Raw genomic sequence first — 242,622 nt, 5'->3', positions numbered from 1 at the left:
CACTTTTTTCTCACTAATTAATACCTCCGTGGTGCATTTGTCCAACCTGCCGGACTGTTTAGTCACAGTCAGAGAGCACCAGCTGAAGGCCCTCTCTTAGCTTCCTGGTCGTGCGCCCCCTAACACCCCCCCCTTACCCCCCAGGCCCAATTCCTCTTGTTGATTGACGGGTTAATGGAGGCGTGAGGGTCTCCCCCTGGCTGGGGGGCAGTCCCGGGCCCGTTTGTCTCCCAGGCCCTCTGGCGAGCGCTCGGCCTGGTGATGGATGAGCCCAGTGCCAGCCAGGGACGAGACGCACTCACAGGAGGGTGGGAGAGCGCCATGCCAGACCGCTTTATTTCACTCAGCCCGGGTCCTGGAGAGACTGCACTTTAAATATGCAAATGACCCCCAAGTCCATGAAAGATTGTTCTATTTTCCTGTAAAGCATGATGGAAAAGTGAGAGTCTGTGGTTTAGTCTGAGCCTTTGCATTGACTGGTGCTCCAAATAACCTTTCCGATGATTTTGGATGTCTTATTTCTGGGTATGGTGTGGAGTAATCCATTTAAGCGAGTTTTTCTTTCTACCATGACTCCCATCCCTTACGAATCTGCAGCTCTCCAGCTGTCTGGTTTCATTACTGGGGGATTCGTTGAATAAATGTGTCACACTGTGTGGCTCCCCTGGGACGGCCAGAATAGCTGGACACCGGGAGATGTGATAAATCAGGTTTTAATAATTAATAATTTTCAGAATTTTATAATAATACTGTTTTATAATTGAGAGCGAGATGACTCCAGTTGTTTAAACCAATGAAAGCTTTGCCATTCACACTCATGGAATCCTAGATATAATGGTGAACTAAAAGAAAGTGAAAATAAACCAGAACACAGCGGACTCTTTTCGGCTGGGCTGTCGTCCCCCTCTCTTGGTCCCTCGGCGTGACGATTCGAGGTCCCAGCGCCCTGCTTTTGAACCCGAGGCTAATGGGGTAATGCAGCCCAGCTGTGTGTGCCCTCTCAGCCAGTAGGCGAGGCCCCACAATGCCCCCGTTTCCTCTCCCACCCCGAGCCCTGCCACAAAAGTGGCTTTGCAGGGCAGAACAGAGCCTCTGTAAAGCTCTGCCAGTCCCACAGTCTGGAAATGTGGGGACTTCCAGCAGCCTCGCCACATGAAGGACGGGGACGTGCTGGCCCTCTCTGCTTCTCCCTGAGTCAGGGACTGTGTTTAAAGGCTAATTGTGTGCAGATGCACGGCAGGGAGCTCAGCGCATGGAAGGCGAAACTGTACAACCGCATCCTACAAGCCACGGTCTCTCTTCATCACGGTCTCTCTTCATCACGGTCCTTCTTCGTCACGGTCCTTCTCCGTCATGGTCCGTCTCTCGATTAAGGACAGACCCAGACTTGCGTTTTACTTAGTAGGAAAATTGTTTGAAATGCACATATGCACATAACATTTCCATTAACATGAAATTAATGAAATCCACACTGATATTTGTCTTGATCTGTCAATATGATTATTAAGTGCTATATTATAGTGGTAAGCCTACATAGAAAGCCTTCCTCTGAAGTCTTGATAATCTCTAATTTTAGATTCTCCAGATGTTGTCTCTTTGTAGTTCAGCAGTTCCCAGTTTGTCAGCCGGTTGTGTTTGTGTGAACAAAGTCATTTTTCACCATTTCTACATTTTTAGTTTATGTTATAATCAGAATTCAATCCTCTCGCGGCTTGATCAACATCGTAGTCTGACTGCTTTTCATGTTCAGGCGGTCCAAATGATAAATGCGCACGTAAATCCTTAACTGTGCCTTTTATGTATTCTAATTTAATGTTTTTGAATTCATGGAGCATTCTGTAATTTATTTACTTTGTCCTAATTTTACTAAATTAAATGGAAGTGTGTGTATCTGTGTGCTTTTGCTTGATACATCCATTTATTTAAGAATGTGCTCACAAAATGTTCTGATATTATCTGTTTAAACCACTCCAAGGCTTTGAAAATACTCTGCCTTTGCACGTATGTATAGTTTCACTACTGGCCTTTTGGATCTATGATGAAGGTCAAAGAGCGTTCAAAGATGCTCCACTCTAAGCAGGAAAGCAGATCTGCCTTCTTGACTCGTCACGGTATGAGAAAGCAGCGATATGAGGGAGGGGCCCTGCTTGCTCATCTGCTGCACTCTTCTTCTGCGCTGCTCCGCTCCGCTCATCCTCGGCATCCTGGGTCCCGCTCTAACCCTCGCCGCTCGGCGCTTTGTGTGTCGTGCGGTTCGAGGAGCGTCAGGCTGTGTTCCTCGCTCCCGCCTCTGTGGTTCTGTGATGACCCCCTCGCAGCGGAGAGAACCGCTCAGCGCAGGGGCACAGGAGGGACAGCTGGGGGGTGTGTGGGGTGGGGTTCAGGGGCAGTTCAAAGGGCTCACGAGAAACCCCCCCACGGAATCCGATTAGTCCCGCCCCCCTAACAGATTGAGTTGAACCATACTGGGTTTGCAGCTTGCTTACGAAATGTATAAATGAAAGTGTTCTGAAGAGTTTGCCTGGCCCCTCCCACATCAACATGTTGCACGTCCTGCACAGCACTGACCCTCACCAATACACAGCACCTCTCATTCACAGCGTTTGTGAAGGAGAACGAGCCTCCCTCTCCCCCCAAATGAAGACGTGGAAGAAATGGTGGTCGTGATAGACGTGGCGGGGGCTGCAGTCCGCCCCCCTCCCCACCCCCGATTGATGCTCCACCTGTGCCTCTGTCCCCGGAGCAGCCTGTTTCTCTGGGTGAGAAGTTCAGCACTGGGTGAGCTGTCTGTCTAACAGACTCCTCTAATTTATCCACTATTTGGCTAACCTTGCTCTGAACTCACCCCCTGAGATTTGAGCTGTCTTCTCTAACACACATGCTCTCAACTCCAGGGCTCCCAAATTCCCCTGGTCTCTCTCTCTCTCTCTCTCGCTCTCTCTCTCTTCTTTTTCTTTCGCAACAGATCCACAACACCCCCCCCCCTTTTGTTTTCAGATGAAGGAAAATTCCCTGAAAGCAGTCCCATTTCGTTGTACTCATCTACAGAAAACTTGAACAATACGTATAATCACTGTTTCAACATCTCTTTTCAATCACCCCCCCCCCCCCACCCCCACCCCCACCCCCGGGCCACAGTGGGATGCTGTAAGGCCAATTCGTAATCACACAGGAACAGGAAGGTGTTTTGGTTTTGCTCAAATTCTGGCGAATGTTTATGAGCTCTGAGCCGCGGCCAAAGCGTGGGAGCCCTTCGCCCCCGGTACCGCCGCCGGTATTGTTTGACTGTGGGCTGTCTGCGCTTGTTTGGAAAACGCTAAAATATAGAGCGAGGCGGCCAATTGTCAAACGACCTCCTCCGTGTGCTGTTGGGCTGTTGCATAATTGATCAGTTTCAGTCGATCGTGTCACGCGTGGAGGCTTGTTCCGTCTCACAGCACTTTTCGATGGGCTTTTTGCAGCTGTGCGTTTACATGGGGGATCGTGGCTGGCTGTAACACGTTATTAAATACAGAAATTTGTCTTTGTTTGAAGAAGGTGTCAGTGATTTTCTGCGTGTATCAAAGTACTGAGACAGCTGTGCAACATGGCCTGGGGTGCTTTTGTAGAGATGTACAATTATTTTCTCCATTTCTGGGGTAAAGTTGTGCTACAGTCTTGCGAGAGTATGACTACCTGGAAATATTGTCCTAATTCCGAACGTTGTGAGGAGAAATGTTTCCATTTCGCATGTGTAATGTGGATGTTGTTGAGGCCAGGACCTTGCTTTTATTGCATTAGTATTGCATTTTATTGCACTTAGTAGATGCACTTGACCCCCTTCAGACATATTTTCGTTTTCTGTGGATTTCCCTGAGGTTAACATTATAGTTATGGCTGTATAAAGATCATCTGTCTAGTGGAACCTTGTTTAGTTACACAACAAATTGCTGTGAGGTTAACAGTGCACTTATTGATTATAAATGGCCTCTGAGCCTTCGTGGATGGAGAGAGAAAAGCTGTCTGTAGCGCTTGTGCGTTTGTGTTAATGAGGTTCCAAGCAGACAGATGCGAGGGCAGGGTAGAGTCGTCCAGCGGGTTTTATTCTGATTTGATTCTACCCCGCTGCTGCTGCTGACGCCAATGCTGACGCAATTATTCACGCTTTTTGCATCTTCACACAGTATTCATTCATACAGCTGGGTTTATATTATACTGAAGCAGCTCAGGTTAAGTGCCTTGCTCACCTTCAACCCCCCCCCCCACTTCCTGCAAAGGCATTTTCCACTGTGTGCAGTGTGTTTTGACAACGACACCAAAGCGCTGTTATGCTGTTATGCTGTTATACCACGAAAATAGAGGCCGTCAATTTTGGCAGAGGCCTGAAACACGCTCGCTAGGAGAGCCGCGTTCACCTTCCAGTACCGCCATCGCTGGCACTCTGTGGCACAGCAATGAGCACAAGGACAGAGGAAGCCATTTTCATTTAAATCGACTTTTTATTCAACAGTTTAATACGGAGATACATGAAATGTTGAAATAAAAACACATGAAATTATACACAAACTCCCAACAATCCAGTCAAACAATAAAAACCTACCTATGAAAAAGGAAATCAAATGCGCTGAACCAGTCCTTTTTTGAGTGAGTTCAGCTCTAAGGATGGCATGTAGGAGGCTCTTAGCTCCACCTCCCTCCACCATCAACCAGCAGGACACCGGTTCGGAATCTTTGACCTTGAGTTTGTCAAAGACACAGCCCAGGGGTTGGATTTTAGTCTCCCTACGGCGGAAACTAAAAACACTGAAGGTTGTTTTGGTCCAGGCGTCGCGTGCCAAGGCCACACGTCTGGGGGGTGTGCTGTGGAGGTGCTGCGAATGTCGTCACCCTGATCTCCATCCCTGACTCCTGAAGCTCTAACGTGAGTGGCATCCCACACTGCCCTGCTTTATACTGTCCAAGTAAGGAAAGGTTTCTCGAGTGTTGTGACCTCAGCGCTCGCCGCGTTCAGAAGCTGTCGGCCGCGGGCTCTCCCGGACCTCGCCTATGTGCGCCCCTTGAACGTGTTCATGCAGGTGTAGCTTCCGGAGAACTTGTGAATCTCTTCTAGCGCCAGCTGAGGAAGGAAGCTGCAGACACAGGAGACACGTACAGGTCACTCAGTAAGATGTCCTGCTGCAGGGATTCTGCTTTATTTGTGGGATAGCTGTGCATTCACAGCCTGAGGCATGGCGCCTACCTCTTGAGGATGACGAGGACACGCATGGTCCAGGGCAGGTAGACGAAGGCCGTGTTGCTCCTGACAGCATCTACGGTCCTCTGGGCCACCATCTCAGGCTTCAGGGGAGGAAAGAGCTGAGGGAACCTGGGAGAGGTTCAAATAATTATTATTAATAAGAAGAATAAGCATACACTTTGTACTCATACACTAGTACATTTCATTCTAGGAAATAAGCAGCTCATGGTGCATCACTATGGAATGAAAAGACAAAACATGAAGAATGATGGTAAAAATGCACATACATCAATGTCTATGAAATAAATAAAATAGTAAATATTAAAAGCAGTTCAAAAAAAGTCAGATATGGTTAATTTCTCATTTACCGAAACATCAAATTATATACAGTATTTGATTGTGGGAAATGAATGGTGTAAACCAAGAATGTGCAGACTTTTCCTTCCACCAGTTACCATGACTCAATTAGCTAATTAGCTCTATGCACCAATGGCGACTCACTCATAGAGTAGACCACAGTGAGACGCATTGTACATCAGCTGTGATTCATCGGCTTATCGGTGAACTTAGCCACAATTTCAGATCTCAGCAGATGCTGAATTGGAGTCTAGAAATGGACTTGGCCGCGTCTCCCACCCCTGGGTTAAGTTATTTCGCAACAATGTCCACCAAGTGGCCCACAGCCATGTGATAGACCAGCCTTGTCACCTTAGTGTACCCTGTATGGCAGAACTCAGTTGTGAGCTAGGGAGCGGCTCTGTCCCGTTTTAACCTGCACTTTCTGTCTAGTCCTGATTTCCTCAATAGCCACCATCACGTCCCACCAGTGACTGAAGCCAGTAAATCGATAGTAGCCCTTCGCTGTGGAAAGCAAGGCGGTCCAGAGGCTGTCCTGACCTGACTTGCATCCCCTGGAACATCTCGGTGTTGGTGTGGAAGGGCAGCACAGTGGTGCAGCCCACACCGGGGCAGTCCAGCAGCCCCAGGGTCAGGCTCTCCATGAAGGCGTAGGAGGCCGACTTGGAGGTGCAGTAGTCGATGGCGCCGGGGATGGAGGAGAGCGAGAGGATGGAGTTGAGGCAGACCACGTGGCCGCTCTGCAGCTCCAGCATCCTGGGCAGGAAGGCTTTGGTGGTCTGCGGGGAGAGAGGAGAGACGTGACTCCCAGCACTGTGTCCCATTCCTCCGCTCTTCCCCCTCTTATTACCCCCTGGAATTTGCAACAACAGCATGCACAGTTAATAATTTTTAAAGGGCCCTGCAGCGCTCAAAGACTGAATCCGTCCACACACACCCCCACCCCCCTTCCCCATCCAATCCCATTGGTGGATATCCACAGCCAACTGGAGGTCCTGATTTCTTTAGCAGATGTCTTGAGTTTTTTTAGTGTACATTCTGACTCAGAAAGTCAGCGTTTGATCACTGGTCAAATAATAAAATGAAAATGATCCCCCGGGCGCGAAGGCCCAGAGGCTGAGCCCCCACTGTTCTTGGTGATCTTCCAAGCGCTTTGCGTCCAGCCTCCTGATTCCAAATCCCCCTTCACTGCTAAGGCATTTTTCCTTTTCTTCTATTTTTTTTCCTTTTTATTTATTTAAAATGTTTCAATTGCTCACTCTAAAAGTTGAAGTGTCTGTCTGATAATCCCAGCTATGTCCTCATATCTCACAGTGTGCAGAGACCGTGGCAGAAAGGCAAGATGGACAGGTGCTGTGAAAAAGGATCTCTCTCTCTCACTCTCTCTTTTTTTTTCTCTCACTCTTCTTTCTGGATCCTCCGTTCCATGCTTTATGACACAGAAACAGTGGTCTACCGGGTATCTTTGAAGAGCAGCCACCTATTATTAAGGGGTTTGTTTAAGAGTCTGTTGTGTGTCGTTCTGTTTGTTTTGCTTGTGGAATGCTACCTTAACTGCCTGGCCTTTCTTTCCTTGTCTTGGCAGAGATGTACTTTACCCACAGTTAAAAAAAGACTCTACGTGACTCAGTGGGGCAAGAGGCAACACGGGTTACATTAACCACAAGCATGTTGATATACCCACACCACAAATGTGAAACCATTGTGCTTGCTGAGAGACTGATCGCTCCTGGTCTGTGGGTGTGACTACAGTACGTGGGAATTGGCTAAATTGTGCTGTGCTTTGGTTCGTAAATTATCTGTATAAACACATAAATACACACCTCACAAAATACTTTCATTAACTGATAAATACATAGATTTTTGCTGAATGAGAAAAATGCTTTCGTTTTGACGATAGTTTTATTTCTGCTGTGTTTCAGGACATCTGAGCAAAACCAGATGTAGTTCTTGGTGCCTCGGTTTGGTGCTTACCCAGAACTGCCCAAGGGTGTTGACATGCTGCGATTTCAGCAAGGCGTCATCATCGCTGTCCATCAGACTTTTCCCATGAACCACTGCGGCGTTGTTCACCAGGATGGTAACGTCCCCTACCTAGCCAGGTAAGAGACAAGCTTGTTTAGGTCTTCCTCAACCCACGACACTGACTGCTTTCTCAGAATTCAGGAGGTAATACGATTAAAATCATATCCCACTAACCTCCCACCTGAAGTTTATTCCTATACACATTCAGTGCTATAATGTTGACAGACGACCATTTTAATTGTCCGTTATCTTATACCAACATCTGAAGGAAACTGCCAGGTGTTGTTGCTTGCGGTACCGTGAGCACACATGCCCGGCCAGTGTCACGAGATGGGGAGGCAAAGAGTAACACACAAACTCAAGTCGACCTTGGAAACCGTTAAATACTACATTTTGGTCTTATCAAAAGGGTCTTCATCAGGAAACCTACCTTCTCCCTGACCACTTTGGCCTGCTGGTACACCTCTTCGCGATTGGCCACGTCGCAGATGAAGTAGTGGCACTCGGTCCCTGCAAGCGAGATCTCCTCGCAGGTCTGCTTGAGATACTTCTCTGTGCGGCCCCACAGGATCAGCTGAACAGAGCAAACAAAGGTTCAGAGGTCAAGGTGAGAGCCGCAAGCCAGCAGTGGAAGTGTGTGCTTCTGTGAGTGTGAGAGGGCCTGATTTAATAGCGCTGTTATTCAAGAGTCAGACACTATAGCGAGATTCTGGTCAAACATCCCTGACTCCACAATTTTTTCTTTCTTAGCATTTCACAAAATAACCTCCATCTGCTAAGCACTGTGTCACACAGCATCCGGCAAACAAAGAAATAAATAGAAATGAATAAAGGATTGCAGCATGAAGCCAGATAACACAGTGATTGCACTGTGAGTGATGTTGTTTCCCCAGAAATGCAGTTTTCTCTTAACTGCTCAACTGTGACACCAACACAGGTCCTCACCTTAGTGAAGTCTCAGATTTATATTGATCTTGTCCCTTTAAGGTGGGAGTTGAGGCTAAAGAATTGGGTTTGGGATGTGTGGGTTTGGCAGGGAGGGAGGGTGGGCAAGGACAGTCACTGATGATTAGATCCGTCAGTCTTCTTGGTTTGGGTGGGGGGTTGGTTGAGGCGGGGGGGGGCAGTCATTGATGATTAGATCTGTCAGTCTTCTTGGGTTGGATGGGGGTTGGGTGAGGGGGGGCAGTCATTGATGATTAGTTCCGTCAGTCTTCTGGGTTTGGTGGGGGTTTGGTGAGGGGGGGGGGGGGGCAGTCGTTGATGATTAGATCCGTCAGGGGAAGATAAAGAGGACAGGACTGAGCCCCCCTCCGCTTGCCCTCCTCATCTCTCACACACATTCTGAAAGAGATTACATGGCTCGCTGGGCAGAGGAACCCTGCAATTTTCTGGTCAGAGAGTTTCAAACGGAGCGTGTGTGGAGAGCGGGCAGGGCCCGGACCGAGCCTGGCTGGGTGCCCGTCATTACGGGCTGGCTTAGCACAGGGACTCCTCCAGAAAGTGATCCACTCAGCTTTTAGTCTGTGTGTGTGTGTGTGTGTGTGTGTGTGTGTGTGTGAGAGAGAGCGCGTGTGTGTGTGTGTGTGAAGTGTGCGTCTACAGGAAGATGGTACAGACCAGTGTTGCTGGGTGTTTATCCATCAGGTATGACCTGTGTGGTACACCTGTGCTACTCTTGATGACTGTCATGTAACTCAGCCCTTTTTAGCCAGAATACAGTGACACCTTATTTAAGGTGTGAGCAGTTCCCCAGGCTATAACTCAATAAGGTCACGTTTCCAAGTAACATTTACACCAATCGTCTATTATAATATAATGTTCCAAAGCCATTTGTCATGAACGTCCTTTGACTTGCTTCCATAAGTAAGGAATCCATACAATTTTGCAACACGTATTTGTTCCGTACACTGATGATTCCTTGGAGGTCTTTTAGGGTTGGCCTTTCTAGAGGCGGCCCACTTTTACTTGGCCATGACCCTGACGTTTGAAGCTTTCCTCTCCAGTTTGATTGAGCTTACAACTGCTGCCCTCAGGACAGTAGGGCCCTGAGGCCACTCTGGCCCTCTCCTGCTGCTCTAGGAGCTCGCCCCCTGACAGCCGTGCGTGCTAGCCCCTTTCACCGCTCACTATAGCAGGCCTTTAAGAGTCACGTCTGTAACGTGAGCTCTGACTGGGAAAAAAGAACCTTCAACTTCACAAATTCTTGATAATGTAAAAGGTGGAGTGCAACCTGAAACTGGAGGTTGTGTGAGCGATAGGTCAAGTATTCCCCAGATTCCCATCTGCAGGGGGACAAGTCCTGAACCCTGTAATAAAGAAACACCCCCACCCCCCCCCAATGAACCCTGACCAGTGTCAATCACAAACTCAACACATGGCCGGCGTCCCATTAACAGTAAAAGTTTGAGGGGGTGTGCGTGGGTCGTGTTACAGGGAGAGAGGGGCGGGGCGAAAGGGCACAGGGAGTTCAGGAGGCAGTCGCCTGCCGCTGTCCCATTAGCACGGAGACGCCGGGGTCAACCGGAGGCCACCGCCCAGCTGGAAGCAAGAGCCGCGCCTGCTCCCACTCTCTCACGCACACACACACACACACACACACACACACACTCCCTCGTACGCAGACTTACACACACGCACATGTGCTCTCACATACATACACGATACCGTGCACGCAATCTCACATCCTCTCGCACATATGCACCCTTACTCCTCTCTCTCTCTTTCTCTTTCTGTCTCATACACACACACACACACACACACACACAAATACACATCACTTCCTCATCAAGTTGCTGTCAGCCCCACACTCTTCAGTTAGCCTATCCATTGTTAGTCACTCAGCGTTAGCACCCACCCCCCTCACCCCCACCCACCCGAAAATTCTCCTCCTTTTTAATTCTCACTCAGTGCCAGGTTCTATTGTCTTGATGACATAGGATTTTTTTGTCTGTAACAAATGTTAAGCCCCCACCTCCCAAATCACTGGTTTTGTATCCCAAATACAAATTTCTCAATGACTCATTCTGACAATCTACCTGGAAAGTACAACCCAGTTTGGAAATGGCATAGCTTGCTGTGTTCTGCTCAGAATAGCCTAGCTTGACTCAGTGGAAAGTCATGAGGCAGGCTGGCTGACGTTAGCGGTGTTAGCATGCTGTGCTTTGAATGTCACTTGTGAGGACAGTGGGACTGCCTTGCCATGCTATCTCTTCCCCTGGAGCTTGTTATGGGGAGCAGTAAGCTTAGGTCACAACTCTTTCATCTTTTGATTTTGATTCAGCAGGATCTTCCTCTCCCCCTCTCCTTCTTTCTTTCCAACTCTCTCCTACTCCCTCCCTTTCCCTCTCTCCCTATCCCTCTGCCTCTTTCCCTCCCTTCTCTCCATCATCCCTCCTTCTCTCTCCTCTCTCCCTCAACCCAGTCCCTCTCTCCTCTTCTCTTTCCCCCTCTCTTACACTGTCTCTCTCTCCCCCTCCCTATCCCTCTGTTCCTCTGTGGTGATGATCCAGCATTCTGAGAACCAAGGTGAGCTCCAGAGCTGCAGCAGGCAAAGCCATCCCACGCGCCTCCACAGACCCCCCCCCCCTTCTCCCCGCACCCCCCCCTCACCCCCATGAGTGTGCTTCCTCCCGGGGGGTGGGAGCACAATAACACCGATGACATCACCGCCCTCGCTCCAATTAGCTGGCTGACCTGCCACTGAACCCCTGTTCTGGTAAGCGATCTGCAAGGTGGTGCTGTGCCGCCTGCCATACCCCCCCCCCCCCCCCAGGCCCGCCAGCCATTCAGAGAGGAGGGGAGAAAGCAGTGGGGGTGGCTTTAACAAGGCCATACCTGCAAAGTGAATGGGGGGGAGGGGGGACAGGGGGTTCAGTTTCACTAATCTGATCACAGAGCTGGAATTTAAATGACTTCTTGTGCAGGGTAACTCTCAACCTACTTTTGAGGCCCTCCTTCAAAATGCACACAAGCATTGTTTGAACATCGAAGAGATGGCCTTCCGTTAGAAAACAGTCCACACTTTGAGAAAAGTTCAAAGTTCAAAGGTCAAAGTGTAACTTTGTCATGTCATGTAGAATCCATGTTGTTGGTTTTCAAACAGTTTGAAGAATTATGCAGTGCCATTCAGTTCCTTTTTTTCCTCTACCCAGTAGGATGGGCCGTGAAATCCAGGTTTAAATAAAGATTACACCATAGATTTTACATACTAGTGCTCTTTTTCTACTGTGATATTTTTGTATCTAGTTTTTTTCACCATCCTTCCCTATGAAATGGAAAATGTGTCCCCCATAGTACTCCAGTTCACTACAACCTCTGTACATTGTGTGTGCAGGCTTTGGTCAGTCTGTGTGCAAGCTTATGCACCCGGCTCTGACCTCCCCTTTCTTTCAGCAGGTCCTTTGGGGACGGAGGAAGGCGGAAACGCAGGAAGTTCAAAAAGCCACACGTCTTTGTGACGCCAACAAAGACAGGCGTCTTTATGAGGGCAGTGAAGCCACATGCCCTGCCAGTGACCTTTCCCGTCAGCGTATTGTGAAGGTGTGAAGGGCCAGGGTGTCCCTAATGGTGACACCCTCTCAAGGTACAACAAAAAAAATGGGGGGAGGGGGTGGCAGGCATGCTGGGCATGTCCCTGTAGTAGGGCAGCCACCAGGCACTAGAACGAAGAAACAAGCTGTGAAAATGTTGTGCTCTTGGGATTTTGTTAGGTCGCAAACGGTTTCCTGTCAGGAAAAAGTTCAAGCATGATCTGACTTTAAAATGTGGTTGAAAAGGTGTAGTTTAGGAGTGGCTAAAAAAGTGGCACAGTCCATATGGCTGCCAAAGTCATGTTCAAATCCACATCCGATTCCCAGCTGACACTTGCTATGCAGTTATTCCATCTCTCTGTAACCCTGTCTGCTTTCACCATCTGAGTAAAGTTTTAAAAAAATAAACAAAATGAGGGCAGGCTGCATATACTCTCTGGAAAAAAGTAAAAATAAATAAACACTGAACATTGCTACAATTCTGCTATTCACCACAACTTTATTGCAAAGCTACATTCATCACATCCCCAATCTGCAATGCATTCCGCAAGACTACAGTGATGACAGAATCGTGACGTGCGATCATATCTGAGCTCAGGAATCTGTTGGGTTTGGACAGCAGGAAGGCCCCTTTCTCTGAATGAGAGGCCAAGTTTGTGGCGTATTTTAAACTGAAAACTGAGAGGGTTTGGTGCACCAGTGTTGTGGCAGCAAACTGGGAGGCTGAGATTGGTCCAGTCAGTTCTGTTGGTAACCACGCTGCAGATATGTAGCCACAGCAATTTAATCACCAAGAACAATACTACACTATGTGAAATATGGATGGGCCGGGCGGTGTGAGGGTCCACCATTCATCACTTTTAATATGCTATGCGCTAGCACTTAAGCAGCGTTAGCTGTTTATTTCTCTTGGAAGAACCAGTGTTATACTTGTATCAGCTGAATAAAAATAAAGCAGCTGAAGTGCAGCCTTGGTACCCCCCCCCCCCCCTCCCCCTCCCCCTCCCCCTCCCACAAAACATGAGCGTGTCCAAAAAAGCCAGCAGGACTGCTGCTGCTGAAGTATTCATTAGAGTGTAGGCTCCAGAGCAAAAGGTTCAGCTTCAACTCGTTTCGGGAACCCGTGGCACAGTCTGACCAGGAAGATTTGCTTTTGGTGAACCATTGGGCCCTTGTTTGAGTTGAGAAAAGTGGTGGTGGCCCTTGTTTTTCAACCGGAAAAGTTTGGGGGCCCTTGTTTGAGTTGGAAGAAGTGCTGGGGCACTTGTTTGCATTGGGTAAAGCGTGGGGGCACTTGTTTACACTGGGATAATTGTGGGTGCCCTTGTATGAACTGGGATAATTGTGGGGGCCCTGGTTTGTGTTGGAAGAAGCACGGCCCCCTGTTTGTGTTGGGAGAAGCATGGGGCCCGTTTGTGTTGGGAGAAGCACGGGGCCCCTGTTTGTGTTGGGAGATGGCAGGGAGCTATTTTTACAGGCCAAAGGACCCCCTGGTTGTTTTCACAGGCTGTGTTTCTGCCACAACCCCTATTTCTTTTCCGCCACTTCTCCACATCTCACGTGGTGATGGGCCTCGAAAGTGACTGGGACCGTGCCGCTGAAGAGCTAGTCTGAGGGAAGCTGAGCGGAAACGAAGGCTCTCTGCTTTCAGAGCTGATCTGGGGCAAGCGGCACGGCGTGGCAGCATGTCAGCACCATTAATCATAATGAAGTACTCGGACAAAGCTGTCTAAAAGTCATTAATATTTATTACTGGGCTGAACAGCCTTTGGTTTTGACAAGTTTTAGGCCTTCGGTAATGGGTTTCACAAAGATGATTAACTGTTACTTGGACCTTGTACTTTGAAATGAGGCCCAAAATGCATTGGACCAGTGCATGTCTAGAGTAGCTGAGTATTTAAACAGAACAGGAAGCTGAAATAAATGTAAAGCTGGGGACATACTAAGCCCTCTCTCCATAGATTTTAGGTATCTATATTCATTTATGGTAGGGAAAGTAATACGGGAATGCGTTTAAGGAACCTGTCTCAGGAGGGAGAAACATTGATAATGTGTGGCTTTAATTACCCTTATAACAACTAGAAAATGTGTCAGGACATGGACATTTTGAACAGGAGCCCCTGGATGTTGTAAATTTTAATACCAATAGAATGTGCAATTTTAGATTTATATTCGTTGAGTTTCTGGGATAAAGTGGAAAAATGTAGTTTAGCTAGTCAAAACTGTAACTGCAATGTTTTATGTTCAATTCTCAGGTGGGGTGCTGCCATTGAACTGAAGCAAGGTATTTGACCTGAAATGTTTCAGTAAATATCAGTAAATTGTTCCCCTTAAATTGCTTCAGTAAATATCAATAAATGGTACCCCTGGTACCACTGCACAGCATGCAAGGATACTGAAGTACTGAAGGAACTGTCAAGCACAAGGATGGGAGGAGGTTCTCATCTTTCCACCATAGACCATCTTTGACAATCTGGAACTGTCTAGTACCTTTCACACAAATTTTGAAATTCCAGAAGAGCCGCTTTGAAAAAAAGTGTTGAAAAACAAAAACAGTTGGCATATCTCTCCTTTTCATCACAAAGCACAGATGATGAAACATGTTTCGCGTCTCATCTTTTTTCCCCTTTAGTAAGTTCTGTCACTTTCTGACTTTTATCAGAGGCCAGCAGGCCTTGGTCAGTTTGGGGCCAGGATGTACAGGAGAGACAGATTTATCACATCAGCGGTCAGATAAGCCCACTTTAACAGAAGAGTAGCAGAATGGGCCTTTTCTTTTACAAGATCTGCCCCCTGGTTGACCCTGCTTGTTGTGCAACTTGAACCAGAAATAAGGGAACCATGCTGCAATCTTATTGGCTAGTCTCCTTTAGAGAGGGAAAAAAAGTATTGTGATCAAAATTGACATTTTCTTAAAGAAAATAAACAAAAAACTGACAAAATGTGTGTGTGTATGTGTGGGGGGGTGAGGGTGGGGAAGTGGGGGGTAGTGGGGTTGGGTAAACAGGGTTAACAAGTGACTTAAAATGTGCCCATTCCAGGAAACACTTTTATTTATGGGTATTTTGGCTGGAGAAACCTGCTGAAGCAGGAATGGCTCTGCTGATTGGGCGATAGAAAATGGACCATTGTTGCCGAGGTTTACAGACTCAGTCACATTGTGGCCTTGCCATTAACGGGGAGTGTCTTTGGACACAGGGCTGTCTGAGTCTTCTCCTTAGATGTCCTGCTCTTTATAAGGCTTGGACAAAGGACCTGAGTGCTCAGTACAAAGATAAAAGTGACACTAAGTTTCTGCCCAGTGTGGAGAGGGCTCACATTACCCAGCGATGGTGATCACCCCTAGCTATCCTATCCGGACCAGACAAGACTGCCACTGAAATGAACACTTCACTGGCATGTTTTCCGTAACAAGTATAACACAGTGGACAAATAAAAAGCCTCAGTGTGTGAACAAATTTAACCACAGTCAAAGGACATTCTTTAATTTTTTTCTGTACAGTACAGTGAAAATTAAAACTGTACAGTGAGATGTTCCCTTCTAAGTCCATGTACATTTCATGAGTTGAATCAGACTCATACCATTTGAGAAACTGGGTCTGTGGCAATGCTAATATAATTCAGAATCTCTAGCATTTGGGTTCCATAGCTGCCAATTGCAGTGCGGTGTGGGCAAGCGATCCGGCTCTTTGCAGTGTACTTGGAACAGAATCAGGGGAAGTCTCAACCCATGAGTCAGGATTTGCTGTTGCTACGGCAGCTAGCCTCTGGCATTTGTGCTTGAGGCTAGCTGTTGCTATGAATAGCCAGTAATTCAGAGACAGTGGAGTTAAATACAAGAGGCAGAATCATGTGGTTTTTATGTTGTTTTGATCCACTGTGCTATGCTGTATCTGCTCGTTTTTGTTTTTTTTTAAAGCATAGGTTATAATACTTGTGCTTCAGGAAATCTGCTATTACCTTTTTCATGCCAAAGGCTAGGATGCACTGTACACAAAGACTTGCCTGGACTTGCAAAATGGCCATGTATCACAAATCTGCCAGTTTTCCTGTGCAGGATCCTGTTTTGTTGGATCCAAACTGATACTTGGTTTTAGGGTACGCCAACACCCCCACCCCCCAAACAAAAAAAATAATGGTTACAATATGACAGGTAGGGAATGTGGGTTCCCACTTCAGATCCAGAACCAAGATTCCTCGCCAAGTTCAAGTTCCAGATGGTTTCCATTACCTTTTTTGACCAGGTAAAAAAGAACTGCCAACACTGTCTGGCAACCTGGTGTGGACTTGCTATAAGCAGGCTGGGGGGGTCCCATTCTCCACCCTGATTCCCATCACCCTCTTCCATATCTTCTTCTATCTATCCCATATGTCCCTACAAAAAAAAAAAAAAACTTCCTACCCTTCCACGTTAATTTTAGTGACAAATGTTTACCTATCGGTGCTGTGTTATGGCCTGACCATTGCACTCTTATTAATTGCTACTTGGAATGTTGGTGATTTACGACTCTAGGCCATTTTTGTGCACTGATTGCAAGTCGCTTTTGATAACTTCTGCTAAATGCCTAAAATGTAAAATGGGTACATGTTAGCAAACTGTAGGGTGCTGCTACATGACGGTCAGCAGCTCCAAGGCTGGGGGGTGGAGGGGGGGTAGTCATGTTTCCATGACTGCACTACTATTCAGCAGTAAGAATGGAAAGGTGGCATGTGTTTCCAAATCACACTTTAACAAGTTTCACAGGGTTCTTTCTTTCCCTGAGAAGCAGTAAAGATGTGTTACATTGAGTCCATAACAGCATAGATCTCTCCTGTTAACGTTAGTGTGAGGATTCTCAGGCTGGCAGCGGAACGATGGAAAACCCAACCAATATTTGCCAGCTAAGACCCGTTATGTTCCAGCACAGCCAGGCTCAGACAAGTGCTGGAGCACTGAGATTTAGAGAAGTCATGTGGATATACTTTAATTAGCACCTGAGGTAGGATCATGATTTGGCATACACTGTAGTGTGAACCTAAAACTTGGCAAAGGGAGCAATGTGATATAATTGGACTGGTGGAGGGGGGCTCCACGGATTATGGGTTCTGTGTGAGATTGCACGTGTAGGCTACCACTATTTTGTTCGTCTTCTTTGAAACAGATCGTGGGTAAGCATGTCTTAAGACCCCTCACTGGCCTTGCAACAGCTGCCAAAAATTACTTAAAAGTTTGAGAAAATGTAGGCTAATTATTTGGACTCCCCTATTCCTCTAAAGTAGGTGAGATCGACCGAAATAGGCAGTGGGGATGAGTGGGCGGTTCCATTATAGCACATGTGCCTCAATGGGCAAAGTCTGGTCCCTCGTTGTCTGACGTGTTGATAAGCATATTTACCGATTTAACTCCTTGACGCCAGTGGTTCATATCCACACGTCGGGCTCTTGCGCTCCACTGTCTAAAAAGTCCACTCCACAAGTCCACTCGATTACATTTAATGTTACTAACAAAATACCTTCATTTTACAATCAAACGCAGAATGTTACCATTCCCAATAGGAACGCTATATATTTTGCAATGCGCACCATAGCTAAACTTGACAGGTTGTCCCACCAAAATAAACACACTGTCATTCTTTATACAATTCGAGAACGTATTGCCTCACGAATCTGCTGATACAGTACCTGTTCATGTGCGGGTTATTTTACCTTTTTTGCTCCTTGCTTAGCAAATTCCTTTGCCAGGTGACGACCAATGCCCCTTCCTCCGCCGGTGATCAACACGACCTCTCCGCTCAAATCCTTCCGTTTGCTCGGTAGCAACAAGCACACGCTTGCTTTAAGTATATAATAAACGATCTGGATAGGGAAAAGCACCGCCAAGCCGAAACATTTCAGATCCATTTTTATTCTTATACGGAATAAATTTCGGGTTAAATGGAAAAATGTATCATCCAAAATTTCCGTTAAGCTTGATCCAAAATAAAAGCTTGCAAGTTTCTTCTTGGCTAAATCGCCCTTTGCTTGCGATTCTCCTGTGGACAGGAGTATGTACTTTCCCCTCAGATGCCGCAAATTAACATTTAATTCCCAACCAGCTTTTCAGAAGTTTTGTTACAAAGTCGTCCTTTAAAGAGTGATGAAAACAGACGAGATAATGCTTCGCTCCAACTTGTCTAAACTTGAGTCAGTGACATAAACTTTGCCCCATGTCAAATGTAGGCAAGTTAGTATCCGCGTCACAGTTATGGAGACGCACGCATGTCATTCGGTCCTTTTCTTTAACCGTGCATCTGTCTCTTCAATGTTAGATCAAAGCAGAAAAGTAGGCTATATATACTGTACTGATTCTTGACCTAAAAATCCACAGCAATATAATGCGTACAACGGGCTCAGATGAAACTCGATGTCAGTGCTGGTGCGGCTTTAGGGTGTTAATACGCAGGGCATTATCGCATCTCACCAGCACTCAGCTCGGTAGTCTATTTCCATTCCCTCAGTGTCTGGGAGACTTGGATCAGATGGGAGTTTTTATAGACCATTAATCCTGATTGACAGTTTAAGTGTTTGGGAATATTGCACTACTGTGTTGTCTGTGAGTGGCTGTTTTCCTCTCCTAGTTTCCCCACCCCCAGAAGCACTGGAATAGCTCCCATGTAAGTCACTGTTCTACCTCTCAGTGGTGCGTTATGTTTCACTTGACGGTTTAGGATTTTACTGTCGAGTTCTGTATTACAGAATCGCACATAGTCTTTGGTGGGTTTGTATTGCTGTAACGATGCAGCTACTGATATATTATATGTGTGACAGTTATGCAAAAAACGTCTAGGAATTAGGAAAGCTTTTCATTAATAATGCTAATTTTCAGTCATAACCGTTCCAACACCACCCTGTCTTGTTCCGGCTATACATTACACTCAGCACGCAAACTGATTCCACGTAAGAGATTTTATATAGGTAGAGCATCGTTCATGTTCAAATGTAATTCATTTGAAATAACACAGCTTTGTCAGTGTCCAGTAGTACTCTATCTGTCGGTGCAACGTTATGCAACGGTTTCAGAAGAAATTAAAGGAAATCCTGGCGAATTCAATTTAACTTGCCTCCGGTTCTGTCACGTCTGCCAGATACATATTAAGTTGTAGTTGTCGAATATATTTATTTGTTAAACATGCTGTTACACAATACCAGCTACATGTGGAGGGTTGCATGATATGTTACGAATGTCCAAATATCTTTATGAATTTATGTTTGATTTGGATAATTAATATAATGGGGCTTCTAGAGTAATCTTAAACCATTGCAACGTTGCCTTTAGGTTTTCACTGCACACTTCATCTACGGAAACAGTTCACATTTCACCTGCAAGTGCATGATCCGTTAGCTGAAGCCAGTCAAAAGCCCCTTGCTCAAGGGTACAGTAGGGATTCAGACTTGCAGCCCTCCGGTAGTGAAGTTCTTTAACTCTATTGCATACTTCTAATTATGTAATAATAATGTATTATTTTGTTCATTGTAGTGTGCCCATGGGGGGAGATTATTCCATGTGCGTTGGTTTTATAACCGTGTGTGTGTGTCATGAGAACCACACAGTTTGTTGTGTTTATTCCTTACTCTACCTTTGCAACCACATTTACTCAAGACAGAAACATTTGAAGCGTTTTTGGCATTCGCGAAGGGTTTGTGAAGTAGGTTTTTTCTTTTACTTTGATGTCCTCTTTTCCTTCTCTCTTCTCCACAATCAGTCTCATTCTGTCCATTGTGAGCAAGTGTCAGCATGTTTCTCAGGAGGGAAGATAGCAGATGACACCATGATGAGACAAACACACTTCACTCGACCAGTTCTTCAAGAAAATCTGTAGCCATCACAATGTCCCAAGAATGCAGCCTTTATTTCTGTGGCTGAGGGAAGTCTGATAATTTACTATATAGTTGTCAATTGCAACCTCATCTGATTTTTTTTTTCCAATTTCCATACCAAATGTGTTGAAGAAGCATTTTCTAAATCCCCATGGTTAGTTGATGAGATTATTGAGGATTGACAACTTGTTGCTTACTTTTTCCGTTTGACTTTTTAAGCAGAGATTTTTTTTTTCACCTGCAGCCCAGGAAATATTCATAGAGCACAATGCAATCAATCAATCAGTGTATTGATGTGTCAAACATTTACAAAACAAAAGCAATGAAATAGCTTTGATGAATGAGTTCTCACCTGATTTCTTTCTCTCCCTCTCTCTATGTAGCTTTTTATGAGATACCCCTGACCTTATGACCTGCGCAGCTTTCAAAGGAAAGACCCAGCAATTCAGCAGTTTTTCAGTCATCGGTCATAATTATGGCATTATCGTCTCAGGTTCTCTCTGTGAAAGCTGGACAGTCACACAGCAGGCTGGTTGTTCGGGTTCAATGTGAGTGTGTAATGTTAAAAAAAAAAAAAGTGCATGCTGGCCCAAATGTCTTTGTAGTGCCAGCGATACGCTGCCCTTTTCATAGACTTTCTGACAAAAGCATGGTCATTAAAAGTGCATTTGGAAATGACTGTGTGATTACGATCTGTCTGCCCCATTTACTTCCCCTTTCCAGAACCTCACTGGTTAAATACTGTTGACTAACATTTCCAAGAATCTGTGTGTGTGTGTGTTTGTGTGTGTGTGTACGCGCACACACAGAAAAGTAAATTAGGGTATTCTGTAGTTCATTATGAAAGTAATTTATGGTATTATGTTGTCTATTATAAAAGGAAGTTAGGGTGTTATGTAGTTATTATGTAGTTTATTATAAAATTAAATTTAGGGTATTGTGTAGTTTATTGTCACTCATGCTGGTCACGTATGAGTAAGTATTTGTCTGTCTGTCCATCTTGTCCCTCTCCTTGTTTGTCTGCTGTCCCAGCCTTCATCTCTGCCTGCTTCGTTCAGATGAGGGTGGCCTGCTATCCAATCCCAATCGAGGCCCCACACAGAGGGAAAATGGCAGGCTTTTTGCCGAAGCTGCTCTGCTGACATAATGTCAGTAACCCTGTTAAAAAGAAATGAAAGGTAAAAGAATATATAATACTTTTTGGTTCTGTAGCGTGAACTCTGCCTGTGACCCTGCCTCTAAATGTGAGTGAGATGGGTTTAAAAACAGGGTCTAACAATGACTGTGTTATAGTGTTCCCGGTTTCCTAGTAAATGGTAAGATGTGGATGGGGAAGGATGAAAATTAACTCACTACCGTAGGAGTGTGCTTATCATTCAATAGAGTAATTATGCTTCACTTATTTTGGCATTACATTGCATTGTAGTTAGGAACGTTACACAAAGCAGCAAAATCATCTTCTTTCTTCTGGGGAAGCGTATTGGATAAGTATCTGGAGAAGAGATTGCTTATCATTTATCAAAATTTAATGGACTCATCACACCCAAAACCAATAACCTGTTAACTCATCTGTGAGTTGTTTTAATGTTGAGACTGAGGGTCTCATCTTAAATATGTTTAGTGTAAGTGTTTAAGTTTAGCAACAAAAAAAAAAGAACTATACCCTCAATGTAAGTTTTGAATACATGTAATCGCAGGGAAGATAGTCTTCAAGATCTTGAATGAATAGTCTTATTCAGTCCTGGTTTACCAGGTGTCAGACTGATACTGCAATGTGTGCCAGTGCGCCGACCTCTTAAGCTTTCTGATGTTTCAGAGATTTCCACTGCCACCTAGAGGCCATTGGTAATATATACACTAGTTATGATTTTCTCGGGTTATTCAAATAAGTTTTACATATTAAGCACATATTTGAAAAATTGCATGGTCAGTGCATGCTGCATGTATCATCTCCTTAGAAATACATTTCAGTGTTTAAATGCTTGATTTTTTCATTTTTATGTTGACCCTTTGTTCTTTTTTCTTTCTTTTTTAAGCAAGTTGAGAAGGAGCACACATTTAAGAAAATGAGAGTTTATGTGCCATGTTCCAATTGAAAAGCAAATAGCATACAAATTGTTTAAATTTATTTGTCCTTGAACATTTTTGGCTATTGTGATCGGGTATCGAGAAGGAAACAGTGAGAAAAAGCTCAAATCTATACATCTAGAGAGGTGTAAAGCTAGGTGTTTAGTCATAAACGGACTAGGTTAGCTTCAGTATAGCTCAGGTTTGACCTGGATATAGCCTGGCTATGTCCTAGTCGGCTAGAAAACGTTTACTTTTCAACCAAATGTGTCCAGGTTTTCACCTGAATGTCTAGATGGTATATTCCCATCTAGACATTCAGGTGTCTCCCAATCAATCTCTCTCTCTCTCTCTCTCTCTCTCTCTCTCTCTCTCTCTCTCTCTCTCTCTCTCCCTCTCTCTCTCTCTCTCTCTCTGTCTCTCTCTCTCTCTCTCTCTCTCTCTCTCTCTCTCTCTCTCTCTCTCTCTCTCTCTCTCTCAGTGCCACTAGGTGGCACTCTGTTATCAGTACCACCATTCTTAGTTCATGAGTTCATTTATTCTCTGTTGCTTAAACCCCCTCATGGTCCAAGGACTACGGAATTGAGATGCATCCAGCTGTTTCCAAAGCACGTAGGCTGTGCCCACAGTTTAATTATCGGTACTCTCACAGCAAGTTGAGGTGGATGCAGTGGGCGGGCGCATTGTGAGCAGCAAGAAGAGACTATGGCCTCTATACTGAATGGTATGTTTTCAGTGATATGCAATCATATGTGGTCAAACTTGCCAGACAAATTATGTCATGTAAATGATATGAGGTACTTATACTTTTAGTAATTATTGCCGATTATTAACACTTTTCCCCAGATTGTTGGAGGTACTTGAAGTGTTTTTCTTGCTTTTAAGACCACAAACCCTTGAGTGCCCTCATACCTGACATTCTAAAGGTGGCAGGTTGTCAAAAACTTCTGTAAGTGTCCAAAATATCATTCACTGCACACCAAAGGGTCATTTTCTGTCATGTGAAACCAAAAACAAATTAATAAATGCTAATAGGGTAATTAATCATCAGTATGCATCCAACTTTCAGGCTAAACATAGCTTTGATACAAAATTAATATGAAAATGTTTACTTCGAAAGAAATTAATGCTTTTTAATATTTATTTATTTATTTATACATGATTTTCTAAATATATGTATATATATATATTTTTTTGCCTTCACTGGGAGAGAGATTTAAATCTAAACAAGGTAACAAATGAAAATATCTAATGACCAGAGTGGTGTGGAGAACAACTACTATATTTAAATCACAATAGGTTTCATTTCTGTCATGGAATTCTGAAATGTTATAAACCACACGTCTCGGTTATTCAAACTCTTTCCTTTCACACTAATCAAAGAGTATAATTACTGTAGACAATTATGCCTTTCATAATAATCAGGTTTTTCTCTTCCATTGTAGCAATAGAAAGGAAATTGAAAGTTTCTTTTGAGTGAATTGAAAGCAATGCACAGCTGCAGTATACAGTATGGCGTTAAGTGATGTACTAACAAAACACCCACTATTGTTTTTTTATCATCACTGTATGACAGTAAAAGGACAGGTATCTCTATTTAAGCTTACAGACTTCACGAATTAAACCTTTAGATTACTGTTGCTGGGAAACGTGTCTTCTGTGTTTCAAAACACCTTGTTCTAGCAAGAAGTGAACTGACCTTGCTCACACACTGGTCTGAAGAGTTTTCTTATCAGGAAACACCAGGGTAAAAGGGAATAAGACACCATTGGCCACAGAGAGAACTTTCAGGTCTTTCTTATCGAATTTGGGAGAGACCTCATCCGCCAACAGCCTCATAGTGAACTCGCGGCTCACGCAGTAGATGACGTCGTCCACGGTGGTGCACTGGAAGGCAGGGCAGTGGGGCAGTCGCTTGGAGCAGCACTCGTACCACAGGCGAGCCACAGCGTGGTAGCGGTAAACGCTGATGCCCTGGTAGGGGCAGACGTCAAATCGGTACAGAGAGTTTCTCGCCGCCACCACCTCCGTGGTCCCTTCTTTGCTGTCGATGGTCAGGCTCCGCGTCCAGGCATCTGTTTGGGGGTTGTATCGCAGCAGTGTGTACTTCAGGGTACCCCCCAACACAAAGAGCTCCCCGTTCCAGGCGGTGGCTCGGTGGGCCACCAAGAAGGTGTCCCTGGGCAGGGGCGCGACAAAGGTCCAGCAGTCCGCCCGCGGGTTGTACCGCTCCACGGTCCGAAGGCCCTCCCCTCCGATTGCATAGATGTGGCCCTGCAGGGCCACCAGTTTGCAGAGGGGTCTGGCTTCGTTCATGGGGCGAACCTCCGTCCAGATGTTTGTTGCTGGATTGAAGCAGAACACTTTACTTGATGGCTCAGCATAGTAGCTAGCACCTTCATACCCCACAGCAATGAAGAGATAGTTGTCCAGTGTGCACATGGCACAGCCCCTGGACACTACTTCTTTAGGGAGGGGACACATGTGGTGCCAAGTGTCTTTGTAGTCATCATAATAGTATAACCCACTGGATATCCTGGAGTCACATGATCCTGCCCCTGCCATTGTTCTGTTCATCATCCTGTATTGAGGGTCAATGTCAGCCACCATTAAGTACTGCCTTCCCTTCATTCTCCGATTCTGGATCTTCTCCCGGTCATCCGCTTTCAGCCTCCCATATAGCCCTGGTTCTTGTAGTACCTGTAAGTAGTTGTCAGACATGACCCTCAGTGCTGACTCTTCAAGGCCTGCATGTCTGTGCTTTCTGGCTAGGGTAAGGGCATGCAAGCAGTTGCCTAAGTCCAGTCGACCCATTAGGCTCTCCAGCTCTGGACCTCCAACGCCCTCTAGTGGTGTTTGTGAAACATTGGCCCTTGCTACAGACTCGTGGAGGATTGGACGTCTGTTAGTCAGACTTAAGGGCCTGGGGCACAAATCCACAGATGAATGGGCTGCAGAGCAGACTGTGTTTGAATTTCCTATTCCAACATCCCGCATGTTCAGGGGTGAAATGTGGAATCCTGGGACAACCGGTAGCTTAGCACTTCTGCCACCAGTGCAGCGGTCTCCTCCGATTGGTAGAATTCCAGACAAACCAATCGGCTGCAAGTCTTTCGATGTGCAGTCTTCATACTGCTTTGCTATTGGCCTCAGTACATCTGAGCAAGATTGGTAGTCTGATGACTGAGAGGTAGACTCAGCATAGAAATCATAGATTTTCCCACGTACCTCCACATGTTTGTGCCCAGGTCTCTCCAGTAAAAGGTCAGCATCCTCCACTCTGATCTCTACCTTGGACCGGAAGCTGGAGAAGGCGCCGGGGTGCCCCAGGTCTTGTCTGAGTTCTCGTCGGACGCCCGCACTCTGCTCCAGTTTCCTCAGCGTACATGGGGAGCGCCGTCCTGTTGGGCTTGTTTGGCCTTGTTCAGTGGAAAGTGCTGGGGATAACGTGCTGCTGAAACCACGGTGAGTAACTATCTCCTTTGACGCATCGCAGTTTGAATGTGGTACAATTGCAAGCGCTTCAGCGTGGTTGTCTGCCGATGTAGTTTCAGGGCAGTATTCATGCTCCTCCAAAGTATCTTCACCAAAATTCTCAGGGCGGGATTTGACGTGTTCCAAAGCCTCCTTTTCAGAAGTACTCGGAGGGTGTTTATGGTGTTCACCAATCTCCATGTTGGGATTCTCGGCAGGGTATTCACGGTGTTCCGGACAGTCATTTTCAGGATCCTTCGGAGAGTTTTCAGCCCACTCTGTCCTTCCCCTCTCAGCGCTCGCTGGTACCTGTTCCTTTTTCTGTCGCAGCTCAGCTTTGCATTTCATGCAAGTGCCTGCCGGTATCTGAGAGTCTGTCGGCTGTCGGACGTTCCCATTAGATTGAACCAGCGCACATCGGCGCCGGGCTGGGCTCCTGGAGCCGTATAATTTATAAGCCCAGGAAATGAGCAGCACGACAACCAGAGAAAGAACCAACTTCCCCATAAGCTGCATGTCAAACCCGGCGCCCAGGAGATCTTCTGCTGTAGCCATTTCTTCTTTAAGGCCAGGAGCTCCAGAGGGATTGCGCAGCGACGGTGAATCTCAGTGATTTGCCGCGTTCTACATTCCACCTGTCGCAACTCGTCTCAGTTGCCAAGTTTTTGCAGAGATCCCGGTCGTCTGAATGCATGGACGTGCATTGATGTGCGTGTGTGGGTATGCGTGTGTGTCCTTTTCTCCTTCCTTGGGATAACTCTCACCCAGGCACCTGTAGGACTCCCACTATCACTTAATAATTTGCATCCCTAGTGCTGAGAGGCGGAGCTTTGCTCACATTCCACCCGTGTCAAAGTGCTCGGAACAAAGTGGTTCCCGTGGTTCTTCTCTGCTGTTTTTTAATAGCTTACAGATTCACCTACACATTACATGTCCCCTATTGTACTTCAGTTTAAACATAGGTTTGGGACTGCTGCTATTTTTTACCCTGCACTACGCAGAATGTAAAACTGAAGACATTATTATGGTTCATTAGTGGGATATACGCTACACGCTATACTTTATTCCCTCTTTTCACCAGCTTGCAGGTAGTGCTGACAGAACTATGATTCAGTGCAGTGCTATACAAGTAATTGTGGGGCATGCAGGCTGTTGTTTGCTGACAGGGCAGAGACGGCTCACACTTGCTATTATGAAAGCTCTTGACCAGGATATAGGCATTTGCATGTGATGTTTGCATAGGCAACTTCAGCCACAGCCACACCAGGTATCTTATCGGTAGATAAGTGGACTTTACACTCATGCCAATGGTTCAATTCTGTCTGCTTATTTAAACTTATGTACCACATATTTGGATGAACAGCAGGATGACTATTTGTTATCTTATGGTAGCTTATTGGTATGAAGCAATGGGACATCAGTAACAAAATGTTTAATTCAGCTTTGAATAAAAACTTTACTATTAAATGCTAGGTTACAAATGATTTGGCAGAGAATGGCTTTTGATACTTATTCAAATAAATGGCTGTCCAAACTTATGTTGATGGATTCAGCAGCAATGATCATGCCATACTATAATATCATATCATATTCTTGCAACTGAACTTTTCATTTGATAATGAGTGGTACAGATTATCTATTTTCAACCAGAATGTGGTTATTACCATTCCAGATATTTTGAATGGTGTCCTTTAGAAAAATAGGTCACTGATTTAAATAGTGTGTTTCTGATGCAGACTGTACCAGACCAAGTGATACCAAAGGGAACTTCATAGAGTTGGATACAAAAGGCACATGTTTCCTCCTGCCCTGAAGATGTTCAGAAAATTGAAGACTGCGGCATTTCCTGGGTAAGGAGACCGTACCTTTTACTGTCTCTTCACATTTATATGAATTATTAATATAAATTACAGAAATATTATATCATTTGACTCAAAATATTCCATCTCTTTTTAACCCACCCCCACCCCCTCCCAAGCAAAAAATGTTGTTATGAATGCCAACAGCAACCAGACTTTTAAATAAAACAAAATAAGTTTTTCTTAAATCTGTTCTTAAAAACTGAGAGCAACCTACATAACTTGACATGTCAGTGTCCACTAAGAAAGTCAATATTTAAAATAACACATAAAAATCTAACAAAAAAGCAACAGGACTGTGTGCTTCATGTACAGCATGTTATTGTGTAGATGAAAGCAATAACTACACATCACATATAAAATGAAACAGCATACAAACAATACTGACTTGTGCAAGCATGGCACTTGACGTAAATGGAGTTCAACATTTTTATTGATATTACCGCGAATGTTGTTTATTTTAAGAAATGCTTAAGTCAATTTTCAAATCAGTTATATCACAATTCAGCAAAAAGTCTTTGTCTTTGCTCTGTTTTTTTTAAATTAAAACTATCATGACGTTCCATAGATGTGATGTAACAGCTAATATTCTTTCTTTGAATTCCACGTTTCCTGGGAGACCAAATTTAAATGCAACAGGAATATAACATCAACACCCTTCACAGCCAGTTGGTTTGAGAGAGATCCCTATCAGGACCCTAGATGTCAGATAGTGATTTAATCAGCTGAAGTGGTGGATCGGGTCTAATGGTTACCATATTACCTTTGTATATATTGCATTTTATAGGGTTGAGATGCTTCCCCTATTGATAGACTGTAGCATACAGAACGATGGTCACTTTCTGTCTGACATGTGAAGGGTTGGGTTGACGTGAGAAAAAAGGAAGTTCAATCCCAGTTAAATCCCGACAAGATGGAAAGAGCAGTTAGCATTGCATCAGAGCCAATAAACAAGTAGCTGTAATGCTTTTTGTCCATCATACAGATATGAGGTATTAAACACGTGAATTATAAAGACAAAAAACTAGTTTTGTGTGTTTATTTTTTGACCTATGTTGATTTTCATTTAAACATCACATGAAATAAAGTTGGTAGCTTTTATCATCATGAGGCAAAAGTCAGCTTGCTTCCCCTTTTGCTGCCCTGAACCTTTGTTCTTTTTTTCAATTATTTACAGAAATGTACACAAAATACATTTAAAAAGGGAGATTTCTGCTCATCTACCTGGAAAATAACACTATCACAGTTTTGAGTATAATCTTCTTGGTAATCCCAATCATGAATCACTTTTAAAAAATAAAATAAAAATATAAACAAGACAACAGTATGTAACCATGACAGTGTTGTGACACGTATGCCTTCAGTCTACTAAAGTCTGCATAGTATACAGTAGGGACAGCAACGTAACTGCATGGGAGTGGTCGACATTGTGGGCCAGCCCACAGCACTGAAGGGAATACCTTAAACGAAGAAATAAAGGGAAAAATAACAAAAAACAAAGCAAAAAAGAAAAAGAAACAGTACAAGACAAATGTCACCGCGATTAACGATAAAACAAAGCCAAGCTCAAGCTGTTTCTCTTTTCTTTTTCTGACAGAACTGATGTTCACTGCGAGATGAGGAGAGACAGGTGAGGGACGGCCTGAAGGACGGGAGGCTGGAACGAGGCCTTCCCTTTCTTGCTCTTCTTGATTTCTGTCCTTTTTTCCTTTCTTTCTTTTCCATTCAAAAAATAAAAATAAAAATAATAATCTGAGGAGGGCTTTCTGGGGACTTGTGTTGCGGAACGAGGCCTTCCTTATCTTGCTCTTCATGATTTCTGTCTGTTTTTCCACTCTTTCTTTTCCATTCAAAAAATAATAATAATAATAATAATCTGAGGAGGGCTCTCTGGGGGTTTGTGTTGCATCCTGGCAGACAGATGGACAGATTGACGGATGGGCAGACGAAGGAAGGGCTGAGCGGGGCGGAGTCCAGAGAAAGGGCTGAAAAGCGCTCCGTCGGCGTGGGGAGCTCACGTCACCGCCAGAGTCACTGTTAAGATGGCCGCCACCGCCACTGTCAGTCCCGCGATGCCGCTGGAGGAGGCTGCGTCTGCATGGACAAGGGGCACAGGCACGGCGTTAGCAAGCGCTCCGACCCTCTTCCAACGGAGCTTTACAGGGACCAATCAGAGACAGGGAAACCGTCGCCAACCACTAGTCTCTCCAGAAAGCAATAACACCAGCCTCCGCAGAGGGAAAGTCCTATATAAAGCCCTCAGACTGAGCTACGCTGGGACTATAAATCTAAATCCAATGTCAGGGGCCAGCAGCAGAATTTATGGAGACATCATGGCCATTCTCTCGGTATTCTCGTGTATTTATAAAAGGACACCTTGAGAGAAAATCATCTTCAGGACGGAATGGATAATAATGTAATTATGTTATCGTGATGTTATGTTAAGGTTATCATGACTTGTGTCTAGTATCAGAGTTCCCGAATTTATTTATTTATTTATTTTTTTTTTTAACATGCACAGTAAATTGCTCATTTTAATGAGAGCAGCTGATAGGTGTGGTGTAAGAACCATCAGCCACACTCATTATCATAAATAGCAAAGCAAAGCAGCGGTCGCTAAATGGCCTCACAGAAGAAATGCTTAAGTAGAAGAAGCAAATGGTCTGGATCGCTCTTTAATAAAAAATCTATAATAATACTGGTGCAGAGTATCTGAGCACATGGTCATGTTCTACACACATACATACAAATTGCAGTAATCCCATAAACCAGAGGGGTGTGGGAATGAATCCTTAGCTGGACCCTGGACCTATTAAATTACATAACATCCAGACTGACTTTCATCACAAACACGTGTAAAGACCTTGCATAAAGTATGGAATTTATCCTATGAAAATCAGGCAGTTTAAGTATGTGAAAGAATAAATAAATAAAAAAACACAAACAAGTTGCCATGGGACAGGGGAAGCAGTCGAGTGAATGAATAATGTCAGGTCTTATGTGCGATCAGGGCTGCAGACTGGTTCATTCTGGTAAAAACAATCCCAGGTTGCACTGCAGAATGCTGTTTAGAATCCAGAGGGTGCCAACTAGAGCCAGCCAGCCAGCCTGCAGCGTGGCGCGTGATTGGCCGTGGGGCCGTCCTGGCATGGCGGATTGGCTTGTGTGTGTCAGCGCGCCATCACGTGTCAGCGCCCTCTTCTGGCCACTCTAGGTGCAGGCTGCCTGCGCCAGCTGCTTATTACATTACATTACATTACAGGCATTTAGCAGACGCTCTTATCCAGAGCGACTTACAGAACTTTTACAAAGCATTTTTTACATTGTATCCATTTATACAGCTGGATATATGCTGAAGCAATGCAGGTTAAGTACCTTGCTCAAGGGTACAACGGCAGTGTCCTTACCCGGGAATCGAACCTGCGACCTTTCGGTTACAAGTCTAGTTCCTTACCCACTGTGCTACACTCCGTCCTGCTTATGAAACGCATCCCTGCCAATGCAAAGTCAAAAGGGCTCAGCCGCTGCCCTGTGGAGTGGAAGGAGGCTGCAGACACCACTAAAGAGGAGGGCACTTGCTTTTCTGCGCTCTCCCACATTGATGGAGGAGATCAGTGTTGCCGAGCGCCTTAAAATTCATCTGGATATTCCAAATTGGGCTCGGGCTGTGGGGGACCAAGTGAAAGCTGGTTTTATGGGCATAACGTTTGTGATGTAATCATCAGTGTTGGTCCCACGCTCACTCTCCTAGTGCAGAATAACACAGGGCTGTTCGCTCCACTCAGGATAGAGTTTGGCGGACGCTGCAGCGAGACCAGCTCCTCCTGTCAGCGATTAGATCCGCATGCAAAGTAACTCTGGCCGGCTACACCGACCTCATCCTGTCTATGACAGCACACCTGCTAACCAGGATCAACCCTGGAAATTTGCACAGTCAAATTTACCTGCAGGGAGGGGAAGAACTCGTGCATAATTCCCCTTCATCAGGGGTGCATGGCTGCAGGTCTGAAGGGCCGACGATTGGTTAAAGAGTCCACACAACACCATGCAGATACTGCGGCCCGTCAAGAGCCATGCATCCCTGCCCTGCAAGCTCATACATCATATCCATTTGAGTCACCCGCAGAATCGAGTGATGAATATTGAATGCGTATATACCATAAATAAAGCATGATATATGCTGTCATTGGATTGCGGATGTGCGAGTCTCTAAAGAGGAGAGAATTTACCCGAAGACTTTTTGCACTTGGCCTCCACAGGCTAGTGCAACAGATAGGCAACCATCGGACAGGCTCTTTTAATCACGATATATTAGCACTGAAACAGAGGCTAGAGACTAAATAAAGGTTCCTCATCCCCAAGGAGGCACTTAACACAGACACCCGCCCCCCAAAGCAGGGCTTTAATGTTCCACTACCATCTGCTTTTGGAGTCAAACGTCACTAACTGCGTCAACAGACTACAAACCGTGACAAGGACACCGCTGCCGTTGCATACAAGGACAGTTTTTTGGGTTTAAAGCCCCCCCCCCCCCTCAAATTCTCGAGACGCACATAAAATATATGGAAGCTGACAAGAAAGGAACCTGAAGAATCAGATCTGTAGCCTGAACTATAGAACTACATGAATGGAGCTTTGATGTATATATATATATATGTATGTATATATAAGTACTGATTGCTGCAGTCTCTTCAGGAGTGCTCTACTCTGAAAAGTATGATGTCAGCAGTCACGTCTCGTCACAAAGCGGTCTACATGTCGGGCCATGGTGCAGCTCAACAGTTGGTCTTGAGGGACCCCAATGAACCACGGGGGCGTTGGGGGTGAGGTGGGGTGGGGTGGCGGCGCAAGGAACTCGATGAGACACTGTCATCCTGGCCAACATTGTGAGTCACCCTGTGGTGCTGATGGCCACAGTTGGCATTGCAAGGTCTGGATTCGTGAGATGGTACTTCTAACAGTATTTAAACAGTTGCGTTTTTTTAAAATTTGCCATCTGATGCATGTTTAATATGCTCAGCCCAGTTTGAGGGTAATCATAAGTGTGAAATGTCTACTCACTGCTTTGATTCGGTGCTCCTTTCCTCATACTTGGATTTTCTGTGGAAAAAAATAAAAAACAAAAAGAAAAAAGGATGAGCTGTTGGAGGAGTCAGTTGGAAGTTGAGAAAACTTCAGTGAGTTTAACCAACAATGTTTGTATTCAGAGAGCTGTGCTTCTCTGCAGCAATACAGCAAATGTAAGACATCTGTGTTTGAATGTAAGAATTTGTTTTTACATTTTTCATAATGTTAGGAGCTGTCTAATGTCACCATGTAGACAAAGAAAAAAAACATTAAAACATTTGGACATAAGACTACAGCCTTATGTATTCTGCTGTCCACCAAAGAATTAGATGTGTCACTATAAATGAACTCACTCATTTACATGCATTATTTATTTGTCAGGGTTGAACAAAAAAAAAAAAAAAAACAATTTCTCATTCATCTACCAAGAAAAATCTCATTAAGAATTTTTGCATTTTTTTTTTTTTCACTTTTTGGACATAAGACTATAGTCTTATGTACTTTACTGTCATCCAGTGAAATAGATATTTCGGTATAAATTAAGTAAAACAAATTTTCATTTATTAATGTCGTTGTCAGGGCTGAATAAAGATGACCCCTTCATTCATCTGCACAGAACACTCACATATTTACAATTTTTGCATTTTTAAAAGTTTTTGGATATGAGTATAGGCTTATGTACCATTTCCAATAGAAAAAAATTTCGAAATATCACAAAACTCATTTTAATCAATTTATTTCATTAAGGCTGTGAAATAAATTTGATTGCTCATTCATCTGCATGGAAAAATCTGACTTTTAAAATTTTTGCATTTTTTCACTCATGGACATAAGGCTATTGTCTTATGTATTTTGCTGTTCTCCAGTGAAATAAATTCCTCAGAATGAACTCAAACACTTTTCCATTCATTAATTTCCCTGTCAGGTTTGAATACAGCCAATTTCTTATTCATCTGCCAAAAAAAGCTCACTTTTAGAGTTCTTTTGCATTTTTTCAGTTTTTTGGATATAAGAGTATAGGCTTATGTATTTTGCCATTTTCAAGTGAAAAATATTTTTTGTAGTAAATTCCACAAAGCTCGTTTTCATTGATTTATTTCATTGTGGCTGTGGAAAAAAAAATAAAAAAAATAAATTCTCATTCACCTAAATAGAAAAATCTGGCATTTCAAATGTTTGGATTCCTTTACTCTTTGGACATAAGACTATAGCCTTATGCATTCTGCTGGCCACCACTGAATTATATTCAAATCGTATAAATCAAGTCAAAAACATTTTCATTAATTTTATTTACAGGGTTGAAAAAAATAATAATTCTATTTAATCTGCCCAGAAACATCTCACACAGAAGTTTTACATTTTTTAAAAACTTTTTGGATAAAAGACTATAGGCATACATATTTTGCCCAGTGAAAAACTTTTTTTTCTTTCTAGTAAATACCAGAAAACTCATTTTCGTTGATTTATCTCATTGTGGCTGTGAAGAAAATTAGATTTTTCATTCACCTGCATAGAAAATTTGACATCTAAAATTAAAGACTAACACTTGCAACTACCCTAATCCTACTTCAGCTCTAACACTTTCAGATGTATAGGTAAGCAGCTGCATCCCTAGTCTGGTGAGAATGACAGAACATAGTGCTGAAGTAATTTGTAAACTGGATAAAAGTACTTTATTTCACATATTGGTAGTGCAGCTTTTTCACGATTTCTAAGTTCCTCTAAAAAGGTATGCAGCATACTTGCTTCTTCCTAAAATGTCTTCATGATGCAGTAAATTACTTTATTTGTGTTAAACTCTGATTTCTGATTGTACAATGAAAGAAAATATTGTTTGCCTTGTGAGGATGAGTGTGTTCATGAGTTCATAATTATAGTCTATAATTTGTAATGGTAGTTTTCCACGTAAACACAATATATTTCCTTCCTGAAAACTGTTCCTAATAAAGAAAATCGTTTGAAATGTTTTGGAAAAGAGTAACATAAGACTAAGCATTGCATGAAAAAAAGCAAAACGTACACACAATTTGGAAAAATCACCTTTCTTTTTGTACATGAAATTGCTTTGGCTCGTTGGGTTCATAGCAATTGAGAAAGACTGTAAGATTGATGAGAAACAATCTTAATGTAACCAATGCAATGAAATATACACAATGACATATGTTTAAATTCAGTTAGCAAATGTATTTCACTTAAAAAACATTGACACATAAGGTGGAAAATTCTGTGTGGAGTGTGGAGCAAATTTGTTTTCCATCAGAAGCAGCATCTTGTGAGGCTGATCAAGTCTATGCCAAACGAGGCAGGAGTTATGATTGCTTAAACAATGCAAATTCAAATGATGATTTTATAGTGCCATCAAGAGACCAGTTCCAAAAATCACTAACTGTCTATTAGGATCGAGCCTCAGTATGCCAAGTTACGAATCACCCAGGTGGTTCGACCAAAATTGAGAAAAGAGGAAAATGGGAAATCATTACAAAATGGCTGCAAATTCAGGATGACAGCAAAACATAAATGTGCCACTGAGGCATTTGATCAGTACATATTAAATAATAATAATAATAATAATAATAATAATAATAATAATAATAATGATAATGATGATGGTGATTATTATTATTATTATTATTATTTAATATGGAGTTCATTGGCATCACCATGTATTTTGAAAGGGGCCAAGACCTTAGACCTCAAAATTCATCATGTGTCCAGTAGCACCACCAGTTGTCCAATCTGAACTATATATTAGCTGAGACAAACAGGCCTACCAAGTTTGGTATACCTCCAGTGTAACAATTATAAACTTTCAGAGGTCAAGGTGAGGGGAAAAAGTAAGAACAAAAACCCAAACAAAAACAATAGGGTTCCAGAACCTGCAGTGATTGCCCTCCCACCCCCTACCCCCCCCCCACCTCCCCACCGCCCACCCCCCCCTTCCCAGTAAAACAAAGAGACACCGCTTGGAAAAAACAAAACAGTAGCTCTTAGACATTTTAATACACTTGTTAAAACACATTTCCACCTTCCGTGCTGGTAAGAATCCTAACAGTATCTTGAAGCATCTTGCTAGTTTTCTAAGAGAAAAAAAACGACAAAAAAAAAGTAATAGGAAGAGAAAGGTTACCGTACAGTATCCAATCAATTATATGAGGCCTGTTGTGCTTTACTGCAATAGAAGAAAGTGGTTTATAAGCCAGCACTGAAGGAGAGCGACAGCAGACAATGTGCAGGAGATGAGAGTAGCATAACAAGTGTTTAAAACACTTCAGTGATTTCAATAACTCCTCGTAAAAGATGTAGGATTAGTGTGGGCGAAATGAACCTCAACGATTCCACTAAACCTTGGGAGTTCAATATAAGGTGGCAAAAAAATCTCTGCTGTCCCTTTGTGATTGCAATTAAAAAACCATTGGGATTTCTCTCCTGCCTGGCCACAATGTGAAACCATGCAGTGTGTTTATTTGGTTGCTACACGTAAAGCACTTGCAAGTACACTTACATACAAGTAAATTTAATACTCCAATATATTGCTGCTTTTTATTCATTTGATTCTTATTTGACTGCAGTAAAAAGTTGAAACCATTTGCCATTAACCCCCATAATAAAAAAGCCTTGCATCAATCAATTTCATTTAGCTTCAAAACCTTTTCTTGTGTAAATGAACACAATAAACATACAGCAGTCTGTAGGAGAATTAAACATTTTCTTACAGAGATTAAATTGATATGTTTGGCATCGAAAGAGGGATGCATTCAAGGAAAAGCACATGCCTACTGCTGTGTTTTGCTGCCAGCGGTCTGTGTTTTATTTGTTTTAATGCACTCCCATAAAATAAAAAATTGTTCTGGCCACTCTAAAGATAAATATAATACGTAAGTACCTACTTCCTCCTTCAGAGCAGCCCTTTTTGCTGTGTGATGAATTTTTAGGTTGTAATTTAATGCAACCCTATCTCTTATTAATCACACAGTTAGTAAGAATTAATTATTCATCACATAGATTCTATTTAATTAATTCCTGCTCCATTCTGGAAGAAAGTGCTGCTCGCAGGAGGGAGGGTCCTGTGCACATCAGTCACAACGCAAACCCGCGTAATTACAGCCGAACTCAGCTTCCTGTCCACTCCTGCGCCTCGGGGCGCCAGGCAACCCGCGGGACGACGCAGACACTCACCGAAGACGATGAGCCGCGTGTGGGTGTCCGTGGAGCCCAGGGGATTCTGGGCCGTGCAGCGGTACATGGACCCGTTGAGCTCGGCGGGCACGCGATCCAGAACCAGCTCGCTCCCGTCCTTCTCCGCGCTCCCGTCCAGGAGGCGACCCCCGACCCGGGTCCAGGTGAACAGAGGTTCAGGAAAAACTTCATTCTAGAGGAAGCGGGGGGCAGGGAAACACCATCAGTGTGTGGCGAGGCAGTGGAGGTATTGGTGGGGTGGGGCCCAGTCATGGTGGGAGGTACTGGGGGAAAGTTCAGGATTATTACTCAGCTCCCATCTTTTAAACCGCTGCCTGTGTATCACTTAACTGGAAGCAGAAAATGACTTTCATTATGCACAGGACAGACACTCTTTTCCTTTCACCCATAAACCTGAAACTACCTTAATGCCCTTTATATTTCCTGCATGTGGTACATTTTAACTTTTTCATAGATCAAAACTTATTTTGCTTTTAAAAAAAAAAAAAATCTATAGAATTATTTATTCCTATAGATTTCTATAGAACTCTATAAGAATAAACTGCAGTGACAGAAATCCAGTCCACTCCTACCATATAAAATACAGGATCGAGTAATAGTTCACACTTAAAAGGATTCCTTCTGTATCTGTTGTTAGGAATATATAGCTGGTTTATTCTAATTAGGAATATGTAAAATAAACAAACAAAACCGTTTTCTCAAAAATAACAGCACATCAAGCACACAGTCAATGCAAGAAAAACACATAAGATGTGCAAGTGCAACATACAATAACATCTCTGAGGTTAACTTGTTTTTAGCACAGTTTCTTGTAACAGTTCTTAGCAGCACACGTTGTTATGATCAAATATTATTCACAGGCAACACTAAAAATAAGAAATAAGAAATAATGAGTCCATCATATCTGGGGCAAAGAATGTCGCTATATATAAGTTTATGCTTAGTGCGGATCCAGGAATCCAGTTCAATTAAATTTATTTATTTATTTATTTTTTTCATAGACAATTTTACAGACACTGTCACAAAGATGCTTTAGAGACACAGGGAATTAGACTCAGTACCCCCCAACCCCCCGACCCCCCGACCCCCACAAATTCAACAAGTGAGGTAAAAAGAACTCCCCAGTAGGAAGAAGAAACTTAATCTATAATATCTGTTTCTCAGGTGTTGGAAAGGTCAAAGATTCTGGACAGTGTAGGTCCCTCAATACCTGTGTGAACTGTCAGCCACCATGTTTCTGAATTTGCACTATAATGTGACAGGTGACAATCAAGCCATATAAATCTAGCAATACTGTATATATTCCAGTGAAAATGATCTAAAGAGATACGTTAAAAAAGCATATTACAAAAGCGGGGCTTTCAAGCTGAAGAAAGACGAAGAGAAAAGGACGTTACTATACTGTCTTTGTCAATGAAAATAAAACAATGCACAAGCTAGTGTACATGCCTCTACAGTACACACATCTGAAAACATGGGGTCCTGATCCAGTAAGGGCTACCAGAGACTCATTTCATTTTATTTTGTTTAATGGTGTGTTTTTTTTCTGGTAAACTGCTTTTTGGCTATGAATGCAGCCATGCTAATAGGATTCACATTACAGTGAAGGCTGTTTGTCCCTGTGAGAGACCTGAAAGAGCACCAGGGGAGTGTTATGGGTACTCTGACTGATCTGCCACTCCTCTCCCCAGGCATAAAGATTTCATTTCTTTAACGACCAAAACAAAGAAAGAAAGTCTGTCACTCCCCTCTGTGCTTCATCTTACACGGATTGAAGGGGAGGGACCCCATAATTTTTGTTCTGTACCGTCAATGTTCTGCTAGGATTAGACTTATTCTTTCTCCCCCTGACTGGTTTCACCTGGAGCCACTGCCAAGTCATACAGTCAATGGGGTCACAAAGGCCGAGGCTTTCTCTCTGGAGCTGACGCTAACACAAAAAAGAAATTAAAACCCCCTGCTTGAATTCTAGCCGCAGACAGAGCGTGTGACTCCCAGCCAGTTGACAGCAAACGGCTGAGGGCAAACAAAGTGATACTTGTGCAGTCAATAGCAAGACGCACTCCGCAGGTAAAGGAGATTCACTCATCCCGATACACAGTTCAGCCGCTCGAGGCAGGTAAGAGGAGACCGAACACTCAGGGACGCTCTCAGTGGGCTTCTCCAGGAATCAAACACACTCGTACCGTGAGACTGTTGAAAGTATCCCCTGGGGTTTTTCCACTGTGTTTCGGCGCTGAGCGAATGGTCACTTTTCGGTCAGCGCACGTGGGTGACGAGACTGACCGCACATACCCTGCATCTCCCTGTGTCCCAAACTGAACCCAGTCCCCCCTGTTTTCAGAACAATCCCACATGCACTTACCCCGGCTGATCCTACCTGGAAGCCTTGGACGGCGATGCGGACTGTGTCCCCTACCTTCGCCCTGGTGGGGGTCATTGAGAGCCTAGGGCCCCTGGGAGCCGCTGTTGGGGGGGGGTGGGGTGTGGGGGGTGGGACAGAGGAGAGGATAAAACCAAATTAAACTTGGCCTGGCAGTATGACAGGGAGTTGCTGTTATGACCTGTTAGAATCCTGTGCGAGCCACAACTCATGTGCAGCCAAGCCATATACTGAAGATTAACCTGAATGCTTCCATAAAATATCCTGTTTCATTGCAATCCTGTGTGAGCAGCAACCATACCAGCGGCCATGCCACACTATCCCTTTCTCAGGCTGAATCTATGCAGGGAGATGGGAGATCTCCTGGGAAAGCAAAGTTGCTGCTGGGAGAAGTGCTGCTAGCCCAGTAGGGGGCACTCTTCCCTCTGGACCAACAAGAAAATCCACTCGCTCAGCACAATGATGAGGGTGCTGTGCTGCAGAAGGTATCCTTCAGATGTGCCATTAAACCAAGGCCCTGACTCACTGCAGTCATTAAATATACAGTGCCATTTTTCAAAAGAGAAGGGGTGTTAACCCCAATGTTACGGTCAAATTCTATGAAAACTGGCTGTCTATATCTGGCCACTTAATCACCTCCTAAACTGACTGGCTACACAACACAACACATCCCAGGCCAGGCCATCACTGCAAAAGAGAACTGAGTTCTCAGATGGCCTACGTGGTTAAATTTTAATTAAAAATGAAGTGCAGGAAAGTCATATACTTACAGTAACCAAAATATCAGTACATATCCTGCTTCATTCATGGACAATATGTAAAATATACTCTGTCATTTGGCCTGAATTCCAAAGTATTGCCCTTGACAATTCAATTGTGATACCTGGCATTGTTTCTATTTCCACACTAGCTCCCCGGTAGGGTAGAAGCCACAAAGAATTGCACCGAGCTACACCATCGTGCATTAGAGAAACTGTTTGGTGATAGAGGCTGCAGCGAGAAGATTATAGCTGGTATTGTAAAAAAAAAAAATGCTGCAATAACCACCTGTGTCAGGCATGAAATAGCGTCCGCCAAGCGCCAACCACTGCAAAATGACAGAGGGCACGGGAGCGAGATCTATTTCGCTGCTGAACACATTTGCCATCAGTTAAGGTTTGGATTTCAGGATCCAGAATTGTCCTTTAATCCAGTGACAGGAGTCAGTGTATTCCCCCAGAGAAACAAGGAACTACATTAGACAGATACTCATTACGGGAAGAAACAGCCGAGCGCGGCGAAGCCGTGATAAGGAACGATCTGAGAATTAATTCCCCCGCCTGGCGCGTGCGCCTCTTCCCAGATGGGTTTAATTTGGTCCCTGGGTCAAACGCTGCGAGCAGGGAAATGATCGTATCCTATTTCTCAGGGAGAGGGTATCTGTGCCACTGAGTGTTAAATGTAAAACATTTTTTTAGTTGTTTCCCTTGAGAAAAAAGCGGAGATAGCGATGAAGACTGCACGCTCTGAATGCCGCCGCTCCTCGGGCGGGGTCCTCCAGGCGCGTCCGTGCCGGGGACGGCTCTTTGGAGGATCGCCCCGGTTCCGCCGGGGCTGAGACCGTGTCCTCCTCGACGGAGCTGTTCTTCACGGCCGTTAGAGCGAGAACGCGGAGTGTGTGAGCAGCGTGCAGCCGGCATGCGATCCCAGAGGACGGACGAGAATAGAACCGGCTCGGATCGCACAGGGCTTCCTTTGTGAATAGCCTCTCCGTGCTGAGAAAAGCGCACGCTAAGCGCACACTGCGGTGTTGTGTAATTACATTAAATCAGCCGAGGTACCCAAGAGTTGGCACAATGCATTACGGGCATAACAGATAACTCCTTTTCTAAGTTTGCACGAGCTACAATTACAAATCACGAGAATCCTTTTTGCTACACAATACGCTTGATAAGGGCTGGAGCTCAAACCTGCTTTCTGAAAAACCCATGTTTAACACGTCTCTCAAATGGCCAATGGTCAACTCCATCGGAAAGCACTTAATTGAAGTGGTGAGTTCTTAGACGTAGCGATTTCGCTTGTTTGCCTGCTATCTCATTGGCTGATTGTTACATTTCTTACATTGGTTACTATTTGCCAACTTGTCTCACAGAACATCCATGCAAAAAATTCCTGTTGTGCCCTGCTACTGCTCTAGATTACTATTGTAAGGCAGTTCAGACATTGAAACTTATTTCAGGGGTGTGTTGGGGGGGGGGGGGAGATCGGAGGAGGGGAAAGGAGGGGAGGATTAAGGTAGGGGGGATGTCTGATGCTGCAGCAAATTTAAAACCTTCAGACATGAATCAATAAATGCAGTCCTCCCCAGACGAGGTGTAAAACTGAAGTAGGACTGATAGCAGTGTGGGTGGAGGGGGTGTCTGGCTGGTCTGATTCTGATGGTGGGTGTGGGGGTGAGAGAGGGGTGTGTGAGACCATCTTCATCGAGGTACAAACATCACCTGTCAGGATCATGGTGGATGGGCTAAGCTGTTTTTATTTTCTGATACTTTCCAACCACGTCTGTGTAACACTCCCATCCCCCACAGGTACGGGTAGAAGACAGATGGATGGATGGGCGGACAGGAGGAGGAGGGAGCAGATACTGGCAAGTCGACGAGAAGTTTGAGGCGTCTTAATATGCTCCTATTTCTCTTTTTCATCAAACTACTATTGTTAGGGAGTCTGGCTAGTTGACAGAAAATTCACTGATCCCAGCACATTAAATTAAACAGAATGCTTTTTACTATACTGTACGTGATGAATCAAGTCAGAATGGATATGGTGTATGTGTGTATGTGTGTGTGTGTGTGTGTGTGTGTGTGTGTGTGTGTGTGTGTGTGTGTGTGTGTGCGTGTGCGTGTGCGTGTGCGTGTGTGTGTGTGTGCATGCATGTACCTGACTGCACATATGTCTGTGCATTTGTGAACGTGTGTTTGTTGCATGGGTTCTGGCAGAACTGAGGTTTAATTATAAAGCTATTTAAAATTCATGAATCCCTAACACAGAGTTTGCTTTCTAAAAGGAGTGGCTGGGTATTAGGCACTGTGGCATAGCATTAGCCTCTGCACGTTTCACCAACTGTATGCCATTTGTATAACAAGCCAAGCGGCGCTCATGAATATTCATCACCTGTAACTACAAAACTACAACACTGGCCCGTTGTCAAACTGTCCCTGTGGCTCATGCTGCAATAATAAATCGATTAAAGATTAAGCACTTTACGCATTACTTCTTTCAATATCCCGACTCTCCATATAAATGGACCAATGGAAAACTAGTTTAAGCTAAAAGTTACTAGCATATGTTCAAAATAACCCCTTTTAGGCTGGGTGTATTCAATATAATTGAAAAGTTTAGCTTTTTAAATGCATTAGCTGCAAAAAAGCCAGTGATCTCCTTTGTATATGTATTACCTCAGGTGGTTAATACATGAAAGTTATCACTATTGTAAAATACATATTTAAAAAATATATTCCCTGGGAACATTAAATGAGCAGTGCACCCAAATTAATCCCTAACAGAAGCAAGGATTCTGCAAACACTCTCTTGAATTTACACAACTTAGTGCTTATGATCAATGACATTTTTAACCAGCAACAATAAAACCTGTCTTATTAATATTAGAGTATTGTCACACAGAAAAACTATATTTGTGCATTATTGGTTCACCCACTTGATAGAGGTGCTAAAGCATTAAAATGCATTTAAAAAACAAATCTATACCGATACTCTTACAATCACAGTTGTAAGAGAAAACTCTATTTAAGCTGAAGGCAATAAACATGCCAAACTAAGACTAGGAATGACCTTCCAAATCGATCTATTCCAAAACATGGGAGCATTCTGAATACCTGTCCTGAACACACAATAATTGCCTTAAATGTACACCAGTAAAAATTGTATGGATTACTGACAATTTTATAAGAAATGCTTACACTAAGTAAAATTCACATCAAACTAATTTAAAGGGTTAAAATATCTAAAGATTCACATACTGACCCAGGTCTGATAATGAAAACAAGTAAAAATACTAGCATCAAAGATATGCCAAAATATCTATAAAGATATATTGTTGTGTTTGAGTTGAAATGGAAGATTAATAATCATATAAATACTACTGTTTGCACAGTTTGGAGAAATGCACTGAAAAGCATCCTCCAAAAAGAATTAGGAAACGTAAATGTGATGCTTGATGTATAACAATGTACATGTCTGACCTAAATGAAGGTTCGATGTTCCTGCTCAGAATAAATGCATGCAGGAACACTGTCCTGAGATAGCGATGCTAAAGAAGTACAGCTCGGTAATGTCTTTTCTCAGCCAGAATGGCCCACACCAGCTGATGTGGAAAGGGGGCATTATGCCAGCTAAGCTGAGGATGATTAGGTGGCTGGACTGAGAGAGGCAGGGTGGGAATTTAGCCAGAGCATTAGGCCTTTGCAGGGCCATGAGATCTGTAATTACCACAGTGTACCTCAGTTTAACATCTCGTCTGAGAGATGGCTCCTCCTGCCGAACAGTGTCCCTCTCACTGTGACACTGGGACACTGCTTTTCTGCTTTGTCCTGAGAGAAGACTACACCCCCGCCGGCCTACCAAGCTTCCGCCATCACACAGGGAGAAGTCACAGGATGGAATGACTGCGGAGTTTTCGCTTGCTTCGGGGAGGGTAATTATTTTAACCTTGGATTAATTTCATTTACCTCATGACGGTCCCTGCTATCAAATTTTGTTTTGTCTGGCGGTCCGCAGCTCCACTTGTGTGAACCCCTGTCATTCTTTCCACGAGGGGTCGCGGCTGACCCACGCTACATTTTTTAAACAATTTACATTTAAATGAGCTTCCACTAAAATGCCATGCACGTTTGCGGTTTGTTTGGAAAGCACAAGTCTTATCGGGGTGCTCTGCATTTCAAGGCAGAAAAAAATGGAAAAAAAGAAGAACAGTCTGCTTTTCTGAAGAGCGCGGCTAATGACAAATTAGCAAGCTCTGTCGGAGCGATACAGTCTCAAAGAGACAGCAAGGGAGTTTTCAGGTCCAGCGACAAATCAGGCTGGCTGCAATATAAAACAGCATCTCACCTCCATTCAGCTAATCCCGCACTCTGGGCTCAACAGCATGCTAATTTATTTGCCGTTTGCCTTTGTTGTATACTTCCCCATCTCTGTATGAAAGCACATGACAAAACAAAGCTAAACTCTGTGAGCCCGCAAGGCGGCTCCATGACAGTCTGACAAATTGCCTTGTCTGTTATGCCTGTATGTTGGTGCTCTCATCAGGGACAACCTGGGTGCAGACAGACGGAACACTTTCTCCAGGATTCAATCAAAACCACAAAGTCATCGTAAGAGCAAGAGCTACTCCATTTTTAAAAATCCATATCGCCAGAGTGATCTGGTACTGTACCAAAAAAAAAAAAAACCCTCTTACTCTTAAAATAGATCGGAGGGTTTGACAGGATCCAGGGGTTCGCTTCACTGTATTCACCAGCAGGATTAATCTGGGAGGATTGGAACCTGAATGTAATTGTCCTTAAATCTGAGTGAATTGCAAGTGTTTCTAATTTTGGACCTTAAAAATTTTGGTTTGAAACATTGTAATTAAAAAGTTGATTGATTTTATTTTACGAAATAGGGTTGAGTAAATAATAATTCCTTTTTTAAAGTATTTATTTTATTATTTCCTCTGATCTACCAGACAATATGACATCCATCTCAGCAGGGGAACCATTTCCCAGGATCCCATGAGGCTAACAGTTTAACATCATTTGCCCTCACAAACTCTCAATTTACCCATCATCCTTAGCGTCTTAGACACTACTGCTGCCCTTTCAAATGTTATGTGATAAAACTACAGACTGCTAAAATCTCTCAGACATAGCACAGTGCTTTGTCTGTGTTGCAAAAATATATTTAATGGCATATTTAATTACTACACACGCCACACAAAGGTTATGTGGTTATGGAATTAGGAAAGAGGCACAGAAATGAATGGGTCTGACTGCTTCCGAGTGTTTCTGCTTCTGCGTCAAAAGAGGGCAACAGTAAGCCCTTCACCCGAAACGATAATTACTATGCACTCTTTTCATTTTAGCTGCTTAATTCAGGTTGACTTTTCCAATAACTTGTTCAAGTTAACTTGCTCTATGAATTCCGCAATTTGCATTCCATCCCGGACCCTGCTCATTGGCAACAATGATTACGCATCACACACAATCAATGTTGTACCGAGTATCTGTCGAGTATTGGCAAGAGGCGTGGCTTTATTATCCCAGGCCATGGGGCAGGGGGGGGGGCACTGCCAGCAGAACTCCTGACAAGTTGTTAATGGGACTGAGGTGGGGGAGACAAGTTTTGGAAGGAGGTTTAGGGATGGGGGTGGAGACAACAACGCACGATAAATTTGGATCTTCCAGTGAGAGGGGCATCGCTGCACTGTGGGACAGATGGGTGCATTTGATGAACAGTTGGGTCAGAAGAGGGAGGGTGTGGCTGCGTTTGACGGACAGACATGCGAGAGGACGGAGGACGTGGCCACGTTCCACTCAGAGACCCGTCAAGGGGAGAAGACTGACTCACCCAGCGTGACCTCGGCCTGCATGGGCATGGACAGGGCAGGGTGCTTGACCTCGCAGCTGAACAGGGCGTCGTTGTCTAGCTGGGGGTTGAGGGTCCAGGTGAGCATGGCCCGTACCTCGGACGTCCCGTTCTTCAGCGGGACCAGCGTGTTGTGGAAGTAGTAGAGCGGGTCGCTGCTCTGCACCCAGCGGGGGAACTCGCGGCTCACCACCGTCTCCGGGATGGCCTCGGTGGCGGGGCTGGGCTCCGGCCCCGGGGCGCGGCCGTGGGAGGGGCTCTCCGTGTGCAGCCGCCCCGGCTTGCCGTCCGCGTCCAGGAGGGAGAGAGACTTGCGCAGTTTGGTGTCGTCCAGGTCCCGGCTGATCAATGGCCTGGGGCCCCTGACTCCGGCGAAACCCCTGCCCTCGCCCCCGCCCCCGCCCCCGCCCTCGCTCTCGGTGTACGGTATTACTTCGATCACCTCCCCGTCCCGTTTGAAGTACACCTGAAAAACAAGGGATAAGGGGGAAGAGAGAGGAGAAAGAGAAACTGAGAGGGTGAAAACAGAAAGAAAAGAAGAGAAATGATAAAAGAGAGAGACGGAGAGTTTGAGGCAGAGACAAATATGCGTCTCACATACCCTTCAGTTATTTTTCATTTAAAAATCACAGCACAATTGCGCCACAGCAGTTGGTTCTTAATCGTCTGATGCTAATTTATTCATATCTTTAGCCCACTCAAGTTTAACCCTTAGCTTGTTTACTGTATGAAAAGTCTTTGGACATTTTTTATTCAATTTTCACAGAGATCACAGCTTCATTAGGTTTCACGGTACATTAAGCTCAGCGTTTACAACTTTAATTTTCCAGAGAGCGAGCCTTGTGGATTATCCAAACATATGTGGATTCCAGACCCCCTCCAGGGGGGAAAATTCTTCTCTCCGTAAATACCGAAATGACTGCATATAAGTGGAATTTACACCCATTTCCCCTTAAGGGAATCTTGTTTCAATAATAAGAGAATCGCAGTTATGGATGCCGGGGTCGTAACACACCAGTGGTCTAATGACATCTGGAGTCGAGCGAACAGAACCCCGCAATGCTTCAGGACTGTGTGACTCAGTCTTTAACTTCCCCTTAAACGGACTGGAACAGGGAGATAATGACTAAGACAAACACAGAAGTGCACGACCCTGCTGCAGGACTTCAGTTGCTGTGCCACCATGTACGCCTAATCTTGTGTTATTTTAGAGACACGCTCCGGCTTGTTAGAGGTTTGTTTAGTCTATTCTCACGAAAACACTGACCTGAATTCTATTCAACATTTCTCCTTAACTTTGATTAACAATTAAAAGGAAGATTTTCTTTCCTACACAAAAAAAACATGATTTCCCCCGAACTGAGTTTTCAAAGACAGAGCTTGAAGCATTGATTGAATACGGGCTCTAGGACTGAAATCATTCTAAAGGGATGTATGAAGTCATATCGGACATTCCTTGAAGGCAGTGAGATCACCTCAGAATTGTCCAAAGAAACTGATATTTCCATTACTATGCAATCAACTTTTCAACAATCTGCATTGATTTCTTAACCTGAAAATACAAAGAAGAGATCAACAGCTAGGTGTAACTCAGGGAAGCACTACTGACCCTGTGCTACCTTGCTCTCTACTGCTCCACACTAAAACTTTGATATACATTTTATCGATGTATAAAATAGAACAAACCTTCACAAATGATTTCTCACAGGACGTCAAGCCCACAAAAAGAATTTGATATATTAACACCATAAACAGCGCAAATCATCATTTTGTTCCCCCACTTATTACTACAGTAGACAGGAGCAGTAGCCTTGCGCTACTGTCAGTCCGCAGTCAGTGCCTGTCTGTAGGAACACAGACAGGATTTATACACGGTAGTGTCAAGCTTCTTTGCAGGTCAGTTATATAAATGTCATGGGTAGTAGGGATACCCTTCCCTGCAGCAAATCCACTCATACCTAACATGCTGGAATGAGGAGTTAAATGTAAGGACGAACATGAGGCTCGAAATCCTCTTCTGTGCCAATTTCACATAGCTGCCATGGGACACAACGATTCATCGAGAATTGCCCACACTGTCTAGGAAACCTCTTTCTGTGCTCACAATGTGCTTGTTAAACCATGCATCCCTGTGTACTAATTTTGCAGCCCTCCATGGTTTTGAATGAGAAATAATCATTAGGACATACAGTACATTAAAAGGTCACGCAAGTCACGAGAGTGGTCCTTTCATGTAGTATCTCCTTCTAACCAGAAGGTGGAGCTCTAGATCCTTTTTGATGCCTGGTCATCACCTTACACAAGGTGAATGGCACCTGGTTTGATGATGTGCCTATGTGCATTACTTAAATTCTTTAGTCTACTGCTCCCCAAGGTTAAGTGCTGTTATTTCATTCACGTGTTGAACCTTTTCTGAAGAAGTGTGGAGCCCAAGGTCAAGGTCCCATTCAAGAAATATGAATTCTCCTACGATTGTCACACATCAGTTAAAATACAATCCTCAGATACCCTTCCTAAACTAACTGATTCACTTTCTTACAAAGTCACAAGGTTACATTTCTAAAAAAATTCAAATCAATAGCTTCCTTTTTTCACGGTAGCCTACAGACCTTGGTGAAAGTTAAACAAGCAGAGCTTTGCTGGTCTAATCACATTCAAGACTTTGCACAGAGTAAATGGTCTACACAAATCAGACATGCCCTCCTAAAAAATAATAATAAATAAAATACTAAAAAATGTTATTAATATTGAAAAAACAAAACAAAATTTAAAATTCTTTGCATTTAACAGTACATGCAGTGGCCTAGTGAAAATATATATTGTTTAAAAAGTCAGTAAGAATTTGAAAATGACCCCATAAAAAGACCAGAGAAGACCACACTCCCAGTAAATGGCAGTATCAATAATTCATAACGTTGTATATTCATACTGCTTGTTTCATGCAACTGGGCAACACTTAACCACCCAGCAGTCCATCCTTTTTTAAAAACTTAACTTCAGCATGCACACAACCCATCCTTTGGGAAGAAGTTTGACAGTCACGTCAGAAGCAATGAACAAGGCGGTAATTGAATATCCATTTTTGCAGGAGGGACATCATTTCCTTTTATTGGCTTTATTATCATTTGCGGCACGGCGTCTTATTGCTAATGGGTAATCACATTATTCAGGACAGGACATTCTTCCTTCTCAGACACAGAATGGACTGCTGAACCCAATTATATTTTTTTCCTCCTCCTTCAAGAAATTACGCTTTTGCTAGAAATGGCTTCTGAGCAAAACCCTTTACTTTTACTGTATCAATCAGAGGTTTAGCCAGAGTGTTTCAGAGTCACATCCTCATTGGACGTTCCAAAGAGGGCGCCTGGGCCAGAATTGAAATGGCAGAAGTACAAAGTGAATTAAAAGCAAAGTGCAGTCTAACTTGCATCAAAATGGCTGTGGTAGAAGGGGGCATTCCTGCTAATATCACTGCTGCTGTAGTTTGGAAATCAAGCCCGTGTAACCTGTGAAAAGAATTCACATTTTATTGATGATGTTTCTCTTCAGCCACTTACGAAACACCATGTGGCTTCCATAACACCAGGCTTTTTTCACTGTGTCTTGTTTTTGTAGAAATCTCATGATAACCTTTGTTATCTCCTCTCTAGCCTGTTTTTTCCATCTGCAGCAGAGGAGGAAGCCCCTGGCTGTCCGCTGTCTGTACTCAGCCGCTAATGCTCAGCCCTCTCACTGCTAAACCACCCGTTTCTTCGAATTGCCCATATCCTGCTGTCGAGATGGGCAACAAATAGTCCGGCCATAAACTGCGAGGGGATTTCAGTAGAATGCAGATTTAACTGCGGTCCTAGGGGTCTGCAGCTCCGCGGATTTCATCGCGGTCCTACAGGGCAGCAGTGGCCGCAGGCTATTGTGATTTCCTATCAGTCAACACCAAATTTACACCTGTGGGCCTTGGAAACAAGGTGTTTTTGCGAATCAGTGACTTAAATTCAGCGCTTCAGACCTTTATATATGCTTTATATAAGACATGCACCTTCATAGTGGCACATGTATGACTGTAACTTTGCGTATCTCTAGCTGTTATGTTGTTTGCTCACATGTTGTTTGCTCACCTTAGCCCGTGTGCGTCACTCTGGCTAAAAGCATCTTCCAAATGACTAAATTGGAAACGACGACACTCCAGGACTCAACCATCTGCCTTGCCAGACAGGAGGCATTCCGTGATTTTCCCTGTGGTAAGGGTGGAGCGCAAACAGGACTCTGGTACATTCTCGTCCCCAGTTGGGAACAGGAGAAAGTCACAGAGCTCTGAGCCGACACCTACGTGCTCTGCGTTTGAAGATTTGAAGTCTCAATTCCCAAGGAAACATCAGCAGTTCACCCAGATGTTTGGTTCGTGATAGCACACCTCTGCGATGTCTATTTTCATATATCAATGCAGGCCAGGTAGGATATTTCTTTGGTCCCACCCCAAGACACAACATGGAAATGGGTCTCTCTCTCTCTCTGCTTTCCCTCTCTCTCTCTCTCTCTCTCTCTCTCTCGAAATGCACCAACAGGTGAGTGTGTGCGCACAAATATATGCATATGCACATACATGCCCCCCCCCCCCCCCATAGACATTCTGTCAGCTGCCTCTCCTTATCACACCACATTTTGTAAGTTGGGCTCATGCAGAAATTGAGTTTGAGGAAGATAGTTCACATGCGACTCAAAGGTCAGACAACATTGATCAGGGGGGTTCGCGGTGAGACGTGGTCATGCTTGGCGACTGAAACCCTCCCTCCCTGGCCAAAGCTGCAGCCAACCGCACTTCCCCCTGCAGGAGCAGCTGGCTGCAGCCAGCGCTGTCATGGCCTGGAATCGATGCAGAGTACTTTGTTGCTTCTCTTTAGGATGGGGAGCAGAACAGGGCCTTGCTTCTCTTTAGGATGGGGAGCAGAGCAGGGCATTGCTTCTCTTTAGGATGAGAAGCAGAATAGGGCATTGCTTCTCTTTAGGATGGGAAGCAGAGCAGGGCATTGCTTCTCTTTAGGATGGGAAGCAGAGCAGGGCATTGCTTCTCTTTAGGATGGGAAGCAGAGCAGGGCATTGCTTCTCTTTAGGATGGGAAGCAGAGCAGGGCATTGCTTCTCTTTAGGATGAGAAGTAGAGCAGGGCATTGCTTCTCTTTAGGGTAGGAAACAGAACAGGGCGTTGCTTCTCTTTAGGATGTGAAGCAGAACAGGGCATTGCTTCTCTTTAGGATGGGAAGCAGAGCAGGGCGTTGCTTCTCTTTAGGATGTGAAGCAGAGCAGGGCATTGCTTCTCTTTAGGATGGGAAGCAAAGCAGGGCATTGCTTCTCTTTAGGATGCGAAGTAGATCAGGGCATTGCTTCTCTTTAGGATGCGATGTAAAGCAGGGCATTGCTTCTCTTTAGGATGTGAAGCAGAGCAGGGCATTGCTTCTCTTTAGGATGGGAAGCAGAGCAGGGCGTTGCTTCTCTTTAGGATGCGAAGTAGATCAGGGCATTGCTTCTCTTTAGGATGTGAAGCAGAGCAGGGCATTGCTTCTGTTTAGGATGAGAAGTAGAGCAGGGCATTGCTTCTATTTAGGATGAGAAGCAGAATAGGGCATTGCTTCTCTTTAGGATGTGAAGCAGAGCAGGGCATTGCTTCTCTTTAGGATGAGAAGTAGAGCAGGGCATTGCTTCTCTTTAGGGTAGGAAGCAGAACAGGGCATTGTTTCTCTTTAGGATGGGAAGCAGAGCAGGGGGTTGCTTCTCTTTAGGGTAGAAAGCAGAGCAGGGCATTGCTTCTCTTTAGGATGGGGAGCAGAATAGGGCATTGCTTCTCTTTAGGGTAGGAAGCAGAGCAGGGCATTGCTTCTCTTTAGGGTAGGAAGTGGAATACACTAACTCTCCTTCATTTCCTTACGTACCCAGCAGGCCTCTGAAACCTGAGACCTGTACAAGGTGCTTTCTGTCCTCAATGCGCTCCCTGTGCATGCAAACACTTCTCTGGCTAAGCTCTGTATTCTGTACAGGAGATGCATGGTCAGTGCCTATCAGGGTGCAATTGGGGCGCTAGCTGCCACATCTACTGTGTGACTGCCTATAGTCAACAAAGTTTTGATTCAAATCTTTTTTTTTAAATGCCAATTTTTGCTTGTGTTTGGATTTTATTTCTGCTGTTTTTTTTGTCTCTAGTTCCAAGTAGCTAATTTTCCACTGCACCACCGTAAAACATTTGTGGTCAAATGATTTCTATCCTTTTATTTTCTTAATCTTGAAACGTATTTTTGATTTAAATCTACATTTTACAAGCTTTGTTTTTATGCATTCACTTTACAGCACTGGCCTACTGGGGTCCTTTATCAACACTGTGTTAGTTTGGAAAAGATTTATTTTGAAGGGCCCAGATTACTTGATGATACTTTAGATGAAACAAATCGATCGCCTATTTTTTCCATCGCCTTACGGTGAGACACTATTGATCAAACGCTGCAGCAAGGTGCTCTAAGTGAAAATGGGTTTTTAACAACAATTTATAGTAAATGGCAAAATTATGAGATAGAGGCATGTCGACAATGACCATTTTCAGTGGTCACCGTCGAACAAACCAATTTTTTTTGATCACCTTCAGCATTTCGGGTCTGCAAACACACCTATTTATTCCAAACACAGCAATCAGATTGTGAAAAGGCTCCTTTTAGCAGGTGGAACTCATAGCTCTGCCCGAGAACGGGGATGCATATCCCGACGCACCGCGCGATGAAACGCTCTCGGCGATGGCGGTGTTCCATTACACGCAGAAAGCACTTCGGCGAAACCGCACATCTGCTTTCAGACGCGGTTACGGGCTGCGTCCCGCCGACGCCGGCGCCTCGCTGCGCGGCCTGCCGCGCTCATTACCCCGCGCGCGGAACGCTCGCCGCGAGGCGCTCAGGCGACTCGAACCCGCTACCGGGCCTCGCTGACAGACGCCGGGGTTTTAGCTCCCGCCTATCTTACTCAGGTTAGTGCAATAGAGAGAGGGAGAGAGAGAGAGAGAGAGGGAGAGAAAGAAAGAGAGAGAGAGTGTGAGAGGGAAGGAGGGAGAGAGAGAGAGGGAAGGAGGGAGGGAGGGAGAGAGAGAGAGAGAGAGGGAGAGAGAGAGAGAGGGAAGGAGAGAGAGAGAGAGAGAGAGAGAGGAGGGAAAGCAGAGAGCTGAGCTGTAATAACTTACTGCCGCCCAGGGGGCATTCCACCTGCAGAGAGCGGGGCCGAGGTGCAGGCAGCGAGGTTCATTAAAGGCAATAAAGAACAGCGCCGGCCCCACGACCGAAAAAGGGAGATTGAACCGGGGGGAACACAAGGAGGAGAGTTTATGCAACAGTCCATTATTGCAGCGGTAATTGTAACGGGGGGGGGGGGCACGCGATCCCAGGGTGGCGCAGTTTACTGAGAGTCAGAGAGGCAGAAACTGGCTTTCCTCCTCGGACCGGATGCTCGCTGGTTCGAGACCGGGGGTGCCGAAAGATAAAGAATTGCACCTACAGGGAAGATTAATGCGCATTAAGATACGCCCTCAGGTAATGACCCCCTGTGGGAATTAGCTGTGGGCTCTGAAGCACAAGCACTGATCCCACCCTCCCCTGAAACAAATGTGGGCGAGCAACAGAGCTACAGGGAACACTATCGCCAAAGTATTGGATGTTTTTTTTTTTCCAAGATGAAAATTAAGATATGGTCAAGTGAATCGAGTAAACCAGCTATAATCATGTTGATCTGAGGCACAAATCAGCGGTGGAGTGTGTGTGTGGGCATGCGTGTGTGGGCTTGTGTGGCCATGCGTGTGTGTGTGTGTGTGTGTCTGTGCATAATGGAGGTGCCCACGCCAGATTTTTGCATATATTTTGATACACCTGCACTCTTTTATATTGGATAGCCTACGCAATTTCTCTTGGGAACAGTATGCTCATTGTGAGATGCAAGCCTCACTGTTACAGTCAAAACAGATGTGATGGAACATTTTAACATGCCTTTGGATAGTGTCACATCTGATGACAAATGCTGAATATTTACCTGCATCTTGAAGATTTTAGAACTTAAAATAAATATTAAAAAGCCTGCAGAGTCGGTATCATGTAAATACATTTTCATCACAAATTTCAAATATTGTATTGTGTTTGTGTATGGGTTTCAAACATTTTAGTTAGACAGTCACAAAAGTTTTTAAAGGACTGGAGTGTTTTACTGAAGATTTACTGAAGGTTTACTGAAAATACATTACTGATTTATTTATTTTAGTATAATATAGAATGTATTATGACTTTATTTATTCATAATTCTGACTCACCACTGGGGCGGGCTTTCCTCCGGACACAATGCACATCAGCGTGAAATTCTGAGCCCGGTAGCGACTGAACGGTGCTGGAGTGTCTGCTGCAACAACTGAGATGGACAGAGGGGGCGCTGTGGAAGAAATAAAGGCAAGTCAGTCCTGAGCAGCATCATTAACATTCAGTCTTATTTGAAGGCAGTTCTGCATTCACACAGGCAGATGCAAAAGAGCACTGCGAGTGATCAGAGAAAAATACATATCGCATCGTTCCTTTATTTATTAAAAAAAAAAAAGTGCAAGGGCTTTTCAAACTGGTGCGGGGAAAAAAAGTTAAATTAGTCATGTCTCATTTAAATTTATGGGCTGCTCTAGTTTGAAGAGTTTATCTGCCTCGTACACCCTTCTTATGACTTACAGACCATTTCATCTTCAAAGAAAGCGAGAGGGATTTCGAACGGAAGGGATTTCGAAGCACATCAGCCTCCGCTTATTTGTCAGGGTGAGAAAGCCTCCCCCCCCCCCCCCCTCCCTCCCTGACGCCCGCGTGTATCCGGAGAGGTCTCTGTGTGTAGAGACGGCCTAATGAATCGCGCAGGGATCCGCGGCGGCGTGTCTGATGGCTACGGGCAGCCAAAAGGCCTCAGCCACCAGCCCTTTGACCCGCATATTTATTTGTGGGCTCAGTAAAAATCCCTCAGCTGCCGCTGACATCATTATTGTAATCCCTCGCGTACGGTTACGACATCCTTTAATAATTCAGCTCTCCCCTCCGTTCGTTCAATCATACAACAGAACCAATTTGGCAGCGTGATATGTTTAAAATCCCCCCCGGGGGGGCAGGTTAAAGACAAAGCGTGCGTGTCCGCACCCTCCCCGCTTCCGCACTCATCATCCCGAGCCCGGCACTACATCACCGGGGGAACGCGGAGGCGAGCGACCACTCCTCCTACGCCTCCTCCCGCCCGCGACGGTGAAAATAAGAGCACCGGACGCGCTTAAATGGCCGTGGATGGATGGGAAAAGACGAGGCTTTCTTAAGACGGCAAACGCTTTATCGTTGGAGACGCCGTGTTGGAGCATTCAAATTATATTTCTCTTTCGCAGAAGAAACCCGTCCACACCAGAGTGCAGTGATTCTCCAAGTATAATGAGTATAATTACAGTTCTTTTATTTTATGTTTTCAGGGTTACCTCGCATAAGATGATTGCTACCTTGATTTAACACAGTTAATAAATAAATAACATTACCCTATGTCAGGAACTTCCATACTTTCTACATTAATTTCTTTATCTTACAAATATTAAACATGGAGATATATTTGGTACTCATATCTTGCTTAGATGGCCCAGCTTGTGTTACAGCTGGATTCGATGGCGCTGCTTCAATATAGGAATGCATTTACCACAAGTGGCAAAGCATTCAAGTGTTGCACTGTTTTAGGAGCTGGTGCAAATCATGCACCGTTCCTTCGACTGGGTCACTTGTTGGAAATGAGCCCATAACAAAAGTCGTCTTGCTTGAACCTTCCATTATTAACAATAGGCACATCTCCCTACAAAATCTCAAACGCACTCTCAAATTTCTCTCTTCTCTGATGAAAACCCACAAGTTGTGGGGCATTGAACCATTATATACATTTGGAAGTTTGTGGGTGAAAAAGGAAGGAGCTGATCTGGAATCAGATGGGGTTTTTTGGCAAAAATGAACATAAATCCAGGTTTTTTCCATGTGCATCCAAATAGAGGTTCATATGTGAGTGAAATAACCACTGATCCCAGATCTATCATAGCTGACACGTGGACAGGTATTAGTTGAGCAGCCCAAAATGAAAGCTGTCACTGTGACGTACAGAAGTTTCGGTTTCTAAGATCACGTGGTTTTTAACATAAATAAAGTTTCAAAATGTCATTGGCGAAGTATTATATTTCAAAAGTCTGATAAGGTGCTTCACAGCTTAGGCTGGCAGAGGGTGTGCTTTCATGTCATGTTAAATATGCATGTCTATGGTCTACACAAAAGCCGCACCGTCATTATGTTTGGCAATAAATAACGATCCAATTAGCAAAAATACACAAAAAGTCAGATAAAAACCAGAAAACAACGCATTTGATATTGTTTGCTGTCGCTGAGCTTCAAAGGAGTTCATTATGGCATACTCTCTTTGACGCCACTTTGATCATTTCCTAATTCCTCTGATGATGTTATCTTTGTAGACATGCACCGCACACTCTTGAGTGCAATCACCATTTGCATAGAATTATCTATTCTCCTGCATTCACGTTTACAACCTGTAGAACAGAAACAAAATACTTTCATTCGTTCCTGTAATATCCACTGGGTATGTGTACCAATCACATTATGGTGTGGGCACGTGAGTGCTTGCTACATCACACACTGGGTTGTGGGATTAAACGGGTATTGGAATTGAAAAAATAAAGGACACAGGTATGAAGACCTTATGGATTTGAATCGAATCCTTTATTAGACACTAACAGAGTGACAATACAATTCCATTCTACAGTTCCCATCTTATGGCAGCTAGACAGATCTACAGATTTACTTGTCATACATTTATAATGAGGATTGAAACGAAAGGTGAGGCTATAACATGATATTTGTTTACATTTCTTCATTTTGTACAGTTTCATATTTGTGGCACTTACTAATGTAAGGCACAACGATAAATCCTGAGGCAACAATTGACTGACTGACTGAATGGTAGACAGAATGCATGATTCAGTGAGAGGGAAATCAGAGAAATCTGCTTATTCTTCTGTATAATGTGTTATCTCCACATTTATTTTGCATCCAGACAAACAAGTGCGGTGAAATGACAGAGACATTTTAATTTCTGTTCCTGTAAATTGCTTATTGATGAGGTCAGGTACAGCATGAACATACAGTAGCCTATACATTCCGAGGTGTTGGATTAGCTGTCAGAACGGACACAAACGGAATCTTCCATAACCGCACACTGTGACTGAGAAATACATTTAATGACACATCGGCGTTTTCATGAAGTCATTGACTGGAACATTACATGCCACTCATTTTGATGAATGAAGATATTGATGAGTTTTTGCAGCACCAATGGTTAGTGCAGTCTCATTAACCAAAGACCTGAATCATAATAACATACTGGGGCTTTGCTATTAATACTGTGCTCTTATTATATATAAAAGCTTTATTAGGGATGTTAATCATTCCCATTGGAAACACAGTGAGCCTACGTGTTAGTGGGGAGACAGCATACTAAGACTCGGAGAAATGACAGTTAACTGAAGCAAAATATTCTTGTCTGATTTGCAACTATAAAACAGTCTGCAAATCAGACTGACCCATATCCTAACAAATTTGTCTCTTAAAACAAATTTTATATAATCACGCCACTTTCACTAAAGTTTCTGATTTTCAGAGGGGGAAGACTGGTAACAACTCCAAAAACAGGGAGTTATCAGTCTAATGATGCCTATTCAGTCTGGGTGGCTCATCCTGTTCGGGCACCGTAGTGCCCCACGGTCTGGTATTGAATCTTCACTGTGCCGGTGCTAAATGTGGCCAGCAGCCTCACAGTGCAATGCAGTCGGCTCCAGTGTCGCCCAGGGATTGGATGGTATCAGTCAGCCTGGAAGACAGCACCTGAGCGCAAACCAGTGACCCCTGCTGGTCGATCCATCACTCAGCCCGCTGAGCTGTACACAAAGTGTCTTCCTCTGATTCGTGTCTGTGCGAGCGTGTCTTGTGAACTGTGCTGCGATAAGAAGCAGCAGCTGACATTACTTGCTTTGGAGGAGGTTCTGGAAATGAGCGCAAAAAAAAAAAAAAGATTGGCCATTCCAAATTGCAGAAGAAGCTTTAAAAAATGAGAAAACACATTAAAATAATTGTCTCCAGCATAAAGGGGCTTTGATTAACCAGCCACAGCAGGATCAATACAACTCCATGAGGAGGTGGAAGAGGCCATCTCCACTGCAAATCGTGCCAGAATAAGAATAAATAAAAACTTTCTAAACTTCGAAAGGACTGGAAGTTGTGAATGTAATTGTGCAGTCATTAACTACTTCATAATCTCTTGCATTCTTTTGAGAGTGATGTTTACAAAGGAGAAACGGGGTTGGTGTTTGTGGCCTTCATTTGGAAAATCACAGAGTTCACAGTGTTTAAGCCCCGATGAAATATTTTTGTTAATTATTATAAACCTGACTGGCCACATCTGTAAAGAGTTCTGCAAATACAAAATTGTATCCTTTAATCCTCTTTAGAATAGAGACCGTCCATTGTTTGAAATGCGATAGCGTATTTATCATCCACTTTAGTTTAATTGGAATTTCTAGGTGTTGGTGCCTACATCTTTTGTTCAGTATTCTGTTTTCACAGTGATTCATCCTCCCCTGCTCCACAGACGACTAATTGTTAGCAACCTTGGCTCTCACCCAGCTCATAACAGTATTTCTCATTCTTACAAAAACTATTATTCTAGTCTCAAATGAATCTGATTGCTTTAATATTAGTTTCCATCCAGCACTTGGTATTGTGTGTGTAGGCACAATAGAATTCAGTCTCTAGGGGTGAAACTACTGTTTGTACTCATTGTTACTCATGCACCCTGGACATGTAGGTATATCAATGCCCACCATATTAATGTTAACTAATGTAGCATACATATCCACAGTTCCATTGTAGCTGAAAGTCACAAATACCCATCAGGTACACACAATATAAGTCGCAAATGCAAATCATTGACGGTTGTCCATCACCTTGGCGTGGTGATGGACAACAGACTGTCCCTCACCGAGCACATTTCAGCAGTGACACGTTCATGCAGGTTCTTCCTGTATAACATCCGGAGGATCCGCCCCTTCCTCACAACTTACTCGACCCAACTCCTCGTCCAGGCAGTGGTCCTGTCCCGCCTGGACTACTGTAACTCCCTGCTTGCTGGCCTCCCAGCATCATCTATCAGACCCCTGCAACTCATCCAGAACGCAGCAGCGCGTCTGGTCTTCAACCTCCCAGACATTCCCACGTTACCCCCTGCTCACCACCCTCCACTGGCTCCCCGTGATGGCTCGCATCAAATTTAAAACATTAGTGCTTGCCTTCAAAGCAGCCAGGGGGTCAGCCCCTCCCTATCTACGTCAACTCATCAGACCCTACACCCCAGCTAGACCTCTCCGTTCTGCTGCCACATGTCGCCTGGTCCCTGCCCCGGCTCGCACCAGCACCCGGTCACGCCTCCTGTCTGTTCTAGCCCCACGGTGGTGGAATGACCTTCCTGTGCAAGTCAGAACAGCAGAGACCCTGGCCGTCTTCAAACGTAGACTGAAGACTCACCTCTTCAAGCTACATCTCACCTCATCACCCCCCACTACCCTCTAACATTTATTTTTTCTAAAAAAAAAAAAAAAAAAAAAAAAATAGGGTGTACAATTCACACTTTTTTGCAAAGTTATACCTATTGTAGCTCTCTTGCAGGAATGTTGTAAAGCGCTTGTCTCTGAGTTTTGTAATGCACTTGTTGTAAGTCGCTCTGGATAAGAGCGTCTGCTAAGAACCTATAATGTAATGTAATGTAATGTAATGGTTAGTTTGTTTCTAAACCAAAAAACTAAAAAAAATAAAAATAAAAAAGCAACCAAAAAAAAGACAGATATAAAAACTAGAATGCTGTATCTATTAATGCCTCTTTTCCTGGAGCCAATGATAACCTCAGCAATTATGTTTTATGAAGCAGATGATCATTAACTTGACGTGTGATATGATAAAGTATTGCTTTTTCAATTATTAATTGTTCTCCCGATCACAGCCAGCAGCCTGGGGAAAGGGGGAGGGGGGTGGGTTCAATGAATTAAACACTCAAATAAATTGAGCATTCAGGAAAAAAAAAACTGAATGAAAAATCAGTCATTTTTAAGTGGCAGTCTGATAACATGATATAAATTTCAACAGAAAACATCACATCAAAAAATGTGACAAAAATTAGCTTTAATATAAACGTCATGGGCGGTTTGTCTTCATTTGTCACTGAAAGTAAGGTTATAAGTAGTCATTGCTTTTTGACCAGGTGGATGTATTGATGTGCGAGTGCATGTGTGTGCGTGTGTGTGTGTGTGTGTGTAGGAGAATGAATTTTATCGAATGAGAATTCCATAAAAAGATAACACGTGTGTTAAAGTTCCCTTACTGACCCACTGAGCACACTGAAAGACCCATTCCCTGCCCATCTGTGGCACCGAGCGACTCATCTCAATTTAAGATCCAGGCTGCGCCAGCCCGTTCAGCCTGGCAGTGAGTGCAGCCTTACAGTGGTGTCCAGAGTGAGAAATACAGACTCCTTCATCTAATCCATCAGCGCCTCATATGCTTAGGGGAGGGGGAGAGAAAAAAAAATAGAAGAAAAAAGAAAGAGATGCATTTCATCCATTAATGTTGAGTCCTTCATCCACCTCGCAAAGCAATTCACACCAATACCCGTCGTCTGGTCCCACGGTACTGCAGCTTCAAGCATCATTACCCTGCTGACTTTAAAAATAACTGCAAATGGGATTTTCAAATGTCTGAGAAGCAGGACCTCATTTAACAGGGATGCAGAAAGATGGATGCTGCAGCACTCTTAATAAATGCATCTGCTGTTTGGGAAACACCACAGAGTTGCAGAAAGCAGCAAAAACTTCTTTGTTTTCCCAGACAATGCAACCTCATCTTCGGCAACCGGCTCCCACACAGTATGTCCTTAACCTGTCCTTTAACTGGTCTGGGAGAGAGATCCAAATTAGGCTATGCAACTGGGATCCCACTGCTTTTCTGGGAAAGTAATTTACTGATAACTTAATGAAATATTCAAATATTCAAATTTTCACTTTTTAATTTTAAGGCAATTTCACGTCTGTTCCTTCTTTATTATGGGGTTGGGAGGGGACTGGTTACCAGAAAGAAAATGCTGCTACTAATGAAAGTTTTTCCCATTTTTTCCAAATCAAGTTTTTTGGCTCAGGATAAAATATCACATTAGGAAAAAAAGAGCATGCACTTGGATTCAGTGTTCTGGGGACAAACATTGAGAGGAAAGAAAACTGTTCAGAAAATGTTGAGGACAAATATTGATTGAACCAGGGGGATATTTGTGATCTTCAAGGTGCAAAGTGGTTTATGGAGAAGCAGGAACATCTTCAATGACTTCCAAAAATACAAGTAAAAGTCCCAAAATTCTGATGTTCCTTCAGTTTTATTTTCAAACTACTTCACCAAGTTTTTTTGTCTTTTTAAAAAGTAGAATAAAGGATAGCAGCAAAACTACTGTGGCAAAGAGAGAGAGAATGGCACTGTTGATTCATGAACCACAAAAAAAAAGAAAAAAAAAATCTCCATTGTGTGTTATATGGGTAAACAGAACACATTGTGTGTTATATGGGCAAACAGAAAACATTCTGTGTTATATGGGCAAACAGAAAACAGTATAGAGCAGATCGGAAAATATAATTTCAGCGCTAAGGTAATGAAGCCCCCCCACCCACAAGCCCAGCTTTTAGACAAAACAAAATGCAATGAGACAGCTATTGAAAATTGCTTCGGGGCAGAAGCGGAATGAAATTTAGTAGCCGGGATACGGTGTGTGTATGTTTACCTGTGCATGCTGTGCACATACGAACTCGTATAGCTTCGCTGATATACAGCGTATGGAAAATAGTCGCCGTCAGGCCTGACACTGTTGTTTTAGTGTGCGGTCCTGCAGCTCTCAGGGGCTTTGTCAGCAGCTGTGGCAGCACATCTGGGAGGCTTTTGTGACTATATCCTGCCTCTATGTATAAATCCGTCACAGCCGTGACCATTCACTTCGCTGCCTGCGCTCCATTATCAAATTCACCGCGTGTATTGTCTTTCTCCTCTGAATTTTTCACTCTCTTCTAAGAATCTCAATAGCGAATCTCAAAGGCTACCTCTTCGACTGTCGGCAGAACGAACCCCCCCCCCCCCTTTCCCAATGGAAAGATAGCTTTTTAAACTTAAGCTCCCATCAAATTCTCTCCATGCTGCTGGCGTAAGATACGGGCCGCGGAACACAGCACGGGGCGGGACGGCGCGGCGACTCGCGGTTTATTCCATCTCCTCGCGCATTAAGGCGTAAAACTGAGCCTTCGCCGCCGCCGCCGCCACCGCCGCCGCCGCCGCCGCTTTTAAGACGGCGAGCGGGGAATTAAAAAAGGATTTTGTGGAAGTGAGGAGGTAAAAATAGAAAGAGAGAAAAAAAAACCTGTAGCCCCTAATCCCGAGTGGGGGAGGGACGACGACGGGAAGAGTGACAGATGGGTGCCTGCTGCCCGACGTAGGTTCAGTAGCACCGTGACTGGCACCCTCACCCTTTAAACGTGGCACTTATCCTCCAGGGGGTCCCGGTACAATCTGCTACAGTTTGGCCTCCCCCCCCCTTCCTGCATGGGTGACTGGGTAATTTACAGAACTGGTGCATGCCAGCATGCATATGGCTCCCTAGAGCAGAGGCGTCACAGACAAATTAGCTGATCGGTGAAGCTGAGAGGAAGGATGCATGGACATTTTTTACGGCCCCTAATTTACTGTCCAAGAGAAAATGGGACCATAAAGTTATAGGAGACCAGAGAGAGCCGAGCAAGACTGCAGAGAATCCATCACTTCACTGAACCCTCTTAGCTATCAATGCGGAAACACAACCACCCCCCCGCACCCCCCCCCTCCCCCCACTCCCCACAAAAAAAGCTGGTTGTTCCTAACTGATGCAACAAAAAAAGATAAAGGAAGGATAGGTGAGCTTGCCGATAGGGAAACATTTTTTAGGACATTTGTGGGTGACACACAAAAAACTGGAATTAAAGAAAAAGTCTTTAAATAAGAGGAAGGAAAAGTGGCATTCCACTAAAAATGGGCTTGGGCAGACTTGCTAATTACGGTGGGGGCTGTCCTGTATTAATTGTGGATGAGATATGCACAATAAAATACCCTTTTGATTGACATAGAAACTACCAAGCCAAGGCAGGAACAAACATGTGTTCCTGTAGCACTTTCATGTCACACATGTACCGCCATCCAGCACTCGTATCGTTATCTTGATGTTGTAGCTCGCTGTCTTGCCTTAGTTTACTCGCTGACCTAGCCTATACTTACTGTGTGAACTGGACTTTATGTTTTCATGGCTATGAATAACTGTTACATAATGAGTATTTTACCTTATCGGACCTGTGTTCTGTAGTTGTTGCAATGATCTTCGGTGTGCACTTACTGTATGTCGCTTTGGATAAAAGCAGCAAGCCAACTCCGTGTCACTTTTTATCCCCTTGGCAAACTTAAGCTGACTCCACCGAGCAAAATGAATTCCAAGGTTAGCTCTAGTTCTTGAACAAGCCCTGTCGGGGAATATACGAGTCTCCCCATATGGTAGTGGCGGGTGGGGGTGGGGGGTGGTGGTGGGGGGTCTTGCTCCCTGTCTAAATTTAAAACAAAAAATGTTTTAAAAACGAATAAAATAATTAAAAATAAATTATTTGCTCATCCAGTGGACAGACCAATAGCATGCCCCGGTTTACCAAACTTAGGAGCAAGAGTGGTAGAAGCCATTCCATTGGGTGGTCCTTAAAAAACCATACAATCTCTTCAATCCAATTTCTCACTTTTCTGTGATGTCAGAGCAAGATGAGAAAAAGTTTTGATTTGACATGGTGTGCTATGCCCTCCCTACCAAGTTCCTACTCATACAATGCAATAGCCTCAGTTACTGGAGCTATCTTGGGACTTCTTTTACCACCGTGCATATCTAAATTTGAACAGATTAATTTCATATAACAGAAAACATATATTCTCCAGCTATCAATTTGGCTATTCCCACTAGACCTTTCCGGCTTCAGAAAGCCTGACGATTTCCCATTTTAAAATGACATAGTCAAGAGCCGGGTAACATTTCAAAATGGTACATCTGCTGCAGGCAAATTGGTACAATTTTGAGCCAATGGCACTTTTTGAGCCAATTACACTACTTGAAGTGCTTGACATCCATTTTGCGAAGTGATTTAAAAAGAAAGGCTTCTTTGGCCGGGCCGGAGGACCCTTTGATACACCAGTTATCTTGGAGACGGAGTGGTGAGATGGCATCTCTCTTATGGTCAATGCACCAGGCCAATCTGAAGCATGAATTACCAGTGGTTGCCAAATGGAAACACTCCACACCACGCCATGGTGGGACTTTTTACTGTTGAGCTTTCCGTACTAGCTACCAGCTAGCTATCGCCAGTCACCCTGAATGCTGGCACAGCATGGTGAACGTCCCTAAAACATGCAATGCCACAGCAATGAAAACAACCTCACGCTGACATCCATCGGTGACCTCTTCGCAGGGGTCCACTGCTTCACAGAGTTCTCCCATGAATTTTAGCTCACAGGATGCTAATGGAATGGGGCAAGGCAGATCCGCCAGGATCTTGACCTGAACTAGAGTCCGAGGACCAGGAGATGCAAAACAACTCAGATCCATTGCCATATTTCGCCACAGACATAGCGTCCTTTACAACATAAGCGTCCTTCTTCCAACACCAAACCCACAGCTGGTGTGCATGGCCAAAAAGCTACATATTAGCCTCATGTGATCGTTGCACCCAGTTTAAATCAAAGTTCCATTAATGAGCTTTGATTGAAACTGAGTGTTTTGGAGGGCAATGCATTCTAAAAGCGTTTTCTGTCTACCTTTGACGCATTGACGTGATACCATGAAATTTAGTCAAGATCATCATTTTCCACATCAAACTACCAATGTCAGTTTGTGCCACACGTCATCTATCTGACACTCTAATTAGCTGATTATGGTCCACGGCGGTGTCATTAGATCTCATAGCTTTGCTTTTCAGCTTTTCAGAGTTCAGGGAGTTTAGTCTGCAGAAATAATAAATGTAATTTTGCACAAATCATTCCTCATTTACACTAATATTTATGCTTAGTCTAATATTAACAATACATATTTGCTTACAACAAACTAATCCAATACAATGTCTAAAGCAAGTTGCAATTTCTCATATAGCATACACACACACGAGCAATTACAGATATTGTATTACTGGACATTAACATTTCAAAATTACTGATGAGGTAAAATGATAATGAAAAAGATGATATTCACATTTTAAACTCAAATGTAATGACATTTTTAAATTTTGAAAATCGATTTAAGAATCAGTTAAGGGTCATAAAAAAGTTATTCTTTAACCCAATAACTTACAAGCATTTCAAAATATTCTAACTAATAACTCCATGTACTTGCACCTGCCTTTCAATTTCTGTAGAGGCTTTCTGTAGCTCATGTCAACAGGCAGGTGTACTGCAGTGATTACACATGGTACATAAAATGGTTTCTTGCTGTACCCCTTGCAATTGGCTCACCAAAATTACCAAGAACTCCTTGCCCTTGCATCTGTAATCGTTCTTCATGTTATTGTCAAGGGGCCTCCAGATCTGTTGTAAAAGCAGTGTTGAGTTCATATAAAAATGTCAGGTAGACTGCTAAAGCAGGCTTAGGACAACCAAGCTTCTAAAATCTGTTCAAGGTCACACACAAAAAAGCACAGCAATAAATCCCAATCCCTCAAATTCCTTACAGCAGCATTTCTAGGCATCTCTTTTCAGGCCGATTTATAGTTCGGCCACAGCCTTTAAATTAAATCCAAATTCTATGTCCTGACACCTATTTCAATTCAAGTTTGAATTCAGGAGCTGAATTGGAATTTATTAGCTGTTTTCAATTCACTTCAGAATTGATCCCGAACCTACTGTGCAATGATTCACTGGCAGACGCTGCACCAAATGGCATACAGTTCACTGACAAAAAACCGGAATATGTGTGAGGTTCGGTCTGCTTGTTTAGAACATTATTATTTATTACATATAATTGCATTAGACATGGATGGGTACTTTACAGATTTCACACCAACATGCATTCTGCACACAGTATTGGGCATATGGAGAGTTACTGCAGAGAAGGGAGAGGTTTCACACTCTTGCAGGTTATAGGCTGTGAAGCAGATGCTTTGGGATTTAATTGCATGACTCAATAGTTCAGGGATTTTGAATCACTCAATACTAAAATAAATCAGACACATGGATTGTTTAAACAACGGTTGTTGCTGCTATTATTAATATTATTATTATTATTATTATTATTATTATTATTATTATTATTATTGTTGATGTTGTTTTGCTTTTCCACTACTGTAGCCACCTTTCATCCCATAGTATCTGAGGATTGTAAATGTTATTGTTATGTTACCGTGTTATCACTGGCTACTTGCAGGTGTGTTTAGCCTACAAAATCTCATGCTACGGTTATTTGGATATTTTTGGTTTAAATTCCACAGATAGGCCCAATGCCAAATCCATTAAAAGTACCATCAGTCATGCAATGACCCCCACCCTGCTCCCGTTTGCATTTGGTTGCGTGGAAGTTGACGTGCGGCAATACGCGCAGTTCATGATCTCCACATCCTGCAGAACAGGATTTTAATAATCTGGAGGTTGCAGCTTAACTTGTCCCCACTTTCTATGGAGGGAAAACTAATAAAAAAACATCAGCTTCCTAATTATTCATATGCTTTTATGAAGCCAAAAGTGGGTCCATTTCTCCATTTTAAAATTAGATGCACTTTAAAAAAAATTGACAAAGCTCATGTACTAATATAAAGCTTAAAGAGTAAAAGGGATGTTTCAAGTGGAGCGGAGAATCAGAAATGAAAGCTGTAACAGCCATTAATAATAATTATATCGGAAAAGCACAAGGTTATGCATGCCTATACACACGATTCACTTTATAAAGATGATTAAATAAAGGATCAGAGAGGATTTATGCAAAGAGTCTTTTTCTTTATTTAAAACAAATGTTGACTTTCATTGTAATAATTTCACATTTTGCTTCTCTGACGAAATTGAATGAGTATTCTCCAAGTGAAATCATTACTTAACACAATTTTTCATATAAAAGTTATGTGCAACTTCAAATTTCAAAGTTTTTAATGCAATAAAATGGCCAAACGTTTCTCCACTTTCAAGTTAGGCATTAACTGTTACATAATGAGAAGTGCAATGTCTAGTTTTCTTAACAGATGTAATTATTCAAGGAAACTTAATTCATGTTGCTTCAGTTTTATACTGTATCTGTTTTTATGTCAGTATAGTGTATTTATAGAAGTGTTGCAGTCTCAGTAGATTGTAAGTGTAACCAGTAAGTATAGGGGTGTCGCCATAGGCAGTTAGTGCCTTGGGAATGTGGGGCGTGTGACTTCCCTAGAGTCTGCTGGTTTCTTTTTAATCTCAAAGTCAAAATGCATTGTATGTATATATTGTAAAGTCTGGGACTGATCTACACATCTTGGATCTATTGTTTCTGAGTTATGATTGGGGAAATACCTGGGGAATTTTGGGGCGGGGGTATGTGAAGAGTTCAGGTATAAGGGAGTGGAAATAGTTTTCTGTAAGTCTACTTTAAGGGAATATGGAACTTTTTAAATGTAAATGGGGTTAAAACCACCTCTCAAGTCAACAATTTCATCATCAGTCCCTTAGCTTTCCCTTAACTCAATGTTCCATCTGCCTGCTAAGATTTAGCTCCACTTTGCTACCATATTTCCAGCTTATCTTAGCTAGCTAGCTGACCATGATCCATCTTAAAGCTTCCCCTGTGTACCAAAAACTACAATATCTGTGATACTATTTTGCCGTCTTTCGGATGAGACGTTAAACCGAAGTCCTGACTCACTGTGGTCATTAAAGATCCCATGACACTATTCGCAAAGAGTAGGGGGTTCCCCGGTGTCCTGGCTAAAATCCCAGATCTGGCTCTCGCGAAAACTTGCCACCTAATCATCCCCTGATTTAATTGGCTAAAAAAATGTTCTCTCCCTCCAGTGGAGCTGCTCAGTGGCCAACAATAGAGGATTGTGGTTGTACTGGGCAGCTCCCAGGTGTGAATGTGTATGAGTGTGAAGCAGGGCGTTGCTGCAAAAGAGCATCCGTGCTCAGCGAACCTACCCTGGGTAAATAAAGGTTAAATAAATTTTTTTTTAAATAAATAAAAACACAAAGTTTTGACTTAGTAATTAAAAATGCGTCTCACTATTAAGATTTGTGGGCTACCTGCCCTTCCCAGCCACTCTGACTGACAGTATCAAAGCTATAAAAAACAAAGGATGACAGCATGTCAGCATCTCCTCGCACACCTGTGATCCCCGCTGGTTGATCGGCACACACAAGAGCACGTTTTCAGCTTTCTGTGTGCGATACTGACTTGGGAACTGCGGTGTGATAAGAAGCAGCATCTTTCATCTATACGTTGGAGAAGAGCACATTCTTGTCCGCGCTTTCCTGAACCCACAGCAGGGGTTAAGGTGAGTGTTACAGCATGAGCCTGATTGAGAATTCTAATTCAGGCATAGTGAGGGAAACACATTAAGATATTGTTGCAGTAGCCAGTCACTACAGAGACCCAGCTGGAGAAGGACCATTCTATATGGGACACGGTTCTCAGCAACATTGGGGCAATAACGGTATAAATGTTATTTATTTCACTGGTTAACTTTGTTTGCTGTAACTCTGAAGTGCATGCATTTTAACAGAAGATAAACTGAAGATAACCCATAATTGTAATTTAGCCATTTCTTACAGGTGTGTTCTTGTTGCCAGCAGAGGGTGCCACACCAGGAAGATGCAGCATTTATTCCCTTTCACACATTCGTACACAGGTGTAATTCTATTTCCTTTTTTCCTATTTAATCAGATGGAAACTGACAGACAGCTCTGTATGGATTGTACCCTGAGAAGGCTGTGACATGGGCCTAATTTTCTCTATTAACAGTCGGTGTGGATCCACTGAATTGTGGCTGAGCTGAAATCTGTTATATTCCATAAACTTCACTTTGCATTATTACACCTAGTGAGGCATATCTATTCAGACAGACTAAATAATCATATATGATGATGATGTCAACACACTTTTACCTGAAAAATACTGATGTGTTTTAAACACACAAGAGGTCCAACACAGTACAGTGTGACAGTGTAGTGTAATGGTTAGGGGAAATGGTCTAGCATTTCCAAGGTTGCAGGTTTGATTCCAATGTGGGGCACTGCTGTTGTACCATTAAGTATGGTACTTAACCAGAGTTGCTTCAGTGAACATCTAGCCAAACAAATCGGTTGTGTGTCAGAAAAAGTAATACATAAAAAAAGAAAGTTCCCCTGGATAAGAGGGTCAGATAAGTGCTGTAACCCCATGTGAACCCCACCCATCTGAAAAACAGTTTATGCTCTGAACTCTAGCTTTATCCCTGTCAATACTGAATTATTCAAAGAGAGTGTAGTATCTTAGATTTTGACCACTCATAACAGACCATGTACACAAGATAACAATAAATCATTTCAAGGAATAAGTAAAATAGTGCAGTACATGGTGTTTCAGCACAATGCAACCACATCTGACCCCCGAAGGGAAAGCTTTGTATGGTCTTTCACCCCTGATGAAAAGCAGGGTTCACAAGTCCATGCGGCCATTCCTCAGATGGCTACACACCTCACAGGATGGATACACCCTTCAGAGAGCTCTCATTAGACCGTGTGCAATTCACACACTAAATCTCATTAAAAATGGCAGGAGCTAGTGAAATATTACATAATGTACATTTAATGATTTGGATAACCATGGCAAGTGAGAGTATGTTGGACAGCAATGCACACCAAGTCCACAAGACCACGCCCACCACACCATGTCTGAAATCAACCAGCCATTCAAAATCAGAATCAAAATTATGTGTTGAGCACTCAGAAAGAGAAACAGTCTGCATTTGTGAATGGAAATTTACACAATGCTGCTTTCGGCCTTGCCAAAACCTGGAGGGTACACAGAATCTACCGCGCGCGCCCCAGTCTGCCGTATGCAAACGGGAGTTTAAAAAACCACCGTGGGGTCAGCCTGGTATTTCTGTGGCCAGCGCCGTAACATCTGGACCAGGCTGAGATCCAGCACGGGGGGCCCCGCGTTCATTTTAAATTTTGCCGGTGTGAATATTCAATTTGGCAGATGAGTCATTCTCATGGTCTGTCCAGGTCGCGGGATAATTAAATGGAGAAAAAAAAAAAAACCCTGATGGCTGAAAGGGAGAAGACAGGTGGAGAGAGGGGAACGGGACACAATAAAGGAAGTGTTATTACTCCGTTCAGTACCACTGGCTTCCCAGGATTTCTACTACATGATTTTATTACAAATGCACAAAGCCGGGTTATGAAGGCTCCTTTAAACCTTTCTGTCTGCCAAATGAAGCAATTTAATAGTAAGATTCAATTTAATGCAACACCCCCCGTATCCTTTTGCTGTCCGAGCTTAAATATACTGACTTGGTGTGAGATCTTTGATACCAAGGGTGACTATTTAAACAAAAGGTCTTTGTTTTTTTCAATAATATGGTGCCTACAATGTTATGTGACTTATGTGACTACAATATTAACCTGATGTAAGACCAAGAAGTCCCCTTTTCAATTTAGACATAGAATGGGGGGGGCAGGGGTGGCTAACCATGGTCCTGGAGAGCCGTGGGGTATGCGGGTTTGTGTTTTAACATAATTAGGAACCCAAGAAACCAGGTTGACTAGGTGACCAAACCGCAATCACAATTGCTGAGTGAACTGATTGAGGGGCTGAGTAACAACATGAACCTGGACACCTGCGGCACTCCAGGCCCACACGGGGCTTAAGTCATATCTAAGTGGAAAATTCAACTACTCAATTTTTAAAGCTAAGGGGGAAAAGTGCAGAAAACAATTGTGTGTGTGTGTGTGTGTGTGTGTGTGTGTGATGTGTGTACTGTCGGATTGCCTATGGTTAACACAGCTGACGCTTCATTTAATTGGTCAATTAAAATGTTCACAATTGTGCAAGACATGCATTTTCCAAACCCATTGTCAGGGTTGGATTTTTTAAATGGACTGACTGAAAAAAAGCTTCATGAAGGGAATGTTTTCCATGGCTTTACTGGCTCCACCTATGCTACATCTCAAACTAAACCCTAAAAACCATTTACTGCTTTAAGCAGTAACCTATGCATTAACGGCTCCTACTAGTTCTGACTTGCATGACACGGCACCAGTCTCTCACTGTCTAAGTCTTTCTGTATGCACTTATGGTAGGTGTTACATAGAGAACAGTGTCTGCTAAATGGCTAAATTCGAGGGGGAAAAATAACAAGTGTTCTGCAGGTACTAAAACCCCCGACCCTTTGTCTTCAAAACAACACGATTCTTCATATTTGCAACCTGCATTTCCACTGCGGCTACCGGGAAAAATACAGGACCAATTACAGCACAAATAAGCAGAGGTATTTCAGTTGGCAATTTCGCTTTTTTGTAGCCGTGGTAAATACAGACAGGTTAGTATTGACAGTATCGAGCAAAAAGGAAAGGGCTGCAGTTTGTTTCATTTTCAAATGAACCATGAGTAATGAAGGTGTCAGAGCAGAAGCTAACAGCTCAAGTGTTGATAAAATCGTTGTCTGAATTCCCAAGAGGATTCTGTGAGATGCAACTGGGCTTAATTCTCAATTTTTTTTTTTTTCCCTTAGGCAATTTGGGGGGTGGGGGGGTGGGGGGGTGGGGGGGACCACTGCAGTTCGGCAAATGTTCGAACATCAACACACTCACACAAAAAAAAAAACGGCTATGATGAAAATCACGGGCGGGCGACAGGGCGGCAAATTAGCGGCGCGTTTATTTGTTTATGATAAAACGCAGCTGGCGAGGGGCCAGCGCTGCAGCTGTACCAACCGCGCCGCTCTGCCTCAGGTTTGTGGGCTTAATGCGAGGACGACACGCGGCGGAGCGCGTGATGACAAAACAGCAGCGGTGACGGGACATCAGACGCTGGCATTTCAGTCTCATTTCGAGACCAAAGCATCAAAACGCTCCCACTCCACTGTACAAGCTGACACGGCCACTGTCAGCCTGTTAAGGAATTCTGAGCACTGGATCTTTGAATTAGAAAAAAAGATGATGCTCTCCAGACATGTTTTATACATGCTGGTATTAGCATTATTAGCCTTCGTTTCTGTAGTTACCCTTGCTCTTGTAATCACAGTGCATACATTCATGTACATTGTTTTGTGAATCATTGTGGACAATGAAGTCTGTAAAGGAAAGCAATATAGGCTACTGAAATTTACCACACAGACTCTGGTGCTAACCATGCACGCAGTAAAATATCCAGTGTTGATTCAATTTGAACACGGTAAATATGAGCCCAAAAGAGACCAAACGTATGTAGTCTGTAAGAGTTGTTTTGACACTGAAAGACATACCTCAAACTGTATGTAGAAAACTGAGAAACATATGGTTCAATATGAAACGTATATGATAACATGAAGCTGTTTTGTTCACCTTTCTCCTGAAACAATCTTATCAGGTAAGACCAATAAACATTTTCAGAACTTAGTAAGGTGGTTCAACAGAAATATGTGTGTGTGTATGTGTTGGTAGGGGGTCAGGGTAAAATACTGATGCTCCCCACCTCACTATAACATTCTTGTCTTGTAGGAAGACGTTTTGTAGGGTTATAATTTTAGTGAATACAGAGATTCTTAATGACCTGTACAGAAGGTTTTGAGAGGAAGACATAAACTACCATGCATTTTTATTTCTCAGCTACCTCAGCCATAAAATCATCTCTCTCTCTCTCGCCTTTTTCACTCCCTCTCCATCTCTGCTCTCTTTTTTGCTTCTGTCTGTTCAGCCTTCTCACCCTCTCCCTCACTCTCTCGCTCTCTCTCTCTCTCTCTCTCTCTCAACAAGAACACGCCTGTAGGAAATGGCTAAATGACAATTACGGGTTATTTTTGTTTATCTTCTGTTAAAATGCATGTTGAAGGTGTGTGACGAGAGAAGTCAAAAGAGTTGAATATCTTATTAGTCTGAAAGGAAGCGGTAGTCTTTTCAGACGCGAGCTGACAGGAAATGGGGGAGGAGCCCCCACTGTGAATGCGTAGCAGGGCAACACCTGCACTGCAATTTAGCTGACACGCCTGCTCACTTCCTCTGTGCCTCACCTTGAAAAAATCAGAATGACAAAACTGTCACGGCAAGGTCACAGCCTCCTCAAGTTCATTACGGTAAACGGGTAATGGCTGCGCTCCGTTCTTTATTTAATGTTCCCCAACACATGGTCTGCGGTGGCCTTTCCAAACCCAACAACAGCCTGTGATGCTATTCAACTTCCTTAATCATATTTTTATATTACATTACAATCATTTGGCAGATGCTCTCATTCTCGTTTATTTTCACATTAACATGGTTACAGTTCTATCGTACTGTCACCCAAGCCCGATGTCTTATTTTCATAGTGTGACGCAGAACAGAAACGCCCATGCACAGGTGTGTGTGTGTGTGTGTGTGTGTGTGTGTATGTGTGCGTGTGTGCGCGTGTGCATGCGTGCATGTGTGTGTGCGTGTGTGTGCGTGTGTGTGCATGCGTGCATGTATGTGTGCGTGTGTGTGGATGCGTGCATGCATGCATGCGTGTATGGCAACAAAACAAAACAAGAAACTTTAGCAATAAGGCGTGCAAAAAATCTATTACAAGGACTTACAATAAAAAGGGCATTTGTTAACTTAACTGCTGGACTGGCTAGCTGTCTGTGCTCATTAGAGGAAGGAGTAAGCAGGAGTAAGGCATTTAGCACACTCCTGTCTGGAGCAACTTACACAACATTCATATATACTGTATATATAACTGGATATTTACTTAAACAATTCAGGTTTTGCTTAACATCAGGCGCCCTGCTTGGGAATCAAACCTTCACAGCTGTCACTGGTTAACACCAACATTAAACACATCTATCAAGTGAAACATTTTTATACAGTGTGGATATTTCCTCACATAAAATATTGGATTGTCCTCTCGAAGGGGGTAGAAATATTTTGTTAGATTTTTCAGAATACATTGCTTTGAGCCAATAGCTCTGCCAACACACCTGCACATACATCATGTCAAGCAAAGTAAGTTTATTAAATTAAAACAAGTATGCAATGTACCACTCATGAAAAACTGAGCCCACGACAATTAAAATTAGCATTCTGGCTCAGAGTACTTAATTGTTTCATGCTGTACTACCTTTCACAGACTTTAATTATGATGCACTCTATTCTTATGAGTGAGTCATACAGTTTGGTTTTACAGTGATGCTGTCAGCCGCTGAAGTTTGCAAGCTGGGCTCACAGACATGAGTCTCAACAGGCGGACCTTCAGTCACACGATCGACCAGTCAGCGGTTGCTGGTGGGCGATGAGCTGCTGTCATCCCTGCTGGCTGAAACTCATCATTGGTAGACTCAGCCAATCGTGTGCTGCCCAGCAGGGCTGTCAGGCACAGTCCGCACTGGCATGGTCCAGATTCAATACCGGACTGTAGCACCCATCCATGCACAAGAAACAATACCTTAACGGAAAACCAGAGCATGGGGCCTATCCATGCACAAGAACAGTACCTTAACAGCAGCCAGACCATGGGGCCTATCCATGCACAAGAACAGTACCTTAACAGCAGCCAGACCATGGGGCCTATGCATGCACAAGAACAGTACCTTAACAGCAGCCAGACCATGGGGCCTATCCATGCACAAGAACAGTGCCATAGCAGACTGTGGGTTTCATCAACACACTGGACCAGTGCCTTAACAGGACACACTTGATTCATATCCTTCATTTATGTTCGGAAGGGAACCAAGGCAGACCATTTGCACGCTGATGCATGACTGTACACAGTTCACAGAGACTAATATGAGTGCCAGCCAAGTCTCTTGAGAACATCATTAACACACAGCCTAACACCGGTCTTGCACCAAATTTGCTGTTGAAAAGTCTTATTTCTACCCCAAAATGGCTATTTACTCCTCTAAGGACCATCATCTGTGCTCCGCATGGCTTCACACAGCACTTCAGCTGTTTACGACAACTACAAATCTCACTCAGGGGGTGTTCAAGTACATCTCTAATACCTTCATTTCCCCAAATAAACAGAAAGTACAGAACTTCTCACATGATGCAAGCCAACCATCACTTCCATCATGATGACAGACTCTCACTATTACTAGTCAATGTTCATTTGAAGTCCTGGGTCTAATGTAGGGGTGAGACTGGGGCTGAAGGTAAGGGGTGACCTTTTGTGCATCTGCAAATTGCTTGCAGACGATGCAATACTTGACAATAAATATATTTTTGTTATTTCTTTCCTTTTTCTATTTTATTATATTAGGAGTATATTGTGCTGGGAAGTTCTCAGACCAGATGGTTCAGCATATGTGCCGCAACTTCAGTCCAGACTGTGTGAATTCCTTATTGTGCCTGCTGTGAACTCTGAAGGTTTATTTGCAGGGACAAATAACACAAACCGATTTAAACAAAGCAACAAGGAGAAAAAAAAAAAACCCGAAGAGATTAATGTGAACTGAGTCGGGCACTGAACTGGGTAATAAATTGGGCATGGGTGACAAAAGGAAAGGTGAAACCACAGCAATATTATGGTTCGGTCACACTCATTCTGACTCATCAAACTGCCTGACAGGAAATACAGAAAGATTCTTCATACCACTTTAGTTTCATCCTTCCGCCTTTTAAAAGTTTTTTGGCTGCCCTCTGCTCCCCGGTGAGGCGTCACCGGCTAGCTGATATGTAATTGGGGTTGTGGTAATGCCACAGACACACAGAGACTACCTGTCATATTTTCTTTTTCAAACAGGAAGTCCTCGGATCCCCTGTGGTGAGATTGACTGACAGAAGGCACATCATAACTCACACTGACATTCAGAAGTTGCGCAGACAGGTTGTCACAGGGGAGGTCCCGCTAATTAACATGTTTTTTTTTGGTTATTCAGTGTCAGCTCTCTGGGGAAATGACATTCCTTTGTCAATAACAGCCTCGTGGAGTGTTTCTGCGTCCCTCTACAGAGAAACGTCCCCAGAAGGACAAAAAGATAAAGGGAGGGAGAGCAAAAGAGTGATGCAGGGAGGGAGAGAGAGAGGGAGTGTTGGAGATAGAGAAAAAGAAAAAAGACAAGAAGGTAGAGAGGGGGGCAGAGAGAAAGGGTTAGAGAGTGAGAGAGAAAAAAGTAAGAGAAAGAAGGAACAAAGGCCTGCGTGTGGAGTACAGCAGCAGGGAGGTGAAGAGAAAAAAGGAAGCAGGTGGCCATCAGAAGATGAAAGTCTGTTTGGACAATTTGAAGCACTGTGAGTAACCCCCACTGCTAACACATATAAATGTAATGCATTGTAAGGCACACCACAGTAACAACACAGTAACAGTACGTGCTAGTCCTCAAAAATTCAGCTCGGGTTATTCCTTTCTGAGATGAAGACATTGGTGTGCGTGTGTGCATGTGTGTCTGTTTTCACAGAACAGATTACACACTGAAGGTCACTCATAGCCAGTTTGTTCTTTATTGCACAGACAAAGACCAAGTGTCAGCACACCCCCTCGTAAGGCGTTGTCTGGTGTTCTCCGTTTGCAAGCATCTACCCAGAAACTAACACAGAACAGCCTGCACACAGTGTCACAGTGTTCATCTAGCCGTTTTCCTCTGTTCCTGACATTTACCACACATTTTCCACTTTCTACATTTTCATGGACTTTTCTCATGATCCATTACAGTTAAGACAAGCCAAAGGTGACATGGGGGGGTAAAGTCAGGATGATTCCACGAGCTCTGACTGACAGGGGCGCACAAAAAATGGTGCTGTAATTCTGCAGGGATGAAGGTGGCCAGGGGTGGCGGGGCGTAACATGAGATCTTTTCATGGGGCCCAAAATCCCTGGTGGTGCCCCTAGTGACTTGCCACCACTTGTAAGAGAGGCCATCCAAAATGTCACATTGAATACCTGAAATGATGGCTTCTTCTATGGGAATGTTCAGGTCTGAGTGGCATAAATGGGGGGGGTTCAGTTTGGGTTTGCCACATTGAACCTGCCATGCCACAGCCTAAAAAATCTTTTGTTAAAAATGAAATACCATTTCTAATAAAATATCGGAAAATTCATGTGGTAGTGGTTTTGATTTAAAAAAAAAAAAAATTGATATATTTGTGATAAGTTATGTTTCCACTCACGGATTGGAACATTTTTGGGTGGTGGTGGTGGAGGGGAGATATTTGGAGGGGGGTGAGATTCTTGCATTCTTGCAATGTGCCTGAGGCTTTCTTACATTCCTGGTCCATCACTGAGAAATGGCAGAGCTGCTTGAAGATTAACAATGGCCTGTAACTGGATGTGGCTATAATAAAAAAGCCTATTGCCTCCTGTGGTGAGAATAACATCCTATCTATAGACCTGAAATGACCAGTGTTATCTATTCCATCTTTTAACAAAAGCTCAGCATGTCATGAAAAATAAAATAAGCAAGATTTTCACTTTTCTCAGCGTGGCACTGCCTTGCCATTTTTAAATGTTAAAATAAAGTTTTTAACAGATAATGGGTCTCATTCAAAAAACATGTATATGATGACATTTGATCGTAAACTGAGTGTAAGAACATTTCCAAAAATCTAAATTTTTTTCTTATCTGTTTTGTTTATGGCTATTTCCTTATGCTAAACACATGAACAGGACTGAGCACAAATTTACAAACAGCCAGCATTCATAATCTCATACACCTGGGATACGCACAAAACAAAGGTCTGCATACAGTATGCGTCATGAATCCCATATTGTTTTTTGTTGGAACATTTTTAAAAACAAAAGTAAGAATAATTTAAGAAAAGTTTTGTGAATGAGGCCCAATGAGTTTAACAGAGGTTACCACTTAACAACTAGTAAAAGAACTAATGAAATCAGAAAATAAAATTACTACTTGATTACCAGGGGCAATCAACAGCAGTGCCCCAGCTGGGAATTGAACCAATAACCACTAAGCTGCAAGCCCAGAATGGGAGGCTATGCTCAGACTAAGTAAAGAGAACCCATTTTCCAAAAGTGGCGGAGGGGATCCTGTCAGGTGACGCATTGTCTTTTCGATGGAGTGCACAGGGCAATGCGCAGTGACCTATTTGTTAGAAAGGGGCCGATGGAAACATATTTGTGACCATATGATATGTACTGTATTAGGGTTGAGGGGGTCTGGGGCTCAGGGACTGGGGTTTGGGCCTCATTGAAAGGAGAGATAATGGAAAACTATAAACCGCTTAATTAAGCCTGCGGTAATTGAAATGAATACCGGTTTTTCGGGCCGAAGGGGGTAATTAATCCCCAAACAGTCCTAACTCATTAACTCCATTTTGTGTTCATAAATACAAATCCAGCTGTCTTTATAACACTTTGACCAAAGACCCCTCAGGCAATGGAAAGAGCAGGGTGCTGAAGCAAGTTCAGCCAAGACTTTCAGAAAATGGGGTCTGACACTGGATAAGACCTTGGGTGGAAATGCGAGACACATGGGGCTCAGAATCTCCCATTTAATTATTCATGCCATTCTTATGATTATTTTGCTCATTTGTAAGGCAAAATACCTAATGCTATTGCACTATATATATATACTATGTCATAATGCATTTTAAAAACTTATTTAAAAAATAGGGAACGTGAGACAGAAAAAAATAATATTATCATTCCTTGTTTAACTTTCCCCAAATAGTTCTGTCGCACTAAAATTACCAGTGATTAAGAGTGTACAAATTCCTTCATGTACTGTGATATGATTATGCCAAAAGCTCCGTAAGTACAGCCCACCAGGGCCAAAGGATTGCCTTGATTTTCATTACAAATGAGGCTTTCTGCTAACATAATTGATCTAATCATTCGCTCAATTGAACTAATTTAGCATTGTTTCAAGGTCATTTGCCATGGACGTCTTCAAAAACCCCCTTGACTGACAGCACCATGGCTGGCTGCATGCTAGGACCCTGGGGGGTTCTGTTGAATTCATATAATTAATCAAGTGATTAGGCTAACTGAGTAATTGAAATTCCTGAACCAAAGAGAGAAGAGAGACTTCCAACAAGAACGTGTTGCCATCCACAACATAACATATTGCATTTAAGTTGAATATTAGACTCTTCTTAAAATGATTCTATGCATGCATATAACAAAGTACAGTGTTAAGTATTTATTGTGAGTGTGTGTATATGTACATGTATATACAGTTCTGTGCAAAAGTCTTAAGCACCTGTAAAAAAAAATGCTGTACAGCTGAGATGCTTTCAAAAATAATGAAATGAAAGGTTATAAATATCGAAAAAATAATATAAAGAGTAGTAAATAGTTAAAAACTAAATAAAATCAATGTTTGGTGTGACCACCCTTCGCCTTTAAAACTACACCAATTCTCTTAGGTACACTGTCCGGCAGTTTTATAAGAAAATCGGCTGGTAGGCTGTTCCAAGCATTTTGGAGAACTTGCCACAGTTCTTCTGCCGATTTTGGCTGTTTCGCTTGCTTCTGGCTCTCCAGGTAATCCCAGAGACCCTTGATCAAGTTTTTATCAGAAAAGTAGTCTATTACTTAAAATATTACTTTATTTAACAAAATACAAAGATGTATCTGTAAAATTTAATTTTTTGGAAAATTCATGTTTGGAAATCTCAAATTTGCTCTTTTCTACTGACACACTAATGCAGAAAACAAAAAATAAACATCTAAGACCAAATATATACTAAATATTATATTTAAAAATCTAGGGTGCCTAAGACTTTTGCACAGTACTGTATACACACACACACACACACACAGATATATATATATACACACACAGTCCATTGACAAACATTGGCAGTAGAAAGGGTCATACTGAAGAGCTAAGCGACTTTCAAGGATGCCACCTTTCCAACAAGTCAGTTTGTCAACTTTCTGCCCTGCTATAGCTGCCCTAGTCAAATGTAAGTGCTGTCACTGGGAAGTGGAAAGATATAGGAGCAACAACAGCTCAGCCGTGAAGCGGTAGGCCACACAAGCTCACAGATAGAGACCACTCAGTGCAGAGTCCCAAACTACCTCTGGAAACAATGTCAACACAACTGTTCGTCAAGAGCTTCATGGCGTTGTACACAATCACCACGTGCGATGCCAAGCGTCAGCTGGAGTGCTGTAAAGCACACCTCCATTGGACTCTGGAGCAGTGGAAACATATTCTCTGGAGTGACGGACGAATCTGGGTTTGGCGAAATGCAGTGCCAACTGTACAGGCCCAAAAAGTGCCAACTTCATGATTTAAGCTAGGCCCCTTAGTTCCAGTGAAGGGAAATGTTAATGTTACAGCATACAATGACATTCCAGAAAATTGTTCACTTCTAACTTTGTGGCAACAGTTTGGGCAACAAGTTTCTCTGCAGAAATTGAGTTTTGTCAGAAAAAGTGATGTTTTTCCAATCTTCAGTTGTCCAGTTTTTGTGACCATGTGCTCACTGTAGCCTCATCTTCCTGTTTTTAGCTGATAGGAGTGGAACCCAGTCTTCTGCTGTTGTAGCCCATCCACTTCAAGGTTCAACACATTGTGCATTCAGGGAAACCTTTCTGCGCACCACTCTTGTAAACAGCTGTTATTTGAGCATTTGTGGCCTTTCTGTTAGCTTGACCGAGTCTGCCCATTCTCCTCTGACCTCATTAAAAAGGTGTTTTTGCCCACAGACCTGCTGGTGACTGGATGCTTATTGCATCATCCTTTGTAAGCTCTAGGGGCTATGTGTGAAAATCCCTGGAGGGCAGCTGTTTCTGAGATGCTGAAGCCACCACTTCTGACACCAACATCATACCACGGTCAAATAAACCTTTTTTTTCTTATAAACATTTTTTAAAGAAAGCAGACGCTCTTTTAGTATTTTTGCTTTATTCAGACAGATATAAAGCAGAGAGCATAAGCGAAAAAGAAGGGGACACAGCTGAGAAAGTGCCACAGAGGGGATCGAGCCCCCACACACACACGGGGGAAATCGCATGTGACTTTGCCCTTCGGACTCTTCCACACATGAATAAACACTTTTTATACAAGCCTACAGCGGTAAAAAGCACACCACTCCTCTCCTGCTGGGACAAAAGCCAAAATTCCAGCATGAATGTGAATCTGTGGAGAAAATATTGCATTTTTCTTAGGTCTTGCCGCCTCCTTCTGAGTTGTTCATAAACCAAGGGAGCAAAGAATTATCACAGCTGCTGGGCGGAGGAAATTTACCTTCTGCTTGAGCTGGCAGGTAAGGAAAAAGCACAACTGTCTAAAGTTTGGAATGGAGAGAAAAATTACGAGTGGAGGGTTTGGTCTTCAGAGGGAATTCCAGGGCAAGAACCTACTGAAGTTAAAATTCCTATTCCTAATTCCTTATGAGACTTAGTCTAAAATAGAAAATTTAAAATTGTCTCCTTGCATGGCTTCCCATTGAGTAACTCTTAACTCTCTCTACCCCCTACTGCCTCTCTCTCTCACACATACTGTGTCATTTACTTAGGAAACTCAGCACATTAATGGGTTATGCATATTTCTGTTCCCGCAAAGATATTAATCAACCACAGCACAATAGGTCTCTCCCCCCTGCTTTAATGGAGGACTATTGAAAGAAGACCAGACACAGCCAGATCTTTATTTAGCTGCTGCTATTAGCCCAATCTTCTCATAAAAAATATTTTATCACTATGTCAGTTTCTTAAGAACAATTAAAGCCTTTCTTGGCCCAAGCACACCTGCAGGGACAGGTCATCAGAGCTGAAAGTAATTTAACTCACTGAAAATTCTGCAACATCTTGAGTTCAGAACACCAAAATGGCTTCCTGTTGAATCACTGGACATCTACAAGGACAGACACCAAAAACTGCTGACAGACATGTACAGCTAGGCCGTTTCACCAATCTCAGAACTTCGGCAGACTTTTTTCTGGTCTGACAGCCTGAGCAGCATTGACAGGCCCTTAAAAACAACGTGCAACCTAAATCTTTAAAAATTACTGGTTCTCGGAGTCCTGTGTGAGGACGTGTGGACAGTTAACATCAAGAGGCATTCAGCTCTCGTTCAGCGCTTACTCTTATGGGCCTTATCTCAATCTGGCAGCATTCACCGCCTCTAAAAGACAAGCCAGCCCTGCTGATATCTCCACTCCGATATGTCCAGACAGAGGCCCTGGGAAAATATCACGATGCAATGTGGAAACGCAGACAAGAGGTGGGCCTTTTCTGTAATTGAGGAGTTATTGCTTCATTACCTGGAAACTGACAATCATCTCTGCTGTATTTTCAAACACCCAGGAAGCCTCAGCCAGGAGTCTCAGTGTTGATTAAAGAACATAGGCAGGTATCTGTCCCCTAAACTCTCGGTAGGCACTTTGGATGTGTGAGCGCTCTTCTGGGCCGATCACACGACAAAGACGACAACAACAAGGGACGGGGATAGTCCTGCTGTGATGGTTTGAGCAGTGAGAATGTCATCTGCTATAATAACATCTGCCACTGCTTCACTGCAGATTTACAATGAAAAGCAGAATAAAAAAGTTACAGAAAATTTTAACATTTTATGTTCTCAAAAATTAAAATTATCTATTAATTGTACCGTGCTGAGCAAACATAGTCTACACACAGGACTGCTGAACTTTGCAAAAAAAAATTAGAAATGGTCGGTACACTACAGAGTAAATTGTTCAATGTTAAATCAGCTTTAATATAGTACATCTGATTCCTACTGGACTCATATAAAAATTGTTAAAGTTTTATATAACCAACAACGTAATATTTTAATTGAACTATATGCTATAACGTTTACTATACATTATTATAAGCCTGACATTACACCTCTCATAACCTGTCATATCCAGTCAAAAAGGGGTATTATAGCTTGACAGATGTCTGTCATTATATTGTTAGTTATTTTTACAAGTCACGACATACATTGGAAGAGTGATATTTTGCTTGCCATGAGTAAGCTTTCATGACTGGTTATGACAGGGGTTATGACATGCTTATGGTAGTTTTATATAGGTTACATATTATATCATGTGCTGAAGCATTACCAGTGACCCTAATAGCAATAGCCAAGTGAAAAATTCAGTGCGTGCTTAATGCACAACAAGTTCCCAAAGCCAACATAATTTAGTCTAATGCTTAATCACTTAATCATCAATCATAATGACCAATAGTGAACAGAATGTCCCTCTGCAATGGAGGTAATCCATGGTGTGGAAGAGGCAAACCAGAGAGAGAGAGAAACAGACAGAGACAGCGACAGCCGTCTCACTGTGGTAAAAATAGCTCGCTATCGCACAGCGACAGCACCACTAATGATTGCCCTTCCATTCTTCTTCTGTGTGACATTCTTGCAAATAAAAACATTGCAGAAACAGGCAGAACAAACTCCTGAAAACTGAAGGAAAAATCTCAACCCCCTTCTCCCTCCTCTCAACTCCACAGGGGATGGTTGCCGAGGGGCATGATTCTTTTCTCCCCTTCCCTTATTTCTGTACCTACATTTCACATGAGCATTACCCAGGAAACGCCGCACTGCATCACAACCGTACGGCTCAGTACAAGCACTTTAAGAATGAAAGGAACTCACCCATCACATCCAGAAAGACGCTCCCCGATGCCAGGACAACCTTTTCTCTGGTTGCCCGGTCGTAGATGCCCACGTGGCATTCGTACGGCCCGTTGTCCGCGATTCGCACCTCCGGAAGCCTAGGATATAAACAGACAGGGCCTGTCACTGAGAGCAGATCATACACTGACCTGTTTGAGTGACAACTCTAAATGAGTTTAAAGGCCTGTTCTCCTCATTAAGTATTCCTATGTTCTTATAGCCTGCATTAGTAGAGAGGGTATATAAATCCAATGAAGCCACAAAATAAAAAATTCATTTTCTCCCCAATTTAGTCGTTATACCAATTCCCCGTGCGTGTCACGGTCCTGGTCGATGGACTATCCTTCTGTTGGCCTGGGGAGGGTGTAGACTACCACATGCCTTCTCTGATACATGTGGAGTCGCCAGCCCCTTCTTTTCACCTGACAGCGAGGAGTTTCACTGGGAGAGCGTAACACGCACAGAGGTTCACGCTGCCTCCCTCGGATCCGCTCCCCGCTGGACAGGCGCCCCACCCAACCAGTAAGAGTCGCTAATGCAACGTTCAGGACTCATACCCTCACCGGCTTCCCACCCGCGAACACTGCCAACTGTGTTCGTAGGAACGTCTGACCAAGCCGGAAGTATCGCTGCCAGGGATTGAACCTGGGTCTCTGTGGTGGTAGGCGAATGCTTTTACCTCTACACTACCCAGACGGCCCCTGACATTTAAGTTTTATAATGACTATGGCGATTTAATTAGGTTTAATAACAGTAATTTTAATTATAACAATAACAACAGCAACAACAATAATAATAATATTCATTTATTTGGTCCAGAGGGGCATTTCAGCCAAGGAGGGCAAAGGGGCAGCAGCTCGAGCCACTGTGGCCACCCCCTCTGCATGTCCCTGTATATACACTTAGGAGATCTTACAGGTTAATTGCTGCATTGAGTGGCCCTTCAAAAAGGTAGATGAACACCACCAGCTTGTGAAAAGCTTATACGGTAGCTCAATCTCTGTTCAGCGAGAGGCTAATGTTTTTAAGTTAGACAGCCGCTGCTTATTTGCGTACCAGATGCACTGATGAAGACTGAATTGCGCTGCTTGTACGTTAATGCATTATCCTGTTGATAAAAGCAGATGTTTACTAGGGAAAATCAGGCTGAGTATCAGGGTATGGCGGCATCGTTCTACGTGAGTGACGGTTTGGTCAAAAGCTCTGGTTTCGCAAGTATTGCCACGCACCTCCATCCATACACATGGCCTTATGTTTATATTAAATTTAGACAGTTAGGACTCTGTTACCCAGAGTGACTTATTTAAGGGCATACATATAGGTTTAGGCAAGAGTCATTAGGGTCACAACTGATAGTAGCTGTTAACGCAGAACTTGCTTACAAGTGGTATACACATAAACCAACAACATAAAAGTTAAGCACCCGAGCAGATGCAAGAGGGAGGCCGGGAATGCAGTGCCACAAATAACAAATTGGTTTTAGGACACAGTTTTAGATTTTAGATTAGGTTTAAAGCATAGGTGGATAGTAAAGACATGACGAATGCACTCGGGTTTACATTTAGATGTACACTTAGCAGACAGTTTCATCCGGAGTGACTTACGAGCGCATACAAATAGGTATAGGCAATGAGCAACGCGGGCGCTGAATCATCAGGGTCATGATCGATAGCAGCAGTCAATACATAATCTTACAACACGCAGTTAGACGCCACGGTTGCTGCGACGGGGAAATGGAGATTGCAGTAATATTTGTAAGCAAAGGGGATAAGGGATGTCGCGGTTCTAGATTCGGCACAGGTGCGGCTATTAGATCCACGTGAAGCGCTCAGAGCTCAGAAAGAGACGCATTTTCAGCCTGTGGCAGCACGCTCTGCTGTCCCTCGCTGGAGAACAGTAGGGAGCTCATTCCACCACTGAGGGGGCCGGACCAGAGAAGAGGCCTGATTGAAACGGGGCCCCTTTAGGGAGGGGAAGGGGGATCCCGTGTGGAGTGGCCTGGCAGGAGGGTAAGGTTTGGTAATAGATCGCTGGTAAGAGGGTGCAGTGAAGCTTGCTGGGGGGGGGGGGGGGGGGGGTCATATGCATGCATTTCATTTTGGCTGATTGTAGATGAGACAAGGAGAAGCATCCTGAATGAGCTGGAGGCTGCAGGGAGGCCAGTGTGGAGAGAGCAGCAGCCATCCAGTTAGAGCAGCACAAGGGCCCTGAATAATGATCTGGGCAGCAAACGCAGTGAGGATAGACAGATTTTGCAGATGTTGTAAATAACATTTACATGTAGGCATTAAGCTGATGCTTTTATCCAGAGCAACTTACAATTAGTGCACAAAGAAAAGGCATACCCTCCAAGTACCAATTAATGAGAGTGTAATGGTAGGGTCATAACGCACCGGCAATAGGTAATCCTTTGTCACGAGAATTAACATATGGAAGGGAAGGAAGAGAGGGGTTTTATGGAGAGGGGGTTAGGGAAATATAGGATAGACAGAAAAAAATGTGGAAGAGGGAATCAGAGTGGAGGGAGAGCAAGGGGGAGAAGAAATCAGCAGCTCCTAGTAATTGTCCAGGACTACACTGCAATTTCTGGAAGGCCGTGATACAGATACCATTGTGTTGCCGTCAGTGAGGGACAGTTCCTGGGGTGAGAGGGATGTAGCTGGTAGGTAGAGCACCTGAGCTTTTACTCGGCGCTGTAATGCATTTCAAATGGGAACATTTGTCTTTGCATTCTAGCGGTGGCATCATGCGGCATTCAGAGCTGGCCCAAGTTTAGAGTTCAGAAGGGGAGGGTGGTCATTTTTTTGTTGGGGGCGGGGGGGGGGGCACTGTGACCCCCCAAGCTGCTCCAAGAAGCTAATAGCTCTACAGTACCAATCCTTATCCAGCAGAATTCTACTGGTCATGTCACAAATATGTGTCTTATCTGGCTGTGAATTCATCCGTGTGAATTATCGCCATGTTTGCGCATTCTGACAACCTCATACAGTATCTGCTCTGTACAAATATATACTGAGAGCACCAAGGCTATACTGTGAGGTGCTGAATCAAATCATTTGATTCGATTCGCAAATACCTACACTCTCATTAAGCCTCTGTACAATATAACTGCAATGTGATTTGTTCTTGAATAACTCAATTAAAGAACTGAGTTTCGTTGTTCACTGCTGAACATTTTTGTTATTTTATGTGACACACAATGTTCTGGAGAGCTGCGCAACAAAATATTAACCTGATTAATTTTATTACTGAAGGTTTGGGACGAAGGCAGTCAGAGTTGGACTAAATTTGTGCCGAACCCAAACAAACTTAGAACTCTCCAGAATGTTATACGAGTGGTTCCCGTGGTTCGTGAGAGTTGAGGTGGTTTGTAAAAAATAACTATAACTTTTAAAAATTGTATGATTGGCTTTAATTATGAACGTGATTTAATGAATGAATCGTCTATTAGGCAGTAGGCATTGGGTCCGGAAAGTTCTAAAAACACCATCTTTACCAATCTCATCTTTGATCATCTGTGCTCAGTACATGCCAATACTTGAGACATAGAATAACCAGACGTGCCAATACCTGAGACATATGATAACCAGTCACAGCTAACAGACGAGACAACCCCTGCAATGGTGCTGAAAGAGAAGGCTTAAAGGCCATTAAATCAATTGAATGTGTTAATTTTCTCTCTTTTCTACAATATTATGATACTGACAGCCACAAAAGGGGGAAAACTTAAAAACCTGCTTGTCAAAATTAAGGATAAAGTGCACTGTGAGTAGAATCAATGAATTGAAGCCTTCAGTGTGGACTGAAAAATGGTCAGAGTATTCAGGTGTGATGAAAATGTGATTTGCTGTGAATTAAACCAGTGAAATGGCAGCTGCTCTGCCAAAAAGAGATGGTTTTATTAGCTTTTCTTTTATGGCTTCTTCTGTCTGAAATTAACATAATTTTCTTTTCAGTTTAAATTCTATTAAAAAAGGGGCACATTAAAAGAAATAACCCCCCACTTGAAGCCCCTGATTCCCATTTAAATATTACAACTTAGGGGAATTCAGGAGCAGAGCAGTGACCGGTAACAAGTTAAAAATCTTTACGAGTTATAAAGACATAAAGATTCCCGCCCGTGGCCATCGGAAAAACAACACATACACACACGTGCACACAGGCAGGCAGGAACGCATGCATGCAGGCTCGCACACACGCAGGCCAGCACGCACACATGCACACACACACAGACCATAAACTAGATATTACAAGTACATTAGAGCTGGTTTTATAAATCTATTTGGCGGTGTGACAGAAGAGCAGTAATTTCATCCACTCCAGCCCCAGTTATGTAGCCCCTTTGGTTGTGCTGACCCAGAGCAGCTCAGCAGAACAGAGCGGTCGTTTCCGGCTACAAACAGCACACATTTGTCAGTGCGCTGCTGCGGGGCTCTCCGGCAATGCTAATGCAATTTGCCAGGTGCACCGGGGCTGTCAGGTGTTGGCCTGCCCTCCAGGGCTGCGGGGGGCGGGAGGGTGGGGGGGTGGGGGGCAAGACCGGGGGGGAGCGAGACCAAACGGGGCACGAAAACACCCCAGAGGAAGGAGGCCGGGGTGGGTAGGAGGGGTGAAGCTCTAAAAAGAGAGGTCATCATGGTGTGCCCATCCCTCAGAGAGTGTGGCTGCATTTACGGTTTCCCCTGCGAGCCTGGGTCTTTATGTAATTTACATTTACAGCAGTGTGTGTGTGTGTGTGAGTGTGTGCGCATGTCACAGCATGCATACGTGTGTTAACACGTGTGGACATACATGTGTGTGCACTTCTGTGAATGCGCATATGATCATGTGTCTGTTACCAGGTACTGGTTGAAATGTGGCAAACAGGAAACTGCACCAGTCTGAAAATAGCACGGCCAATGGGAGAAGGAGAGGGGAGATGATGTCATGTACACGTGTTTTTGAGTGGAGGCAGTGTGGAAAGAGGACTCCCTTGTGGAGGGGCACATGTCCACCCAAGACCACATGGCAGTTCTCTCAGAAAAAAAGAAGAAAAAAAAAACACCCGTCATAAAAGATACATACTCACATTTAACCAAAGCACCCGATAGCTGATGTTTGAAAACCCATTTAAAACTGAGAAAGCAGACACTCATGAAACGGTGATGCAGATTCCATGCTGTTAAATCACTTGCTGTTATACAGGAATTTGCTCATTCTCTGTTGTGCGACTTTGAGCATTTTCACACATTAACAACAATAAAACAGGCATTTAAAAAAAAAAAAAACACTTGCAATTTTTTCTGCTTAAACTACAGTCAGGAGTCGGGAGTTTTGGTGAATGTTTTGAAACACTAATTTTGCATTCAGTCATTTAAAATATAAAATGATTCAACTTAAGGTACGTAGTGACCTGTTTGAATAAAATAAGGTAACTGTTTCCTTAGTGTACGCAGTTTAAAATCTGCTTACTGTCATGTCATTCTCTGCTTATAAGGACCTGCCAGCCCAGGTACAGGACTCTGTTGAGACTTAGAGCAAAAAGGTTTGTGAAAACTGTCTTTCCAGTCCGATGGACAGTCAGGGTAAATATTTTTTCAATCCATGCTTCTGACCCATAACTGAGTGTCATGTGATTCATTGAACTTAATCAATGTGACCATGCCGGAGTCCAGCAGGACCTGTGAGCTAGAGCAGGTGTGAAACTTTTTCAGCGATGACCTAAATATATCAATCCATGCTTTTTGCGACCCAAACTGATGTCATTTTCATTATTAACAATTAATTGATAATTAATTGTTAAACTGCTGACAATAGCCATGCTTTAATACATAAAGGCTAAATGAAGGGACAAAGTTACTGAAATTAGCCAGCAATTAATCACAGAAAGCATAGTCAAATTAAAATTTTAACAAAATTTACGACTTTATCAATGAATCATAGTATGGGTAGTGTTCAAAGCTTCCAGACAGAAAACTGTAGGATAAAACATTTCCTCTCATTAATATTACAGTCATCATCAGTGAGTCTCTTTTTAATGGGAAGTATCAGCCACTTATCCATTTTCCAGTGGGAAACTTTGAACAAATTTCAAATACTAATATTTATAAATATTGCTAATATTTTAATACAGACAATATTTCAATAATCTTACAAAATCTTGGATGTCAAAGGCAGAAAAAGACCAGATTATGATGATTAGCTAAAGCCGGTAACTATCTTATTATGTAAGAGCAATAAAGTTAATTAGGCAGAACTGGCGCTATCTTGTGCTCGGTAAAAACGGAAAAGTTGAGAAATCAAAATTTCAAGGCAACTTACTTCACTAGATTTTTTTTTTTTGAGCTTAGCTTAGATTTTTAAGTCATTATGCCAACTAAAATTCATTCGTTGTTTTGTTCAGAAAACTTAAATTTCTTTGAGTTTGAGTTTTTCTAACAATGAAATGTACATTTTCTGAACTAATGAATGTAAGTTGGCATAACTTGAACTCATTTAAAAAAAAAAAAAGATCTAAACTAAACAAAATGATCATTATGAACTTTTTACAGTGTGGAGAGCAGTAGGAATGATGCACCTGTCAACATTAAAGCAGGCATTACGTGATCATATTGAATACACGACCAAATTCAAACAATAAAAACACTTTTTTAACTTGTTATATTTTTTTCTATTTAACATTTATTTGCAATGCTGCTGTAAGATACACGAGATACCACGACCAAATAGATATCCCCTGTGACCTAAGTTTCGCTGGCCGAACTACAGTTTGTGAACTGCTGGCCAAATAAGAACTTCCTAGCCAAGCAAAAGCACCAAAGACAATTATTGTAAGCAGCCTGGCAGATTGCAGCAGTACTTCCTGCAGTAGTGGGGTTGCCTTTCTCTCCATTGAACATAAATTACTTCTGACAAGAGCGATGCAGGAATGCCGAGTTTGGTGTAAATCCAGGGTAACTTTCACGATTAAACAGATACCTCCTGTGACTGAAACCTGGGTAATGACCCAGCTTGTGCACCACTGGGCTAGAGTCAGCTGATTGTTATCAGGAACAGCCGTCTCAGTCCAAGGGTTCAACAGAATCTCTCCATTATCCAGGCGTAGAACTCTCTGGAACATTATTACTGACTTGCATATAGTGGCAGTCAGACTCTGTCCAGAGGGGTGACTTGCAGTACCCAGCTTGCATATTTGGTTACGGTCAATTAATACAACTTGGGATTTTACTAAAACAAACTGGCCAATTGGAGAGCAGGGTGCAGGATTTGAACCTCAAACCCTCTAACAGGTCAGTCCCAGTGCTCAGGTGTGATTGCAATGGTGGGACAGACAGGGTGAATTAGTTACACCCCCTGGTAAAATCTGCAGACGGACACACTGTATTACATGTTCCAGAAACAAATTTAATGGTGCAAAGATAATGGTTCCAACGCCATTGGACCATTACTTTTTTGAAGCATGTCATACAGAGTGTGGGTATTCCTTTTTTCCTCATCAATCCTACTTCATACGCCTGGCACCTGTGGACTTGGTCCAATGTGCACTCACTACCTGTCTTTACAAAAAATTAGAAGACATACAGATGAAATGATACATAAATACAGAACCGAGCCTGCTTGGCATCAGCACCGGGCTAACGTGTCTTGAAGCTTACCGGACAGTGGATTGGTAAACAAGGTCTTCACGCCTTCGGTAATCCTCCATGTGAGAGTAATTGGTATTGAACATGGCATCGTAAGTGAAGATCTTCTGCTTAATGGTGCCCCCCTCTGTAACCTGCAGAGAGAAAATAAATCACTATTAAAAGGTATGCATTGCAGGTATGCTGTATTAAAACTGCCAAAGTTCAGCAGCCATTAATCTGAAAGCATTCTGTTAGTCCCCATATAATACTACCTCTAAATAGATAAATTGAACATTTATTGATGATTTAACTCAAAATGAGTAAATTTATTAATTAAAAAAGGTAATAACCTGCCCCAGGGTTCCATTACATTTAATGGTGAGGGATATGCAGCATGACCACGTCTAATCACTGCTTTTCAGGAGATTTTTTTTTTCTTTTTTGTGGTTTTAAAAAATGTGAAAAGATTTTAATGGGATTTTTTTCATATTGCTTTGAAGTAGGAAGCTGTTTGTGGGCATGTCCTTCACTCTCATGCTGTGTGAGATTGTATCTCCAGCCTCCTAATCCAATCACTCCAGACCTGCCAATGCGGCCCATAAATATTGTGATTACTGCAGTACAAAAGCCCACTCTAAGCCAAGAGGCAATGCTAAATGGGTTTGACTGGTTTTAGGAAACAACTGTTGCTTATGTTATGATGACAAGCCGCACAAGAGGGAACGGGTCAAAATAAAATCGAAAAGAATTTAGAAAAATCATTTTCAGGTAATGCCATTTCAAAATTGTCAAAAGAAAAAATGACATTGGACCTGACATTTAGATAGAATTACAAACAGCTTGGAAGAAGGCAGATGTTTCTCTGCACCTGACACAATGAGCTACAGAGGCAGGTAGCGTGGCACACACCTGAACTGCTAATAGATCGCAAGGCACATCTCACAGAAAGTTGCAAGAAAATATTCATATTACATATATTGCATATTTGTTGCCCAAGCCATCCATTTAAAAAAAGTTGTTTGTACTGGTAACCATGGCATCCATAGCACAGCATATATAACATCTACAAATACAGTTCAACATCTTGAAAATACAGCATTTCTGGGTTTTCTGAAAGAGAACTCACTCAAAGAAAAAATAATCTTGACCATAAATTTATTTGAAGTTATTTAAAGAAATAAGACCAAAGTATTAATTGCCCATCCCATCAATTAAAAAAGTAATTTGACCAAAGAAATAAGACCAAAGTATTATTTCTTTAAAAGAACTTCATGGTCAATTAATTTTACCCTTGATTTGAATGAGTTTGGTTTCAGAAATCCCCAAAAATGCTGTTTTCAAGATGTAGAACTCAATTTGTTCTTAAGGCATAATTCAGTTTAGTGGTAAAATTCTTCACAAACCCAGATAAGTGAGTTCATCTAAATAAATGCAGTGTTAAAAAAAATAATTAAAAAAAACCTTTTAATTTGTTTTCACAAACTTGCTCTTTATTTGTGAGCAAATGTTATGAAAGAATTTGACTCAATCCAGGAGCTGAACTTGCAGCAAGTCATCCTGGGTGAAAGGATTTGTGAGTTCCATGTCTAGTTGTGTCATGTTTCATTTTGGGTGTTGATGATGATGTCATCACCTTGCAAGCACTGGTGAAGTCGTAAAAGCCATTTTTACATGACCCTCACAACCAAAAATCTCTGGCTGGTACAAAGGGTGGCTGTCGCCTGGAGGAAAATGGCCAAGTCTAGGCTTTAAGTTGTATTTATAAAGGCTGAAGAGAATAAGGAAATACCTGAGTCACATCATGAATAACAACAATTTTTAATATTTGACCAGGTTTCGCTTTAATGTTTGTCAGTTCAGATCAATGACTGCACACAGGAGAAACAAAATAAACTCCAAAATGCCAAGAAGTAATAGACAAGAAGCCCTCAAATGAGCAGCCATGTCTCTTTGTGTGAGCTTGCAAGTGCTTGTTTGGCATGAGTACAAGGATTAGACTTCTTTGAGTTTCTTGAATTTTCTGTCAGAGTACACCAGCAACTACAAAACCAGGCCAAAAGGCTATAACTGCGACCTGTGATTCCTTTAAGTATCAGCTCAGGAGCATTGAAGCACTTTAGAAAACAGGCTCCAAGCTTTCTGGGGAAAATGCTATGGCAAAAGGTTACCAGCTAAAAGCACACTGGCCTTTCAGAAAATTCTTAAAAGGCAGGCTTTCACATAGGGAGAGCAGCTACACTTGTTTTAAATCACTACAAAATGAAGTCTGGGAAAGCAAAACACTTCTGCAGGATTATGACGCTGAGAAATTTGATTTGACGAGTTCTGTCTGAAGCCTGGTGCAACAGATGCATTCAAACCAAACCAACCAAACTACTACTTTAAGTCACAGAGGCTATAGTACATTAAGTAACTGATTTAACCTATAAACTGTGTGGGTGTCACACTGTAATAAAGTCAGATATTGACAAATCCAGTGGCCTTCAAAAGGTATTGACTAGTGTGGAGAACCAATTAAAATGACCACAGAGATGCAGGCACAGAATTAACCAATTAAGAAACTTCCGTGCAGAAGGATACTGGAAATAGGCAGTACCCACATAATGTTTATGTTTAAACAAATGACGGTATGATGAATGGTGGAAGAAATAGCCAAACACATCTGATGTCTTCAACCTATAAGACACTAAACTCCAGTTATCCAACTAAGCACATTTACTCCAAAGAATTACCTTGGTCATGAGACTGTGAAATTAGAAACCATGGGAAAAACGTTTCTTTTTCGAGTCTAAATTTGGGAACGTCCATTCGTGGGAACATGAGATACAATAAAGCCATCTGAAAAGCAATGTGGGTGATAAGGCAGGATGCAGTGAGAGGGAAAGACAAGAACAACTTTTAGGTGCGTTGCCCAGAAACATGGACACGGTCTGGGCATTTTATTGAATTCACAGAAGAGGGGATTACTCTTATTTTATTTTTTATGCAGTTATCCCCTTTTATCCCCAGTTGTGGAATGCCCAGCTGTATTTATCAGTGCACACTGCTGTAGCTGTGAAGCGTGATATGACCCCACCACTTCTTATCACACCGCAGTTTTCGAGTCGGGCTCACACAGATATGATCCAGAGGAAGACATTTCATGTACAGTCTAACACGCAGAGTTGCAGGTGTTCGATTGATCAGTAGGGGTGGGATAAGCTGCCCCCATCCTGGCTGACTGAAGCCCTCTTATCCCTGGGTGATACTAAAGGAAACTGCGTGTTGCCTTGTTGGGCTGCCGGCCACAGTGGGCACCGGCACAGCCCGGATTCGATAGCAGACTGCGAGGCCCTTTTCATGCACAATAACAGTGCCTTAACAAGATGAAACACCCAGTAGCCCAGCAGGAGACATATCAAATAGTATGCTGTTTGTGTAATCTAGCAGCAAGGTGTTATTCTTTTTTCCTTTTTTATGAAAGGAGAGCTGATAGTACATCTTCCTTTTGTACATTTTGCTTTATTCAGGCGGGTATAAAGCCAAGAGGGACACAGGCAGAGAACACTTAATCTCACAACATTAGTTTAATGATAGTCACAGTAATTGTATCTGTTATGGTGGAAATCCTTACATTTTCAGTTTTGGTGGATTTGGTGAAATCTGTGGTGATTGATAGTTACAAAAGTTTGTTTGCGCTTCAAAAACGAGTTCCATTCGAAACAAAACTATTACTAGAAGTACTTCGGGTGCATATTTTTCTTAGAAGATAATCCAGTGGTATTGTTTTTTGCAGAAAGAAGATTGCCTAGGGACAACACAGTAATATTGAGCAACATCCATCCATCCAAACCCGCTTATCCTGAGCAGGGTTGCAGGGGGTGCTGGAGCCAATCCCAGCGTGCATTGGGCGATATGCAGGAATACACCGCCAATCTACCGCAGGGCACACACACCATTCACTCACACACTCATACCTATGAGCAATTTAGAGTCTCCAATTAGCCTACATGTCTTTGGACTGTGGGAGGACACGCAAACTCCACACAGAAAGGCTCAGATGCTTGCTCTTTCGTTTTGGCATGCAAGCCCCTGTTGACATTTGAATAGTTGATGGGATTGTGGTACATGACACCTCCAGTGTAAAATAGCATATAGAGGAACAATTACAGAGCGCAAACACATTTAATCAATATTGCTACAAAAATGCCATTGTGAAAAGGTATCAAATATGTTTTTTTATCATGCAATAATTAAGGATTTCTACTTTATTGAATGCTCTTAATCTGCAGATTAAGAATTGATTTGCATGTTTTATTCATAAACAAGAGAAACACTATGGAGTACAGAACAGTATCTGGGAGGATAGAATGTTGCTGATAAATGTGTACTCCCATAATACCTTACGAACTATGTTACAGCACACTTTTATCGTGGATATAAATGTAAGGCTGTTTAAGCTTCTCTGGCTCATTTTCCAGGGTAGTTCAGAAGATGATGTCGGTGACACTGAAAGCTCAGTTATCCTGCTCTTGCTTTCTCGGAATGAGAACACGCTTAGTATCAAATGTATGCTTTATGAAACTTTTGCCTGCAAACTGTACCCACAGTTCTCCCCAACAGCGGATTAGTCCCTTTTTGGAAGTTTTCTCGGATAAGCCATTTCTCATGGATCACAGGGCATAGCATAATAGAGAGCTCCCCTTTCTACTGCCGGTCCTGTTTTCATTTATTTACTTATTTTTAAATTATTTTTCATTCCTCATTTTGGAACCACAGTTCTGCCTCCTGAACCGTCGCCATGGCATCTTACAGGAACACACAGACCTCTCTGAGGCACTTGTTTTTGGAGGACAGCAATATTTTTCTCTGGTGATGACTGGTAACCTGTGGGCACCATATAAGTAGGTGTGGGGGAACTAATATTCAGTGATAACCTAAGGAACCCTGGTCAACTAAACTTCCCTAACATTGCAGAACATGTCTCTCCGGAATCATTTATTCATTTATTTTGTCAGGGGGGGATTTGGGTTCACCTTCATGAAAACAACAAATTTCCCATCTGGATCTGCAACACTGGCTAGTCCTGTTCGTAGACTGGTACGTCACACTAGTAAAATTTTCTTGCAGAGTACTTTGTCAGTCTGCTCTGTCATGTCTAACATAAATCAGCTTCCTTACCTTTCTTAATGGCTGTACTTCTTAATTAAGATGGATTTGATTCCTAGCGCTTAATGACAGCAGTCTTTGAGGAAATGCATCACGGCTGACAAAGTTTTCTGTGATCCAATAAGAAAGAACAGTTATATTTTTGTTTGTGAAGGGGGGGGGGGGGGCAGATGAATTTGCTGTGATTAACAGCAGTCCCTGAGTGGGGAGAATATAACTTGCTTCAGTGCCTTTTGAATCAGGAGCATTCCTTACAGACAGGGCAGACAAGACGATCTCAGTGTCTACCACCTTTAGATACAGGACGAGGCACGCTCCAATGAGCAACTCAGTCACCCACGCTGTCATCACAGAAGGCTGGGATGAAGGAGCCAAATCCTGCTACACTGTTCAGGATCAGGGCCTAGATTACCCAGAATTCCACTGTTCAAGAAAAAAAGGGGTTTTCTTTCAAATTGACCAAATAAAATCAAATGAACCCTTTTGTTACGCATTAGTAAAATAACCCTAATTTTCTTTTTCAGCCGGGAATATTCTTTAACACGGCTAGTGCACTATTCCGATTTCCTACATGGGAGTTTTAAGGCATCCAGCAGGACATTTGTTACACAGGGCAGATCTTTAAGGCAATTTTAAGGAAAATGTGTCTAAATTGCACCCGTCATATTCTTCACACCAGTATAGTCTTTATGCTCACACATCTTGGAGAACATCCCCTTCACCTGTAGTTGCGTGTGCCTACTGAAATCAGTGAGTCAGGGAACACATTTAGTACATTTCATGCTCAAAATGGCAAGCTTTCTGTCCCCCTCATCCCCCTGTGACAAAGCTCACAGCTTGAAAAAGACGCTAACGCTCTTGAACGCTTCACTTGCGACACAAGAACAGCCCCTCATGCAAACATCATCTCCCCCACACTGTCACATCTACGGTACAAAATATGTATTTACAGAAGGAAATTCTTTGGAAGTCTGAGTTAGGGGAAAAATGCATACTGAATTGTATTTAATTCTGAGAATGCACAATATATTTTTTAACCTTATAACAGCTGAAATGTCCATACTAGCTTTAAGGTGCACTGTAGGTTACACTGAAACACATTTTTCCACAGATGTACACTTTATATCTTTACAGTTGTAATTTCCTTGTCAAATTATCAGTGTACAACCAAACAAACAGTTTAAACATGAATAAATCACATTAATGGGATTTTGGAAGTTGACTGATGTTAGCGATTCATGAGCAAGCTAAACAACATCCTTCGCAGCAGTGCTTGGCTGCAACATGGCATTTTTGCTTTTAAGCTAACTGTACATACTGCCCCTTAGCATTAGAATTTGAATAACACTCTTGCCAGAGATCTGGGTCTTTAAGTGCAGTGAGCTGTTCACGTCTGTCTGTCAAAAATGTTTGTTTTCAAGTACTAGGATTCAGTTCCTTGTCTGTGGTACTGCAGTTACAGAAACACCTAATTTTATTCTGTCCTTACATATATACTAAAATACAGAATACACAAGGTAAAGTACATGATCAGTGAGGTAAAACAGATATTTCTCTTTGTGTCAGTAGAGATGCACACACAGCCTTCTTCCAAGGTACTAGCAGACTACATGAGCCAGACTGCTGGAAAATGGTCATTCATCATCATTTCAACACTTCCGCACCGTAATTGGCAGAGAAAGTTGCTGGTAGGCTGCAAACTGGGAGTGGCCTGCGGTGTTATCCTGTTTACAAAGAGGTCACCGTTTAAAAAAGTCCCTTCTTCACTTCTGTCTCTGTTTCAGGCACTCTGCTCCACCAGAGGAATTAGCCTGTCAGCTATCTATATCAGCGGGTCAGGCCAATACGGCTGCGTTTTATAGTCCTTTCCATCAAGGCTGTCCTCAGAAATAGTTACACTGACCATCAGTCAAATGAACACAATTCAGCTGTATTACTTCACGGGATATTTGTTGTTTAGTGAAACAGCAGAAACTTTAAAAGAAGAGCACAATGGAGGCTATTCAGCTGCAAGAGAGCCCCATTACAATGTAAAATAAAATACATAAATTGAATGCCTAAAATAAAATCAGTTACCCACAATATAACAAAGGTATAGTACATACTGTACTTCCAAGATGAGGTCATAATTTAGCATTGGCCTTTGAGGGAGGGCATCGGTTTGCAGGGTGCTGCTCACATATTGACACAATAGCTACTCCATTAGTTGATCGGGTGCTTGCAATCACCCCAGCAGGAGCCAGGCAGAAGCCCAAACATGGCCCCTAATTTTCACCTATCTATTTTTGTCATCTGTATGAAGATCTGTAACAGGTTTGGGAGCACCACAATTTATGATTACAAAATTACTTACAAGTACAAAATGCACAAATGTAAGACAAATGTAAGGCAGAATGTTTCAGCGTATTTATGTTTTACAAGTCTTTTATTCCAGCACCACAGTGTGATTTGATTCATGCTCTAATACAAATTTTACACCTGATATGGTAGGAGTCGATTTACGCTTGTGGAGTCATTATTATTTTAAAAAACCTTTATTGCTCTGCAATGTTATATGTCCTCTTTATAGGAGTTTCAGGAGATGGCTCCACAGTTTTGTACAGCACTTGAGAGACAAGTCTGTTACCAGTGTTTAATATCATGAATAATTTCTGTCCCCAAGCACCCTGGCAATAGAAAACAAACCTGCAGCAAGCTTTCAGGACTTTCGTCAAATAAAAATTCTACACAACACTGGGAGATCGACAAGAATGATAGCTGTGCTAAACAGACATATTTACAGAGTACAAACCATCACTCTGCCTTCTGGCCTGTACGCGCTCACTAAGGAATGGCTCCGTATAATGTGCCATTTACTTTTATAAATTGCAAGCATTTTCAAAAACAGTGATGCTGGTGCAGCACAAGCAAATTCCAGCATTGCTGAAAACTTAATTTGTTGCGTCCTCGTCTAGATTATACCAGTTTAAAAGCAGCATTGCCACTGCTACAGGAAGCTTATCTGTAATCCAGTGGAAGGATTTCGCTTTTATTTTGTCGTGATGAGATGTCAGGCAGGTTACAGGGGATTAACATACCGATTTGGACCAATCTCTTTTGCATTTTCATGCACCAGCTAAAAATATCCATTCTGCAGGTCCCTGCTGCATGAAGACTGTTCTCACACAGGGACACATCTCATGTTAAAATATATTCAAGCAGCCTAGTAGTAGGCATCTCTTCAGTACAAATACAATTTAAATGTGCATGTGTGTGTGTGTGTGTATGTGTGTGTGTGTTGTTCCAGAAAACCAGCTCTGTTGCATTATCTTACATTCAGAGCTGTCTTTCTCATAGACTGTAAGTGTTCATGACATGCATTAAATCAGAAAGAATCAGACAGCACCTACAAGGCTGTTGTCCTTACTTAGAAACAAGAAAACAGTATTTTGGATGGATCTGGCCCTTATTCATTCCGAGTTTTGGGTCTTTTTTCCCTGGCAAACTTATTAACTCCACACTGGTAACTGTATCCAAGTGATACAGTAGATGCTATCATTTGTACTGAATATTTGTAATTGCCCTGGATGGCCTTAAAAACCCTCAAAGCTGAACTGAAGTATGAAATGGAGCATATCTTTTATAAATATGGGGAGAAATGTCTGTCTTCTCCTTCGGGACTGAGAACCCCAGCTGTGTTGACTTTAAAGGGCCCACTGGAGAACGTACTTCTGTGGTGACACACTTTTTGTGAATTACGTGTGTTGCTTCTTTGTGCGCATCTGTAAGAGCTTGAGGGTGTGTGTGTGTGTGTGTGCGTGCTTGCACGCACGCGTGTATGCATTTGTACACGAGAGGTTCGGGCAGTTTTTCAGTTCCGCAGGCTGCAAGCCCTCCTCTGTCCAGTCATCCAGACAGATAAGAGCTCCAGTCTACTCTGATGTGCATGTTAGGGCCAGGCTTTTAATTTGGACAGACAGGGGAGACTCAGTGCCCATTTGATCTCAGGTCTATCCACGTTCTGAGCCTTCTGGGTTCCTCCTTCAAAGATGCTAGACCCCAGCTGGTATAATGATGTGGACTAGTGGCTGCCCCTGGTCCTGTTCTCACCTTAAGACCACATGGGAGAGCCGACCGTACGCTCTGTCAGCGTATAGAAAATGTGGAAAAGCAATGCGGAATTAATCGCTCAAAGCGTCACCTCTGGGAGGAAAGTAAACTACCGTACGTCGGCTGCACAGCCTGCCTATTATCAATGCGGGCTAATGCGGCACACTGCAGATTTTGACTTTGGTTTGTGGTACAGGGGGAGGGGAGATGGGGGAGTAAATATTTCCACGCTCCCAGCTACGGCGCTGAAACGCAAATGAGTTGTGTTTTCATCACGGTAAAGGCACGAGAGCTGGACTCTGGAGGGGCTGGAGGGGAGGGGGAGAGAGAGGGAGAGAGAGGGTAGAGGGAACGGATGCCTGACTGAAGCTTGTTTCAACCGTGCGCGCTCAGGAGACACCGGTTAATGTAGGGCTACAAGACAGCAACAAGGCTGGATGAAAAAGAGAGAGATGATGAAAGGAAGACAGAAAGAGAGAGAGAGAGAACCAGAGTTATGAGCCTTGTTTGAGTGCCTCTCATTAGCTTTTTTCCTACCGTTGTGCGTTTTCTCTGGAAGTCTGCTGTGGGCGAGGACTGTCAAAATAAAAGCAAAAAACAAACAAACAAACAAAATAAAAACCACTAGTTCTCCCCATCGATGGGGATCTGGGGAATAGAATTCAGAACATGCTGCCATCATACGAGTTGACTGAAAAATCCACACAAATGTAAAAAAAAAAGGTTTATCCCGAAAAAAAAACAAGAAGGAAAGAGAAATTGTAGCCATTTGCTGCAAAATTTCACAGCTCCCGCTGGTCTCAATTTAGAGGTGCCACTGTCAAGATTTCCTTAGCAATGTCTCAGCCCGTGGCTGATCGCTCCAGGGCGAAACATCGGGTTTTTATGCAGCTCCGACTTCGTCCTTATTTGTTTCCGTAAAAAAAAAAACAGCCCCATGCTGCTGGTGATGAAAATGCTACGCTAAAGACAGAACCTGCTAAAGCAACAACAACCACAGCGAAGGGGAACAGAACCTTAACGCCAGAGTTATGGAAGGGGGAGGGGGGGCGGGGGGGGGGGCAAGAGTGCAGAACAGCCTGAGCCCTGGAAAAGCCCGACAAACCAGCCCCCAAGGAGCTCAAATGAGCCAAGACATCAGCAATTATGAAAAGCCACCCGTGTGTCTCACGCCGACACCACATAAATCACTGTTGCTCCCAGACGAAGTCCTCCGCTGGCCTGAAGGGAAGGCCATGCATTATTTAACGAGGGAATTTTATTTTTTTTGCAGGATCAACATTTTATGGGTGAATCAGCACTCACATGACCAACCCCCTGTGAGAGTAAGGGGGTGGGGGTGGGGGTAACAGTGGTGGTTGGAGGGGATGTGATGGACGTGTCACAGGCAATGGTGAACAGTGGAAGAACAACAAGAATTCAGACCTACCAATAATGGCTTTATTTTTAACCACCTTGGTTGCTTAAACAACAGCTAGACAAAATTTCTGGGTTGTCTGCAAATAAATATCCCTTTCTGAATTGCATTTTTTTTGGTGAATGTATTCTTATCAAGGCTTCTCCATGTAAGATCCATTCCTTTGGCTCAGTCTTTTACACATCAGAGATACGGCCATTTGTGCATTGAATAAGTGATTTGAGAGATACACAAACGCAATTCCAGCATCAATATGGCATCGTGTGGGAAGTCCCTCATTGGGAATTCTCACAGTGTAGTGCGGTTCGGCATGGAACAGAGTTTTAAGTAATGTGTTTTTGATGAAACAAGGAAACCTCACAAGGCAGTTAGGTTCACTCATTTTAAAAGGAAAAAGCAAACTCAATCAACAAGCACGAGGTAACGAGGATTGATTCTTGACAGAACGTATGGATCTCTCTGCTTGCGCTACCAGCTGAAGACTGTACAACTTAGACTGCATAAGAAAGAGGCTTTTACAACTATATTGGAAATGTGTCCTTGATTTTCAATCTCAATTCCATAAAATTTTATTTGTTACTCTTTCAACCAAGACGCTGCCACGAAGACGCATTAAAGGAAAAGAGGAAAACAAACACTCACAGTGGTTGGACAAGTTATAGCCTAAGCAGGCATTAAACTAGCTGGGAAAACAGACATTCCATGCAAAAGAATTGTACATTAATATGAAGTTCAGAAGGGCAAGTAGATACACCTAGGCCTCCAGGCTGTCTCTTTTGACATTTGAATGCGGGAATGTCATCACAAGCACATTCATCCAGCGATCACAAAAAGTGAACATTGTGTTTAAGAAAGGTTATGCTCTTTATTGGCAAGTAAAGAAATGTACGGGGAAAAAAAGTTGAATTCAGGCCAGTGTTCTTAAGTGTCTACGGCTCAATTCAAATGTGAGAGGTTTGGACTTGCTGTAGTTTAACGGCCACCTTTAGACCTATTGTACAGAGATGGAGGAGTTTCTGCTACATCGCTGAAGCACTGAAGATGAATCAGTGCTGGTCTAAGCAGGGACGTGCAAATCTGCCTCTCCCAGTCAGGGTAGAGTTCACTTCAGGACTAAATTGACAATAGCTGATAAATTCCAATTTGATTTTTGAATTTGAATTTGAGTTGAAATTGTTGATAAGATAAAGAATTTCCAGGAAGGTAAATTTAATTCAGTGACACTGCAATGGCTAATTTACTGTGTTCATCTCTTTAAACATTGCTAATTTTTTAATGATTTTACATTTACATTTAAGGCATTTAGCAGGCTATTATCCAGAGCTAATTACACAGCTTATCTTCTATTACATACAATCTATTTATACAGCGGGATATTTACCGAAGCAATTCAAGTTAATAAATACTCTTTGCAGATAAATCACCCACAGACCCTGGGATTTTAAAAAAATGTCTGCAAAATTGCTCTGAAGGTAGTGATAGCTGCCTTTGTATGAATGGAAAATGCAGCAGGTTCATACGCTTACTTTGGACAGACAACAGAGACTGAACCTTTTTCAGAAATGTTTGTTTTAACATTAAGCATTTTAGCCACTGGACTTTGCCATGGACAATGCAGTTTCAGCAGAAATATTTCACTGCACACTACGCTGCAGAAGTTATTCTGAGAGGTGTCAACGGTCAGTTGAGTGCTAAACTACACGGAAAATCCGCACACGCTTTCGAAAAATGGGTCTCACCTGCGTCTGAACACAGTGCTAATGAGGCTGTAACACACACACACACACACACACACACACACTTACTGTAAATGTCTGTACATATGTGCTCCAATACATTTTCTACCTTCTTCCAAAACCAAATGTGAAATGCGGTCGCTGTGACATTATTTAGCATTTATCCTAAAATCACCTTGGTCTGTAACCGAGATACGATTTACATTCCAACTGTAGACCAATAACATAAGGCAGATCCAGGGTGGACGAGACAGGATGCAAGGACCAAGCTATGCACAGGACTGTAGGCAGAGATAAGAGATTATTTATAAGGGGCAAGATTATTCATCCTCCATTCCGTCCTAGTCTGTCCAAGGAGTTCCTGTCTTTTTTTATTTTAAACAGAGTAAGCAAGGTGATCTGGGTTTGAAACTTTTGATGGGGACAGAGAGTTCAAAGCAGGATACCTAGACTCATGCATCTTCTCACGGCTGATAGAGAATGCTGTACACTTGCGACACGCATGAATCATTAAATGCAATCTGAGCCTGACATCTCTGCAGTTTGTTGCTCAAGTAACCGGGGAATGGAAGGATTATGATGTGCATGCATATAACAACCACTCTCTGCTTTCCATCAGCGACATCTGATGCCACTAATTATATACTTTCTTTTTCAGTTTTTGTGTGATTCTTGAAGTGGGGCATCTGGACTTGCTTAGCGACATTAAGCACAAGGACACGGACATGTCCGTTTCCCTTCTAGACCGGCGTTTCAGTGAAAATGATGTTGTGTTCGGTGAAAACTGAGAGATGCGAGAAAAGCTGTGCGTCTGGTTTCAGGGTTACATTTGCAATGTCAGTGACTGATGACTAAACAGCACGTGCATTTTTTAATACATTTTTTAAAAATGTATGGAGGGGAAAAACCCCACTGAGAATGACTGTTGGGACCTGATTTTAGAGCAAAGCAGGGAGCGGACATCCGCTGCTTTCAGTGGCTGCCACATAGATATTCAGATTTCATCCATCTCTTGTATGGGTAGGGTCTTTGGGAGGTCAGCATCCCTTGGGGGATTGGATTGGGGGTCCAGTTCATAGCATCATAGCGCCAAAGTGAAACATTGATAAATCATTTGCCTTGGCAGGCATTCTCAAAATAGGAGGATACAGCAATTCATTCATCCTCCTTGCAGTGAAGTTCTCCAGGCTAAATACACTCTATAAAACCCTCACCGCCATGCCCCTGGCTTCCTGACTCTTAGTTGTCCCTTTGATGTAATCTGCAATGACCATGCAGTGGGTTTGTATAAAACTACAAGTGCACCTCCTCTCCGTAGCCTTGCGCTAGTGTTCTGTTTCCTTCACCTGAGCATCTGACGTAGTAACACCAAACCCACCCGGTCCATATTTTAATTTCTCAGTAAAAAAGGAAAACGCAACACTTTCCACAGCGCATAGGCAGGGCATAACATGCACACAAAACAGCAGCAGCAGGAATCCCGCTGCGAAGGTCCTCCATTGACCCTGTGGATTGGAAAGCCACCTGCTCCACACATTTGTACTTGTGCAGTTTCCTTCCTCTGTATTCATAACAAGGCATCTCATTTCAATACACACCTGGTTGTGTCAGTGCCTTAGCCCCCACCGCCCCAGTCTTGCTGTTTTATCCCTGGTCGACATTTCAGAAGCAGGGGCAGACTTGACCGCAATGCTTTGCTCCCAACATACACAAACAAGCGTGGTTAAATATAGTAATCCATAACAAATGCCACCCTGTCGAAAGGCAACATTCAGAATCGAGAGGCTGAAAAAGGAAATCACCTCTGTAATCTTGTACGTAAAATACGCTAGAAATTGGGCAAAGTGCAAGTCCACAGTAACATCTGGCGTAATCAGTGCCTTTAGTGACAAGTCAGGCTATCCACTCTCCAAATTGCTGCCCCTAATGAGCCAGGGCTGTCACATCGCGAGGAAACTAGTCTATCACACAGATACAGCAGACATAAATAAGACAGGCTCAAACTTTGTCCATATGTCATGCTCGAGAAACACCTAATGAAATGAAGGTGGCAGGCAAGGGGAAGTGGTGAGCGAGATGTTTGTTTTCAAAAACTCAAAAACAGGTCTACTTAACCATATCATTTTAACGACATGCCTACATGTTGCCGTCTTTGTCAGAGTCCCAGTGTTAGTGGCCCACAAGCGTAGTTTTCTCTAGCGACTCTTTGAAAAAAAATTACAGCGCCTACCCTTCACTTCTAATAGAGGATTCTGAAAATACCGCTTTTGTACCGCAATGTTTATCTAGCGGAGCTCCAACACTTCACAAGACACGCCCTCCTGTTTTCTGAGTGGCTCCGCAGTTGAAGGCAGATGCAATGACAATCAGCCGAGGCACTTTCACAGCCAGCACGCAAATTTCCTTTGGGAGAAGCTTGGGGAAATTTGGGGAGGAATGCGATCTGATTCTTTAAATGTTAAAAGGAATTAATAAAGTGGATTGCAGCAGCAGCTTCTGATTTGAGTTCTGTCAGCAGAATAATAGCTTGTATGTGGAAAATTAGTTCAAGTAAAATTTTTACGCTGACGCGCACACACACACACACACACACACAAACTCAACACACACAACACACACACATGAATTCAAAGGGTAGCTCGCCAGAACACTTGGGATTGCTCAAGACCTTGATTCACAGAACGCGCTACAAAAGGAAGGGAAATCAGAGCGCGTGGATGGACTGAGTGGCGTGTTCCATTTCCCACAGCCTGCCTTGTCTCTGACGGCCATCAAAGGGAGAAAAGTGAAAGGATTTGTGGTCCTCAGGTACCGCACGGCTCACGCTGTTTTAGACATGTGCTTGATGAGGAAAGGGGCTGACAAAGACTGCCGATAAGATAATCCTGAATGCAGCACCCACCCCGAGGATCAGTGCTTTCCTCCTGAATCCACATGAAGGCCATGATGGCAGGCACTCTTGAAGGCTTAATTCTGGGCAATTTACGATTGAAAAATAAAAGGACAGATCAAAGCTATGGATTACTCTGGATGGGAACTCGACTGCAGACCCTGAAATACTGTTGACTGTTAAATATTGAAGTGCACACACACTGAGTTTTGTTCCATTTTTCAAACCATTCTTTAGTTAATAAAGCCCTTGAAAATTACTATGAATTAGAAGCCTCTTAAAAGAATACATTTTAAAAATCCTTTGACAAAAATCTGGCTACCTCGCGCAAATCAAACATTTGGTCAGTTGAGTTCTGAGAGTTGGTCACTGATTGTATTGCATTGTAAGATTAAGCCTATAAGGAGACCATTTTCAGCTGTAGTTCCTTTAAAGAAAGTTTCACTTGCAGGCTTTGGATATTCAGACAGTTTTTATTTTAACACAATCTAAGCAGTCTCAACCCCCCGAACCCCCACCCCCCTTCCCCCCGCCCGCAACAAATAAAAAAAGAATACGACACCAAATGCTCGTTTTCAAATTCTTTGCCTAAAAAGGAGCAGACTGTGCTGTGTGCATTATTTAAAGGAACCGGATTACACAGCTGTGAGAATTTCCAAGCAGCAACTCACTCCCCTCCACCCTCAAAAACTTTCTTCAAACACCAAAACATTCAAAAGATTTTTTTTCCTTGGCACTGCATAAATATAATTCATTTTACAACAATACATACATTCTAATACTTAATCCTTGTAAAACCATTTGCTGTCTCATTTCAAGACACTGTACACTGTTCTTAAGATTTCATTCACAAACTTGGCAAGCTTTGTGTACTGTCTATGTTTGATGGTATTGTCTGTGGACTGTTATGAACCCTTCTGACCACAGCAGGAGGCAATATATCCACTGGAGGAAAATTTCCAAGCCTCATCCAAACCCAAGGCAAACTTGAGAGCCAGCAGTGTGTGGAAGTATAGATTATAAACTGTCTCCTTCCTTTGAAGGAGCCAGATAGTGGGATTTCTGGGTACATTTGGATCACTGCGGCTTAATAAGAGCATTAATTAAGCAAATCGTTAGCTCAATAAGCAATTACAGGCTCGGATCAAATGGAGGGCACAAAAGTCCCATGATTCCCTACAACTAGAATGAAACAAAAAGCAAGGCCAACCATAGGCTTTCATCTCAACCGGAGACATCTATTTCACCCATTTTCAGTTTTCCTAATTAATTTCTCATCAAAAGCGGACAGTTTTGTTTACATGAGAATTCAAAGTGTTGACACCTTTATCTAAGCCACTGAACTGTAAAGTGCAATGCGGTTTCAGATTCAGTGCAGTCAAATTGCTGGGCTCTAATCCCTTATATATTGACCTGCTTCTTGTTCAGTATTTCATTATGATTTGCATAAATTTGAAAATTCACACCTCATACATCAGGGTTATGTTACTTTGCAGTCTTACATGGAACATTAAAATGTCAAAACCACCGTGATCCACATCCCTTGACCTATCGAAACCCATCTGCTTGTTTTACATTAGTGTCATGCGCTGGGCTTTCAGAGAGAAGTTAGTCAGTTGATTTACTACCAATATACTGATTTCACATTAATTTTACCACAGGGCGCCAATTCTGAAGTACAAAGGGAATTTGTGTGCCTTTTTTTTTTTTGCCTGCAAAAGATTGCTGCAGTCTCTGAGCTCCGTTAACCCTGGAGCAGGGGTGGCCGCCAAAAACAAAGTCTCCCACAGTTCTCTCCCCCTGGAAATAAGTGCTAAGATGGCAAGTCAACTGTGATACTCGGGCAAAAGCGAAAGGCAGTGGAAGCGCTGTTGATCCCCGCCTCTGTAATAGGAAAGCTAATTATAGCACTTTGTCTCCGTGGGCTGATCGATTCCAGCGAGGCTTACCTCACAAACATCAGCAGCGGGGAGCGGAGCCCAAGCTCGCTGCAATCAAAGCGATGCCTCTCTGCTCCTCAGAAGAACCAATCATCCCCCCGAACTCCACCGTGAAGGAGGGGCCGTCTCTCACAGGCACCCGGGCCTCTGCGGTGTCACTGAATACATCCCACGTACAGTACTACAGATTTCAACTTTCTGCCTGTTAACAGCTGCTGACAGCCATCGGAAGCTGCAACGCTGCATTTTATTTTGCATGATCTACCTTCTATTTTTCCCTTTAAAAAGAGAGCAGGTAGTCTTTCATATTGTAAAGTTTTTTTTTTCATTATTTATTTATTATTTTTTAGATGGGGGAAAGCAGAGAGGGTACCAGACAGAGGAAATATCACAGCACATAAATGGCTGGTGATTGATCCCCCAACCACCCGGGGAGATTTGATTTATGGGTCAAATTATGGAGCAGCTGCACAGGACTCATGGACTGTGTCATTTCTATGTGCTAAATATATATATATATATATATAAAACAATGTGGCTGGATATGTAATATCTCTTAAGACTACACAATGGCAAGATTTCCTTTTCATGACAACATAAACTGAAAAACTAAACCACTTCACATTTATGTTCTAGGCTCTTAGCAGAGGTTCTTATCCACAGAAGTTTACACAATATCCATTTATACAGCTGGATATATACTGAAACAATTCAGGTTAAGTACTTTGCCGAAGGGTACAATAGCAGTACTCCAACTGTGGATTGAACTAGTGGCCTTTGGGTTACAATCCCAGCTCCCAAACCATTACATTACACTGCTGCCTATCAACAGAATCAATAGAATTCATAGACGGGGATCATTTCTGTGCAGGTCAGAGAATGTGACAGAGAACTAAAGCCCCATTTACACCAGGAACTAAAAACAGACATCCGTATCCAAACAGCTGTGATCAGATTATCATCTGTTCACCAGCAGTGTGTTTACACCTGACGTTAAATTGTGTCACACAAGCGATCCCATTGTTCGCATTGTGATCATATTTAATATTTCCCTCTTATTATGTACAGTAGGCTACAGTTCATTAGTGGGTGGGCATAGCTAGCATAATTATGTACATGTACGGGTTATACAAACAATGTCAGGCTATCGAGACGCTGTACTCCCCTACGCAACTTGTTAATTTCTGCGCAACCAAGGCAGAGACCATCTTTGAAGATCAAAGCACCGCAGATGTCGACAGCACCAGTGCCAATTGTATAGAGCTATAGTGAAGCCGTTGTGAAGGGCACGACTGTGCAACAAAGGCTGTGGATGCACAAATGATCCAGGAGTTGATGGGAACACTTAGTGCTAAATACTATCCATGATGGTGATTGGCAAGCAAATTTCAAGCATGAGACGGCATACATTGGAGTACACATGCAATGCTCTGCAACCAGTCCCATCAAGAAGAGACAGGCACCTTTGCTATGCTGTCCCAAAGTCCAAAAGCATGTCACTGTGGCCTTGTGGTGGCTAGCCACTGGTGCTGGCTACAAAATGACTGTACATATATTTGCTGTAAGTAAAGCATCAGAGTGCATATTTGTACAAGACGTTTTGAAAGCAATAAAGTCAGTATTTAACAGGGACTGGCTTTGAAGGCAGATGGTTTTCCCCAGTTCACAGGGTTAATAGATGGGCCCCTCATCCCCATCCTTAACCCAAAGGATAACCAAAGTGGTTTAACAAGAAAGGGAGTCAGTCCCTTGTGCTACAGGCTGTTGTCGACCATCAACACCAGTGCAAATCTTATTTTTCTTAGGGTGTTTAAATTATTTTGAACGTTCAAAATTATTTGTAGGTTCGCTTTAAGAAAATAAAAATAAAAACATAAAAATAAATCAAAAACAAACATAAATAAATAAAAAGTTGCCTAACTAACGTCAGGGAGAAAATGGTGCCTTGTATGTACGCCCTTGTATCTTCTGTAGAGGAGGAAGTCACATTCTCCATTATGTCTGCGTGCTCCATGGAACAGGAGGTCAGTGTCTCATTTTTCTGGGACAAAAATCAATTTCAGAGGCTATGTTTTCTGCATGGGGGTGTGGGGGGTGGGGACGGGTTAACACTCCTTTTGCTTGGATTCCATCTGACATGAGAATTCAGCTACAACCTCAACAGCACATCTCATTCTTCTGAGCTTTGGTCATCCCAGTATGGCCGCAAGGCTCTCACTACGTAAACAAATATCACCAACTGCTCCACCCACTCTGCATTTTATTTTAAAAAATGTTAAATGTGCTTTTAAGAAGTAAATCAACAGGTACAAGCGATTGGTGCTCTTTTACATAATGATGCAGAGGTCAGGAGAAATTGAAAAGTCCGAAGAGAAGACATTTGAGAGTACTTGTAAGAAACCTATTAACAGGTGTGCCAAATGGAAAACAGCTAGCATGTGTGTGATCATTAGCTCAAGAATAGCCTGACTTCACCCACACTGTGTCCTTAACATTTCATAGCAAGTGATGGCTCTGTTATACAGCTCTAGCACATGCTCATGAAATCAGAGGTCACTGAAAAGAAAGTGAACATACACCGAGTCTGTAGGAGCTAAACAAATTGAAATTTTTCTTGAATTTGTCAGTCAAAGTAAAGGGTGGAGGACCACAGCATTTGGACTAAATCTGGACTAGTGCCTCCTCTACAGATATTTTTCACAAAGAAATCAATAAAAAAGTTGTTCCTAGCCCTAGCATGAAGCCAACGTTAGACAAAAAAAAAAAAACTATATACATCATAGCCTGCTATTCTACCCATGGTCTCCAAGCCACACACATGCACAGGCACACACATACGCAAACAGACGCACACACACACACAAACACACACAGACACACACATATACATATATATGCCCAAATTCAGAACTGCTGCTTTAATTTTGAACTTGTTAATGGCTTGGTGTCAATAAATATTTGTCCTTAACCTTTAATTACTTCCAAAAATTGCAAAAATTACTTCCATTTTTTGAAAAGAAAAAAAAAAACAGCATAAAAATTCAAGCACAGTTCTTGCTGCCAAATGGTGTTAAAAACAATTCCGCGAACCAAAACTCAGTACTGAGGGCTGCAGGGCCAAAGGATTTTTGTATTCAATTATTCTACAATTATTATTATTTTTTGGTTAACCAAAATTGAAAAAGGTGAGGATTTGACTGCAGAGTGTTAAGATTCTCTGGGGATAATACCCAACACTGCTCTCAAACAAAAACAACTGCAGCCACCTTGATGCAAGATGGGAACATGCACCGGAAAGTGCCATGTGTGAAAGCATTAGAGGAAAAAGTCTTTGACAGGTAAAAGTCTGTCAAAGACACAATAATGTACTGTGCATTTTATGTAATTTCACTAGAATATCTATAAACATAGCCTGGAATCTGCATAAACACACAGCAGCAAAATTTCCTCAAGTTTAACCAAAACAATTTTTGAAATCCATCGTAAAATCACAGAATAATCTGTGAGCCTAAAATCCTCTAATCGCAAAGTAAACATGAAAGAGATTACTTGTCTCAATCCGGCGCTGATTGAGACATTTTTATTGCATGGGCTGTACAATTTTCATTTCACAGCAGACTTAACTTCAGCCGCGACACAAACACCACAGAAAAATGGTGTCTATTTCTGGAATAAAATGGGGAGCACACAGAGCACGAGCTAAAGGAAGATACAGACCTTTTCACGGCACTGTGAGTCAGTGCAATGCTGATGGTGCCAAGCGTCTTTGAGTGCCGTTAAACGCTCCAGTGTGAACCTTGCTCGCGACGTGATGGATTTAAAAACATTTGCAGAGGATAACTTTCAGGAAGATTCACTGTTCTGCGCTCTAAGAGGTACCAGGGCTGGGACTGGTAAAATATAAATGACTGCAAAAATAAAACCCAGGAGCATTGTTTGTTTGGCCGTAAAATGTATGAATCAGCCTTTAAAGGGCCATTGATGTGTGTACACGTTGCAGTATATCCACCTAGATACTTGCTTTTCAATGCCATCAACCCCCAGATTCTTTAGCTTTGCAGGGGAATTTGAAAAGCAAGGCATTTTAAATGTATAATAGAATTGCTCCTGTTTCTGTGGATCTGGCTCGTAAAGCCACAGACACAACAGTGACTGTTCTACATTTTCATATCATGAATAAAATACATGAACTCTACAGATTCATACTGACAACGATAACAGCCACAGATTATATTAAATAACTAGATGGCCAACTCCGTTTTCTTAACACTAAATGCAGCCTAGCACCAATCTGGCCCTTGAGTACTCGTGTGGGAAATCTGAGAATTAATGTAATTATCTGCCTCTGATTTCCCACTGTGGCTACTCAGCCACACTAATTCCTTTCTGGTCTTTGAAGCAGGGGCCTCATGCAGCCTATTGACTGCAAATGGAGGAATAGACTGATACGTACTGTGACATAGCAGAAATGCTATTTCTCAAGAAACTTGTACTCATATTCAGACAAACTCATAGCAAAGAAATGTAGCTTTAGCCAAGTCCTTGAACACTAACATAATTAAAATGTTAGCAAACTCCAGCTGTAGGCTATCGTTGTAATAGCAGGCTATCAATCATGAATATGAATAAACTATAGTGCTGCAGTAATGAATAATATCACAAATCATGTTTCCAACCAGGAAACATCCCAGAGCAAGGAGCAGCATATTGCTTCTGTTTTACCACAGAAGAGCCCTACCAGGGATTCAAACCTGTAATTGCTATATCACCCATTCTCTTTTCATGCCATTATGCTACTCTGTTGCATTATAATCAAAGTATTTTAAGGTGTCTAACAGAAACAGTCATTAAATGTAAGATATGCCCATCTCATTTTACTTCGATATTGCAAAGTGCTTCATCATTGTGGAATAAATGAAAAATAAATAAATAAATAATCTCATACAATGCATTACCAGAAATACTGGGTGCATGTTTCAAAGAATAATTTATTCCTCCAAGGAAATTTGCAAGACATCCTTCTTTCAGACATTAGCTGCATGCATTTCAATTCCAAAGATTCTAATTTTCCACATTACACCATAAAGTACATTAACACAGCTTGACCTCATTCGTAAGGAGCATCACATTTAATATGCCATTATCTGTGCACATTACTGATTCAAAGTGGATTAAAGTGGAACTGGCTGCAAATTTCTGTCAAAAATCAAAGGGGACTGCAACCCCATTAGAGATGTAATGGGGAGCCATTGGGTATAGGAATACACAGTCTGTTGTGCATTTGCTAAATTGGGTGGAAATATCCAAGAATGTCAAACAATTACTTGGATCACTTTATTGCAAATTTTACATTACTGTTACGCTCGTGTCTGAGCCACTGAGACAGGCTGCTTTATAGATTTTTATAGATATGTGCAAAAACGGTGTTTTTATGCCCTGAAAAGTGATCATTTAAAATGTCTTCATTTAAAAGGACTCAAGCCTTTCAGTAGGAGGATTTCTCTTCACAATCTAAGAGAGGCACACAGAAAGAAGGACACGGTAACATGACATATGTATAAACAGTAAATGCTAAATGTGCTCTCATGTTCTGGTTACCCTGGCAACAAACTCCCAAAGGAACCCCTTCTTCCCTCAAATTGGGATAAAGGATTCTCAGAATGCATCACTTTCCGAGCCAGGTATTCTTTTACGCCACACCATTGAGATGTTATATCATTATCTCACACAGTGAAATCTCTCGGATGAGTATTCCAGAAAAATCCTACATGACTGTAGTATTGCACAATCTGTTTCCCTTCTGTTTTCCCTCCCCAAGAAAGAAGCAATCTGCTTCAGGTCCTAAAAAAGACACACAAGGCCACACGATGATCTTACTGGGGGGATGCAAGAGAATGCTATACACTGTGGTAAATGAAAACATCATAGTCATATGAAAAATATACAAAAGCAAACACCCCTCTGGGCAAAATGCATTCAACAGAATAATGCAGCAGAACTGGATACTTGGTTATGTGATAAGCAGTAAGAGAGGCCATAAAGTGACAGGGCACATACAAAATATGATAAAATATGCCAGCTGGATAACTGAAACCAGAAACTGAAAATCAATTTGTTTTGCTAGTTACAGTAGAGAGGACCTGTGTCTGGTTTATTTCATTCTATTCTTTTTAATATTTAAACATGTAAAATGTTAGAACAACAGCCTTTAATAATACATTGTAGAGTTTGGTGGTATATATATAAGGGCTGTAATTCATACATGGAACTGGATACAGATGCAAATACCCTTAAATTAATGTTGACAGTCTGCAATTTTACCTCACATTCATTATTTAATTTCAAATCTAATGTTCTGGAGTACAGAGCCGAAACAGAAAGAATTGGCATGTATCAAGTGTCGCAGTATATACATATGTACACACACACACACACACACACACACACACACACACACACGCACACACACTGCAGCACTTGAATGTTTGATCGCCAGAGGTTATTCTTTCATATACATAAGCCAGAGGCAAGAACATTGTGTCAAAAAATGTACACGTTATATTTCTATCCTTGTTCACCTGGGACTCCAGTTCTTACCTTGAATAGATTAGACGGTTTACACTTTGACAGACTGTTCAATTGCCTTCTTCATTCTATAAAGTTATTTTGGCTAGATACTGAATGAATGCATGGATGTGCGTGCGAATGCTTTGATTGTGGGCAAAAAGGTGAATCGCAAACATTGAAACCAAGACGAAAATGCTGGGTTCCTCACAATGTGCTGCAGTGCTCAAAAATGCACATTGATGATGAAATATTTACAGACAAAATATAAAATATGTGTAGGCTTCTCTGGCACTGCACGCAAAGCAATTGAACTTAGACTATATATCTACCTGAGATGTCAGTCACTGTGCATCTCATGTACTTTATTCGCCTACACTTTATAAGTGACCTTCTGATTTTATACTGTAGTTGGTATTGATTTGAACTTCCATTGAAATGGAGACAATCAAGGTAGTCATGCAAGTATGTGTCCTTTGTAAATGGATAAATGACATGAAATAGACTATTATAAGTAGAGTACTGTTAGTCCGATTGATTGCTGAAGTACGACACAACCTCATATGCAGTCAAGAAACAAGCTATACAAACTATGCAAACTCTCACTTACACAATGCAAATCAATAGAGCTAAATAGCAAACACAGTTTGTAAATATCTTAGCTAGCAAATCATGTTCATTTTATTGTAGCAAGCTATCATTACCAGTTACAGATCCCTAACGATAGCAAATCATCCACTCGAATGAAAGAAAGACATGTTTGTAAAGCGAAAACATTAAAATAACCCTCATTAGGAATGTACAATAGAACCTCTGAGATAAGAAATGCATTTAATTTGTTAAATTTGAATCTTTCATTGTAATGGTTGCATATATTTCTCGCAGTTTATTTTTTTAAACAAGATCTCAGTTTGTAGCTATGGATCATTAAGTTAAAAACCAATTATTAAACAAGCAGCATGCAGGATCTCATTAGAATAGTAATTATTTTCTATGTTAGCTTTCCAAACAATAGCCTATGCCTCCCAGTGACCCATTATCTCTCTTTTTTTTCCAAACTGTTTGATTTTCTTCTCTATTTCAAACTCTGTTGTGCCTCCCACGCTGAACTCTATAACCACAGTGCTAAGATACTCTCCTTGTCTAATTTTATAGTATACCGCCCCCTGGATAAATCTCCTGCTGGTAATAATTCATGGATTTCTATAATTCTTAGTTGTGGAACTGGCTCCCAATTTAATGTGATTCCCCAATATTAAAGAGCGAATGTGATGAAATTAGAGTATGCACCCTGCATAGTAATAAACTGTCGGTAGCTGGCAACAGTCCTTTCTGCACTCTCAAAAACAAAAAAAATTAAAAGGCTAAAATGTTATTAAAAATGTATGCATGTTCATTACAGAATCACTTAGAGCCACTGACCAATAAAATGACTAGGAGGAAGGATACACGGGCTGGACTGTTCATTTAAAGCAAGCCAGGCAGTCTCTTACTGTGCACTAAAACACTCGCCATCAATGAGCAAACATTGAAAGCCGAATAGCAGTCTGCTTAAAAGCAGACGGCAACTGACTACGCAGTTCAACTTAAACGGAGTGCAGCATGAATAAATGCAGCCATTAATCATGTTCCATTGTGCATGAAATAGACCCTGTTTAAATACAGTACGCCATCCTCTTTGAAACTACATCCCTCCTTTTTTTATCAATGAGAAAATGTGAATTACTTCCATGTAATGTTCACCTGTTTTATGTCGCTGGTGATAACAAAGAGAATATATGTATTTTGTAATAAGGAGATTGGAAATCTGCAATTTCATACACTAGTCCTGGTTCATAAATGTTAATAAATGGTTTGAACGAAGAAGACAAAGGACAGAAAATATAAAGATGTTTTTTGAAGCTGTGGAATAGAAATAGAGCTTTGAATAGTTTATTGAGGTAGACCCACCCATAGAGCACTGTTGCCACAGTGAATACACCTGATGGGACAGCCAGATGGCACAACCCTGCTTGCACAAGCACAGGAAGTTCCTCAAATTGAAGAACAACAGGACGTACACAACGTTATTTAAACCTCTAGGTGGCCTTTAGTTTCCCTTCCAAATTTTGTGACAACCAACAGCAATCAACTTCATTTTTGCTTGTCGGATAAATAAAAGATGTAGCCAGAAAAAATCAGAGCCACAAGAGGTGTTTAGAATTTAATGTTGCAGTTGCACTGATATAGCATGTTTGCTTTTGGGTGTGTCAGTCCATCTGCCTAGCTGGCTATCTGTACCCAGTGTTTTAGCACTAGCAGTTGAGGCTGGATCAAGGATAGCAATATCCACAGTGTGTGATTGCTCTTCTCTGGTAGATTTCTTTTTTCAGAAAGAAAAGAGAAAATAATTAGGACGCATGAGAACCAAAGGCATGCTTATGAGCAAAAAAAAAAAAAAGACAAGCTTGTTAAATTGCTGGCACTTAATGAAAGATGCCCGCTGCCCTTTTAAGTCAGCAGTGCCACGGCTCTCTCAGAGTCTGTGCCTGTCAGTCGCGCACATGGTGACGAGCCACGAGAGACCCGGAGGTAAACAGCGCTCGACAGGCACCCGGACAGAAGGGTGGCCCCCGCCAAGCACCAAGGCCCCCTCACCCACCCCGACAGCACAAAGTGCTGACACAGGTGTCATAGCTCCTGTACCTCGTGCCATAGTCTGTGCTGCTTTAGAGTTACATTTTTGGCAGGAAACATTCTCTGCTGTAGCGACCAAAGATAGCCAGAAGACGTATGGCACCGTTCCCCTGCCTAATGACTAAAGCAAAGTTGGGCAGAGGTTTATTACAGACAGGTGAGACCTCCTATTAATAACCCGAGTGCTGGAGGGTCAGGTGGCAGCAGAATTGCCTCTGGAGGAAGTGCCACACCCCTGTCCTGGAGCTGTGATGGAGACACTGTTCTGCAGGGATGAGACACATGGCCACAAATAACTCATGGCCCTTGGAGGCATTTAAGGTACAATGGTGGTCACGGCAAAATTCTCCCTTCCATTATAGCAAGCCAATTAGATTGGATCTTTTAAATGTAATCCATAAAATCAATGCAAGATCATTAGCAGATAAGCACATTTAGAAACGAAGGGCTCTTTGTCCAGAATCAACGCCTCATGGCGCATGGGCAACCTGGTGGCACTGCGTGTGGGTGCATTGGGCATGACTAGTCAATGTTGCCATATTCAGGACCAGAGGTGAGCAGCTGGATTTATTAATAGCCAATGAAATTACCTCCTTTCATTCCACGTGCACTGTGCAGGGCGTACTGTCAATTTTGTTAGTCTACGGCTGCAATGGAAGACGAGGATAATGGTGTACTTATCAGATGTTTCTCACAAGACATTCTTTTGCACTGCATGGGAAATTCCCGAAATTAGCAATCCGCAATACGATGCGCCTGGTCAGCATTGTTATGCCGAACATCCCTCCCACTTATGCCATGCCAGCTGGAAGGCCCAGTCCATGGGGGGCATGGTTCGTTGGGTAGGCGACTCTCGAGCTGTATCCTCATGTGTGGGTGGGATGTTTAATCCCCATCCAGCCTCCTTCCAGGCTCTGATCCCTTCTCTCTGCTTGTTGCCCTCTCTGCTTTCTACGTGTGAGAGCAGAGTGAAATATATTAAAGCAGGGCAGGCCTGTCTGCTCTTCTTTTAAAAAAAAAATAAAATCCTTATTAATACATCCCAGAAAGATAGCTACATTATTGCCTCAGTAATGAAAAAGCAAATATTGAATGAGACCTTTAATTCATCCTCCTTCCTCTCATTCTGTGCTGTGACTGGACACCATGAACTGTCATAAAGGCATTAACCCCAATTTCATTCCAGTGAAAGGGCCAAATATTAAAAGCTAAATGAGAGGCGAGGCATCAAATAAAAATTTAAAAATTAAATAATAATAATTTTAAAAAGGCATTTAGCAGTGATTTATAAAGAGTGTGCTGGTGAGGCTGCTGGGTGGCTCATCCGTTAAAACACTATTCTAGTTCACGGACCCCAACCTGTGCTCACCGTGGTTGGCAACAGCACAGGGTGATGCACAATTGGCTCTGGAATCTCCCTCAAATGAGAGGGCATCAGTCGAATGAAATCTCATCGCCAACTAGTGACCTCCGCTGGCTGATTGGGCACCTGCTGTCTGCTGAGCTGCACAAGGTATGTTCCTCCAACTCATGTCTGCCAAAGTCCGACTTGCGAACTGCAGTGTGATCAGAGGCGACAGCTGATATCACATATTCCAGAGGAGAGCACATGCTTGTTCTCCTGACTGGATAGAGGAGGATGCAGCAACGATCACAGATAAATGCAACTGGGCATCCCAAACTGAGGTGAAAAAGGAAGAAAAATAACATCTTGGCGGTTACAGGGAGCTTTTCCTAGTTACTACCCCTCCGTTCTGACTCACTAGCCGACCACACGTGTCTGAAATCCAGGTTTAAGGCTACAGAATCCCTTGTTGAAAAAGCTTCCATTGCTGATAAAGAAACCTAGCAATAGCTGTGTATGAAGTGTCACAGCAACAGCCAGGACTGGAATTCAACAGGTACTGTAAGTAATCACAAAGTGAATTAATTTCAGATATTGTAGCTACCGACTAGGCAACCTGTTTAGAGTAATCACTAGATACCCTCATGCATTTGAGGTATACAGAAATCAACAATGTACACAAAATGGATATTATTGTATATAACTTATAGTAGCATACTAAGATACTTATTCATACCTAATAGGTACACCCGTGGTGGTGTACCCTACCATCCATTTATAAAAATAGACATTTGCTGAAGCAATTCAAGTGCCTTGCCCAAAGGTACAACAACAGAGTCCCATCTCGGAATTGAACCTATAACTTCAGAGCAACAATCCCAGCTCCCAAACCATTATGCTGCACGGTCACCCACCTTCAAGATCAAAAATCACTTGGTCTGCTGTAATTCTTTGCATGTTGGACTAACTGACAGCAAAGTGAAGTACAAGGGATAGAAGACTGAGCTTAAACAACCAAAAAAATTAACGAATTCACAGAGGAATATATTGAGTTGCATTGATGTCTGTCTGTCCATCTGCCTGACTGGCTAACTATACCCAGTGTTTTAGCACTAGCAACGGAAGCTGGATCAAGGGTAGCGATACCTGCAGTGAGCGAGTGCTTTTCTCTTCTTCAGAAAGGGAAGAGCAAATGGTTATGACGCATGAGAGCCAAGAAAGCATGCTTATGAGCCAGAAAAGACAAGCTTGTTAAATTGCTGGCACTTAATGAAAGATGTCCGCTGCCCTTTTAAGTCAGCAGCGCCACGGCTCCCTCAGAGTCTGTGCCTGTCAGTCGCGCACACGGTGACGAGCCACGGGGGACCCGGAGGAAAACGCCACTTGACAGGCACCCGGACGGAAGGACGGCCCCCGCTAAGCACCAAGGCTCAGACCCCCCCACCCCCCCACCCCCCCACACACCCTGGCAGCAGAAAAGGGGATGCATTCATGATGGTGACATAATCGACACAAAAACAGGAAGATCCGAAGCATCTCCAAGGACCGTTTCCCAGCTTTCTGGTATGCAGTGCATTATGGGTGATGGCATTATCACTGAATGAAAGATGATCATTATCATTCTGAATCCGAGCTGTTTACACCAGACGCACTAAGCGCTGGAATGTGTGGAAACCCAGGTGTCACAAGCTCCTGTATGTCTTGCCGTAGTCTGTGCTGTCTTAGAGTTACAGTTTTTCTGTAGCTCTGAAACAGAGTTGCACATCATTCAGACCACTTGGGGATCATTGTTTTTAGTGAACACAAGCTGGTATCAAAACTGGGAATGCAATGGGTAGTCTGCATCGTCCTCTACGTAGATGTGCTTTGTAGGAATCGGAGCTCGTTATTTCACAAAGTAGAGGGGAAACATCCTGCAGAGGCTGGCCTAAAAGGAAGTGTGGTTGTCTGAATAATGATTTTAGTCTAAAATGTTTTTTTTTGTGAAATGTCAGGTTTCTCCCATTCTATAATATCAGTTTGGTACAGAAGACTACGTTATTATTAGTGATTTATCGTACTGGGGATTTGGATGGGCTCATGTTTTGACAGTGATAATGATTTTCAGCTGTGCACTGTGTATATATAAATTGACAGGGAAGCCAAAAGTTTTTTAGCCAAAAACATTAGCATTAGCATTTGATTAAAATTATGGTGTACATAATAAATCTGAAGTACTATGTTTTTATTCATACAATGTACGTAAACTTTATTTGTGGGATTAGCTACCCTTTTATTTTTACACTAAAGACCTTGGTGTAAACTGAATAGGTTGCAGCCTCACTGAATCGCTACTGGCTATCAGGGTACAGATGCTCACCCACAGGTTTGAACACATAGCACCTGTTTTAAAAGCACTGTATTGCCAGCCTGTTAAATGGCACATTGATTTAAAAGGCAGCAATCACAACATACAAGGCCTTAAATGGCACAGGGCCCTCAGATGCTGCAGAACTGTTTGCACATCCACATGCCAGTTAGATCCTGTTTGGATGGTGTGGGGCTACTGTGGATGCCAGGCCAGGGTAATGGCTCAGAACAGCTGGGCTGATCCTTCGCTTGCTAATCTTCCATTTTTATAAAACTCTCTTCCAGCACAGATTAGAAAAGCAGAAACAATGACAATCAAAAATAAAAAAAAAAACAAACGCTTGTGTCTGCTTTTTTATGCAACTAGGAAACTTAAATAAACTACATAAATATGTAAAGAAAATGATCAATTTGTTACATGTTAGCAGCTTCACTTCGCAGGTTTACAGTAGTTGAACAACCAGCTGACTTTTATGTTGTTAACGAGTTGAACAGGCCACGTAGATCAGTATGAAGGTAGCTTTGCATGAATAATAGAAAATTTAGGTGACTGAAGAATAGCACAATCTTTTGAAGATACCTACTTTAGGTTAGGATTTCTTTTTAAAGAAACCTACTATACTCACATTTGCAATGCTAGAAAATTGATTTGAATCCAACATCTCTCAGGAGTAGACCAGGCATCAGATACAATGCAGTGTGTATGTAATTGGAGTGACACAATATTTGCATTGACACAAAACTACTTCAGCACATTAGATTTGAAATGAAACAATGAATATGAGGTTAAAGTGCAGATTGCCAGATTTAATTTGAACGAATTTACATCCATATCAGTCGACCCGCATAGGAAATAGAGCCCAAAAATGATGTCACCCTCCAAATACTTATGCACTGCACTGTACATTTTTTTCGTAACTCTCTGACACACAAGAACATCAGGGCCTCAAAAACCTTGATTAATACATCACAAGCCTGCAGCAGATGCTCCAACTCAGAGTGACTCAGACAGCTTTTTACGCAGAATCCATCATACAGCAGGACATATACTGAAGCAAATCAAGTAGTTCCCAGTGGCAGCGTCCTACCTGGGAATCAAACCAGCACCCTCAAGGTTACTAGTCCAGTTCCCTAACTATTATACTACACTGCCACTTGTATTGATGAATAAAAGAAATTAAACCCAAAAGCATAAGGGCCAGTACAGCCAGTACAACAGCCAGTAGAATTTCAAAGTGTGACTTTAACCTCTTAAGTCAGGCAAGCACAGATTTATGTAATGGACAATAGGTATGGGATGCAATTCGTGTACACTCACCCGAAACCAGACGATCTCTCGCAGCCTGCCATCTGTCTTAAAGTTGCATTTCAGTGTCACTGTGTCTCCGACAACAACAGCTGGGAGGGGTTCGATGGTGACTGTCAAATATCCTGCGTGACACAAGGGGGAATAAAACATATAAATAAATAAATATGATGTGAATTGTCCGTAATCTGACATCTTCAATGTGTGGAATAATAGTATGGATTCGCTCCAACAAAATCCTATGTGGCGTACAGTCAATGGAGAGCTGTGCTTGCAATATCTCTGGGCTGAATATTCACACACTGGTAATGAAGAGTTCTCATCAGGTATTACAGGCAGCATTACAGCGTAATGATATTTCATCCCCTTCATGCTAACCGCTGCTGGTAATTGAAAGTTAAAGTAACCCCTTTTGAACGGCTTCATTAAAAGGCAGTTGCATACTTGTGTTTGGCTGGCTGGCCAATGTGCTGGAAAAAAAAGAAAAAAAAAGAAACCAGGCCTTGAATAGATGTGACACAGAAAGCCGTGCTGATTTGGGGTTCATCCAGAGCTTAAATGCTGCTCTTGTTGTCTGCAGATGCACCACAGCAGGAAGCAAGCAAATAGCAAACAGATGTTCTATCAATCTATCACAATTATATGAATATTTACAGCAGAGGCCTTTTTGCACGGCTCTGAACAGCCATTATGGCTCACAGATACCCAGTGCTCTCACAGAGGGAAAGTGCATTGTAATTGCCCGTAACAGATAGATATTCAATTGGCATTATATATTTATATTAACCAGAAATTATTTTCTCATTTTAACACAATTTAGCAGATTTTTCTTTGGGGAGGGCATTAAAAATGGAAAGGAGGCAGTGCGTGCACTGAAACTGGAAAGCAAAGAAACATTACCCTGTCTTTGACAAATGACAGTGACAGTGTCAATTTTAAATGCAAGAGAATGCCTTATCATTCATATTTATTTATAAATAGATATAATTAATACCAAAACTACTTTATTATTATTATTATTATTATTATTATTGGATTTTTACATTTTTTTTAATGAGCTGCAGAAATGTTCCATAACAGAATAACTGAAAGGCAATCGTAGTCCCCAGCGCTGGGTAAGAAGAGAGAGCAATCTACTTACAGCAGATAGAAAATGTAGCTTACACCTGAAATCTTCAACCAGGACCAATCCAATAAGCAACCAAGCTCAAGTGGAACAGAAGGTCAAGATTTTTTTTAAAGTATGCATTTATTCCATATCATGCATTACTAATCCTAAAGTAATAGAGATGGGGTTTAAAAGCTTACAATAGGTCAGTCTTGGTGGATGATTTCTGGGGTAAGCCACTTTTTTATCATTTAAATGTTCTGTCCGTATGATTGTAATTTCCCCCCAATGTTTGAGCATTGCAGCAAGTGCAGAGGTTCTGTTTTGCAATTGTCAACTTATCTGCTTTTACCACCTCTTTTTGAACCTAATTTTGGATCTTAAGAGTTTGGTCCAGTATTTTTAGAGTCTTGTTGAAAATCCTGAGTCCAAATGCATGTTTTTTTTCTTCTTAATGCTTAAAAGAGTAATCTTCCATAGAAATAAAGTGTACATATGCTACTAGGTTAAGCACAGATTATTCAAGAATTGCTTGTATTTAATATATTGAGAGTCTAACTTTGTGTCTTTCAATTTGTGCATTTTTATGTGCAAAGAAAAAAACCACTATCTGAAAATGCCCAATGACTTTTGTAGACTAGACTTCTGATGTCATGTCTTTTTTATGATTTTGTTTAATATGTAAGGATATATTTCATAAAATGGTGCTACAAAACACCTCCACTGGTTTCAAACAGTACAATTATTTTACTTTCATGTTTTATTGTATGTTTTTTTTCTTCCTTTGGATAAGCAAAATATTGTAAAGTAACATTAAATGGTAGCAGTGCTCACTGTGGCAAGGGTTACAGATAATTAAAATTATTTCTCTCAGACAGTGTGAATCACACTCAAAGATAATTTTATCTCGTCTGGGAATGATAATGAGACCATAAAGTAGCCTTTCATTCGATCAGAAAAATCACTGATCAACATCTGCACTTTCTAAAACTATTGCCATTACAGGGCCAACTTAAATGGCTCCAGCAGATGGTTGTCATGTCCATTACTTGTCTGTATCACACAAGATGTAGACTTAAGGTTATGTCAAAAAAATCATCTCTCATAATCTTGCCTATCTATTCATACACCCAGGGAGTGAATTACTTATCTGAGTGGAAGACTTATTTACTCAATTTCCAACAAATATACTGGTGTGGTGGAAAATAACAATGCATTATATTGATCAACAGTTAAAAGTATGGGTATAAAAGTCACTTATATATGTTCTTTGATTTGAAGCTTTATGTGAACTACTGCGCATGTTTATTTAGCTGTTTATTTTCTTCCCTAAACATGTAATTGTCAGAGGTCACATCAATGCGGGATTCAGCTTTATTTTCACATGGAGAAAAGAGAGTTATGTGCTGTGTTCTGAAAATTCAGGTACACAGAACATGACATTCAATTCATTTTCGAGTTGAGAGAGGTCTGAAATCTGTCACAGTATCTCTGAATTCGTAATATTCTGAGGGTATAATCGTCTGTGAAACAGACAGATGACAGACGTTATCTCATGCATTCAACACCTGAATGCGAGGTACCCAGCTACTTCTGAGTGCTTGGCAAGCTAACTGAACTTAAGCTTAACAATCCAAAATATAGGCTGAGCTATTGCCTGAATGGTGTTAAAATTACTGCCATCCTCTTATTAATAATGCATGATCAAGATATGTGCTGCTCACCCATTCTGTACACTGTCTAGCTACCATTAGCAAGGTATGACTGCTACCTGGCTGCTTTATGAACTCAAGCTAGCCAGTTTACCAAATGTTTAGTGTAACATTACGAAAGTTACAATGCAATATGAATGAATGTGAGGACTAGCATTTAACAGATACAATGAACAAGTCATTAGCTGCCTTACCACAATTTTTAAAAAATAAATTTGTTTGCATACTTTTACTACAGTTGAGAGATAAGGGAATGAATAATGTAGAGTGCAGACAAAGTGCTTTATAGCGAAGTGCAACTAGTGTTCGTTTCCAAATTAACAGTTTTTGTCCAGCACATCAGTTCCTCGTGGTTTATATTTGACTCATGTCTTGAAGCTTCAATGTTTAAAAAAGCTAGCATGACCTTTGGGTCACACAATGCGTTGTGATGAAATGTACGGTAAATATAATTTAGATTGATCCATATTTTAAATGACTGTACGTCTACAGATGCTGGGCCACATACTGGACTCAAATCAAAGCAGTTCTCCTGTGCTTTCGTCTGCAGGTACCAAAAAAAGCTCCCTTACAAATTGTGATCTCTCTGAAATGCCTGTCAATAAACATCACTCTGCATCACAACATGCGACATGTCTGTTTGCAGCAATCAAGCCAATGATCCACGATAGCAGTACAACAGTTGAAATGCTCCCACCTAGGCTTCGCAAAAAAGACCTAATATAATATAGTGCAGCATACCTCATCTTAGAGCCTTCTCTCTAATGGAAAAAAATGGAAAGAAATGGAGGAAAGACTTTCTCTTATTTTCTACGCTTTCATTAATTTGAAACAGTAGTGGAGTGGCCATGTTTTGATTGTAATTAAGATTGCTTATTACTGCAAAATTGACTGAATGTTGAAATACTATTCTTTCTCTCAAATCTATTTAAGGGCTGCCTTTGTTATAAAATAGAGGTTGATACACTCTGAACCACTTTGCAGTAGTTATCTATTCTATATGACCAAAACAAAATGAGTGAAAACTGATAATGCATTTATCAAATCCAGACAGTCAAACTGGCGAAAGCGCCATTTAAACATGAATAATTCTGAGAACAATTGAGAGCTTATCTTAAGTTTTACGAACCACCTGAAAGTGATATCTAATGCCAATTAGTGCGTTAATGGTCCTAAAATCTGCATAAGGTAGGCAGCACTTATGGTTCCTCCATAACTGCAAACCCCCTATTCAAACAGATACCTAGGGTATTCCACAAGGCAAAAATACAGGTCAAATTTATCAAGAGGATTTTCTTTTCTTTTTTCCCTAAATCTGATTAGCACAATACAGAGAAGAGGGAAGGAAAATTAGGATTTTATATCTTCAAAAAAAAAAAGCAGTAAAAGTTGACACTGAATCTACTCTCAGTCCAGTTAAAATGCCACATACTACATACTGATATTTGCCCACTGATATACCTAACAACTTAAATTTGAGAATTTATGGGATTTTTCATACAGTCCAAACAGTAAAGATGTACCTCAGTATATACAAATGAATAGCCCCTCAGTCAGTCATCACTATATATATTATGGCTGATTAATTTTTTTAGAAGCCATAAGGCTGCCAAATAAGTGTTTTAAATCACACTTTTCAACATGAATGCAGAAGTTCATTTTTTCCCCATGTTGAAATACATTGTTTTCATCTGTTTTGTCACCACTGAATTTGCCAATTTTTTTTTTTTTTTTTTTTGGAAGAGCGCATTTAACTAAATCAAAGTTTTAAAAAAAATTGTGATTGAATCCTGGGGATTGAATCTGTTTGGTCTGTTAAGACTCGAAATGAAAACGAATGAAGGAGAACTGAATTCAGACTATAATTTTTCCAAACTCTATTTCCTAACTACATTTATATGATTGTTCTTCCTCACACAGAATAACAGAATACAAACAGAGCACACTGCAGCTAAACTTCACTGGATTGCTTTCCTCCTCAATCACGACACAAGGCAGGACACAGAAAAGGGTGCCTTAACGTAATGTCAAGGTTATATCTAAATTATGCAGGGCTATTTCATTCACCATGTGCACCACTGGTTTTCTGTGGCCTACCTTAGCTTTTGCAAGAACGAATCAGAGCTCGCACAAGCCACAATTTATCTCCTGATGGATAAAAGCATCCCCATTGCACCCATACACCAGCTGAATCAGAGTATCAGGTAGCTCATCACAGTAGAGGGCTGTAAGGACATACTTGGTGAACAACTGCTTTTTTAATCTACAAGCAGATAGAGGTGATGAGTAACAATGAGCTCTAGGGAAATAAAGTGTTTTGGAGCAGTAGCTCCCAGATTTAGAGCTGAATTATTTCTCAGTTGTAAAGCATTGACTTCAGCCGGAGCGGAAATAACTTAAACATTTATTTAGTGTATTCTTCTCATTATGTGTCAGTGTCAAATCCTGGGTTATATAGATATATACAGTGAGCTCCATAATGTCTGGGACAAAGACTTTTTTTTTTTTCTTGATTTGGCTCTGTACTCCACAATGTGTCCAAAACATTATGGAGCTCACTGTACGTAAACATATACAGTATTTACATATTTAATCAATGAGTTCCTTAGCTGAAATTTGTTTGAGCACTAATCTCACTGGTGCCCATGGGTAGAAGCTGCTTTCTTTGCATGCCTTCACATGATTTCATTCTAATTTAGCATGGTTCTTTATAAAAATTAAAGTATAATCTCCTTAGCGAGCAATTAATTTCTGTCCCCTGTAGGGGACATTAGTCTCTCATATTAATCTCAAGAACCATATATTCTACTATGCTGAAACATTCTATGCCGAAACAAGGGACACTTAAAAAATATTTTCACTGCAACATGTTTTTGCCATCCAAGACACTTGTATTATGTAAAGATTTAAATACATTTCTTCGGCTGGGTCTCAGGAGGATAACTGCATATTTAGCACAGCTAAAATGGCTGTGGTGAGATGCTTGTGTGTGTGTGTGTGTGTGTGTGTGTGCTTGAGAGAGACAGAGACAGAGATACAGAGAGAGAGAAAGAGACAAAGACAGAGAGAGAATCACAAAGACTATGGCTACTTATGACTAATGCATTCAAAGACTAAGCGATTGGGATTTGCTTTAAATAGCAAAGCTTGTCTTAATGAGCGGGAAATCTCTGGTGCAGCTTATCGCCTCGGATCTCTCCCTGTGAAAACACTGCTCAGGCGCGATGATTAAATTACTATTATTTAAGCGGGGGTGCACAGATGCAGTCGGACCCGGAGACCGCCAGGCTGATGTCAGGCGTGTGTAGGACGAAATCCACGCTGCCGTCCCAGTTTCTCCCTTTGGAAATGTCAGCGGAGTCTGCAGGGAGTCATGAAGGCTTTCAGAGGGAAGGAGAGCCCCCCCCAGGGAGAACGAACACAGTCCTTTTCTTGCACTAAATTATATATCTGTGCATCATTAGGCATCACTTAAACATATTACTGTACAGAGTAATTGTGTAAAATGTTGGCCAGCTGAAAGCATAACTTGTCTCAGTGGACTTTTTGTTGATTGCTTTAAGCCCTTTTTACATTTTTAATAAGCATGTATAACCATGGTAATCTTCTATTCTTTGATTTTACATAGGAAGAAAGTAAATAGATATATAATAGATTCTAAGCAAAAACAGCATAGTACGAAACGTAACATAACATGCATTTGATATGCTGCTGTTTGAAGTGGTCACAGTATCATAGTACATGATGTCACATGAATTAAGGTCTACCCATTGGCCAACATTCCCTCATCGTGCCTACAGGTGAGAAGGATGTTATTTCTGCAGCCATTAAAGTGCATCACATTCCTTATAAAGGGCATTGGAATATGCATGCTACTATGTGGGTAGAGTGTGACCTTTGTCACGCAAGGACTGATATTTTACTTTAATGTGACAACTGAAATTGATTTTTGTTTCTGAAAAGAATCTGTTTTTTTCCTCTAAAGCCAAAAATTAAATAAATTAAAAAATTGGACCAAGCTGCTTTTCTTTCTAGTATTGATTGTGGTGACATATGGTATATGCATGCAGCCTTGTCCGTGTTAAGGGGTCTTGACTCAGTCGTTCATGCTTCTTTAGGTTTTATTGCCAAAGCAATGTTTCTTACCCTGCCCTGTGTTCTTTATCAAATGGACCTTGTGGACCATTTGTAGACAACAGTAGTATTACATATTAATCTATTAATCAATACTGGGTAAACGGCCTTCCGACCTCTGCTTTCTTTCAATGATTGCAGTGACCAGCTACGCTCCACTAAATGGACACATTTTTAATGTCCCTGAGGTACACACTGTTTTCGGAGAAACTGTGATTTCGTATTATGTGCCCTGGATGTGGAATAACCATAGACACTAGTATCCTTGGGTCATTTTCAGCCTCTTGTTCACAGCACTGTGACTGATGAGTGTAATTGTTTGCGATTGTATGGAGCGGTGTTCTGTGGGCTCCAATAATTACTGGACAAGTGTTCGCTGTGTTAACGTACTGCTCTGTGTTTCCGTCTTTGTCGCGAAACTTCTTTGTACTTCAGAGCTGCTGTCTTGTCCAGGCTTCCTTTGAAATGAGAGATTTTATCTCATTGGACCTTTTTGTTAAATAAAAGGAAAAAAAATACTTTGACTATAGTATACAGTAGTCAGTGACATTATGGATCTTTCTTGTGAATAAAACAGTAGATAACACATAACCTCAGTACCTTAACACTTTGGTGTGTGTTTATTTTTTTGATGATTAAAATAAGTTATCAACTGATTTTAATGCCTAATAGATTCGTTTTGTAATGTCACTCAAAATTTCTCTCCTATGCTGCTATGTGGTGCTGTGACATTCTACCTCATTTGTCATCGTCCTTAGAAGTCCTTGACGTAACGCAGAGCAAAAAACCTTACATATTTGGATTTCCGGATCAAAGGAGAATTTCTCTGTGGAGAAAATGAATGAGGTTTCACATAATCGTCCCTTTCACAGTCTGTAATTTAAGCTGCTGTTTAAAACCTGTACGTTCTTATACTGTATGTACACATTACTCTTTTGAATGACACTGGATCCACTGAATTCCAACTGCAAAGGAAAATGACGATACAACTTCTAAGGCCTATTCTATTTCCCAACCAGTAAATGTGTTTTCTTTTTCTTGTCCCACTGCTTGTGTCTGGTTGCTCTGTATCCACATTGTGGCACCTCGTAATCTGTATGTGAAAGGATGCCATATTTTTTTAGGACCCTTTTTATGGCCATATCCTACAACAAAATTGAGGGCATTTCATGTCTTTGACGGTGTACTTAGGGCCAGTCTTAGTAAATTGGTCAGTATCGTGTCAGCATGTACCACTGCAACATGGGCATCTTTCCTCGCTGTGACTATTTCCTTAGTAAATCTGGCCCTTATTTGATTTTTAGTAGAGCTTTAGTAGACCCTTTGTGTGAATCCAGAGTTCCTAGCTCAGCTACCTCAGTCTATTCTTTAAATAATGCACAATTACTCTAACACATAGAGTATTCCAACACCTATCCAAGGGACAGGCTACAGAGGGAAGTGAGTGGTGTGTTCAAGGTAAAACATGTACATACCAGAAATCAAGGTTGCATATCTGTGTTATATATGTTTTATCATCTCTATCAATACCGTAAAAATGGAAACTCATTTCATTTGCAAGCTACTGCTGACCGTGAGGAGTAAGACGTGCTGTCTAAGTCGTCTTTTGAAGTGACTCCAAAAGTGGATTTGGAGAGAGGTGTCCACATAGCACTGACGATAAGGTAAGTCCAGATCCGGGAACAGAGAGTTTTACAGGGGGGCTTAAATCCAAAAGAGAGGCTGACAGTGAACTTTGTCAAATGCTTTTGGTTGCAAGGCGCCCATCGATCCCTCACTGAAAGCCCGGCTCTTTGAGAAAGGTCCTGCTGCTCAGTGTATCTGCACTCAGCATTCTGAGCCCTAAGCTCCCCCACCTCCTTCCACTGTATAAAATAGCAGCTTCCAACAAGATAAAAAAGAATTTCATCCAGCCACTCAGTTTGATAGCCGGATCCATCCCTTTCCACAAATTCAGTTGAAACCTCGGCAGCAGAAGCGTCTTAAGGACGGAATTGCGCTCGTAGAATAGAATACTGTAATGGGGTCACCCATAAAATCTTTAATGCTGATGGCTCTTTAGCTCTAAATGGCAAACCCGTACGCTGTTACCGCTGCTAAGGAGATAAACAGCCGTGAGAAGGCGAGACCGTGCGGCGATAATTAGTTTGCATTAAGGTGGTTTGTAGAGGGAACCTATGACCTTCAGCACAATCGTAATCCTCTACTAACCATTAATATAACTCCTATAGGGGTCAGGGAAATACACTGTTACAATACTAATACCCTAAAGAAATGAGCCCGATAAATATGGCCGCCTTGCCTTTTTAATTAAAGCAGCAGGCAGGAGGGAGCCGTTGCACGAGGACGGCGAACATCTACTGCCGTTAAGATTTCTTCCCGCCACAAGAATTCTGTCCGCTCCACTTGATGAGCTTCTGTGAGCAAACAGCCTGGGCCGCCGAGCACAAAGGACATGGTGGTAATGTACTTTGAGATTCCGAGGCACGATAATGGTCTCCCTCCGCGGCAGTGTCAGGGTGGCAGACATTACAGGAAATTAATGCCTGTTTTCCTCTTCTACTTATTAACACCTATCTCAGATCCATTATGAGCCGTGCCAAGATAGAGATAGGCTTGTAACATCAGAAGGCAGGTTTAGGCACAATCAAGCTTTGCCACCACCCCCAAGGAATTAAAAAAAAATGTTAAAAAACTAAGCGAATGCTCGTTAGGGAAGAGAGAAAAGGAAATACAAACGTTAAGTGTACACAGAGCCGTCTCGCTGGGAAGGAAGGCTGTGGTGACGCACAAGAGCCACCTTTTACAGACTACTTTTAGAAAGACTAATTTGCATGGTGAGCACAGTGTAATGGCTCTGATCAGATACACATTCATGTGCATAACGGTCAAGGTTTTAAGTCTCTTTGTGCTAAGCCACCTGTAAATTCTTGTATTTATCGCACTGTATTCAGTCTCTATCTTCCATACCAGTGTGCTGGTATATTCAAGAGCTGAAGCAGACTCTCTATAAAGGGCATTTCATGTTGCAATCCTGAAACAGCAATGAATCTGATTGGATAATAATAATTCATCATTAGACAAATAACGATTCAGGTTGCCCAATCATTTAATGATAAATCATTATCATCCAATCAGATTATCTAATCATCTAATGATGAATAATTACCCAATCAGATAACTGTTGCTCATATTTCCATTATGCATATAAAAAAAATCTATACACTATACTGTATACAGTACATATTAAAGAGAAAAAAAACAAGATCATCACATCACCAGATTACAATAGCGCACATTAAATGCTGACTGGCGTTTTCACTGAGGAGAGGCATCCTGCTCCTGCAGAATACCAGATGCAGGCTAAAACCTATCCCATGACACGCACAGGGAGCACTAGACACACACTCTCCACAGTTCACATTATTTAAAAACAAAACAAATCATATCCCATATAACGTCATGGCCACAAAAATTATGAAGAAAAAAAATTATCAGTAACGGCATCAGTAGCTGAGCATAGGAATTGGTTGATGAGCCATGCGTGCAGGCAGCTGAGCTGCAGATGATAATCTAACCCATGCTCACAGAACTGCATGTTGCAGTAGTATTAGAGTGTTACACAAGCAGGTATTACGGGTCAGTGCTTGTGTTGGACTGTGGTATCTCGCAATGTGGCAGAAGCCACTTTGTGGTAGGAATTCTAAACAGCTGCACCTGCAGCCAATGCTCATTTCATAAACTTTGTTTTAAGGAAATGCAACATACAAAATGGTGGCCATTTTATATCACAAAAACCGGGAGCCGTTTATGGCAGGGACTTTATTTGATCAGCCGGTTCAAATGAAGCCTGTCAGCTTGCAACGGTGACAGACAATTCCGGAGAGACATGTTGCAATACCGCTTTCTTGCAATACTGGGTGATGACTTTGGGAAGTGATTTAGACTGACATCAGTCAATGTCGGTCCCCTGAAAAAATCCCATATTGCATCCCTTCAGACGCAGGTTTATTTCTCATAAGAACAATGGGCGTAATCAGCAAGTGTAAATTCACATTAAAAAAATGTAAATGCAGAATATAGGAATATTTTATTTTATGAAGCAGAAGCAAATCATAACTTCACGTCGACCATAGAAAAATACAGACAGAATTTATGACTCCTTGTTCTTGGAGGAAAAAGAGGATGAGTTAATTTCCTCCTTTGAAGTGAAATGGATTAGTTATGTTATCATTCAAATGCTGCGAGCCCTGGCAAAGTGACGTGATTGATCCTGAGTGAAGCGATTCAGCCGAGATAAAGGTGCGTAACTGTGGGCTGATTGATATTTCTGGAGAGCTCTCGAGGAAACTCTGGGCCAGCCAGCAGGAATGGCAGGCCTGGTATTTTTTCGGCAGATATCTGCTGGAGGTGCCGGAGTTTCCGTGCTTTTCTCAATCAAAGTGATTGGCTCTCAATTAGCACACTTTGGGGCTGGCGAACGGCGGCACAAGGGTAGCTCAAACCTCCATCCAACCGCGACTAGAACCCATGGCAGAACAAGGGGCCTAATCAGCTATCAGCAGCCGCAAACCTGGGGGGGGGAACATGCGGGCTGACGAGGAATAGAGAGTGAGAGGAAGCCAACGTGGGCCAGACGGATCTACGAGCTGACGCGTGTCCGGGTCACAGCTGGCCTGGGAGAAACTATGTGCCCCACATTCTGAAAATAGAGCCGAGTTTTCTGCCACCCCCCTCCCGCCCTCCCCTCCCCCCCATCCCACCTACGCCAAGCAATATCCAGCACAGTCTCCCGATCTCTCACTGAAGAGCTGCCCCTTAGGAGGTCTGTGCCATCTCGAAGAAATGTCAGATTTAGAAGCACTGAGCTTCTCTCCCATGTTTTAGAACACAGTATGTACAAAGGGACAGCCATCTTAGGGATACACTCAACCCTGCTATTTGAAGTGCTGTACTGAAACATATCTTGAAGGAAAATACTGGCTAACCTGTATTTTATCTGTCAAGTGGAGAGGTTTTGACATTGGATGGCTGCAATACCCTGCTTGCCATCTTTTCCAAAGCAGGAGGTAGCATTTGTTTACCAGTGTGTTACACTATCTCAACAAAAAGGAAGAAAGGTTGACACATTCAGGTTGTATAAAATATTCTCAGATCTAAAACATATGCAATTAAATGAAACCGCAACAACTGCAGTACACATTTAAGCAATCATATTGAAAATGTATGTGAGGCTTTAATGGTGAGACACCAGTGGCCTCAGTTTCTGATTAAATTGTTTGAGAGCTGTTTCATATAAAACGACTGCAAATGTTGTCATATTTATGTTAGACAAACAACACTTGTAAGACGTTCAGCTTCACCCGAATCTCTTCCGAATCTCCTGCGTATAATGTAGTAGGAATGCGTTAGAAGGAGAGTCAGAAGAGATGGAATGGACCTGGAATGAACAGTGACTCAAAAGAAAGAAGGCTCTCCTTCTCGGATTGCAGCAGTGTCGACAGATTGCAATTTGATGACATGAATTGCATAACAACCAGGCTTCTTCGTTCAAACGAGTCATTATTTTGCACGCATTGTCATGAATTAGTAATGAATTCGTTCCAAGTAACCAAATTGTGTCTGTGTGAGGTGATGTTTTTAAAGCAGCTCAGAATTATGCATAACATTTCAATAACAATGATACTGCAGCAAACACAAGCCAAAAATCATCAGTATAAACATTAATATACCTTGTTAAGAACACAGTGCTAGTAATGGCCAAATAATGATAAAAAATGTGATACTGAAGAAGCTACTATATTGATTATTTTTAAAAGTCTGAGAAAAGGCAGTATGCTTGGAGGGTAAAAGGCACAGCTAGTAAGGATTCTTTAATAAAATGCAATAAGTAAGTGTCCACTATTGTTAGCACCTGATTTGCCCCACAGCACTCTTGAGTGTCACACTGACAATTACGCTTCAGTCAATCATTTTACATTTCAATTAGTTCAACCCAATTAATTAAAAAAAACATAATAACTTCAAACTGTGTGAAGAATCAGGGACCCTGAAAAGATGAAACCTCGCTGAGTCTGGCACGTATATGCCAGTCCGTCAAAGTAAGGCAAACACAGCGTGGCTCCCAGATACTTTTCCAGAACCTTCCGCTGCTGGCGTGCCTCATACCCCAATGGCTGCCGCGGTCCGTGCGTGAGCTCTGGGGGCAACCCGGACACAGGGGAGTCACTGAGGGGATCAATCTCCGATTCTGTCCTCATTCATCGCTTCCCCCGCACCGTTAGCAGCCCGGAGGATCTGCGGCAAACACGCAGACCGACAGCAGCAGTGCAGAGAAATGGCCACTTTGAGCTCTCGCTGCTCAATTTGTTTTGAAGAATGCGCACATTTGTAAGAGGACATATGGAGAGGTATGAGCCACAAGGTCAAAGGGCTCACTTTTTTTTTTCCCCCACCCCCGAGGACAGCATTTAATAGCCAGGGAAATAGCCCGCTCCAGATATTTCTAGCTGAGGTTGATATTTATGGTGAACTGTTGTTCTCATTTCCTCCTCCCCCCCCACCCCCACCCCCCCACTTTTTTTCATTTCTTTTTGTCCATCAACGGTACCATAGATAGATGCTGTCATCTTATCATAAACCAACATCCACAGAAATGTGAATAATATGTTTAAAGATATTACAGTACTGAAGGTCAAGGGCAGATATGCAGTTTGGAGGCACTGGGCAGAAGTCTCCAATGTATCAGAAATCTGTGCAAGGCTCAGAGCCAGATGGCAGTCTGACTGGCCTGAAAACTATCACACATTTCCCAGGACCACATTGGCATTCACCACCACCTTGCAGTGAGCCTCGCCTCTCCTCCGCGCAGCTGGAGATAGTGCCTCATTCCCTCTTAAGTTAATGCACTCAAATTATCATCCCAGGGATCTTTCTTTGAAATCACCAGTAGGATAAAGGATAACAAAAATAAAATAATGGCAGGGAAAGCGAAAAAAGGACAAAAATAAATCTGTAAATGGCTTCACAGGTTCACCATAATACATTCAGTGTTGGACAGTGTTGGAAAGTTAAGCAAGGTCAATCATATTTCTTTTAGTTCTTTTGTTGTTAGTATTGTTGTTGTTACTACAATTAGTGGCAGTAGTAGTAGTAGTAGCAGCAGCAGCAGTAGTAGCAGTAATGTTATGGTATACGTATGTATTTAATTTATGCATTTAGTATTTTAGTATCCAGTGATTAATTTAAAACCTTTTTTTGGAGGGGGGGCAGCAGCTGTTTTCATATTTTTATGATGGGTGGTTGTCACTCTTCCTCAATATGCAGTATTCATACATCTATTTAACACATGTAGATAAACAACAGTGGAATAATGGGGCAATGTGGCCTTGCAGCAAAAGGGAAAAGGTCAGAGAATCACTGTACTGTGAAGATCAATTGCTGCTGACTATGGATGGGTCAGCGGGAGTTCACATGACACAATCTGCTCCAGCACGTCGGGGGCCCCCCAAACTCGAATCTGCCTGGTCTATACGAAGATGGAGGCACTCCGGTCCCCATAAAAACATCAATGTTCCACACTAATTTAGCGCCACAGCTCAGAAGAACAATATTTACCTTACGCAGTCAGCAAAAGGGCTCCCTATCGGCACAAAACCAGTTCCCTCTGCTTACACAAACACAAACCGGCCGCAGGTCAGGGGAGTGTGAAGAGACAGAGTCGATCAGTAGCTCCAGTCTTAACTATGATGCTTTAGTATAAATGACTAAAATTACACTACGTTACATTGCATTGCAATCATTTGGCAGACACAGTTATCCAGAGCGATGTATAGTAGGGGAGAACATGAGCGTTCCTCTGAGGAATACAAAAATGCATTATCGCCAAGGAGGCCCGTTTATAATCGTTAAGTGCAATATTTCAACACTGTATCAACATAACATTAATACTCGCTTAAAGTGCAGCCAAATGATTGAGAAAATGATCTATATGACCATTCCTGGTGTCCATATGTACACATCTGTAATTTGGAAATTCTAACCATTGACATTGAAAGTGCTTGTGGGATCTGGCTATGCTAGGGGGTTCCTGGTGTGATTTAATCTGCCCATTCCCTTTCCAGGCAGTACCCTCCCCCACATCTCTCCAGGAGATGCATATGCAAGGGTACTGTTGGGAAGCAGACCCTGGGACGCCACCCCCCTACCTCGTAAATCCTCTCCCCAATTTTCTGCCAAGGAGAGGAAGTAATCTCATCCTGGATATTATATCAAAGAGTTGAAAGGCAAAGCAGAGGTGGTTGATTACTTTTGGGATGACTAACCTGCAAGCTGGATTAAAACGAGCCTCTCGCGCTGGTTCTTCACCGTTGCGATGAGAATTAAAAGAGTGCCAACCTCCTGTAAGGGGTGCAATCCCACTCCCGGCATGCTTTGTCTCACATTTTGTTTCTCTTTCTCTCTAAGATGTGATTTATTTCTTGAATAGAATTATGAGATATTCCTTTCTGGAAAGCAAGAAAATCATTAGAGTGGATGGAGCGTGCTCAAAAGCCAGAGCTATTTTTACTTTGATATGTTTCTGTGCCTTGCTAAGCACTGCCCAAGCAGCATGTCTAATCCAGCATTGGCTGATATACATCACCCCCACAGACAACCAGAGACAAAAGTGACTCTATAAAGGAATGGAAAGCTTTATATATAAATATATATATAAACACAGCCATTTCTGAAACAGACGGGGGGAGGCTTGCATACATAGAAGGAAATTGAAGGAAGTGGAACGGTGTTGCTGTTGAGGAAATGAAATCGTGTTTTAAGGTTTCAGGATCTGCAGCACGGGGAATTTCTTTTAAACCCTTGAGGACAGCAGTTCACCCAAGAGGCTCCATTAAATATCCTGTTGTCTAAATGTAAAACATGCAAAATGGCATGCTGAATACAGAAGTGGTGCCAAACAAAGGAACCCGCAAATAAAATGAAAAATAATAATCATAGATTTATACCTGAGGAGAGTTGTGGGGAAACCCCACAGCATGATGATTACAGGCCTTTATTTTCCCCTCTGTTTACCTTCCTCCAGCACAGCAAGAAAAAACACGGTAGAAAAAGCTACCACGAACGTTTAGATTTAGAAAACTGAAATTTAGCATACCTGTAAGGAAGCACATGTAACGCATTCATCATCAGCAATGAAACCAAATGTGTGACTTGTAAAGTAAAGTGCCAGAAATCTTGATGCAGTCTTGGCTTTTTTTTAATGGCATGAACAATGTTTCCATATGGTTGGTGCTACAGTATCAAAATGTTTCTAATTACACACTTGGTTATAAACTAAACATAAGGGAAATTTCATTTGGTGTGTGTAAGAACATGCGTTCTAAATCACTCTGCCAGGCAAACGTGGGCAGGCTTTATTACACGTGTCTAAAACCACTGGCTTCCCTGCAAGAACTTCCGTCTTTTATACAGCTAGATGGTGACATGTGGAGGTAAAATGAGTATTATATATCAAATATATCAAATAAATGCCCTTAATGAGGCTCATTTAATGCCAGAAGGACACAATCTGAAATAATTAATTGAACTGATTGAAGTGGGGGAAACAATAAAGAGCAAGCTGTAAATGTCAGTTTCACTTTTAGTGCCAGAGAGCCGGCTGCACTCGCTGACTGGAGTATCGCAAAACAAGCCTGCGCCTGCTAAAAGATCCAGAACACTGCCAATAACTCAGCATGTGCAATTATGTCCAAGAAGTGTGGAAAAATTAGGTGCTTATAATTGCTTTCCTTTTTTAAACACATTTCTTTCCTCCAGGAGTTTAGAATCTCCCATTTTGGCTCTCAGATTTTCACTGACGAACCTGCAACTGCAAGTGCAACACTGCAACTGAAATGCATGCACTGTGGCGCCTGCGACTGTAACACAGCAACTAAAGTACATGCACTCACCTACAAATCAGCAGCTATTTTACACAGTACAGTCCACACTGTACTACAGAGCAAATTTTATTAACATTTTGATATTCATTTTTGTTCATTGAAAGTAACAGAAACAAAAGGAAAATATAGCTATATGTTGCCTACACATAATTTAAGTAAAAAATGTTCACAACAAATATTCTGTTGCTTTAATGCTGCTTTTGTGTGAATAAATAATAAAACCTAAAACAAATAAATAAAGTGGGAGGCCCCAATGGTATACCCAGTGTACTCAAAGAATGGGCCTTATTCATAAAACATGCGTATGATCAAATTCGACTGTAAACTGTGTGCAAAATCATTTCCACAAACAATTCAGCATTCATCCTTTTTTCTTTATCTGTATTTGTTCATGGCTGTTTCCTTAGGCTAATCACATGAACAGGATTGTGCATAAAATTTACAAAGTCAGAATTCATCATACACCTGGGATATGCACAAAAACAAAGGCCTGCACCTGTGCCATGAATCCCATATTTGTTTTTCACAGGAACATTTTCAAGAACAAAAGTAAGATTAATTTAAGATACGTGAATGAGGCCCAAATGAGAGGAGATCATTTTTTAATCCACTAATAATTATTTTTATACACTCTCTAAAAACTAGAGAAATGCAGTGCCAAATGTCGTGAAGTTAATACACTTATTATATTAATATTTTATTATATGTTGGACATTTTACATTATATACTTCCAAAAGGTGTTTTATACGGGGAGGGACTCATTGTATTTTTGTTCCACTCATTGTATGAGTTGTCAAAGAGTGGAACAACTTTGCTTTTGGTAAAGGCAGACACCCTCAGGGAATTCAAGTCCAGGCTTACAGTAATACAATGTAGGACACTCTCTAGTCTGAAGGTTAATGAGGGCCGGACCTAGATGGTCTCAACATCCCATTATTTCCATTGTGTATTCTTAGGTTCTTATTTTATATATTGTTCCGTTACGCCACAGAATCTAACTCAGGATTAAAGTGTCTGTCAATTTAAATGATAATACGCAAAATATACTTAGAAATTTTAATTTAGGGACAGGCCATTGCAATCCAGTGGGACAAACTAATCACTCAAGCTGAGCCACACGGCCCAGACATTAATTACATGTATTAGCCTGGGCTGTTTTGTAAGTTGGCAATATAAAAAAAAGTATGTGATTAGATTCTAAGCCTAATGGAATCCGGGCTATAGTTAGACACAGTTCCATAGGTCTCCCACCCACCCGTTTGACAGATATACCAGTCACAGAATCTGCAGTAGCCCACCCGTCGTACGCTTTCAGACCTGCAATATGTCATGTGGGAAAGGAATTACAGAAAGGGAAACACACTGCCCCCAGTACTTCCTTTGCAGGTGGGAGAACAGTAGCAGTAAACTGAACAAATTGCCCCTTTGACAAACTCTAAACTTGTAGCTACAAGTGAAAACATAATTGAATGTTTCTCTCCTGTTTATTTGAATTAGTTCACTTTAAGGTTGCAAAAAAAGTGCCAAGTCCAAGTGAGCTATACATTAAAAGGTAGAATAACTTTACAACCCGAGTTTTTATTTATACAAGTGCTAATTGATTACTGGAAGCAGGAAATGGACGCTTACAGAAAAAGACGCTTACCGATGGACGAAGTGAGCATACATTTCACTCCCAAAGCATTACTAAATAAATAAAAATAAACGAATAAAAATGTTTTAAAACCTATTGAAGTGCATTTGTTTTTATTGAAAAAGAGCAAAAAGAAATGTGGGCCTGATCTAGGTCAGTAGATTGCGAGGGAAACAAGATTCGAAAAAAAGGCTGCACAAACAAATAAACCCGCACTGTGTTATCTACCGATACGAGAGTGCTGTCAATTTTCAGGAACCAAACGTTCAGGCGCATTTATTTATTTATTTATTTATATTCTGAACTCGGTATGATGAAAATTGCCTCTAAAGCAGAAAGGTTTGGAATAAAAGCCAGTCTCATCCAAACACAGCACGTGGATTAAAAATGGAAATAGTGAAAATTGACAGCAGAACCCAGACATTGGCCTGTTACCACTCATCTATTTTAAGACATTTGTGTATTTAACTGAATCCAAATATTATTAAAAAGAATTTTCCCCACTGTACATTTAACACCGCCACCATGGTTTCTGCTTTAGCCTTTATTGAAATGATTATTGGAAAGGGAAACAGTGTGCACCATGTCACCACACTGACATCTCCATATGAGTCCATTAATTTCTATCACCACTGTGCCTGGGTAACCCTGCTATTACCAACCTGATTTATCAAAGTAACCTTCTATTCCACCCCCCCCCCCCCAACACACACACACACACACGGCTGCCACTGTGACAACCTGGGGGTGTGGGGAGCTCAGAGGTATGCTGGCACCACCATTGTTATGAGCATTATGAGTAACTAAAGAATCAGGTTAGCTTCTGCCAAGCTGGATTAATACCGAGCACAACCACTTCCCATTTACAGGGGTTAGAGAGGGGCTTTGCCATAGTATGGGAAGGGTTAGGCTCCATTTACCCCAAACTCAGCAGATGTTGTAATGTCATTTTTGACAAAGTTAAAGCTATACACCTGAAGACTGCACATGTATCCTTGGTGAGAATCTCGAATCGCGATATGAAATAAGGCTGAACTGGCACTGTATGTAGCCGTTTAGAAAATTCAGCCAGAATAATTGGTTCGAACAAAAAAACTTTAACACTGGTCCTCTGGGAATGGAGATTAACTGAAGCCTGTATCTCTCCTACAGCATATTTCATTAAGATATGAAGACAAATGCACTTCATTGTATCGTTTAGTTCATGGCTAAGGGTTAAAAGGTGGGTCCCTTTATTTATTTAATCAGTTTCATATTTCCAGCAGGGTCTATAACCCTGGTCCTAGAGTGCCACATGGTCTACTGGTTTCAGCACTTAACTGATCAACTAAAGCAGCTGATTCGGTTAGCTCACTTCGCCCACATGGTTTCACAGGTCTGAGTTTCTTGCTGATTTTAAGCTGAAAACAAAATGACAGCATACCCTGCAGGTCTCCGGGACCAGGGTTGCAGATCTTTGTTCTTCCGTGCTTCTCTCAGCGTCAAGTTCAGCTATTTTCCTGGCAATGCCAGCCGTGTCAAATGTGTAGCTTTTTTAGACCGTGTCACAGTTTGCCAGTTCCACGAAGACAAGTTATAATAACAAAGCAACCCCACCTACCCTTCCACCCACATGGCACAAACACGCATAGAAAAGGTCTTAAAATGTTGGCGATTTGCAAAATATAACTTGTTGGACTGTATCGCATACCATTTTGTTCTCTGCTTCTTTGAATGGTGTCACAACTTCAAATTGAATATCTGGCAGTAAAATACACGTTCTCTCTTGGCAGGGATTCAGTCTGCTCTCTGCCATCAGTCAGGGAATAGAAAGAACATTAGTATTCAGGAAAGATCCTAAATATTGGATTTCCTTCAACAGTCCCATACTGAATACTGTATGCCTGACACATATAGAGATCTTTCTAAGATCGTTAAGCTAAACATTCTTCACTTTGTATGAACACTAAAAAAGAAACTTATCAAAACACTTAATTTCCATAACTTATTTCAAGAGCATAATATGCCACAGTCAGAGAGGCACTTAAGAATTTTACACTAGCCAGCTGGGCTGGTAACAATTTAGGAAGTTAATTCATCAACTGATGCTGCCACACTGTAAAATAATCCAATACCAATACAGTACATACACTTCGTGATCTATCAAAATTTATATTATTGCCTCTGCTAAACCTTTAATTCCCCCCCAACCTTAAATTTATAGTGTGAAAAAGACAGTAAATGGTTGTAACAATGTAATGATTTACATATTACACAGAGCAATCAACAAAAGGAAAGTATTTTTAAGATTAATTAATATATTAATAGGTATATGCAGATAACACAAGGATTTTCAATATTTTAAATCCATATAATAATTTTAATCCATATAATCCAAATGGTATATGATCTTTGTGACTGACAATGTCATAGGCCATACTATTGATAGAAAACTGAATACTGGCCAGTTTTTCAAAACTATTCTGTCCTTGAAAGTAAAATCAGCAATACTTATCTCTTAGAAAATAATTTTTAGCACAACCTACAAGTACCCATTACGAGCACAGTCGTAGTTACATGTTGCCTAAAATGTTTCAGATTAAGATTCAGAAATTAGATTTCTACACCAAAAAAGGTAAAAAAGACAGAAAGAGATTTTCAGTACAGTCCAAATTCGGACAGCTGAACAGAAGTTAAGACTGTAGAGCAGTCCACAAAACCAGTTGCCCAAGTTAAAACCGTAACAATGAATAATTTGAAGTGGTCTTCTGTTCATGTGACTTAGAAAATGCCACTGCCGTCTCATCTTCTAGTAAGGTTGATATACCAAGCCCACATAAACCTGACTTCTCCATGGGAGTATCAACAAAAACATTATTGACAGCTTCCTGGTGGATGATGTGAATCATTTGCAAAAAAGAAAAAGAAAAATGGGAATGTGTTTATTTCAACACTGTGAGCCAGGTGGCAGGTGATATAGGGGTCATAGAGCCGAGCCTTCATCCCAGACATTACAGGTTTCAATACCAGAGAGGAGCTGTTGCACTCCTGAGCAAAACCCACAACATGACAACATGAGCAAATTGGTAAATAAATCACTGAAAGTCAGGTGTCCACCCCAGCAGAAGCTATACAAAATGTCTTCTCATCGTGCTTTTCCTTTTAAAAAAATCTGGATGCTGTGCCTGTTTTGGCACCAAAGAAAGCCCATCTGCCTAAGAGTGTTGCGGCTAAACTGCCTCACTTCAGATTAATGTGATTTAGCCCTAAAAACCATTTTAATTACAGAGCTGGCTTGGCTGGGAACCTGCCCCATGAATCACAGGATTTTGTTTGTTTTCTTCCTCCGTTACTCTTTGTTCCGGGACACACACTTTCTCCTGTCGCCATATTAACTGACCCTTAATCAGACCCTCTTCTCTCAAATCACACTGAAAGGGGTAGTGTAACATAGTGGGTGGGGAACTGGGCTTGTGTGACTGTAAGGGGGCGGATTTGATTCCCAGGTAGGACACTGCCATTGTAAGATAATTCTTTCTTTTTTTTAAAGAAAAGAATTACCAACCCATGCGCTCAAACAAGTTTTAACAAACTATATTACTAAATCGGTGCGTTGGCTACGCAAAGATAATTATTGAAAGGAAAGATGGGAGCCCGCACTCTTAATGAATGAGATATAAATTATGAATGTCTACACAACAAAATCATTTTCATATTATTCCTATTTGGACAAAGAGACAGGCATGTCTTCAAACAAGACACTGAGGACAGCTTATGCCGAAACATGTCTGTCTCTTTGTCCAAATAGGAATAAAATACGCTGAAAATGATTTTGTTGCGTAGACATTCATAATTTATATCTCATTCATTAAGAGTGCGGGCTCCTGTCTTTCCTTTCTATTGTATGATAATTAACCTGAACTCAGGTTAACATATGTTTTTGATTCATACGTAGACAAAATTAAAGGTTTGTCTGACAGGTTTATATTTTATTTGTTTTGCTTTTCAACATGCCTGCATATCTCTGTGTCTCTTCCCAGACTTTTCTCATATACAGCTGATAATTTACTGAAGCAGTAAGCACTTAAAGATTACAGATTACAACCTGGAACTATCAAGAGAATCACATTACTTCCTGTGAATTACTGTCTACTTTGCTTTTATGCTTATGCATTAAACATAAATAAATACCGTTTTCACAGAGCTGATATTTACATTTTGCCCAAAGTCTGCAGAGGAGAACTGAGTTCCCTGATGCAGAAAAATAAGTATGTTACACCTTCTGTTTGAGTGGTCACATCAGAGGTCACACCTACAGCCACAGCGCTTGCATGAATGCTGGGCTATTACCCTGGGAAAGGGAATGTGCACGTCCTCCAAGGTAATCCATCCCAGCAGGATCCACGGCGACAGCACCAGGAAGTGCGGAGCAATCAGGTGTGAATACATCCTGTACCCTACCGCAGTCATGGAAAGGGGGGTGGGGGGTAAGGAGTTCACCAGGATGACCAGCAGCAGCAGCAGCAGCAGCATCATTAGTATTCTGAGCCCCGCTTTGCCCTCTAACTCCACCAGGTGACTCGCTAAGGTTATTTCCTGCACTGAGCCTGTCCAGACATTTCTAAATTAGAGTGAAATTGAAAATTGATAAAGTTCCTGGTCACAAGCATCATAATTTTCCCTGGTAATGTATTATTCTACATCAGGGATGTCAGAAACCTATTGAGAAGGGAGACAACAGCGCAGCCAGCTCAATGTGCGTTTGATAAATTGATACCAAATTCAACCACATAATTCAAGACTGGGTCCATCAGAATTTCTTTTATTTTTTGCTGCACTGAATCTTTTCATTCAGGAATGTTCACTATTTGTAGATTTGAGTGATTTAACATCTCATACACATTTAATGAATACATATTCCTAGATAACACCTTGTGCAATCAAATAATATTGCAACACCTTTAAATTGTTGTGATTTATCTCTGGCATATGTGCTTTTGTGGTATGCAGTGGCAATGCTTTGTTTGAAAGAGCAAAATTCAAGAAGGTTTTAAACATACGTAAACTTCAAGAGATTTTTAAATAAAGTTAATGGGACATTATATATTCAGATTGACGGTTATCATTTTAAAATGACAGCAATTTTACATGCTGAGAACATCCTGGCCACATAACGCACTGACAATGCGATAACATACTGTGTGTAGGACAATGCAGTCATCTCCACAATATTTTGAAAATGAAAACCCATAGAGCCATATGTTTTCGTTAACACGTTTTTTTTGTCGCCGCGCTGTGCCAAGCGCTCGTTTAGTACACACGCATGAACACGCACAGCTTCGCGGTTCAGCGGAAGCGGCGCTACAGACGCTCAGTTACTCGCCTCCCGTTTCCGACATGGAGGGTTAGCCCGCGCGGTCGCGATCTTTCGGGGCGAACGCAGAGGAGCAGACAGGTGTGCGCTGTTTAATGCCGTTTCCCCGGAGGGGAGCAGAACTACTACCATCGTTTCCAGGATGGATGGGGACAAAAATACACTTTCACAAAAAAAGAAAAAAGCCTCTGTTAACCTTTACTTTGGGATGAAACCAGAATTAGAACAAAGAAGCCCGTACCCTTATTCTGCACTATATGTGCCTTTTCATTGACTGAGGCAGGGGAAAATCACGGAAATAACGGAATTTAATTTCCTACTCCTTAATTTAATTTGCCTCTCTTCTAGATTTCATCAAATGGGAATGCCATAACATTTCTTGCCTTTCAGTGAGGAGTACAATTAAAACGGTGGAACTGCGGGCCGCTTTGGAGAGGCCTGAATAAGACTGGCTTTGTCAAAAGGCCTCGCTACAAACCAAACCTGGCAAAGCGCGCATAGTTATCACCGGTATTGTTTATTCATTGTCCGCCTGTGTAGAGTGCTTATCGCCACCCTACAGTAAATGGAAAGCATGCGTGGGTGTCTCTCCTCTCATTGTACGGTTTTCATGGCAAAGGCATTCTAATGCACCCCCCCCCCCCCACCCCCCACCCCCATCCCCCACAGAGGGAACGCGAGAGCGCGCTTTGTTTCGAGAATAGTTGAATTCAGGTCTGCGATAATGAAAATAACACCTCTTTCACCGTTAATGGGATGCGGTTTGAGCCGCGCGTCGACGCCGCGATCGGCGCGGCGGTAATAAGCGGGGGAAGAAAGACGCGGCGGGCGGGCGGGCGGGCGGCGCCTCTCTGGAGCCGAGGCCGCTTCTTTGAGGGTTTATTTGGGAAGGCGGCGGATGCGGATGAAAAGCAGGGGAAGTGAACGAGGTTCTGTTCATACGGAAACGACAGGGACCCTTTCCGCGAACCTCCCGTAACTTTCGTTTCGACAAAGAGACGTGTGTTCCACGGAGCTGACAGATGTGGATCCATTCAGCGGCTCTGGAGACGCGCGCGGGTTGGGCGGTGACAGCCGAAGGTGAAGACCGCGGTGCTGAATCTGTCAGACCGGCGCACCTGGAGGAGGCGCGCGGGGACTCTGGGACTTCACTCAGGACACCGGGAAGCAAACTGAGCCGGCGTGACGTTTGCACAACTGTTGCACAGGAGAGGACAGCTTCCAAAAACCAAGTGACACCCGCTTTCCTTCTGTCCCACTGGACTGAGGATGCCATAAAACTCAAAAACATCACAGGCAGGTGTGGACAGCAGTCCTCCTCAGTGAGGCGTGGACTCTTACTGTCTCAATGTTACGGCTTGGCTTCCTTCACCTTCAGACAAACAACCTTCTGCAACAGACTGCTCTCATCGCTGGCTTCACAGTAGTAAGAATCCGGACCAATTATTACCAAAATTTTACACCTTAAAAAAACCCCAGAAACCATCCAATGCACCTTATTGTTTCAACTACGTCATGAGCAAAACATGGCAGGAGCAGAAAAAGAAAAAGCCAACTTAAGACGGATGCCCAGGGTCATTAGAGAACTACTCAGAATGAGCACGACTCTAGCGTGGAACCCGCCATCCTGCCCACCTGCGCATGTCAACCATTCCTTCTCCTGCAGTGAGAAGAACAATGTGCTTCTGCCAATACCACCCACCCAGAGAGCTCACAGCACTGCAGTCTCCTTCTCAGGCTTTGAGATTGCAGAGCTAGAGCGACCAAACAGATACAGCAACTGTACTGTCACACTCTGTGCTGTCACATCCTCCCACCCACAAGCACCAATACATGTGCGCACACACACACACACACACAGATACACAAACACACACACACGCACGCACACGTACACATACACACAGTGCATACATACACATACACTGGCACACACAAACACACAGACACTACATAAATACGTTTTTTTATTGAATTCGTTTTTTGTTGTTTTATTTTTTTTGGTGGGTGGGTGAGTGCATACTGCAGGCTATCAGCAATAATTATTTCAGCTGTTAGTTAGTGACCTTAGTTTTCCAGGTTAAACAGCAACCTGTGATCTGTACAATTTATAAAAGGGCAAATTTATTTTTTCTAAAAGGATATTAATACTTTTTTTGTTAAATTACAGTCATATTCGATGTGAAATAACCGGTGCAAAACCTACAATTGACTGTTAACATATTAAAAGATATCCATCGTACTGTATATTACAGACTATACACAATACTTCTTTTCTGTCCAAAAATGAATCTGATTTCTGATGATGGACACATTCAAGGAAGTCTACAGGTTTTTTTTTTATTTTGTCATTTTCACTTTTCAGTCAGTTTGGTCTCAAAATTGTCTTTTTTGTAGGAATATGAAGATAACAGCATAATTCTAGGCCTCTGTAGTGAAGTTCACCAAACCGCGTTGCATAAAATATAAATGACACATTGGAAAGATATTATGTTTGCACACAAGACATGTTTTCCACCCTCAGAATAAAATCAATATTGCATGCTGCAGAATTCATATTCAAAGTTAGAAATAACAAAAAATAAATAATGGTTTGTTCTCCAAATTTTTAAGTATGCTGAATCAATACTCAAAAATTAGTATTCCTTTCCTGAGTGCATAAAGTTCCCCAAGGCCTGAACCTGTATAGTTGTGCAGAATTCAAAAGGATGGACTTTGTGATATCTTGCAAAATAATTATAGTATATTGTATTGAATATTACTTACATAAATAAGTAAAAAAAACAATCTAAACAATTGTCTGCATTTCAAACATGGGAAAACTATGGAAAATCTATTTGATTTGCATTAACATTTTGGTGGTTAGTCTACGCTGCACGAGTATCAGAATGATATTGGTTTCTGTCTGAGATTCTGCAGCCAAGCTCAGTTCTCAGACTGCATCCCTGTAGGAGCAGCTCTGAAGCCGAAGAGCATACAGGTTGTGCCTGCAGTGTATCGCTTGTTTGCATCTGGAATTGCGGCATGCATTTCAAAGGCCCGAAATCACAAAGGTGAAGCTACAATAACAATACTGTCAAGAGTTTTCACAAACGGTTCCAAACATTCCAAAGCATACGAACCATAAAGACGGCTCGCTTTCAAACCCGGCCGTCGAAAGTAGTGAAAGTACCCACGCTTTCTTTCCATTTCAAAGCTGTTCATTTAATTCATTTAACTGACAGATTTACAAGTGAGAGAAAAGGCCTAATGAATCATTGAGTACCAGTGTCTCTGAGAGCCGGTTTATATTTTATCTTTGGAAGGGACTTCAAAATTACAAACAATATTATATTTCCCTGATGTTTTCTTGAGATGCACACGTCGAGCCTTGAGAGATATGGTTTGAACAATATAATACTCCAGCAACAGAGATGAGTACCACAAGAAAGAGAAAAAGAGTTCCACCGAGATCAGGGGAACTGGCTCCACTCTTGTTTTGTACTGCAGGTAAAAAGGCCACCTGTAGAGCCCTCTCAGTTCTACCAGTTATGGCTCACAGACCCAGAAACACACACAGCACACACAGCAAATCTTAATTGATAAATTATGTCTAACAGAGATAATTCAACTAGAGCGGTTATGGATCCATCAGGGACACAACGTAGTCGATGATGGCTGTTTCAACACTTTGGGTTTTATTCTGTGTAATTAAATGTATGGGGAATGTAATGATAAGTGTGCCAATCTTCTGCCCATTAAGCAAGTGTTGACACTGTCAGGTTAATCAATCACCATCCTACCTTACCAAGCACTCAGCACACCCATTTTCACCCAACCCTCTACACACTGTTCATCCTACCTCCACATTCTGAAACAATGCAATTTTTCTGTTAGATATCACAGTACATCACAATAAAACGCCCTTGCAGGCAACATGATACAATCCTCATTAGACACTAAAATTTTATCAGGCATGCAAATGCCAATAACAAATGGACTCATCATCTGAATGTTAAGCAGCCCGACTATAAGTTATTCCTACAAGCCGCAAAGGTGGCTGAAAGCCAATTAAAAATAAATAAATAAATAATAATTATAATAATAATAATTTAAATAATCATTATTGAAAATGAATTGACATTTTTGAAGACCATAGTTTCAAATGTTTTTGGAAAGGTCACAAATTGACTCCCTCAGCAGCAAATAGCACTGATCTGACCTGACAAGGTCTAACCACTAGTGGGAGAAAGTTCCAGGGGGTCTGTTATATTACTGAAAACAGCTTTTTTAAATAAGGTTAAATTGTAATGTATACACTTACATATTTATGATCATATATATAGACGGGTGACAGTAAAAACGTAAATAAATGAGAGGAGAAACATAATGAATGCACACGCTTCCATACAGGTGTACTGCCTGATACAATTAAGCAATTAACATCCCATCATGCGCAGTGGCATGTATATAAATGCAGGGCAGGCCCAGTTGACCTCGATTTTGGATCAAGATGGCAAGAGGAAAAGATCAAAGTGACTTTGAAAGAGGGTTTATTATTGGGGCATGGATGGCAGGAGCCTCAGTGATAAAAGACTGCTCAACTGGCTAGTGTTTCAATAGGAACAGTGAGTAAAGTGACATCTGCATTAAGATCTATGGGAAAGACATCAGTAAATAGGGTCAAAAATTGTAGGGAAAAACGCGTATATTGGATGACCATGTGGTCAATGGCTTTTTCAGTGCGGGTCTAAGAAAGCTTTCAGTTTCTCATCTGGATTCTAGGCCTATGATTGCCTTTGGCAATCTGTTAGTGGCATTTTAAAGCATAAGGAGTTGTGCTAATGAAAGTCAAGGAAGCCATTATAAGTCTGAGAGATATGGGTAAAAGGTCAGAGACATAGACCATAAATTAACCATGGAACATCATTAAGACTCCCCCCTCCAAACACACACACACGCATACACAGTCGACCACCATTCAAATAAATTCTTAAACTGCAGAAACACTGTACTATTGCGTACTAATTCTGTTCATTTTTGTGGAACAGTCAATCATGCTCTATGCAGCGACTTTTAACTGCAACCTCTGTTGCAGATTAGGAAGGGCCTAAGGCAAGCCTGTGCTCTCCTCCAAAGTACCTGATGGGTACTTTGGAGGAGAGCGCCTCCTTTACGCTTCGCTATCGGGCTCACACAGGCATGAGGCAGAGGACGTCGCTTCACCTGTAGCTCAACAGGTGAACTGCGAGCACCTGCTCAACCAGTGGGAGGCGCTGGTGTGCGAGGAGACGTCCTGGCTGGCTGAAACACTCCCTCCCTGGGCAACACGAGCACCAGCCTGCAGGGCACTGGCGCTGCCCTGATTCAACACCAGACCATGGGGCCCATCCATCCACCAGAACAGAAACTTAACAGGATGAACCACTCAGCAGCATCTTTCCCAATCTTAGTTCTATCTCACAAAATGCTAGTTTACACATTAATAATAAGAATGCCATAATAATAATAATAATAATAATAATAATAATAATAAATATTAAAGTGGTGAAACATAGGGAACAGCGAGCAGAAATATCCCCTGGGACCACATAAAAGGTGTTAAATTCACTCACGTCATTTACAATAAGATCAGGGTCAGGGCAGCCATGAGAAAGCAGCCCTAAGCAGGATGCACATTAAAGGCCTGTATGCATGAATAATGCAAACACTAATCTTTTCATGTTCCTCTACCCAGGAATAGAAAGAGGGATGAAAGGGCGGTGTGCTGGGGGTGGAATCACGGACGGGTACAAAACAGCTATTAATTGTTTGATTAAGTGAGTTCGTTCCACCCTGACATAACAAGGGATGAAAAATTAATTGAGGTCCACTGAGGACTTGCAAGGGGTCCCAATTTCAACTCCTGACCATCCCATAATGTGACAGGGACCCCGTCGTTTAACACAAAGCTTTTAAATTAGGCTGAACCCAAATGGCAAAACTCCAAGAGAGGTCTCCTCAAACTGCTATGTGCTTGTCAATTGCAATGAAGTGCTTCTGCAATATGTTATATGATTTTACTTTCCCTCTCTCCCACTCTCTACTTTATCTGGAACTAAAGATGTAAACTAGCTTCATAGCTACTTTTGGGACTTTAACATGTACATTTTAGCAGAAATCTTCATTGTCATGCATAGTTCTTCTCAAATAAATAAATAAATAAAATAAGCAACTTTGCGAAATCAAACAGTTCCACAGGACTGAAAATATAAAACCCTCTGCCTAAACCAAAACATATGGAATCACACAAGCACACACAAGAACAAGACCTGGAAGTGGTAGTAGTAGGAGCATGACTACTTCCTACTAGTGGCCTTGTGTACAAATACATTAACAAAGCTGTACATATTAATGTTCCAGTGGTTAGTAGTTAACTACATCAGTTAATGCCAATTCATGAGACCTTATTGTAAAGTGTTACCGATAAGCTTCTGAGCATGCCGATTCTTGAGCATTAATAACATTCCATTTCTACGTGCAAGGCATCAAAGGTATCAGTTACTTTTTAATATTATTTTACAATTCCAGCCTTGCTGAAATTAACATTGGTTCAATTTTAATTTCTGACAACTATCAGCGATACATTTTAAGTTATGAAAATCCACTTCTCGCACTTGAAAGGAAAAACAGCACACAAGAATACAGATCCCTCATTTAGTCAAGGCATAATTTTCTTTAAACATTTTCTACTGGCCCTCCCTGGTGAAACTCCAATAAATATTGTCAGAATTAATTGCTGCCGCAACATTTTCAGCACTATTTGCAACCAAGTTCACTCTAGGCGCACATTATACCACTGATGGCTTCTGTCATAGAAATCAGTGGCTGTGCAAAAGAACCAGCATTACTCTAATTATTTGATCCACTGAGCTAAAAAGCCAGATGCCTTATATTACCTGAATTCCAATTACCACTTTGCGGTTCTAACAATATTATTTCAACAATTGTGGAGGGAAAAGCACCCTGAATGCAATGACTGCTGTGTACTTGATGGCAGTGCATTTTGGATATGAAAGCATCTCTTTTCAGGTAAAGTGATTTTATTATGAAAACACTTCACATCTACAGTTCAAAGCTTTGAAATTCCTTTTTGATGGTGGGGTGGGGGGGGGGGTGTGAAAATATTTAAATATTTATTTTCTAAAAGCAGACGTCTCATGTTCCACCGAAGCTTCAAATTTTCAATAAGTTAGGAAAAGTTGTTGGTAAATGGAATAGAATTAAACATGGTGTAACTAAAACAGCAGGCTTTTTTGACAAACCAGAAAAAGAGGTAAATGTCCTTCATTCACTATGTGATTGGCTTCAGAGGCCTAGATAAAATCAACATTTGCCCTCAACTTTTACATAACCTTTAACTGTAAATTAAATTCTACTTCTGTCTACTCGGTTTCTTGCATTAATTATGGTGATGGCTAAACTGTGTTCTTGAAGAAGAACACCTCTATGTGACCGACAAATTTAAATTCTGGGCCTAGAATGCACAATGTAATGGTGAACGAAGCAGAGCAAACTAACTCAAACCAGGCTGTTAATTCAATTAAAAACCATATGTCTACAGTAGGAATCTACACTGTGGCAGAGCACATAATATTCTGTAACTTTGCAAAAGCACCATACATAGTGGCAGTTGGCTCACGTGTTTCCTGTTGTGGCATATTCCATAGTCATATGCCTTAGTACTCCTGTGTTCTATGTCTTCACTAGTCCATACCAGTATTACACACCCTGCTTCTACAGATCCCGACAATAATCAGGACCAATCAATATTGTACTATACTTCCTGTGTTCAGTTGTACGGCAATGCAGAAGAACCTAAACCTCTGATTAATCAAGCAAATACAAAGTATGTTCTCATAACAGCTCTCCTTGTTAGATGGTAGACCTTACCGTAAAGTGGATACTCTGAGTCTCAAATTATTAGTGAACAGCCTCTTTCATGTTCCCCCCTTTTTTCACCCACAGGGAAAACAACATCCTTGGATCAAATTACATCAAATCAAATTTACTCAATATGGCGCCATTACCAAGAGAGGCAGACAGTATTTTCATAGGAAATGATCGAACGGGAATGATAAACTGATGATATGGAAACACAAGAAAAGAGGAAAGAAAATGTTTAAAAAATATTTTTTTGTTTGCAATAGCAAATAGTTTGTGAGTTAATCTGTAAGGCATACAACATACATTTATCTTCTTTGCATATTGCCAATTGCTAATTATTAAGCGGATCATAAATTATGTTTAACTGGCCACAGCACATGAATACAGTATACTGTATGTTACCTAATTGTTGAGTAGCAAATTTTAAAAAGTGCTGTGAATGAGTATTGGAGTTGTCCACTGAAAAAGAATAATGGTACAACAATAAGTGGGATTTACTCAGGTAATGCATATATTGATATACTAAAACAGTTGACCTACAGATTTTTCCAAAACACTTTTCAGGTCTCAGTTCAATGGTAACAAAAAACAAAAATGTCAATGGCTGTTGATATGAAAAGTTTATATTGTGTAAAATGTCAAAAAACAAAACACAGAATGGACTGACTGAAATAGAATCGCTATATAATAAAAATAGACATGAACACAGACCTGAATGGATACAATATGGTTTATTAAAAAGTGGAAGACATGCAAGCGTATGTTGTCTTCCGCTTTGTGCTCAATCAACAGCAACTCAAGGACACCGCAAATGAGAACCGGAGTACGTACCGCTCATCATTAACACAAGTCACAATTAAGTCAGGGAACATTTGGGAAATAAGACCACATGAAAACCAAAATGTTGCATGGTGTCACTGTTCCTATTGAAACTCTAGCTAGTTGAGCAGTCTGACTGAAGCTCTTGCCTTCTTGATCCAAAGTCAAGGTCAACTGAGCCTGCTCAGCATTTTTATACATGTCACAGAGCATGATAGGATGCTAATTGCTTAATTGTATCATGCAGTACACCTGTATGGAAGCATCTGCATTCGTTATGTTTCTACACTCATTTATTCTGGTTTCCCTTTAATTTGTCACCCATCTGTATATAGCTATTCACTGGTCTGAAAATGTTAGGTCTGGCATGATCACTCATGGAAATCAGATGGATCCACTTATGTTCTCCTACATTGTAAGCAGTAGGCCTACTGTATGTGTAATACACTTTTGCATAGTGTCATAATATTTTTCAGTGTTCTAGAAAATGAAGGCATGCTGTGGTGGATCTTGCATGTTTGCCTGATGGTACCAGGGAAGGGTACAAACCCACCCCTCCCCCATCCACAAACCAACCCCCTCCCCCTTCCACAAACACTCACGTTCGAGAGTTCATAATTGCAACTTCCAGCTTCGAGCAACAGCCACCCTGAGTAAACTTTGTGATTAGACATGCAGTGCCATCACTCAGCTACCATCAAGAGCAACATCCTTCACGTCAGGTCATTTCAAAGCGAATAAAACTACAGCCAACTTTCGGAGAAATTATCTACAACTATTCTCCTCTTATCAGTTAAAAGCCAATCTTGATGGATTAAAAACATCTCTTATAGACAGAAGGGGAAAAAAAACAAAACAATTGTTGGACCCCACAGAGCAACTTCAAATGAAGCTTGGTATCATGGGCTAACCCACTACGTCTGTTAATCAGTATGATTAACCTGCCTCTGCTGATTTTGATTTCTCAACACAATGAGTCACTGCCACTCAGTTTGATGGAAAATCTATCCTAACAGTCCCCCTCGAAAAAATACTCCTCCACACTACTCCTGTCTGCATCTTCTGAAGAAAAAAAAAAAATACGATGAACTATAAATAGTATAAACTATGAAACAGAAAATCCAGCTAACATGACAGTACTCTAGATGTGGTCTTGAAAAGGCAGTGATAAAAGCCATTTACAAACATTCCTATTCATTTTTAAGGAACACATTTTTTGTTAAAAACATGTACTTTTGGAAGGCTGATCTTTCTCTATCGTCATTCTTTATACATTCAATTTATTATTATTATTATTCATCAGCTGTTACATTTAAATGTCTGCCACAAAAGCTGTTTTCCCTGGTATATCACTAAAGAGAAGATTAGAATTTTCAGGCATGGATGAAAGGAAGCAATATAATGGAAGGAACCCCATCTAACCTTTGGTATCACAACCTCATACTGCAACCTTTCAAAAATAAGAGGAAGTACGTGTTTTTACATAATTTTAAAATAAACCATGTTGACTGTACATGTACTTGTAACAGAATTTGTCCAGGGAACTTCATGGTCAAAGTATTAATCACTGCAGTGGAAAGAGTGTATTGTTGGGTAACAACACAGCCACAGCATGGAGCATTGTGGAACAGTTTAATTTAGACTGTGGAATCTTCTCATCACTGTGCTTTAGGTTTGAGTGACTCTGGCCATTGTTCCAATCATTGTCACTGTGAGGCAAAACAACCTTTTTCATGAACTTTCATCAGCTTTTTATGCACTAGCAGCTGAAGCTGAATTACAGCCTGACATTTAGAGTATATTGAAAGTTTTTCAACCACTGTCACAACATGATTTCATAGCACGAAAGAAGTAATTAATATTTTTTACGATTTTTTAAACATTTAAATACCTTTGGCACATCCAGTTGTGCCATTGAAAATTAGCCCTTAGCATGGTAATGCAATCCTTATAAGTGGTTCACAATGCAATAATGGGAAAGCAATGTGTCATACTATATTTACCAGACAGTTTTTCCATATGATCTGTGACAGTGCACTTGTATACTATCTGCCATGTGCAATCATTTCGTCATTTGCACACCACTGCGGTCCTGAGTAGCATGTCATAGCTCATTTACTTGTGCTAACTACAGTGGCCTGCCACTGCATTCAGCTTCAGTAGTTAGAGACTGTTTACATACTATTCTTATGGGACTTTTGGGTGAAAATATCACAGTGGGGGAAGGGGGAGTGGGGTGAGAGAGAGAAAGAGAATGATGGAGAGACGGTAAAAAAGTGATGAAGAAAGAGGTAGGCAAAGACGTGATGTTGAACAGGAGTGGACAAACCATGGGGGGGGGGGGGTCGGTCTGTCAGTTAGATATGATGCAGGGATATGTGTGCAGAACACAATCTTTACAATGTGATGGCATGGAGGCTCGAGGGGAGATGGTAAACCTCAGTGTTCCTTATTGACTTTTTAATAGTTGGGTTTCTGTGTCTAATGGTTTCTGTATCTTACTGAGGAAAAACTGATTTGCAGAACATGCATTTTTAATCTGTAATTCCACTGCTATCAGGAGGGCTAGCAAATGCTGACCTCAGACTTGTTCCACAGGGAAAGCAAACCGCTTCAATTTCAAGCAATTCTGTTCAATTATTTTTTTATAACCACAATTTTGTTTTTACAAGCATATTCACAATCGAATATACAGTGCACTCCGAAATTATTCACACCACTGGTAAGATGAGAAAAGAAAGCTATATAAAATAAAGTCATAACACCAGGTTCCAATGTACCAGGTTTTATGGTCAGATGAGACCAAATTTTAGCTTTCTGGCCATGCACAACAGTTTGGCATCGGAAACTGGTGTGTGTGGCCAAGTTTGGAATTGGATGAAGGACACTGATGTTGAAAAGGATGTCATATCTATTATAAAATACGGAGGAGTATGGGAGAATAGTCAAAGATCCCCCCCCCACACACACACATCTTTTGTGCATAAGATTTACATCACTACCTGCATTATATCATTTATACAGTCCTCTTTTCTCATTAAAGGTGTGAATAATTTGTGCTGTATATCTGACATTCTACTGAGCTTACTTACTCATTAATATTAATATTAATATTAATGTTAATATTTAATCTTTTATGAAGGAGGGGAAACATTGAATTAATTCTGACATGTCTGTCACACCAACAGTTCAGTCTTATACATTTCTCCATATTGAGAACTAGAAGATCTAGAGAACCAGTAGCTAAGCGGTCAATAATGTAAATTTCTCCATTGTTAAGGACAGGTAAAACGAAAGCTTCATAAAATCTTAAGCAGCTCAGTTTGACAGACAGCTTTACTTATGTTGTTACTTTGTGCTTTCATTATTTCGTTCTTTTGGAAAAGTATAAAAGGAACAACATTTCTAACATAGCCCATAGTACAGCTCTGTTAACACCTTAGCCATTAAGTTAAAGGGCCTGTAGGGATGGTGGCTGATCACTGTAACGGATGGTAGTAGGTGAGTTTATACACGCAATTTAAAAGGACCCTATCAAAATAAATCTGGGCAATGAGTCAATGTGTGTGTGTGTGAGTGAGTGTGTGTATGTGTGTGTGTGTGTGTGTGTGCATTTGTGCATTGTGGTGTATTTGTTTACGCACGTGCTCATTTTCTAACTCAAGTGCACATCTAAACAATGCTACCAGCTGTGGTCAAAATAAAGTGTCCTGGCTATACAAGTGGAATTTGTATGGACTTCCTCGCTGTGCTATGCATGATGATATCGAGGGCTGGAATCAATCAAATGCACTTAGGGCCCTATTTTCACAGTCGAGGTGCAGTTCTAACACTAACACCCTAATTAAGGGCAACAGAAAATTAAAGTAAATCTAGCTCAATTTAGGTAATTCTGTGAATAGACTGTAGTGCACCTGTGGCGCAGTTGCATAAAAAGTTGGTTTAGGGAAGAATAAGACATTTTAGCCAAGCAGATCAGCCGCCTTTTCCCCACTTAATATCAGTGCATTAACGCCAGTGCAAACTAGCAATTTCCTCATGTCTGATATACTTGTCCAAGACATGCAGAGTTGCCACATATGCATTTACTGCACATCAAACAAGCCTCCTCGGGCAAATGATGTTGTCAAGACAGCCTGTGAAATGTTATATTATCATTTGTATTACTAAAACATGTTTATAGTTAGGGTAAAATGCTTACTGTATTACTTTGTGAGTCGATTGCCAGGAGCAATCACCTTAGGTCAGCCATTCTGAAAGATGGGCAAAGGCAGACGGCATGTTTTCCATTTGTGCACTGTTTATTAGTAGAATAAGGAAAGAGTCAGCGGATGCAATTTGTTTCCTTGACAAACTTGATGTCATATTTGATAACAACTTAGGCCTAACTTATCTATTAAATTCAGCATTAATTTGCCATTACGTAAATCTCGAATCTCATTTTTTTTCTCAAACTGCACAGCATACTGTTGAATTAGGCTACATTATCCCTGGACCTACCATTTTGCTTATCTAAAACTCATTACATACAGTGAGAAATCTGTACACACAGTTCACACTGTATTTTGTGCTATCAGTAGCCTCCTGGTATGCAGGCTCAGTGATAAAAGGTGCAATAAAGAACCATTTCTGATGCTGATATAAGCCTGTGAACTCACCTTATTAGCTCATTACACCGATGACTGCAAGCACATAAACAGTGTTAAACTGCTGTATGCATCTATGTTCAGTATACAATGTAGAATGTTTAAGTTCCCAAAACATTTCACCATTAACACACACTTTTAATTACCCCTTCTGGATTTTTGAAGAAACAGTTGGTACAAACAAAATGGTACATTTTCAGGACAATATTAAACTGTATCTCTATGTATATATGAGGCGTGAATGTGTGTGTCTGTACGTGAGTGTGGGTCTCTGTGTGTGTGTCAGAGGGGGTATCCCCCCATCTCTTTCACTAGCAGTCAGTTTTTTGGGAAACGTGAGAATTTTGTAACAGTTGGTTAGGAAGTGGGCTTCTGAGTCCTGCATCTAATGTAGGTCTGGCGTTCCACATTTCATCTCTGGTTCTTTTGGTACATTCAGTTGTCTTTTGGTTTTTGAATTTTTGATTATTTTGGGACAAATACACTGTGGCTTGGTATCGTCTTTCATTAATTTCTTGTGTGACTGCCCATGTCTTTTAAAATTGTTTTAAGGTAGTTGAACCTCATCTTTAGATAAGACGCGAATATTTGTTATGACTTAATTTTCATCTGGTTTCGAGTTGTACATTTTTATAAAGGTTGATCCAACAGTTTGCTCTGCCTATCAATGGATCTGTCAATTTAACTGATAATTGATATCTTTGATAATAATTACCAAATTAATTCAAATAAATATATTTTTCATGTTGGATAAGTGTGGTGTTTTAACTGTTGACACACTAGTGTTCGGTATTCACAGTGCTGTACATCAAATGAGGGTGTTAATTGTTGAAACCACTGGGTTTGGAAAATTAAACATTTCAATTAATCCTCACCTTGCTGACAGTGGACTGTATGAACATACTGTACGCTTGCATGTACATGGGTGCATTGTATGTGTATGTGTGCATGCATCGTGTGTGTAGGGTGTTTGCTGTGGGTCTTGGGCCTTACTGACCCTCCAGATGTTAGATATTGTGACACACGGTCATTGTAAAGGCGTGTTTGCAAGAAGGTTTAAAGCTGTTCAAATATTCAGATGATTGTCGGAGGACCTGTGAGGAAAGTATAGTATTAGCTCTAACACAAAGACTAAGTTCACCATGTCTGAAGAAACTGCATTACAAAGTGCACAGGAAAACCACTGGGACACATTTAAAAGACCCACCTGTCTTTCAAGTAAACATAAAACGGAAAAAAAGTTGGGGAAAATAACTTCAAAGAACAGCCCCCCAGCTACCCGCTCTAACAGCTAGCCGACTTCTCTCCAAAGGGACCTTCAGACTCAGACTTCTTAACAGAACCTGTGAAATAGGCGCAAACCGTTGAGTATTATTTTAAAAAAGGAGTTGGATGTTGATGAAATGTAGGATGGTAGGGTCACCTCAAAAAAAAAAAAAAAAAAACCTGATCCAGATTCACCATATTCTTACAAGGGATTATTACGAGGTTTTCCCGAGGTTTACGCCCAAAGAAATGCTGAAGCCAGGGCTAGGAAAGAGGACTGCGCTCAACGGAGCAAGAGACCACCGGGCCGAACAGCGCCGCGTTCAGGCAGCCGTGTCGCCATGAATCCACTCCGAGCCGGGCAGGCCGCGGATCAATCAGAACAGTTTAAAAATGGTACTCAGCACCTTTCGGGGTTAGGGGTAATGTCACCGCTATAGACTGGGTCACTGTCCAGAGGGTGCGTTTATAAATCAAGCCGATGTACGCCACGGATTTTCAGGATCAGTTCCAAGCCCGTGAGTCACCCTGAACCTTACACGGCTCGCCTGCTAATGGGGATCAGCGTGTATGACTGTGATATAAGGGAAGAAACAAGAGGACTTGTCTGAGGTTGACAGTCCCGTGACAGGTATAGCCTGCTTGGTTACAAAGGATCAAAAACTTCCTTCTCACAGGTTGTGCAGTAAGCCAGGTGTGCCACGAGCGAAGATAACTCAGCAAGTGGATTGTTTCATGCTGAATTTCACATAGTGCATGGCCAGGCATATGTGCCTGTGGAAGGGATTCGATTTAACACCTTTTAGTGAGTTCCTTAGCTGCAGAGCTTTCCGGCTGATTAGTGTTTGAAGTTTGGAGGCGTGAGGGTTTACAATAATAACCTTAAGGAGTGTGGGGTCTTTGTATCCCAAACTGTCATCAAGGCCAGACTAAGGAAGGACACAGACTGCTCAAGGGGTCTCACTGCCAAAACTGGGCAAAAAAAAAAAACCCTCCAAGAATAAAATCTGTCCTTGAGTTATTCCTGTCACCGTTACAGTACACTTCATTATGGAGCCGAGCAGACACACTTATTTCTGAGTGACTTACAATGCAGACGCAAGTGCACAGATTAGCGATCAAAGTGCAGTAATTCTCAGCAGAAGGAGGGACAACGACTATCTGGTTTTCATTATTTTCAGCTTAAGTTAATTATTAGAAGCTAAAATAAGAGATGAGTCAGGATGGTCGCAGAGTGTAAAAAAAAAGAATCTCTGTGTCTGGATCTACTGCAGGTATATTTGTTGCAAACAATGTTGGCTATTTTAATACCTGTGACCTTGGAATGTACACTGCCTAAACCTCATCCTACCTTGTTTTGGCTTTGTATGGTAGGAGTGCAGAAAAAATAGTACAATAGAGTCATTAAAATTTTTTTTTTTTTACCCATATTACCTCTGCTTGAAATGTCATTTATGTCAGTAATCCAAGTTCATCACTGCAACCTATCCAGTCAATTCAGGGGAGCGGACATACAGAGGCTCTCCTAAACAATGTGTGATGTCAGCCACTGCTTCACTTCACTCTGCAATTTGAAGCTTGTACATACACTCACCCGGATGAGAATGATTCATGTGCAGCATGTGCGTATAGACTATGGGTGCCCTATTGACTGTAAGAGGTGGAGAGTAAGACACAGGCTTCCCGATGACTGAAATCCCTTACTGTCCGGGCGAGGCTACAGCCAATTACGTGCCGTCCTGTGGAGACGCCAGCCACAGTCGGCTCGGGCACAGTTCGGGCTCAACACTGGACTGCCGGGCCTCTCCACACATTGCAACACAGCCTCCCAACAGCCTCAGCACTGTGGAGCCTTTAATCGATTGACATACTGCACTGTACAGACAGCAGAGTAAGTGCCTCTCTCACCTGTGCAGATTATGGCTTTCTCCCATATGCACGGTGCCATAGTCACACAGCCTCTAGCAGTCAGCTTTGGAGCTCAGGTCATTTACCAGCACTAGGCGGTTGCTGAAACAAGCATCACTTTGGTATCAGGTTTTATATGAGGCTCATTTCGATTCTCTTAAATGCATTATGTACCATATTTAACAAGCTCAACAAATGTGTGTTACCTCAATATTTATTTGATTAGTAAATAATCTTGTTTAGGAAAATTACAGCATGTTGGGTAGATCTTGTGTTGAATTCTTTTACAAACCATTGCATTCAGTGAAGTGGCTCACGTGAAGGACCTGGTTCAGCAGTACAGCAGCAGGGGATTTGAGCATGCAACCTGCTATCTACCAGACCATTTGCCTTTCTATTAGCCTTTATGATACTGCCTAGAGCATCACAACAATAGCTCTTTGTTGCTTCAACCCCACAGTGCTTTGCAGTACTCCTTGAACCATAGCTAAGAGCTACCGGCAGAGTACATGAAAATTTGCAACAGGCTATTACTATACTGAATTGGGACCTGCTGCTTGACTCCTGTATCAAAAAAAAGACACTGGGCATTGGGCAATAACTACAGCCCTCTGTATAGAGAAGGGAGAAAACGAACAAATACGAAATGCATTTGATATGATTCAGTCGGACTCCACAGATTAGATCAGCCTATGGCTCTGTGCCAGAATCTGAGGAAACTGAGGCAGTTTTGTGGGGGGGTTATTGGGGGGGTGAGTACATCAGTTGTAGACCGGCAATGTACACTGTTAGACCACTCTGCCATATAATTTCTAGTGCTTTCCATCTTCAGAAAACCAAGCCTCTTTTTTATTTTATTAATGTTTTTAATAACAGGTCCTGGCTTCATGGCTGCCGTGGAGGTGAAATGTTTCAGGTCTGTGAGCTGGAAATTAAGTCATGGAGGTATATTGCAGGTAAGTGATCTACCCAGAGAAATCAATATGGTCTTAGTGATTAAACAGACAGAAGAAAAAGGGGCGAAAAAAAAGGTCATGTCATAGAGATCGGTCGAGAGCAAGATCGCGTTTTTAAAGATGTCCCCGAGGCCTTTATTTCCCCTTAAGTGCATTTAAAGGAGGAACACATTCGCACGGGGGAGTTTGAGATGGCCTTTTGAGCGTCGGGGGCGATATTGATTGGCTATGGCCTCCCCTCAGCAGCCGAGGTTGGCGGGAGGCTGATTTTGTAGCCAGAGTTTGTGAAGAGGAATGCGCTTGCGGAGCAGAACGTCTCAACCCACCCAGCTGTGCTGATATTTCAGACTGATGAGAGACATAAACAGCCCAGTGGGAACCTTGGCAGCCTCTCTGCTCCCCTCCTTCTATTTTTTTTTTTCTTCTTTCTGATCACACCAGCCATTTCCCGAAATGAGTGCCATACCCCACGAGCTCACGGCTCCACTGGAGCCATCACCGCGGGGGACACCTGCTCATCAGTCTCAGGTGACAGTTTTAAAAACAACAAAAAGTTTTATCCCCCCCCCCCCCAAAAAAAGGAACTATATAATCTGTAATGACAGAGATTTTAACAAAGTTTGAATTTCAATAATGGGGGTAAATTAACAGCTTTATATACCAAGACGCTAACAGTTTACAGCCAGTCAAACTGTGACCTTAGCTTTGGCTTACAAATAAACGTTTTTGAATTTTTTTCTTCCTGAAAACCATGTTGGTTATCACTGAACTGTGCTGACATTTAAGAACAGTGAAATAAAGTACAAAGAAAAATACTAGGTATTTTTGTCTGTGGTTCTTATTTTTTTATTTTTCCAATGATCAGAACTTGCCAAAATGTAGTTGTGAAGACCTAATTTTCTTAAGATGCATTTATTTCCAGCTCAAAGCTACTGATAAATTGTCATAAAATCTGGGTTTTGATTGTTTGTTGATTGTTTTCATAATATTTCCTTATTCAAAACCATTTTATCTATTTTATTTCCTTCGTGCTGCTTTGTTCCTGTTTAGCCGAATCAATAGATGTGATTAGAAATTGATATTGTACAGTTACAGATATAATACTGTTCGCTATGCTTATACAGAGCTTTCACATGAACAGTAAACAAAGCACTTTTCCAAAGGAATTCATAAATTATACTTCATTAAGTAAAAGGCTTAAATAACTACAAAAAGAATAAGCAGTGCCTTGTCAGATTTTATTTTACTGTAATTATGCACTGAAAAGCAATGATTACAAGAATGTAGCCCCCAATGTTCCTTCTCTGTCAATCAAAAGGAAACAAAAGAACGACAGGCAGAAACATTCCTTGTTTGATTTTTTCTTTTAAAATGGTAAACAAGATAAAAAAAAAATGTAATGTACATTCAGGCTGCCCCTAGGAAAAAAAAACAACCTGAATGATACATTTTTCATCACCCCCATTCTGCACCCCCCCCCCCCCCAAATACTTTACAATCTCATGATCCTGTCTGGGGACCCAGACATAGCTTGTTCTCTGTAATCAGAGAGTCGCTTTTCGCTTTTTATCCAAAATAAAACATTGGTTTCAGAGGTAAGATTCATACATTAATATTTCTTTAAACTAAATTTCAAAGAAACCTTGAGATAACCTTCATGCTAATGCCCCGAATCACTGTGGTTTCTGTCTATACATAGTGAGTGGTGGGGGGAAAAAAAAGATCAACACACGATAAAAACAGCTTTCATCTTTCTCTTGGGGCACAAGAAGACTGAGGAAGAGAAGTCCCTCAGTGGCAGCCCATGATGAAAGAGCTGAAGGGGTCTTGGACACTGTAAGCTTTCAGTAATTTACTGCAGTTATTGCTATGGAAATGTAAGCGCAGTAGTAGTCCAACAGCCACACAACATTACATACCTGTCCCTGTGCTTGAATTTTTTTTTTTTTTTCTAGTAGCGTAGAGGTGTGACATTTTGCTTTTGCCAACTTACAGATGGCACACAGCAGAACACTCTGGCAATTGGGAAATTTTTTTGCAAAATCCTGCTCTTTGACACTTATGTTAATGGCCTTCTCATGGCCTGATCCTGAAGGCCTGCAGAGCATGCTAGTTAGCACTTCACTGACCCTTTGCCAAGCCCCGCCAAAAAGTGACACCTTCCTTGGTTACTGTTGCTAACTCCGTCAAGCTTTCAGAGGAACTTTCTGTTGGAAACAATACAAAAACTATTGGGCTTACTGTAACCTATATTAAAATACAGTCAATTAAATCAAGGTCAAAAAAGTTTATGAGGAAGCTTTCGTGGTCAAACTACATTGACATCATTGTCCTTGTTGTCCTTATCTGTGATTAGCTGGCCAGCCATGGCTAGTGCCAGTTTCATCCCAATCACCAATTGTTCACTTGGCGCACTATTGACATAATGGTCTGCTGTTCATTACGGATGCAGGCCCAGATCCTCACTTGGCATTGCAATGAGTTCCACCATCTCACACTTGATTAGTTCATTAGCGTGTACTTACATTTAAAACATTTTGGTAGTGTGAACTTGATTTGCGTGACATCAGAATGACTGACGAGTACACGCCGTCTGTGTTCACAGCTGTTCAAAAGGGACAGATATTCACTGACGTATTCTATTATGAAAGGGTTGTGTATGTTACAAAATTTTTGTCAGTAAATTGGACAACTTGCTAGCAAACAGGAGGTAAGGGTGTAAGGTTGTATAACAAGAAATACCTTGTGGGGCAAGTGAGACACTCAGTGCTTAATATAATACTTAATGTCATATATTAGAGCAAAACATTGAGATTGCACCTGTAGTTCAGTCTACACCAGGTATCTACCTGTACCCAGGTGCTCATAACCAGGTGACAAGAAGAAATGGAACAGATTATAATTAAGAAAGGCTTTTTAGGCAAATGTTAGTAATTTGCTTCCTTTAACATGAAAATTACAATAGAATATTTTTTTTAAATAAATGGCAGATTCTGTAAGAAAGAAGTCTACCTGCTCCTTTGTAAAGGATACCATGTACGTACAAGCATCAATTTCCACTGTGAAACCATATAATTTTTATGATCACCCAAAGACATGATTAAGAAGGATTCTCAAGTCACTCCTGAGGTATTAACAAGAGTGTATTTGCACACTGTATTTAATAATACATTACTGAATAGCATGGCATTTCAATTGCACAGAAGATTGGCACTGAAGCATTTTGTGCTGCATGAACAATAAAATCGGTGGCACAGTACAGACCTGTAAATGCTCCCTCTATGACAAAGTAAGGAGTTGGCTCTTTAAATATGCAGAATCTGCAAATAAATTCTGCACAGGTCCTAAGATGTGACACAGGGCCATATTTACCCAGCTGCTCATACAATGGCTTCAATTTTGTTTGTCATATAGCAGATGAAAATTCTCTTTGCACATTATTGCATCTTTCATATTATCCCCAGCAGTAATCTTATGTCAAAATAATGGAGGAATTTTGGCCTGGAGTCTTCCACAAATGGCAGTTAGTGACCCAGTTCTGCTTGTAATACACAATCTGTCCAGCAGGATAGAGGAAACCGTGATACATGCTAGTGGGTGCAAAGCAAGTCTGTTAAGTGGGACCTTTTTCCTTCCCCCTTCTTGTTATTTCCTGTCTCTCTCGTGTTGCACTACAGGCTCTTTTGCATAGATTTAACAGGCTTACATTTTCAAAATATAATAAAGAAGTGTGAGCCACAAGTTTTGAGAATACTCTCTGCGAGTCTCACAAAAGCCTATGCTGAGATCAAACACCATATTCCTTATTAACCCCAAGGTTTACTGAATTTATGCATAAAAATCGTCACCACAGGAGTCCCTTCAGTCACATGCAGGACTGTCCCTAAAGTGTTTCCAGTGAAAACAAAGGATCAAAGAGATAGGGAAATGAAAAAAGAAATACCGAAAACAGCTATGAGCTTTGGTTCACAGCAAAAAGAAGAAAAAAAAGAATAATGTTCTCATGAATTCATTTTACACAAATCAGTTCACCTCAAAAGCATTGAAAAAATGTCTAAATAATGACCGATGCAAAGTATCTTTGAATGATACAGACACAAAGTGCTGACAGAACTGTATTAGAGGGTAATAACAGAGAGATGATATTGACTGAATGCTACAGAATGTGGCTGCAATGCCTAATTGACTCGCCCGTTAATTTATCTACAGTCCTTCTGGACCATTTCTGAATTACAGGCTAATCAGCTTCAGCTTTGTATTGTTTTCTCCTTTCGCACAGTTTGTGTGCATCACTGGCCGTGTTTCCAGTAAGTGCTGAGTGTGCCAATGAGACATGAATGCTGAAGAGTCAATTGTCTGAGGTAACCTTCGATATCTACTGTACAAAGAGAAATTTTACAACTCAAAATGCTTCACATAAAAATATACCAAAAAGGGCAATAAAATAGAGAAGCAAATAAAATAGAAGTTAAAACAGAAACAACAAAATGATGAAAAGACAATATACACTGAGAGAACAAATATTAATACTAAAAAAACATGCGGTTTAAAAAAAAAATGCTTAAGCATGAAAGTATTTTGAGAGCTATTCACAGCTTTGAAGAAATTTTTACAGATGATTTTGAAAGATGTGTAAAGGCTTGACTGTCTGCCCATATTCCTTCACATTAATGAAAGGAATTGTGCAAACGGCCAATTCATAATACAGCATAAGATCTCAGAATGTGGAATATAGCAATACAATGCAGCATAGCTCTCAACCATCATTTTACCCGATCACTTGTACAATAAATACCGCCCCCCCCCCCCCAAACTGAGACAAGTTTAAATATTTTTTGTGATTTTGTGTTCTAAAATGATAAATCCAAAAACTGTTCAAAAATAAAGAAAGCATTAGCATATCCATTTCTATCAGATCTCAGTGCTGGGTTAAGCATATGAATAAAATAAAAACACATTTGAAAGAGAAGCACCAGCATCCTACTGCCCATATCAGTTTTGCATTTTTGGCATAAATAGATATTTTATCTGTTGGCATGGTTTCTGTGTTTATCACCTTTTTAGGTCATTGGAATAACTGTCCTGGTTCTTCTATTTTTTCTTCTTTGCAGAAGAGTGCTCTAGGAGGTGATCTGCCAGGCGGAAATACTGCCAGAATATTTAGCTGCCGCAGACAAAATAGGCGAATACTCTACGACCACAACTACTATCTACTACCAATTACCAGAACTACCACTACTACTACTATTAATATTACAACAATGACTACTATGACTACTACTACTACCACAAGTACCATAACTACCTACTTACTACAACATTACATACTACAACTACTACATGAACTACTATTAATACTACAACAATGACTACAAACTACTACTACTCACAAGACCAGAACTACCACTACTCTACATAACTACAACAATGATTGTAACTACAACTACCACTACTACTACTATTAATACTACAACAATGACTACTATGACTACTACTACTACCACAAGTACCAGAACTACCACTACTACTACTATTAATACTACAACAATGACTACTATGACTACTACTACTACTACCACAAGTACCAGAACTACCACTACTACTACTATTAATACTACAACAATGACTACTATGACTACTACTACTACCAAGTACCAGAACTACCACTACTACTACTATTAATACTACAACAATGACTGTTATGGCTACTACTACTACCACAAGTACCAGAATTGCTACTATTACTACTACTACTGCTACAACAATGACTACTATGGCTACTACTACTACTACTACTAGCCTACTACTACCACTACCACAACTCCTACTACTTCTACTACTACTAATACTTGTACTACTACTACTACTACTACTACTACTACTACTAATAATAATAATAATAATAATAATAATAACTTTATTTTAATAAGAACACTCCAATATATTAAGAATAAAACAGGTTAATCAAAAGTTAAACATTAAATCAGCGTTAAATTAATCTGAGAATGAACAAATAAAAAGTGGATGAAATAACAAATTGAAAAATAAACAGGGGAGAGAAGGAAATTTCAAGAGCGTGATGGAGAGATAGACAGAGACAGACAAAGTACCAGGAAAATAAAAGCCTTGCACATGGGTAAAATGTGTGAAGTGATAGAGATGTCATTTCATAAAAAAATGCTTTCTGTAAAAGTGTGTCCTTAAAAGGAACTCAAAAGATGAAACTGATTTCGCTTCCCTAGTTTCCTCAGATATGTCCAGAGTCTTGGCCCTAACAGCAAAATCACCTTTAGTTTTAAGGCTAGACTACGGAATGGACGGAAGAGCAGCAGGATAACTTGATGCCAGACCTTGCAGTGCTTTGAAATAATCAGTAAGTCAATTCTAAAACTAACTCGTAGCCACTTGCCACTTTCGTGCAGGTAAGACAAGTTAAGTTGAAAAGCTCTGCCCTCTCTCTGGATGCGGAGAAAGCAATATACTTTTTTATTTTGCCAAAAATGAAGAGTTCTACAAGAAATGGGTTTTATTTCTGGAGCCAACAGGCAGTGTAAGATTACAATAGCCCATACAGTTAGTATTTGCAGTGCCCAATTTTTGCCCGGTACTTGCCGTAGAACGTAGAATATGTGCGCAGAATACACGTTCACCCTGTTTTTGTCTGTCAAATAGGTCACAATAAAATTGTGTTCACACTTTTCTGAGCTGGGTACAATTGAGGAGCTGGGCAGAGAACTGATGACACACTCTTTAAAGTGGCTATCATATATAAAAAAAGGATATATTTTATGCCTTGTCACGATGGAAATATTGATTCACTGTGCTTGTGTTCTGTAATTGCTCCTCTATATGCAATTTTATACTGGTGGTGTCGGTGGATTTGGCGACTGTGGTGACTGGTGGTCACAAATATTTATTTTCACACTCCAAATACAAGTTCAATTCGAAATGAAGCTATTACAAGGAGCACATCGAGTGATCAGCATATTTCGGAGAAAAAAGACCAAAAATTGTTATCTGTAACAGCAGTATTGAGCAAAAATAGCATAAAGAAGAGCAATTACAAAACGCAAACACATTGAATCAATATTGCCATCGTGTCAAGGTATAAAATATAACCCTTTTTCATATATGAAAAAATTAAGGATTGACACTTTAAACAAGGTCTTTAAACAAAGTAATAGTTGCTTCCTGCAAGGTCAGAAAAGAACTCCGCTCACATCTTTAACCGATTTATGACAGAAGGGCATTCAATTTTAAAAAAATATAATGATTCATCGGTGTTTTATTTGCCTTCCATTTAGATTCTGCTTTTCAGCATTCCCTTTTAAGAGCCTGGGTATTTCCATTAATACAAGGTAGAGCTCGTGGTTTTGACTTCCTCTGAGAGGAGTAATGGAGTCAAGTATAGATGAACATGCTTCATTAAAGAGCGTAATTAAGTCCTCACTGTGATATAGGGATGGCACTAAAGCAAGGTTTGTTGCTATGAAGGCCGCAGTGAATTGGCCGCAGAATTGGAGCTTAAGATACGGATGCGGACAGGTGGACAATACTTGGAGTAAGGTGAAACATAGGTGTATCAAATAAAACTGCCTGGTTGTCAGACACACAAATATCTTTAATCTCAACATTGTTCAGGAGGAGGCCAAAAGAGAGTACTAGATGGAGAGTGTGGCCCTTTTAATGAGTAGATCCACTCACAGATTGAATGAGGTAAAAAGACTCAATAGGCTGCATAAAATCTGTTTCCAAGTGCACAGGATGGGCAGCAGAAATGGATGTTAAAATCGTGGAGCGCAAGGACTCCGTCATTGTTAGGCATGATGCAGGGTTCCATACACCGACATGACTAATAAAGGAGCCTTGCTATTTATTAAATGATTTTAAAATGTTTTTAAAATGATTGAAATGATGGAATACTACTACTGCTGCTGCTGCTACTGCTACATTGACCACAACAAAATTGATAAATAGACATGTCTAACTACACTACAACTGATATAGACATTCAGCTTTTATAGCCATGCACAGCCACGTGCAATGTGTTGTACAGAACAATGCCTGAAGTTTTCCTTTCACCTGGATACATCTTTTTTATGTCCCCCAAATCACTGCATGCATCGCCGGATTCCAGAAGAGAAAGACAGTCGCTTTGTTAGACCGCAGTGTTTGCTTGGATCAATTCACCAGCAGGGCAGTATGCATTTCTCCACCATCAGAGCAGAAAACCTTGAAGGCAGGGCTGGGTCTTCTGCACCATAATTATGCCGCCCAACAGAGAAGGCAAGAGAGCATTGTGTCTTTCACTCTCCAGCGGCTTATTACATCTTCAAAGAGAGTCAAATGATGCAAATATTCCAGTCAATCGTCTCGTTTATAGGTGGGTGACAGCTATATTTTTTGGACTACAGAAAAATCGACTTGTTATGCAATAACCCACGGGATTAAAAAAAGGGGGCTTTTTTAACCACAGAGACAAATCAAAGGAAGGCAAACAACAAAGAGGCAGCAAGAGCATTTTCTTTTGGGATAAATGCATTACTCCTGAACAAAACCCGCACAGTAATGCAATCGTTCAGTACGAGGAGCAGAGCGCACCCCTGAATGAGGCGACTAATGCGAGATGCAAGGTGCAGCTGTGGCTGACAATTATTTCTAGAGCTTCAGGGGAAAAAGAGTGCCTCCAACTTTTTTGTATTCCTATCTGCTATAAAGCAGAAATATGTCAAGATGAAGCATAATTACAGTATCCACAGCAGCAGAGAGGGAAAGACCATTTTTCTGGCAACGCCCTTGTTCTTGTGCACCTGAGTCCCTGTACTGAATATAACAGCTGAACCATATCTCAAACTCACTGTCAGGACAGCCCTGTCATGCCAGCTAATCAGAGGTTTTGATTACATTTCATCGTAAAGACATCATATTCACAGTCGGATAATATCCAGCAAACTTCCATCTGACCTGCATATTTTTATAAGATTGAAATTGGTTTCTAAAACAGCTGACGATATCCCCAAACACCAAATATCCATGACTATCCATTTGCAATACTGTAGTATACACTAGAACACAGAATTTTAGAGTACTATATCTATGTCTCTAGTTATCAATTATACTAAGTACAGCAAATTACAGTATTGCGTCTACTTTTTGATAGAGGCTTCCTTTATTTGAATATTTGAATAAAAGTGAATGAGAAAATGTGAACATACCTGTCTGTCACTGGAAGACAGACCAGAAGTGGCCCTAATGACCTTGATGGACAAATAGATTTTATATATTTATATATAAGTTCATTTTTGTGAACTGCCAAGAGCAGATCTGGCTCATGTCAGACTGCTGTGCCCACATGCACACACAAACACACACACCCATACACCCACACACACACAAACACACACATTTCATGGGATTCAGTTTCCCACTAGATGCTATTCTTCGGAGTCATTTTGGTCACACTTGCTCTTTATATAACGTGTGGAAACACAGTATTTTCAAACTGCAACAGCCATTTGCTTTGTGAATGACACAGTCACAATGAAACCGTATTCATGGATGGCAGAACAAGAATAAGGTGATAAAAATCTGTCTCACCTCAACAGAGAAAAAAATCAGTCAGATCTACAAAGGAACAGGACTGATGTTACTAAGTCAAAATGAACGAACACCACCCTCAAAAAAAAAAAAAAATCAACACTCAATCACAAATATCAGGAGGATTATTTGTTGGCTGATGGATTGTTCGGTAGATGAGATTTTCTGTTCCTGATAATTTGTCTGATTCTGAAACATGGTCGTTTTGGAGAATGGCTCTTGATTTGGTCTGACGTTTGATTGGCATAAATTTGACTGACACTGCACCCATAGCAAAAAGGGTTATCATATGATTGGCACAGAGAAAAATGGCCTTCTGCCCATGTCTGACACCAAGCATGATGAGACTTGACCCGACTGAATAGTCCTGTTTTTACCTCATGCATAGCTAAGTATTTCTCAGTCCAGAAATATTAAGGGCATATCTAATTATAGCACCATGTGTTTGTGTTCCTGTTGTTCTCTCAAATAGACTGCAGTAAGCAGGAGACTTAGCTCAAAGCTTACACTCAGAAACACAGATAACGCATATGTGCGCATCCACACACACACAAGTACAAGGACACAAACACACACACACACACACACACACATATACAAATGCGCACACACACAGATATCAAAGCATTTTTTTTTCAGTGCGCACAAGCACATCCTTAAGGTAGTTTGAGAGGCTGTTCCAGGTGTGTGCACGTGTGTATGTGTGTGTACCTATTTGCGTGCGTGTGCGTGCATGTGTGTTCTGTGGATGTTAGAAAGTCAGCGCTAGTTCTCTTTGAATCCAACACTCCACACCAGCCCCATCCCCCCCACCTCACCTCCCAGCCCCAGCCACCCCCAAAACTTTGACAATAAAGCTACATCTTACATGACATAAACTGTAAAAAATAGTATAACTACAATGTTGCAAGTATTGCAAAGAAAAAAACAAAATGCAAAAACGTTTATTTTACTCCTAATACAAAAAAAGCCAGAGATAGGTATTTCAGGAAGAAAAGTATTTCAGGGTTGACTGAGGGCTTTGTTATTCCTGTGAGAGCAAATCACAAATTTGCCTTTCATTATCCTTTTTAAGCCGTTATGCCAAATAAAGTCTGTTAAGCAACTCCCATATTATTTTAACCATGATTCAGGGCAACCGTGTGGTGTTCATGTACCTAAAAATACCAGATATTGATAAAACTAGCTATGTTAAAGACAAAGTCATAGCCAGGTGCTGTTAGTGCAACACAGAAAAACAAATCTTGTTGTTTCCCTATTGGATAATCCACTTGAGTTCATACTGCGCTCACAAAAAAAGAAAAAAAAAGAAAAGAAATCTCAATCCTGTTTGCGCATGAAATCTTACTAGAAAATGCTGCAGTGGTTCATGGGCAGAACAACACCGATGTGTGTCACGAGTTACCCACAGGACACTGCAAAAGTTAATCGGGCGTGTTCATTCTTCATGGGAGCCCCAATAAACTTGTATTTTTACCCGTTTAAGCTCCCAGCTACTATAGACGATCTTCACAAGGCCGAGTCGCATTGCCTGAAGGCGGTGATGTTCCGTGGGCACGGACGCAAGCTGTGCGCTTAATCAGAGAAACAGGGCCGAGTCCACCGAAGCCTATCCCATCACCCTGTAAAGTGTGTAGACCATTACGTATCCTTCCTTCTGCTGCGGAATAATTATGATGTGCTTCTGAGAAAAGGTGAGGCACCTCTCTAGCGACCGCAGCAGTGCAGTATAATGGGGAAAGGAACCGGGCTTGTAACCTAAAGGTTACAGTCTTGATCCTCAGGTGTGGCACTTACCGTTGTACCCTTAATCAAGGTACTTAACCTGAACCGATTCAGTGGATGTTATGTATTTAAAAAAAAGAAGTCTCTCAGGATAAGAGCGTCTGCTAAATGGCAGTTAATATAATGCTTGTGCAGTGGCTATGGCAGCCCAGGATTGAATCTCAGGCTGGAACTGAGGGATTGTCTGTCTGTACTTAGTTCAGGACACACATGCCAGTGTGCACCCTCAATAACCCTCTCTAATTGACCAAAGGCGATGTAGTGATGGGCAAGAGCCAACAGTCGCACCTGGGCAGAGCAAATCCGGGCGAGAAATATGTGTGCGTGTGTGTGTGTGTGTGTGTGTGTGTGAGGGGGGTACACAAGTAATTAACTAATTGCAGCTTTAAAACTGTAAATTATGCTGACCTTTTGCTTTCATTGAGATAGGCAGAAAAATCTTCAGATTAAATTAGGCAGCTGAGGATCTCAGGCAGTGCAGTAACTTCTCCCCTGTTTAGCCAACAGCCATTAACATCATTGCAGAGAGCATTCGTAAAGCAGTTGTTCTGGACTTTAATTACAATCTCCATTAAAATAAGTCTGTCAGATGATAATTCAGAATATGTCCACATTAGCATAGTGCTAATAATGTGCTTATTAGCAAGTTAGTTGGAATTCTGCTAGTTAATGTCTCACTGATTAATGACTAAAAAACTCAAATGATTTAAAAACTCTATGATGCTTTATGTATTGGATTTCACCTCGATTGCATCAGATTAACATATGTTTAAATCCAATCAGTCCATCTCTCAGAAATGTGATTTTTTTTCTGTTCACAGGAATAAATTTAAATTAGAAATGAAAGGCCTTTATTTTCATCATATTTTCATATTACGGTGCATTTTTTACACTACAGCGTAATCATTTAATCAGAAATTAACTAATTTTATTTTCTCATCAATTCCAAAACAGCAAGAGATCTAAAGTCACGTTTGTAATTAGGTGGGACTACATTTGCTGGCAGAATTTTGGAAAATTTGATTTACTTAAATTGATTTGAAAAGTGGGGTAGATAAAACATATGTTCATTTAAGTGAACATTCTGTCACTCCAAGGAGTCCAAGGAAGTTTTTCTCAGAAGAGAGACATGCCCCAATGCTTCTCTCCTTCACTCTACTTTTAGGGAACAAGTACTCTCAAACAGGCGGAAGAGGAAGAGGAGGTACTGACAGACGAAGGCTAATAAGGTGAATAAAGCCAACAAAAAGAAAGTGTGAGGGTGAAATTGAGGTGGGAAAGGGAAAGAGGAAGAAGGAATTGCTGGGAGGGAGCATTAACCCAACTATGCAGGAGCTGAACGGCTTTAACACTGTAAGGAGTAATATCCCTAAACAAGCAAACAAGAAATCCCACAAAATAAGTGACCTGTCTCCTGTACAATTTCACCAGTGCAATGTTTTTTTTTCAGGAAGAAGGAAATTTTGATTCAAATCTGGCAAGGCCCCATCCTTACCTCTGAATGGGTGAAAAGCAATAGTACTGGCGAGCAGGAGCGAGAACAGCATTGGGAATCTCGCATTGTAAAAGAAGGTCAACCTTCTGGTCTTGAATACAAATGAACAGCTTGCTGATTTTGGCAGTAGTGTGGTATCATGGTTTGGGATCTGAGTGTGGAACTCAGGGGTTGTGGGTTCTATTCCCAGCTGGGATGCTGCCTGTACCCCTGAGCAAGATACTTAACCTGAATTGCTTCTGTATAATTGGATTGTATGTAAGAAAGAAAATGTAATCTGTGTCAGTCGCTCTGGATAAGAGCATCTACTGAATGCCGCATTTATATATTAAGAGCCAATCAGTGTTTAGCCTGTTAGTTTCTGACCCAGTGGATATTGTTGATACATGTACATACAGGCAAGATGCAGCAGGCAGGCTTTTTATACTAAAGTAATCATAAACGGGTCCAATATGATGTTTTGGCAGCTGAAAGTCTGGATATTTGTTTTCCATATTGAAACTGAAATCAAACTAAGTACAGATACTCTGCTGCAGTTGAGTATCCAGAAAAAAAAACACTGCAAAATGAAGATATTTTCAACTGATGTTTCCACAGATCAGAGAAAGCGATCTCTGGGGAGCTGAATGTTTCCATTCTTATTCAACATTTCCACTTAAGCCAGACTTTGTCAGTCTCTGCTCTCTTCATTGATGCTAGGTTAAGCCACCATGGTTTTAGCTCCCAGTGTCATATGACAGGCACTCCTAATATTTTTCAGCTTACTGAGAGAACATTATCCCAACAGCCCCACAAAAGCTTTGCCGGGGTACAAATCTTGACATTGTGGTCTTTGGTGACATGTTAAATACCCTTCTTAAATCCCTTTCTCAATTACCACCAAAACAAAATTTCTCCATCTGATAAAAAAAAAAAAAAAAACCTTTGTGTCTGAAGGAGGATATTTCTATTGCCAGAGAAGCGGGACTGGTTCCTGATGCGCAGTGTCACTGATATTCCACAGCATGCGCATAAAGCCACAGCGCTGGCAGCTGTTCAGCCCTCCAAATCCTCAACCTCCGCAGCTCTGACCCATCCGCTTTGACGTCACTGTGAGGATTAGATGCTATTCATGTAAGCGTCCTCACCAGTTAAAAAAAAAAAAAAGAAAAAAGAAAATAAAAACTGCCTTTCACAAACCCAAGCATTTATGCATACTGCTTACGGGCTACAGGCTGAGAGAAGTGCGCTGCATGTCCCCTTGTAGATTCCCCACAGCCGACAAAACGCATCAGAGAGAGAGAGAGTGAATCCTCGCCATGGGGGCACTCAAGACTGGGATCCCACGATGCAAGGGGGAAATGGCCTTTCCTAGAGCTGGGACACTGGCTGGCCCTCTGATCATGTTCAGTGCGGGTGGGAGGGAAGGGACTGCAGATGCCAGCGCACGCGGACACCTGACAGGAAGTGCAAGAACTGGATGAAGGGCAATAAACAAAATACGCTCAGGTGGGTCACCAAAAAAACCTGAAGAAAAAAAAAAACATTTTGATTTTGAAAGTTAAACGAGCCAGGAATCCTGGAATTCTGCCAGGACATAATAAAAATAAAGAACCTGATGTACAGATCTAAGCCCAGTTTTGATAGAAAATTACAAGTGAATGCGATTGTTAGATTCCATCTTCATTTGTACCCAGTGTCATACACAGGGGCGACATAGCTCAGGAGATAAGAGCGGTTGTCTGGCAGTCGGAGGGTTGCCGGTTTGATCCCCGCACTGGGAGTGTCGAAGTGTCCCTGAGCAAGACACCCCTAACAGCTCTGGTGAATGAGAGGCATCAAATGTAAAGCGCTTTGGATAAAAGCGCTATATAAATGCGGTCCATTCGTTCATTTACATACCGATAGTGCTACACCAATATTCCACAATGAGATTACTATTGCTAATGTACAATAGTCATTTTCAGTCAGATTCATGACCTGATAGTCATCTGTGGGCTGCTAAGGATAGATACCGTGGTACCCAGGGTGTTGGGAGCAATACGTATCCTCTTGTATGCTAGGACAACACAGAGTCACTGCATTTCAATGATCAGCTCAAGAACATAATAAGTTCAAGAACAGTGTAATGATAATGCCCTCCACAAAGGGCTAATGTGGAGTCATCACTATAATACAGTGCATATAATTTATTGCAAATACAGTGCTCTCCTAGGGTATGGTAATGGTAGTTAAATTTGTTGTTTTTGCTATATATTTAAGCCATTTGAATATATGAGACAAAAGTACAGGTAATCTGCTTTTATTTACAAGCATATATGTTTTACTGTTTCACAGAAACGTTTTGTTTTTGTATTGAGTCCCCCATTTCTTCTACTGTGAGTCTGGTTGGCCCCATATTAATCTGTGGCAACAGGAGGTTTGGAGATAAACTCACATTGACAAAGAGAACATTGAGGTGGGGAGGTTTTAAGGTTTAACCACAAATTCACACAACTGGGTCCATGGTGCTTAACAAAAAATTGTCTTAGATCATGTCAAACTTTAATTAAATAAACTGCCAACTTCAGGAAAATTAGCTGTAGAGAAAAACTATTATTGAAAATGGGCTCTCAACAGTCTACTTGCCAGTTGTTATTCTAATTAAAGCCAAAATGACCAGAGATCACAATCACACGTGGCAATTCTACCCTAAATTAAGCAAAGGCACTGCTTCCTTTTTTCATTAATAGTGAACAGTCTACACTTCAGTGGTGGGAGCAACTCCCTCACAATACTGGCAGTACATTGGTTTACCACTAGATGCCAGCACAGTATTCAAAACCATTGTGCACCTGAGCGCTGTTTTATTTGGTGTACAGTAGAACACTTCAGACTTGTTTCCATGTGACAAAATTTCTTTAATTGTATGATATGGTATGATTAAGAAGGATGTATCTTGCTTTGAATTTGTATTGTTTCCTGTTTGGTACCTGTTAGAGCAAACAACCACCCCCATCGCCCAACAACTCTCTCCCAGGGAATTGCTTTAATCCCCCATTCACACTTAACGCACTAAATTAAACAATGCACATGAGAGATGATTGTATCAACAGGAGTCAAAAATTAAAAGCTGTCAGACATTAGTTTGCAAATGTCCTACTTTGTGAGAGACCTGTTGTCTTCTGCCACTATTCACAAAAAAAATTGCTTGGTATGAGGCTTAGGGGTTTAACCGCTGATGAGGTTGTCATAACAACACAGTGTGACATTTGGAATATAAAAATAAATATGGTAATAGTGATAATCTTAATAACCATGGAAATAATTAATGGTAATTGAAGGTATTTAAATGATAATGGTAATCACAATAACAACAGGAACCATAAGGAATGTGCATATTTTTTGTAGTAACAAAGGATCACATTCATACATTCATCGCACATTTTTCTTTGACCTGTAATGTTGTAATCTGAGTGATTAAAGGTGTATTCACTCTTTCGAGGTATGCAACATTCAGCCACATCTCTCTACAATGCACTCAGCCACATGTCTGTACAATGCATTCGCCCACATCCCTTTTCCACACTCTTTAGAAGAAACGGCAAGATTAAACATATTTACACAGGGATAGGAACATGGTATCTGTGGTATCAAGAAATCATCATTGTGTGTATATATGCTGCAAGGGAGAAATTCCATTTTTGGTTACCATACATATTAAATTCTAATTATTAATTTACACAATTTAGTCTTCTTGAACTTTTTGCACACTGTGTGTGAGGAAGACTTGGACATATATAAATATTTTTTTTTGTTTCCAAATGTCAAAATATTTTATTTATCCAATGAAAATTGTATTTATTGTTGTCCCTGGCCATATTTTATCCGCAACTTTGTGAAAAAGTGCATTTTGTGGCATTTTATCACCCTTGTCACAAAATGGCAGGAGCTCAGTGGCCATCAGACTTCAGAGAAAATTAGACTTTTGATTTTCAGGCCCATTTCATCTGTGCACTGTATTATTTATTTATTTTATTTTTCTGACAGACTTGTGACACAACTAAAATGGAAAAGCGAAAAGGGGTGGAATTTTCGGCTGCGAGGGCAGGAGGGTGGATGACAGTGAAGAATCACACTATGATTTTCCCAAAGTGAAAGACGCAAAGCTGAGCTGCTCAGCCAAGAATGGCATGTCAATGTATGTTCTGATTTTTTCATACCGCTGTCCAGTGTTTCCCTGTTCATCTGTGTTAAAATGAGGCTTTAAATTGTTGTTGTTGTTCTTCTTCTTCTCTTCTTCTTCTTCTTCTTATTACTATTATCATCATCATCATCATTATCACCAGACAATTTAGGAAATATTTGTTTGGGCTATGCCTCCAATTAACCCTAGCAAGTATTTGCAGTTGCAGACAACACAAAATCTTTCTTAATTTTATGTGGAAACTTTCATTCTAAAGCTGAGGCCCATTATGCATGTAGATCCCACTGTCACTCTAAACCAGGGTTGCACAATAAGGGCTAATTTGTTTCAGGATTGTGTGCCAACTCTTTTAATTATTTAATTAGCTCAATCGTATCTTGATCTGACATTTGTATACACACCAGCTACAAGCACGGTCTGAAAGCGTATTCTAAAGACTTTACTGTGATCAAGTACAGCACTGCACCAGCTTAGTTTATAAACTAAAACTAAGGTAACAGGTTGGAACAAAAACCAGCACGCAGACTGGCCCTTGTGCACCCTTGTGCTGTAGACCAATCAGAGGCTTTGCTGTGTACTAGCCAATCGGATGTGAGTTGTGCACATTACAGTGCAACCCATCTGGGTAATCACCGCTTCATAGCACACAGCACATGACATAACTTCATAGACTGCGCTGCCTCGCCTCGCCAACTGCGATGATATATAGATGCGCGGATGTGGGGCTGCAGTAAACTCAGTGGTTTGCATGCTTGGCGGCTTGGTGAAGTTACTGAAGTCACTGACAGCTCCTGACAGCACCTTGGAGGGAGTGCAGGAGAACAGGTATTGGGGGAGAACAAGTATTGCTGAAAAGACATAACACATGACTGTGCATTTTAGATCTATATTTTTAAAACATTTAAATTAGAGGGTCCCAAAACCTGGGAAAATAAGATCTTTTTCTCTGTACAGCACACCATCCGTCTCGCAAGCCAGTACAAGTTTAACACATTGCGTTGTCGCTTACCATATAGAAGTGTGTGTGTGTGTGTGTGTGTGTGTGTCCACACACGTGTTGGTGTGCAGTACACCTACTAAAGCTTCAAAAACTAAGCAACTCCCTATGACAGCCTTGTCACATTCTAATATCATGAAACAGAGCTTTCAGATAGAGTTGAAGGGCTCACACGTTTTCTTTCTTTTTCTAACGGACATATGGTCTAAGCCACGGCTGCAGTGTCCAGGTGCTCTCATTAATCTTCCCGCTTGATAAAAAGCTGGCTCTGAGACGTCAGTGTTCATCGGGGACGGAGCGCGCGCGAGCCGACTGTGACGCCGTCAACACGCGGCGCGGGCCTAGCGCTGACCTCGTGAGACCCGACTCCTCGCCGGAGCAGAGCTGACGAACGCGACCCGGTCTGTCAGCGCTCCTGCCGTTATTGCAACAGTAAGGGAAATCCAAAAATAGGACTGTGGACTACTGATGAAGGCATGGCAGGTAGCTGAAAAGGGGGAGGAAACACTATCACTCTGAATGTCTCTCAGTGACACTAGGTTAACTGTAGGTACCAGGTATACCAGTTTGTAGCTCATAACTGACTTTAAACAAATGTCTCACCATCTTGTCTTTGAAAATAGACGCATGGTGCTCTGGCAGCGCGAGCTGTTTTCGCATACAGAATTTAATCAAACGCTACCACTCACTGCAGAAATAAACAAAATAACAGCACTATAGTATGTCCAATTAGCTTGGCGGTAGCTAACACTTACTGCCTTTGAGTCTGTCTTCTATCTTTAATTAGAGTCTAACTTGAGTGTGAATGACAAATGTGCTCCAATCTGCTAAAACTGCAAAACCTGAAAAGCACTAACACATCTTCCACAACCAAACACTTGTTTATTTATGTAAAATGTTTTGAAAGCTTGTGGGTAAAAAAAAGAGAAAAGATCCCATCAACTCTGACCACAGATCTCAGAATTCAAAACAAGAAAAAAAAAGGATTTTTTTATTGTAACATTCATTATAATTGTTTTTATAGCTTCATAACAGTGCTTCAATATTACTTCATAGAAAGGGCATCATCTGGTTATCATCCAAAAATGACTATAAACACTATTGAAAGCATTAAGCCTGCAGAATCGGGACCCAAAATAAAATGCATCACACAGAAAGGCTTTTTAACAGACATGCAGTAACATGCACAGTTTGTTTTATGAGTGGTCTATATCAAAGGCCATAGTTTAAAAAAAAACTAAACCAAAAACATTTTTGCAGCAAATTGTGGACATTCTGAATATGGATATGTGGATATGAAATTCTGGACATGTCTGAACATAAACCAACATATGAATGAATGGCACACGTTTGAGCATGTGATCTATTGCCACATTTTATCTATGGCAGGTTTAATTGACCGATTACTAATTTGCCTCGAAACAAATATAAAAGTGAGGAATAATTATTTTCTTGTGTTACTTGCTCAAATACCTCAAACACCTTTTTCCACAAAAAATATGACAGTGAGTGGCAGAACTCAGTTTGTTTATCAAACCTATTCAGCCTGAACAAAAAGCCATAGAGAAAACTAAGTCCGGACCGCTTTCTGAACAATATTGGGCTCAATAATTGCACATTATCATGTAAGAAACTTCGAAACACAAATCAGTTAGAGATAAAGATTAAGTCATAAGAGAAGATCGATTTTGGAATTACCTGCAATTATCAACTATTATGGTGAATGTTGGCAAAAACGTACAAGAATGGCAGAAATGCCTAAAAATTCTTATTTAAGTTATCATCTCTGAAGGTCAACTATCAGAGCTCTTGGGCAGGAACCAATCTTTTCATATGGAAATTTCCAGGGTTTTATTTTTCCTTACAAATGGGATCTAACTTTTCCAAAATTTTTCATTATGCTCCTTCCATGTGCACCAGGACTAAGTCCAAAGCCATCAGCTTACAGGGCTGCAGCCCACACCTCTTAGATGGGGCAACAGTAAATCTCACTCTGCTCTGAGAGCTCCATTTCATTGAACAAGTTTAAATCAAGGATACAGAAAGCAAAGCTGGAAGTGCGTAATTGCTTTTAACTTCTGGTATTTTGGTATTATATTTTATACTTTGTTATCGTACGTTTACTCTCTGTTATTGTACACGTCTGTATTTATTCTCTCTTGGCCAGGTCTCCCTTACAAAAGAGATTGCATTTCTCAAAGGGATTTTGCTGATTAAATAAAGATTTTTTTTTTTTTTTTAAATCTCAGAGCCATTACTCCAAATCTATCTCTTTTATAGAGTTCTAGGCAGAGAGGCAGTTGGTATTGTACCCTTTTTAAAAGTCTTATAGTATGACTTGCATGATGATGAGGGGGTTGAAACTTCAGCCTTTCAAGGTCAGGGCAATCTAATCACAAGGCCTCAGAACTGATCTGTGCACAAAACCAGCAGACTTCAATTTTTGTTTGTGGGCTTTAATCTCGCAATATTAATATTAATGGAAAACGAGAGCAAACAGGACATTTTCTTGATTGCACGCAAAGCATTTTATGTAACAGTTCAGGGCAGCGCTTTTTTTTTTTATAGGTCAGTGACCATTGGATTGGTGAGCTATACCAACCCCCACCCACGCCCATCCCCCATTAACTCCTGGCCACCATCCCCTCCCTGCCTGTATCTATTCTTACTTCCTATGACTCAAACCCAGCTGTCACAGGGAGACAGTGACAGAATGCAGGAAGACTAATACCATCAACAATTTGCAGTCTTTTATCTCTGACTGAAGCTGTCCAGGAAACGGAGACCTGCCGAGCACAGACCATCTCACTAGATTACATTCTGCAGAGCAGGTCAGCAGTCACACTGCACCAGTGGGTCATTTGCCTCAGGCTACAGTGGTCCACATGGCCAGTTTTTCTCAGTTTCACTCCGGATGCGGTACTTTTTTTTTTGCCTTTTTTCGCCCATTTTCCATGCCCTTGTAGAAGTAACCGGTATAAGTTTTGATATGCCCAGCACAGTATCTGTCATGTTATTCGGTGGTTTGGACTCTTCCAGAGCGGGACGGCACCATTAGCCCCTCAGACTAACTCTTAACCTCACGACCCATCACAAAATCACAGGCCCTGACCCATTCTGTTAGCAGCAGTCACAGCAAGGGGCGGTACTATTTACTTGAGCAAAAGTGTACTCGTCAGCAGATTCATAATCGTCAAGGAAACAAATGTTCCAAATGCTCTCTTTTTTTTTATATCTTTAAAAATAATTGCGACAGTAAAATAGTCAAAGCCTGTATAGCCTACATAAACAAGCTTTTATCTTATCAAAGAGTGTTGTCACATGGGATAGCCTATGCTTTTGGCACTCATCTGTAATGCCTTTAAGTGGGTTTTCAGCTGTAAAATGGGCCTGAGGCACACACACGCACACACACACACACACACACACACACACACACATGCACACGCATATGTACATGCACATCCCACACACACACACACACACACACACACACACATGCACACGCATATGTACATGCACATCCCACACACACACACACACACACCCACGCACATGTACAACACACACACAAATAAATAAAAAAACTGAGTACACAAAAGGATAAAGCAGCTCGTAATCATTTAGAGCAGGGGAGTCCAATCTTATCCAAAAAGTGCCGATGTGGGAGCAGGCTTGTCTTTTAGCCCAGCATTAGACTCAACTAATTAACTAATCATGGTCTTCAATCAGACCTTGATAAGTAGAATCGGGTGTGTTCCTGCTGGGCCAGAGCAAAAACCTGCACCCACACCGGCTGTTTTCGGAAAAGATTGGACACCCCTGATTTAGAGAAAATCATAAAATTTCCCACCTCTACTCACAACCATCATAAATGAATCGTTGCAGGCTAACTATAATTTTAGAGGAGGCATGAGAGTATTTCATGTGACCTTCATTATTCTTATTCTGGCTTTTTTATCTTCGTCTTGCATGTGGGAATTTGTCCTCGTCTTTCCTGGCGACAGAATTTGCTCCGTAATCATACAACAAGGGAATGCTTCTTTGCTACTACAATTTAGAACAAGGTTTGTTATTTTTTTCCCGTTTTTTTTTTTTTTTTTTGGTGCTTAAAAGTCCATGAAATACAGTTATCTTGCTCTGCAGGGCAGATGAATCGGGATTCACAGAAACAGACTTGCCATTTCTGACTTGTTTGCTATCCACAAGGTGCCCTTTATTCTGATCGCAGCTTAAAAGGGGTCCATTTTCTCTATCTTTCCAACGGCAATTTCAAAATAATTGCTCCGAGAAAGAGGAATGTTTGAGTGAATTGAAATACAGGAATGGTCAATGTCAGTGGAAAAAAAATAGACCAGGTTTTCAATTACAGCATGTGCTTAACCACAGCCAGCACAGGCCCACTGTTACTGAGCACCAGTATCTCTCACTGCAGTGTCTCGCTGCAGAACATTGCACACCAATACAAATAATAGAGGGGGACAGACACCAGAATCCATGGAATGAAGCACTGCGAATTTGACAGACGCTGTCAGTAGTGCCTGTGCCGAGATTTGGAAGTAAACACAAGCTCTTCCTAGCCATTGGAAAGAGCGCTGCATACTCTTTGCCACCAGAATACCAGAAAACCATATCTATTCGTCTATCAATAATTTTTTTTCTTTTAAAACAGACAAAAGGTAACATGAAAAGAGACTGAAGCTTTATGAGCCTCTCACTGGGAACAGCTACATTGTGCTGTCACTTAAAATCAACCAATACTATTACTGGTGGCCAAAAAGCAGAATCTAGAATCTTGGTGAGTGGCTGTCCCTTCTGATTCATATTAGACTGGAGGGGCTCTGTACTTTTTGGAAATAAATTTTGGATCATGCTAATTCTATCAAGACAACAAATATGGTTTAATTCATTTATGTATTGTTTAATTTATATGCCTCCTCAGAATTGTCTTATGTAGAAAAATATACAGTCATACACATTCTGTACACATTACTTGCCTTATCTCTGATGTACATGTGGTTAAAGGTTACCATCTCATTAGGATTTAAACACACAATAAACCTGGATGATATTGGAATGCAAGTCAGTATATTAGAGTTTCTGGGCTGCAGAATTGGACTCTTTAGATTTAGATGTTACAGGACCTAGGATTCTGATGTTGTCATAAGCATAATGAATTGCAGGTGTGGCCCTCTTGTTTGAAGGAAATCTGATTCTGTGGTTAAGCAGTCAATTCTGTGATTAAGCGGCAGAGCTTGGGATTTTTGGGAAACGGAGGCCACACCGACAGGTATGTAGGCACAGGCATCGCTGTTGCGTTAACAAACCTGCGCAAAGCTGAAAAGTGTGCTTCTTCGCACAGCAGGTGGCTGAGACCAGGATCTTCAGGAGACTGAGAGACCGAGAACAAGAGCAAAAAGTATGAAAACAGGAACAGACCGGAAAAGCTTAAAAACAGCTGCTTTCGTTTCATTTTTACTTTGTTATTTTAGCTTATTATTTTTACTTGGATTCCAGTGAAGGTGAAAGGGGGAAATTCTTGTTTATTTGTATGTTTCTTTGATGAAGTATGCTCTCTCTGTTTTTGTCAAAACAAATCTCCCTGTCTCCAGCTATTCCGTCCCTCCCAAGGGTGTCATGCAGTGTGTGATGGTGTATTTTTTTCATTTCCCCTTTTTTGACAACACCCTGTTATGCCTAAAAGCTACGTATTGTTCAATGAAATGTTATCGTCCATCTAAGACTGACATGTGCTGTATGCAAACACAATTAAGTCCTGAAGAGAAATACATCTTTCATTTCTGTATAGTGGCAACACAATTAAGCATTTTGTTCAATGCAATCCTTCTATCACAAACGGTGGCATTCAAACAATTTAAATTAATTATAGTGATTCATTTTCTTTTGTAATAAATGCGTCCATGACTGAGTCCTAACATCAAAAGCATTTCAATGTTCATGAAGCAAGTCATTTTCTATGTCCAACTGAATCACTGGAAACTTGGACACACACACACACACACACACACACACACACACACACACACACACAAAATGGTGGGGTTAAGATCAAAGCAGGAACATTTCTGCAACCCATACTAGAGCAATCAGTGAGACAAAAACTTCTGTGACCAATGCCCATGGTTCAGAAATATTAGAAAAGAGAAAAAAAGACAAAAACCTACATATAAATCAACATAGTTTGACAGCAATTTATTATTTTTTATGGTGAAAGCACATGGCCAGGATGTATAAATATAAATATTGAAGAAATGCGGACAGTAAAATGTTGTGTTTAATGATGTTTTAGAAATTCACTGTAAATATGCCCCCTACATTGCAAGTATACCTACTTTCTTTGCTTTTTAACAACCTACATGAAATATGCAGCATAATCACTCTTCCTCTGTAGTTTATGTCCCCTAAATTGTATTTACTTATTGATATTTAAAAAATAATTGGAAGTCTATTGAATCATTTTGCAAAATGGGAGGTGGAGGGCTGGGAGGGAGGTGGAGTGAAGGGGTAGTTAAATTGACTGAAATCTTATCTATGCTAAGTTTTTTTTTAAACCACAGGTAGCCTAATACTATTGGCCTGTACTGCAAGTAAAATAGGGACCAAAGTTACAAGAAATATGGCAAAGAAGGAGTTAGGATCAGATGTGCAGAGCCAAGTAAACATATTGTGGCAATAAGGTTATTGCCAGCAAGAAATTGCAAAGAAGCTTAAGGTTCTGGCTGTTGGGCAGTAATGTTAATAAGAGAAAACCAGGATAACATCAGAGGCAGAAGACAAATATCTTGTGGTGTCTAGCAAAAGAAACCATCATAAAACTGCACCACAACTACAGGAACTAGAGAGAAACCAGTTTCCCTGACTACAGTGAAACGGCAAAGTAGATCTCGTGGTGTAAAAGGATGTGTATCTACCTTTTCCCACTCTTTCTTGGTTCAGTGTTTATGGTGCTTGTTCTACTGGAGTCTTTTCTTCTTGTTAACAGCACACGGCAAGAGTTTTCTTTTTCCACAGATACACATCCTTTTAGACCAGCGGATCGTAGTCGGCACAGTAAAGAGGGAAACTGGTTTCTGTCTAGATGCATTGAGTTCTTCCTGTAGTTGTGGTGCAATATTACGACAGTTTCTTTTGCTAGATAACACAAGATATTTGTCTTCTGCCACTTGAGCTTCCTGGTGTTCTGTGAACATTGGTGCTAACCCTTATAACAAGTGAGGTTTGGTATACAATAACCAGTTGGTCCCATTTTTCCATAAGAAAAACATTCATGAACTAGGCGTATGAGCATATTGTGCCAACAGTGCCCAGCCTGTCAGTCCAACAATATATGTATTTCAGGACAAAAAAAAAAAATTTAAGGGAAATCCGGTGTAACTAGTTATAGTGCTTGGACATGAGAAAAATGGGGACATGAGAAAATTTTGTGTCAGCAGAATTTCGGGAAATGCCGCAGAAACTTGGGGCAGTTGTAGGTAGTATTTCATAAAACAAGACCTGAATAAATGATCTGAGACAGGAGCCTCGGCAGCCAGCCCGTACTGGAATATGGAATTAGATGTCATCAGCTCAGTTTTACATGCACATTGATTTCATGAGAGCTTCAGGGCCCGTGTGGTAAGAATAACAAAGCCAAGGCCAGTGCTTCATGTGTGCATAATGCCATTTTAGCAGACACTCTTATCCAACTTGCACAAAGTGTTTGCATTTATTATTGAGATTTTTTGAATGGTTTCCTTTTCTACAGCTGGGTCTATGCAGAAACAATTCAGGTTGAGTACCTTGCTCAAGAGTACAACAGCAAATGGGAAACTTTAGGCACTTTATATTATAGTGCCAAGTATAAGTAAAAGGTATATTGCATTCACTTTTGACCTACAGACCTCACTGGCTGCCCTGCACAAGACACAATTAGCTCGTCGACTTAAAGAGGGGCAATGAGCTCTTGGGGGAGGGGGGCAAAGGAAGCAATCCTGCTTTCACTGAAGTGCGAAGGGATGACATCACCTTCTGAAGAGGAGATTCACACGTTGACTAATGTCAGGGTCCAGGTACAGTCTCTGATCCTGAAACTCCCACAGCCACCGCAGGCAGCTGATAAGCATCAGCGGCGCTATTCCAGTCACTGGCACCGCTTTAACAGAAGCAGGTCTCCTGAGGATTTTCAAACGACAGCCCTTGCCAGCCGCACAGCACAACAACACCACGTGGATGGCTATTCAGGAGCATTTCTGAGCGGCCTGCTAAGGTGCAAGCGAAGGGACTGAGACAGCATGTAGAGGATCCAATGCGAAAAACAGCCAAACAGCCGATAATGCTATCCACACCGCACAAATGGCTGGTTCACTAAAGTATTGATCCGAATCAAGAAACCATGCAACCGCCCCCAATAGCTAGCGAATGCAACATACAAACACAATGCCTCACACTCTTAGTTGAGAAGCACAACGTGTTGAACATCAGATCGGCCTTCCTAACCTTTTCTTCAGCTAGGATCGTGCCAGGTTTCATCTTTGTCTGACGCTTTATTTTACATCTGAGGCTGCACCTCCTCACAGTTGTCCTAAATATTTGGCTATATTAAATAAAGTAAAAGGCATGGTTTTGCACCGACCAATTTCTGAAGCTGAGTAACATTATTTGGAAATTTACCTGCAATTTACCATCGAACCTCAGGTAAGATCGGCCAATTAACCAGAAAATGGACCACTGCAATGTTTCTTGGAACTACTTACCAATTCATAGAACTGGACCATTTTGAATTAATGATTTTTTTAAAGTCACATGGTTATTGGGGTTGTTGAAACATTTGTTGCTGCAAAATGAAATAGCCTACTTTAATTATAGCAGAGAACAAATTGCTAGGGGCAGGTTCAATGCCATTTTTGTCATCTAGCAATTCTAGTATGCCTGTAATCACAAATAATTTAGAGCGTATCTGCTCTTTTAGACGCCTAACATTATTCTTGCAACTATGACAGCAGCCATGGTTACAGACAAATGTACACATTGTGTGGCTTCTGAATAGATTATGCCCCATTACTGCTAGATTTCAGGTTGTCTTTAAAAACAATCCATGATCATTGCTAGTGGATAATTTGCTATCGTATTTGTGAATTGGATATGCCCTGTATCAAGCCCTGTTTGCATAAAAATAGTAATTTTGGCATTTGAATGTATGTCGATAACACAATGTATGTATGTATATCCCAGACAACACAATGTGTTGCTGTTTCTGTGCTTTGGGAATCCAATCTTTTTTTGGGGGGGAGATGGGGGGGAGGGGGGTTAGGGTTGGGTTGGGAGGTTCCTGGTACTTCTGAGGCTGGAACAGCAGATTATTTCTTAATTTATTCCTTCATTCATTGTAGTAGATTTATATCCAAATGTTCTTATAAAAACACAAAGATGAGCATGGGAAGAAATTATTTTTTCATCCTCTTTCATCCTTCTGAAATGTATGTATAGTAGTTGTACCAAAACATAAACAAATAAATAAATTGCATTCACGTGTGCAACAACTCATCCTACTGTCAGTCCACCCTCTTCAATAGGAAGAGCAAGTTTCTTCTCTGTCTTGAAATAAGCAGAAACGGTTGCTGGGGTGCAAGTGAATGGGTCCACGGGGCTCTGTGACTGATTCATTTCAGTGACTGCAGCAACTAAACACGCGTGTCCTCTCAGATAAGGATTCATATTTCTGACACTTTCTGATTTATGAAAGCAATTTACGATTAAAGCGCAATCGTCCGTAATGGAAACTCCTCCGACGTCACCGTCGGAGGGGAAGTGGGCGACTGTCACGTTGTGCCACTTCACTGCGCAAAATTTATTTTTTAATTTTTTTATTTTTTGCTTCCAGCAGCAAAATGACCCCTCGCCAAAATGTTTACCTGCACGGACGCACCTTGAAATACCACAAAATCAAATTTTCCAGCTCATCAGCACGCTAATCATCCATTATTCATTATACAGTAGCTATTTGTGAGCAAATCTCCCGAAATTGCATCCGTAGTGGTGAGGAGGAGCTCTCGTGGGGGCGGGGGAGCGACGAGTGATTAAGCGAATCAGTTACTGCAGGCCACACAGGCCACAACATTGATCATGTGTAGCACGACTATTCTGCCAAAGATTACACTCATAGCGATGATTCGCAATTCGGTGTCTGCCGAAAGAGGCAAGCTGAATAGCCCAGAACTATAATCAATTTCCTGCTTTCCTTTCACAATTCTCCTACATCTCCTTTAGTCTTTCTTTTCTTTTTTTGTTTTAAATCAATTTGCGCAATTTGCTGAGCCTTTTCTGAGTGACATTTACAAATCACTGCAAGTACTGCATAATGCATGAACACTTAATGAAGGCACACTTCTCATAGAGAACTATCACTAACATAGAATGTGAAATACAGTAATTACAGTACATAACTGTTATATAAGGATTTCAAATATTTTTAGACTATATCAAGTATTAAAACCTTCAAACGTGTCACTTTATGCTGAAACTGAAAGCGCTGCAGTGAAACATGACAAATACAGCAATATTCCGTAAACTCTGATGCAGAATATATTCAGCAATAAACTGTAGAATTTGCATACATTAATGCAGTAATAACTGATAAAATGTGTAGTGTATTCACACACACATACACTATCTTGCATATAATCTTCATCCGTATATTAAATCTTACCAGTTTGCCAGATGTGAAGAAGAACAGCCAATATAATTTGGCCAATAAGAAACTGAATTAATATTTCACAACTGTACTACTGTGCAGTCCACTGTTTGTGTGTGTGTGTGTGTGTGTGTGTGTGTCTGCATGCGCAAATTTGGTTTGTATATAATCTATATCTGTGTGTATGTATGAGCATATGTTTGTTTGTTTGTGAGTGTGTGTGTTTTATGCATCTGAAAAACCCCAGAGATTTCCCAAAATGGCTGGCAGCAAAATCAAGCTTGCTCTGCCTCTGCTGACACATTCATGTGCTATAAACATATAACCTTTGCAGGGCAGCAGGCAGTGCCACTGCCTTGCAGTTTGAGGGTTGCAGGCGTGAATCCGGCTCAGCATTTTCCCGTCTGCCCGCTTGCGGTGTGACAAAGCGTCTTCTGTTCACTTTTGGCCGCAATAACAGGTCATCCCAAGGCTGCACAGAATCTGCAGAGTCGGTTTAGTTTGGGGTGCCCCATTGCTAGGATCATCAGCAGTCAGCCAGCAGCTCTATAGTGGAGCATGGGCAGTGGTCCGAGGTGCAGCAGGTCTCCGATGGTATTTAAAGGATACCCACCTCATATAGATATTGAAAACACAGCAATGGGAACAGCGTCATGGGTAGAAATCAATGCACTGTTTGATTTGCATTCAAGAAGTTTGAGGGAAAATTTATGTGACTTTAAATGCGACGGTTATACAGCTCCTGGCACTGAATATTGGAAGAGTGAGACGATGTTACCTGTGATTGGCAGGTTAAATAGTTTATTGGCATCTAACCAGCTGCATGGAGCAGTTGCTTCTCAATTCATGCACATACTATTCATTTTGTGTTTGTTTGTTTGTTTTCTGAGGGTCTTATTAAAAGGGAAACCAAGCTCTTTTTTTCTTTCTTTTTCTTTGTTGCTTTTTTGGCGAGCCTTTGCGGAACACCTCTGTGGAGGAACTCTGGAGGTTTGGGTACTCCTCTTTCCCCCAACGCCCTCCAGCGATGCTGGAGTCAGCCAGCCCCTCGCTCCTCTCTGTTCTCAGTAGACCCCTTGAGAGGCATCGGCTCTAGTGATAAAGCTAACACTTGCCTACCTTTTGTTCTCCTTCCGCTGACCAGTTGAAGTTTGCCTCCTTCGACGGCAAAGAGCACAACATCAGCTCACCCACTGTATCTAGAACATTATTCTTTCTCTGTCTCTCTCACTCACTCTCTATTAGTCTGTACTTTCCACTTTTCATAACATCTTTACTGAATGATGCTGTTGCGACCCTTTTATTCCTTCAATCAGTGGCGACCGTTCAATGCCAGTGGCAAAGGAGGAGAGTTTGTCCACACTCTTCTTTCCCTTGTCAAACATATTTATTTGCTCATTCCTTACAAGGTTTATCTTAGCATTGACTTTCGGCCCTTAAGACTTAAAAACAACCTGTGCTGGACATACAAGACGATCCCTTTCTCAGAGACATGACGTTAGATATTTATTCCCTTGCATCATCCATCAACTATCAAGCATACCGAGACTGCAATTAAACACCTGCCAGGTATGGGATGTCACATTACATTACACTAGCTTAAGAAAGAAAACAATCTATTTCCTTTTTTGGCATTCATTTCAATTTTTCTTCCCGTCAACAAATGTGATAGGATATCAGACACAAGACAAGAGTTTAATTGCACCCTGACATCCTGAACTGAACAATTGTTAAAACGATGTCTCCAAAACAGAACTCTCTCTCTCTCACTGTCTCTCTCTCTTATACACACACACATAATATAAGGGTTAAATTCCTGGCACCACTACATAAGCCAATTCATATGCAACATGGAAATTAATTCAGAACTAATGAGATTTTCAGTCACAAGAAATTACAAACCTTACTTAAATGCCAATCACAATGCAATATTTACAAAGAGCAGCAAAAACAATTGGGAAGTAATTTTTTTCAGTTGAAAGTTAAAGTTATACTTTATTGACCGTGTGGGGTAATTGAATTCATATTTGATCCATTCTAGCTACTTAGGAGCAGTGGGCAGCCACAGTGCAGTGCCTGGGGACCAACTTCAGTTCTGAGGCCAGTACTCTGGTCAAGGGAAATGGCAACAGTATACCTAACTTGACATAAATGTCTCTTGCAGTGGGAGGAAACTAGAGTACCCAGAGGAAACCCACGCAAACATGGGGAGAACATGCAGAGTCCACGCAGAGAGGATCCACCCAGCCGGGATTCGAACCCAGAACCTCCTCCTTGGAACCACTGTGCCACCATGCCACTCACAGTAGATTATGGAAAACCTATGCTTAGCAGAGACAAGTTTAGATAAATACTGCACATAAGTTATATCCCGTGTTGAACAAAATTATTACAGTCGACTTATGTTTTGGCAGTTGCCTCGAGCATCAACAAGCCCCCACTCGTCTTCTGTAAGTTTAGGCTATCCTACAGTGAAGTTTTCCAACTTTTGTATTGATTTTTCAATTTCTCTGAAAATAAGACCTCGTGTATCTGGCCAAACTACCCTTTCATTAAATGCTTCCTCTGTGATATGCAGTGATTGCCAGTTCAAGTCTAGGGAAAAGGGCATCCATCCTGCAAAAGAACATGATTCTTAGCCAAAACTGCACATGTAAATATGTAGTCACATATGGGGAATATGTAATATGGGGGAAATGTAAGGTGAGCAGGGGGGATAAAGAAATTGTGAAGCACATCCACAGCACTTCCTTCTGAACTTTTTGCAAATGGAAAGAAAAGAGTCCAACATTGTAGAGGTCACTGGAATGCAAGCCATTCTGCAGGGGAAGCTGCAGGAAAACCACTGTTCAATCTGAACATTTTTCTATGATTCCTCAGTACTGCACATCACTCCTCCACAGTATCAGTCCTTATTCTCCACCCCATATGTTGGGTGTCATAATAAGAGTCCACCTTCACAGTGCCTGGCTATAAGCCTTTCCCAATGACACTCCTCCCAGGCATTCTGCAGGGGAAGCTGAAGGGAACGACCTCAGTTCCCTCTACCATAATGTAGCCTCAGGTCAGCAGTGGTAGAGTTCCCTTCTGTGTCCGCCTATGCTGACTACTAATAGGCCCTTTGTTCATCTCAGGCCTCAAATGGCTATTTAGTCTCTGCACTAAGCACCACACATGTCCAGGCTCAGGAGAAGGAAAGGACAAATGCCAACAATTCATGCCTGGATTTAATCAATATTTGTCTTTATTTGACTTACAATCAAATGTTTTTTGTTTTTTTGTCCCTTTTCTCCCTGTAATGTCGGTTGTTGCTAATTCCTGTTGGGTTTGTGAAGAGAAAAAAAAAACATTTATTTGCAAGCCAAAATTAAAGAAAAAATAAAATCATAACCAGTCTACATGACAGCAGAATCAATTTGGAGGGACACAATGGTGTCAGCTTGGTGCATGCATTTATGAGAAATCACATTCAAATATGAAAAAAATGTGTCTTAAAATCAGGAATCATTGTATAATCTGAACATTCTTCTCCAACAACTCTTTGGTACTGCACTGTACTGTACTACACAGTATTAGCTCTTATTCTTCACCTCATACTTTAGGTGTCATAATAACCTTGACAGTGGCTGGGTAAAAACCTTCCCCAATGACACTCATCCTAAAGTGAATCTGTCAGCGTAATGGCTACAAATACTGGTATAATCTAACAGCATGGAATATAATCCGGAGGGGGGGAAAAGGAAGCAACAGATAATACAGGATTCAATCCATGCTTGTCCTTAGCTTTGGCCCAGATTCAATCAAGATGTGTCCTTAATTCTAAATCAAAATCATCTGCAAGCATTCATTACCATTGTTGTTTCACAGCTGCAGTTTGGCACGTTCTGAAATTACAAAAGGGATATTGCCAAACTTTGTATGTGAAGCATGTCATTTTGAGCTGACTAAAAGCCTGTCCCTGACCAAGCCTTTCTGTGGATATTTGCCAGAAATAAACGTGGTCATTCCAATATAGCAGATAAAACATATGCAATAAATTATGCATAAATAATTCATTAAAATGCATACATATTCATTTTCATAGTCATATGAATTCACAATGTGTTATCTCTGTTCCACTTATAAATTCCAATCCAGTTCCACTGTAGCCCATTTTTGTACTCATATTTTCTCTTGAGGTCCCAGCTTTATTTTAAAGTACCCCCTTGTAGGTCACTGAGAGACATAAGAGGGAAGTGTTTTCAAAACATCAGTGGGAGTGTAATCTGACTGTACACCAGTAGCTTTAAAACCACAGAACCCTGACATTTACCCAAGCTTAAGTAGAATTCTTATGCAAAACAAACAGAACCAGTGTTAAGGCTGTTTCATTTAAAACCTCAAGTGATTTGTAGCAGTTAGTCCTTCACCCTCAATGGCTCCACAGTAAATCAATTGTTAACTCTTAGCTCTTGCTCTTCAGATGTGTAAAAATACTGGTGCATCCCTTTAGTACTACACTATTGCACCAACTGAATACCAGTCTGTTCTCCGTACTGTATCTAATGGATGCATGAGCTCACATTCCCTACAGTAAGCATACCAAGAAGAATTCCAATTCATTCAACTGGCTGCTGACAGAATATTAAAGTACCAGTGTGAAATACCATGTTAAATGTGTTCTCGTATTATGGAAAATGATGCTGTGGTGAAGCAATGAGAGATGAGAAGCCGTTTATTTATGTATTTATTCCAATTTACTTTATTATATTTTAGTTAATTCCCTCTGAGACCATCACAGTTACATTAAAATCTTGGTTACCCAAATTTCTTCGTTATCTTTAACAGTATGTACTGTAGCTGTAATTCAATGAAAAACAGAAAAGTAGGAATAGTAGGAATACCCAACAAGGTAAGCATTCATTAACATTAACACATGTATGTTTTTGACAACTTACATTTCAGGTTTTAGGCCAAATTGTAGTTAAACTATAGTGTTAGCCCCATAACAGATAAACCCAATAATCAGCATTTACTCATCATTCAGATGGGAAAATATCATTATTATACAAATTTGTTACTAAATTAGACTATTTCAAAATATATCTTAAACAAAACAAACACTAAGTGGTACTTTGCACTACTTTTGTGTAACATTTTGTAACCTTTCACAACACGCAATACTTAATAAAACAATTCAAAGTAAGCAATCCCTGAAATTCCATTTTAGGTATGGTTACAGCCGATCACTAAGTCATAGCTACCTCTAAAAACCTTCGAGCTTTCCCGACATTTTGATGGGAGCTTTCAAGAATGAGAAATGAGAAAATTCTAAAACTGAGAAAAGTTGCTGTCCTGAATTTTTCAGCTATCGTTTATCTCCATCTCTTGACTCTGGCTGAGAAGATACTGACAGCTATTCCAGTACAGGTATGAAAAAAAAATCCTTTGCTTTTGGGCACTAGCTGCCCTGCTTGATTAAACTGTTGTAAAGCTGACACTGGTGACATCGGGCCTTCCACAATATCCAGATTTAATCATCCCTAGCTCAACGCAGGACACAAGCTCTACGTACACATTGCTTATTCGGAGCTGCCAATCATTTGAAAGAGCCAGATGATATTTCAGGCGATCTGAGTTCTCCAGTGTTTTCTCAATTGACATTTGTGAAAAGATGCTCTAAGGTTCATTTACACTGGAAAGTTAGTTGTAAACAGTGAAGCTACAGCACTTAAAACCTTTAAAGCAGCTGTTTCCTTTATGGGCCACATCACAAATGCTTGTCTTAACCTGCAACCTGCAACCGGTAAATGCTGTTGATGTTCCCATAATATGCTCCTTTTTACAGTTTTACAAAAAAATCACCCGACTAAAAACGGCTATATCACTGTAAAATATGTATTTATTATAATGGAAAAGTACACAAGCCTGTTTTAAGCTTAAGCTTCTCACAGTTCCTGTAACATTGAAACGCTTTAAATAATTTGCACACAGTGTATGCATTACTGGGTGAAAATGCCATATAGAAATAAAACGGTTCCTGCCATACAGAAATCTATAGCTGGGGACCATGAACTACGAAAGGGGGCGAATCTCTGAGCTGGGTAATGGTTACATCAATACCAAGAAACACATGCTAAAGCAATCCTAGTCACATTAGCTAACTGCGATCGACATTTAATTTCTCATCATTAATTTTTAAAAATGCTTTTCTTTACTAGGTGCAATTCACTAGAATGCAATTGTAGGCAGAGGTGTCTCTTCAGGGAAGCACTACACAAAAGGGTCCCTGCCTTTCAGCATATAACAGGAACAAACTTGGACACACATGCACATACATAAAACCAGCTAATCTTGTATAGACAAACCACAAGCTCCAGCTTCTCCACGGGTGAGTCAATAGCATTAAATTCATCCCCAAGGTGTTTCAAATCCCAAAACAAAATGGTATCTGATTGCTTGCAAAGCTTCCAGTGTGTGTCCATATGTCACCTGCATGACAAAATCACTGAAGCTCAGCTACTTGACTTGCAGTGTACACACAGTGATTTTCCAACCATTTCAACTCACGCATGCACGCACAAATATACATACATACATACATACATACATACATACATACATACATACATACATACATACATACATACATACATACATACATACATACATACATACATACGTGTATATATATATATATACTGCTGACTGGCTATCAACTCAATAGATATCGGATTTGATGTTTTTCGGAAGCATTTCACGTGGCCTTCTGATTGTTTACTACTGCATCAGGCACAATTCAAGAAAAAAAAAAAGATTGACGATACGCTCCAAGGCATCGATTTGGCATCCATATTCGTATCACTAAAAAAACTGCAATTAGATATATATCCTGCAGCCCTATTCTGAAGTGTAGAGAAACATGATCAGATCCAACAACTTTATTTCAGATTGTGTTAATTGGTCCAATTACTTTTGCTCTCATAAAATGGGGGACTATGTATAAAAAAGTAGAAATGAAATGAATTAGAAATGAATTTTTATACACCCCCCCCCCTTAATGTTTGGGACATTAATGTTATATAAGTGAAAGGAGTCATGTTTAATACTTTGTTGCATATCCTTTGAAATGTCTGCTGAATGTTTGTGACTCATATACATCACCAGGTGCTGAGTATATTCTCTGATAATGCTCTGCCAGGCCTGTACTGCAGCCATCTTCAGCTTGTTTTAGGGGTGAGTTGCCTTACGTTTTCCCTTCAGCATGTGAAACAAATGTTCAATTGGATTCAGACCAGGTGAATGACTTGGCCAATCAAAAACGTTCCAGTTTTTGGTTTTGAAAAACTCCTCTGTTGCTTTAGCAGTATGTTTGGGATCATTGTCTTGCTGTAGGCAATGATCCCCAACATGCCGTAAAGCAATAAAGGACGTTGAAGCGAAGTCCAGTGATTTTGGAGGCATTTGGTTGAAATTGAGCAGATAAGATGCTTCTGTACAATTCATTCCGCTGCTATAAGCAGTTACATCAACAATGAAGACCAGTGAGCCAGTACTTGTGGCAGCCATACATGCCCAAACCATAACACCCCCACCACTATGTTTCACAGATGAGGGCTGGGGGTGCTTTGGATCTGGGGCAGTTCGTTTTGGCCTCCACACTGCTCTAGCCATTACTCTGACACAAGTGAATCTTGGTCTCATCTGTCCACAAGACCTTTTAACAGAGCTCTGCAAGCTCTTTTAGGCACTTCCTAGCAAACTGGGCCATCCTCTTTTTGCAGCTTACTAGTGCTTTGTGTCTTGCAGTGCAGCCTGTGTCATTCTGTTTGTGAAATCTTCTGCGGACAGTAGTTACTGACACACCCACGCATGCTCCCTGAATAGTGTTTCTGATCTGTCGGACAGGTGCTTGGGGGCGCTTCTTCATTATGGTGAGAAATCTTTTGGTCATCGGTCATCAACTGTAGAGGTCTTCCTTGGATTACCAGGCTCACCAGTGCTCTCTTTACCCTGTATAATTACAGCTGAGAATGTGCACTGTTTGGATAAAAATAAAAAAATTGTCGAGTACAGAGATAAAAAAATGTCTTCGTCCCAAACATTATGGAGTATAAAATATATAATAGGTATATAATAAAAGGTACATATATGTATAACAGGGAGAAGGAATGCATGTCAGCCCCCCTCTCCCCCACCTCCCAACACACACACACACACACACACACACACATAACTTTGCCAAGTTTCGACCTCTTTAAGTGGCCCTTCTGGAAAAAATCAAGAGTCAGCGCAGAAATTTCTCCTGAGCTCTGGGGAGAAGGCAGATATACGTAACAGAAATGCTAATAGCATCCAGTCTGCTCAGTGATGCATCACTGGCCAGCCTGTACGGCGCACACCAAAACCGGCTGCTGCACAGCAAACACAATTTGTCACGGGTCTGGCTATGAACCCACAAAAGCCACTACCCCTCTCCAAGATGGGACACAATGTTCCCAACGGTTAAACCATGCAGGGTGGATTCACTCCAAAAAGTCAACAGTTCCCACTACTAAAATCCAACCTCTTAATCAAACTATATGAATTATGCAATCACGCAGGGGAGACCAGCATAGCGAGAGAGTAACGATAAGGCTAGCCTGCGGAATATTCTATTTAATTTTACTTCTTAATCCCTTCAAGATTCCCAATAACATCCTTCTTATCATGTCAAAATAAATACATATATATATATATATATATAAATAAATAAATAAATAAATAAACTGGGGCATAAGTGGCTTTGTTTAATTACTTCAGCATGAAGCACAACAATTTAATATGAACATGGCTGGACTGTAATTAGATTTATTCCCAGCATGAACAATACAGCATAACTACAGTCATCCGCCTAAACAGCACATGCAGTTAAATCACTAGTCACTAGTACAGCGACATACTGGCTGGAATCAAATCTTAACTGCACCAGTGGTAGATTCCAATACGATAAAGTCGAAACACAGCTGGATGCAGTGATGTCCAGAGAGGGTTCCAGCCCTACAAGAGTGACTCTTCTGGTTTTCCATGGGATGTAGTAATGTAGTGAACAGGTGACAGGCAGAATATGCATCAATGGGAACGGCCTACCAAGGGACAGGCTTACAACTATGATACGGCATATTGTAAGTTTGGACAAAAATCTAAAATAAGGGAGGAGAAAGAGCTTATAAATCAACTATGAAGTCAGAGATTGCCAGGCCAAGATATTTATACCCAACTCAAGAGTGAGCTTCAGGGTTGTTAAATCACATTCAGAAAATCTTGCTTAAATAAAGATCAATATGTGAATTAGACAAAAGAAAACATCAATAATGAGGCATGGCAGTTTAATCTTCTACAAATGTTTGGTCATTAATTTATGAGCTATCGGCTAAACAAAGGTTCCAGCTGCAAACTGAATCATTGTTTACATGAAACATTTGGGAAATCAAAACAAAAGGAGTATATCTTGATCTTTAATAATGAAAATGAAATACTGCACAGGGTAACAAGAAATAAGTTGAACAGAAATCATGAGAGGTGAAAACTGAATTATACAGATCATTTTTCATGTTAAAATATTGTCTGACATGCTACATATATTTGCTGAATTGTTGTTTCACAGTCACACTACCCGGTTACACAGCTAAATAACACGGTGGAAGTGTACAATATTCACAGGTCATGTTAAATCACTATCCAAGCCGATAAATTAATTAAATTTAGTTTAATGTAGTTTTATGTTCACAAAGGACCAATGTCTCAAATCCCTTTACAGACATTTTGGGTCCAGGCCAAAGCAAGCCAAGGGCAATTAACACATTAAATATTGAGACTTAAAGGGGCAGAGGCGCCCAAAAACTTAAATATGTTTCCATTCACAGTACCCAGAGCACTACCAATCCATCCAGATAGTTTAGCTGAGATTTAGACGAGTTTTCTAGATACCCGCCACTCACCCTGATACAACAGACCTCAATGAGCCCATATCTCTTTGGCACTCAGTGCACCAGAAATATACAGTACATTCAAAAATCTCAACAGCAATTTTTCTTTCCAAATACAATGCCACGGTCACTCACGAACATCCACAGGGTTTAAATCGGGCATGGATTAATCGAAAAGTACATCTTCTACTGCAGTAGGCCAACTGTGCAAAAGCTCAACCAAAGCATACCAGTATAGAGCGTTACAGTTTGTACTCCTAAAACCTGGAAGTGAGTTAGCATTTTTGAGCCATGGTTTCATTCTGTGCAGATTTCCAATTCCATTTTTTTCCCATAGGATTTTCAATTTATGAAGGAAAATAAAGTCTGCAGTTAGCTTAATTCTAAGCAAATGTATACCCATAAAATATAACCGTTAACATCTCAACCATGAATTTTAAACTTGTTACGTGCTTTAAGAAAGTAAGGCGCTAACAAGTTGCACTCCTGAAACTGCAACAAACTGTCGCGTTCCACCAACGTCACGTCACCGCCACTCAAGTTTCATATCAGTCCACCTGCACCAGACTTTGCATGGATATACTCAGTTGGCATACTTTGGTAGAGGTAGTTCTCAATGAAACCATGCACAAATTAGGCTCTGTGGATGTTCCTGAGTAACCGTGGCACTATATTAAAAAGAGACATTGCTGTTTTTTTTTTAATGTAAATTTTCCGTGCATTAAGTGCCATGACAATATGGGCCTGTTGAGGTCTGTTGTATCAGAGAGAGATAGAGCAGACATCTAGAAAACTCATCAAATCTCTGCAAAGCTATCTGGGTGGACAGATAGTACTCTGAGTAAGTGGGAACATACCTGAATTTGATATTTTGGTGAAGCGCCCGTTTAAAAAGTTTTTTTAGGAGAAAAGAAACAGCCAATCCTGTGTCTTCCATGCTTAATGAAAAATAAATAGATGAGACAGTTTTGGGGCCAACCTTACATTGTACATTAGCTACCTTTGACATTACACAATAGCATATTATGGGAGATTTGTATTTTTATTAAAAGCAGCAAAAAAAAGATGCAATGAAAATACTTTTGCTTAAACGTAATGTAATCTAGAAGATTCTATGCAAAGGTTGGCAACAAGTCTGTATTGACACCAGTGTCTACTGTAAAACTTTTATTTTCATGGTTACTAATTGGAAAAAAAAAAACATTCAAATCACAAACCCAAAAAAACATGCATTTCACAAAATTCTGTAAAACATTAAATTTCTATGAAATTTATTGGAGCACTGAGCACAAAACATAAAATTTGATATTAGAATTTATCTGAGTAGCTTTCTGGTCCAGCTGTTTCTTCGAAAAACAAAAAACAGCGTATTATGGCACATGTTTACACCCATCCACTTGGTCCAGATTAGGACAGACAGGTGTGTATGGAGCCTGCAATACTTTAAATACTGCTCAACCATTGCTAGCATGAAACATAGCTACATCTTATACTGCTACTATATACCAGTGTCAAGACATTTACCTTCCTGCTAAACTCATTTTGTCACCACTGGCCCCCAGATTAGCCAGTCAAGGAGCCCCAATACCTCCACTTCAGGGTAAGTAAATATCCACTACTGTAATACTGCACCAGTACTGGAAGTTTCACTCATTCTCACAAAGAACAGACCATGTCATGGTGAGTAAATAGTTAACATATTTATAGTAGGATAAACTAAACTCCAAATTTAATTGAAAATAAACTGTCCGTGCTCTAAACCGGCTTAAAGTTAAGCAGCATTTCATTCAAAGCTTTGCTATGTCAGAATCAGGGGACAGAGGGGAAAAAATGAGGCAGATACAAACGGTGCGCAGAGATTGTTGGAGAACCTACATGTACCTCCGTGTATTTTCCGTGCATTTCATTTCACGCATTGAGTTACTTGAAGCCCCGTAAAAGACCAGCATCAAAGTTAACTACAGTAAATGCTGTGTTCTGTGACGTGCAGGGACGCACAATACAAAGAATGGTGCCGCACTCCCGAAGATCGCCGCGCCAACATTGGTATTCTAAATTGGTTATCAAGCTCAGGCAGTATGGGTGAATTTCAAAGTTCAGCTACTCTAATGCCAAATATTTTCATGTCATTCACATAAATCTAAGCAGAGGGCATCTACTCTGAAAGCATTGGTATATAGGTGAACCACTTTGAAACGGAGTGGATCTTTTCACAAGGACTCTCGGTTATTTCCTTCGTCGAGGAAAATATGTGACTTAAATCAGTAATCAGATATTATTTGGTAAGACACAGAATCGGCAGATACGGAGGAGCAACAGGATTTTCCCTCTCCATCAGCGAAACCGTTAATGACCTTCCCTGAACTCTTAGGCTTGGCTGTGACTTAGACCAGACCAGTAATGAATAGCGAATATCCAAAAGGACATGCTTGTTTTAAGATTCTCTGAAACATAGCAACAAAACCCACTGTACCTAACCGACTCGCCGATACAGTACTAGTTACGACATAGCCTACGTGTTACAATGCTTGCCGTTTAGTACCCTAATGCATTGCTGGATACTTAATACGCATTTACCGTCCGCAGTGGCAGCTATAGCACCCACCCTCATAATGACACTGAATAAGCATCCAGTCGTTAGAACTAAAAGGAGAAAAGTTGGCATGAGTATATTTTAGAAATGCACCGAGAAAATGCATCGTAGCGGTGTGACAACGAGACCGATGACAACAATTTATAAACATACACAACACTTTAAATCCCCCCCCCAAAAAAAAAAAAATCTCTCCTTGGTTTTATGACAGCGTACCATTTGCACTTCAAAGAGCACCTGCGAAAATATTCAGTAAATAGGCGACTTTATTCAACCCCAACACGTCACCCTTCCGTGTCGTTTTGTGCCCTGAATTAAGGGAAACTCACTAAAAGGCAGAGTCGCAATTCCATTTAAACGTTTTTAAAAAGTGACGTACTTACCAACGGCTAAATCAAGTAGATCCGCGCACAAGAGGAAACACAATGAGAAGACGGTCATCTTTCCCGTATTTTGCAATAAATCCCCAACTCCATCAGTTTTTAGAAGCTCTCCATTCCTCGACTGCTTGATGCCCACCATTCCAAAGGTACTACTAAATCGGGCGGTCCCCACAAACTGTTCATGGTTCTAATAAAAATATCAGCGCAAGACGGGGTAAACAGTAGCTGATTTAAAACAAACAGAATAATTGGTGGTGTCAAAGAAAACGTTCGAACGTGCGTTTGAAAGGGTTCCCTCCACGCATTCTGCGGCTCGCGATACTGCAGCGGGCAAGGATAAAACACAGCAACAGATTTGGAGGAAAACGCGTTTCACTCAAAGCTCTCTCTCTCGCTCTCTCCCCCCCCTCATACACGCTCAGGCGCTCACGTATTCTTTATTACTTCTGTCCGTTGTTATTATTTATTATTATATTCCTTTTAATATAAACAATTACAGAAAACATCGAGGTGAGGGACATCGTGCGTAATGACAATTTACAAATGGACTGAGATTTACAAATAGACTACGTAAATATTATGTGCACTTGAGCTGTTGAATCGGGGCGATTTATTTTCGTTCATCCAAATGAGTATACTCATAATTTATTTTTCTTAACGAGACTTTATATTTTTATGCAACTATTAGAAGAACAAATAGGGACTTTGCGTAGACCACAAATTTGTGTCTTAAAAGTGAAGCATTTTTGCTGGTGCGATAAAGTGGACCTGGTAGCGAGACGTCTGCATTAACGTCAGGGGACACACAGGAGAGAATAAGACTTAGGAGACAGTAATAAAGGCGGCAATGACTCATGGTGTCAATATTGACTGCATACTAGAATGCACGCGTTTTAGGTGTTACACGAATGGTGTTGTGCCTGTCTCAGTTATGCTGTTGGAAGTAGTCAAAAGGGCTTGTACTGAAAAAAATAGGCTATTTTTTCCTAACCTTTTCATTGTTGTAATTCAACGCTGTAATAGCCAGCAGATACCCTGTGGTGGTGTTGGTGTGTCAAGTAGGAGAGGCTCTTCTCTCTGGACCAATTAGAAGACTGGTGTCTAGCAGTAACCGAGTTAACTGAGATGTTAAAGTAATCGTCTGCCTTTCTGCGGTCATTAATGATCCTGTGCCCTCATCGAAAGAGTAGATGGTTCTGTGCTGTCCTGGTTAAAAAAATTAAAAAAAAACATTCCCAAAATACAGCTGTCAGTTTGGACACCTAATCACCTGTCACCCTCACAGGCAAACAAAATAAATACATAAATAAATAAAAACTTTTGCATTTCCTATTCAACCGGTTTCAATACAAAATTGAGTTCTAGTTTGTCAAAATTTAGTTTTAGAGCCAATGCATAATGCTTAGTTTTAGAGTCTATGTGTAATTCTAATGTTTGCTTAGTTAATTACTGAATCCGGTGAACCTCGTATTTAACATGCTAACCGTTTCTACATCTGGGTGGATTTTTAAAATTAATTTTACTGGAACAATTCTGATTAAGAGCTTTGCTCCAGGATGAGGATTCTCACCTCAGATTTTATCCTGAAGCCCAGTTAACAACCCCAGTTACTGCTATACTAGCCTACTGCCTGTCACTCATTCGCTTCGCCACCTCCACTCCTATCTGCCAGTCGGATTTGATAGGCCTCCCCTTGAATCAACACAGTCACATGACTTGTGTTGACTTGGCAATGTGTCAAGGCCTGACTTTTTAACAAGCGAAGTGACATGTCTAACATTAAGTGGCGATACCTAGGCTGCCCAGTACTACTTGTGTTCTGGGACAGAAAATGGTGGACAACTTGGAGCACTGTATTGCTGTGATGCACAGCTAGCGTAGCAACCATCTTAACAGAATGCTTGTAGAACCACTACGGACATTGTCACCGACTCACACGTGTCTGACAGTGCCTGCATTCAGAACTGCCTCCCCCAATCAGGCAGATAATCCCTGTCAGAAAACTGGAGCAAAATTGACACCTTGGTCCAGCCCACAGACTGATCATCAGACTTGTTGGTGCTGTGCCACGATAGATGTCAGGATGCTCAGAGTCAACAGGAGCATCAGTAAGAGCAGAGGTGGTCATTTTATTTATTTAAAAAATAACATATGCCCACCAATTTACGTTGCTCCTAACACGACACACATGTTCAAGGAATTATAGATCCGTGTCCAGGGCTAGAATGTTCTTTCGCTGTTACATGATGCATCTCGACACGTACGGTAGGCAGTAGGCACAATTAATCTGCTTTGTTTAAATCCATTGTCTTATTTATTAAAATGCCATGTGGATCTGAAGCGTGTATGTGGTAGACAAGACAAAGCATGCTATACAGGTCTGGAAGCTCAATCTGTAACCCAAAAATGGCAGGTTCTTTTCCTTGTCATGGCTCCGATGTTTGACCCTGGAAATTATTCATTATTGAGCCAGTGCCTCTCCTGTACTCGCCTTGCCACAATTAAAGATTATTGCAATTGTTGACTTGGGTTTAGCCTCTGACATACGCTCAACCCCCTCCCTTTATTCTTAGCATGTCTTAATGGACTTTCTGTCACGTGTGAAAATTTGAAGATTATCCAAAAATGAATCAATAATTAGATTTGCCAGGAAACAACACATTTGCCTTTTTTTCTTCTCTTCATTTCTCAGAGTTGAGCACACACACATACAGACACACACACACACACACACACACCCACTCTCAAGGAGAGAACAAATATGCCAAATCCTGACCTAATTTCCTTTCAGTGCTCTCCATGTATTCCCTGGACTTTAAAGCGCACCCGAGTAGCCAATGCAATATTGAGTTTCTAATTCAGTTTCTAACGACACTCACAAGCAGATCAGCTCAGGGTTTGCACCACAATGGCAAATATCACGGAAAGGCCCCAATGCTATGGTCCCACTGCAGGTGTTCCATGCAAGTACATTCACTGCTGAATTGATCACAGACCATGTGACAGCAATGGAAAAATACAATTTGATTTTGTGAATTTGGGAAACATACTGGATATGGATATGCATATATGTGTGTATCTGCATGTGCATGTGCATAAGCTTTGCAGGGTTATGGCTGTTGAAGTGACCATAAAGCCCCCAGGTTGAACTTCTCCTGAAGCTACTTCATACTGGTATGGAATATAGAGCTTAATCCTTCATCCCGACCATTTTCAAATGACAGCAGTCAATTCCATGAGCTAGCAGATGACATTTTTGATTGATTGAGTCAATACCGCACAGTGTCATAAGACCACTGCATCAATGATATACTTAATAGCATTATATTGGGGCCTTATGGTATGATTTGGGAGAAAGGTATTCTAAAAGCCACTTTAAATAAAAATCCATACTATTAAAACTTTACTTTATTAAAACCATTTTAAATAGTTTTATATTATTAGGCAAATAATACCAAAAATAATTTAACAAAAGAAAAAACAAAATACTTGCCCTGGTTGCTACCATATTTCATGTGAAGCGCAATTTCTTTTTCATAGCCGGCGAGCTGGATGCCTCCTGGACCAGCTATCCACCTGTCAGATGTGCTTTGATATGAGTTGATAGGAGGGAGCCGTGTCTGAGGGATGGCACTGTCAACATTCTGTCTGTCTTGTACAGCCAGAATGCCTGATGCTACTACAAGTGTTTTTCTTTTTTTTTTGGACATAGCCTCTGAATAATGGGCAGTTTGGGATTTTTCTCATCAGCACCAGTTAGTTCTTGGATGGACGACATGGGAAAGCTAAGTTGCTGCTGGAAATGGTGTTTTCAGGCAGTAGGGGGCAATGATTCTCACTCTGGTTAAATATGACCCAATGCAATGATGGGGAAACTGTGCTGGAGGAGACACTGTCCTTCAGATGAGACGTTAAACTGAGGTCCTGACTCACTGTGGTTGTTAAAGTTCCCATGATGCTCATCACAAAGAGTACACAGTAAAATGTTTATGGTTAAATCAACTCTTACAGAGTTTATATGAGCCCACTATGGCCACAGTACTATTGCTTATACTTGATGAGCACTGGGTGAGTGTGATAAAAACACTATGCACAGTACATGCAAGGAATTATTAGCTGTGTGTAGACAAATTTCACTTAGCTGTTCCCGTACTTTTTACTCTTGGAGGACACTGCGTGTGCGTTTGTGTGTGTGTGTGTGTGTTGGTGTATTATATATATATATATATATATATATATATATATATATATATAAATATGGGTCAAAGGGATTCAAATTAAAGTTCAGAAAGTTTGCATTGGCTCTGTGCCATGTTTAGTCATAGTAAGGCTCCACAAGGAACCATTAATTGTTTTTCTTTTCACAGCACGCAATTATTTAAAATTTAGTAAATTCCATGTGAACATTTTCAGAATAGAAATTTGAATTTATATATACATACATACACACACACATTCACACTCACTGTGAGAGAGAGCAGATTTAAGAATTAATTTATGAATTTTTCTACATGTACTATGACTTTCCCAGACCTTTAAGATGACTTGTGTAACATAGGGCAACAGTAATATAATATAAAAAAAGGAAATTACTTATATATTATATATTCATAACTAAAGTCCCCAGAAGCCTGTCTTGATGGATGCCCTTATACTGCAGCTGTTTGGAGACAGTGCTGTCATGTTCATTTTCTGTCTCTAGAGGGCAGTATCTATATCAAATTTTAGATTGACACTGGAGACATAGGTGTTCTTGTCAATTTAACACCTGCATGGCAAATGAACAGTCACCTGGACAGTTAATGGATGACTACCTGAAAACAAACCTGCGCAGATGACAAAACACAAGGAGTTGAGCACTGCTACAGAGTTATGTTATTCAGAGAGTGAGTTTGAGACAGAAGGACAGACAAAGAGACAGAACAATTTGCCTCCTTGCTTCTAATTAGTGCATGCCAATATTATACATTGTTAAAATATTTTGCCAATTTTAACAATGATATCTCTACTCGCTTTAACACACAGCAGTTTACACGTTCCAGTAGAAGGTGTGTGTATACTCATAGACCAATAACCTGTGCTTTGTGCACCTTAGGATTAAATATATATTTTGAACAATTTCCATGGTTCTTTTCTATCACCTGCTACCCCTGCATCCGTGCCGTCGGCGCTATAGCCAATAACATTCAGTACGCTACTCCGATGTGATCACCCACAAGTGACTTACATGCTGCAGGCTTCACGGCACTGCAGGGAGGCACATTTCTCACCCGTGGCCGTTGGTAGCCCGTGGGCACCTGGCTACACAAAGTTAGGAGGACACTTGAGGATAAACGAGCAGTAGCCTTAGGAACTCTGGGCTCCTTAAACTCGCCCAAACTCCGGGCGAGAACGAGAGCAGCTGTGTCACCGCGCTGCACAGCCATGGCGCGGCGGCGTGTGCCTATTAATGCGACTCCCGGGCCCACGCGGCAGGAGCAGCGAGCTGCGGCCTCGCGCTGAGCCACGCATGAGCACTCGCGCAGTCTTTACCAGGCCCGTCAGTCAGCCGCATTCAGACGAGAAGCACAATTATCGTGTTCTCGTTTCGCCCCGCCCCCCTCCTCCCCCACCACCGCCCTCCCACCACCTAAAAGATTTTAAAAAATTGTTCGGTTTTGTGGGCATACGAGGAAGGCATGGTACAGTAGGAGCCATCGGTTGCGTAACTTTTACTTGAACATATGAACACCTTGGCATGGCGAGAATTTCACCACAAAGCTTGCCCAAGATCCAAGCGTAGCTTCTAAGAGCCCAGCCTTAACAAGCAGCGCGCAGGAAAGGAAGAGGGAATCAGCCAGGTGTTGATGAAGACTAATTGTGCATTCTTTGCAAACACACCGACTTGAGCACACATCAGCTCTCCCGTTCAATTTATGGGGATGAGAGAGGATCAGGCTTAGGAGATGAATATCGTGAGTGGGTGATTTACAAATAAAGCCCTCATTGAAAATGCAGATTCATATTTGAGTTGCTGCCAGTGAGTGTAAGGTTACAAAAAGTTTTTAAAAAACAGCCACGGCAGCAGCAGCAGCAGCAAAAAAAAAAAAACACTCTAGAATTACAGAGTTTTGGCCAAAGCAGGAAGCAAGCAAACAACACATGAGAAGACACAATGACAATATAGCACCAACTATGCCAACTGGATTCACACAGTAGGCACACGTGACACTTCAGGTTTGCAGGCAACAAAAAAAAAAAAAAAAAACACTAGAATAAAGATGTCTTGGCAACCTCTCCTTTTGCACACAAAAACCCATGGCTTACAGGTTCTTACACTTAGCAAACGCTCCCGTTCAATAAGATTACAGCACATATCTGTCGGAGCCAGCATTGCCTGGCTGCTGTATACGGGGCTACCCCCGCTCGCTTTGCTGTGGGAGTCCATTGACCAAAGGAGCCCACGTACCCGCACGGTGGCGGGAGATTAGCAATGAATTCTGAAAATGGGGCGTGACCAGGGCTTCAGGGGGCCACAGCACTTCAGAGGCTGCTGTAGGTGGCTCTGGGCTATGCCTGGATGACTCGAGACGTATGTTTTTCCTTGCACACACACAGACACACACACACACACACACACACACATACATGCAAACATACACACACATGCAGTTAAATGCAAAAGTATTGGGATAGTGAAACAATTTTTGCTGTTTTGGCTCTGCACCACAGCACATTGGATTTGTATAAAAATGGCTATAATTCGTACATGGATCAACTGACACGATGACCTCATGAACATTGTTTTATTTAAAATCCAATGTGCTTGAATACAGAGCTAAAACAACCATAATTGTGTCACTGTCCCAATACTTTTGCATTGAACTGTTTGATAACATTTAACAATGCTTTGTGTCAAATAATGGTTCAGTTTATGGTTTTGGTGTTACGGATTTGGTTCAGGTCAGTATGTTTTTGGTAAAGCAAAGATAAATAAATTTATTAAAATGGGTGTTTGATAACTTTTTTCATTAAATAAATGAAATAGTATTTTTAAAATTGTATTTTGGAATTACTCAAGTTCCCTTTGTCCAACATTACAGTACATTTTGTCAAAAGATCTAAAGCCAGTCAGTGTGACAAATGTGTAATAGGGGAAATAAGTGCCGTGAAAATGTTTTTTTCACGGCATTGTAAAATGGAGCATAAACTAAACCTGTATTATGTAAACAAGACTAGAAAGAGCATTAATTAATTTGATTCTCAGATGAAAGATTGTCAATTCCTGTAAGGATAATTGTTTTTCCTCTTGAAATTTAAATGCAGTCTTTTACTGCATCAAAATGAATAATAGAGCATGGTTGCAACTTTGCTCTCAAATGTAAAGCATCACTTTGTTAAATTTGTGTTTCTTGTGCTTGTAAGGGATGTTAATGTATATGGGCCATTGTGCTCAATGTGTTGCCAATAGCATACGGCACACTTGCAAAGCAATTCTGTCTTACAAATGTTGTTTTATCCACCATCTTTTCCCCATCACTACTGTTGTTAACACTAAATCCATAATGTTCCCTAATAGCGGACTTAAATGATGCTGGAGAAACCTGGTTTTTCTTGAACACTTGCCATTTCGCTCAAGGACCGACTGCCTGGTGCTTCAACAATAAGCTGTGCTCAACTTCACCTGTACAAATAGTTTTGCTGGACTTTTGATTTCAATGAAAGCAGCTGGGGTCAAATGATCATTGCATTCCTCATTTTCAGTGCTTGGATGGCATCAGATAGAAATAATATAACCTTTACATGATGAATAAGAAAAAAACCAGCAAGTTGTCTGTCTGAGTGCCTATTTCAAAGCTTGACATAAGAGGGTTTTTTGAAGCAACCAAACCGTGGGTAGCGAATATGAGTAAAGAAGACAGTGATCATCGTGGAGGCAGCAATGCCTTCATCTTCTTTCACAAACTAAAGCCTCATCTCTTTACCCAGCCCCATCTCTTACAGGCAGGAGTGTGTCATCCCAGGATATTTTCTGCAAAGGCGAAGGACAGTTTCAGTTCCTCACCAATGTGACTGCATGGCCAATAATAAAAAATAAAAAAAAGATCATTACCAGCTCAGAAGGATGTGAGTTCAAGTATATACTGGCCTCAGAATGAATGCAGGATGATTCATTTGGACAATGATGGAGGTCCAGCGGAAGGTCCACGTTCTGTCGTCTGTAGACAGGTGCTAAGTAACAGTGCAAGGCCTCGCACAATCACTCCAGCTCACTCATGTGCTTGTGCCCACCCACAGATACAGCTTTTTGAATTTCTCTCTCCCCTTGCTTTTCCAACCGCCAAATCTCCTACAGAATGTATTGACTTCTTCACCCATGGTGGGCTGGTTGCTATCTCTCCACACTGAACAACTGCTATACGCACAGAGTCCCGAGTTTGCCGAACATCGGAAATTGCTTTGTTATTTATCGTTATTGTTTTTTTCATTTAACATCATTGTAAGCACACCATATTCCAAACGAAACAAAATGAAAGCTCAGTGCATTGTAGTTAGCGCATTTATTAGCTACAAGGTGTGGACACTGAGGTGGGGATGCAGTAATGAAATCCTTATTTATCTGGCTCGGCGATGGCTCAGCTTATAAATGATCATGCTTTGAGTTCTGGCTAAGCTGACTATGACCTGGATTTTGCAGTGGTGGTGCACAGTTTTGCCCTCATAGTGTGGCCCTTAGATACTTTCTGGGTACCTACAGTCATTAGTGGAAGATGTGCCCCTCATATTATCAGTGAAAGCGCTTCTGTAATACACTGTGCGGCTTGTAGTGTGATAATTTTTTATAGGCTCACAGGAAAAACTAAATTGCAAGTTGGGTTTTTAATTAGTGTATTTTCATTGCATGTAAACCCAATTCACTCAATAGATTTACATAGAGCATTGGCCATTTGGTCTTCAGATGGATTATGTTTCATTAATTTTTTTATCCAGCTGTTTCGAGGTGCATAATTAATTGAAATCAAATCTCCTAGCAAGTATCATAGGCTGTTAAAGATAAACATAATGCCAACAGGCCTTCAGCCAAAGAAAGGTACACATATTAAGTTGGAAAAGCTACAGAATCTATTTTATGTCATCAACTTCATTAGCTCCAACTAAAACGGCAGTTAAGTGGCTCAGAGGAAAAATCACAAAAACATAATGACTGTACTACTTTTCAGAAATGGGAGAAATCATTTTGTTACCCTGTTCAATATAGGTTCCTTATATCATTATTCTTGAATTGTTCACAGATGCCATACTACAGTTAGTCTAAATGGGGGCATTATGTTTAGGTTATAGAAATTTTATGGCACAGTACTTTTTATTCTGGGATTGGTTCCACTGGAAATCATGAAGTTACAACAATACGTGTACATAAATGTGTGTGTGTGTGTGTGTGTTGGTAGAAAAAAATATTTAATGTTCAGTTAGCTTCCATAAATGGGCCATATGTAATTTATATGTCTCTTTTCTTCAGCATTAAGAAGGCTTTTGAGTTTAATAAGAGAGTTCTTATTTATTACGATTCACTATGGTACCAATGAGCCTCACACGGCTCTGAAATAAACATTTTAAACTCAGATGTTAATACAGTAATACATCTGAGTGATTCCTCGCTCACCTATGACAAAAACAAGCCCACAAATTAATGATGATCTAAAAAATAATAATAAATTGAAAAAAATATTTAAGGAAGCATCTCACTAATGTTCCTTTGCACGTCAGTGCTGTAAATGCAAGATTTCTGTGACTCATTTACCAAATATGATATCACACTGTGTGCATGCATGGGGCGGGGGGGGGCGTCTTTCAATCCTAAAACAAAATTGCATTTAGTTTATCTCCATTGTTCTCTAGATTGTACGTTGATCAGATTCCATCTCTCCCAACCTCATTGAAAGAGGTGCTAACAGGCTCTCACTGGTCCATTCATGTAGCAGTGAACCCTGTTAAATAGCTGTCAAAGACAATTAGCAGCTCAACTGGCAACTTGCTACAGCTCGGATAATCGGGATAATTCTAGAATGATCTTTCTGAATGCAGACCATATTGGTCATGGGGACACAGCTTAACCATGGAAAACTCCATTATGAAAAGTAATAACCCTACATACTCATGAGCCTTCTCATAAATCTGTTTAAACCACTACTTCATAATGCAGTTTTAATTTGTTTTTGTTTTGGATTAAAGAAAGATTTCTGCAAAGCAATACATATTCCCACCTATTTGCGTTCCACATGCTTTAAGGTCATACAAATGTATTTTATTTCAAATAAAATGTTCAAATTATATTTAATTTCAAATACCTGTTCAAATATATTTTGTTTCAAATGCATATTCAAATGATTCAAGTGTGTTTGATTTCAAATCCCTGTTCAAATGTATTTTATTTCAAATGCCTATTTCAGACGGTTCGCACCAGTGGCAGAACTGCTGTGCATCTGAATGACAAATTGTATGTGGGGAAATGCATTTGAAATGCTGTAGATAAACAGAACAATCAAGGAAAAGGTGGCCAAGGTCCAGACTCAATCAAACTCAGTTGCAAGCTGTCTAACAATTTAAGTGAGTGCTACTTTTTTTGTGTACAGAACAAATGGTATTTGCATACAATGGGCTTTGAGTTGGTGTATGAGCTTGATATCTTTCAACCAAGACCATTCCCTGGGGCTCATTTTAACCATTTTTGAACACGGGTGTAAAGTGTCTATAAAGTTGTTCAGTTATTTGGCTAAAGAAGAAGCAGCACATTGCAATGCAGTTTACTGCCGACGAAGAGGAGCCTGAATTGCTGCACTCGACACACAAACAATGAATTCTGCAAACTGGCACACATTTTGATAACTGTTTTTATCGCCTAATTTTCCATCTCCCCCCTGAAATCTGGAGTGTACACAATTGTACAAAATGTCCATTTCATCACAGCAGTGACAGATTCGGGACAGCCCAGACTGGAGTGCTCGTCTCCCGCAGTCCCTCTTTCCAGACATCCAGCCTTTTTTTTTTTCGATGCAGCCCAGCGGTCGAGCTGCGCAGTCACTGCATCCCAGGACTGCAAATCAGTCGCAGCTGGTTACTCTAAGGAATCGCGCCCGTGTTGCCCCAGGACACACCTCAGCTCTCAGCCACAGTCAGCACGAACACATTTGGGCTTAGTATATGCCCGTACAGAAATGAAATATACTGTAATCATTTCTTAATATGTGGGTCTTCTGGAAAATAAAATGATAAAAATATTTCACAGCAATACATAAAAAAACATCTATATATCACAATACCTTAAAGCTGCAACAGATTGTAAGGTTGTAAAATATGATGTTTTTTATATTGATTGCTTGAGAATTTTGACAGGACCTATAGTGACAACTCAACTTGCTGATGGTTCACGAACAGCAGTGAGCAGAAACACACACAGTACATTTCTGTGTACACACAGTCTTAACACTGCCCCCATATATATATATATATATATATATATATATATGTACTTTAAGGTATATGTACTTTAAACCAGTAGAAGCCCCTCCACCCCCCCCCCCCCCAGTGTTAAGACTATGTGTACAGAGAAATGCATACTGAAAGATGAATACTATCAAAATTATGAGAAATAAAATTGCTCAAAGCAGTCTTATCTGCCCACAAGCTCCTTTTCCAGAACTCTGCAGACTCTTTTAGGTACTTCTTAGGAAACTAACCTGGCCATCTAGTTTTTACGGCTAATTAGAGGTTTGCATCTTGCAGTGTAGCTTCTGTAGTTGTTTGAGAAATCGTGTGTGGACAGTAATCACTGACACATCCACACCTGCCTACTAAAGAGTGTTTTTAATCTGTTGACAGGTGTTTGGGGTTTTTTCTTCATTATGGTGATATTTCTTTGATCAACAGGTTTTCCTTAGCCTACCAAGCTTTTTCAATTACTGGCATGCTTACTCTTTTCCACTTTTATCGAGTCAGACTGACGTGCATTCATTTATAATGGTGATTGAACTTTTGCAGGTGCTACTTCATAGCTGGGCATATATGGAAAAAGAATGCACGCACCCCAGCCAATCAGAATTGAGTATTCAGCCAAGCCCTTGTATAGGTTCACAGCAAGGAGCAAGGGATCAAATCCCAGCCTGGGTGTTTTGCATGTTCTCCTCGTGTCCAAAGACATGCAGATAGGTTCATTGGCAACTCTAAATTGCCCATGTGTGTGAATGAATGGTGTGTGACCTGTGATAGAATGGCAACCTGTCCAGGATGCATTCCTGCCTCTCACCCAATGCATGCTGGGATAGGCTCCAGCACCCCCCAAACCCCCTGGAATAAGTGGGTATAGATAATGGATGGACGGATGATGCTGACTGTGTTTGTTGACATTATATGCTCAGCATTAAGACTTGGGAAAATCTTGGGTGCGTGCGTTTTCTATACAAACGAGTGGCGTCACTCAACTAAAATGAATTCTAAAAATAGATTTTCTCCCATGCTAAGAATCGAGTTGGAATTAACCACATTATGTGATCACTCGATCAGTGAAATAATTGAAAATCACCAGCTCTACTGTTGACAAATGTTGACAAATGCCAATTACGGTCCTCATGTTGACAAGTGCCAGTTACGGACTACACAATCAATCAAGCTACCTTGCAAACACCACATTTTATCTAGGCCCATAGATCATCAGCGACATACAAACAATTAGTAGGTCTATCGTGTATACAATAACCCATTAAAAACACACAGTCATCCATTAAAAATATGACAAACACTTTATTTATTTGTAATTCATGGAAGTGTAAAAATGACTGAATCCATACCTATGTGTTTCTATGAGCTAGAATGTATGTGTATTTTCATGTATGTATAAGCACGTATCTCCATATTTAATTATATTATGGGTCATACATTTATATGCATTATTATTATCAGTTACGCATAAGAAACGCAGTACAAGAAGAAATGATAATCAGATGGTAATGTTTGAATGACCTTGTTCTCTTCAGATGGTAAAATGAAAAAACACAGGGCCAAGTTACATAAAATAGGAAACAATGGGCAGCATTGCTTTGTAATTGAGCTTGTTTAATTTGTCTGAGCTAAGATAGCCAATATTGTCTTTTAATAGCCTGGATTTTGCTAATTTTAGGCCTGGATTTTGCTAATTTTAATGACTTATAGACAGTGCTTTGTATGTGTGAGTAACTTGGCATATTTGCATGTTTAAAATGTTATTGAAAAAAATTTTGAATTATAGTTTCATTTTTGTACAAGAAGAAAGAGGGAAAAAACTCAAAAGTTAGGGGCTTCATTGTGTGGACATGTAAAATTGTTTCTGAATTCTGTCTGTTTACACAAGATCAGAAGGTACAGAACAGTTCTTGGTGAGGTGAGAAGTCTCTGGTCATTGCGGTTGTTTCTGTTGGAAACCCTGAAAAGTGCCAAACTATTGCTGTTGTATAGGTATGGGGCATGCCACCCCGCCAAGCCATAACTTGGTGGCATAGCATACCTGCCATCCCAATCTGAATTCTGTGTGCTTACATTATGTCAGAAGGTAAAGAAGATAGCGTTCATAAGGGCTGACACTCTGTGGTCATTGTGGTTATTTCTGAGGAAACCCTGAAAGGTGCTGTATAGGTGCCAAGGCATAACACCCCCTATACATTCATATATATATATAAATGCTTAAGAAAGCACAATAGGCGCTTTCTCACGAAGTTGCTTATATGTTTGGGAATATGGCTGGGCATGGTTTAAGTAAGAGTTTGATAAATGCTGGGAGGCAGGTCTGATTTCTGTTTGTTAGCAGGAGCTAATAAAGGTGTCACTTGCAGTCTTCCTGAGACACAGCTTAGTCTTATTAATGACAGTCACTATTGATTTAGCCTTGCCGTGCTATGTAATTAAGCCTGTGAGTGATGTTGAAGCATACACACCATCATTAAACTAGCAGCGCTTTTTTGTTGTTGTTTTGTTTTGCTTTAATTTCCCCTGGGGTCCACCACTTGAGAGGTGGATACTGTTTTGGAAGACATCCTGGTAAAGTCCAGCAATTTTGTTGGGGAGGGGATAGGAGACAATGGCCTTCTGCGCTTACCTTGTGGGAGGTGCTTAGGAGTTTAAATACAGAAACAGTATGCAGCCATGAGGCAGGTACAGTGATCCAAGAAAGCTGATGTGATTATATAGTAGAGTCCCACACATCACCACATTGACTGAAGTCAACAAAAAAACAGGTCCGCACACACACACACACACACACACACACACACACACACACATTCACTCTTTTACATCGAAAGTAATTATTTTTTTTAACTATGCTTTGTGAGTTTACATTTTTCACATGATGGCCTTGGTTTGGACCAAAACCTGAATGAAAATACACCCACTGCTAAGAGAATCATTGATTTAAGGCAAGCTGCCAAGTTCATGATGTATTTAAATAGCAGAAGAGCAACCCAGTGTGCCGGTGCACTGGAAAGGACAGGTGTGATTCAAAACTGGGAGAATATTATTGAGACAGGACCATAAATTTAAAAACGGTCTACTCAAATAGAAGTAGAGTGAGTACAGACAGCCCTTTTAGATTTAATCAAAACTGCCAGTGCTAGGACAGCGCTACTCAACCCAAAACCCCCTGGGTTAAATCACAAAACATTTACTGCCTTATAAGAAAATGCCATGTTCTTGTAATACTGAGCTGGATTAAAATATGAGTGTTTTTTAAATTGAATGCAGCTACCTACCCACCCCCACAGTTCAGCCAAACATCGTGATCATGAACTTACATTAAATCGTTTTTAATAGTATTCAGTCGTTGGTGTCTGTGTTCATCTTTAACCGTATCTTGTCAGTTGAGCAAAGAACACTCCTGAATAATGCTAGATGAGATATTCAAGAGGGTCAGATGTATGGCCAAGTCATGCTCTATTTCTCTATAAACACATGGTGAAGTTCTGCTGTATTTCTCAACGAGCGCAAAACAAACTATTCCTAACCCTCCAACTTTTCTAACATGGTTTGCGTTTAATCGTTTTGTGATTACAGCAGAAGGACCACCCTCTGAGAAAACTGAATTAAGCCAGGTAAGTGCAGCGAAGGCTCGAGCATTGGAGGTGATCCACAGAAAATTCAGTTTAATGCTGAATGCAAAGATGTCAGTTTACTCCAGTGCTTCCCAAACCTTTTTGGTATTAGGAAAAAAATTATTTTGGTATTAGGAAATTTTAACAACCACCCCCCACCCCCACCGCCATGACAAATTTGGTTCCACTGGGGTGTCTCTTTTTTTTGGGTTTCTAATGCCCCCCTTTTTGAACCACAGGTTTAATCAATGCACAAAGCCATCGATTTCACATGGCTTTTTTCAGTGGAGATAATGACAGGGTTTGCTATTTTCCTCCGAAATAGCTGAAAAAGTGTGCAGCTCTACAGAACCAGTCATTTGAAATATGGTGAAATTGATTTGACAGCAGAGTGACAAAGCCACAGAACCACTACGAAAAGCTTTTGATCATCTAAGCACATTGACCCCAAGCTGAGCAGTTCTCTCATAAAGCATGCCAGCCAGCCAACCAATTAAGCCTGCCCAGGGATAAGTGCTATACACACTGCCTTCTGTGATGTCCTGTTGGGCTGCTGTATTTTAAAACAAGCCGGGAGGTATGGCAGACTTCAACAAACTAGTTCCGTTAATTATGCTTGTAATTAATAAGCCAGGGGGCTGCCTGATGCACTGTGACAGACTGTCACAATAAATGGTGACAGCAGTGGCCTTGCACATGCCCATAAAAAAGGTGTTTTAGTAACAGAATTACTCTGTGGCTTCTTATCGCACCAACTTCAAAGCTCAGCGGATTAGCCCAACGTTGGAAGCGTTTGAGTCGGCTGAGGACTGGCGAACGCTCGGTAATGTATTTTCCGCGCGCCCGAGAGAAAGAGGATGGCGCTCCGGAGATTCCGCGGGCTGGGAAAACGCGGGGCGGATGACCAGAGGGGGCTGCCGGAGATGAGCCATCACAGAAGGGCTGTGACAGGGTTTTCCCCACAGACTGAGCACTGACACATTCATCAGGAAGGAAAACATAATGTGTGCGAACTTGAAATAGCCCACTTTCCCATTCTTTAATTACATATTTGCACAGGTCTCTTTTGACAGGTACTCGAGTCATCTCCAGGAAGGCAATCTGGGAAGATGGTTATGGACATCTTCATTGCCTCAACTGTCGGCATCGAGTGAATTTGCATAGAGGAACACGGCGCCATGAAAATGACCTAATCATTTGAATGCCATTGCCTGTAAACCACTGATCGCTGCTCTTTCTGCACCCTGCTCATCAGTAATCCCTGGGTATTGATAAAATTGCGGACAATAATGTAAAGTGATAACCTCTGGCTCAGGGACAAAGACAGTTGGCTAGAAGAAGAGCTCCATTGTTCCTGTGCTTTTATGAACATACTTTTTCAGTGAAAAATGGAATCAAATTTTTGAAAAGCATCTTGACACACAAAAAACGCTTAGAGCATCAAGCCAGCATTTTGTTGGCTTTATGTATCTTTTTATTCACAACATATTTCAATTGTAAAAGTATCTAAAACATGCTAGAGAGAACGTTCACATTTTAATGTATTACTATATCTGATTCCACTATATAACTCTCCAGTATATTTACCAATCTCATAGATCACTGTAGAAGACAAGTCTGCATGTTGTTCTTGTGAAGACAGGGTGCACAAAATATAAAAAAACAGAGGCGGTAATAATTTTAGCCATTCAGGTTAAAGTACGTTGCTCAAAGGTACAACAGCAGCATTCCAGCTGGGATTCAACCCTACAACCTGAGCAACAAGCCCAGTACCCTAACCATTATACTACCCTGCTGCCATTAAATTAGTTTACCTCTGCAATGGTTCCTCAAAATTGCACCTGCTCTGCTGTCTTTCTTGGGAGTATACTATTCCCCTCTTCTGGAATTACTGCACTTCAAAGCTAGATGTTTATATACTTGTGTTTGCATTGTAAGTTGCTCTGGATAAGATCCACATTCAAATGTCAGCGAATGAGATGCATGTCCTGCAATCTCTTTCCACTTGTAAAAAGTGGAAAGAGGCCTCATTGGATGTGACTAGCAAAGCAGCTATTGAAGCAACAGTGTCCGTAATTCATTTGTGGACTTAGTGATTTACTGAATGACTGAGCCCATCTTCAAGATAATGAGTCTGCTCATAAGTAGTTTTCAGATCAGGAGATGTGTTCTCCCTGCAGGTGCAAGTGGTTGCACAATTGCGTATATGACTTTGATTAATAAATGAATGCATTCACATTATGTAATATGCTATGAAGTGTTACTACATACTTATGAATTAAACTTTTTAATCTTTTTTTAATTCAGCAGAAATGTAAAGTGACACCACTGGGAGAGGCTCCAGCACCCCCTGCGACCCCGCCCAAAATAAGTGGGTATAGATAATGGATGAATGGATGGATGGATGTAAAGTGACACAGTAACTGACCTGTGAAAGCAATCTGCGAGAAAACCCAAGAAGGAAGACCCAGGTTACAGGGACGGCGTGACTGGCTCCCTCCAAGCAGCGCTTGCAACTTGCGAGCCCCAGAAGGTGGTGAAAACTCCTAATGAGGGAGGAAAAAGTTCTAATTTCTGCCTTTGCCACGTCTGGCAGATGTGAGAGCAGCGCGGAACGCGGTGTTCTTGGCCGCCGCCGGAGTCTCTTTCGCGCCGCGGCCGCGGAGTCGTCGCGTACGGCACGCCCGCTGAGGGGGCCCGATATCGCGGGAAGCCGCGCCTCTCAGTACGCCAGCCGCGCACATCTGGGACGAAAGGAGGCTAAGCGGACAATGGCGGCTGCCCCCCTCGCGTGTAATTACAGGGGGCTGCCCTCCGCAGATTGCTGCCCCTCCGGCGTTCTCCCACGCTGCCATCGTCCTAACGCCCCCCCCCCGGACCCTTCGGCAGTGCACGCGCACACACACACCCTTTGCATTATTCATAATCTGTATCCATCCTTAGCCTAAGTGCAGTTACCTCTCTGGCTCAACGCTCATGAAACTATAAAGACGGATCGTGGAGCGTTTTGCGTAGTGTTCGCGCTTTGGTTCGCGGGCCTGTGTCAGGACGAGAACGCCATGGGCACACCTGCACTGCGCCTTTACAGTCTTAGGACAGCCTTGAAAGACCTGTAAGTGCCTGTTTCTCACCGGATGCACTCAGTTCAGTTAGATGTGATGCTTTCATTCAGGACTGCAGTTATTCCTTTATAAACAGAAAAATAACTTCATGTTATGTGGTTGTTTTGTCTGTAAGTGTCTTATCTGTTGTCATGTTTTTGTGTTTTGTGTGGACCCCAGGAAGAGTAGCTGATGTTTTGCATTAGCTAATGGGGATCCTAATAAAATGCTAAATCCTATGTTATATGTCAGAAAAAACAGTGTCATTAAGTCTTTTTTAAATTTTTTTTTTAGGAAATTAGGACTGAGAAGTTATTGGATATTGCAGTTTTTACAGCATCACCATATCTTTGCATAGAATATTTCAACAAAAATTAACACAAAGTCCACAGGCGGCACTGCATCCTTTAGCAAATGTCTAATAGCAGAGAATAATCAAGAGACATCAATGCCTTTATATTTAACTAACACTACAATTGTGTCAGAACAGATCCTTTGAATGCTGTTGGAGTAGAAGCCAGCGCTTGCAGGAGCAGGAGGAGGTAAAGAAACACTGGCCCAGGACTGTCAAGGCCCTGAAGCACAAAACCATCCCAAATGTTTTTCACAAGGAGTTCAGGTTTCCAAGTTTCCAAAGGTTTCCAAGTGTCATGTTAATAAATAAATAAACAAATAAATAAATAAACAAACTGACGGTGGGATTAATGGTACCCTCATTCAACAGGCGTCTCCATGGTAACTGAAATATTTTGAGCATGGCAATATATCAAAACATGACTGTCATAAAGCCTCGCCACCCCAATCCCCCCCTCCCCTCCCCACTCCAAGCCCCATGCTGGTATCACAATGTGCACAATTCCCTTACAAAATTCTGGGCCAGTCAACTACAGGGAGACTACAGGTTGGGATCACCACCACTCCCTCAAATTTTGAATTAATACATCGAAACAGATGAAAACCATAAAATTCAAACTGGTGCTGTTATTGATTCACGTGTGGCCAAAAAGAAAGAGGCACAATTCTACACATGAAAGGACATGGTGAGGATGGAGGGGACCGCACAGGAATGCCAGACAGATGGTGCATCTGTTATACCAGCAGTAATTTAAACAGAGTTGCATAACAGTGCTGTTAAAAATATCTTGCCTTACTCTGGCACATGCGCACACACGAACGCTCATATACTCGCACACACACACGAACGCACGCACAGTTCTCTGCCCGAACTCATCTGCAGTGCTACGCAGTTACAGCACTAGAACAACACACGCTTGTGAGAACAGCTACACACACAGATTTGCTATGTGTACAGTATGTGCATATATGAGTGTGTGTGTACATGTCACGTATAATTCACAATTCTTTATGTAACCATAAAAAAGGATGTACAGTGAGCTCCAGAATGTTTGGGACTTTTTTTCTTCTTTTTTTGGCTCTGTACGTCATAATTTTACATGTGCAATCAAACAATTCACATGTGGTTAAAGTGCAATTTTTCAGCTTTTATGAAAGGGAATTTTGTGTTTACAGCACTTTTTAGACATAGTCCTCCCATTCCATGGGACATAACATTTCTGATTAGGGAGTGTGTTCAATTGCTTTCTTAGTGCAGGTATAAGAAAGCTTTCAGGATTTGGTCTTGGTTCAAGGTTTTGGATTGCCTTTGGAGTCTGTTATTGGTGTCTGTCAACATAAGGAACTGAGGAGTTGAGTTGTGAAAGTGAAAGTCAAGGAAGCCATTATGTGTCTGAGAAATAAGAAAGAAAGAAAAAAAAATCTGTCAGGGACATGACCAAACCTTAGCCTTACCAAAATCACCTTTTTGGAACATCACTAAGAAGAAAGAGAGAACTAGTGAGTTCAGTAATTGCAAAGGGCCTGGTATGCTAAGGAAGACCTCTACAGTTAATGACTGAAGAATTCACTCCAAAATTAAGAAGAAAAAAAACCAAACACCTGTCTGACAGATCAGAAACACTCTTCAGATAGCAGGCGTGGATGTGTCAGTAACTGTCTCCAGAAGCCTTCACAAACAGAACTACAAAGCCTATACAGAAAGATGCTAACAACGGGAGAGGAGAATGTTCATTTTAACCACCTGTGAAATGAGCCAAATCAAGAGAAAACTATGTCTTTGTCACAAACATTATGGAGCTCACTGAGTATGTGTGCTACCTATTTATGCACATGCCTTTCCCCCCACCCAGTTTTCCTATAAATAGTCAGAAGGACATTTGCTCCTGTGAAATGTCATTTCTGTAAGTCGCTCTGGAGAAGAGCATCTGCTAAATGCCAACTTTATTTATTTATTTATTCATATTTAGCCTTTGTAAAACACATCTTTGTGTCTCATTCATTCTGCTCTGCATCTCTTGTAAAGTGTTAAATTTAAATAATCTTGTGTGTTATTAGATGCAGCAAAGACTTGCAGGTGTATCTTTAAAAATGTTTTGCATTGGTTTGTGAGATTTATCCCAATGCGCATATCTGCAGTGCTGGTTTACATTAGCCAGTGTAACTACTGAGGTAATGGTAATGTTACGCAATATTTTTTTGTTAAATGCAATGTGTTACAACAAATATCTACTGTATTTGTATGTTGTTAATCTTTGCAATTATCTGAAAGTGCATACAGTAGGACCTTCAGCATGTAAAAAAGGCTTGTTTTTCAGACACCCTCTGTCCCAGATTAAACTTTAATTGTGTTCGTTTTAGTTTTTATTTTACCTGTTTTCTTACAGTATATAATCCCTCCATGTGAATTTACTGCTTTACCTTGATAAATGAAATGACTGAATAATATGTAGGAAATTACAATCTTCCTTCTCATTTTCTCAACAGAGATTCTTTTGTCTGAGTCTCAGATTGTGCATTAGGCTTGTTTCCATGGGTTTAGGAATCAGCTGGTTTGGCGATTCCTCTGCACAGTTAAATGGACAGTACGGTTGGTCTTCCAGGTCCTCAATCACTGCGGTGGGTGGGGGGTAGTGCACACTGTCTGCTGGTTTTTGTTGTTTCACTAATTGTGTTATTGATTTAGGTCATTCAGTCGGATAAAGAGTGCACACATTTTGTTTCCAAGGTCTAGATTGACTGCTGACTGAAAAGAAACCACACAAACCTGTAGCCATTGCAGTTCTCTGGGACTGGAGTTTGAAACCCCTGATGTAGAGGATGTTTCTGCCAGTAGTTTATTTCCTTCTCTCTCCTGCCTGAGCTGGCCATCTTGTTCAGCACCGGACAGCTCCCTGCACACTGGACAGGGAAAAGATTTTAAAGAGACACTGCTCAATATTCTTCCACACCAACACATACCAATATAGGAGACCATGGTGCCTATCAACACATTACTTTACTGCCATTTCATAAACCCTCTTATTCAGAGTAAATTAAAGAACTTTGCATTGTTTCACACAACTGGATAGATACTGATATAATTCCATGTTAATTACCTTTGCTAAAGGCATAGAATGGCATTGTACCTGGGAATCAAACCTGCAACCTTTGGGTTACCAGCCCACTTCCCAAACCATTATCATTCACTGCCACACTAGAACAGTGCCTTCAGAGGATGAACCACCCAGCAGTACATTTTCCTTCCAGGTTTGAACAAGTCCCAGCCAGGGCTGAGATTAAACCATGTGGAAGCTGCAGAGCCCCCACCCCCCCTCCCCCAGGGGGCCAAGCATTAACAGGGAGCTGTTCTCTTTATTCAGCTGCAAGTGTGAGCTGTCATTTCTACTTGTTTTTTTTGTCCTGCCCCTTCCCGCCCTCTCTCCAAGGACACTAGTACTGAGGGCACATCATTTCCAGTTCTTGTTATGAGTAATTATTCTGTAGCATGGAACAGAAAGTTGTAGCTATGCCTGTGTAGTTAAACTCAAACTAATCTGGTAACAAGAAGTTATTAATGAGCGACTCCATAGTAGGTCACATGGAACAACAGTTAGCGCTATTCGAAATCACATATGTAAAGTTTTTTAAATATTTTGTATTCACACTTATGATATACAACAAATAGGCCTTTTTATATGTGTAATTAAGAATAATAAAAAAATATTCTTTCCTCAAGAGAAGTAAAATGGAATTTAATTGAATCTGAAAAACACGCGTGTTTGCATTACCGAAGTAAATACGGCTGAAGAAGTGTTGGAGAACTCCTGTTTCAAGGTTTTTCAGACTTTGATCCAGCAAGGTCAACTGTTGACAAAATAGTTAAAAGATAAAATAGATGATAAAATAATTTAAGATATTTTATCAGTACCTCACGACACTGATGGATACTTTAGATTCACTTAAGAATTATGTCTCCTTGGCAATTGTAAACAAAAGGCACACACATTCAAGAAGAAAAGTGATATGGGATCGACAATCCCAGCAAAATGCAAAGCTTATGAAGTGTTAATAATGTGTCTCTTGGCTTTTGCACAAAAAAGGAGAAAATGCGCGACTGGCGCTCATTAAGTATTCCGACTAATCATCAAAGGCAACGGCACTAGATGTGTGGCACAGTGACCTACAGAGAGCCAGTGGAGTCGTGTCTTTGACTGCAGTGATAAGAGCCGCTGCCAGACGGGGACTTCAAGCCCGGCAGAAAGAAACAGCTTGGACAGAAGAATCATCTTTTCCACTTGACTGAAATAAAAAAGAATTATTAAATGTAACAGGTTCAGCCTGACACTGGCTCCCATCACCTGGCCTGCCTGCAGAGACTGCTGCGCTCCCTGTTCTGACGCTTATACCGGCTGGCCCTCGGGAGGTATCGGGCCCTTGTAAAAGTGCCGAGCACTTTGTGCTTCTCCTCTCATGATGTCCCAGTATTTAACTTTATATCTCCTGTCTATCGCCTATATATTCCTTCTTCTGTGTGGTTGCCTTGCTCGCTCGATTCCCCCCCTCACCCATGGTGATGTTTAATATACGACAGTACCTCCTGTACTGTCACTACCAATTCTTTCACGTCAAATCTCACTTTTCACTTTGTGTGGTGTGTCTTCTTTTCCCAGTCGCTCTGCTGTGCATGCTTATTTTGCGGCTATCATCAATTCAATAATATCTTGAAAGGTATTTTTCCTTTGGTGATTTTGTTTCTTTTTACGCATATTATGATCCTTGCTTTGTGGATCAAATTTCCCATTTGAAGGTATCTGTAATACTGAAGTTTCCCCTATAGATTTTTCAAGATCATAAATAACATCATGCTCTATAATATATATATATACATATATATATATATATATCGTAAGATATATGTAAGATTTTACATATTTTTTGACATATCTATGCATCAGAGGACATTCACCCATGTAGTAGACTTTTACGTCTTTTTATGTCTAAATTATGCCAGTCCAGCTCAAACCCAGCACAGCAGCTTTCACTAAAATGCGTGAGATTTTCAGACCAAGGCATGTGAGCGTGATATTGGCCCTAAACGAGTGAGACTTCAAATCTATGAAGGGTTATGGATGTGGAGAGAAAGTGTCTGTGACTCCGCTGGGCCATTGATTTCCTTTTTTTTCTTTAAATGGTTTAATTTCATTTCAAAGCCAGCAGGTCTTCTCTGGGCTGCGCAATGATTTCCAGACAAATCTGCTACATACTTTACTTTGACAGCAAAACCTAGTGTGCACACTGCCCACAGCCAGATCTGCACACTACGCCTTCTCTGTTTGATCACTGGATGACTGTAGCAGCCAAAGGCGTGAAGACTGGGACATTACTCAGAAAGCTGTGGCCAGGTAAAAGACATGACCTTAGAAGGAGAAGGAGAAGGAGAGGGAGGGAGAGAGAGAGAGAGAGAGAGAGAGAGAGAGAGAGAGAGAGAGAAAGAGAGAGAGAGAGAGAGAGAGCAGCCTTTGCTCTCAAACAGACTCAACCCCATGAAGATGTCATTTGTTAGTTTGTTTTTTCTCCAAGCTCCTTTTGAATGTGCAAGTTCAGGTTAATCCAAAGGAAACAAAGCTTATGAAGTCTTTTGAAATACTCAGAACTAGATGAGAATGCAAGCAAGCTTATATACAGTACATATCTTTCAGCTGTATAAGGAACACTATAGGTTTACATTATGCATGCATTTAAAAGGCATTAATAAAGCAACTTGTTCTGTGGATAGTTTGCTCAGTGCGTCAGAAATCTTTTATTTCACGGCAGCCTCTACTCCAACATTATAGATTATTTTTACCCTAACATTATCTAACTCTAAAGTATTTTAACGGACTCATTCATTCAGTTAGATAAAATCAATCTAGAGAACAAGTAGAAGTTTCCTCCAGCCACATTTTGATCAAGAGGTGAGGTTCACTCTCTTAACTGAAAGACCCAGCTTTCCGCACACCAGGAGGGTACTTTATCGGTAGTGGATTTTGGTGTTTTTAAACTCTATCCACAGTGGTCCATTCAGATCTATCTTTAAAAAAGTATCTCTTGAACCCAGGAGCAGAAAACTAATCATGAAAAAAGAATTCATTACTCACTGAGAGGGATAGGCTCTTGAACCAAAATGTGCCCTGGAACTCTGAGCACTGCATTAAAAAAAAAAGATCTTAAAAGATTCTTGGAGATTTTGTGGACTGGAGATACACAAGAGTCTTCAAATATCAATACCATAAAATTATGTTAAATACATTTTTCTTGATTCACATGTAGTTAAAGTGCGGATTCTCAGATTTTATTAAAGGAAATTTTCATACACTTTTCTTTAGAAATTACAGCACTTTTTACACATAGCCCCCCAATTCAGGGCACTATAATATTTGTTAACGCTATTTAAATAAAAACAGTTACATCTAGTACTTTGTCACTTGAAGTCTGTGAGCCATAGACATCACCAGGGGCTGAGTATCTTCTCTGGCAATGCTCTGTCAGGCCAGTACTGCAGCCGTCTTTAGGTCCTGCTTGTTTCAGGGGCTAGCTGCTGTTTTCTCTTCAGCATATAGAACACACGTTCAGTTGGATTCAGATCAGGTGACTGACTCAGCCAATAATTTTCAGGTGACTGACTTGGCCAACGATACGTCTTTTGGCTTTGAAAAACTCCTCTGCTGCCTTAGAAGTATGTTTGGGATCAGTGTCTTGCTGTAGGATGAAGTATACCATCCAATAAGTTTGAAGGCATTTGCATGAACTTGAACGGATAAGACGTTTCAGTACATTTCAGAATTCATTCTACTGCTACTAGAAGTTACATCATCAGTGAAGACAAGTGAGCCAGTACTTGTGGCAGCCATACATATCTAAGCTATAACACCGAGTTTTTTACAGAATTCTTGGCCATTCCCCTAGCCCGAAAAAGCAAACCAGAGGTGACAGTTTGCAAGGAAAAATCTCACAGGATGGCATAGAGGAAGAAACCTCGGGAGCAACCAGACTCAGTAGGGGGAGCCACCCCTCTTCTAATATTTGTTAAAAAAAAACAAAAACATCTGTTGAATTGCTAGTGGTCCTGGAGGGTTTTGTTCTGGACGAGTTTGAGGTGGGTGATGGGTTGTATGCGCAAGAAACACATCATAAAAAAACTTAATAAGCAAGACACTTTCACACTGACATTCATACCAGTCAAATTAAACATTCCACTGTTTTATGAACATACATTTGGCCTTATTTTAATCAAGGGTGGGTCACAGTAAATTCCTTAGCTTAATGGCTCTTGGTTTTATAAAGTTTGGGAAGAACTGATATAGGACATTATGAAATACAACTGCATGAGTGCATTTATGCGGTATCTGGCTACATTCCTTTTATAGCTGAATTTATTATATGTTTTTTATGATCTTCAAGACATAAGAGAGTAATATTTTCTTTTATGATCATTAGACATTAAGTAGACGCTTATAAAGACAGTGGAAGCGTTCTTCTATACTTCCCCCATGATAATTTGCACCAAATAATTCTTCTTTGTGGTGCTGGCTACTAATTTTCTGTGATACTCCAATACTGACAAATGGGCATAATGTAACTAATTATGCTCCATAAGAATGACCTGCACCAGTAGCTGACAAATACATGGAGAGAGAGAGAGAAAAAAAAAAAAAGGCCATCTTGATCTCTCAAAACAAAGTTACAAGCGAGAACTGGTTCTAGTGGTGCTATACACAACATCAGAGATAAAACATTTGAAAAGGAGCAGCAGGCAGTCAAGGAGAAGATGGTTCCACCATGATTAATCAACTGAGTATGATCTCATTAACAAAAAATAAAATGAAATCAGTCTTAGTCTATTAGTTAATAATAATAATAATAATAATAATAATAATAATAATAATAACAGCTATTATTGTTATTATTGTTTATTTTTTATTTTTTTTACAGACAGCCTCAGATTTCTCCTTTACCCCCTTCATTTTCAGACCTCTGGAAAAACAGATACATCTTAGTACATTTATGATATTGAGAGAACATCCTGTTATAAATCTAGTTGTAAATAGATCCTTATTTTATTGAACACTTCAGCCAGGCTATTGTAAGAAAGAAACATATTTTTTTAAGTACTGAAGGCCAAACTGCTGTTTGACTATATCACCATGACAACTTTACGGTGATGTATGGCGCAGATGTAGGTTTGAGCGTGATTTTGTAACTGTCTCAGAAAGCTCCGTCATCAGCATTCATAAAGCTGGCACACAAGCCGGTCGTCAAAAGGGTTTTTTGTTCCCCGATTCATCTTTAGAGATTAAAAAGTCTCTAATCTTGTCCCCATGGCCATATTTCTCTCAGATTGTCAGGCAGATCATACAGATGAGAATGACACGGAAACCAGAGGAGATGATATGAAGGCTTTTGCGTTGTGCACACAATGACAGTACAGGCTTGGTCATCCAGAGCTGCTCACAGACAAAGAATGTGTCCACAAATGATACTGTACTTGTAATGTGGACAATTACTCAAGTTTCAAGGCTATATATTTAATTGATCTTCTTTGGCCATGGATTTAATTTCAATCCGTAGATTTTATCCACATTTAGGCATTTGTCAGATGCTTGTATCCACAGACAAATATGGCATTTTAAATATATACAGTCCATTAATACAGCTGGATATTTTTACTGAAGCAATGCAGGTTAAGTATATTGCTTAAGGGTACACCAGCACCCCAGCTGGGAATCAAACCCACAACCTTTGTGTTCCAAGCCCATTTCCCTAACCCTTATTCTGCACTGCCATCCCCAGTGTGTTTCTGGCCAAAAGCATGAACTAGGTCAAACTTTGGCTGTTACTAGAGGTCTAAACACCACTGCATCTTTCATCCTTAGTAGTGTAGTGTAGTGTCTGCCCAATTCTGTGTATTCTTTCAGGTCAAAGTGCGTAAAACAAAAAAATGAGAACACTTAAAAACTCTCAACTCTCAGAAAATTATCTTAATTCTAATGTAGCTGAGAAGTCTTCAAACTGTGTAAATGGTCCACCAATGCCAGCCTTGGCTTTCTACTTTGGTTATCCACAAATTTTTTTCATTAGCAGGCTCTCTTACAGTATAACTTCACAAATTCTTGCTGCAAACAAAATGAAAATGACAGAAGGCCCTATGGAAAAACAGAACAATTGCAGGAGTTATGAACAATTTCTCAATGCTACTTATTCTTGTATTGGACACCCTCTCTCGAGTGGCTCGCCCAACTCTCCCATCTCCCTATCGCGTGCAGGCCACACACCGGGAAGAGTTTGCAAGGCCTGCAACTGAGCAAGGCTATCATGCCCACACCCTCGGCTATCGGCCGCCAGAGGAACGAGACGCCACAGAGGCGATTAGCAGCGGTCCAAAAAGAGCCACGACAGCCACGCACAGCAGACAAATCCTGCAGAACGACTCCTGTAAGTCCCACGAGGCAAGCGGCCCGCAACAAGGATCAAGCTGCGTGTCTAGGAACTGATAGTAATGTGTTGATTGGTTATTGTGAATGCTCTATTTTGGTTGGCTCCAAGCCATCCACCGCACTGCATTAGTTTTAATACACATCACGCATAGAAAAGATCTTGCATGTAATCCATCTTGAATACTAACCGGTCATAAACACGGCATATTGATCTCAATGCACACCATTAACGCAACAGTTATTCTTTATCTGTCTGGCACGCGCCATGCGCCATTTTTTAATCACTACCTCCAGCTATTTCAAACCCCGCTCCATCTTAGTCCTTTGTTCTCCTTGAACGCGTGTCCGTGATCCGTGCTCACCACATTGCGCAACCCCACACGCAGGAGAACACACAAAGTTCCACACATGCTTGCGTGCATGCACGCCCAGTGCTAACACACACGCACACACGTGCGTACACACACATGCACTCACACAGAGATTGTTGAACATCACAGTAGGGAATTGTGCTTTGCCTTTTCAGTACTTTGTGTTCAATAAACCTTATTATATGAGCAAGGTTGTCTGTATTAATATTACTCTTGTGTTGAATTGAATCAGCCACTGCTAATTAAAATAACACCTAGAATACCTTCACCTCTTAGCTGAATCACTTATAGTAATTTGGTATTCGCTGAAAATATAATATTGTGATTTAGTTAAGATTGAGTATTAATGTGTAAATATAATACGCATTAATTTTATTATTAATTGAAATGTCCCATTTATAGTTTGTATATTTCCTTAATGAGACTGATTTATTATTCTTAAATTATGCCACTGTTTATTGAAGGATGGTATAACCACATCCCCTACATTAAATGGCGCTGTGTGTGGACAGTCCAGGTATATCCCCTACAACATTGGCACAATGAAAACACATAAAAGGGCCACATAGTTTCAGATTCACTTGAAATAGTGAGATCCAGTTTTTGGTAACCCTTCCTATTGACTGAGTATGCAGTATAGGAAGACACTAAAGCTGATTTAAGGTTGATTTACAGTTACTTACACAATAGAAAATTGTTTGTCTACCAAAGCCATTTTCTAAGGAGCAATAATTATTCTGTGCACTGCTTACAAGGCAAATGGGAATGCTGTTTCAGTGTTATCTCTACATATTTAATATATGTTCTCCAGTGCTGAGAGCATCATCGTCCAAAATTTAGCTGGGCAGGGAGGAGACTGAGGGGAACAGTAATGATGTCAGAAAATGAAGTGCTTCCTGGCCTGTAATTAAAGTCCTGTAAGGAATTGGACAAAACGTGCCAGGGCTCAATAAGCTGTGTGAGCCAGTGGCTGCCTGTATAAATGAGCCATTAAGTGGCAGAGGAAGTTGTGTATAAATATTCCAGCCTCTTCCAATCAAACAAGCTCCAGGAAAGAGCAATTGCTTTTGGCACAAGTTCAATATTTAAGCGATTCTCAGGTGTCAAGGCAATCAAGGTGCCAGTCAAACAGATGTTACCGATGTACAATTAAGCTTTAATGTATCAAAGATCCCTCACGGGCTTCAGTCCCTGAGGGAACTTTGATACATTACAGAGATGTGAAATTATCCACTGGTGAAATGGCTCAACCAAACAGCATGCAAAGACAGGCCATGTGTAAGTTTATGACATCATAAGGCAGTGTTTTTGGCTGGACCGCAATAGCGGGGCCAGCCCTACAAACGCGAATGTCCGTGACTGACTGAGTGAGTGACTGAGTGAGTGATGAAGTTACACCATTGGTCGGCCGAGTTATGAAGTCACACCATTGGTCAGCCGGATCACGTGTGTTAGGTCCAGCCATATACTAGGTTTTAATCTGGTCTTGCTTTTTTTTTGATCTCACAGTCCTTCACCCATCTGTTTACAGTTTGCAGCCTGAGTCATGCTTGGTCTCCTTACCCCACACATGCGCATGTCTTTTCCTACATGTGGCCTGGAAGGTCCAACATAAAGTATTGATTTTATCAGTGAAAAATGCATGAAAACATTAGGATTATTGTGACACACCTGCACACACACGCACACACACACATTTGTTTACTTCATGTCCATGTGCCTTACCCTTATTTGTAGCTGCAGCATTTTTTCAATTTTGATATAATGTATGGTTCATTTTATTGGATTCAATATGGCAGCAAAACACAACTACAAAAAGAAAAGGCAAACACTTGTGGCCCTCAAGTGCTGATTCAACATACAAAAACAAAACAAATTGGGTGTTTTTGCACCCTGAAGAGCAGAATACCAAAACAAAAGAAAACATAAAAACCAAAATAAAGCCTGAAGTGGCAAACCCAGCAAACTCTAATGTTGTATCTGTACCTTAGGGGCTCAGGTTTTTGGTTTGCGTTTTTGTGTTGTACTTCAGGGCCACTATAGTTAAAGGGTTTGTACTGCAGCATAAAGCACAAGAGCATGCAGAAAGCACCTGGAGTTTCTCTATGCCAAAAAGTCAAACCCAAGGAAATGTTGAGTGGACTGACTGGATTCTCCCCCATCCTTGGCTTGGCTTCATAAACAAAACAGAACGACAAATATCACATCACCAAACAGATAGCATAATGGCCACCACTGGACACCACTGCTATTAGTTTGTGTGTGAGACAGAAAGCCTGTCTACAGTATGTGCATGCATGAGAGACATGGGGATCTGTCCTTCAGACTGGTAACCGTTTTGTTATCTCAGTAGACATGCTAACTCACCGTAGTTGTAAATCATAAAATGTGTGCGGGATGTAGTCAGTCCTTTATTAAAATAGTATCTGAACGGCTGTCACCAACGGTCATGTTAACATTCATTGCATACTCGTTTGAAGTTAAGAATTTACTTACAGTCCAGTAATGGCGTAAATAATAAATGTCCCCATCTGCACGACTGAAATGACTTCTTAATCTTTCTCTGTCCTTTTTTATATAGATGACTTACAGAATCAAAGCAGCATTGCACAATCACACAAAGTCTTCATCCTGTCCATATTAGAAGCTGCGTGCCAGAAATTCCTTTGATCTGACTGCCTTCCTTCAAACCACGCCAAAAAAAGACGCAATTGAGTACATGTAGTGAAGGTTAATAAAGTGATCATTTGTTAAAAATGTGTTATAATTTTACTGGTGTTCCCGATTTTTCCACTTTTTGTGCTCATTACGGAAAGCCAAGTAGTAATTTTATGCAAGTGCTAACACTGCAACACACTCCATCACTGCAGGACAGACAGCCCATACCAGCAGCCACATTCTCCTTCCACTCTATATTCCACCAGTCAAGCTGCACAGCTATTGCATTAAAGGATGGCAGAGTTACTGCATCGCAGAACAGCACAGTTACTGCATCACAGAACTGCACAAGTACTACATCACAGAACTGCACAGGTACTACATCACAGAACTTAAGTTGCTGCATCAGAGAACTGTACAGTTACTGCATTATAGAATTGCACAGTTATTGCACAGGTGGTGCTGCTGGCACAGGTAGATAATATGGCCCTGATCAAGGAGTTGCTTTTAAAACTTAAAACTGTAAAAACAAGAGCTGTATGAATTTAAGTTTATAATCCCTATATAATTTAAGTTCATTCATTAATTTTTTACAGTGCAGGTCTGGTCTGTGTGGCACATCATGGCAGAAGTAAATTAGATTGTTTCTCAGATTGTATCAGATTATTTTTCAGATTGCATTGATACCTCTAGGAAAATAGCATACTTATAATAACACATTTGGTTTAATGTACTGTAGGTCATACTAACCACAGGACACACGGCAGTAACCTTTCTCCCAGTGTGCTAAATGGTGGATTGAGATGTTAATTGCCTAAATGTAAGAATGCTTTCAGTTAAGCAGACAGCAGGAATATTCAACACTTTATCCTGGGCTGATGGCTGTGACGATATAAGACTGTTTTTTAAGGATATTTTTAACAGCTCAAAATGGCCCCTTGGGAATGGTTTCATAATGGCAGACAAACAATGAAAACTGTAAACTTCTCAGTAAAAGTCCTATAAATGCTGCCATTAAAATTCTTTCTTTCCTCTGTTGTTTTATTTGTTCATTTTACCACAGATGGACTTTTCTAGTCTTTCACTGCTGTTTGCTCGGAACATTTGCTGACAGGCAGCCAGCAGATAGAAAAGTTTGACATTGTTAGCAAACATTCAAAAGCATCTCTACTCAAGCACACTGTTTCTCTGTCAAAATTGTTCATCTCTCAGGATCGAGTGTGGGTGTGCTGCAATATGCCCTGTGCTCTATAAAGATATACATAACACCAGATCAAAACTGCCAAAGCAAATTACAGGAAAGTGATATTGTACTTTAAAAAATAAAAAAAAATTCAGTGCCATATTACAATTTTGTTTTGTTTTCCCCCTGAGGTGACTTGGTGGTTGTGATTGAATCCAGCTGTTACTGAATTGTACTGTAATACAGTTAAAGTTTTAACATCTTTTGGCAATTCCAATTTATAACACATCGTCAATCTTAAAGCAATAATCTGCATCTCTTTTTTGGGAAAAGTCCGGCCAAAAACAATGGGCCCCAACAACCAAGGATAGATGATTTAGCATGAATCTGCAGACATATTAACCCTCTGAAGTGTAGCTTTTTTTGGAATGTTCTTTCAAAATTCTAGGTAAGTGTTCTATAACTCCATTTCTTTCAATTACCTGTAATGATTGTTACATCAGCATTACAATGTTTGGATAAGAGCACTGTAATCACAGACTTGTGATCTTACACCTTAAACTCTAAGGTTTAGGGGGTTAAATCAATTACCGACTGATCGGAAGCAGGCGAGGTGATCCTCTGCTGGCAGTTAAAGTATTTCAAATTTCCACAAAAAATCTATTTGTATTAAAAGTAAAATGATTTAAAAGAACCTTGTTTGCATTTTCTATGACAAAGAATGATTACAGGAAGGCAGTTTTATTTCAACTCAAAATCTCAGGTAACTAACTGGGAGCATCACATGGCTTCAAACATCAAAACAGACATTTACCCCCGGTTCGATGATGTGAAGGAGACTGAGGCTTTGTTAGAATTTTGAATAACTGCGAGGCAGCACGTCAACACTGTTTTAGGTCCAGACGAAGCTGCTTATAGTGCACTGTAAACCCAGGCATGATTCACTGCAAAAAAATAATCTTTATTGTCTCCTAATTGCACTTTTTGCACCTCCATCCAAGAACAGTGTAAGTAGGCCTAATTACTGTGTTATTCTAGTCATCCTAATGAGGTGGAACGGTGAACATTATCTCACATTTAAAAGCCTATGTGCCAATACCATGGAAAAAAATCTATTTTTTCTCATTGCTTTTTACCCAGCCATTGTTTTGAATCACCAAATGCACAGCGCTTCTGTAACACTGGTGAGCCACATACTCCCACACAGGCAGAACTGTGCACACAAATATGGGAGGTCTGTAGGACACTTGCTATTTCCAGCCATACAGGCCACATACAGCTTACTGCAGAGTTGTGCTTATACAAGGATAGGCCTGTCTCACCGCTGACAGCAGTGCTCCAGTACATTTGATATCTGATTCATTTAGCAGACACTATTCTTATCCAGATCAGGTTACACAACGTACATTGTTTTATGAGTTTATTCATTAATTTATACAGCTGAATATTTACTGAAGTAATTCAGGTTAAGTACCCCTGCTCAAGGGTACAGTGGCAGCACCTGTAACCTCTTAGTTACAACCCCAGTTACCTTACCGTGAGGCTAACACTGCCAACACTACACTGCCAACACCTCCTGCAGTCTTGTGGGCACAGGTGTGCCCTAGTGAGCAGCTAGGAGGTGCTTAAACATTGGTTTTGTAGTTGTTCCAATGACCTTTCGGTATGCAATTTTGTGCGTCGCTTTGGATAAAAGTGTCTGCTAAATAAATGTAATGTAATGTCATATAATGGGAACCTGAGACACCTTGGTGGAATTATCCCATTGGGGTAAAGCACTGTGTCCTGCCACTCCAGATCCCTGTCATAGCAGGTTAAAGTCACAGCCCAGACCCAAATCAGGCCAGCCAGGGCTATAAGCATGACATTAAATTTACAGAGATTTCAAAGCAAGCCATAATTAATGGGAGGACTGCAATGGGCAAAGTGGTCACGGAAAAACCACTGATTTCAAACAGGGATGAAAAACTTCAGGAAAATTTGATTTAGAATGGATTATGCACATGAGATGACAATGAGAATGACAATGATTATTATTATTATTATTATTATTATTATTATTATTCATTGAAGCAGGGGGTCAGGTGACATTTCTTGGCTGTAAAACTAAGTAACTTCAGTTGACCTAGTCCAACTTAGTCAGAAATGGATGTGTTCATTATTTTCTCACAGATAATGATTGCATTTTACCATTGGCAGCTTGTTATTAAAAAGAAATTTAATTTATGGGGGAAAAGCCTGTATAGGAAAAGCAAAGTCATCAATTAATTAATCTTTGGTCTTGAGACATATAATGACTCTGTTTGAAACTTCAGGAGGCATTGAGTTCAGGAGGCATTAATACTTAGCACTGAAGCTTATGGGACATACAAATGCAAGCTTTTTTTTCAATTAATCTCAGAGAGTAATGAATCTTTTAAAGGGGATTACAAATTTTGGATAGGTTGCAAGATAAAATCCTAAAAAAAGTTTCTTTTGAAACATGTTTTATAGGTGCATAAATCATTTTTTTACCCCCAAATTACAAAGCAATTTCATAAGCAAATTCAGCTCAACAGCAGTGTATTTCATTAGCGCTTATCTCTAGCAGTATATAATCCAATTCCTTACCGTCAGCGTCTAATGCAGAGGAGCCTGTGATTATAGAGAGCATTAAACCTCACTAAACTATCACAAAATTAATTTCAAACTAACATTCATTCCACACCAAATGCAGTGTCAGGGTAGATTGCATAGAAATTTCATTTTTAACCATATTTGTGCTGTTATTTGTTGTTGTTGTTGTTGTTTTTATACTTAGAATTCATCTCACTGAAATAAAGCAATGTTTTATGGATGCTTGGTACATTGTTGAGAGGAACTAAAACAACGTTACCCAGAGCAGCCACAGCTTATATCTAGCCTACCTCTGGGGGAATGTGGCCCAGGTTCAAGCCTCTAGTACAAGCCTGGGCTGCTCTTGTGTTTACTGGCTGAGTCAGTAGAAGCTGTAAAGTCGTTCGACAATGAAGGATTTTACTCACATTTATTTTTTAATACATTGTTCCAATTGTAGTACGAACGCAGCAGTAAATTCACATTCATTCAGATATAGGACCCTCTAAAATTACTAGCACCTCGGATAAAGATGAGAAAAAAAGGCTGTATGAAATAAACATCACAGGTAATGAGCTATATTGTGTGCTTTAAAAAAGTTGCTTATTTTCTGTCTTACCGATACCACTGGAACCCTTGTTTTAAGTAATTGAGCACTCCCTCTAAATAAAAATAACACAACTGAATAGTCTTACAGTGTTTTAAGAGATTAGTGAACAAGTTGGGGGATCTTCGACTATTCCTCCCTACACAATCTTTCAACATTCTTCAGATCCTCAATCAGCACTTACGGACTAAGTTTCAGTAGGTTGAACCAATCCAAAATTTTAATTTGTGCAAATTGTGCAATTTTAATTTAATCTCTATGAAGGGTGCAATAATTTTTTCAAGTCCTGTATAAGAATAATTCAAGCTAAAATAAATGAAAATGCTTTGCCCTGTTCAGCGTTCTAGATTTACAATCATCCATGGCATATTTTTACTTATTTTCCCTGCACCAATCCAAAAAATCTCACTTTCGTAGGTTAAAGTAAACAGGGCAGAGGGACAAAGAAAATAAGATACGTCTCTGAGTCGTGTGTAAAACAGAGAAAATTCTACTGCATTGGTGTTGTTATTGCAATGTAAAGGCTCAACTCATCCAGGAGGAGTGCAATGAGACCTCGCAGTGTAACTAACTGAATACCAATCTGAAAGAGAACACAAATGCAACTGTGCATAAAGTTTGGTAGCTGCTTCTAAACTCGCGTTCCCAAATGTGTTTTCTCACATATGACAAAATGTGAATGTAGATCTAGACTGGCATTAAATGTTGTCTATAGGTTGAGAAAAGATATACAGACATAAAATTTGATTATTGTTTTTTTTTTTTTTTTCGATCTTTTAGAATTTTTATCCATCTTTTAGAATTTTTACATTTTATACTGATTTTCAGGTACATAACAAAAGCTTGGCTTCAACCTCAGATACTCAAAGTAACCTACATTTACAATTTTAGCCAATTGTGAATCAGTTGTGAAAAATGCATTTTACAGAGATATGTAAATGACAGTCACATAAGTGCCTGTTGGCGCTTTGTAAAGTCTGCTTGCTCCAGATCTCACTCATTTGGCATAAGCATGCTTTTCCAAGTGTTGCCTTTAATATCAAGTGAACATAAAGCCCTCTGGTTTGTGACATTTCCCTAGCGACTGTGATCCTAATCTTTCCTTAGACTCGGAAAAGCATTTCATTAACTAATTAAACAATGTAATGGGCTACATAATTAACAAACTAATGGAAAGTTCTTAAAAGATTATAGATTTTTTTGTGATATGCTGTGAGCCTGACTGTTCAGCTCAGTCTAGACTCCAATGTATGCAACCCTTTCACAAGGATCCACCAACTAAAAAGATAGTTGAACATAAAAAAGAAAACTGCAAGTCATTTGTAATTCCATTTTAATTGGATAGTACAACTGCCAATCAATTCATTAACACTGATGGGAGTAAATGATCTCCAATCCATCTAACTGCTCTGGATGAATCTAATTTGACTTGCACAAATGAACACATACCCCAGTGGTACTGATCATTTCTCAGTCTCTCAGCTTGGTCATCAAGCGACCAAGCCCCTGCCAGCTACACACTGAACTTTATTTTTCTATATATTCCTCCACGTTGAATTTATGCCATAAGAGGAATGGTAGTAGTTTTACGTTGGCA

At 41.3% G+C, this 242,622-nt stretch overlaps 3 protein-coding genes and 1 long non-coding RNA gene across 6 annotated transcripts; 1 reads left to right on the top strand and 3 right to left on the bottom strand.

The window, feature by feature from the left end:
• Positions 1–4,458: 4,458 nt before the first annotated feature.
• LOC135233954 (short-chain dehydrogenase/reductase 3-like) lies at positions 4,459–18,605 on the bottom strand. 2 transcript variants are annotated; one of them, XM_064297963.1, is made up of 6 exons: positions 17,815–18,599; positions 8,028–8,171; positions 7,547–7,666; positions 6,113–6,351; positions 5,219–5,344; positions 4,459–5,108 (listed from the first exon to the last, which is right to left on the bottom strand). In XM_064297963.1, exons 1-6 carry the CDS (start codon positions 18,007–18,009, stop codon positions 5,024–5,026), a joined length of 909 nt encoding a protein of 302 aa, XP_064154033.1. In that variant the 5' UTR covers positions 18,010–18,599; the 3' UTR covers positions 4,459–5,023. The 2 variants fall into 2 exon arrangements, with proteins under 2 accessions (XP_064154033.1, XP_064154034.1); XM_064297964.1 differs by lacking the exons at positions 4,459–5,108; positions 5,219–5,344 and adding an exon at positions 5,755–5,780 and having other exon boundaries at positions 6,033–6,351; positions 17,815–18,605.
• Positions 18,606–18,628: 23 nt separating this feature from the next.
• LOC135233955 (uncharacterized) lies at positions 18,629–22,366 on the top strand. Its single transcript, XR_010323995.1, has 3 exons — positions 18,629–18,761; positions 20,349–20,513; positions 20,998–22,366. It is a non-coding gene; the product is annotated as an uncharacterized LOC135233955 (long non-coding RNA).
• An 870-nt stretch (positions 22,367–23,236) lies between these two features.
• LOC135235058 (kelch domain-containing protein 7A-like) lies at positions 23,237–26,061 on the bottom strand. The gene has a single exon (XM_064300257.1). The coding sequence runs from the start codon at positions 26,059–26,061 to the stop codon at positions 23,737–23,739; it is 2,325 nt and encodes a 774-aa protein (XP_064156327.1). The 3' UTR covers positions 23,237–23,736.
• A 2,241-nt stretch (positions 26,062–28,302) lies between these two features.
• LOC135233953 (immunoglobulin superfamily member 21-like) lies at positions 28,303–205,993 on the bottom strand. Of its 2 annotated transcripts, none has more exons than XM_064297960.1 (10): positions 205,607–205,993; positions 122,585–122,697; positions 91,143–91,264; positions 83,488–83,606; positions 53,953–54,068; positions 45,613–46,096; positions 38,995–39,095; positions 36,609–36,801; positions 32,427–32,465; positions 28,303–29,459 (listed from the first exon to the last, which is right to left on the bottom strand). In XM_064297960.1, exons 1-10 carry the CDS (start codon positions 205,743–205,745, stop codon positions 29,380–29,382), a joined length of 1,506 nt encoding a protein of 501 aa, XP_064154030.1. In that variant the 5' UTR covers positions 205,746–205,993; the 3' UTR covers positions 28,303–29,379. The 2 variants fall into 2 exon arrangements, with proteins under 2 accessions (XP_064154030.1, XP_064154032.1); XM_064297962.1 differs by having other exon boundaries at positions 39,010–39,095.
• Positions 205,994–242,622: the final 36,629 nt, after the last annotated feature.

Source organism: Anguilla rostrata, chromosome 11 (assembly GCF_018555375.3).
Source record: "Anguilla rostrata isolate EN2019 chromosome 11, ASM1855537v3, whole genome shotgun sequence".
Lineage (NCBI taxonomy): Eukaryota > Metazoa > Chordata > Actinopteri > Anguilliformes > Anguillidae > Anguilla > Anguilla rostrata.
Note: the sequence above shows the minus strand (reverse complement) of the source record. Positions and strands in the feature narration are given on the sequence as shown.

Coding starts and splice junctions, on each gene's coding strand:
- LOC135233954 (XM_064297963.1), bottom strand. CDS start 18,009: ATGGATCTGAAATGTTTCGGCTTGGCGGTGCTTTTCCCTATCCAGATC. Junction 7,667..8,027: donor CCAAAGTGGTCAGGGAGAAG/GTAGGTTTCCTG, acceptor TTACCTGGCTAG/GTAGGGGACGTTACCATCCT. Junction 5,109..5,218: donor GTCCTCGTCATCCTCAAGAG/GTAGGCGCCATG, acceptor CTGTGTCTGCAG/CTTCCTTCCTCAGCTGGCGC.
- LOC135235058 (XM_064300257.1), bottom strand. CDS start 26,061: ATGGCTACAGCAGAAGATCTCCTGGGCGCCGGGTTTGACATGCAGCTT.
- LOC135233953 (XM_064297960.1), bottom strand. CDS start 205,745: ATGGTGGGCATCAAGCAGTCGAGGAATGGAGAGCTTCTAAAAACTGAT. Junction 54,069..83,487: donor CGTCTTTCTGGATGTGATGG/GTGAGTTCCTTT, acceptor TTTCTTCCACAG/CGCCCCCTCTGTCCATCTCA. Junction 32,466..36,608: donor CACGCGGCTCATCGTCTTCG/GTGAGTGTCTGC, acceptor TTTTTTCCACAG/AAAATCCAAGTATGAGGAAA.